The sequence below is a fragment of the Pantherophis guttatus genome, chromosome 2 (genome assembly GCF_059756535.1).
Source record: "Pantherophis guttatus breed Tessera chromosome 2, ASM5975653v1, whole genome shotgun sequence".
Taxonomy (NCBI): Eukaryota; Metazoa; Chordata; class Lepidosauria; order Squamata; family Colubridae; genus Pantherophis; species Pantherophis guttatus.
Window position 1 is genome coordinate 53,697,570 of NC_142064.1, and position 276,377 is coordinate 53,973,946.

Consider the following 276,377-nt stretch of genomic DNA (forward strand, 5'->3'; position numbering starts at 1 on the left):
CCTGCCATCCATTGGTGAAATGTCTGAAGGGGCTCGGGAGTTTATGGCTTCCATGACGGCCATGGACCTGACCCAATTAATTCATGGCCCTACTCACACGGGGGGACACACTCTGGATTTGATCTTTATCTCTGACCAGTGGCTGAATGGTCTAGATATAGGGGATATAGTCATCGAACCCTTGTCATGGTCAGACCATTCTCTCCTTAAGCTTGACCTTCTGACCACTACAACCCATCGCAGGGAGGCGGAATCAATTAAATGGTTCCGCCCCAGGCGCCTGATGGATCCTGATAGGTTCCGGATGGAGCTTGGGCCATTTCCTGAGACCTTAGCTCATGACTTGGCTGAAGACCTAGTGGCGTCCTGGGATAGGATGGCCACTGGTGCTTTAGACCGGGTTGTGCGTTTGCGGCCTCTGACCCAGCTCTTTGGTTCTCTGATGAGCTGAGGGGGATGAAACATCGAAAAAGACGCCTAGAGAGCAGTTGGAGGACCAGCCGTTCCGAATCTGACCGAACACTAGTGAGATCTTATATTAAGACCTACTTAGTGGCAATAAAAGTGGCAAAATGTAACTATTTTTCCGCTCTTATTGCATCGGCAGATAATCGCCCAGCTGCCTTGTTTAGGGTTACCTGCTCTCTACTGCAGCTGAGAGCCCGGGAAGACCCTCTGCAAGGACGAGCTGAGGATTTTGCACAATATCTGCATGATAGAATCGCTCAGATTCGGGAAGGCTTGGACTCTAACTGGGTTAATTCAGATGAAATGACGAGGGCAGATCTTCAGGACATTATCTGGGATGAGTTTGATACTGTGACTCCTGAGGATGTGGACAGGTTACTGCGTAAGCTGAATGTGACCACATGTTTATTGGACCCGTGCCCTCCCGGGAGGTTACACATAGCTGGCTCCAGAGAATTATTAACACTTCTCTGAGTGAAGGATTCTTACCTCCCGCCTTGAAAGAGGCAGTAGTGAGACCCCTCCTTAAGAAACCCTCTCTGGATCCGGCTGTTTTAGCAACTACCGTCCAGTCTCCAACCTTCGCTTTTTAGCGAAGGTTGTCAAAAGTGTAGTGGGACGATAGCTCCCACAGTACCTGGATGAAGCTGTCTATCTAGACTCATTCCAGTCCGGCTTCAGCTCTGGATACAGCACAGAAACAGCATTGATCACGTTGGTTGATGATCTCTGGAGGGCTCAGGATAAGGGATGTTCCTCTATCCTGGTCCTATTAGATCTCTCAGCGGCTTTTGATACCATTGATCATGGTATCATGCTGCACTGGTTGGAGGGGCTGGGAGTGGGAGGCACCGTATTACAGTGGTTCTCGTCCTACCTCTCTGACAGGTCGCAGTCAATGTTGAAAGGTGGACAGAGATCGACCTCGAGCCCCCTTACTTGCAGGGTGCCACAGGGGTCAGTGCTGTTCAACATTTATGTGAAGCCATTGGGGGAGATCATCCGTGGTTTTGGGGTGCAATATCATCTGTATGCTGTTGACACTCAGCTGTACATCTCCACTACAAACCACCCCAATGATGTCCTTGAAGTGATGTCCCGGTGCCTTGAGGCCGTATGGGTCTGGATGGGGAGAAAAAGGCTTCGACTCAATCCTTCCAAGACTGAGTGGCGGTGGCTGCCGGTGTCCCGGTACAGCCAGTTAGTCCCATCACTAACTATTGGAAATGAGTCATTGACCCCCGCAGAGAAAGCTCGCAGTTTAGGCATCCTCCTGGATGCACGACTGTCTTTAGAAGATCATATAACAGCCCTGGCCAGAGGAGCTTTCTATCAGATTCATCTGATTCGACAATTGCGTCCCTTTCTAGACTGGGACTCATTACGCACAGTCACTCAAGCCCTCATCATTTCCCGACTTGACTACTGCAATGCTTTCTACATGGGGCTCCCCTTGAAGTGCACCTGGAAGCTCCAACTGGTCCAGAATGCGGCCGCATGAGTAATTATGGGAGCAACATGGCGCTCACATGTAACACCTCTTCTACGCAAGCTGCACTGGCTTCCGGTGGCCTTCCGTGTGCGCTTCAAGATGTTGGTTGTTACCTTTAAAGTGCTCCATGGCTTAGGACCTGAGTACTTATGAGACCACCTGCTGCAACTGATAACCTCCCACCAACCAATATGCTCTCACAGAGTAGGCCTACTCATAGTACCATCATTAAAACAATGTCGTCTAGTAGTTCCAAGGGAGAGAGCCTTCTTTGTAGGGGCACCTACTCTTTGGAACAAAATACCCCCTGGAATATGAATAATCCCAGATCTTCGCACTTTCCGACATGCCCTGAAGACCTTTCTGTTTCAACAAGCAGGGCTAGGATAAACATCTAAATTCTAAATGCCAAGGTCTTAGCAGATACACTAAGTTGACTCAATTTATTATTTATTGTTTTAAAAAAAATATTATATGTATATGAAATCTTATTCTGTTCACCGCCCTGAGTCCTTCGGGAGAAGGGCGGTATAGAAATTCAATAAATAATAATAATAATAATGTCTAGGCATTTGGAAGTTTGTTTGAAGGTCTTAAGTGATATATAATGAGTAGTATAAAGTATTGTCCCTACCCTTTGTCAGAGTAAACTTTGTGATGGCTACTGTGTTTATGAAGCAAGATAATCAATATGTATCTTTCAGGCATCTGTGGTCTGGAGCATTACCCTCAAATATTCTTTCAACTTGATAATCCATTCAGACCTTGGGAAGTTCTGGAAAAAACATCATATTGGTTTTCTCTTTATTGATAACTAGAAGGTCTCTTAAATTGTTATTGTTGTTAGTTGCTAACTCGTGTCCGACCCATCGCGACCCCATGGACAATGTTCCTCCATGTCTTCTTGTCCTCTACCATCCTCTGGAGTCCATTTAAGCTCACACCTACTGCTTCAGTGACTCCATCTAGCCACCTTCTTCTTCTGCCCTCAGTCTTTCCCAGCATTAGGCTCTTCTCCAGTGAGTCCTTCCTTCTCATTAGGTGGCCAAAATATTTGAGTTTCATCTTCGGAGTTTCACCTTCTAAAGAGCAGTCAGGGTTGATCTCCTTTAGGACTGACCGGTTTGATCCCCTTGCAGACCAAGGGACTCGCAGGAGTCTTCTCCAGCCCCATAGTTCAAAGGCCTCAATTCTTAAATATTAAATTCTGTTAAATGTTTGATTGTTAATGAAAGAATAGCCAAATCATTAGCATGTAGAACTGTAATACTGACCCCTGCAAACTCTAGGGTGGAGTGGCGAGATCAGATAATGTGCTACTATGAAGTTTAAATAAAGATTAAATTGGATGGGGTCTAAAATACAGCCTTGTGTATAATTCCCTTTCAAATAGGGATTGGGACAGCCATAATTATATTTATAATTACCTAAATATAATTGCAGAATTATTTCAAAATTGGTGAACTCAAAACAGGAAACACCCATTCACATTGTATTATTTTACATTGCATTAAGTTTCATGGTTCCTAACGAGAAATAACAAGATATGCAATCAGTATAGTGTGCTGTTTGAACTGTTGGTTTAAAATGAAAAACCTAAGAATACAAGTGTAACTCTTCTGGGTTGGACCAATGATCCAACTAATCAATATTTTGTGTTTCTCAGTTTTAGATAGGCTTCTTATGAACTGAAATGACATAGGACAGTGATGGCTCACTTTTTTGCTATTGCATGCCAAAAGCGGGGGTCGCATGGGGGGGGGGTGTCGCACGCTTGCGTGCCCACACCCATAATTCAATGCGCCCTGCCCCCCGCACATGCGACCTCCCCCATGCTCCCCCTGCTTTTTGCATGTGATGGCACAGTGGCCCTGTTTCTCACCCTCCCCAGGATTCAGAGGCTTTCTAGGAGCCTGGGGAGAGCAAAAACGGCCTTTCCCAATCCCCCGGAGGCCGGAAATGGCCTGTTTCCTGACTTCTGGTGGATCCAGAAGGCCCGAAAACCAGCTGGCCAGCATGCACATACACGCCGGAGCTCAGCTAGGGCAATCTTCGCATGCCCACTGATATGGCTCTGCATGCCACAGGTGGCTCGCGTGCCATAGGTTCGCCATCATGGACATAGGATGAAATTCTTAGGGAACTGTGAAATCATCTTCTCTTGTAACAATAAAATGGAAAGGGCCAGTCATGCATGCATGTCACATTGAACATTTTAAATGAAAACTGGCACACACACACATATATGTACGCATACGTATATACGTATACACATACATACATACACACACAATTTTTCAATTCATGCATAATTATTAGGACTATGCAAAGCTTGAAAGGGATTTTCACTTGATGTGAAAAGTGATATTTCAAGCAAAGCACTGTTCATACAGCAACATCCCCCCCTCAACTTTATCCCCTATTTCTAAAATGAAAACAACCTTTTTGCTCCACTTCACCTAGCTACTAAGGCCTCTTCACAGGGTTCGCAGCTAGAAGAGGCTCCTGCATTCGCTTTGCATATTAGAAGGGCCTCTTCTGACTTTTCCAAAGAGGCTTTCTTGAGGCAAATTATGTTGGCTATTTACCTTGATGAGGAGCAATCGGTACTGCAAACTGCCATTATCAATGCGAATGCAAGTTTCCTCCCACAGAACAGTAATGAAGTCTTGTATTTTTTTAGTGTTGTTGCCAGGATATTTTGCCTCAACAAATATCTTCCAGAAAAAAATAAGAATACTAAATAACTTTTAGCATATAATCCTAATAACTGATCACCGTCATTACCACAAAAATCTTCACGAACAAAATACCATTTGTATTTTTCTGTCCTACCTTTCTGTAATCATTTGGGGAGTTAATTTATTACTCTTCAGCCTATTATGGAATAGATAAACCTAACTATTTCTATTCTTATTCATTCTTTTTCTTTTTTCTATTCATAAAACAAATCATTTTGACATTCAGACGTTCCCCTGTATATATAAAAATCTCTTCAATTTTGATAGTGTTTCTTCTGTTACATAAGGAGATACAAACTTCTATTATTGTAGTTGTTTGTATATATATATATATATATATATATATATATATATATATATAAAAGTTTTACCTATTAATGTTATATTATAGATATTTTAACATATTGGATATTATTGCAAGGCAATGAGAGTTGTTCAACTGTGGTGAATAATTAATTAACATAACACATAAACTATCATTTACTGTATACTCCTCTGTATGCATTAAAATAAAGTTTATTATTTTCATGATAATTTAAGCTAATTATATTCTACTTTGAGTATAGGTGATAACTTTTTCTGATGTGTCACATGTGCACACATACACATTTGAGTTTGCATATGCATATATATAGAAAATATTCATTCATTTTTCTTCAAATACAAGAATAATTGTAGGAATGTCAACTTTCTTATCCAATTTGCAACAGCCAATTAGCTACATCCATACAGTTATTTATGAAATGTACACCTAATTTTATTCCATGTTCTTGAACCAATTAACATACAATGGTCTTAGGCAAACATCTTTCTAAGTGGTTTTTAATGAGCCCGAAAGAGAAAGATGATTTCTTGAATGCTTTCAAGCTTTGCTTGACAAAAGAAAAACAAAACAAATAAGCAAAAAATGTGCAGATAAATATGTCCACTGATTAAACGAGGGAAGCTTCTGAAACCAAATAGGCTATAAGAGAAGCAAAGAGTTTCATTATAAATTCTTCTGGTGATCCCTTTGTTCTGTTTCTTTGTTTCATAGCATTTTTAGTTTATAGACATTAAAAGTCCGCTCCTATTCTTCCAGCTAGCTTTATCCCAGATGCTGAATTTTCAATATAATTGCTTTTCTTTTGTACATGTCTCTCCTATTAATTTGGAAAGGTCACCAGAGTTCTGACAAGTTGGTGTTAGAGACAAAAGTGATATGGGGGAAGGAGTCAGTGCTCAGAAATAAGAGGGCAATATCACTACACTTAGGAAAATTTGGAAGTTTACAAATTGACAAAAAATAAATAAACAAGTAACAAATCTAATAGTAAAAATACTCAATGAGTATGGAACGTGATTAGCAGCCATGAAAAAGAACCATGCATTTTCTATCAGTTAGTTGGAGAAGAAAACAACAAATCATCAGGGATAAAATGTCTGGTGTAGTGTCTTAAAAATATTCTTAATAAATTGGCAGGCCAGAAGATAAAACAAGGCAACAAAGTAAGGAAGGAAGACAAGGGAATAAAACTGAAGATGGATATTATATAAGTTTTTCCAAGAGTAGAATGAGAAAGGAAAGTTAGCCTTGAGCTCAGAAGATTTGTGGTTACACACACAAAATCCCTTAATGATAATTGGATTAACACTAACAGATTTTAATTTTGCAGAAATGCTATGAAGCTTGTCTCCGATATGTTCAACTTGAATATTTGTAAATGAAAAATATTATAATGCCGCATATCTCCCAAAATGTTACCTACAAAAGGAAAAGCAATTCAGATAAATGTCTTCCCATGTGACGAAATTGGGAAAAATTGGCATCACAGATTTGAGAGGAATTCCCTTGTCCATGATAACCAGATTTGTAAAGTGATTGTCCAACAGAATGATTTCAATATCATTAAAGGTATAATAGTAGCAATCATTTGACTATGGTCTATTATCATTAATTTATTGGAAAAAATATGACAATGGGAAAGATCAATCACAAAAAGACAAGGGGACAGCAGAGGATGAGATGGTTAGACAGTGTCATTAATGCAGTGGGCATGATTTGGATGGATTCTTGAGAGATGGTGAAAGATAGGGGATCTGTGTGCTGTCATCCAAAGGGTTGCAAAGACTCAAACATGACTTAGTGACTGAACAAAATATATATATTAAAGTCCCGTTCATACTGCTGATATAAACCATGTTAGCTTTATTATCCTAGAATTATTGATTACATTTGTCTTTGTATTGCTGCCATCCATTTTCTCCAAATGTTGGCTTTATTCTATCAGAAGACTGATCCTTCTCCAGAATGCTTCCTTTTATTTCTACACTTACAGAATTTCGTTTTTGCATCTTATTCCAAAAATTCATAATCCGGTGATTTTAAGCAATTGTACACAAAATTGTGCCCAGTGTTAGGGTGAATTCTCTTAGTCCAAGAGCAGTTAAATCACAAGTAATTAATCAAAAATAAACTTTTTTTCATTGGTAATTACTGGTTATTTGCATATGATTAGTCAAAGGTTGCTACTTCTTTCCTGATAAACAATAGTAATCCCATTGTTAGAGATACACATAACTCACCATGTCCTTCTGCTCAAAAGAGGCTCCCCACAGCCACTTTTATGTAAGAGTTTTATGTAGGAAAAACTCGCCCTTTCACTGAAATGAAGCCCTATGGGGATAGTTAATGTTGCACACTAACAACAGAATTATAACAGTTCACAGGGTACAACAAAATGCTACATACATATGATGTAAAATTGTATACTGCCTTGCAGAAGCTATTTTTAAAACTCAAATCCCCCAGCTATCTTTATTTGCAGGTCATTTTGAAGACCAAGACAGGGTCTCTATAGTCAAATGGAAATTAATTAGAGGGACAGGGATCCAGTCTTTTTGTATCTTAATATAGGAAGAGAAAACCAACCTGCCTTCCATTGAGGACCTGTATACTGCACGAGTCAAAAAGAGGGATGTGAAAATATCAACAGACCCCTCACATCTTCGACATAAATTGTTTCAACTTCTACCCTCAAAAAGATGCTATAGGGCACTGCACACCAAAACAACTAGACACAAGGACAGTTTTTTCCCTGAATGCCATCACTCTATTTAACAACTAATTCCCCCAACACTGATAAATAATTTACTAAGACTGTATTACTATTATTCTTCTCTTCCTTACTAGTATCTATCTCTTCCCACTTATTACTATAACCATGTTGCTTGAATCTTTCAATTATATTGTTTTATTTGTTTCCTAGTACGATTTGATAGCTTATTAATAACCTTGACTATCACTAAGTGTTGTGTCTTTTTATTGTTCATAATGTATTTTATTGTTCATGAATGTATTTTATTCTCCTTATGTACACTGAGAGCATATACACCTAAGACAAATTTCTTGTGTGTCCAATCACACTTGGCCAATAAAGAATTCTAAAGAATAAAGAAAAGGCTAAACATGTGGTGACTCTAGAAATCACTGGATCCATCTGTTTCAGTTTTTCTTGGCAATTTAAAAATAGGTGGACCTCAACTCCTAGAATTCCACAACCAGCATGACAAGTTTTGTGTAGGCACCACAAATCCTCAGCCTACACCCATTTAACCATGTACCCTGCTGTGCGATATGCAGTTCAACAACATTCTGCAAGCCAGCTACATTTTTATTTGGAAGCAATTTTAAACATACTTATTATTGTAACAGTTTATGTGAGAAGATCTTATGACTTTATATTGTCCAAGAAGGTTTTCAGCTTTGTTATATTATTACATTTAGTTCAAATGGATAATCATTTAGAAAACAGTTATGGAAGATTGATTTTATGAAGGGTAACTGCTGCAATATTACTATATGCACAATAATGGAGAAATAGTGAAATACCCATAATGGAAGAATGGCAGAATTTGCAGAAATGGAAAAATTGACCTGTTGGATCAGGGCTAAAATAATATGTACTTCTATAAAGGCCAAAAATCTTTTATGGATATTTTTGCTGAAAATGTAAAAATAATGAAATGATAATTTCTGTATTTGTTGACTAAAAACAGTTGAATATGGGATAGAGGGCAACCATGTAATATAATCTTAGGGAGGAGGTCTAGTAAATCTGTTACTAAATCTGCTGTAAAGAAGATTGGATATTGTTTCTTTAATTATGTCTCTCTTTTTTTCTTTTCATTATTGACTCCCACACTTTTCCTTACCTTTTCTTCTTTTTCCTAACTTTCCTTTAATGTATATATGTTTTCTTGTTTACCTTTTAATCATTTTTGATAAAAAATACATTAACAAATATAAGGGGTCAAATGTATCCAGCCACGGATGCTTCTAATTTACCACCTATATGAAAACTGCCAGTGCTAAACTGGAATTGTCTTGTTCAGCAGATCAGCGGATCAAATCTCACTGGCTCAAGGTTGACTCAGCCTTCCATTCTTCTGAAGTGGGTAAAATGAGGACCCAGATTGTTGGGGGCAATATGCTATTTAGTATACTGTCTTTGGTGTAAGCCGCCCAGAGTCCTTGGAGAGTGGGCGGCCTAGAAATATGAATAATAAAATAAAAATAATGTATATTATATATTATAATAGCTCCTCTAGCATGCTATTGCTTAGATTAAGTCACTGCTAGGTTATGTTAACATCTAGGATGTTAGTGTTGTTTGACATTTCTGAGCAATAAACAGATGAGTGCCAGATGTTTAGCAACACATTGCTATAATATATCTGTGATGGCAGAGGTTATAGCTTTCTCTCTTACTTTAGAGAGCTGTCTTTTTTCAGAGGTTTCCTTCACATTAGAGAAAAATGCCTTAGGGTTAATGCTTAATGTAGACTTTATTCATTTTACTCTCAAAAATGTATGGAGGTAGGGAAGAAAGAAAAAGAAAACTGTTAATATTGGTAAAATGTTAAATGTGTTGCAACGCTAGCAGTTTGTTTAGAAAAATCATATTCCATTCTTTTCTCATTATAAACACAATGTTCTTTTAGGATTCTGTTAAAATTCTTTTCTTTGACTTGTTTCCACCTATATTCATATATGCTGTGTGTTAGTTTTAATTATTAAACATTATTTTACTGAAACATGTTTTGAAAACATGACAAATGATCTGTGCAGCATTTCTATAGACCAGGAATTCCCAGACTGTAGGGTCTAATTCTCTTGGGGAGGTGCAGACAGACTCCAATAAAGATGTGAATATTTTTTAATGTCTTTATTAAAAGTAACATTGTACATTAAGATTACACTAAAAGTTTAGGAATCGTGCTATAGACCTTTTATTTAATTTCTACAAATCTTCACTTTTGGCAAGCTACATTTAAACTCTACATCATAGGATTTTTTTTTCCTTTCCAGAATTATCTCATGTTTAATGAAAATAAATAAATATAAATATTCCCAAAACTTAATTTATGATATTTATTGACATTATAACAACTTACTGTTCATTTAGCAAGCATTCGAAGTTATTACAATGGTAAAAAAGTGACTTAAGTCTGGTCCTTACACTAACATAATCACAGCTTCCCTGTGGTCACATGATCAAAATCCGGACACTTGGCCACTGGCATGTATTTATGTCAGTTGCAGAATTCCAGGATTTCAGGATTGCCATTTGTGATCTTCCCAACCAGTTTCCAATAAGCAAAGTCAAAGGGGGGAGTCAGATTCGCTTAATGTGATTCACTTATGACCATGATGATTTGTTAAATGACCACAACAAAAAAAGTTGTAAAGTTGGGGATGACTCATTTAACAACCACCTCACTTAGTGATGTTGTTCCAGTCCCAATTGGGGACTGGACTCCAACTGGAAGTCAAGGACTAATTGTATCTTTTCTGATTTAACTGTTAATCGTGCAGAACTTTTAAGTTTTTAAAAAAGCAAAGCTAAAATGAAGGGAACTTTTGGAGATTAATATATTCATTAAATTCTTCCTTCCAAAACTTAAAAAAATGCATATTGTTGAATCTTAGTGACAATTTTTATATATTAACTGATTTTCTCAGTGAAATGAATGTAAAATTAAAATGATGCTTACCCAGAGCATCACATACCAGCACTAAATGATAGCAAGGCAGCTGATAATGAGGAGTCATAAAATGGCAGCAAATTATTATTTTTCTAATTTATTATTGTTGTTTTTGTTGTATGCAGAGAAAAAAAATTGGGTTTTTTTCTGCATTAATGTTCTAAAATAACTTGACTAGCATTGGGTACACTGAAGCTTTACTAAGAAGAGACAGTGTGGGTTTTTAAAATTATTATTAATTATGGCTTTCTTTCTGGCAATCCAAATTCCTTTTAATTGCTTCACCTTGGTGAAGAATAGCATCAAAATTGCTTTTTAATGTCAGTTCCGATATACACACTTTCTAGAAGGTAAATTTTACCAGTGGCCTGTCCAATCTATCATCTCATATTTTTCATCACACTCTTAGAACACATCCTGAGTATGACAGCTAAAGAGCTGCTGTTTCTTTTCATTAGAGGGACAAGATAGATAAAACAAATGGTCATCCATCCACTCTCCATATGATAGAGCTTCATATTTCACAATTAAAAATAATTTAAAAATCCAGAAGGATAACCAAGAAAACACTGCCCTTAAACCCTAAATACTGACAAAGTCTACACTTGCCACTCCCTTCTAAAATCAATTAACTAAAGAAGGATAATTTCAGACAAAGCTATTAAAGAAGTAGTTTTAAAAAACCAGAATGTACCTAGAAATGTACTCCTTTTGCTTTCTATAAATATGTTAAAATAGTCTTGCATTTACAAACTGAAAATTTCAAACATGATGAGTTCCATATGGTTGCATTAACTCAGATGTGCCAGAAAACATCAAACTAATAATTGTTACCCTGGCAACAAAGGCAAAATAAAAAATGAGAAAGAACTTAACTCTACACATAACACTATAGGAGCTTCAAAGATATTAAAGTTGATTATACATATTGGTACGTCTGGAATGAATTTCTAGCAAAAGTTCTAAGGTTTGTTATTTGGCTGCTGTGTCTAATGTAAAAACTAGAAGCATCTATACACGGTTTTTGTAAAATTTAAGTAATAAGATACTTTCTAGCTTTCTGCTTTATAATATATGTTTCCAAATATTTTTCACTTCTCACTTTTGCTCTTTCATACAAGTTGTGATTAATTTTTTTTTTTACTGAGTAAATGCTTCAGAATCCATTGGCTTTTATCCCAATTACTTCCATATGTACTGTAGTACAACTTTTCATTAGAGGATCAAATACACATCATCAGTATTGTCAACAAGCACAAAGAACTGAACAATCAGTTCTGTTCTGTGCTATTCTGCCTTTATGCTAAGACTCCACTCTTGCAGTACTAATGGAAAACTGTTCTACGTGGTCCAGTTTGATCTTATGCAATACCAATAATATGAACAAATAGATTGATATAAAAGTCAGCAATAAAACTAGCTTTATAATATGGTTTGTTTTTAATGTTTGATTCCTCTTTTCAGTGAATTATCTGTATGTCTTATATTTCCTATCCTTCTTATGAATAAAAACACTGATCAACCCATTTTCCAAAGCATTTTGAAGATGTTCTCAAAAGCAATCTGATCTCAGGGTGAAAAACAATTTAAACAAACTGCAGTTGCAAGAACATTGATCTTAACTACGATTAGTCTGTAATTATTTTAGATCAAGAAAGAAATCAGGTTATACATGAGCATACAAAATGAAAGACTCAAACGAGTGTGCAGGAATGCGCAAAATTGTTGGGGTTTGTTTTTTCTTTCTCTCTTCTTCGTTTCTTTAACTTTCATGCTGTTGTAAAAGTATGAACTCACATTCACATTTTCTTAGTAAAAGTTTCCATTTCTAGGTCACACAAACATCCCTTATTGAGAAGTAAGACCAAGAAAAAAAGTTCACTAATATATAGATATCCCAAAGGTGCTTTTTCAAGAAGCAACTGGACCAGAAAGTTCAGTTACCTCTTGAAAAAGGACTTTTGGGACAACCATGACCTGGATGACTGAAAATCTCCATAGACACTAATACATGGTCTGATTTTGGATGATTTGAGCAACCTCCTAAATTAATTTGTTACCCTGTGACTCCATGCAATGCCCCTTCCCAGTTTCCCACAGCAGCCCTGAAGAATCCAAGAAAAAGATGTTGTCCAGGGCTGACATTAATTTGGTGTTGATGACCAATACATAGTTGATGAAATATTAACAATTTGTTTTATTATTTGTGACAGAATGTCATACGCTATTCCAGACACACTGACGATCATCCGTAGCAGTGATAAGCTAAAGGGAAAAAAGAGAAGATGAAGGGTGGGGGTGAAAATGAAAGAGGAAGAGAGGAGAAGGGGAAAAGGAGGAAAGGGGAAGGATTGCTGCTTCATGTTCTTGTTGGAAGTTCAGAATATGTACCAATTTATAAGTGACCTATAAGTGCCCATTAGGACAAAACCTTTTGCAAGTCAGATGATGATTGATGATGGATGATGGATGATGGATGGTGAATGATGGAGGAGGAGGAGGAACAGGAAAAGGAGAAGAAGGAAAAGAAGGAGAAGCAACAGGAGAAACTAAGTGAAATATAGAGTGAAGAAATACTTGTATAGGTTCTAGAGTAGGGGTCTCCAACCTTTTGGACCTCAGGGACCACTAAATTCATAATTTTAAATCCCGCGGACCACTAATATGATCTGCCTAATGATTGGCTGGTTGGGCGTGGCTAGATGGTCATGTGACTTGGTGGGCATGGCCAACTTGATATCACTCACATTGAAAGGCGCCTCACTGGCCTCTACTCACCCCTCCCCTCCTAGCCACTACTCGCCTGTTCGCCCGGGCTCCTTAGGGCCCCAACAGGAAGCAGTTGTTGGAACTAAGTAGCCACCACGAGAAAGAGTTGGCAAACAGCTGTTGTAGTTCAAATTGGATCTGACCGAGAAGGAAGCTCAGCAGAAGCACCTCACTGAGTACTACGAGGACTACAAGCATAGGCTTTCCAAGCAGAGAGAAGACCTGCGGGGGTGCAAGGCCAGGCACCAGCGCTTAGAGGCTCAGCCGGCTGAGATGGTCAGCCAGTTCCAGGCCGTGAGGCAGTCCCAGTGGAACGAGGCCCTCCTCTTTGTCACCAGTGGCACTTCCCTCCAGCCTTTGCCCAAAGTCCTGCATCAGGAGACTGAAGCAGACCCTAAGTCAGAATTTCTGCCCCCCTCTGACCTGCAAATTTCTGCCCCCCTTTTTGCTCTGACTCACAAAAAAGACCCTGAAAGGGAAGACTTTCTGAAGCAAACCAAGCTTTCATTGTACTTATCCAGTCCAGGGGCCATAGTTTGAGGACCTCTGATTTAGTGCAATATAAAAAATGCAAATAAATTTTAAAAATGCGGACCACCAAAAATTTAAAAAATGCGGACCATCAAAATTTTCTCATGGACCACCAGTGGTCCACAGACCACCAATTGGTGACTGCTGTTCTAGAGGATCCTGGTGAAAGGAAGATTACTGAAGATGGAGGAAGAACATATATTTCTAATGAAAACTTCTTATTAATGATGATACTCACAAAGAAATAGCTTTATTGATGATGATACCTATATAGAATTAACTTCTGTATTCTGACTACAGAAAAAACATTACTTTGCAGGCAAGGATGTAGTTAATTGCTGAACCACAAAGTCATAGAAGGATTTATTGTTTTTACTGCATTTCACTTTTTTACAGCAATTAGGCCAAAGGAAGAAAGGGGTATTTGAAGATCTATTTCTTTTGTTCACTGCATGGCAATTATACAGTTATAAAGTGATAAAAGTCAAATTCTAAAAGAAATTTTACAACCTTGCAAAATTATGAGTGAAGAAAAATAATAACTCGTTTGCAAAGTGGTTTTGTTGTGTTATATTTTTTCATGTCCAATCTTTCTATATATATACACATGACACCACCTTTTGGATTAACACTGTTATTGGCATTACAATGAAAATCACCCTTCCACATAAAATCAATTGTGTGAAACAGTTATAGTTTTTCCACTTTTCTTGTCTGAGCTTCAAATGGAAATTACTGCTTGAAGTACTATTTGCCTGCACTAATACTAAAGTGGCAAATATATCTGAACAGTATTTTTATAGCAAAATTTCCTTCCTTCCTTCCCTCCTTCCTTCCTTCCTTCCTTCCTTCCTTCCTTCCTTCCTTCCTTCCTTCCTTTTCATCCTGTACTGAAAAAACATACCTTTCATGCCATGACATTGTTCATCTAAAGAATTATCATTTAATTATTGCAATTTATTAATTATCTTTCAAAAGTTTCAGAATGCTAAATATCATAATGGTAAATCAAATATTGCCAACAATTCTGTAAAGTGAATATATTAACTGATGCCATAAAGCACTACATGTGCCTTGTTTAGGAAATTATATGAATATACTAAAGAATTACAAACTTTCTAGTGCTAAGGTAAATTTGTGCTAAAGGGTTATAAAATACTTTGAACGTGTTTAAAACATTTTAGTAATTTAATAAAACTTCATTTTTTTCTAATTGAATGCCTATCCTATCATATATATTTTCCTCATCCCAACTATAATATATCATATACAGTATATTATCCTCATCCCCCCCAAAGATTTAATGATGACAGCACAACAAAAAGATATAAAAGAGAAGGATAGCAATAATGGTACATAATAACACAGTGTTTAAAATTATCTCTCTCACAATACATTAATGATATAGAACATTAACAATATAAGCACATCAACTATAATGAATCTTTATTCTTTCTTTTTTAAACCCAGTTGTGTCTAAGTTCTATTCTTTATCTTTTTTCCATCCTGATCGTATATTAGAAATACTGGTTGTTTGCCCAGCTCCAGTCACTTGGCATTTTAAAAATATTGTTTTTGTATCTGTGCCCAATTACCTTTATATAATTCACATTGAATCAGTGAGTTTTGAATAGAAGGATGCTACTGTGAACTCAGTGAAACTTATATTTAAATGTATATGTTTTTGCATATGCAGTATGCATGTCCATGTGTGTATGCATATACATGCACATATAGGCACACATATAGGCATACATATAGATAATAGATAGTGAGGAGGAAGAATATTTTTTCAAAAATCGGATGAAGTATTGGCAAGCAATGTTTCAAATGTAACAGCAAGTATCTTGGACAGGATTACTATGGTAGCATTGGACTAATATGTGCTTTTCAGTGCATAATCTAATGCACGATTGATTTTACAGTCCATAGTATTAATTTCAAATTCCCTGAGAAACAGTGTGATGCAGTAGCTTGCCACATTTCTTTCCTGCAGCTTTCATTTTGCTTCCAGGCTTAGTAAATGAACATGAGCAGAAAGAATAGATTTGTCTTCTTCAGTAATGACACAGTGGAAACCAAAGAGAAAGAGAGAGAGAGAGAGAGAGAGAGAGAGAGAGAGAGGGAGAGAGAGAGAGAGAGAGATATGACAGATTATAAAGAACCACCTACACAGAATAATTGGAAGTAAATGACTGAAATACAAGACACAAATTTGAAAATTAATTAGCACCCCATTTTCATAATATATAAAACACTTTAGTTAAATTTGAGGACTAAGTTTATAACTCTTCCCCAAGATCATTTGACGGATTGACCTCTGAGGGTGAACGTTCATTCTCCATGCGTAACAAAATGTTCGGAAACCAACCCACAAGCTCAGAGAATGAACCTTCACCCTCATACTACACTCGAGCTACAGATATTCACCACTATTGACTTCCGCTGCTGTCCTATGGCCTAAAATGTATCCCTCCAAAAACATTATTTGATTAAATTTAATTAAAACTAAATATCATTGATTAAGTGCAATTAATATGATTAGTCTCTTAGGTTGATAAAATTCTTCCATCTGTGCCAGCTTTGAGAATTGTATCAAATATTTGGTACTCTTGGGCAGCATATTATATTCATCTTGAATGCCCCAGCTGCAGGAATGTTATCTGAATCAGGCAACAAACAGTTCTGTTGCAGCTCTTTCTCTTTCTCCAGCTTGGTTGGCGGGTTGAATTTTAATTCTGGACTAGACATGTTCCAAAACTGCAGCAATGAACTTTGAAGTACGTTACTTTGGACAGTGTATAAATAGACGATAGACTGTTTTAATATCGATACTGGTAAATAAAAGCTGGGCACAAAATAAAGGCAATGTCATGAGGGCAAAGGAGTGGGGGAAAAAAAAGATTGCCAGAGCATTTTTTAAGACGATTGATTGTAACTGGAAAAAAGTTATTGTTAACTTTGCACGAAGCTATTATTATTATCACCATTTACATTAAAAGCATAGTGAAGTCTGTGTTGACAAGTATTATTGTATGGGATTTATGTCAAACACAGTGAATATTTCAAGGGGATGGTTGCGTGGAACCTTCTAGATCAGGTTCAAATCTTGGCATATGCAGGAAATTATCTGGAGACACTTTTGCACTTGGATCAGTGGTGCCTTCCCCCTGGTTTGGACTGGTTTTATAGAAACGGTAGTAAAACTGGAGGGAGGCTCTGCTCACCAACCCCGATGTCATCAGATAGCTTCTGTGCATGTGCAGAAGAGTGCGGGTGCATGCGAGCAAAGCAAGCGTGCACGCACGGCACCATTGCGAACCGGTAGTAAAGGTAAGTAGAACCCACCCCTGACTTGGATCCATAGCAAGAGAGTAATGGGGATAAAATGGACTAATGTAAATTAAATGAAAGCTGCAGTTAGCATTTTGGAAGGAAAAAAGGAAAATTTAATAATGGATTTTAAGAAAGATGCATTATTGCCTGTTACAGTGAGATACCATGATCTCATTGCTGAAAGAAAGTGGTTTCTATCTCTTCCTTGAAAGAAAAAATTAACAAATGGTTCACAAAAATCCAACTGAACAAGCTAGATAATGCCTACAAAGTTTGTCACAGTTTTCCTTGATTCACACAGCACTAGTTTGTTCAGTTTTAACTCAATACATTTTAGGAACCTCACCATTGTGGTTTGTAAAGCATGGCTTCTGAATTAGCATTACCTAAAAAAAATAAAGTGTAATGGCAAAACCTGGTATGGTAGAACATGCTAAGATATAACGAAGTTTTATTTATTTTGCTTGTGTGCTATGAAAGCCCTGTTAAGGTGGTTTGTAGCCTCTGGGCCCTGCCTTGATTTTTGGTATGAGCCCAATCAGTTGTGGCTTATTCAATACATCTTGATTGAGGAAAGCATGGCCTACCACATTATATGAAATCATAGCAGCATATGCATTCTATCATGAACTGGCACTGTGCTTTAGTTTTCTCTCCATTTGTTGGGAATAAGTGACTAAAATTACTTTATTTCAAATATAAATGAAGCTATAAATGCATCAGTCATTATGCCTGCTCAACATGTTTTATTTTGAGTATTCTTTTATTTTCTATTCTTTTTATTTTCTTTTGATTAATAAGCCATTTGATTAATAAGCCATTGATATACCACAGTTCACAAAAATCTGGCAACACCTATATTGACATTAGATTAATATGACTATGATAAGCTTACTCAGTGATATCTTTAATTTGTAACTGTAGAAACAAATTAGCAATTATAGATAAACAACTAATTTTCCTCGGCTGGAAGAACAATAGTTCACAGTCTTTGTTCTTTGTGAATTAATGCTCAGCATATGGGGGAAAAAACTAGTTCTTTTAAATTAATAAGTATACGTTCTTATGAATTAATAAGTATTGGGAAGATTTTGGAACAGAAACAATAGAAGGGGAAAATGAGTTACATTATATGTTAAATATAGCTGCATCTGCTCAAATATCCAATTATCTAGCACCACAGCTAAAGCAAGTGAAGGGACAAATAAAAGCTATTACCTGCCCAATTAAGATAAAGATATGGAACATGTTTTCAAAACAAACTAGATGTTTCAAAAGTCATGAAGTAAGAGTAGTGAGAAACTTTAAATACTCTTAGGATCTATTAGATGAGAATCTTTCATGAACCTTAATGGAAATTTCTAACTTGAATTGCTAATAATGTTTGTTCTCAGAGGGTGGAGGAATTCATAAGAGGATCAATTATTTTTGTTCTGATAATAAACAATAAGGAAAATTCAATCAAAGAAGTGGAGATTCAGTAGCAGCATTATTAAGGGAAAGCGAGCATATAATGCTAGAGTTCTTGATTTTAACTAATTCTGAGTAGATTTAATGGATATCATAGAACTCGGGTGAAAAAATAGCTTAAGGAAATAGCAATATGATTCCCTATCAGGATAAGAATATTGGAAAAGGAGTAAAGATCAATGGGAAATCACTAAGCACAGTTAGGAAAAATTCCACATATACACACATACACACTCACACAAAGTAGGATACCAGAGAGAATCAATATGGCTGGAAAAAAATGCAATGAATTGAAAACAACTACAGATGCATGGGAAAAGAGATAGGACATGAAAAAGAAGCACCTACATGTAGCACGAAACTTTAAAAACACTGAGCTCAGAAGGAGTTGAGTTTAGCAAAAGATGCCAGGAACAATAAGGGTTTCTTCTTCAGATAAGTTCAAAAGGAAAAAGAGAGAGAAAGGGATCAGTATACAAACTGCTCATTGAATATGGCAAAAAGCTAACAAAGAAAAAGTATTTTAGTTCAGTCTTCCCCAAGAGAAGACTGAAATTTCATCAGATAATTGTGAATAGCAGGAAGGATAAAGAGGCAGTAATAGAAGTGAGAGTTATCTTGGCAGGGGATAGCTATTTAATTTTAATTACTTTGAACCTCTTGGACCAGATTAATTGCATCCCAGGTTATTGATGGTTTGTCCAAAACTCTATGTTTTACCTTTGAGGAATTTTGATGAATGGATGCCAACTGACTCAAGGAAGTCAAATATTATCTATATTTTCAAAAGAGGGGAAAATGGGGACTCTGATGAACTACAGACTAATGTCAAACTGACATTAATACTCAGGAAAATTTTAAAGTATGGTGGTACAAAGCTTATTTGAGAGCATCTTTAAAATGCAATTATTACCAGGTGTCAGAATGAATTAAGAATAAGCCTTGTTACATATACCTGTCATTTTTTGATTAGATAACTTCATTTGGAGATTGCGACATTAGATACCACAAATTTAAAAAAGGGTTTGATAAGTATCTCAGGACATTCTGATCAGCAAACTAATCAAATAAGCTGACCTGAAAATCATATTCAAAATGTACTCATAAATGGGTTCTCATCAAACTGTATGTTTATCAAGTAAGATGCTGAAAGGTTCACTCATGAATCCTTCACTCTTCAATGACCTGAATAATTATGTTAAGCGTGCTTATCAAATATTCATAAAACTACTTTAGGGAGCTAATACTTTTGAGGACAAAAATAAAATTTAGCATATTGGTACACTAGTGAAATGTATTGAAAGTAATGAGACAAATTTTCATTGCAGAACGTTTGATGTGAGAAACAGTAACCAAATGAGCACAATATAGAACGGGGGACTATGTTACGGTCCTTGTGAAAAATATCTTGGAATAGGAGTTACTTATCTAATTTTATTTAGCAGAATGATTTTTCAGCAAAAAGGAAAAAAAGTGGAATTTTAGGTAACATCAACAGAATAGCTTCCAAATAACCAGAATTGATAGTTCAATTTTGTTGGTCAGTTCCAGTGGTGGGTTCCTTCCGGTTCCACCCAGTTCCACCGAGCCGGTAGTGGTGACGATGTGACATCACCGAACCGGTGCTCTTTGTTCGGGAGCTGGGCCCTCCCACCCCCCACCCCCCGCACCCCACCTCCCACCCCCCACCCCCCACCCCCACCCCCACCCCCCACCCCCCACGTTATTCTTGCCTTTTATTTGGTCCCGTTCCCAATCTATTCGCTGCCTCCTGAGTCCCAGCTGATCGGCTAGAAGGAAAAAAACTGTTTAAACTCTTGCCGCGGCACTTCAAAGGGCTGCCCTACAGCTGATCAGTGTTAAAAGGCAGTGTGGTGGTAGACCAGTGCGCTTGAAAAACAAATGGGTAGACCGGTGCCTCCAAAAACAAATGGGTAGACCGGTGTCTCCAAAAACAAATGGGTTGACTGGTGCCTCCAAAAACAAATGGGAAGACCGGTGCCCCCAAAAACAAATGGGTAGACCGGAACGCTCCAAGAATAAATGGGTAGATCGGTACAGCTCTGCAAGCAGTTAAAAGCCTGGTAGTCCAGTACCTCTGCTAAATCCTAAATAATTGTCACATGACCATCAAACCATGCCCACAAAATAAGCCACGCCCACAGAACCAGTAGTAACCTGGTCAGATCCTGTCTTGAGTATTGTACCAATTAATGGGCAATTCCTTTTTAGAGATTCAAACAAATCAGAATATGTTCAGAACAAGGTAATAACTATGATCAGAGAACTAAATCCTATGAAGAGAGATTGGGGAAATCTCTCCACAGAGAAATTTGGAATATTTATTCCTGAGAAGGAATGATAGCACCTTTCTATTTATTCCTGAGTAAATTGATAGCACCCTTCAAATACTTGAAAGAATAGCAATAGCAATAGCACTTAGACTTATATACCACTTTACAGTGCTTTATGCCCTCTCTAAGCAGTTTACAGAGTCAGCATATTGCCCCCAACAATTTGGGTCCTCATTTTACCCACCTTGGAAGGATGGAAGGCTGAGTCAACCTTGAGTCTGGTGAGATTTGATCTGCCAAATTGCAGGCAACTGCAGTCAGCAGAAGTAGCCTGCAGTACTGCACTCTAACCACTGTGTTACCATGGCCATAAAGCCCTGTTTGAAAATATTTTGGATGGTTGAAGAATTAGGTAAATTTGAATGGCTCAGAGAATTAGGTGAAGGTTTCACCTGCAAAGGAGTCTATTTATTGCTTCAGGTATGCACAATTTCACTTAAGATTGATCAAACTGTTAATTCTAACCTTTTACCATGTAGGCTACTCCAATATTTTCTTATAAACTTATTTGCAGAATTCCCAGTGTTCTCCCTAACTTGGTGGCCTGACTTTATATAAGAGCCCCTGCTTTTACTTCTGCCACTATTCCTTAAATTGCAGATTTACCCCTCTTCCTTTCCTCTAAGCTTCCTTCATTTTCAATGTCTTTTCACACAATATATTCCCAGCTAATGATGTATTTGTGTCTCTCTTGAAAGAAAACATTACCTTTTATTTCCTTTGCTTACATCATATGACTGCTTCTTTCTCTTGGTTCCACAATAGTATAGTTGTCCTGACATTACATTCCTGGAGTCAAGTCTTATGTCTTTTTTAAAAGAATATATATGTTCTAGGCCAGTGATGTCTAACCTTTTGGTGGTTGCATGCTGAAAGGGCTTGCACACCCATAATACAATATGTGTGTGACCCCCCCTGCATGTGCCCCACCCCTGCACATCCAACCTCCTGCGCTCTCCCTGCCCCCCATGTGTGACCCCTGTGCACTCCCCCACCCCTACGCATTGCTTCCCACACATGGGTGCATGACCCCCTATCCCCATGCATGCACGTGCAACTCCTGCATGTGCCCTGCCCCCCACACATGCGCAGCAGAGATCCAAAAACCAGCTGGGTGGTGGTAGGGGTGCACACATGCACATTGGAGTTGAGCTGAGGTGATGGCTCGCGTGCCTGCAGAGAGGGCTCTGCATGCCACCTGTGGCATGTGTGCCATAGGTTCACCATCACGGTTCTAGGCTCAAGATATTACCCTCTTTGTCCAACACAATTCGGTCCGTTTCCCTCCCTCCCTTTCCTTTGCTATTTACATAGCAAACTTGCTAGAGCAATCTTGACTTCCGACCATATTTTCTGCTTTTACTTATCAATTAGAAGCTGACAATTGGGAAAAGAGCATGGTTTCTTCCTGGAACAACTGTAACATTGCTGTATACAGAAGAACAGGTATAATGAAGAAGCCTGGCTTCCCTTCAAAATACAGGCATGAGAGGAAAAAATACTATTACTGAGCTTATCCAGTGGCACTGAGCTTCTGGACTAATAGGCCATGATCTCATTAGTTGGTATCCTGATGTTTTGCCAGCAACTGTAGTTGGAATGTTCAGAGGTAGAAGTGCTCTCCTTTATAGGACACTTCCTGGCAACTCACTGAAAAGTTCCCTTTATCCTGTTAAATAGCAGGCTGTTCCAAACTGTGTTATAAAGCTTCCTATTTATCATTTAGCCTTTCCAAACAATATTACCATATTGTATGAAGGAAGCATATGTTTGCTTTGTGCAGCATAAGTTGGAGCCTTCCTTCATCCACATTTCCTTTTTAAAAAGTCACTTATCCTTCACAATCTTGACTCCAGTACTAATTTTTTATTTATTATTCTTAAATCACTATTGCCTGCTCTGTCTATCCAGTAATAGATCTGCAAATTGCATAAGTTGCTCCTTGTGGTAGAAATATATCACAGACGAGTATTTAAGAGCACAGATGGTTCGATTGTCTGAGAAACCACTGCCTTCTCTTTCTTGCTTGTTCTACAGTTATTGCTTTCAGTAGCAGATTCAGTTTATTTACTTACAACCCATTGATTGCAATTCACTTTATATTTCATGGAAAGGCTCTTATCAAATATTTCTGGATTGCATTCAGAACATTTATTATTTTCTCCCTGGCTAGTATTGTTTGATACAATGTCAGTTTAAGAAGTTCCTGGAATGTTATGAGTTCTTTTTGATGCAGACAATTAGGACACCAGACTTTAACTTATTTTTGCTTTTTCATTTATAATAGGAAAAGTTGCTTATATCTGAATTGCTCTGATCAAATACTGCTTTAGCTTTTCACATTATACACCTGTTATTGACCAAAAAGGGCCTTATCTTCAAATCATGGTGGTGAATACAGATTAGTTTTATTTATTTATTTTTGCTTACGCGAAAGGTACTATGTTGGATATGTGATAGAGTGCCAGAATGTCATGGTTAGGGAGGGTGCACTGGTGATGTGGTAGATCAGGAAAGTGCCCGGGGTGCACAAACATGCTGGTCAAGTAGGGTGTGAGGATGGGTGGAGGATCATGAAAGGCAGGTGGGAATGTAATAGGTGCTGTGTAGGACAATAGGATATGTGTGGATGATGCGGGTCAACAATGCATAGGGGTTGCATCGGTATGTGAGAGGTGCTGCTCTGGTCAGGGATGATGCATGGAGGGCAGTGTGGGTCAGGAAGAGAGATGGTGTGGATCAGGGAAAGTTGTGAATCGAGTGCATGTTAGGGAGGATGCCATATTGATCAGGGGAGTTACATGGGGGGGGGCAGTGCAGGTCAGAAAGTGTGCATGGGGGCTACCCAAAAGGCGCTCCATGTGTTGGTGAAAGCATGTGAGAAGGGTGGTCAGGGAAACAACTATGTGAAAGCATGCAAGAAGGGTGGTATATGCAGGAGGCTAACAAGTTGGGGGAACATGTTGTGGGCTGGCATGAACCAGGAAGGGTGTGTAGTGTTTCCTTCCCTTCCCTTCCCTTCCCTTCCCTTCCCTTCCCTTCCCTTCCCTTCCCTTCCCTTCCCTTCAGCAGATAATTGACTGCTGCCAGGTGGCAGAGAGAACAAGGGATTGCTAGTTTGGATAAGAAACTGTCACAGAACATTGAAAATGAAGATCATGTACTACAGTGGCATGAGCAGCAGTGAGTAGAACTGAAGCAACTACAACTTCCTTAAATGTCATTCCCTTGGGAATGATGGGTCCAGGAACTGGGGCACATTATTTAAGTTAGCCCACTTGAGGTAACTTGGTTCAAAAACTGTTGCCCTATTATCTACTGTTTTGCTCACTAAAGGTCATGACATTTAGAGTTTTAGTAGCATACAGATATGGGCCACAGACTGAACAAGCATTCTGAAAGAAGAGAAAAACTAATTGTCCTAGTGTTGTTGTAACATTTCATAGATGTCTTTATGATGTTGCAGGAATCAACATCATCAACAGAAAGCAGACTTTAAAGATAATTTAGACTCTGCAACTACTCTCAACTAACTCCTATTAACATAGACAGCAGTGTACTAATTTCACAATGGAAAGACAGACAGACGGATGGAACAAAACAAAAACAAAAATTATAGTTAAAAATATGAGAGAAAAACAAAAAAGCAATTAATGGAGAAATTAGATATTCAAATAGTGAAGAAAGTGAAATACTTGGGCATCCAATTAATCTCAAGATGTATTACAGTGAAGGAAGATAACTACTATAAACTGAGAAATCAAATTGAAATAGACTTCGAAAAATGGAAAAATCTACAACTGTCATTAATGGGAAGAATAGCGCTAATCAAAATGAATGTACTACCAAGAATTTTGTTCTTTTTTCAAACAATTCCGATAAAGCTGGAGAAAGAATATTTTGAAAGTTTGAATAAAATGATGTGGAAATATATATGACAAGGAAAGAAATCAAAATTAATATTAAACTGTTTCAAAATGCTAGGACTAGAGGAGGTTTTGGTCTACTAAATTGGGAACTTTATCATCAAGCGGCGATGTTAACTTGGGTTAAAGAATGCATTCTATTGAGAAATACAAGACTATTGACTTTGGAAGGATATGATTTGCAACTAGTCTGGCATGCTTTCTTATGGTACGGAATAGGATAGATGGATACTTCCAGAGACATTGTGTAAGAAACGGCTTGTTAACAGTATGGGAGAGAGTGAAAGAGAAACATTATATGGAAATAATAATGTGGCTTTCAACAATAGAAGCATTGACACATCCAAATATGATAAACATAGACAATATTGTTAGATATAAGGACATTTTAACAGAGAAGAGAGAACTAAAACAGAAACAAGATTTAGAAAAATAAGGGATTTAGATTGATTGGTATGGATGAGTGCAGATACAATCATGATATGATAAAGATATGAAACAGGATGGTTTTAATTTGTGGGAATCAGAGTTGGATCAGATAATAATGGAAAGGATGAAAAAATGATTAAAAGGTTGTAGAATTAACTACTGCAGATTAGATTAGAACATGGGTCATCAAACTATGGCCCGTAGGCCGCATGCGGCCTGCTGAAGCCATTAATCCGGCCCACGCAGGACCACAAGGCTACCCCGCCCACATCGCCCCGCCCACCCTTCAGCTAGGTACAGGATTTACCTTCACAAGCCCCGCAGGCTGGAACTGAAAGGTAAAGCCAACAATTGTTGCCTGCAGATGCTGCAGATGCTGCAGATGCTGCTGGAGGTGGGAGGAGGTGAAAAATGGGATGAACAGATGCCCCAGGAGGCCAAAATATTGGCAAAAACTGCCTGTTTTTCACTTTTCCCGCCTCCAGAAGATATATATATATATATATATATATATATATATATATATATATATATATAGAGAGAGAGAGAGAGAGAGAGAGAGAGAGAGAGAGAGAGAGAGACACAGAGAGAGAGAGACAGAGAGAGAGAGAGAGACAGAGAGAGAGACAGAGAGAGAGAGACAGAGAGAAAGACTTGATTGGAGGTGAGAAGAATTGCTGCAAAACTGAGTTTTCTGAAGTGGACCACTAGACTCCTAAACAACTGAAAAAATGATCTAGTAAAAAGAAAAGTCAACCAAAAGAGCAACATGCAAACAAAAGAAAATAAAACACCCCCAGAAGCAAAACAAATTAAAGTTTAATTTATGTGCATTGTTTAATGGACTGTTAAATTGGCCACATCCACTTAGTCACATGACCTAACCATGCCCACCCAGTCACATGACCACTTAGCCATGCCCACCCAGCCAGTCCGGCCCCCTGAGGGACCCTGAGGGACCCTGAATTGGCCCCCTCTTTAAAAAGTTTGAGGACCCTGGATTAGAAGATGAAGAAGTGAAAGAGACAATGATAACATGGGTGAAAAACTTTGGTTATGCAATAGAATTAGAGAAATGGCAACAACTATGGGAAAGGAATTATAAATTAACTATGTCAACTGCATATAAAGAAAATTTATATAAAATGTTTTATAGATGGCATATGCCACCAAAGAGACTAGCAAAAATGTTTAAAGTTAAATCAGCTAAATGCTGGAAATGTTTGCATTTTCTGGAATCATATTATCATATGTGGTGGTCATGTACAGAAGTAAAAACTATTGGTCTAGAATACAGATATGGTTAGAGGAAATGTTACATAAACCTATAGAATTAAAACCAGATTTTTCTATTGGGTATTCTGCCAGAAAGATATAGCAAAGAAGAAGTGTACTTAATTATACACATAAAAACAGCAGCAAGAATTGTATTTGCACAAAATTGGAAGACCGAGAAAATTCCGTCAGAAGGTGAAGTAATAAAAAAGATTTTAGACTGTGCGGAAATGAACAGGTTGATGCTAAGAATAAAAGATAAAGAGGAATCGGTGTATTTCAAGACATGAGAAAGATTCTATGTATGGATAGAAAAGAAATATGAATAAAAGTTGATAGATAAATGATATAGATAATAGAAAGTAAAATGAGGGATAAGATAAAAAAGAAATAGAAACTCAGATGACACCAGAGTAAATGGAAAGGGGGGAAGGGAGGAAAGAAAGAAGATTATAAATATAATGTACAATTATGACACAATAGATTGGGTAAAATGGGAAAGAAATTGAAAAGAAAGTATATATTATTAGAAAATTGGAATTGCTCGGATACCAAATAAGGGAAATACTGCACAACAAAGGAGAAAGAAAGGAAAGAGGAGGAGAGGGAGGAATGGAAGAAAGGGGAAGGAGAGGAAGAAAGGATAGGGGACAAGAGCAGGAGAGAAGGTGAGAAAGGGAGAAAAGAGGGGAGGAGTGGGGGAGAGGAAGGAGAAGAAGGGGAGGAGAGGAGAGGAGGAGGAAGAAAGAAAAAGAAAGGAGGGGGGAAGGAGAAGAAGAAGAAATAGAAAGTTTGTTGTGAAAAGAGGGAAAAGAGAGGGTAGAAGAGCAACCCCAAATGTAATTAAAATATCTTATTTTTATGCTTTCGTTAGAAAAAAATATGTACATATATGATCAATTATGAATAAAAGAATGTACATTTACAATATGTGTATTATTATTATTATTATTATTATTATTATTATTATTGTTATTATTATTATTATTATTATTATTATTATTATTATTATTATTATTATTATTTATTGAATTTGTATACTGCCCTACTCCCGAAGGACTCAGGGAGGTGAACAGCCAAATAAAATACATATAATACAAATGTTAAAAAACCATTAAAATACAATTAAATAATTGGCCTGGAAAATGAAATTTAAAACACCCCAAATTCATAAGACAAATTTAAAATTTAAAAATTTTAAAAATTTTAAAAAACAGTTTAAAAGAGAGGTTAGGCCAGGCCGGCCTGCTGGAAAAGAAATGTTTTGATGGCATGGCGGAAAGCGCGCAGGTCCGGGATCCTCCTTATCTCTGGGGGGAGCTCGTTCCAGATGGCGGGTGCCCCCACAGAGAAGGCTCCCCCCTGGGGGCCGCCAGTCGACATTGTTTGGCCGACGGCACCCTGAGGAGCCCCTCTCTATGGGAGCATACTGGTCGGTGAAAGGCTACTGGTGGCAGAAGGCGGTCTCGTAGATACCCCGGTCCTAAGCCTCTAAAGGTGGTAACCAAAACCTCGAAGCGCACCTGGAAGACCACCAGGAGCCAGTGCAGCTTGCGCAGGAGGGAGGTTACATGGGAGCGTCCCGTCGCTCCCATAACCACCCACGCGGCTGCATTCTGGACCAGCTGGAGCCTCCGGGTGTTCCTCAAGGGGAGCCCCATGTAGAGCATTATAGTAGTATAAGAAATAAAAATAAAAAACTTTTTTTAAAAAAAAAAGACGGATGGATGGATGGACAGACAGACAGACAGACAGATAGATGAAAGATCTCTGGGTGAGCTAGAGGGACTCTAATCCATCTCTCCTACATACTCCCTTGCCCTCCCTGGTAAAATGAAATCCTGTTTCCTCATTTCTTTGCTTTCAACCATGTAGTTGATCAGATTGATTACCTGTCTGACAGTGAAAAGGGAGAGGCAACTATGATTCTATAAGCTGTGTTTCCTTTTGTGGCTGAGCCTGTATACTATTTACAGGAACTATATAATAAGTGCAGATACACTTGACTGTTTGCTGTTGTATAGTCTTTTTCTTTTGAGTAGGTTGTTCAAACCTGTTGGTTGTGTGGCAATATAAGATTCTGCCTGGAATCATGCTCAGGAACAATAAATTATAAGATTTATGGGAACAAGAATATCTTGCAGTTTTGATGCTATATAATTACATAATGAGTGTTAAGAGAGAATTCATTATATGAGTTAATTTTATGGGGCAACTGTGCACTTTATCACTCTCTTACCAGAAATTGTCTAGCAAAGTTGGTAGCTATGCTACAAATACTATAACATCATGAATTATTTCAGTGACACAGCAAAACAGTTTGGCATATTATGTAGCTGTGATTAGTCATGGACTGCCAGCCTTCTGACAGTCCCAGCTGCCTAACTTGGCAAGCCACAAGAATGTACGAATTGCCTTCTGTGAATCACACCAAAGTCATTCAGACCCCATATTGGTTTAACAGTGACTATCTTAACGCCCTACAGAAACACAAAAGTTGATTAAGCATTTAGCTCACAGAAACCTTTTTTCAATATATTATAATATAATTTAATGCTTGGACCATAAGGAAGGCTGAGCGCCAAAGAACTGAGGCCTTTGCACTATGGTGCTGAAGAAGACTCCTGCAGAAAGTCCTTGGACTGCAAGGCGAACAAACCGGTCAGTCCTAGAGGAGATCAACCTGACTGTTCTTTAGAAGGCCAAATCCTGAAGATGAATCTCAAATACTTTGGCCACCTAATGAGAAGGAAGGACTCACTGGGGAAGTGCCTAATGCTGGGAAAGAAGAATGGGACGACAGAGAACGAGGTGGCTGGATGGAGTCACTGAAACAGTAGGTGTGAACTTAAATGGACTCCAGAGGATGGTAGAGGACTGGAAGAATATTGTCCATGGGTCAGACATAACTTCGCAACTAATAACAACAATAAATAATTTAATGCATGTTGGGATTGTTTATAAATAACACACTTTATGTTTTATAAATACCATACTTATAGTGTGTGTATTGTATATATATGACTATCCTACATATCAAACATAGTCCCTTGATTACATCAATATTACAATAGAAGAGAATAGCTCATAGGGTTGTATATGGAGTCCTTTGAGCATGGTAACATCAAGGAACTACTAAGGGAAAAACCATACATACATACATACATACATACATACATACATACATACATACATACATACATACTGTAGCTAGCCCTGCTGGTGTTAGTGGGGATATGGTTTTTCCCTTGGTAGTTCTTTGATGTTACCTAGTCAATTAATATCTGTAAACAAACAAACAAACATGCTCCAAGGATTCTATAGTACAACCCTGACCTGTTCTTTTCTATTATAATATTGATGTAATCAAGGGACTATGTTTGATATGTAGCATAGTCATTTTTCAAGCATAATAGTTTTTCAGTGCCAAGTGCAAGATAATAAATTCCATTTTATTGAAAACTACCGGTATTAATACTGTAAGCTGTTAATACTATTTCAGATTGGTCCATTTTAGAACCAGTTGTTAACTGTTTATCAGAAGTATATGTCTTCTTTTCCTGAATGCGATTAACATAATATATCAAATCATTCATTTATTATAAGTCAACAACCATTAACCGTATATTTCAAGGGCAATGCATATTGTTTTGAATTCACTGTCAGTGTAGTATAGTTTTCAATTTCATGCTCAGATCTGTTAAATTAAGGCAGAGAAAAGACAGTAAAAACATTTTACTGTATGTGGAGTTTTATGATACCATTAACTGTTCATCTGTCTAAATGTCTGATTATGACTTACTATGACAAACTTCCAATAAACATGTGTTTAATTAATTTTAAAATGTACATCTTCAATTCAGTGATCTAATTCTTTTCTGGATTCTAATTTTTACTGGAACACTAAAGATTGAAAATATTATACTAATGAAAACAAACTTCTTTTTACAAGCATAATTAAAATTTAATGGGAAGCAGACCTGTAAACAACTGGGGTTTATTAAGCCAGTTCAATATAATTGGTGAGAACCAGTTGTTACATTTCTCACACATTACAGTAGGTAAGCCAAAAATACTTCAATAGCCTAACTTTTCCAGAAAAAAATGTGATGCTTGGGCTCTAATTCTATTAAAAATACTGGGACTTCTATTGATTTTTTTAAAATAGACCCTATGTGCATAACAATGGTTTATGGATGAATATTTCTTCCAATTTTTCTGTGTACATATGCCCCTACAATTGGATTATATCAACCCAATTCCATCCGCATAGTGAATTTAGGATTGTGGCTAATGCCATTTAACTAGTAAATCCTTTAAATTGTTTTCTTTATCAGTAACAGCAAGTAGGATTTTGCCCAGAAATCAACTGCTAGCTAATGTGCCATTTTCTAAAGTCTTATTTAGGTTGATATATAATGTCCTTCACAGTATTACAAGAGTGCTTTGCCAATGCTTTCTGCTGGGAAGTTTTCCAATTTTTGGTCTAGTCAAGGAGATCTCAAACTTTGCATACGATGACACCCTGAAGGATAAATAAACTTGCAATCCCTCTTATGAATAAAGGTGTGATTTCATGTGATTAGGGTTGAACAAGAAATATATTTTAAAACAATAATTCTATTTTCATCTGTATATCATAGGAGTTCTCCAACTTGACAGTACTGCCTTGCAGAGGCAAAATGAGAAGGAAAGAACAAAATTTGACAGTGTTTCTGTTTTGCCTGCATAAACCTAATCAATTATATTAAAAAATTAGAAGTCTTCCCCTTCCTTGTTTGTGACCTCCACATGATTATGAATCACAGTTTGAGAACACATATCTGAAATCTAACTTTGATATTCTAAAGTGATTCCTTCTCCAAGTATCAGGCAAAGTTGACTAAGTGCATTTTTGTTGAAAGTGAAAAGGCCAGTATTGAGATTGCAATTTTATGGCAGAAAAGGCCAAAACTGTTTTACATAAATATTCTATGTAAATATTGGTCTTGGCAGACAAAGCTTTAGTAGTCACATTTTGAACGAAATGTAGTTTCCAAATGTTATTCAAAATAATGTAGATTATTTAATGTAGATTTGTGAACAAAAAGCACAGGATTTCATTTTACCAGGGAAGGCAAGGGAGAACCAGTAGTAAAAATTCTGACTGGCCCTGCCCCCATCTATTCTCTGCCTCCCAAGACCCAACTGATCAGGAGGAAATGGGGATTTTGCAGTAACCTTCCCCTGGATTGGGGACAGAATGGAGATTTTACAGTATCCTTCCCCTGCCATGCCCACCAAGCCACACCCACAGAACAAGTACTAATTTTTTTTGAAACCTACCACTGGTGCATACGCTCCCAGTGTACATAAAATAAAAGATACATTTGTCAAGAATCATAAGGTACTACACTTAATGATAATGATTTTTCCTGTAAATGTGTATTATCCCAAGGGTATTAACATTTTCCATTCTCCCTTCTCTGTATTGCTACTCTTATTTCCTTTTCTTATTAATTTACAGGCATAATCTTCATTATCCCATTGCCACTTCTTGTATATGCTGAGCATTGCAAGCTGATGGATGCCCCAAATGGTGGAGTCTGGCTCAGATGGATTGTAAGCAATGGAAAAGAGACAGATAAAAGAATTGTTTAGGAGAATTCAACTCATAACTTTTCATTGTACCAAGATTTCTTCCATTTCACTGGTGCCAACAAACAGCAGTAGCAACTAACACTACTGTATGATTTCCATCTTGTAAGCCGCTTGAAATCATTTATGTGCGAGTTGGGTGGCTATTTAAAATTGTTTAATAAGTAAATAAATAAATTTGGTTTGACAATGGAGCCAATTATCAGGAGAAGAGATGGGTTTCCTTTCATTGTTTGTGTTCAAATGAAAATTAGGTAACCACCTATCTGGGGTTCTTTATTTTAGTTGTCATGGAGAAAATCCATCTATGTGGTTGCTATGCATTACCACCAACTTAACAGTAATCATTAATAATCTTTGTTTCAAAATTCTGCAACAAGCAGGGGTTAGGCTTGATATCCTAAATGGCCTTTTCAACTTTATGAGTCTATAATTCAATTATTCTCACCTTACCACGTATAGAAGAAAAGTTGTTCTAGCATGGGTAGCCCCAAATCAGAAGAGACCTAATGGCATTTTCTGACTAGCAAATTTGATTAAAGGCATGGAGATTATAAAGGATTATAATAATAGCATAAATTAGTTGGGAAAAGCACTACCAGAATCCTACTAATATATGATTCTAATCTGACTCCCATCCTGTTCCTGCCTGCTTTTTTTTTTTTTTTCCAAATCTTGAAGCAGAAGGGCTGTAACAATATGAGGGAATCATCTTGGAAGATAGGAGGGAAGCATGGCAAACATCTTAGAAGGAACAGACACACACACACACACACAGAGAGAGAGAGAGAGAGAGAGAGAGAGAGAGAGAGAGAGAGAGAGAGAGAGAGAGAGAGAGAGAGAGAGTTTCTTAGACTGTAAATGCAAGGAAGGAAAGATGTACTTTCAGATGTGCAAGATTTTGTTAATGTAACTTTACAATAAAGGTAAACCTAGCATTTTGGGGTGTGCTTCATGTCTGGACTATCTTAGAAGGCTGACAATAGGTTTCATTAGTAGAATCTATGGCAACCAACCAGGAAAGGTGAAGGAAGACAGCTCAGATTGAGAACAAGAATAAAGAATCTCTTGTGCCTATGAGCTGCATGATGAATTCTAATTTTTTTTTTTTTTTTTTTTTTTAGGTACAAACCATATCCCCAGCATCAAGAGAATTGAAGGCTGGGAATGAAGACACGGGGCGCGTGTGTGTGGCATACATATGATAATGCTAACCACGATGAACAGCTGCTTGGTGGGCAAGAGTGGGACAACTATGGTTCACCAGATTGTGCTACTGACATTTTCAGTGAGAAAATATATTTTCCTTAAATGTTCCTCTGTCAATCTGACCAGTTATATCTTTTCAAAGCGTTTAATGAAAAAGGAACTGTAGTGAATGGCTGTATTGAGATTGCCCTCTTTTGAGACAGAAAGTCTGTGAATCATAGTTAACAATCTGCTAAAAGTTATTTCACCCAACTAGTCACATCCTATTTGGAACTGCACAATTTTCTAGTGAGAAAATGGAAATTATCCTTTCAGCCAAGTTCTTCCCTCAGTGGTATTTCTGAATTGTCTGTCAGATCTTCTCCAAAGTAACAAGTATCATGCTTGTTTTTTTCTCAAATATTCTTTGCAATTAATTTGTTAAGTAAAGCTTGTATAAGCGTTTTTTCCATCTCCTGTATTAATTATCATTATCTTAAGACAGATTTTCCATTTTGAAGTCACCTATGCCTGAGTGTTTGAAAAAGAGGTTAAATATGCTAGAAAGAATTTGTGGAAAACATGCTCAAAATTATGAAAAAATTAAAAATGTGGTGCAGGCAATTTTGTTTGTAGTGTGGGTTATTGCTCTGCCTGTAACAGGGATAAAACAGATTGAAATGAAGAAATTATTCATTAGACTGAGGCTCTGCTGAAGCCTAATTTTTCCCCTTGACCCAGAGAATAAAGTGATAGTCATGCTGAGTACCTTTTTATTAGTTATTTAAAAGCTCACAATCACAGTGTAGCTTTACTTATTTATATGCATTGATGTTATGAGTATGCAAGTTTAGGAGAAATGTATTGTAAAAGCAGTTAACCAGAACAGTCTTTTTATCTATAGAGCTTGGTTTCTAATCAATTGGCTTGACTAGAAGGAAGAATTAAGAGTGCACTAAACTTGTATGCTGCTTAACTGAATCCAGGAGCTTTGCAGATACATCACATTTTAGGGTTTGTGCCTTTTATTCTCTGTAGCAAGCAAAATCATCACACTGTCTCTTATCAAAAGAGTTGAACATTTTTTTGAGCAGTAATTCAAATAGAGCATCCGAGGACTCCTGTTGGACTTTTGATGTGGAAACGAGGCTTTTAGTGAAATCAAATATCTCACTTAAAAAACAATAGTACTTTGGTAAACTACAGTCACATACAATAATCAGGCATATTGAGCCAACTATCTTAGGAGCTCAGTAATAGATGAAGAGGGTTGCAGGAAGTGAGAGGGGAGTTTTTGAAAGGCAGAGTTGTATAAGTCACTTGGTCTGTGTTGTTTTGCTTTTATGAAGGTGCTGCCCTTTTATTCTTGTTAAAAACATTCAAATAGTAGATTAGTTGAAAAGGATAGCTCAGAGTTCAAAAAGTCTTGGACTGGCTCCAAATACAACCAAATGTATAGCCACTTTTTAATTACATCTAAATTATAAAAGCAACATATAACATAAAAACCTAATCTTGCGAAGCTTCTTCTCCGGTAATATTGTACTGCAAACTAGGGCATACAAAACATTTGCTAGATCAATTCTCGAATACAGCTCATCTGCCTGGAACCCGCACTGCATATCAGACATTAATACAATTGAGCGAGTCCAGAGATATTTCATGAGAAGAGTCCTCCACTCCTCTGCTCACAACAGAATACCTTACACCACCAAGCTTGAAATTTTGCACTTAGACAACTTAGAACTACACTGCCTTTGGTCTGACCTAAGTGTAGTACACAAAATTATCTGCTACAACGTCCTACCTGTCAATGATACTTCATCTTCAACCTCAATAATACATGAGCACACAATAGATACAAACTTAAGGTAAATCACTCCAAACTCAATTGCAGAAAATACGACTTCAGCAACAAAATGGTCAGTGCCTGGAATGCACTACCTGACTCTGTGGGTTCATCCCCAAACCCCCATAACTTTAACCTTAGACTGTCTACTGTTGACCTCCCCGGATTCCTAAGAAGTCTGGAAGGGGCATACATAAGCTTACCAACCTGCCTACCATCCCTGTCCTACTGTCCCCATTTATTCATGTCCATTTCCTGTATTCATAATCATGTTTATACTTATATCTGTTATCTTATAGATGCTTGACAAATTAAATAAATAAATAAATAAATACACAAAACTGAGGCACTATTGGAAAATTATCCTTAGCGTAAAACTAAGGAACCATTGAAAAATAAGTCCTGCAAAATAATGGCTTAATTTATAATCTATTATCCTGACTGTAAAGATTTATCACCCCAAAGGTTCTTCCTTGGCATTCAGTTTATGGGATCTGGACTAGAAGTGGAGCAACCAGGAGAAAATGTTTATCTACTCTGAAGTTTTCTTATATCTACTCAATACTGTAAATGTGATTACATTTGCTGTCCTGCTGATTTGTGTGGGGGCAGTGTGGAGTACTTGGACAATAATAGTAAAGAGAACAGAGACATGGATTATTGCCCCCTTACCCACAAAAGCTTCTTGGAAGATTTACTGCAGCTAGATTCAACCCAAGCACCAGTGTAATGGTGAAAATGTTGCATCAGGATAATTGAGAACTAGATTCACATCTACTCTACTCTGAAATTGAATGAATTACTTTGGATTAGTCATTCTCTCCCAGTCCTACCTTCCTGAAATGTTTGTGGTGAAGAAAAAAATGGAGAAAAGGAAAGAAAATAGCAAAAATTCAGAATGATGAAATTCATTTGAATGAATTTTAAGGGAACATCTGGAAACCCCGTAATTGCTGAATGTTCCTTCATTCAGAGTCAATATGAGCATCATTATTCACACCTATAGCTATCTGCAGGAAGGGGCAATTGGCAACACATGCAATGTGATGATTCAGTGTAACTTGTACCTCTAATATGCCTGTATGTGATTTTTTGATGCAAATACAAAAAGGAAGAAATTGGATAGGGAGATGCCTGAATTAAAAGAAGTGGGAGAATACTGGAAGTAATGAAATAATGAATATATAGAAGGAAAAGTGAAGAGATTGGACTAGGGTAGAAAAGGTGATTGAAGGTATTCCTGGGTTCACTTACTTCTCTTTTCAATTTGACTCTAGCTGTTATAAAGATGAATTGAATCCAATTCCCTTGTTTCATCCAATCCAAAGATATTGAATGCAATGATATCACAAATATATTTTCTTTCACACCAATTTATTATGATAAACAGCAGGTGCACAGATTTCTGAATGATTCAAAACCAGTCTGGGTCTGACTTCAAAGGCAGAAAACAGGCTGCTGGAATAATAACAAAACTTCCTTTCTAGGATGCCTTCTTCAATCAAGCCACTAGGAAATATTACTCTGGAATCTGTTTTTCCTTTAAATTTCTCTCCCAAATGAACCCTTTTTTTTCCTTTACATTCCTTTACATTCTTTAAATTTTCTTTAGATTTATCTCGCTGATGATATTGCTTCATGGTTTTATTTTTTCAACACTGCTTTCAAAATTCATTTCGTCTAATGTCCACAGTTCTACTCTAAGTCTCATCTATCACAAACATACCGAAGATTCATTAAAGATGTAGTGATGAACCTTATGAGAGAACAGGACAAAAATGAAACTTGAATCAATGGAAGAAAGAACAGAAGGATAAAATAGGAATAGCACTTAGATTTATATACCGCTTCACAGTGCTTTACAGCCCTCTCTAAGTGGTTTACAGAGTCACATATTGCTCCCAAAATCTGGGTCCTCATTTTACCTACCCCAGAAGGATGGAAGGCTGAGTCAACCTTGAGCCGGTGAGATTTGAACTGCAGCTAGCAGTCAGCTGAAGTAGCCTGCAGTGCTGCACTCTAACCACTATGCCACCTCAGCAAAATGCCTAAAATATTGATCGCTCTACCTTAAACTATTAAATTATAAGTGGTATTAGATCATAGTCATGATGGCAAAACTTCAAATGTGGAAAACAGGAAGTTTCTTAATAATAATTCTACAAAAACTTAAGAGAAAGATTATTTTTAGTCACGCACAATAGACAAATGTATCTTGCTGTGACTTTGAAAAGAACTTTGATTTAAGCTCTGATATTTCTATGATTATGATCTTAGTGTAAATTCATGACTCAAATTTTAATAGTGTAGCAATATAATATTATAAGCAGACAAAATATAAGTCTTTAGTTACTTTTTCTATTACTATACACTTAAGAAACGATTCACAAGATTATAACACTGGTCCGTTAATTTACTTCTGTTCTTGATTTTTCATGTTCTGATAACTATTTTTGCCTATGATTAAAACATTTTTATTTCATTTCTTACATGATGGGGTTTATTGCTTTTGAGTGTAGAAAGAAGATTTACTTGAATCAAGAAAAATTTTGGCCATTTGTTTAAAATGCTGTATTTTAAACCAGGCAGATTTTAATCCAGAAACAAAGAAAATAATCTGTCCAAAACTAATCCTTGAGAAGCTCACTGAAATCAATGAAAGAGTTTAAGGATGTATGATTGAATCATGTGTATTATTTGTCGGTGCATTACTTTTCCCTAGCAATTTTATTTACTTATTAGAACATTGTGATAATTAACTATTACAAGTTATCAAACACTCCATGTATTTGTTACAGTTAACAATTTTACTACTAATTTATTTTCTGTCAACATGCTGCAATATTTTATTAGCTGTAATATGTAGCTAACAATTTAAGAGAATCTTACAATTTAAAACAAAATCTGATTCTGATTTGAATTGAGATAATTTTTTATAAGGATCTAAACAGGGTTAGTTACCGGGACCAGAGATTTAGTTTTCCAAGCTTTCAGACTCGTTCTGGAGCCCTTCCTCAAGGAACTTCTCCCTAGGAAGTGTATGACCCATTCTGCTAGAGAGAAGCTCCCTGAGGATGGGCTCCAGCACAAATCTGAAAGCTCAGAAGACAAAACCTCTGGTGCTGGTGACCGACCCAGATTAGATCCTACAACATTATCCCTGGACACATATATTCAGCTTCATTTGTGATACAATTCAGGGGCGGATTTCAAAACCCATCACTACTGGTTCATTCATGGGCCATGAGCGCTCGTGCATGTGACGCTTCTGCGCATGCACAGAAGCATCCGGGCAGGTGGGCAGAGCCTCCCACTGCTGCTGCTACTGTTCGCTTGATCCAGGGCAAACCGGTAGCAACCCACCACCGATACACTGTATAATAAAAAATATACAATTTATAATTTGAATTTAACTGGATGTTCCAGGTTTCTCACAAAATTGCTGGTGATGACCTATAAAGCCCTACATGGCTTAGGTCCAGGATATTTGTCGGAACATCTCCCCATCACCCGGTGCGTTCTCACAGGGAGGGCCTAATCAGGGTGCCGTCGGCTAGACAGTGTTGACTGGTGACCCCTAGAGGCAGAGCTTTCTCTGTGGGTGCTTCCACCCTCTGGAACCAACTTCCTCTGGGACTCCGGTTGGCCCCTGACTTCCGCACCTTCCGCCGCGATTTAAAGACATGGCTGTTCAACCTGGACTGGGGGGGTTAACAAGTATTTTAACATGCTTTTATTTGGATATTTATTATTGTGAGCGGCCCTGAGTCCTACAGAGATAGGGTGGTATATAAATTAAATTAAATAAATAAATAAAAGTCATATTCTGCTGCACTGAAAATTACTCAATTTTCAGGATTTTTGGCTTTTGTTTACATAAAATTGGATTTTTTGGATTGGAAAATTGGATCATCATGAAGTATGTCCTGATAACAAATACATGTTTACAGTTAGGTCACCAATGATCTTTGCTGCCTATGTGTGATATTTTAAGATCAGAAGTCAAATTCTTATCCAGCAAGAGATAGATAAAATTCTAGCTGTTCTTTTCTTTTAAAAGGTGAGCCTACAGGTTTTACTCTACTAATAATAGCTAAGTTTAGGGGATGGTGCTCATGGCCATTTCTGTAGGCCATTGAGTCAGCGCTGTCCAAAGCTAGCCTTTCTTTTAGTCAGGTTAAAAATCAACAACAACATTTTTCTTTTTGTGTTTTGGTCTGTGACCATAAATTGAATAAATATGGTTTTCTTTGATCTTAATTGACTTGTCAATCCATATTGGATTCAGTGCCTCATGTTCTGAACATGGAAATAGAAAATTTGTAATGTTTGTACCAAAATGCATAATGTGAAGTATATTTTCCATTTTGTTGACCATGGGCCAATGTTAACTATGGTCTTCACTTCATCTTACATTGACACATTGAAGTATTTTGCTCTACTAGGAGAAAAAGCAAAAAGAAATATACACTTTAATAAAAAGATATAAATGCAGAAGTTTCAAGCACATAATCCAGCCAAGTTGTTCATAAATTGTCCATAAGCATATTGAATAAATATGGCAGTTGATCTTTAATGATATTTTAATAGGAGCTATGACATGACTAGTTTACTGGATTTTATAGCTACTGTTATGGCTGATCAAGAATTAAATGATCTAATTCGCTTTTTAGGATAAGGAAGATAAATCGTCTTCTTAAGAATATTTCTTTGCTTTTTCTAGACCTTAGATGTTAGAGAATGCTAATATGTTAATTACATCTTAGGAAACGAAAGCGCTGTAGTAATAGTTAAACAAATCTTACTCTAATTCAGTTTTTTCTATGGGAACCAATAATCGGTGAGTTCCTCCCAGTTCCGCCCGGTTCCACCAAGCCGGTAGCAGTGACAATATGATGTCACTGAACCGGTTCTGCCCCCCGCCCCCCCACCCCCGCATTATTCTTATCTTTTATTTGGCCCCACCCCCAATCTATTGCTGCCTCCTGAGTCCCAGCTGATGGCTAGAGGGAAAAAAACTGTTTAAATTCTTGCCGTAGGGCTTCAAAGGGCCACCTTACAGCTGATCAGTGTTAAAAGAAAACAAATGAGTAGACCACTGCCTTCAAAAATAAATGGGTAGACCAGTGCTTGCAAAAATACATGAGTAGATCTGTGCCTGCAAAAATACATGTGTAGATCAGTGCCTGCAAAAATAAATGGGTATACCAGTGCCTGCAAAAATAAATGGGTAGATTGCTACAGCTCTGCAAGCAGTTAAAAGCCTGGTAGACCAGTACCTCTGCTAAATCCTAAATAATTGTCACATGACCATCAAGCCACGCCCACAAAGAAGCCACACCCACAGAACCGGTAGTAAAAAATTTTAGAACCCAGCCCTGCCAATAATGAAAAATGCAATTGAATTCTTCTTTTGTTTCTTATTTTTAAAAGTTTTTTGGGGGGCATAAAAGTCAAGATGCAAATCAATAAATGAAAACTAACTAACACATTTAATTTTATTTATAATACACCCACAACAACAATAAATCAAGAATCAAGAAATAGATAGCAGTTAAAAGAATAAAATAATAATTTTATAATAATATAATATTTATATATTATTATAATATATATATATTGTTCTTTTAATTCGTAGGTTCATATGTATAATACTTTTTTAGTCAGGGTTTTTTTCTATTTGACTTTACAGGGAGGAGTTATAAAATAAGGGTGTGGCTGGCCGATGAAGTCTCATAAGACAGAAATAGTACTATCCCAGTCTCCCTTAAGTCTCACAACAGACAACACAAAATGTCTGATAGAGCCTGAAAGTGGTGATTTGAGATATCACCCCACTATGGCTATATAAACATCTTGAGCTACGTAGGAAAAAACCCTGACTAAAAAAATATTTTATATATATATATATAAATAAAATAGTAAAAATAATAATATTAGAATAAAATAAAAATAGATACCATAATATATTTATAGTCATAATGAAATTAATACTGTAAGATTGTAATGGTTTAAAGCTACTAACCAAACTCATATAAACTCCAATAAAACAGCCTAACTGCTGATAAAACATAATATTAGACTGCTGGAATAGAAAATCCTTGGGGAAATTCAGTAGATTATGTGAAAAGACTGTAAAACAGTTGTCATACTGAAAATATAGTAATAATGTATGCATTTATTGAAAAACATTCTAAATTGATGTCTACTCCTGCCAAATATCTATTCTTCATTTGGCTCCATGGTATCTTCATAGAAACAAAATGGGATGCAACCTTAAAGTCTCTGCTCCCATTTTATTCTGTGCGTTGAAATCATAGCCTGTTTCAAGCTAAAGACAGCTTTTTGGTGCAAGTGGAGGGTTAATAAAAACTTGTAACATTCATGCAGAAAACCAGGAAACAACATTCTTTTTAATATAATAGCTCTAATTAGTTCTTCACAAAAGAGAGAAAAGCAACAGACAGATTCCATGTCCTACATTTCAAGTTCTTATGGAGAAACATGTTTTAATTAAAATTCTACACTTTAGAAATGGCAGTCAAAGATTTCATTTGGAGGAAAGTCAGAATTCTGAGGGACAAACTGAAGAGGAAGACAGCAATATGTTAGGCTAAGGTTGACTGATGATTTCAAGGACTTGTGTGAAAATATATGCATATACAGTATGACCATGCTAAGGTGACCAGACATCCCGCTTTTGGCGGGACAGTCCCAATTTTTAGCAATTTGTCCCGCGTCCCACGGTGTTTTAAAAAAGTCCTGATTTTTCATTCTGCCTCCTGAGTCCCGGCTGCCTCCTGAGTCCCAGCTGATGGCCAGAGGGAAAAAAACTGTTTAAACTCTTGCCGCGGGGCTTCAAAGGGCCACCCTACAGCTGTTCTGTCTTAAAAGAAAACAAATGAGTAGACCGATGCCTGCAAAAATAGAAAAAACAGCCCCCTACAGCTTCCGCATAGGTTAATTAGGATGTTGATTAGCTCGGCTTCCCCACTCTCAGCTGATTTTCTCTCAGCTGTTTTGCGCAGGGCTCTTGCTGCTTGCTAAATTGCTGGAGCAGATTTTTTTTTCTCCTTGTGCAAACCAAGCTCAAAACGAAACTGAAAGTAAAACAGGCTGTTGGCTTTGCTGTTTTCTCCAACGTTGGAAAATTAGGCAGCAGATTTCTTTTCTTTTTCCTCACCAAAAAAGGTAGGTGCAAACAATGGGAAATTTAGGGCAAAAGAGGAGAGTTCAAGATTTTAAAACACAAAAGAAAAAAAGCTCTATTTAACTAGGGAATTGTAATAATTGAGATACTATTAATTGTATATTGTGTTGAAAGCAGAAATGGTTAAGTTGTGGTTTGGAGGAATATATGGGGGAAATTATTTGGTTTATTATTATTGGTAAATATAATTAATTGATTTGTAAGAAATTGGATTGCATGGAAATAATTGGAGTATTCATGTTCATATTGATTAATATACAAAAAAGATAGTTATATAACTAATTGATTTATATTAAAATGTTGAATTTGTATTAAACAACTGTATTACATAATTAACCAATGTGAGGATGGATATAAAAATAGATGACAATGGGAATAGGTATAATATAGAATAGAAGGGAAAAATTGAATTTGATTAAGATTAGAAATGAGGATGAAGGGTAATATTGTTTTTTTTAAAAAAAATAGATGAGGAATAAATATGGCAAAAAGGAAATATAGAAATTGTAAATTTAATTGAAATGACTAAACACTATTTAAATTTGTGAACCGGCCAAATATTCTGTTCAAAGAAAATACATTGTATGTTTGTATGTGTGTTTCTAATTATTGCTATTTATTCATATTTGTTCTCTTTTATTCTTTAAAGTTTTACAATTCATTCTTTATCTTAATATCTTTATATTTGTTTGGGGTTGGCTTTCTTCCCTTTCATCTTTTTTATTGTACAGCAATCTTTCTCCTCAAACCTACCACCTCTCTCTTTTCTTTCCTTCTTACTTTCTCTTCCCCCCACCCTCTTCTTCTTCTCCCTACTTCCTCTTCCTTTCTCCTTCTCCTCCTCTCTTCCTCCCTCTCTTACCCTTACTCCTACTCTAATTTCCCTTCCCTTCCTTCATCCCCCTCTATTGCTGTATCCTTTTATGCATATGGACTACTCAGAGGGCTGAAAAAGTTATTTTTGACTGGTCCTCGCACTTTTGACCAGTCCTCGAACTTACGACTGTCCTCACATTTTACATTATCACCATGGTGAAGAGAAGCAGTTGTGAAATGAGTGACATGGTTGTTAAGAATGCTGCAAGGGCATAAATGTGAGGATGGTCATAAGTGTGAGGACCAGTCAAAAGTGCGAGGACCTGTCAGAAATGACTTTTTTCAGCCCTCTGGTTAGTCCTTTTGTGCATATGGACTACTCAGAGGGCTGAAAAAGTTTCAGCCCCCTGAATAGTCCCTATACACATAGCCACGGCCACCCGGTCACATGACCAGCTAGCTACTCCCACCCAGTCACATGACCTCAAAGCCACGCCCACAAAATAAGCCACGCCCACAATGGTGTCCCTCTTTACCAATGTTAAAATCTGGTCACCTTAGACTATGCACTGGGATCTTTGATAAATTACAGTGGAAATTTCTGAATCATAAAACTAAATAGATTTATGGCATAGATAACTGCATTGTATGCTTTGTTTTGGTTTGGCCACAGATTATAAATCTTTGTCCATTTATAAAATAATCCATTTATGATATATCTACTACATTTTAAAAACAAGTTCCAGGACCTCAAAGAAATACCTTTATCTCCAAACCATACCAAACCTAATTAATTCAAGTTCTTTCCATTCCATGGAATATAGCTGTGTTTAATGAATAATTCGGTAGCTGGAATAATCTCACTATTTTACTTTAGCAGGGAGCACTGTATACGGAAATCAGAAATCCTTTATTTAAGAGTCTAACTAAAGTAGTTTCTGATTTAAGGTAACATTGGCAAATAACTTCCTGGGATGCTCTCTTATTTCATCTGCTCTCAGTTGGCTTACCCAATTGCCAAATTTACAGAGTCTATTGGGGAGTCAGCAGGTGTCTAAGACAGCACATCCTGGACAAGAGAAATTCTAGCCCCTTGGGCATTTCTTTTCACTGAATGTTATTAAATCAATAATCATATAGTTGTGCACTAATGCTGTATTTCAATACCCATTAGGACTTGAAGTAATGAAAAGGCAGTGATGTAGGCCATGGGTGCAAACTCGATCGCGTCACGTAATGTCACATGACATATTGTGACTTTTTTTGCCTTTGCGGGTGTGGCACCTACTATCTGGAACGAGCTCCCCCCGGAGATACGGAGGATCCCAGATCTGCACCTTCCGTCGCATGCTCAAGACGTTCTTATTTCATCAAGCTGGCCTGACCTAAGTTTTTTTTCCCCTTTTAAATGGAAATTTTAAATTTGGTTTTAAATTATTGGGGTTTTAAAATTCAGCCAAATTATTTAATCTGTTTTATTCTATTTTAAATTTTGTATTTATATGTTTTATTTTATGGCTGTTCACTGCCCTGAGTCCTTCGGGAGTAGAGCGGTATACAAATTTAATAAAATGAAAATGAAAATGAAATGGTCTGCGTGTGATGCATCTGGCCCGCAGGCCACCAGTTTGATGCCTCAGATGTAGGCTTTTATTTACTATTTGTTTCTAAACTCTTGGTTTTGTTTTGTTTTTAAATCATTGATACTGTATGGCCTACATTGAACCAGAACATCTGACAATAAACTATTTCTTGTCCTGTCAGTGCTACAGCCACGATATGTTCTGAAGTCAAATGTTTTCAATTTCTACTCAGCATCCATCCATCAACAGCCTACTAGGTTGCCAGTAAATCCCAATGCTTCAGCTGTCAAAATGTTTTGTTAAAAATATATTAAACACCTGCCAGAAAGCATTAGGAAGGTAAAATAATTTTACCACAAATATTTTTGGAAGTAGATCTTTAGAGTTTCACTCAGGGAAAGCTTTAGCAAGACAAGCATTAGATACCACAGTCCAGCATATGATTCATATGATTCATTGTCATATGAATCTTATATGATTCATATGACAATGTTACATGTCATGTAAGCATTCCAGGACAGGAAAGGAGAAGGGAAATCTTGTGTAAGAAAACCATTTTTAAGATTAGAAAAAAAGTGGAACAGAATCTTCAACCTTACTTCATTAACATGTTTATTAACAAAAAAATAAGATCAGTTCCCCCACAATCCTTCATGGATTTTTTGAGAGAATGAGAAACACCCACTTAATTTTGTTTGTAGCATGCAGTGTATAATAGCTGCTTTAGACTTGAAATAAATACAGAAAGTCAGATGCTTTTCTATTTATGCTCTTATCTCTATGAACTTCTAGTTTTTCAAGTATTTTGTAACCTGTTTGTTTATTTTGAACCTCTGGAATAAATACCAAACACAAAAATTTACCTGCTAATGTGGGCATGAGAATTAAGTGGATTTATGTGAATCCATGATTCCTAGTAGAGTAGGTATTTTTCTTAACAAACATTTACTAGAACCTGGAGTTGTATACTTATTATATTGTAATGAAGAAATATCTGTATGCTGACTTGTACAGTTTCCCTTTACTTTGGATATCTAAAATAAGTAAGAACAACAAAAAAGTGAACTCCTAGATAGGATTTATATTCTGGTAGGTAAGACCATGGATGTATATTTTCTTTGAAAATCCAGGTACATCACAGTAGGTGATCTTGTCCCTGATAATTCTTATTAAGTATCTACGGTAAATTAGAGGTTCCATAAGCATTGAAGTATGTGGTTGCGGTTTGGAATGGACATAACAGTATAAGTTAACTTTCAGCATATTCTGTGAATGTTTATTAAGAATGTTTATGAAGCATTACTGACACCGTTATAGGCTTATATATCAAATGAATGTTTATAGATGTTCAGCCTTAATTGAGGTCCATATGCAGGGCCACACTGGGCAAGTTTGAAAGGAAACACTCGTTTTTGTTTCCTAGCAACAATTTAATTCACAAGAGCCCTGGGAACTGATATTCTCCTCTTTTTTTTAATGTTCTAAGTCTTGTTATTAGTGTGATAAAGCAATAAAAAGATTCTTAATATTATTTCCAGCTTCTGCTTTAACACAGAAACTGTTCTGTGTTCAAGGAATGGGCTTTCCAGAGATCTTAGATTCTCCAGTTCATATTCACTTCAAAGAAACTTAATGCCAAGTTTCCAACCAGTGGGGAGGAAGTGGTATAAAGGGTAATTTTCTCCCTCTCTCCCGAGGAACTAACTGGAACAACATTAAACCTTTAGTTATGACAAGAGGACACTTTTTCTTCTTGCACTAGAACAACAATTAGAGAGATACACAGGCAGTATCATGCAGTAGAACTCTAACTTTAAATGATAAATAAACCACTGACTGTATTGACAAATGCTCTGTCTTGCACATTGGCAAAAAAAAAAAAAAAAAAAAAAAAAAAAATCAAACCATAAAATACAAATTAGATGGACATGACCTTGTAGATGACCCTCACTCTGTCAAGGACCTTGGAGTACTCATTTCTAAAGATCTACAGTACGTGCCCAAGCCCACTGTAAGAACATTGCCAGAAAGGCATTAAGAGTTATTAACCTAATCTTGCATAGCTTCTTCTCTGGTAATGTTGTACTACTAACTAGAGCATACAAAACATTTGCTAGACCAATTCTCGAATACAACTCATCTGTCTGGAACCCATACTGAATATCACTGACAATAGGGGATGAGATCTTGCTCCCCACAGAGAGGGCCCGCAACTTGGGTGTCCTCCTGGATTCACGGCTATTTTTAGAAGATCATTTGATGGCCGTGGCCAGGGGTGCCTTTTATCAGGTTCGCCTGATCTGCCAGTTACGTCCCTTTCTGGATCGGGACGCCTTGCGCACAGTCACTCATGCCCTAGTTACCTCCCGTATGGACTACTGTAATGCTCTCTACATGGGGCTCCCCTTGAAAAGCACCCGGAGGCTCCAACTGGTCCAGAACGTAGTTGCGCGGGTGATTATGGGCGCAGCTCATTACGCCCATGTAACACCTCTCCTACGCGAGCTGCACTGGCTCCCGGTGGTCTTCCGGGTGCGATTCAAGGTGTTAGTTATCACCTTTAAAGCACTCCATGTCTTAGGACCTGGGTACCTACAAGACCGTCTTTTGCCACCAATAGCCTCCCACCCACCAGTTTGTTTTCACAGGGAGGGACTACTCAGGGTACCGTCAGTCAAATTATGTCAACTGGCGACTCCCAGGGGGAGGGCCTTCTCTGTGAGGGCTCCAACCCTTTGGAATGAACTTCCCCCGGAGATACGGAATATCCCTGATCTCTGTGCTTTCTGCCGTGCCCTCAAGACCCTGATGTTCCAACAGGCGGGGCTAAACATATGAACATGTGAATGATTTTTTAAATGTTATCTAATTCTGAGTTTTATTTAATTGACCAAACTAAGTAATAATTTAAATTAGCAATTTTATGATGTTTGTGTGTCTATATTTTTCTTGACTGTACACCGCCTTGAGTCCAACGGGGGAAAGGCGGTATAGAAATATAATAAATAAATAAATATAAATATCAGACATAAATACAATCAAGAGAGAATCCAGAGATATTTTATGAGAAGAGTCCTCCATTCCTCTAACCGCAATAAAATACCTTATGCCACCAGATTCCAAAAGCTGGGCTTAGGCAATTTAGAACTATGCCGACTTCAGTCTGACCTAAGCATAGTACATAACATTATCTGCCACAATGTCCTTCCTGTCAATGACTACTTCAGCTTCAACCACAACAATACACAAGCAAATAATAGATACAAACTCAACCGCTCCAAACTCAATTGCAGAAAATATGACTTCAGTAACAGAGTGGTTAATGCCTGGAATGCACTACCTGACTCTGTAGTTTCTTCCCCACCCCAAAACTTTAACCTTAAACTGTCTACTGTTGACCGTGACCCATTCCTAAGAGGTCTGTAAGGGGCATGCATAAGTGCACCAGAGTGCCTACCGTCCCTGTCCTAATAGTCCTTTTTACTTACTCTTTTCATGTATTCAAATTATGTTTATACTTTTACCTGTTATCTTATATACGCTTGACAAATAAACTTATGATTATGATTATTGGAGTGGCTTTCCCTGGCTCTTGTAAGGAGATTTGCTCAGAGCCAACACTTATACAGTATAGGTAGAGGAATCTCCTTAAAGCACAATATGCATTTTAACAAACCAGTGCTACTAGCAGCCTCTTACGGAAACAGCCCGTAGTAACAGTTGCTTCTGTAAAATCCTCATGTAGCAGATTCTCTGTTCTGGTTGTAGGACCTCTCCTCCTGGATTAGCTTTCTACAAACTGCTTCATCTAAATCTGATCTACTTGTCCTCTGATCAGCTCCTCAAATATCTGATGATTTTCATGCTGTGTTGCTGAGAACTTCACAACCACCAAGATGTCCTGTCTCCTTTCCAGCTGCCGGAAGTATTCTAGCCAGGCAACCTGTGGCAGAGAGAAAAGCCCCATATTTTCCCCTTTTTCCTGTAGTTTACCCACAAGTAGTCTATCTATATTGCTTTAAAGTTTTGCTTTTCATTCCTTTTATCTCTTTAGGTTGTCCCCTTTTAGGCTAAGCTTTTCCTCTTCTTTCTCCTTGTTCATAGTCATTGATTTCTGGTAAAACTACTACTCTAATCCTGTCTCCCTTGTGCAGGTGGTTATCTTGTATCCACAACTTTTTATATCTTTACTGGTTCTTAATTTTCTTTCTGGCTTCTGTAGTCTTTCTGACTGTCTTGTCTAGACAACTCCCTCCCTCTAGAAGTCCCCAATTCTGGTTTCCTTACTGACTCCAAGCTGTCTGCCAGCTGCTACTTTATCACATCCCTTAATCGCTACCTTGGTCTCCATTTCCACAGATCTTATTTTCTGTGCTTCCAGTTTTCTTAAGTGATTTCCTCCAGTTTTGTACTTGGAAAAAGGGAGTCAGTCAGAAGTTAGTAAGGAAATCAGATTTGGGGACCTCTAGAGAGAAGGGAATTGTCTAGACAAGAAACTCAAAAAGTTGAGAAAAGCCAGAAGAAAAATGTAGTCAGAAATCAAGCACCACTTCCTAATTCATCTGGAAGTTTCTTTCCAGATTTCATTAGATTCACTCTAATCAAGCGGATGGCATGTCATTTTATGTTTGTTTGTTTTTCTTTGAGAAAAAAATAATAATCTATTGCCTCACTGTTTATCAATATTTTATTATTCTACTATTGGGTCCTACTGAGGACCCAAATTGTTGAGGAGGAGGGGGCAATATGCTGACTCTGTAAAACCCCTTAGAGAGGGCTGTAAAGCACTGTGAAGTGATATATAAGTCTAAGTGCTATTGCTATTGAATATATTCATAAACCTTAACTTCTTCTATAAAATTTTAACTTACTTTATTTTATTTTTATATTTTTTATTTTTATATTTTTATTGAATTAAAGACATACGCACACAGAACAGAAAAAAAACAAGAACACAGAGTACAAAATAAAACAATACACAACATATACAACATTTAAACATAATATCTTATTTCTTAAGAAAATACATCGGTAAATTGTATTTCTCAATATATATTCCCACATCTTACCTTATATAACGATATTTTTTGAAGTTTTGTTGTAATTCTATTGAATTTCCTTGGTACACGATTTGGTTCAAATCTTTTAGGATCATCTTTTTATTTGGTTTTCCTTTTCTCTAGCCATTGATACCACTTTTGCCAAACCAGATAGTATTCAGATTCTTCCTTTTCTTGGATTTCTTTAGTGTAACTTATTTTATTTTTTATGTGTTTTTTTTTTAAATGTGGGAGTTGGCCACAAATAAACAAGTAAAGAAATAATTAAAATCCAATCTATAAAAATCTGATCTGCCATAAATGAACAGAATGGCATCACCTGCTTTAGAAATCATCTTGAAACACCATCTAATCTAGATAAGTTTCATTTTATTGTATCAGTGTCTTATTATGGCTTATTTGAGCAAAAATAATAAGATACAATTCAATCATGAATTTCAACCCACAAACCTGATAATTCAAGAGACAAACAAAATCAGTGTAATTACAGGATCTATAGACACAAACAGATTATAAATTCAGGGCCTCATTCTTCAATGATGACAGCTTTGAACTATGGATACTTGTTGTGATGAAGAAAGACTCATAGGCAGGAAGAAGGTTAATGGGAAGGCACACAAAACAGCTTCTGGGAGCCCTTTTTTATTGTTCTGTATAGTCTTTGTGGCAGAAGCTGATTCATTGATCAAAGTTCACTTTGTAGTTGATTGGCTAAACAAAGCTCAGGCTATAGGGTATGCTATCCATGTGGACAGTACATGGATAGTTCATGTTTTCCTGTTGCAAACAATGTGATCTGCTTACGTGACAAACCTCATGTCCTGAGGAAGGGTCTTTAAGGATCATTGTGCTGACATTTGCATTGCTCAGCGTGGTTTGCCAACTACTGAGAAAGCAATCATCCCCACAGATACTGGATTAATCCATAATTTTTTCAGGTGTTTGTTATTATAGCATAGAGGAATACAATATTGAAATTTCTTACATTAAGTAAAGGTAAAGATTCCCCTCATACATATGTGCTAGTTGTTCCCGACTCTACAGGGTGGTGCTCATCTCCGTTTCAAAGCCGAAGAGCCAGCGCTGTCCAAAGACGTCTCTGTGGTCATGTGGCCGGCCTGACTAAACACCAAAGGTGCACAGAACGCTGTTACCTTCCCACCAAAGGTGGTTCCTATTTTTCTACTTGCATTTTTTTACGTATTTTTGAACTGCTAGGTTGGCAGAAGCTGGGACAAGTAATGGGAGCTCACCCCATTACACAGGACTAGGGATTCAAAACGCTGAACTGCTGACCTTTCGATCGACAAGCTCAGCGTCTTATCCACTGAGCCACTTCATGCCTATTTCTTAAATTAGCTTTACCTTAAAATAGAAATAATTGCAAGCATAGCTGGCTATGTTTTCATAATCATAACATATTTTGCTGATAGTTTTCTTATTAAAATCAAAAAGGGATCATGATTAGGGTCAATAGTTCCTTCCTTGAGAGAGGTTTTTTTTTTTTAGTTTCCTAACCTTCTCTTCATTTAACCATCTCAGTGCACCAAAACTGAATATTCTGTATTACCCTTTTCAAAATAATGCTTTACTAACAGAGCTTGAAATCTACCTCTTAATGTAGAAATCTTTACAAAGACTGTATTTACCACAATAATATAGAGTTAAGTATTTAGGTGCCCTTTAGTAATTTACATCTGCTTCTTTATATACACTAGGAGATCATTAATATTGTTACATGGTCTATGTGTAATCGGTAGTATATTATTAAAATCAGTAATGTCCTATATAGAAATGATGCTTTTAATTTTATGAGCCTGATTATTGTTATCAGGATAACTTATTTTCAGTTGTGTTTTTATTTATGTATATTATGTATATTTATTTCTCCAGATCCTGAAGATGAAATTCAAATACTTCGGCCACTAATGAGAAGGAAGGACTCAATGGAGAAGAGCGTAATGCTGGGAAAGATTGAGGGGATGACAGAGAACGAGATGGCTGGATGGAGTCACTGAAGCAGTAGGCATGAGCTTAAATGGATTCCAGAGGATGGTAGAGGACAGGAAGGCCTGGAGGAATGTTGTCCATGGGGTCGCGATGGGTCGAACACAACTTCGCAACTAACAACACATATTTATTTCTGTTTTCTTATTTTGTTGTTTTAATATAAGTTGTCTAGAATCAGTTGGCAAATGGGTGGTTTATTAATAACTATTAATTAATGGTGTACAAAGGTTTCCAAATATACTAATATAGATTCTAGAACAGATCCACAGCCAGAAATAGTACTATATTGTAACAATATAAATTGAGAAATGACTAAAGCATGTATAATGGTGGCAACATTTGTCTTTTCCAAGAAGCTGCTCACCTAGCGCATTAATTAAAACTATGGGAGAAGTGATAATCCAGTAACAAGGTTTAATTACAATTCAATATTGCAAGAGTTTTTCAATGAGAACTTAAAATGTGCAACCCTATATACGTCTTTGGGAAGAATTGCAATAGCGATAGCACTTAGATCTATATACTGCTTCACAGTGCTTTATAGCCCCTTTTAAGCAGTTTACAATATCAACATATTGCCCCCAACAATCTGGGTTCTCATTTTACCGACTTCAGAAAGATGGAAGGTTGGGTCAACCTTGAGCCAGTCAGGATCGAACTCCTCGCACTTGGCAGAGTTAGGCTGCAATACTGCATTCTAACCACTGCACCAAAAAAGTCCCATTTGTTAATCGAAGCTTATTCTCTAGCAAATATGTGTTTTACATTAGCTTTTAAATAATAATGAGAGCCGTAGGATCTGCTTCCACTCTGAAGTACTTGGACTGAATGTGTTAGTCAGTTGGAATAAAAGTGAAGGATTTATTATTAAAACCACAAAATGTAACAAAGGAGAAAATCAAATTTGGAACATTGAATAATACTGTATATGTTAAATGAACTAGTTTCATTTTTACTTTTTCCATTTTTTTAAACTGTAGGAGTAGATTAATAAAAGAAAGTACAAATTATTTTAGGATTCCAGAGCTAGTTTGGAATAGTTAAAAAAAGCAACAGGATGAGCAATTTGCCTAAGAGTTACTTTAATTATTTACTATTGCTTAATTGAAAATACTTGATGTTTTGTTCAGATTTGTTATTGTTCTCTCACAGTTTGCCTTTAATAATACATCATAGTTATATTTCCTTGTGGGGTTCATTATATTAGCACCCCAGTAACTGGGAGGATTTATCCTAACAGTCCTAACAGATGGCAAAAGAGAACATAGGATATGGTATGTGTGCTTCTCTGCCATATTGCCATCATTCTGTTTGTGTTTCTATTCCATTTGTAGCACTTTGATGGGAAAAAAGGCATCAGGAAACCAATTCCACCCAGGGATGAAATGCTCCTGGTTTGGACTGGATCACCTGATCCTGTAGCGATGGCAGCGGGTGGTTCGGAGAACCAGTAGCAAAAATCCCTGCCTCACCCCCCCATGTCCAGCTGAGCCATGCGATCATCAGAAGCTTTTTTAAAAAAATTTTAAAAGCATTTTTTCTACAACCTCTTCGGCCGAAAAAATGCTTTTAAAAGTAAAAAAAAAAAGCCTCTGATGATCGTGCAGCTCAGCTGGGATCATCAGAGGTTTTTAAAAAGATTTTTTCTACAACCTCTTCGGCTGAAGAGGTTGTAGAAAAAAATGCTTTTAAAAGCCTCTGACTATCCCAGCTGAGTTGCCTGATCGTCAGAGGCTTTTAAAAGCATTTTTTTCTGCAACTTCTTAAGGTTGTAGAAAAAATGCTTTTAAGAGAAAAAAAAAGTTGGCCATGCCCACCCAGTCACATTACCCCCCACCAAGCCACGCCCACAGAACCGGTAGTAACAAATTTTACATTTCACCATTGATTCCACTACTATACTTTTACTCTTTACTTGTCACGAAGGCAGCATATCTTATGTCTAGCAAAATCATGGAATTTGAGTCAAAATCCACAGCATTTTAGCCCTAAGAATAAATTTCTACTTCCTGATAAGCATAAGTAGGATTGCTGCCTCATGTCCTTGTTGGAAGTGCAGAATACATACCGATATATGTTCCTATAAATGCTCATTAAGACAAAACCTGAAAAGAAGTCATTTTTGCAAGTCAGTTGAGAAGGAGGAGGAGGAGGAGGAGAAGGAGAAGAAGGGGAAAGAGAATGAATCTTTTGAAAGGACTTGTTTTTTACCCGATTAACCACATTTCAATTCATCTGTAGCTAGTCTTGTTTTTTTCTTTTCTTTTTAGCCTGTGGGATATTGAGGTTCAGCTTGGCTTGGCAGCAACAAATGCATATTGCTTTTACCCATGGCTAAAAGATTTTGGAGTTGTGTACATGAAAGAACATTATTTGTCTTGTCACATTGATTTCTAAGAAATGTGCTTACTTTTCTAGTGTTACAGTCTATGAAAACAAGGATTTGTACATCACCCTAGAGAAATGTAGTTCTTGTATACTTGAGAAGTAAAACAAATCAACTAACAAAGAAATCATACTGGAAAGTGACTTGTATCTAAGCCCAGAATTGCAAAAATGGATCTGCATGAAGAGAGAAACTGAAGTTCCTCCCAACCATTCTCCATTATCAGAAATTAAGATTTCATCCTTTAATTGCGAATTGCAATTTTTAACAGAAAATTCTAATTTTGTATTGAAGTGTTTTGTTACAAATATTATTTCGGCTATTTTATGATATTTTAAACATACTACATTTACAATGACTGGTAACTAATTTTCTGGGGGAAAGAGGTGTCTGTGAATCAGTGTTGATTCCTGGCAACTGCCTGGACAAGTATTTTTTGACAGGATTTCAGAAATGGCTTGCCAGTACCTCTTTCCTAGGACAGAGAGAATAACTGGCCGAAGATCATCCACTTGGCTTTGTGCTGGTAGGACTAGAAGTTACAATCTCCCCGGGTCTGGCCTGGTGTATTTACCATTACACAAAATTGGTTCTTAGAATAGTAAGTTAGAAAACAGTAGCCAAAAAAATATTAGTTTAAAATACTCATTTGCTAAGAAGCCTATGAACAAATTACTGCAGGAATTTCATTAAGTGCAATAGCAGCAGTTATATTAAGGCAAAATATGTTCAAAGAAATAATGGCTAAATGTGCAAGATGTATCATATAACATATGCAAGATGTATAACATTACAAAAGAAGTTAATATTTAAAGTAATTATCTAATGGATGTAGTACAACTTTAATATAATTTTTATAACATTAGTTGCAATTTTTATTTGTTTTCAATTACTTTACAAACCGGTTGGTGGTTATAGTATCCTTTCACTATTTATATGTTATATATAGGATGTTTTGCTTTGAATGCACAAGTTGCTTACACTTTATAAAGCCTAAGCAACAAGAAAGGCTTTTCATGGCATGAATCATACGCTGAGCAATCCTCATGTGATGCAGGTTTCAAATTCTCTTTTCTGAAATAAGAGTTAGAACTAATAAATGGAAAGAAATAAAGCCATGTCATCTCTTTAGGTCTTTGATTTCAAAATATCAAAGTGAAAAAGCTAATATTAGTAGAGTGCTGCATAATGTCTTTTCCTTTGACAGTGCATTTAGAACACATTATATGAGAGTTTGCTAAATTGGTACTCTTTGGATTTGCTGGGACTACGACTCCCAGAATTCCTGGCTAGCATGGCTAGATGCCAAACTATAGTACGTTCAATTGTGCCATGTTCACTTATATAAAAATAAAATATAAAAAACACAATAAATATTATTACATTGTATTGTATAGATACTCCATGCAGTAATCTTACCTCACGATAGTTTGGACTGAAGAACTCTATATCAAGGTTCAGTTTTCTTCATCAGGATCAAGAAATGGTTCAGAAGGTACCCCTACTTTGACAAAAATTACAAAATTTTATTTTTTTTGTATTTTATTCTATTTATGTTTAATAGGATTTTTAAATGAGTGATGCTGATCGTAAGCAAGTAATTCCCAATAGTAACTCTGCAATTTAATCACTCTGCCTACCATCCCTGTTCTACTGTTCCCATTTATATGTACTCATTTTATATGTTTATGGCTATGTTTTGCTTATTTATATCCTTTTGTTTGTGCCAATTTTTTTTTCATGTGTCCATGTCTATGTCTATACTGTTACTTGTTTCCTTGTACTTGTTGACAAATAAATAAATAAATAAAATACAATAAATTTGTTGAACAAATAAACTAAATCTTATTTTTTATTGGAAAAGATCTGAACTGTAGTCAGTGAAAAAATGAATGGGTGTTCCAACATAACTAAATGGAGAAAGGAAGACAATAGTCTCTGAGGGCAAAGCATAGGGACAGAAGTCTTACACATTAATTACATAAGGGGCAAGTCCAATATGCTGCCATCCCTGTATACTGTTGAGCCAAAACTCTTACTTTGGATCAAAGAAAGAATAGTCTCAAAATTTAAAATCCATCACTGTCTTGATATTAACAGGGTTTCGGTCATCCCCATGCGTTAAGGTACAAAAAGATCTGTAATAGAGAGAGTACTGCCAGTTCTGTCTAATATTTGCTGGCTTTTGTTCAAGGTTGTTAGTTACAGCTAAGCAGTTTAAGGATTGGCCTGAAGCAACTGTCAGGCTTTTTAGTCTTCCTGGAATATTATTTTCTTAAAGAGCTACTTTCTTTCTATGCAATTTCGGATGATCCTGAGTTATGGATAGCTTGCTGGAATAGTTGTAGGTCAATTCCTTAGAACCACTATACTCTGCAGAGCAGAGCCTCTGTTCAGAAGACTTCAGTCTCTGCTGAAAGTTCTTTGCCCAACTTTCTAAATGTTTATTCCTAAAAACTCAAAATACAGTATGTTAAAGTATTTTTGGCTAGTTGGCAACCTCACCAATTTGTAATTGTACACTGGTAGAAACAAAAAGTGTACTTTTCATTTATTTGTCCCTGTTTTAGTGGAGTAGGTTGACCAGAATGGTGTGGACAATTCGCACTCGATAGGAACAATATGAGACTATACATTAGAGTTAAAAATCTAGAACTATTAGAGTTAAAAATCTAGAACTATTCCTTGAACCCTTTTAGGCTGGATTACATACAACTCTCCTGCCAATTTGTGACTCCCAAAGTCCCCAAAATACAATACAGATGATACCTGGGAGCAAAACAGCCAATTTTCTGCAATGTGATTTTTACTATTATTTTTAGCTTAAAGGAATCCTCTGTGTGCAGAACTCATTCATTTCCATCTTTAAATCCCTTAACCATTCTCATACAAAAGTCAACATTTTTACTATCCAGTTACAGTTTTATATTACCTCAGCACAGCAAAAAAGCAGTTGCTCATCTCTAAATTAAATACAGCAAGCACATTGTAGATGCCGGTGAAGAACTAAGTGGAATTGTTAAGCACAAAATATATCCCAGGGCATTTGGAAACTTCAGACTTATGAAGCAGGGCAAGACTTTGTAATTTCCAGATTTACGTGGTTGAGGTGGAGATTATGTCAATAATCTCAATGCATAGTTGTTGGATTTTACAATATATAATATGCAACCATCCTGTTCAAGTCCTGTTATGTGGACAGATGTGACAATATTTCTGGGAGGCATGAATCAAACGTGCTGGAACTATATTACCAGAGTGTACATTTCTAGGAGGAACAGATCTAAAGCAATCAGGCCTATATATTGAGAAGGAAAGGTGCTGGAAGCAGATGACCACTTCAATGAAAGTGAAAAGGGCATTTTTCATACTATATGGGAGAAGGCAATGGTAAACTACACCTGTATTTTACAAGGGAAAACATATGGACAGACAAGGTAGAAATTGTTAAAATAAAGATGCCAGATGAAGTGGAATTTTACTGAGTATTCTATTGAGAAAAAGCTGGGGATTTTCAGAGTACTAATAGTGTTAATTAGATTATACTCTTTTAGATATCTACTTTCTCAAGTTTTTTCTCATGAAAAAACTTGTGAGAGTAAAAAATAAAATAAATTGACTACAGATTGATACTCTGGCCATCAATGAATTGAAATGGATTGGAACTGGACATGACAGTTATTCATGTTTACATCCCAACTACTGATGCACAATAAGGGAAAGTTGATGAGTTTCATGAGCAAGTTCAATCTGAGGTTGATAGAATGTACAAATAAGATGTGTTGCTAGTTTGAGACTGAAATGCCAAAAATAGTAAAAGCAAAAATGTAGTTGGACTTGCCTAGGAAATAAAAATAAAGTAGGAGAACGATGTATTAGTTTCTATCACTTCTTCATTTCTATATAGTCTTCAAACCAACAAATGATGCCTATATGCATGGACATCATCAGACGGAGCACATAAAAATCATGTTGACTATGGCTGATAGAGATCAAGGTAGAATAAACACATTGCTCATGTGCAAGTTTAAAGTTAAGCTAAAGCAGAAGAATAAAGCCAGCTAATTTCCATATGATCTTGAAAATATAACAATTATTTTCCAGAAGAACATCTGGATGTTAACCTATCTTCAACTTCATCTCCTTAAAATATTTGTTAAGTTGCTTAGCACTGAGTTTTAACAAAAAAAATAATGCAGTTCATCTTCACCTGGTGCTGACCAGTTCTTGATCTTCCTAGGTGGCTAAGACACTGAGCTTGTCAATCAGAAAGGTCGGCAGCTCGGCGGTTCGAATCCCTAGTACAGGTCTCCTGCATGAGCAGAGGGTTGGACTAGATGACCTCCAAGGTACCTTCCAACTCTGTTACTGTTAACTTTGCCCTTTTCCTCACCATTTCTGCTGTTATTGCAAGTTCTTATAACTTCCTTTTCCCATTCTCTACCTCCTTTATCCATCCTGCAGTGTTACTGTATTTCTTTGGATTGTCCAACAACCATGCCCAGAACTGCATTATTTCTTCTTCATCATTACTGACTTCGTAACAGACTTTCCATTGATGATAAAAAACATTTGTAATTTGACTGAAATTGGAGATTCTACTTATAGTGTGCAATTGGAACTTCATATCTGCAGATTTTCTTGGCTATGGTTGATTTTTGCTATTTTATTATTTCCAATGCTACCTTGATTTTGTCTTTACTTTGTCTTCTTGTGTTTCAGTTTCTTTTTCTTCATCTCTTCTAGACTGCATGCATCTGATACTAACACGCTGATCTTATTTTCCAATCTGATCTTCCATTTTGGTGATGCATTGTTTGGCTTTTTTCTTGTTTGTTGATTTTCCATGCACATGCATTTTGCACCAGCTGAAGCTTCCAAATACATTTCAAGGTCAGCCCTATATGGAGAGATGATATAAGTAACCCAATTGAGAGATGATATAAGTAATTAAGCAGGTTTCTCCAGTCCTTAAATACAGGAAGCATCTGGGGAAATATAACCAAACCTAGAACAAGAGATGGAAGGTCCCCAGGAGTCCCAAAACCAAAAGCCACTTGATCTACTAGGGTTGAACCTGTTATTCCACATCTAGACACCCACACTTTCCATGCATTGAAACAGAATTTCCACATCATTGTTCAAAACACCATTGTTAAGAATTTTAAGGTTCTTTTTGGGAAGAAGGCTCATTTTTCCCTCTCTTTTCCCTTTTTTGTTTTAATTTCACAGTTTGCTTTTTTTGGGAGATTGTTGAATTTTGTGTATTTTATGTATTTTAATATTTTGACTATATTTGGTAATTTAATAAAAATAAAAAATGTTTGGGACAAAAGGTGATAGAGTATTGAAGTTTTTGAATAGCAATAGCAATAGCACTTAGACTTATATACCGCTTCATAGTGCTTTACAGCCCTCTCTAAGCGGTTTACAGAGTCAGCATATTGCCCCCAACAATCTGGGTCCTCAAAATAGCCATGAGAATAAACCAATACATCATAGAACAAATTAACCTAGAATTTTCATTTGAAACACAAATCATTAGGCTCAGTATCATATGTGAAGATCCAGCTCCACTAAAGAGTCTTTATTGCTAGGAAAATTTGAAGGAAAGAGAAGCATCAACAAAGTGGGTGTTTTTAATTACAACAACAAAGAAAGAACCAAAGAGACCTAAAAGACTATGTTGAAGACAGATCACTTTTACTGAAACAATCTATGAAAGAATTATGTAACTTCATGGCACCTACCTGTAATCCACCAGTCATATACAATTTTAATGAGCATGTTTGAAGCATGATGTAATCAGCAAAGTCACCTTTGGGGCCATGTACTGCATCTCTGAAGTCAAAATGACACAAGCACATTCATTCATTTACTCATTTTAAGGCTAGTTAAACAGAATATAATAAGTTTTCATCAGTTTCCAATGGCTATTGGGAAATACATTTTAGAGTACATTGCCTTTTCACTCTACTTTCTCATTGTCAAAATTTGGTGGCTGAAACCATGCCATTATACCAATTTCCAGTAAGTATGACAAATGTCTCTAATTAAGCCAATTTAAAATAACAGCTTTATGCAAAACATATGTGAAACCAAATGTGTTTTTAAATTAATTTTCTATTGCTCTTTTGTGCAAATGAGAATTTCAATCAGTGCAAATATGATTCAAGAAAATTAAAATGCTTAAGGCTTGCTACTTTTAACAAAATAAACAATATGGATGCGTAAGGTAGGAACAGCAATAAAATGTGCTATTAATTTACAGTCACAACTATTTTAATACTTTAGAACTAATTTGGAAATGGGAGGTCAGCCAGTTAATGTATAAACCTTTCACTCCACTTCTCGAAAATGAAAAGTTCAAAATGGTGATGATGCTTCCTTAATATAGTTTTCATGTTATGAACTTTATACGTCTTTACAGATGTTTTAAATTTTCTTTCCAATCACTTATGAAGCAAATATCTTTACATTTATTTTTTTTTTAAAAAATCCTTAAGGAAGATTTCTTCTGTATCTTTCCTCTGTCTTTTGACCCTACTCTAAATTTGAATTGAATTCATCTGATATTTGTACATACAAATAAAGTTTACAAGTGATTTTTTTTTAAAATTTGATTTATATGCCGCCCTTCTCCGGAGACTCAGGGCGGTTTACAATGCGTTAAGCAATAGCCTTCATACTTTTGTATATTTATACAAAGTCAGCTTATTGCCCCCACAAACTGGGTCCTCACTTTACCTACCTTAGAAAGGATGGAAGGCTGAGTCAACCTTGAGCCTGGGGAGATTCGAACATGCAGTAATTGCAGGCAGCTGGATGTTAATAACAGGCTATTAGTCTGCTGTGCCACCAGACTACTTATAATATAAGTATTATAGATAATACTTATAATGGAAAAGAATCTTACAGACAATCTTAATAGACCTGGAAGGAAGAGAAGGAGGCTGATGGAGTTTTTGAGGGATCAATTACTAAGGCTAGACCCTTGTTGATCATGGCAAACTTGAGAGGGAACATAACGGTCTTTTTTGTTTTTCTTTTAATGATCCTGTAATCCCTTGCATCAGGGTGGAGCCGGGTTGACTGAATGGAGTTGAGTGTTTACTGACCTGATGACCTTCCTGACACATATGTAAAGTTCACAGCAGACATTTTCGCTTTGCGCCCAGAGAGAGAAATATCTGCCACTACCTAGGATTGAACTCACAGCTTCCTGATTGTGAGGTGAAAGCTCCACCTCTAGACCACCATCCACTCAGGGAACATGAAGGCCATAAATAACTATAAACTTGGAACATCTTCCTTAATAAGTGTATAAAGTATATAAATCTTCTCTTCACTTAAGATATTTACATTTAAATTAATATGTCTGCAAAAACTGATGGATGTGGAAGAGGGATACAAAATTGGGGAGAATTGGAACAATTCTCCCCGAGAATCACAGTTTCTAGTGGGGTCCCAAGAAATGGAGACTTTTGTGGAATCTAGTCAACAATATAGAACCCGGAGTCCTTCGAATGTTGGTAGATTCCAGCTTCCATTATGCTATATATCTGTGATGGTGAACCTATGGCAGGCATGCCAGAGGTGCCATGCAGTGCCCTCTCTGATGGCACATGAGCTGTCACCCCAGTTAAGCTCTCCTGTGCATGCACACACGCTTCCCGGCATCCAGCTTGTCTTCAGGTCTCTGCTGCGCGTGCGCAGTGCGTGTGCAGAGGTCAGCACACGAATGCGAGGGACAGGACGCATGTACAGGGCCATGCACACATTGCATTTTGGGGATTCGGGTGCATGTGAATTTTTTGGATTGGAAAAGGTTAGCCATCACTACTATAGATAGCATGCCCAAAGACTGACAAAGACTGCAGTCCAATTATTTCTAATGGGCAACAGATCTATTTGTTTTGTTAATTTAAAAGACTTATATAGCCACCCATGTTATGCACAATAAATCTAAGGTGGCTTACAAACTAAAACACAGTAGAAAGCATAACAATCATCACAAAAACTCTTGGCCCACCCAAATCAATACACACACATGCATCCACAAAGAATTTTATCCACTCCAGCCTTTCTCCACCCTAACATTTGTGGGAAAAAGTCAGGTCTTCAATGCTTTTCAGAAGCCTGATAGGGGAGAAGAGCCAGTTTGGTATTATGGTTATGATATCTTGTAAGAAACTGTGAGACCATGAATCTAGTACCAACTTAGGAACCCTGATGCCACAGTGGTTAGACTGTAGCATTGTAGATTAACTATGTCCACAATCTCAAGGTTGATTCAGCCTTCCATCCTTCCAAGATCAGTAAAATGAGAACCAAATATATGGGGGCAAAATGCTGACATAGTAAATCACTCAGAGGACCACCATGGTGCAGTATATAAGTCTAAGTGCTATTGCTATAAAGCCAGCTTCAACCAGTCATTCTTTCTCAGCCCTAGGAAGCAGGCAATGGAAAATTAATACCAAGAAAACATCAGGGACTAGTTGTTCTGCCCAGCTACGGACCCCAAAGAATGCAGCACACACAAACTCTATACAAAGCTTATTTTACTCAAATAACTTAGTCTTTATCATTCAAAGGCTGTTAATGAACTGACTTAACAGCCTACTAGAATTCTAAGATAAGGTAATCACAGTCTTACTAGAGTTGGCAGAAAGCCCAGAAGCAATTTTTCAGACACGAAGGAGAGTGAACTAAAGTTGTTCTGTATAGCTTGTTGCAAGCGGTGTTCCTTCTTAAATAGGCTAAGGGAGTGGCCAATTAGCCCCAAGCCTTATTCTCGAGGAGACCTCCTCCTGAGGAGCCACTCATGCCTTTTGGCAGCTCTGTGCACCCGTGCATTGAGAAGAGGCTCCTCCTCTTCGTCCTCTTCACTTCTGGAGGTTTTGAAGGCCCTGGCTGAATCCCTGCCTCTGGCACCACATCTTCGTCCTCTTCACTTCTGGAGGTTTTGAAGGCCCTGGCTGAATCCCTGCCTCTGGCACCACATCTTCTACAGCCTCCTCACTGTCCGACTTGAGCGCCAGCTGCACAGGCTGCTGACGCAGCACCACACCAGCTTCCTCATTGTCGGAATCAGCTACAATCTGCACAGGCCACTGACAGGCCACAACACTAGTCCAGACAGGCCACAACACTAGTCCAGACAGCGAATAGGAGTCAACAGTGACTCCAAGGCACTAAAAATAAGCAAAACAACAAAACAAAACAAAATAAATAAAGCAGATTTCAAGTGCCGCTGAATCTCATGGATGAGGTTGTTCTAACGGGCAGGGCCCGTTACCAAGAAGGCATGTTGTCTATGTTCCACTAGAAGGCATTTAAAGGAAGGGACCTGGAGTGTGGCAACCCTATCTAACCTGATGGAATGAACAGATATCCTTAGGGAGAGGCGGTCATATAAATAGATATGTTTCCTATCTGTGCCTAGCTGCTAACCATTAAACTGATACTTTTTTCTCCCTTTCCTACATGATAATATTGCTAAAGGAGGAAAAAAAAATTTTTTGAAAAGAAAAGAAGCAAGAGATGATCATAAGGCATATATCCAGACTAAATTTCTGCTTTTTTCATGAAACAATTAAATGCACATATACAGGCTTGTAAAAAGTACTAATTGGAACTAGTATGTTTGTTTTCAGAGAATAACAGGAAACTTTAAAAAAAAAGTCTGTACAAATACATTGAGTCTTAAAGGAAAAGAAATACAGTATAAGTCCTTCAGTACTATATAACTTAAGCAATTGTTAAGGAGTAAGTTCAGCTTCATGCAATGTCTGCTGATATTTTGTTCAGAAAAATCGGTCTTTCATTTTTCGATATGGATGTTCTGTGAATTATCCATGTTTCAATGCCTCTTGAAAAAATGTGTCTTTCATTTTATATTTAGGCTAGACATTTAGCTGTTGATTATTTTGTATAAATCTTCATGCAGCGAAATACTGCATAAGCTCAAAATTCCAGCATTTTATATGCATTATCCAAATAATGGTTTGACTAGCAAATATTGTAAGGCACATCTTGAGTTTATTCTAAGTATGCAGCCCACATTCCTTCTGTTGAGATTGATAATTAGCATGAGCAGAACTCAAAAGGCAAATGCTATGAATGGAAATGCAGAATTAAGTAACTACATCAGAATCAATCCAAAATATGCTAACTACTTTGTGGTTGGGATCACACTGATTACTGCTTTAAGTGAGTGGGGCAGTTGATTCCAGGGACCCAATTCTTCTATCTCCAGAATACATTATGAACACTCAGAAGGCTATATTTCCTATAGCAGGAATGGGCAAATTTGTAATTTCAGAGACAGTAATTCTTGAGCAGTTAGAAGGCCATAGGTGATACCACTAGGAAAGCACTAACAACATAGAAAAAGTAGACTGATTATGTACTGATTATGTAGTCCATAAGTTGGCCCCCTGTTGGTGTTGTTCATAACGTTCTGCTATTCTATTGGTTAGCCGCCTGACAGCCACTATATAAGAGCTGTCAGGCTGAGTTCGCGCGTTCTTCTTCACCTGAGGCAGATTACGTTCAGAGTCATTGTTGATTATTAAAGGTGTTACCTCAGGACTGTCCAGTCTCGGCCATTATTATTCTACAGTGGATATTTATCACTGGCGACGAGGATGGGATCGTCGACCGTTATCCACAAATCAAGGTGAAAAAAAGCCAAATCTGTGAGACTATGAAACATACTGAATATGGCTAGCTCGAACCATTCTCCCCCATTCAATCCAAGTACTGAAACATGGGATGCATATGTGGCCCATTTTGACTGCTTTCTAATTGCTAATGACTATACGAACTTGATGCCTAAGTGCAAACACGCTTATTTTCTTAGTTTCTGTGTGCCAGAAATGTTTGACACTGCTATGACTCTCATGGCTCCCCATTCCATCCACTCCGGGTCGTGGGAGGACTTCATGAAAAAACTCAAACATCATTATGCACCAGCGCCGTTCCGATTTGCCTGCTGCCAGCATTTTTACCATCGGGATCAGGCTCCGGGGGAAACAATTAATCAGTATGTTCCTGCATTACGTAGGGTGGCTCGTCATTGTGAGTTCGCTAACCTTGACGATTACCTCCTTGACCGACTTGTTGGTGGCATACAGGATCAGAGCCTTAAGCGACATCTTATAATGAATTACGATTTAACCTTCCAAACGGCTCTGGATGAGGCTTGTGCAGCTGAGTTAGCCAAGCTGTCCTTAGCGGAGTTGCCTCAAGGCCAAAGTGTTTCCTCATCTGGGGACGGAGCGACAATTGTTAACGAGACCTCGGAGTGGAACCTATCTGACTCAGATGACGACGCGGAGGTTTGCCACATTCAGGATAGTAGAACTAGAGCTACCATACCTGTAAATGCGAGGGGGTCGGCTCCTAAATTAGACTGTTTCAGTCTGGCAATGCCTTCGGTGTCCGCCGAAGGGCAAGAGATAGGGCCAGGGCCAAGCACATCCACACAGCCACAGATGGACAGTGATGAGGGTAATGAGTCTTGGCTGGACCCACGCCAGCGTCGCAGAGATAAGCGCGCGCAACAGAAGAAAGGGCGTGCCCGAGATTAGGCTGAGTCACTGGACCACACTCCACAGGATATAAAAGGGAGCGTGGTGGCCAGTCAAACCTTGTGACGAACAAAGCTGAAAGCTTCCACGCCATTCTGCATTGCCGGACTTTTGCTTTAAGACTGGATTATCTCTGGACTTGATTGTAATTATTGAGCTGCTTTCCTTTGATATATCAGAAGTGGGGAGAAGTTATCTCCCCTCTTTGTAAATAATAAACCCTTGGCAGGCAGCCACTAGGTTGTTGCCAAGTTCCGTTATCATAAGGAAAAGGATTTTGCCGGCTGGTTTGGTCTTTAACTCCTAAACGTCTGGTGGTGTGTGCGCATGGGGTTGGGTACAGAACACAGGGCCCATATTCCAGTAATAGGCAGTGGGACTTTTCGAGTCTTGTTTAAAAAATTTTCTGGCCAGCTCTCTTTGATAATTGTTGATGGGCCGCTGCCCAGTCTTTTGGGCCTTAATTGGTTTGACGCCCTGGGCCTCACCATCCAGGGAATTCATGCTGTGGGAACCTCTGAACTTGAAACATTCTGTCAGGAATTCCCTTCTGTGTTTGATGACAAGCTGGGTTTGTACATCGGAACCCCAGTGTCGTTCTGTTTGGACCCCCTTGTTCAGCCACATCGGCTTAAACCACGGTGAGTGCCTTTTGCCCTTCGTGCTAAGGTAGATGCTGAACTAGATAAGTTGATTGTACAAGGCATTCTGGAGCCTGTGGACCACGCGTGTTGGAAGACCCCCACTGTCATCGCTATGAAGGCTAATGGTTCCATCCGCATTTGTGCGGACTATCGGGCAACCATTAATCAGGCATTAACATCTCATACTTACCCTGTCCCTGTGGTCCAACACCTCCTGCATTCCCTTGGGGACGGGTCAATTTTTGCCAAGCTTGATTTAGCACAGGCTTACCAGCAGTTGCCTGTCGATGATTTGTCTGCAGATGCCCAAACTATTGTTACCCATAGAGGGGCGTTCTGTTGCCGCCGCCTCCAATTTGGCGTCAGTATAGCCCCAGGGATTTTCCAGAGTCTGATGGAGAGGCTGCTCCATGGTATCCCTGGGGTTATCCCTTATTTTGACGATGTGCTGGTGTCTGCTACCAGCACCTCCGCCTTGATGGACAGGCTCTGGTTGGTCCTCTCCACATTTCAGTGTGTTGGGCTTAAAGTCAAGAAATCAAAATGCCTTGTTGCTGTTCCCCAGATTGAGTTCTTGGGATTCTTAATTGTCAAGATGGGTATCCATCCAACGCCTGAGAAGACCAGGGCTATCCTCGACGCACCCCTCCCCAAAGGGAAAGCTGAACTTCAGGCTTTCCTGGGGTTGCTTAATTTTTATGCAATGTTCCTGCCGCATAAGGCGTCTGTCGCTGAACCCTTGCATCGGTTGTTGGATCGAGGGGACTCTATTGGAATTGGGACTCTAAAGCTGCTTCTGCGCTTCAAGCTGTCAATAAATTGTTAGTCTCAAACTCCGTCCTCACGGAGTATTGTGAGACCCTCCCCCTGGTCCTGGCATGTGATGTGTCTCCTTATGGGGTGGGGGCTGTCCTGAGTCACCGTTTCCCTAATGGCCGGGAAGCCCCCGTGGCTTTCTTTTCTCGGACCTTAGCTCCCGCCGAACGTAATTATGCTCAAATTGATAAGGAGGCATTGGCTTTAGTGGTGGGGGTTAAACATTTTCACACTTTTCTCTATGGTCGGCCTTTCTCCCTAATAACTCCCTTGCTCGGCCTCCTCGCTGGAGATCGTCAAAGCCCTCAAATTCTCTCCCCTCATTTCTCCAGATGGTTAGTTTTTCTGTCTGCTTATAACTACACTTTGACCTACATTCCAGGAAAGAATCTGGCCCACGCAGATGCCCTCAGCTGCTGTCCGGTTCCCTCACTCCTCTGTGACCCTGCACCTGCATCTTCTGTCCTGTTGATTGACAGCGCACTGTTCGCCTTGACTGCTGCTGATGTTGCTCGTGCCTCGGCTCGGGACCCGGAACTCTCCAAAGTCATGGACTGAGTACTACGGGGGTGGCCAACTGGCATTGTAGGGGCCGAGTGGAAGACATTTTCGGTTTGTAAATCAGAGTTGTCAACTCAGGGAGGGTACCTATTATGGGGACACCGAGTGGTGATTCCTCAGTCTCTGCGCAGGTCCATTCTTTCCTCTTTGCATGTGGGGCACCCTGGGGTGGTGCGCATGAAGGCTTAGGCTGCGCGTACCTGTGGTGGCCCGGCCTGGACCAAGACATTACGGACTGGGTGGCGTCTTGCCGTCCGTGCCAGGAATCGAGACCGCTGCCACCAAAGTGTCAAGCCAGGAGGTGGGAGGAACCCTCGGGCCCATGGTCCCACATGCATATTGATTTTGCGGGTCCGGTCCATGGCCAAATGTTCTTCGTCCTTGTAGATGCCTTCTCTAAGAGGGTTGAAATTTGGCTGATGCATTCCACCATGGCTGACACCATGATTAAAGTCCTCCGCTCTATTTTCTGTATGCATGGGTTGCCCGACCTACTGGTGTCAGACAATGGCCCCAATTGACCGCCAGTTCTTTCGAGATGTTCCTCGCGGGGTTGGAGATTCATCATTGTTTAATTTCCCCTTACCATCCAGCCGGAAACAGCCTTGCTAAACGAGCCGTAAGATCGGCTAAAGAGGCGTTGGGATGAATGGGCCCCGGTGGTTGGCACAACAGGGTGGCCGAATACCTGCTAATCCAACACACCACCCCTTGCCAGGTCACCAATCAGAGTCCTGCGGAATTACTTATGGGGTGCACGTTACGTACTGTTTTTGATAGGTTGCATCCCCATTATGCCCCAAGGCAGCCGCTAGATTCTGTAAGCACCACGAGGGGGTTCAGCCTAGGTGACAGTGTCTATGCTTGAAATTATGGGAGCCACCCATTGTGGATACCGAGGCATATAGTTGCGCTCACAGGTCCTTGTTCGTATAAGGTAGAGATAGAGCAAGGTAAGATCTGGCGCAGGCATCAGGATCAATTGCGGGCCAGGCGGGATGGTGCAAATTGGCAGAATGGGGCGGAAGGCGCAACTAGGGATGCAGGGATGTCTAAGCAGGTAGATTCCCCAGTAACACCCCATAAAAGCGCACCCCAGCCAAAACTCCGGAGCACGTCGCAAAGTGATGCAATGGCCACACCAGATCGGGACTCTGTAGACTTACCTGAAGGTGAAGAGGGCCAGCGGGGCCCAGACGATGAGTTGGAGTCTACCAGGGAGTCAGAGAGCAGTCCTGATGGCATTGCCGTCTATCCCCAGGGTGAGGGAGTGCTAACAGCGCAACCCCGGAGATCGGGGCGAATCCGGTGCCGACCAGCGTACCTTAACGACTACACTTGCGCAGTCCAGGTGGGAAGGGGTGTAGTGTACTGAGCCAGTTCCATGAGTCGGCCCCCTGTTGGTGTTGTTCGTAATGTTTTGTTATTCTATTGGTTAGCCGCCTGACAGCCCCTATGTAAGAGTTGTCAGGCTGAGTTCGCGCGTTCTTCTTTGCCTGAAGCAGATTACGTTCAGAGTCATTGTTGATTATTAAAGGTGTTACCTCAGGACTGTCCAGTCTTGGCCGTTATTATTCTACAGTGGATATTTATCAGATTACTTTACCCCCATTCTAAAGTGTTGTTCTGTATTTTTGTGGGGGCAGAATGAAATCTCTGTAACCTTAAAATCTCTTTCTTAAAGTCTAACATTTTAAATCAGGGATGTCAAACTCAAGGCCTGGGGACCGAATCTTAGTGCTTAGGGCTTAGATCTGGCTGTCAGGCTCACCTTGGAAACAGCAAAGGACCAGCCCATGGTGCTTCTGCCAAGGAAAAAGGAGCTCAGGAGTGCCATGTGCGGCCCTCCCAAGCTATGTTTTCACTGGCAGAGAGTTGCAGGAGGCCATCACAGCCGAAAACAGAGCTTGGGAGCCCGTTTTTGCTGACAGAGCACTTGAGCCACCACAGGCGCCCCCGTCACGAGTGACGTCGAGCTGGCCACACTGACCCCATCCATGCCCCCACGCCCTCCGAGGTCAAACACAATGCTGATGTGACCCTCAATGAAATCAAGTTTGACACCCCTGTTTTAGATTATCCTTATAAAACATGGCAACAAATGGCCGAATTCAGCAAGAGAGCTTTGCTCATCAGAACCCTGGTTTTATTTCCACTCCTCATTTATTGGGAAGGGGGCAGCCATTTTATTCATCAGTTTACCTGGAAATATCTTTTTCGGGTGTTGGAAGCCACAAATAGGGCATCATGATCATAAGGAATGGTTATCATCTCTTATTAAAGGGGAAGTTTTTTATTTTTAATAATTTGTGCAAATTCAGCTGTTGTGCTTCAAATGATACTTTAGTGAAAATTTATTATACTTGGTTGGTTATATGAGAGTTGTGATTCTGCACATAGTGAGGAAACAAAGAGAGTTTTTATATGAATTTTTTTCTCATATTAGGGTAGAATCACTATATTAAAATATATATTTATTTACTGTATATGCTGCCTTTATTATTTTTATCTTTTTTATAAATAATTCTAGATAGTGAATGTACTTAATACTCTTTTCCACTTCTACTTTCTCCACAACCACCACCCTATGAGGTGAATTGGGCTGAGACAGAGTTAGCGGTCCAAAGTCACCCAGCTGGCTTTCATGGATGAGGTGGGACATGAACTCATAATCTTCTGGTTTCTAGCCTATACTTTCTCCACTAGACCAAAATGGCTCTCTCTAGCCAAATAAGCATTGTTTGAAAACCTGAAAAAAGGTTTAGCTGTTCTAAGGAGTTAGGTCAATAAAGCTAATGCAGCTGCTTTAAGAAGATATAACAGAAACCGACAAAATAGGCCAATTTAATGTATAGTATTATTGAATAATCTCTGCATTAGTGAGGCCTGGTGTATTTTTGAATATATTTTGGAGCATGTATAGTACTAACCAATAAAAAAAATATTATTGTGAATCTTAAGATTTGAGACTTACCAGTCAACAGGTAGATATATACAGTAGCTAGGAAATATATTCAGTTCAGTTCATTGATTTATTATGTTTATTTTTTAGTTCACGTGTAATTTTGATGAGGGCTTCTTCAAGATATTGGGGCAGATCCAAATTAATTGTAATCTAACTAAATGTCATTATTGCTTACATGTTCTTTCTACAATAGTAGAAAAATACACTAGAGGGCAAGACATTGAAGAAGTTTAAATAGATTAACAATCATTTTTACAATTATGAGGCAAACCAAACATAAAAATAATGCCTTGTAAGTTATTCTTCATGAGAAAGTATAGCTATAGATATATATAGTAAAAGTTGTTTTTCATACTTGGCTATGTCCTTTTAGCAAGTTTGAAAATAATTCTACATATAATTTTGTTGAATAATCAAGGAGAGTTTGATAATGGTTCCAAACTCTATGTCTTAAATATGGATTGTGGTATCTCAGTATTAGGGGTGAAATCCAGCAGGTTCTGACAGGTTCTGGAGAACTGGTAGTAGAAATTTTGAGTGGTTTGGAAAACCGGCAAATACCACCTCTGGCTGGCCCCCGAGTGGAGTGGGAATGGAGATTTTGCAATATCCTTCCCCCAGGAGTGACGAGGGAATGGGGATTTTGCAGTATCCTTCCCTTGGAGTGGGGTGGGAATGGAGATTTTGCAATATCCTTCCCCTGTCACACCCACCAAGCCACACCACGCCCACCAAGCCACGCCCACAGAACTGGTAATAAAAAAATTGAATTTCACCACTGCTCAGTATGTACTGGTTTCTGCAACCTAGACAAACAAACAAATTGAACTAGGAATCTATATGAAGCTTTGACAAGTTGTGGCAAATGGAAATGTTCCTTGAAATGGAAACAACTGCTACGGTAATAACTTGTATTTTGACTTGAAATAAGGTGTGTGTGTGTGACATTCAAGTTAATTTATAACATGAATGTCCCACAAGTATTCAAAGCTAATTGTTGAGTACTTATATAATTTTTCCAAGCTGACTTCACTCAGTTATGTATGTAGTCAATTAAAATGAATTGAGCTTCGAAAACTGGATGCATGTGTGCAACTTTACAATTTATCCAACAATACTCCATAGTATATATGGTTGAAGAACTTCTTGGATCAAGTTAGGTAGCAAGACTCAGCAAGTGTCTAAAGGAAATTTTGAATAAAGCGCTCCATGAAGTTGCCTGTGAAAATACAAGTAGTCCTTAACTTCTGACTACAATGGAGCCCAAAATTTCTGTTGCTAAGCAAGACAGTTGTGAGTTTTGCTCCATTTTATTATCTTTCTTGCCACAGTTGTTAAGCGAATCACTTCAGTTAAGTTAGTAACATGGCTGTTAAGTGAATCTAGATTCTCCATTGACTTTGCTTGTCAGAAGGTCACAAAAGATGATCACATGAGCTCAGGATACTATAAACATCATGAATATAAGCCAGTTGCCAAGTGTTTGAATTTTGATCACATGGCCATGGAGATGCTGCAATGGTCTTAAATGTGAACAATGGTCATAAATCTTTTTTTAGTGCTGTTGTAATTTTGAATGGTCACTAAATGAATTGTTGTAGGTCAAGGACTACCTGTATCTTTAGCTGACAATTCTATAAATTTCCAGAACTCTGCAGCTTTTATATCAGATTGTTATAGACATGTCACTTGTTCAATTCAATTACTTCTGACTCTTCATGGCCTTATGGACAATCATTTCACCAGTTTGTCTATAAGTAACTGCTTTTTTAATTCTTCTAAGCTCATGCTTGTGTCATCAGAGATAACATCTAGCCACTTTGTCTTCTGTCTGACTCTTTTTCAATTGCCTTCAATTTTTTCAAGCATTAGGGTCTTCTTCAATGACTCTTGCCTTCACATTATATGTGTCCCAAATATATTAGTTACAGTTTCATTAATAGTATTTCCAGTAGGCCGTCTGCGTTTACTTCATCTAATAGTGAATTATTTGTTGTTCTTGTAGTCCAAGGTATTCACAGTACATGTAATCTTCTTCAGTGTCACAATTCAGTATATCCATTTTTCTTCCTTCAGCCTTTCTAATGGGCTAGCTTTCATACCCATACATTACAACTAGGACTAAAACATGACCTTGACAAAGGCATTTATGTTTGTAGATAGAATGATATCACTGAACTTAAATGTCATAGCCTTTCTCACAAGTAGCAGATATCTAGGTTTTTTTTCATGAATATATTTACCACTCATGAATTTTGTGAGAACCAGTAAATTCTATCATCTTTAGATCCATCTTTGACTAAACCGCTGCACTATTTTCATTATATTGCCTTAGGTTAGCTATCTTCAGAAAGATAGGTGGCATTTAGATAGCATTTAAGTAAGTGTGTAACCTAATTATACTAAACAATTCTGGTGATAAATGTGAAAAAATAATGACAATGGGTAATTTGCTTCCTTATTCTGACATTTTAAGATAAGGCTAGAAATGTGTGTTACTCCTGTCAAAGAGCTAAAAAAATGTTCTGGACCAAAGAGCCTGTGGTAAAATAGTAGGGCTACTTGAAATATATATAAACATTAGATGACATCACTGAAATTCAGAAGATCCTATTCTAAATTGCAATCTATTGATGATCTGGATTTTTGTAGCTCACATATGGCAATCACAATTTGTAGGGCTTATTAACTTTATGAATGTTAGTATTTAATGAACTTGGATTTCTGCTCCTATACTAGTTAATTATATCATGACTAGTATTCAATACCCTAACAGAACTAGATGGACATTAGTAGTTTTCAGCAGTTATTTGACAATATCTCACTCTCTCACACCCCCAATATATGAAAAGCATGAATGTTTCTATAGCAGTAACAGACACCTTCTGTGAGGTATGTATATAAACTGTACCCCTTGGATATAGCTTCAGATTTCAGTAGTGCTACATTCATGTGTAAAATCACGTCAGGAACATAATAATAATAATTGGCATAATAATAATGCCAATAATTCATAATCATACTTCACTGAACCTGCTCCCTAAATCAGCTGTCTTTATTTCTAACACATCAAAGAAGACCAAGTTGTCACAAAGTTAAAATGTTAATATCTGTCAAAAAGTACATAGTTTCTTAAAAGATGATTGAATCATGGAAGAAAGTCAGTGAGTGAATGACACAGATACAGAAGCTGCTGGTGGTGAAATGTTGGGAGTTAAGACAATTCGGGTGGCCTATCTTAACCTTCCTAAATTGTCCTGCTGCCCTCAGGTTCTAGAGAATTATGTTCAGTCTGCCACGTTGAAGTAAAAGTCAAGTGCTAGGGGTCAGTAATCTCTTAACAAATGAATATATTCTTCTCCTTCAAATCAGGTAGGATCAACCTAACATTAACTCATAATAATCCACTTAGTCAAGTATCTCATGTGAATTTCATATATTATTTACTTTTCCAAACTTTATTCTCCATTTGCAAAATGGAAATAGGGAATTCCAATTTGGAATTCTTATGGACTATATAATACTTGTTTGCTAAATTTACTCATGTTTAGCCATTATATAATTTGGGTTAATTCTGGCATAATATATGAATTTAGTAATTATGGCTCAGTCTACAAACTATATTTAAATTGTGGTTTCTGTAATCAGTTTTATAGCCCTTTACTCCTTTCAAAATAAAGTTTTCATTCATCGGTAATTATATGTAGAAATTTGATTGCTGTTAATAATGTTAAAGCATGAGGTATGGTTCTAATTTTGCTGATCATGCATTTATATTTAACTTATATCATCACATTTTTTCTTAATGTCCAGGATAAGTTTTATTAAGTTATAGAGAAGACAAACAATAGGGGTTTGACATACACATAGATGCAGATATAAATGCAATAGTTCTCTTTTCCAGATCACAAAAGCTGCTGGTTGCTTTAGATGAGGAGATAGTTAAAAATGCTACAAATGTTATCGTATAAAAGTAGTTGTGGCTATCACACTATCTCAATGGTCATGTGATTGTGATTTGGGCACTTTGCAACTGGCTCACAATTACATTGCAGCAACCCATGGTAATATGATCGCCATTTGCAACCTTCACTGCTGGCTTTTGACAACAAAGTAAATGGGGAAGATGGCAGAGGTTTGCAAATGATGGTAATGTCGTCATGGGATATTGCAATCTTTTGGGATTCACCTAGTAGCTGGAACTGTCATTGTAAGTCAATATGATCGTATGACATCACACCTTATGGCCACATTACTTACTGAGAGAGTTCCAAATCCAATTACAGTCTGCACATGGGTGATATTCTATTTGCATGAGTCTGAATGGAGAGCAGACATATAGCTTTCATTGCTGCAGTCATTGCACTTTATTTCTACCTCTGGTGGAACGGCTTGTGGTGGCACATCATCAAACCCAAGTATGATAATTGTTCAGCAAAGTTTTCATCTCTACCTAAACCCTTTGCACTTGTTTAGTGGATAAGTTTTCTTATATAGTAGACACAGCTTGCCAGTCCCCTCGTACCCATGGGCTTAGGCTCCAACTTATTTTTAGCCATGAATGACCTGCATCTTTTGCACTGACACAGTTGCTTTAGGTCTGTGAAAAGCTTTCTCATTCTCTAACTTGAAGAGACTGAACCTGATTTAACAAAGTCAGTTGATCATTTCTTCTTTTGGCAGGTCTCTTGATAAAATGGATAAAAATGCTAAAGAATAAGTGGTCTGCTGGTGGTATCTTTTGTAGTTTATGACTGCAGGCATCTATTCTTTTGTACAGCTATTTCTCAGTCAAAAGACATTGTGGGCTTAAGATTTCAAGGTTAGCAAAACCTATTAGTGTAAGTCCTCTCTGACCAGTAGCACCTCCATTCAAAATGCTATGCAGGCCCCACAGCATGGAGAGAAGTGTGCTATCTTAAGGGAGTTCCCCAGTCTCTGCATGAGTTATCTTTATTAAATTAATGTACTATATTGAGATTCCAGCCTGTCAGATTCAGTGCAATTTAGTCAAATCTGCCTTGATCGTTTCTGCTTGCCTTATCCTAGTCATTTTATCAGGAAGTTGAGATGGATTTCATGCAGCATATCAGCTTTTCCATCAAGTTGTGTACTCTTAGGTAAAATTTTGAACTTCTCAATTTGTAAAATCACAAGCTCTCCCACTGCTAGCTGCATGAAGAGATCAAGCATGCACATGGTGAGAGCCATGAAGTGCTGCATGTGCCTCAAGAAGTGTTAGGTGAGTTGTTTCCCAAAGGATGTTATTGCCAAATAATTTGACAAATCTACTGGGGTGGGCCAGGATCTTTGGTAGCCATTACTAGACTTGGGAAGTGCTGGAAGTTTCCACCCCCTTTCCCCTCCTCCCCAGAACTATCTCATCAAGAGCATCACTGTGATCCATGGATACAAAATCACAGAATAAGACATATCTCTGCTACTTCCACTTTACCTAGCAACTCAAGAACACCATACAGTATTCTAGTCTTACTGTGTTCTTGAGTGCATTAGCTTTTGCTACAATTTGGACAACCTTCTCTTCTCTTCTTTCAGTATGGTTGCTTGCCCTTTAGTGTGCTTTCATTAACTGAATGAAATAAAATCTAGATGCACAGCTTCCAACTCAAGGACCACTACTTATTTAGCAGACTCGAGATATTTTTAAGTGCCTGCTGTATCAGCTTTTGCATGGACAGCAACAGCAGCAAAAACAATGACTTGTATATGAGGATTTCCCAGGGTGGTGGGTGTATTTAGAAGATGCTTGAAAATATGATGTTGAGCCATGGGAGAACAGATAAAGATCTCTCTTCCTAATTCAGGCGACTGAACAGATGACTGAAATCCCTGTTGCTGCTATACTTTGATCATCTAAGATTTCTTTGTTGACTGTACAGTGCTTTTTACTCTTTCCCCTTTCCTAGTTACTCATCAGTCTTTGCTCAGCATGCTCACTTCTATGCCTTCTAAAGCATCTCTAGAATTCACGGTGGCATTGATGTCAAGCTCAGCCTTTTTAAGTTTAAGTTGGAGATGCAGTGATCTTTACTTCACCTGGTTCTTTCTTTCTATTAGTTTTTTTCCTTATTCGTTTCATATATTTTATGTAATGTATGCTCAACTGTTATAAATTATTATTTTTTAATTGCTGATTTGAAGTCTGGAAGTTTTTTTAAAAAATTATGCAGTACCTAAATATGTCAAACAAATTGTGAATGTCTTTGTGAGATTAACTTGTAAATGTAACCATAGATGGATATGATTACGTGGTTCTTCCTGTACCTTCTGTGCTTAGATAAAGATATCTAACAGATTGCCTTGAGTTAAAAAAAACAACACATTGACTAATTTTAGAACGTGGAAGCAAAGCAGAATGAGTGTAAAGATATTTAAAGAAATGACATTATTGATGAATACATGAAATAACTTGAAAATAGGAAATATACAGAAACTATGATGAATCAAAATATATCATTTTTAATTTTCAGCAGAAAGCGGAAGAAGATTTTTTAGTGAATATTACTACTGATCATTGTATGGATGGTCTCCACAACCTGTCTATAATAAAACAACCACAACAACAAAACTTTTGATCATTAATAGTTTAATGTTTTTCACTCCTCAGAAATCATTTTATATTGCTTTGGATTACTCAACTCAACATAGAATTTTTTACTAGAAAATAGTGGGTTTACTAGAAACTTAGGTAAAGCTTAAAAGCACGTACGATAAATTTCCTAAGTAAATCACATATATCCTGTTAGAGACAATATGAGAAAATAAATTATGATTAGATGGTCACAAATTAAATCTGCATAATAAGGCAACTATCCTTCCTCACTTATGTATTGGAGTGCTGAAAAAAAAGGCAGAGTTATCATTTGTTAATACAGTTTTGCAATACTGAACTCTTCAGCTTTTGTGGCTCAGTTCTTAAGGCAGGTACATTTTTTGTTTATTTGTTTGTGCCACTTGTTGAAATTAGTCCCTAATATATTTCTGTTTTGCTTCTGAAAGATTTAATAACCACTTCAGGTGTTCATCTTAAAGGCATCCTATTGACAGCTCATACACTACCTGGAATAGAGTTAAACTTGTTTAATAACTTGACATCGTTTTTAATCAACAATGTTGTGTATAATCATTATATTATGTAAGTTTTGTTCTGGTTTTCTATTAACAATCCAGTTGGTTTCCCCTTTTATTCCGTTTGATCCCCGTTCAACTGCCTTATTGGATCAGGAGGTCCGTACAAACGTTTCTTTTTTATACAATCTCTTATGAAATCCGAAACCGACTGAACGGCTGCTAGCCTGCCCAGTTTGTCTTCCTTATTTATTACGACCCGTTCCTATAAAATCATTTCACAATGTTACATTCCAAGGGGTTCCTTCCCTCTCTCTCCCTCTCGCTGCAATAAAGGTAATTGAATCCTAGTAGCTGTTATGTCATAATTTAGTATTAACACACTCCTTCTCTGTTCAGCAGAAATCAAGCATCGTCATAAAGCTCTCATTCGAGAAGTTAGGCGCATTTCTTTCCCTCGCCAAAAGGCACCGCGTGGCACGCGCCCCGAGCACACCGCCATCCGCCGCCCCTTTCAGTTCTTTTAAAATAAAATAAAATAAATAAAAAGGCGACTATGTGGGTTAAAACAAACCCATTTATCCCGAGCAATCAAAGCCAACAATCTCGTCGCCAATTTTGCTGCTTGATTGACGCGGGAAGCTTTCCCTCACCCCGAATAAACAAGAACCGGCGCGACGCAAAGGGGTGCTCCGAAGTGTCTTCCCGCCGTAGTACCCAAACGCGCTTTCTGATGGAATTGGGGACTGCGCCCTGCCAAGCAAATGGGGAATCATTCCGAGGAGACGAGAGGAGGGGAGGGGGGTGGGAGAAAAAGCGAGTCTTGTGGAAAAATTATCCCCACCTTCTTTCTCCGCCTCCTTTGGCTCTTACGCACTTACACCTCTTTCCCGCCGCAGTCACTAGAGAAAATAAACATTTTCCTGACGCCTTTCCAGAGTCTGGGCCAAACCATCCCGGGGGAGGGGCGTTTCTAGCGGGTTTTTTTCTTCTTCTTCTTCTTTTTTTTTTTTAGGTCCAGGGCGGGGATAAAGTTTGCAAAAAGCAACTCTCCTCCCTCTCCATATTCTCCTTTCACCCGGTCCGAAGGATTGGAGCGAATTGAGAGTTTTAGCGCACCATGTGGCGGGGGCTTGGAGAATAACCACGCGGGCCGCCGGCGCTCGCTCGTTCGCCCGCCCGCCTCTTTCCGGAGCCCTGGGCGAGCGGAGTGCCCTGCGTGTCTGCATATCTGTGTGAGGGGTGGAGGGGGGGTGGGTGGAGGGAGACCAGCGCAGGCGCAACGCCCGCCCGTCTGCTCGCCTGCCTGCAGCCGGGGCTCCTTCGCTCAGTGCAGTTGATGGCAGTGCCGGCGCGCGCCGGGAGCGCAACGCCCCGGGGACCGGAGCCCAAGATGTGCAAACAGAGCAGAGGCAGCGGCTGCAGCAGCAGCTCCGGAGCTCGGAAGAGGGACGGGGACCGGCAGTGTCGTCCATCGCTCGTGGCAAGTCTGCTCTCCTGACTTGCCTGCCGTCCTTTCCCTCCCCCTCCCTTCTCCCGGCGCTCCCCCAAAGAATGTCAGCCAAGTCTAAGGGGACCACATCCTCCTCCTCCGCCACCTCCTCGTCCGTGTCCTCTCCAGCCGAAGGGGTGCCGCCAGCTTCCAAAGCCAAGGTGAAGGAACAGATCAAGATAATCGTGGACGATTTGGAATTAGTCCTGGGGGACCTGAAGGACGTGGCCAAGGAGCTCAAGGAGGTGAGAGAACCGCCAGCTGGGTGGCGTGGCTAGGAAAAGAAGGCAAGCCACCCTCTGGTCTGGATCGCCCGGGATAAGCCCGGTCCTCCTGCCCCGCTTCCCGCAACCCGGACTGCCCCAATTCCTGGGGAACTGTGGCCGAAGCAGCGGCGGCGGCAGGAGTGGACCGGACTGCGCCAGACTTGTTACACTTTCGAGTCTTGCCTGGAGCCGCCAGAAATCAACTAGTGTCTCCCTCTTTGGCAGCAGGGGTGGGTGGGTGGGTGGGGGGACAAGCCCGCCCCGCCCTTGCCTTTGGCTTTGGCTTTTCACGGGGTTGGCGAGCTGAGGATGCTCGCTTGGCTTCCTCTCAAACTGGCTTTTGGTTGCGAGGCTCCGGAGAGGATGGGATCGAGACGCGGCGGCGCAGTCTTTTGGCTTTCTTGGGGATGACTAAGAGCAGAGAAAGGAGTACCTCCTCCGGGTTCGGGAGGGGGGTTTGAGACTGGCGGGGCGGGGGAGCGCTTAAATGCTTTCCCCATTGCTACTCACTGGTGAGTTGCGGGGGGCGGGCGGGCGAGCAACAGCAGCAGCAGCGAGAGTTGCTATTCCCCATCTCTTCATGTAAAGCCATGTGTGGGCATCTCTCTCTCTCTCTCTCTTTCTCTCTCTCTCTCTTTCTCCCTCTCTCCCTCTCTCTCCCTCCCTCCCTCTCCCGCTCCCTCTCTCTCCCCCCCTCTCCCTCTCTCACTCTCTCTCCCTCCCTCCCTCTCTCTCGCTCTCCCTCCCTCTCTCTCCCTCTCTCACTCTCTCTCGCTCTCCCTCCCTCTCTCTCCCTCTACCTCTCTCTCCCCCTCCCCCCCTCTCCTTCCCCACCCGATAACTTGGGTGTTAGGTTTAGTCACTGCAATTCTCTGGCTAGGAGACACTTCCTTTCCTGACAGCCGGCGACGCCGCCGCTAGAATGCCTTGGCTTCTTATCCGAGGGTGGTTACTTAATTTCACTTCTTTCTGTTTGTGGATGTTATTTTAAGAGGTCGGGGAGGTCGCAGCTTTGAGCGGGACAAATTTGTTAGATTTCCTGTCTTTAGCAGAGAAGGGATATTGCTAGAGGCAGGGTTAGGATAAAGCAGGTAATCTAAATCTGAGGGATTATGCTGAATTTAAGTGGGCCTGCTTGGATGCCAGATTCCATTCTTAGGACCGAAATTATGTTCTGTGGGCATGTTTCTTAGGTTTCTGTCAAAAACCGGCAAAGGCAATCTGCTTGCAAAGATTTGTAAATAAGAATAAAATTCCTCAATTCCCAGTCAAAGTCCATTTCACAACTACTTGCTTTAACAACATATCCATACTTTGTCCTCCAGCTTTCCTCATTTTTTTCAAACTTCAGGCTGTGGAGTGTTCTATATGATCTAGTAGAATTTGGCAGTGCACTCTTGAGTCATTTTTAAATGACTTTTTCCAGCTTTTGGACGTCTTCTGTTGCTGCGATGGTTAATAAATTGTGATAGATTATGGAGATTGCAGTGCAATAGAAGCAGGAAAAGTAGTAGATCTAGTTATGTAGCAACTGGCACTTTTTTTTTTTTTTACAAATTACTGTATATTCAAACATATGTAAGTCTATTTGGATATAGTTAAAAGATATCAGCAGATGCATTTTTATTTATCGAAACATGCTGACCTGATTAATGATAAAGACCTATCTTCCCTTTCACCTTGTTTAATATTATGTTCTTAATGTTTAAGATCCTGGAATTGTTACCTGAATTGGGTAGGACTAAATGACAAGAGGGAATTAGAATCAGTTGCAGACATAACTTAAGGTTTCATTAGGAAAGATCTATAATTTGTCTGAGGAATTAAGTCTCAATTAGCTCATAGTGTAGTCTGATACACAACTACTCAAATATAAAACTCTTGAATTAAATACTATACATCTTTGCCGAGGTAAGCAGATGGATGATATATAGCATCAAGGAAGGTGTTTTAAATAACTAAATATATAGAGATTCGCTCGCTGTAAATGTACAGTGGCAGTTGGAAATGTATAAATATCATTTCATACTTTGAAAATAAAATCAGAAATGAAAATGGAAAATCTGAATTGTAAAGTTGAATCACAGAATAAATGTTATATATCTGCTGGCCTTAGATGTCTTGGGAACCAATATAATATAACCTTTAGCCAGGCAAATGTCAACCCCTTTAGTTTAATTTGCAGAGAGAATTACAGTGGAGATGTTCTGTAGTAGCAAACATTACAGTTCAAATAATACAATTTATCTCTCCTTCTCAGAGCTTCTGTATTTCTTTCAGTTGTTTAGTTTTAATTGGTTATTTTGTTTTATTTTGCTGATGAAACTGGTCGACAAATGTTTGGATTTTGTGCTGGATATGAGTGCAGGCTTGGACGTATTCTTTGTAATACTTTATATTCTATTATACAAGTCATTTCCTCTGTTTTCTAATTTGTAAGTGATCTTGTCTCTAAGATATTTTAGATACAGCTTTTAATTTGAAGAACTTTGAATGGTACAGGAATAACTTTTATAAGTTAACCTTCCTTCACCCTGTTGGATATTTTTCCTTGGCAAAATGTTTGTTATCCTAACTGAGAAATCTCAATGCACATTTTAAATGTATGTGGTTGTTAGTTATATTCACGTAAGCAGTTTGTGTAACAATGTTGTCTTTTAATATATAAATTTAACCACTAATTCTGCCGGAGTGCATATACATTTTAGCATCTGGCAACCAACCCTTGTTTTCTATCACCTTAATGTGTTTTATGGTTCCTAAGGGTTTCTTTCTAGAAACTAAGCAGGATTTCTGTAAGTAGAAGTCACATGACATTTACTATGACTTGGATCTATTATTATTGGCTGCTTCACAGTTGCAATAAATATTGCCTTTAGTGCTTGCTGCCAGAAACTGTTTGCCTCTAACTATGATGGTTTTCATGGAAAGGAAGCTATAGTATAAAAACATATCAGAGAAATATAAAGCTTGAAATTATAATATTATGCATCTAAAACAATATGTAATCATGTAATGATTATTGCAGGAAAATGTAAGACCATGTTCATTATCATATAAATTCTTCCTTGTTTTAGACACACAAGATTTCTTTGAAATTGCAGAATGCCTAGTTTGTTCAATAACTTATGTTGAAAAGCTTGTTGAATACTAAGCAAGCAGTGAAAAAAACGTAGAGTTAATATTATCTTCTGTACTCATATGGTATATTTCATCTATATTTCATTGTTCTTTTGTGGAATCCAGTCATGCAAATGGTGTACCTGAATGGTTTCCCTTCCAATCATCAGAGACACTGCTTAGTTCAATAACTTATAATATATAATATGCCTTTACATCATGCCACTGAAAAAAGTGACTTATGACCATTTTTCAGAATTATAACTTTGCAGCATCCCCATGGTCACCTGATTTACATTCCGATGCTTGACAACTGACTCACATTTATGACAGTTGCAGTGTCCCTGAGTCATGTGATCCCCTTTTGCGACCTTCTTGGCAAGCAAAGTCAATTTGGGAAAAACCAAATTCACTTACTACTGGGTCACTAATTTAACAAGTACAATGGTTCACTTAACAAATGTGGCAAGAAAAGTCATAAAATGGGGCAAAACTCACTTAACAAATTTCTCATTTAGTAACATAAATTTTGGGCTCAATTCTGGTCATAAGTTGAGGACTATCTGTATAAGTGGTATATAAATCTAAGTGCTATTGCTATTCACTGTATCAGGGGAAATATGGCTGCTCCAAGGAAGGAGTACAGATTGGTTAACGTAATAGCTTGTTTAATAAAGCTGATAGAAAGTTACAATCATATAGAAGGGTAACTTTTGCTGAAAGTAAACAAAGGTAAATCCTATCTCTCAAAATCTTTTGAAAACGTCAACAATTTATGGAAGTGGTGACTCAATAGACCATTGCTTTACATAGCTTTCCAAAGGACTGTGATTTTTACTATGTATTTCTGAACAAATTTAGTAGTCATGGGATCAGAATTAGAAATCTGTAACTGGTAAAAGAACAGAAATGAAGAATAGGAATATAGGAATCTTCTTGGAGTAAGTAGATTAAATATAGTATTTCCCTAAGGAACTAGATTGGAATTGGTGTGACTTGAGTATGAATGGCCTGAACTGAGGATTTATGATTTGGGCATGGTTCTTAATGACATCAAATGATTAGTAGGGTGACTACAACAATGAAGGAAAACAGAGTTATAAATCTCGCTAAAGTAGGGAGTCAGCATTAATAAAGCACATGCATGTTTTTTTTTAAAAAAGTACATTATTAAAACAAAATTAAATTCTAACTTTGTATTTATGACTCTGTTGGTGATTGACTAGAAAAGAGCTCTCGGGTGGATGGTTTGATGGAAATATTAATCCAAAATGTAGAAGCTGGGAAAATTTTCTAATTGCAATGCTGTATATTCCTTTCAATAATGTAGCTTACTATCTCCCAGTACCAGGAAAACATAGGTGTGAGATCCTTTTTAATTCATGTTCTGATTGTAGATTTCCAGTAGACATCTGGTTGAGAACAGAAAGATAGACTAAATAGGCATTTTATATTTTTAAATTTCTAATTTAAAAAGAACTTCTACCTGTAAATAATAATAATACATTCTTAATTATATATAGAGGCATAGCTCTAAGCTAATGAGCATAAGAATATATTTTGTACTGAGAATGGTGTTCATCTGGATAATTGCTATCCATTGTCCTTTCGCAGTGAAAACAATGGAGTCATGTTTGGTCCAATGCAACTAGAAACTTTTTAAAAAGAGGAGTATAGTTATCAACCTATCTTTTTAAGCGAGCAGCTTTAAGAGCAGCATTGTGTATCTTACACACATGTGTTTACTGTATATATATAAATGACAGCTTCTATTTCTTCTTTAGATGTAATTTCTATCAATGATGTATCATCTTTCTTAGCAGTCTTTAATATTTTCTTTTGAATAGTGGATTAGGTTCAGACTTAGGTATATTTCACACTGCAATCAATGTGGTTTTATTTAGTAACTTTTCACTTCAGTTTAATTAGTGTCAATACATCCACTTTAATTATGACTACAGCGTATTCAGTTATGTTGGGCCCTAAGTATTCTTATAGTTTCTTATTTTTGTCTTGCATTATAATGATGGAAATGTATGTAAATGGGAATATGATTTAATACAGCACCAGGCACTGAAGCTAAATACAGTGCATTTATACTAAATAAGTGCACTGTGCTTGATTTATTGCTTAAATTAGCTTTTCTTTCTTTTTAAAAAATGAAGGCAGCATACAGCAGGTATACAGCTAATCCTTGTGTTATAGCAGTAATGGTGCTTGTCCATTACCGTCTCCATTAATGACCACCACCAGCCATCCCTGGTCTCCCCAGTGCATTTGTTAAACCAATGCATGGGTTGTTATGTGTGCATGGGTGCCTCAGAGATGATCCTGTAGGGCTAATGCAGATTCATGCCTTGGGTCTCCCAAGACCTCCTCCCACCCCCTGATATACCCCATTCTCCACTGGCCACCCATTGGGGTCTCCACAAGCACTTGGGGCTCCTCCTCTGCCCTCACAATCACCCACTTACCTTGTGAACATCTGCAGAGCTCAGGAGATCGGAAAGGGAAGGAGATCAGGCTTCTCCTGCTGGGCCACATGGGAGAATTCCACAAGCAGCATCTTTTTCAATCCAGCCACTCATGCAGCACAGCAACGAAGTGGCTGAGCAGCATGATCAGGGAAAGTCCTGTGCTTTGCAAAGAAATGTTTAATTCACCAGCAAAGCAGCCTTTCCCCCTCCATGCAGGCACCCCTCTGTATTTTGAAATCTGAGATTGCTCTCCTGAGATGGGGAAGGGAAACAGGTTGTCCCCCTCTCTCCCTCTGAAATACTGTACTTTTGGACCCATGAGGGCCTGCTTCAGTAGGACAAAGCAGAAATAAATAGGTGAGTTCATTGCAGTGTCTCTGCAATCGGTCATAAGGGCAAATGACTGGGTGAGTTCTGCAGAATTCATAACTTCAAAACAGGGTTGTATGTTGGTTTTGAAAGTTCTGTTGTAACTTTGAACAGTCTTTAAATCAACCTGTCGTACCTCGAGGACTTTAGTGAACCAAGCAAAACTTTTGTTACAAATTGAATGTACTGTTGGGATGTCAGTGAATCTGTTTTATGTGAGGATGAAGCTGATAGGAATAGACTGTCTACAGCATCATTGCTGCAGAGTAAAAGAGTAAGAGAAAAAAAAATCTTATGTGAGGAGGCCCTAGGAAAAGAAAGAATGACATGGGTAATTTAGAAAGACCTGGGTGAATAATTCAAGAAATAACAAAGCAAAAAGACTGAGAGCCTAGGGACTAGATGGCTGAGGGAAGTGGCAGAATTGTGAAGTGAGTTAATAGTCATCCAAGAAATAAGAATGTGAAAAAATAGCTGGGAGAAAGGAAATTTTTAAAGATTGAAAGACAAGGAATTGAAGCAAGGAGAACCCAGTGAAAGGGCCTTGCTTTTCAAATATATTTGAGAACAAATTTGAGACTGAATTGATCTGAAAATGAGATCAAGATTGGCATTAGGCTTTATTTTCTTTTTCTTTATAATAATTGCTTTGTATTACTACTGTCTGGCATGGCAGAAGGGGAAAGTTTAGGGAGCTTTTTCCCTCTTCATACCTTTAATTTTTCTTCTGTTTTACCTTTGGACCCATGAGAGTTGGCTTCAGTAGGACAAAGCTCTTAATAATAATAATAATAATAATAATAATAATAATAATAATAATAATAATAATAATAATAATAATTTTATTTCTATACCGCCCTTCTCCCGAAGGACTCAGGGCGGTGTACAGCCAATTTAAAAACACAAGACACAACAATGATTAAAAATTAAAATAATTAAATAGATTTGGCCGGTTTAAAACCCCAAAAATTTAAAATACCCCAATTTAAAATCATTATGTTGATAGCCCGGCCTGGCGGAACAACAGGGTCTTCAGTGCGCAACGAAACACTCGGAGGTTGGAGATCTTACGTATTTCCGGGGGCAGTTCATTCCACAGGGCTGGGGCTCCCACAGAGAAGGTCCTCCCCCTGGGTGTCGCCAGCCGACATAACTTGGCCGATGGCACCCTGAGGAGACCCTCTCTGTGGGAGCGGACTGGCCGGTGGGAGGCTATTGGTGGCAGAAGTCGGTCTCGAAGGTACCTGGGTCCTATGCCATAGAGCGCTTTAAAGGTGGTAACCAGCACCTTGAATCGCACCCGGAAGACCACTGGGAGCCAGTGCAGCTCGTGCAGGAGGGGTGTCACACGGGCACAACGAGTTGCGCCCATAACCACCCGCGCGGCCGTATTCTGGACCAGTTGGAGCCTCCGAGTGCTCTTCAAGGGGAGCCCCATGTAGAGAGCATTACAATAGTAATGCAAGGCGTCCCGGTCCAGAAAGGGCTGCAACTGGCGGATCAGGCGAACCTGATAAAAGGCCCCCCTATACAATAACCACTTGTATCGAAGAAATGATAACTCCAGCTGGAAGGTCCTCAGGATAAATGTAGATAGCAGTCCCAAAAATGTTCTTCTAAAATAGGCTTTTTTAATGGCTGCAGTGACAGCATTTGGGATTATCTTTTGAGGGTCTTGAATCTGTGTCTAGAAGCTCAACTCTTAGCCATAGCTGCTTGGTCTTTTTCCTGGAAAAGTCAAGTTGTCATGGGGCACAACTGAAACACAGTGCAGGCCTTTGTTGTGCTTCTTTCTTTTATCTAAGATGGATGTCTCATGTGGGCCACAGTGAGAACTTTGGGATTCTCATATAGTAAGATCTGAGACATCTTAAGAGTACAGATTCACAACATTATAGATGTATGAATGTTACAAAAAATTAAAACCTAAATGTCTTTTTAAGAAATATATTCAGTAATTTAAATCTGGGGCTAATATCCTGAAGCTCCTACTCCTGCTTGCTGGCTCCCCATCTTGAGTCACATTGCACCACCAGCCCTATGAAGGCAGGAAGCCTTAGTGAAGGAGTACAACAAAATTATGAGAAACCCACTTCTTTCTGTGCACGCTGACCTTCCTTATCCATCAATTGGCAGGCTTAAATCCAGGATGCCCTCTCTGGCACTTGCTCAACAGCTGTCTAACAACTTTGACATCAACACACAGTGGAAAGCCCAAATGGGCTGCTGAACCCCCAGATACAGGCAGTCACATAATGACCCTACACAAAAGGTGCCAGGTTTTGACCTTCCTCACCAGCTCTGAACAGATCAACTCTGAACAGGATCAATACCCAACATGGTGTCTGCCAGGACTCATTGTTTAAGTGGGGTCTTGTCTCTATTCCTCAGTGTGACTGTTGGTGCTCCTTGACAAAATACCCATCACATTGTGTCTGAATGTCCATCCAGAGTTTACACTGGCCCAATGTCTGATTTTTTTCAACATAGACCACTCTGTCCTTGAATGGCTGGGTGGACTGGACATTAACATTTGAACCACTACAAGTCCATGTATTTGTCATACGTTAAATAAAATAAATAAATCCTGAAGCAGTGAGGCTTCATGTAGATTTAAATCCATTTTTTGAAGCCTAAAATTAGCAGTCACATCTCTTACTATTTAAAACTTGGAAATTAAAAAAAAATGTTGATGTAAAATAGAATATAAATATATATATATTTATAAAATAAAAATATTTATATAAAATAAATATTTAAAATAGGAAATCTTCCCCTTATTATTTTAGCAAGGAAGTGTTTCCACCTTCTCTGGAAGAAGCTGTGGTATTTCTTCTGTTCAAGAAGGCATCACTTGATCCAATTGTTTTGGGACAACTTTAGACCAATTTCTAACCATCTCTTTTGTGAGAACATAGTAGAGAAAGTGATGGCATTGCAACATCATAGAACCTAGACAATGTGGGATGCAACAGTCTGAACTCATGATATTATGGATAATGTTTGGAGACACCTGAACTGGGAGAAAGTCCAACCCATAGGACCCTCTCTTGACCTCAGTGGTTTTCACTACCATTGTTTATGGAACAGCTCTTGAGGGGCTGGACTTAGAAGCCCAATTCTTTGGTGGTTTTTCTCTTTCGTGGGGATTGATTCCAATTGGTATGGTTGGGGATGTAATATCTTCCAGAGATACCTACTCTTATTTGAGTTCCAGGGCTATCTATTCCCACTTCTCTTTAACATCAGCATAAAATCACAGGAAAACGCCATCAGCATGTGCTCAAGTGACAGATTATATATCTTGGCCACTGTACCAAAGAGATGATGCAATAGAAGTGCTGACCCTATTCTCGAGGGGAGGCTCAGATTGTCCAAGATAAGTATTTGTGAATCATATCATTCTGGGGCAGCATCATTTTTGGATCTAAAAATGTGCTCTCCTAGTCAACCTGGGGGACACTCCTGGATTCACAGGTTCTATTGAAGGAGCAAGTGATAGCTGTAACCATGAAAGCTTTTGCACAATTACATTTTGTGCATCATTTGTAGCCATTCATGAATCAGAAAAAAATCTTCATAGCCTGCACATGGTTCTGTCTTTGGAAATATTGGGAAGCTACAGCTGGTAGAAAACATTGTTGCTTGAGCAATTTATAGGTTTTCCTTGTTATGCCCATGTGACCTCACTGCTTCAAGAGTTGCATTGGCTGTCAGTTGTCTTCTGAGTTCAATTCAAGGTGTTGACTGTTAGCTTTAAGCCCTATCTGTTTCTGTAACTGGTTTTCTGAGGGAATGTCTTCTGATTGCTTTCAGATCAAACTCCCTCTAAGTTTGACTCTCTAAGAATGCCCTCTCAAAGGACCAAGAAATGAGATTTTTTAAATCACTGCACTGTATTTTGGAATTACCTTTATATGGTTAGATAGTCTATCTCTTCCACTCTGAATATCAATATAGAAGTTGATATGACTTTTTAATCACATCCAGGAGAAAAACATGCTTTCAACATGGGGATGCATTGACTGCCTTTTTTTTGGACACTATTTTTATTGTTGTTACTATTTTCAGTATCTTTATTATTTCTTAAGTATTTTTCCCCTGAGACATGGTTTTAAGATGCTTGGAGCCTTTGGAAATTGATGACCTATATACATTGTAAATATATACATTGTAAATATATAAACAAATAAATACATAATTTAGAAAAACAGGCCAATAGTGTGGCCTGACTTATATTATCACCTTTCATTTGCAGTCCTTGTTCCACTTTCAAATATTAAATATCAGTAATACCAGAAAAATATTGCTTTTATTTGATTATGGGCAATTCTGAGTCTTCTGGCTATTATAATAATTAGCTTCATGGAGAATGCCAGCTGAAAAATCAAAATGTAAATCCTTACAAGACATTCCTTTTAATAAAATTAAGCCTCCATTAGAATCCAAGGATGTATTTTCCAGATAGATAGATAGATAGATAGATAGATAGATAGATAGATAGATAGTCAATAAATGTACATACAGTACTTTTCCTCAACATAAGTTCATTAATTTTAAGTATTTATATAAATTGGAAACATAAAAATATCCCTAATAAATAATTCTGGATGACGTAAATTGATGCTATTCCTGATAAATCTTTAGTAAAATTTTTGCAAAGAACTTTGGAGAGGAAATGTTTACAAAAAAATTACCATTGCCTATGTGGGAGAATTTAATCATGAACTCATTTCCTGCACATTCAGTTAACAACTTTGTCACCTTATTTTAGATGGCTTGTCTCACTTTATTTCTGCTATCAGAAAATGGCTGTTAAACATATACTGGAAAAAATAATTGTGAGAATCAATTAAAAATGTGAAATCTTAATTACCTTAATTACCTCAACCTCATTAGCTATTGAAACTACACCAACCATTGGTGTACATCAAGGGTGTCAAACTTGCGGCCTGCAAGCTGGATGCGTCACGTGCTGGCCACTCCCATGCCCGGTTTAGCGAAGGGGGAAAAAGTCGTGATATGTCACGTGATCATGCAAGTTTGACACCCCTGGTGTAGATGATGGAAACCTGTGTATTATGACCAGTACAGCAAAATGAAATATGTTGCACTATGATGTATTGTACAATACAAATGGAAGTGGTCTGACATATCCTTCATTGAAAAAATATTCTCTTATTTTTATGGCCATCAACTACTGTGTTAAAACCTTAAATAACAGAGGTGAATTTTTATCACTGAACAAATATTTCCATAGAAATTGGGAGATGTTCTTGCTACTCAGGGGACACAAAGCTTTTGGGTCAGCAAAGCACTTCTCAAAGCTTTAGGTCAGATTCATCTTTTAGAAATATTGGCATGGCTGCCTTGAGGGCTTTCTCAGGTTGTTCCTCCATGGATGTTTGTGTATTCATGCATAGTCTGTACCCTCTCCTTTGCTAGCAGTTTCAATGGAAGCAGGCCACCTGGAAAAGCCATAGTTAATCTTCCATAGGGTGAGGCTGGCTCAATACTTCAAGAATAGCTGGTTTGCAAAGCTCAGCACTTGTAACTAATACCTGGGCAATCACTTTCTGCCCAGCTCCATCATAAATGGCACATCAACTGATGATGGTCAGTTCATAATCATCATCGTTGTTATTTTAAATATTCTTAAATATTTATTCTAAATATTTTTAATTTTAAAATAGAACCAACAAAACACACACACGTAGACACAAAAAGAAAATGCAAAAGAAAAATCCTTCAACAGTGAATTCTGATTGTTACTGGGAAGGTACAAAAATTGCTGAAGCTGTTTCCTGTTGGGATGACTGTCTTGGAAAAGTAATTCAGCCTGCATATTTTCAAATTCCAGTGTATTTTAGAAAATACCTTTCTACATTGTTAGGTATATAGAAAGTGTGTGTGTGTGTGTGCATGTGTACACACACATACTTTATATGTGTATGTGTGTGTGTGTATGCGTGCATGTGTGTAGACCCACAGATGTATACATATCTTTATTAATAAACAAAGATCAAATGAAAATTTGTGAAAGTCTGAAGAGAGCTTATCCTATTCAAGGCATCATGTTGAATAATCTGCGACCTCATATATCCTCTTCTATCATCTGTATAATTTATAGTGTCACCTAGGGTTTATCCGTGTGTAATCTGTAGGAGATTTAGATCTTTTCTGTTAGAAGAATTAGATATGAGAAGCCGTGTAAATTTAGGTTCAAAGGACTGCTTAACTCTGAACTGAAATGTTCAGTGAAATGTTTTGCTGGCTCAGCCTTTAGCAGCATCAGGGTTTGGCTTTGTTAGCTCAAACTTCGTAATATGCTATTTGAATTGTCAAGGTACTTGGCCAACTGCCTAAGTCAATATTTAGGATTAAATAGATTTAAGAGAGTTCTTCAAACATTTGTGACAGTGTAACAATCCTATGTACCATATATAAAATCCAGATTATTTTATCTAATACATGTAAATATTACTGACCGCAGCAAATTTTTGAATGATCCCAGTTATGAATTGAGGTGGATTTTCTTAATGATATTACATCTCAAATCCAATGAATTGTATCTCAGAAAATGGTTCTATAGGAGCTGCTGTTGGTATATGAGCTATTTTTCAGTGAGGCTGAATAGCTGATTCTGGGTTCTCGTATTATGTGAGAAAAATAAAAGGAATTTGATATAAGAGTAGTAGCACCAGCTTGAATGACGTTAGAGGGGAATAGAAGAATTAGTATCTAGTTCTACATAATGGTACTAATATTTTATATATTTAAATTATAATTAATATCTGCTGGATTTATATTGAACTTAACTGAATGCTATCTACTATACTAGGGATTATATGATTGTCTGCAACAATTCTTGGAGGTTACTATTGATCTCATGTTCAGTACATACCTTTTTATAATGTCATTCTAACAGCTAGGTACATGGAGCATTAAAATAGAAAGACTTGTTCCAATCCACAACAGTTCTATTTATATCAAAAATTTTATTGATACTACATATAGTAGCACACAAAAATACATAGGTGCAAGAAAGTCTGCATTGTAATTGAAAAACTGTGAGAATACTTACTTTTTAAAATTCCATGCTGAGTTTCTCAGAAAAATTAAGGCAGTATAGATGTTTTCCCCTCTTTTCATACTTGCAACAATTCTGTTGAAATCATTTGCTGTAGGTCACTCAGGGAACTTTACAGTTAAACAAATATTCAAATTAGTATTCTATTCATTAGACCATACTTAGTAGTAATAATAATAATAGTAATAATTCATCCATCCATATTGATGAGAAATACCAAATTTTGCAATAACATGCTTCTTACGATACTTATTAATAATATACAGCAGCTCCACACTTGCTGGTTTCCCAGTATGAAAAACAGCATCCACAGAATTCGTGCAACAGAATGTGCTTATGTGAATATACAGCACTTCAGGATTCTCTGTGTTGAATATTCAGTTATGCCAACGGCCCCTAGTGGCCGAGTTAAATACTGCCTGTGTTCTGATTGGTTGAAACGTGACAGCTCGGGGTATAAAAGGGAGCTGTCAAGCGCGGGAGTTGTTGTTGCCATGCCTGTCAGAAATATAGTTGAATAAATGTTGCAGTTGCCATTCCACATCGCCTCAGATTCATTTGTCTCGCTCAGAATTTATTAGTGGCGATGAGGATGGGATCGGCCGGCAGAAATCTGTGAAGAGCGAAAGTGAGGATTACGTGGTTGTGAAGCGCCTCGGCGGTAACGAAGTGTCAACTAGTAAGCACTCGAGTAAGGGGGTGGAGAATGGCGTCCTCACACAATTTTGCCCCATTCAACCCTGCGACGGAATCGTGGGAGGCATTTGTAGCCAGATTTGACTATTTCCTGATAGCTAATGATTACCGGGAGTTGTCAAGTGAACAGAAACAAGCCTACTTTTTAAGCTTCTGCGGCCCCGAAATGTTTGAGACTGCTATGACCCTCATGGCCCCCCAGTCTATTCATGCGGAGACATGGAAGAGTTTATGTTAAAGTTAAAAAAACACTATGCTCCAGCACCGTCTCGAATCGCTCGCCGCCAGCATTTTTATCATCGCGATCAGGCAGAGGAGGAGTCAATTAGCCAATACATCGCAGCACTATGAAAAGTGGCCAGGCACTGCCAATTTGTGAACTTAGACGATTATTTGCTGGACAGACTGTCAGTGGCATGAGGGACGAAAACCTAAAAAGACGCCTCATTGCCAAACCGGAGTTCTCTTTTCAGGAGGCCCTGGATAAAGCGTGTGCCGCTGAGCTAGCCACCCTTTCCCTGGTGGATTTGCCCCGGGGACAACAATCCAATAAGCTGTGTTCCATGCTGTGAAACGTCTGCTGACGTCTAATGCCATCCTTAGGCAGTTTTCGGCCCACCTCCCGCTGACACTGGCATGCGACACCTCCCCGTATGGGGTAGGGGCAGTTTTGAGCCATAAGTTCCCCTCTGGCCGGGAACTGCCCATTGCCTATTTTTCCAGGACCTTGGCTCCTGCTGAGAGTCATTACTCGCAGTTGGATAAGGAGGCCGTTGCTCTAGTGGCAGGGGTCAAATGCTTCCACCATTACCTGTACAGTCGCTCATTTGTATTGTATACAGATCATAAGCCCCTTTTGGGAATTCTGGTGGGCAACCGCCAAGCTCCACAGATTATGTCGCCCCGCATGACTTGCTATTCCGTATTCCTGGCTGCATACTCTTACCAATTGGTTCACCGCCCCGGCCGGGACATTGCTCACGCTGATGCTTTGAGCCGCTGCCCCATCCCTGCCCTACTCGCTGACCCAGTTCCTGTCTCATCGATTGCTGATTCGTCGCTATTGGTCACCACTCCAGACGTCGCCCGCCTCTCCGCCAAGGACAGAGTCCTATCCCAAGTGCTCAGCTGGATGGCCAGGGGATGGCCGCAAGGGCATTCTGGGCATTCGGCCCAGAATTTCAGCCCTACTCTACAAGGAGGCTCGAGCTGTCCACTCAAGCCGGATGCTTGTTGTGGGGCCACAGAGTGGTGATCCCGCCCCCTCTGAGACAATCCTTGTTACAGGAATTGCATCGGGGCCACCCGAGGGTGATGTGCATGAAGGCTTTGGGTCGGTGTTATATGTGGTGGCCACAGTTAGATAAAGGTGTCACAGAGTGGTTTTCGACCTGCTCTCAGTGCCAGGCGGCCCTACCTATGCCGGCCAAGGATCTGCCATGGGAGTGGGAGGATCCTGGGGCCCTGTGGTCTCAGTTGTATATTGATCTAGCTGGCCCTGTGCAGGGACAGTCCTTCCTGGTGGTAGCAGACAAATTTTTGAAGTGGGTGGAGATGGTACACATGCGTTCCACCACTTCGGAGGCCATTATTAAGGCACTAGGCCAGCTGTTTATCACCCACGGGTTGCCAGATATGATGGTGTCCAACAACAGCGCCCAATTTACATCTACCGAGTTCGAGGGGTTCCTGGCGCACTGGGGAATATGGCATTGTCTCATATCACCGTTCCACCCGGCTAGCAATGGTTTTGCTGAACATGCCATTAGATCCACTAAGGACGCACTAAAGAAGATGAGTCAGGGAAGTTGGCGTGAGCATCTAGAAGAATACTTAATGGCACTGCATACGATGCCCTGTCAATTAACTAATAAAAGTCCTGCCGAGCTCTTAATTGGCCGCAAACTATGCACCCTATTAGACCGAATACACCCATCTTACTGCCCGAGCAAACCTTTGGATTCACGCAGTTAGTACCAGCCATTCCAAGTGGGAGACCCAGTAGATGCCCGGAACTACGGGGGTCAGCTGTTATGGCTGGCTGGAATGGTCGTGGGAATAGTGGGGCCATGCTCCTACCAAATAGAGGTGGACCAGAGTCGGATTTGGAAGCGCCATGAGGACCAACTGCGGGCTAGGAGGGTGTTAGTTCCCCGGCAGGACAGTAGGGAGCACCTGAGTGCACGGCCGTATGGACCGGCCACTGGCAGATCCGCCACCCCGATCCCGTCCGACACACCCGCGGACGACTTACCTGTTGCAGGTGAGCAACTGGGGGGACTGGTCCCGGGAATTCCGGTTGCCTAGAAGACGCACCTAGCCAGAGGGACGACTCAAATCTGCCACCAGAACGAGAAGAGAGGGTGGCGCTCAGGCGATCAGGGCGGGTCCGTCGGAGACCAGCGTATTTGAGTGATTACGCATGCGCTTGACGGGCGCATGCGCAAGCTTGGTGAGAAGGAGTGTTGAATATTCGGTTACGCCAACAGCCCCTAGTGGCCGAGTTAAATACTGCCTGTGTTCTGATTGGTTGAAACGTGACAGCTCGGGGTATAAAAGGGAGCTGTCAAGCGCGGGAGTTGTTGTTGCCATGCCTGTCAGAAATATAGTTGAATAAATGTTGCAGTTGCTGTTCCACATTGCCTCAGATTCATGTCTCACTCAGAATTTATTACTCTGCACATCTGTTTCTCATAAGTAGTTGGCAGAACTGAATTACATACAAAGAAAATTACGTTGTTTTACAAAGTTTTCTCAAGCAGAGAACACTGATTTGCTTTTGTTTGTGTTCTGTGCCACCATAAAAATCCATACATACCCATCACAATATTCTTTCTGAGGGTAAATAATTATATAAAACAGAAAAAATAATAACTTTTGAGCAAAAAAAAAAAAATCAAAGATAGGAGATAAAAAAAAAGAAAAGAAAATTTAACTATGCCTGCTTTGTATTAAAATGATTTACCTCTCCATAGCTTTCTGTCTTGGAAAACTTTTCTTACTTTCACCATGTCCATACACTGATAACTATACACTGATTCCCCCCCTCTGTCCCTCTCCCTCTCCCCCTCTGTCCCTCTCCCTTCCTCCCTCCCCCCCTTCTCTCTCACACACACACACACACAAACGAAAGAGAGAGAGAGAGAGAGAGAGCGCAATCAAGTATGGAAAAGAGGAAAAAATGGAAATGAGTCTCACGTATATCAGGAAAGTGTAGGGTGGTAATCTAGGATTGTCTTCTTACAACTGACTTCGTTAAACTGGATTTCAAATATTTCAGAATAGAAATCTGTGTTTAGGAGAACATGAATAAATCAATATGTTTGCTGTTGAAATATTTTTTTATTTTATTGTAGACAGCTTTGGGAAGAGAAAGAAAGAGACAAGTCATATCATAATTCAGACATATTGCAGTTTTTTTAACAGTCATGTTTTCCATCTGAATTTTCTGATAAGGTCATGGCTAGCATGCATTTTCATTTGGTAATTCCAGAGAATTTTCTTGTATTCTCAAGAATACAAGACATGACAATGTTATTATGGATATAAAGTATCTGCTAGAACATATTTTTGCAATTTATTTGCATAACTTTTAATAAACAAATAAGTGAGTGTTAGTGTTTTATCAAAGGGAAACAGACCTGATAGGTGTTGCCAGAAACCAGCAGAAAACTTTCCAAATAGAGATTATCTGTACTGTATGATATGCAAGAAAAATAGTGGTTAGTCTGCATAATTGTTTTGGCTTCATTCAAATTTGCCTATACCAACAATTTATTTAGTTGATTGCCTGCCATTAAACTTGTAGTTTTTGTGCATCACTGAATTCATTTATGCTTCAAACCTGCCACCTTTTGATTGACTTACCGAATCATTTTTGCATATCTTAAAACTATTGACAATTCTTATTTAATAAACATGCAAAACATTTTTTAACATTGTGGAAAAGAGTAAAAATGGATTCTCTGTGCATAAGTAATTAGAGGATGTGGAGCTTATTCTCCTTCTTAGCTGCTTTAATTCCTGTTGCAACATTGATGTTTTCAAAGAGCAGTAAACATGAACATTGTTAGCTTAATTATACTGTCTAGGGCAGGGGTGTCAAACTCACATTGTCACGGTGGCGTCAAGTGATGTATCGGGACCTTTTTTCCCCTTTGCTAAACTGGGCATGGGCATGGCCAGCACGTGATGCATCCTGTCCGCGGGCCGGGAGTTTGACAGCCCTGGTCTAGGGCATGTCAAATTTTTCAGCTTTCAATTTCCAAACATTAGGGGTGCCCAAAAGTTGTGATATGCCTTAGGGATTGTAAAGATATTTTGGTTACTTTCATATAATTTAGATGTGCTTAGTAAGTAATTACATAAATATCATAACTTTTTAACATTTTGTTTGTTTCATTTAATGCACAGTCTTCACATGCAGAGGGCCTAATCACAGTCCATAGCAATTGGTCAAAGTAGAAGTGGCATTCTGTTTATACATGTGTTAGTAGGACAGGGGTCCCCAACCCCTGTGCTGCGGTCAAATACTGGGCTGCAGCCCATTCAGAACTGGGCCATGCAAGCAGCAGGCAATTTGTGCAACAGGCAGGCACTCTCACACGCAGCAAATACCCATCATTCGCACAAATTGAACTGTGCATGTACCTGCCACTCAAACAGGACCATTCCTCCTCTCCACCACCAGTCCACAAAGCCTGAAAGGTTAGGGACCACTGACTTAGGGTGCCCTGAACAATAAATAGTGAAACAGAATTTATAAGTACAAAAGAAATGATATTAAAAAGTACATTGTAGAATAGATTCAGGCAAAGATTCACATCTAACTAAGAGAAGTACTAGGAAGTGGCCTGAAATTAGCAAATAAAGGTGACAGAGCAAATCCCTAATTCTATATCTAGACCTTTTTTTTTAACCTAACCAGTTTAAAAGCCAGCAGAGATGTTAAAACAATTTAAAAACAAGTCAAGATCCCAATAGCAACTTTTGTATATACAAAAAAATGTTGCATATACAAAAAAAAAAAATTTGGATATACAAAATGAAGTTTGTCCTATTATATTTTGCAGAAAGCTTTTTTTTTCCAAACTGAATCAAACATAGTTTCTCTGATCTATCCCTGTCGTCTGTTATATGTCAATTTTTCCATTGCAACAGTTTTCTGAGGGGAGGATCCAAGATGGCAAGGATTACATCCATTTTCTGTGTGTTCCTAAAATTTATTATTATTTTACCTTTTACATAATGTATATGTTACTGTCAGTGTGTGAAATTCGGCATTTTATACAATGCCTAGAAAATCTATAGAATGCTGAAAATGAGACGTTAAAGTATGAAACACTTAATATTTCCTACATTTCCTAGGCATTCTATGCAATGCCAAAAGGCAAACTGGCAAAATATAAAACACTCCCTCTAAAATGGTATTCTATTGATCTTTCTAACTACGTATGACATAATCTATGTCCAACTTTATAGAACCACCATACATGCATGTAGGTGCCCTTTACTTTGCAACTCTTCCAGCATTTATATGAATCGTTTCTAATATTTCTACTTATTTATATAAAGCAGAATACTGCCTATGAATAGGTTTCATAGGCTTTTAAGGAATTTCCCCTGATTTTTGCTGATATTGATCATAACATAGGATTCTTCCAAAGTGTAGTCCATTTCTGACATCTTGTCAGAAATAATATGACTTGTATCTGATTCCTACACTACTTTGAGAGATATTGGTTCAACAAGTTTTAACAAAATATATTTTGGCTTTTAGAGGTTTAGAGGACTTGGAGTACCATAAGGTTTTCAAAGATTGTTAATGGTCACAGTACTGCTATCTTACACATTATTTTTGTACCAAAAGTTTCATTTTAATAAGTTGAAATCAATTATGATTGATACATAAAAGTTTCTGCTTTAAAATATATTCTGGAATTATTTTATCATTTATAATGATAATGACCTAAATTTTTCCTCTTTTTAAATGGAAATTTTAAATTTGGTTTTAATTTATTGGGGTTTTAAAATTGGTTCAGCCAAATTTATTTAATTAGTTTTATCTCTATTTTAAATTTTGTATCTATAGGTTTTATTTAATGGCTGTTCACTGCCCTGAGTCCTTCGGGAGTAGGGCGGTATACAAATTTAATAAAATGAAATGAAATGAAATATAAAATAGTCCTTTAACCTAAATAGATTTGGACCCGTCTGTCTACTAATAGGTAACTCTGCTAAATTGCTTAGGAAAGAGTCACAACCCATAATTAACATTAATAGGCAACGAGATGGAACTAATTTTTCCCCAGTATTTTCAAATCTTCAGAGAACGCTTAAGGTTTTAATATCTGTCACTTTCAAAAAGAATCAATTCTGTTGTTTGATTTGTCTGTTTCCATTTCTGCTCATTCATTACACTTCTGTGTGTATGTAGTGAAAGTTGAAATGATATGTAAATATTTAAATGTAAATATTTATTTAGGAAGTCCTATCCCCATTTGGGTGATTTAAAAAATAATAGGTTTTTTATCATTTTCAATCTACTTTTGTTGAATAATTTTTTTTATAAACATTTGCTGATAAGCATTCAAGGTCTTAGAATTCAAAGATATTCTAAGATATTTTGGAACTAATGTGACAACTTTGGAAATACTGATAATTTTTGGGCAGCTTATTTCCACAAAAAGATCATTTTCTAGATTTTTTAAAATTGTTTTCAATAAGAGATTATAATTTATTTATTTATTTTATGAAATATGTATGCTGCCCATCTCTTTCTGTCAAGCAATTCTGGAGCTAATTTAACATTATGTTAATAGAAATTAATATTATTAATTTTAATTAATATAATATAATTAATTAATTATATAAAATATAATTATTATAATATAATAAAATTAATAAAATTAATATTAAGAATAATAAAAGAATGTTGGAATACTAATTCCTAGGTATCTTACTGACTTTACATAGATTTTCATGTTGCATTGCTTCTTAATTTCTTTATGAATCTTAGAACCTATATCTGGTTAAAAACTTGCTAGTTTTTAATAGATGTTAATTTCTTGAATAAATAATTAACAATTCTTTTGTTGGGTAAAATAAAAGGAGTGCAGCATACATACAGTACAATTTGGAATTGTTCATTATTTTGGATACTTCTTGATAGAGGCTCTATAGCAGGCGTGGCAATTAATTTCCCCAAGGGGCCACCTGAGAACCTAGGATTGTCATGGAAGGCCGCCACCACTGCCCTGCCCACCATCACCATCACCACCCCTCCTCACCCCCTTTTTTTCTGCTACCACTGTCCCACTCTCTGACAATGTCCCACCCTGCCACTGCCTCTCCATTCCCTGATGCTGTCTCCTCACCTCCTGCCTCCACTACCCTATTTCCTACCTCTGCCATTTCCCCCATGGCCAATGGTGGCCTGCTCCTGTTAATGTGGCCCCCTGCTCTGTAGATAATATGTACAGGTGACAAAGTTGTAAAGGGTATCCCTGTCTTGTCCCTACATTGATATGGAATGTTTCTGATTAAAAAAATTTAATCCTTAGCGTAGCATTTACACTATTATAGTTTAAAAATAAATGCAAAAATTATGACCCAAATTATATTTACTTAACTTTTTTTCCCCTATCAAAGACTATTCTAAATGAATAAAGGGTTTGTATTATGCATTGGGAGTTAAAACTGACTTGTATTTTTTAGTGTATTTAATAAAATTTAACACTTTTCTAAAATATCTGATTAGTCTTATCCAGTCTAAGTTAATACAGTACATTCTTTTATTAATCATTGGGTCTCAATGATTAATTTAAATTTTAATTTAACAGTGAGATTGTTCTGTAATTAGATGCCTCTGTCGGATATCTGTTTGATTTTAGTATGGCCATAATTTTTTAATTCTGTCATATATCTACTCTGATACCTTTAGGATTAAAAAAAGACAATGGTTTCCCTGTCAGACAAGTACGAGTCTAGGACAGGCTGCTCAACTCCATTTCTTGGTCGAGGGAACCAGTGTTGCCTAAAGACAATTTTCGTGATCATGTGGCCAGCATGACCATACACCAAAGGCATGTGGAATGCTGTTAGCTTCCCAAGATAGTGGTACCTATTAATCTATTCACATTTAAATGCTTTCATACTGCTAGGTGGACAGGAGCTGGGGCAAGGAATGAAAGCTCACTCTATTGCACGGAGCTTGTGTCTCAAACCCGGGCTGTTGGCTGACCATCTGACAAGCTCATTCTTTAAGATTAGCAATATATAATTTACATAAATGAAGAGTTTATATTTGTCTTTAAATATTATATACAAAGAATCAGAGAATCAGGTCCTAGTGATTTTATTAATCTTCAAGTTGTTTATGACATTGAATATTTCTGATGGGTAGATATCTCTATTCAGTGACCTCCTCTGATCCAAGGAAATAGGATTTAGTGTTATATCCTTAAGATAGTATCCTTAAGATCCTTAAGTTATATTCTTAACAGAGCCAGTTTGGTCTAGGTAGTTAAGGCACCAGGCAAGAAATCTGGAGATTTTGAATCCTTAGACATGAAAGAAAGCTGGGTGATTTTGGGCCGGACACTCTTTCTCAACATAGCCCAACTCTCAGGTTTGTTGTGAGGAAAATAGGAAGGATTATTATGAATTATTAAAAAAATACATGTGGAATAATAATACATAAATAAAATGGTAATCTATTTCTTTTGTTTCCGAGTTATATGATGTCGAGCCCCATTATCACGCTCGACACCGCAACTCGGGGTGTGAGGACGGGACAGAGCCGCACCATCACTAAGATGGTGGTTTGTACTTGTTACGCCTGAGGTTCCTGAGATATGATCTATTCAGTGCCTGATTAATAGGATCTCATAATGTATTAATTTCTTTAATGTTGTAAATGATTTGCTCTTATTTAATAATAGAACACATTTTTACTTCTTCATAGTTTCTTTTCAGCACTGAAAAGAACCTAATCTGAACATTTATTGTCATATCCATAGTATCTTTGATTTGTGTGTAACATTGTCTAAATCCACTAGTTGTTTTATTTTTTTTTCATTTTGATAGCTTCAATTTCCCCTCCATATTTAGACTGTTGATGCTTCTGCTCTTCACATTTCTGATTGAGTATACATATATTGAAATGTCCAATTGAAGCAGGAGTCCTAATTGCAGCCTAAACTTACTTCATTGTCACTTTTCTGGAGAAAGCAAGCTTGCATTTGGTAATTCCATTTTTTAAAGTTTCCAAGTTACATCATATGATTTATACAGGGCTTGAACACATTATTACCATGTTTCTCCAAAAAGAAGGCTGGGTCTTATTTTCTTTTGACCCCTCCTCCCCCCAAAATGGCTAGGACTTCTTTTTGGAGGGTTCTAATTATTGACTCACCTCGCAGCGGTGGCACTGACAGCCCTGCCCAGCAGGAGCCCGCTGCTGACCCACTTCTTCTGCGGCCACTTGCTGCCACTCACACGCATTGCCCTGACCTACATGTTGCATCCAGAAACCTGACGGAAGGCATCTGCAACCGATAACAGAGCTCCAGATCCAGATCAGGATAATGCATGTGAGTGGTGGCAAGCGGCCACAGAAGAAATTATGCACGTTATGAAAACTTTTTGAATTTCTATAGGTAGCTAGATTTATATGACGTGACATATAAAAACTGCAGTTTTATAAACATTTTAGACATGCAGCAATATGAATACATAAAAATCATAAGGAGTCCTTTTATGCATAGTTTATGATATTCATACATATTTATTGAGAAGGAGAATTTTACTCAATCCATTTTTGTCTGATATGCATTAGCCTGCAAAAGCATGTAATCCTGACATAATGCTGAGTGGCAAAATTAAGTTTGCTGTAGTATGTTTTGCTTGCTGCACAATCATCATGTCTCGTGAAAGAATAATTCATTTATTGTATTTTTGTCAGTTTTTGAAATATTTGTGTCAGCTGCAGTCAATCCACCTGTGCATCTCCAAAGCCCATAAAAGAGTAGTACATTATACAATGTAATGTATACACACACACACACACACACACACACACACACAATTCATATAGATGATATACAAGTAGAAATCTTCAAGTTGGTGATAGTTGCATATTCTATTGAATGATGATAATGAACCACAGATGAATTTTGGAAAAATTGTTCAACTTTCTAAATGAATGCTATCTAGGGTGAAAAACTATTTTTCTAAGACACAGTACTTATGTAGGGATAAGACAGGAGAGTATTGAAAAAGTGATTGGGTTATTAAGAGATCTAAGAACAAATGAGAACTGTGACTGCTTCTTCAATATTGCTTCGAAATAGATCTGTTTGTTTCTGTACACAATTCAAGCAGATGTCTAGTCGTATATATGCATGATAAGTGACTGGATTTAAATCTAAAAGTGGGATTCATTTGACTGTTTAAAATGAAGGTTGAAAAAATGTGTAGAATTCACGGGGAAGAAAAGTTCTGAATAGCAATGCTTGGATAAAAAGGGGATGGAAGAAAAGGAAAAGAAGTGAGAGTTAAAATAGAACCTTTGCAGGAAGATACAATATGAGTCTTGCATGAAGAAATTGTAAGATAAATTAACCCTCGACCAACCAAAATCAAAAGTAGACGAAAGGAAATAAGAAGCTGCTTTTAATGCAGTGCAAAGAAATGTTGGAGAAATGTGTGGAGTTATGCTATGGAAAAAAATGAAAAAATATCATTGGCACAGGTAACCCTCAATTACTCATTAAGGGACTGTTACAAGGGAACCAAACGAGGGGACATACACCATTTCTCGTAGTGGTGGCTGTCACAGTGTTACCCCACACGTGCTCAGGATTCAGGCACTTGGCAAGTGGTTTGCAACTACAGTGGTTGCAGTGTTTGTGATTATGTTCCCTTTAAGACATTCACTGCTGGCTTCCAACAAGAAAAATCAATGGGGAATTTGGCAGGTTATTGCAAATGGTGATCACGTGATATTGCTACCATGCAGGATTCTGCCTATCAATGGCAAATAAACCTTTTACAACTTATATTGTAAATTTGGTGTCATCATGACCGCTTCACTTAGTGATGGCATTGCCACCTCCAATTACTGAAGTTAAGCAAGGACTACCTGTAGAATTCTTTATTGAAAGAGATTATGTATGTGAACAAAAATGCATACAGGTACCGTAATCATTATGTGCAGGGGGCCTTTTCCAGGGTAAAACTTAACTGCAAATAACAAGATTTTGTCTATGGGAATTTATTTATTTAAATGCATTAACCCACCTATTAGGTTTCCCTCTTCCTCCTTATAAGCTATGTATCTACATTTTCTCCTCTTTTGCTGCTTGATTGCAATGGCTCTTGGTAGTTTCATGTGGCGTCCTCATGGCAGCTGGCATTTTCAAGCCTTTTTTGTCTGCTTCCTACGGTTCACATCATTTGTCCACTCCATGGAGTTTTCTCATGAAGCTGCTGGAATGACCTGTTGATTCTGTCACAAAATAATGAGTGCTGCCTGAAGACTGTTTTGTGATTCACTACAACCACTATGAATGGTTTGCAGGCAACATTAGAATCCAGTGGTGTAATTCAGCGATGTGATGTCATTTTTTTATTTTGCTAAAACTATCGCATTAAGATTTTCATAATGCAGTGGTGTGATGACAGTTTTTGTTAAGGTTCATTACAAACTTTTTGTAGGATACAGACTATATTAGTTTCATTTATATTACGATCAATGGACTTAAGCAATAACTAATTTCTCCCATTAATTTTATTGCAATGTTGGTTTGGATTCAGTTCATTATGGTTTGTAATAGGTAACTCCCAAATAGATATGTTTCTGTGCTGTTTTTAGTGGGAAGAAATTGAAAAGTGATTCTCTTAGAATAAATAATATTAGTACCTTTGAACTGCATGTATTCTAATTTTATGTAGCCAAAGGTAGACAGGAAACAGGAGGATACATAATATAAATATATTTTTCTAAGTTAACTTGTAGTTTTAGGAAGACATTAATCATTTAGTGTAAAAATAAGATACAATACTTTTTCCCCATTTGTTAATACATTAATGACAATACAGGTAGTCCTCGACTTATAACAGTTCATTTAGTGACTGTTCAAAGTTACAACAACACTGAAAAAAATGACTTATGACTGTTTTTCACACTTACGACTGTTACAGCTTCTCCATGGCAACATGATGAAAATTCAGATGCTTGGCAACTGGTTCATATTTATGACGGTTGCAGTGTCCCAGGGTCACACAATCACCTTTTACGATTTTCTGACAAGCAAATTCAATGGGGAAGCCAGATTCATTTAATAATGGTACTACTAACTTAATAACTGCAATGATTCTCTTAACAAAAGTGCAAGAAACATCGTAAAATAGAGCAAAACTCATTTAACAAATGTTTCACTTAGCAACAAAATTTTGGGCTCAGTTGTGATCGTAAATTGAGGACTACCTGTATAGACTTTTGCAAATTTTCTAGTAATTTTCTGCTATATCAACATCTGCTTTTTCACATTCATCAACTCATAACTTGGGTTCTGCTGTTTTTTTCTTACAGACCTTACCAAGAGAAACCATTATCAGCCATTTCTATGATAAAACCTAGTCTGGTATAAAATGAATGAGGTTGAAGTCACCTCAATTATGGATGCTGATTGGATGACTTTGAGTGGGTGACTTTCTCTCTGGCTTGCCAACTTCATAGGTTGTTTTGAAGTAATCTGGAGGAGGAAGTGCTATTTCTACTATCCTGCGCTTTTGAAATTGGAATGTAAATCTAGTGAATAACAATATTTTGTTTTTATATATTCCCTATATCCCTATTTTTCTTTACTGATTTTTCTTCTTTATAGCTCTATTGAGGCATATTAGAAAAATTTAGCATAAATATGCATTTTTATTTGAAGGGTAAGCATTTACCATTAACTTTAAACTTTATGCTTAACAAATGAAAAATAACTAAGAAAGATGTGTGTTTCTTGACAAATTTGACAAAGTCTTCTGGTAAGAGCAGAATGGGACTAGGCATCCATCCCTACCCTTCTTGACCTCTGCAATCTTTGATACCATTAACCCTAACTTCTTTCTAGTCTGGCTGGGTAGGTTGGGAGTGGGCAGTAAGCTGGTTCTCTTCTTTCCTCTGAGGCCAGTTTCAGTTGGTGTTGACTGGGGCAAGAGGTCCCCCCTTTGGCCTCCACATTGTGGGTGTTATAGGACAATGGTGGAATTCAATTTTTTTTACTACAAGTTTGTGGGCGTGGCTTGGTGGGTGTGGCAGGGGAAGGATACTGCAAAATCCCCATTCCCACCCCACTCCTGGCGGAAGGATATTGCAAAATCTCCATTCCCCACTCTGGAGCCAGCCAAAGGTGGTATTTGCCGGTTCTCTGAACTACTCAAAATTTCCACTACCGGTTCTCCAGAACCTGTTAGAACCTGCTGAATAGCACCCCTGCTATAGGAGTTCCCTGCTTTATTTAACATCTATATGAATCTGTTGGCTGAGGTCATCCTTGATTATGGGGTGAGGTATCACTGATACCTACCTATATATCTTCTCCCCTGGGGAAGTACTACTGCCAATGTCCTGCTCGGTGTTTGAAAAATGTATGAATGGGGAATTACAGGTTTCATCTGAACCCTGGCAAGACTGAATGGCTTTGGATTTTAGGGCCACCTGGATCTGTGAATTTACTATCTTTGGCTCTAGATGGGATTGTACTTCCCGAGAGAGAACTGGTATGCAATTTGGAGGTCCTTCTGGACTTACAGCTCCTGCTCAAAGCACAGGGGGCAGTCATGGCTAGGAGGGTACAGCTTCCAGTTGTACACCAGTTATTCCAATTCCTGGATCATGGGTTCTATGCTGAGTCACTCATTCCCTGTGTGGATTAATGTAATGCATTCTATATAGAATGAAAATATTTAGAAGCTTCAGTTGGTACAAAATGCAGCGGTATGGACAGTTATATTTGGGCCTAGATGTGCATGTTACACCACTGATCTGTCAGCTCCTTTGTTACCAATTTGCTTCTGCATCTAATTCAAGGTGCTGATGGTAACATTTGAAGCCCTGTATGGCATGTGACTGGAGTATTTGAGTGACTGCTTTTCCCCGTCAGGTCCAGCAGAAGAGGCATATTATTGCAGATATATATATCCGCTAAAGGTGAGTATTTAGGCAGATGCATACTTAAGAGTGGTTGGATCTTTACACAGCTGCTGTCATAAAAAATAGTACTTTTGTTTATCATGGCATGACTTCAAAATTTCATATGACTTTACATGCAGTAAATGCTGCCTGCCACAGCCATGATCTTTTAATGTATGCTATAAGCTCTCAATATTTAGCAGCATACTTTGAGTCTGTTAATAAGATAAAATGTCAATGTGACTGCATGATGGAGACTACGGTAATTGCCAATTCTTGGCAATTGCTCTGGTACTAATTGCTTTTAATTGAACTTGGAGAAAAGGATTTCCTTTTCAGCATTTATGAATACCTGTTGCACATTTCTCTCAAGAGCTTGTTTAAATATGACTGTTAAATAATCTGCTGAAAGTAGTAAATATAAACCTCAAAAAGTAAGGGAAGAATTTAAAAATTCATATCTTTCCTTCCCCCTTGGATTATTTAAATTCTGAGCATGGTGGGGTTTTATTGTTAGGTTTTTTTTTTGTGTGTGTGTAATTGTGGTTGCAAATATTCTAAAATATTAGGAACTGAGGTCTGAGAAATATATGGAATGGCAAAAAACAAAACAAAATTTACAGCTGAAGCTCAATCTCCTAATCCTAAAAAGATATGAAAAATATCATATCATTATACCCTGTTTTCCCCAAAATAAGACATCCCCTGGTAATAAGCCCAATCGGGCTTTTGAGCACATGACAATAAGGCCAAGCGCTTATTTCAGGGTTCAAAAAAAATATAAGACAGGGTCTTATTTTTGGGAAAACATGGTATGATATTTATTTTTCTGGGTGCTATATATCAGAGGTGGGTTTCAGCAGGTTCTGACCAGTTCTGGAGAACCTGTAGTGGAAATTTTGAGTAGTTCGGAGAATTGGTAAATACCACCTCTGACTGGCCCTGCCCCCATTTATTTTGTAGAGGATTTTGTAGTAACCTTCCCCTGGAGTGGGGAGGGAATGGAGATTTTATAGTATCCTTCCCCTGCCACACCCACCAAGCCATGCCACGCCCACCAAGCCACACCCACAGAACCGGTAGTAAAAAAAATTGAAACTCACCACTGCTATATATGTTTTTTAGTTGTTCATTAGCTTTGTTTTCTTGTTAAAACCATTATAATGTTTGTTTAAGAATGATACGTGCAAAATACTGAAATTTAAGAAGAAAGAACAGACAAAAATGTTTTTTTTCCAGTGTTAAAGGTTATGGAAGTAATACTTTCTCTTCCTCCCTTCAAACTACAATCTCAGGCTATGAACTGGACCCAGTAGATTCTGCCTCATTCATGCACAAGGCTGAATGATGTTCTTTGAACAGCTTGGATGAAAAAGGCCAGTATCATAAAAACTGAAATCCAATTCTTGCTCTGTCTGAGATGAGCCTTTCCATCCCCCCTCCTTTTTTTTTAATCCTTGTGGGTTTAAAAACAGTTTGTTAAATGAATTGGGTCACCGAGATATGAACTTCTATAGCTTCTGCATTTTTATGATGCTTTCTATACCACCATAATAGTAAAACTCCAATAGGGTTTTATTAAATGAATGAATTTAATTAAGGAAATAGGTTGTATTTTTAAAATGCATGTGCATCTCTACCTTATTTTTTACAATAAATTACTATTTTTACAGTTTTATTTGTCTTATGTAGTAAAGATTCATTTCAAACCTTCAATTTGTTTGCCATTAGAGTTGCCTTGTAAATTTAAGGATTTGCATTGTAAAATGTGACAGCCTAAAGCCAAAAATCTGTCCTACACGTCTATTCCAGCCCTTTTGGTCATCGCTCTTGTATTTTCCCAGACAGCAGCTTATTATATCTTCTTTCCTTTGCCCCAAGTGATTAAATGTCCCATGAGTTTGTGAATTTGGAGTTACAGTATCTATCATTATTCCCAATGCTTCTGTCTTAATTGCCTTTAGAGATTGATCTGCAGTTAGTATCTCTGAATGAACATTAGATGTTTTTAATTCAAGATAAGTGAAACGAATAAAGCAATCTCTTTCTGGCAAACTGCAACCTGGTAAGGAGGGGAAAAAAAACCCTTTGCACAAAATTGGCACCTCAAGCTTGTTTTGCAGAATAAGCAAATATTTCAATGGAATATGTATGAAATTTAACAGTGAGGTCTGGGATCCCAAATGTATATGACATTTTTAGAAGTTTTTAGGGTGTTTAAATATCTGCTCAGAGTAACTTAAAAACAAGATGGGCAGAAAATAAATTTAATAAGTAAATATGAATAAATTCAATAAATATATAGTTAAATCCAAACGTTTAATAATGCATTTGACATGTAGCAAGCAACACCTTAGAAAAGACATTTTCAAGAAATACTAATATTGTCTCTTGAGGAATGTCCCAGGTGACAAGCAAGGTTGGATCTTTCCTTCCTGGCTAATATCTTAATCTCCTTTACTGTAGTTTGTCAGATGGCAGTGCTGTACTATGTCCTTCAATAACTCAGAAAATGTCATTATTTTCTAGAAATCCCAGTTCTTCATTCTAACTTTACTTGACTAAAGGAGGGGGGAACCATGAAGTTACAGGAAAGGGTTGCTAAAATCTGAACAAATTCTGTTGAAGAACAACTCTTCCTGCTGTTGTGGGAGGACAGTTGAGACACCAACAGCACATCGATGAACAATTGGCTGTGTTACATCTTTTGTGAAGTCCCCTGTCTGAGCTTTGGGCCTCCATCGCTGCATTTTGGAGATGTATACGACTGCAGATCTTCTTGCGCTGCGAGATTCCCCCTTCTCGCAGATGTGGCCCTCCTCACTATCGAGGGCCCACCTCAAGGAAGGGTTTTGGGACCCAGAGAGGTGGCATGTGAAAACGAGGGGATTGAGGGGTTTTTTAACAAAATTTTTAGTCAAATTTTTAAGGGGTCCTAGGGAGGGGGAGGGTCAGATTGGAATTCGGGCTGTGGGTATGGGGGATAACCCACAAGGGGGAGGGTCGGGTCTGGCAGTGAAGCGTGGTGTGGGGGATGGAGGGCCCGGGATCGAGGGGGGGGTTAGAGCTTGTCCGGATAGTTTTTTGAACATCAGTACTGTAGGTGGGAGGGGTAGATATGGCGGGAGCAGGGGGCCATATCGTGTTAGGGGAGTGCGCACTCGCTGTCTACGAGCGGTGGCGTGCTCCGGCCCCCAAGGCTCTACTCGCTCCTCAGGTTGCATAGACCCTCAGGACCCAGGCCTTCGGCTGATGCTGTGCAATGCCAGGTCCGTAGTAAATAAAGCCCCCCTCATCTGTGATCTTGTTCAGGAGGGGGGTGCGGACCTGGCAGGTATTACGGAGACCTGGTTGGGCCAGGAGGGGGGGGTTCCCCTCGTTGAAATGTGCCCGCCAGGTTTCCAAGCATTCCATCAGCCGAGGTCACAGGGGAGGGGCGGGGGGGTAGCGGTTATCATTAAAGAAGGTCTGAGACCGAGGGAGGCCACTGTTCCTCAGACGGCCGGCTGTGAATCCCTTTTTGTGAAATGGGGTCATGGGGTTCAGATGGGTTTGCTGATCACGTACCTGGCTCCCTGCCACGTGGCAACAGCCCTGCCCGAGCTACTCAACGTCATCGCCGCGGTGGCGGTTGATACCCCTAAGCTTATGGTTATGGGGGATTTCAACCTGCCGTCCGTGGGTGAGACGTCAGAGATGGCTCGGGAGTTCATGGCTTCCATGACAGCTATGGACCTGACCCAGTTAATTCATGGCCCTACCCACACAGGGGGAAACACGCTGGATCTGGTTTTTGTCTCTGGACAGTGGTTGAGGGATCTTGATATAGGGGATATAGTTACTGAACCCTTGTCATGGTCAGATCACTCTCTCCTTCGTCTCGACTTTCAAACCGCTGCACCCCGCCGCAGGGAGGCGGAGCCGGTCAGATGGTTCCGCCCCAGGCGCCTGATGGAACCTGACAGATTCCAGACGGAGCTTGGGCCATTTCCTGAGGTTCTGGCACACGCCTCGACTGGAGACCTGGTGGCCGCCTGGGATAGGGCGGCTGCTGGTGCTCTGGATCGGGTCGTGCCTTTGCGGCCTCTGACCCGGCGCCGATCTCAATTGGCTCCTTGGTTTACCGAGGAGCTGAGGGAGTTGAAGCGCCGGAAAAGACACCTAGAGAGTAGTTGGAGGGCCAGTCTTCTTGAATCTGACCGGACACTAGTAAGATCCCACATTAGGAATTACTTAGTGGCGATAAAAGCAGCGAAATGTAGTTATTTTGCTGCTCTTATTGCGTCATCAGATAATCGCCCGGCCGCCCTCTTTAGGGTGACCCGCTCCCTGCTCCACCAGGAAGCGCGGGAGGACCCCTTGGAGGGTAGAGCCGAGGATTTTGTTCAGTATCTGTATGACAAAATCACTCAGATTCGGGAAGATTTGGACTCCGACTGGGTAGTCTCAGGGGGAGAGACAGGGGCAGGTCTTGAGAATGTTATCTGGGATGAGTTTGATCCTGTGACCCCTGAGGACGTGGACAGGATTCTGGGTAGACTGAACGCGACCACTTGTTTATTGGACCCGTGTCCTTCCTGGTTAGTACTGGCTTCCCGGGAAGTGACACGAGGCTGGCTCCAGGGGATTATAAACGCTTCGCTGAGTGAGGGTGACTTTCCCGCCGCCTTGAAAGAGGCGGTGGTGAGGCCTCTCCTCAAGAAGCCTTCCCTGGACCCGGCAATGTTGGTAAATTATCGTCCGGTCTCCAATCTTCGCTTTGTTGCGAAGGTTGTTGAGAGTGTGGTCGCGCAACAGCTCCCCCAGCACCTGGATGAAACGACGTATCTGGATCCGTTCCAGTCGGGCTTCAGGCCCGCGTACAGCACGGAAACGGCATTGGTCGCGTTGGTTGATGATCTCTGGAGGGCTCGGGACAGGGGGTGCTCCTCTGTCCTGGTCCTGTTAGATCTCTCAGCGGCTTTTGATACCATCGACCATGGTATCATGCTGCACCGGTTGGAAGAGTTGGGGGTGGGAGGCACTGTGTTGCGGTGGTTCTCCTTTCTCTCTGACCGGTCGCAGTCTGTGTTGACAGGGGGACAGAGGTCGACCCCGAGGCCCCTCATATGTGGGGTGCCGCAAGGGTCGGTCCTCTCGCCTCTCCTGTTCAACATTTATGTGAAGCCGCTGGGCGAGATCATCCGTGGTTTCGGGGTGGAGTACCATCAGTACGCTGACGACACCCAGCTGTACATCTCCACCCCGGATCACCCCAACGATGCCCTTGAAGTGATGTCCCGGTGCCTGGAGGCCGTACGGATCTGGATGGGGAGGAACAGGCTCAGGCTCAACCCATCCAAGACTGAGTGGCTGTGGTTTCCGACATCCCGATATAGTCAGTTGACGCCATCACTGACTATTGGGGGCGAATCATTGGCCCCCACGGAGAGGGCTCGCAACTTGGGCGTCCTCCTGGACTCACGGCTGTCTTTAGAAGAGCACTTGACGGCCGTGACCGGGAGGATTTTTCATCAGGTTCGCCTGATTCGCCAGTTGCGTCCCTTTCTGGATCGGGACTCTTTACGCACGGTCACTCATGCCCTTGTCACCTCCCGCCTGGACTATTGCAACGCTCTCTACATGGGGCTCCCCTTGAGGAGCACCCGGAGGCTCCAACTGGCGCAGAGTGCGGCCGCGCGGGTGGTAATGGGAGCGACATGGCGTTCCCATGTAACACCTCTCCTGCGCGAGCTGCACTGGCTCCCGGTGGTCTTCCGGGTGCGCTTCAAGGTTTTGGTTACCACCTTTAAAGCGCTCCATGGCTTAGGACCCGGGTACTTGCGGGACCGCCTACTACCACCAATAGCCTCCCACCGGCCGGTACGCTCCCATAGAGAGGGGCTCCTCCGGGTGCCGTCAGCCAAACAATGCCGACTGGCGGCCCCCAGGGGGAGAGCCTTCTCTGTGGGGGCACCTACTATCTGGAACGAGCTCCCCCCAGAGATACGGAGGATCCCGGATCTGCGCACCTTCCGCCGCGCCTTAAAGACCTTACTATTTCACCAGGCCGGCCTGGCCTAATTTTCCCCCTCTTTTATAAAAGATTTTTAAAATTTTAAATATTTTTTAGTATTTATATATTCAATTTTAAATTGGTTTTAAAAGTTTGGGGTTTTAAATTTGTCGGGGCCAAAATTATTTAATTTGATTTTATTCTATTTTTTAAATTTTGTATTGTATGTGTTTTTATTGTTTGGCTGTGCACCGCCCTGAGTCCTTCGGGAGTAGGGCGGTATAGAAATCTAATAAATAAATAAATAAATAAATAAATAAATAAATAAATAAATAAAAGATACTTTTTGAATAAAAAGATTCAAGAATAAGTTTTATACCCAATAAGACATCTGACCTCCAAGAACAGAATCCTTCAGATAAACTGCTAAGGGTACTACCTATTGATCAGGCTGGTATTTTGAGGATAGTATGATTGATTAGCTGCTGAGGACACTGACTGCTCCATATCTGCTTTCAGTGAGAATGGATAGGATTCTGTACTATATTTATGGCCATGCTTCTGAAAGGAGTCAAGTTGGTCAGCTATCAACCATAGTAGATATGAACCAAGATTACCTAAATGTAGTATATTATTCTAGGTTAGTAGCATTGCATTTTGGATATACCAACATATAAGCTGGTATGAATAAGAGCAATATGTGTGTTAATTGTCATCACAAGTATCAGAAGCCTGTATTCTTATTGAGCTGAGTGGAGTATGGTTGTGGAGTTTGAATTGAGGACAATTGTTTTGATCAGTACCATACATTGTTTTAAGGCTGAATTTTGATTTCTCAAAAGTTGTATCTGGTTGGGTGAGTAAAGATGGTTAACAATAGATAACTCTTGTAGTGCTAGGGAAAGCATTTATTATACAGTGCTCTGGCCAACACCCAACTCAACTATGAGAACAGCAATGTGCTTACTTCTACAGCTTGAATTTATAAGTTTGCTGCTAATTTAGCATTGCTCAAACAGTGATCTCTGAAACTAAAACAAGACAAGTATATTGACAATTTTATAATGAAAAATGTTTGGAAAAATCTGTGAAGAAGTTGATTCTATTTAAATTGATTTTATGAGAAGTTACAATACAATTAGTGCATTTATTTATGTCACTTGTAACAAGTAACTTGAAAGAACAAGGAATACTTCACTGCTGTGGTCATTATAGATTTCCCTAATGACTGAACAGAATAGATGGGTTATTAAAATGTCATATCTGTTATATTGCTTTGTGAAAATATTATGTCCTTTTTAGTAGGAAAAGGAAATAAAATAAGCAGCTGACCACATTTCCATGCATTATATGCATTTTATTTAATTTCTAAGAGAAAGTTTTGATAGCCAGATTCCAATTGTGGAAACCTGAAATAAAGCAAGGGTAAGAAAGCTACAGTCCTACAATCCATCAGCATCAGGAAGCTCAGCTAATTATAGGATGATCAATTCTTCCTCTAAAACTTTTAATGCAAAACACTGAATCTTGCCAAAAAGAAGCCTTTCAATTAAAATCTCAGGTACGGAGCCTGTTGGTTTATAGGAGAAATTCTTGGACCATAAGCTGAGTAGATCAGGAAATAGAAGGCATCCATCACAAAAGCAGAGTTGAGACATTGTGGCACAAGCTCCACCCCTTCATAGGCATATCTAGTGTTGCAGAAGTATGACACCACTTTCTTGATTTGCTATGTCCTTAATTAAATTCAAAAGTTAAACTTTTTTATTGGAACTAATGGATAGACAGAAAAGAGTTGTAAGAGAACTGCTGCAAGACTATTATAGGCAATACTACCCCCAAAAGACTCTGAACTACCCCCAACAGAGGAATGTCTGATGAAGATGACAGCAGTAGCAGAGATGGCAAAATTGACTTGTTTGATTAGAAAAAGGACAATTACTACATTTATTAGTGATTGGAAACCCCTTATAGACTTTTTGCTGGAAAAAAAATAGAATGAACTTGTGATGTATGAGATTGATGATTAGAAACAGTATAGAAAGAAGGGAATTACTGTATCTTCCGCTTCTTTCTTCCTCTTCTCTATTTTTTCTTTGCACATTTTCACTTATTTATTACTTTTTTATTTACTTGCTTTCTTCTTTCAACATTTGTGTTTTCATTTAATTTTTCCCAATAAAACCTTTAATATAAGATGAAACCTTTTTGATAAACTTTCTTAAATTTTATTGAAAAAATATAGTTTAATAATATATTCAAACTTCTACCAGTATTAGCAATTCATCAGACTAGGATGGTTAAAACTTTGATGTTCTTCATTTTACACCTGCCAGAAAATTTCTCTTATATTCTGTTTGATCAAATTCTCTTTTAAAGGGTAATAATTAAACTGTCCTTCCTCACACTTGCCTTGCTTTGAAAATCAGAAGATTAGCCTGATAGAATAAATGCTACAGAACAGGGCTGTTAAACTCATGGCCCGTGGGCAGGATGCATCACACGCTGATCTCTCCCACGCCCAGTTTAGTGAAGGGGAAGAAAGTCCCAATATGTCACATGACGACACTGTGATGATGTGAGTTTGACACCACTGCTATAGAATGTCTGAGTCTGTGTGTCTGTAAGTTTCTGTGTGTGTGAAGGGGAGAAAGAAAGAGAGAGTAATAGAAGGTGACGGTCAGTCTAAAATTGTAATAGATATACGTTCTATTGATAGCCAGGTGAGACAGAAATCTAACACAAAGGTGACAGATTTCTGTTATGACTGAGTGACAGAATTTAAAACAGTAAAAATAGAAAGCTGGCAGAGAATTTGAAGTATGCTGGAGTAGGTTAAGTGCATCAATTTTGTTTTGGATGAGAGGAAAAATGCTTATGTGACTTTTATCATATTTTGGAATGTCAGCTTGTATTCATTCTGATATACAAACCATTATAGAACAAAACATAAAATAACAAAAAGGAAGGAACCCATTTTTCAAAGCATTGGATGCTAAAAATGTAAAATTCATGTTCTGAACTTCAGTCTAAATGTCAAATGAAATTGCAGGGTGGAGAAAATGAAAATGCAGATGTTTAAGACAAAAGTTCCGATGTTCACCTCTTATGGATGCTTTAAGTGCTGTTCAGTTGTTCTGATATTGGGAATACGCATGTGGGGACTTTCCTGGTAAGCCCTCTCCTACACTGATGTCAGTCAAGATATGCAAATTTTCATAGGAAGCTAGTCACACAAATGATGTCATCTTCCTATGAATATTTGCATATTCTGTGTTATGCACCAAGATTTTTATCTTGTACATATTCACACTGAACAGTTCATTGCAAACAACTGCTTACTATGTTACCTTAGCTAATATCAATGGAAACTCCCAGGCCTTTTTTTAAAAAAAACACCAGTGGATTAAGGTTTAGGGGATGAAGTAGTTGAGGGTTGTATCTTCTACTCCAAAATCAGAGGAGAACAATAAGTAAATACAGGTAATCCTCTACATACAACTATTCATTTATGGACCACTGAAGTTACACCACCACTGGAAAAGTGATTTATGGGCAGTCTTTCCACTTTTGACTGTTGCACATGGTCATGTCGTCAACATTCAAGCGCTTGGCAATTGACATGTATTTACAACTGTTGACGAGTCCCAGGAACATGAGTACACCATTCGCAATCTTCCCAGCTGATTTCTGACAAAGCAAAATCAATGGGAGTAGCCAGATTTGTTTAACCACAGCATGATTCACTTAACTGTGGTGATTTGGTTAACAACTGTGTCAAAAAAGATCATAAAATTGGGCGCAATTTAATAACTGCCCTGTTTAGCAACAGGTCCCAATTGTGATCATAAGTTGAGGATCACCTCTAAATAGTTAAGTAAATAAATAAGGTGAGCTGCATGCTATATAATTAATACGAACTGTCATTTTACTCTAAGAATTACTCTATTAAAACTAAAGAATCAACAAAGTCTTCATTTTTTTGTAGAGTAGACCATTCAGTACCAGTTGTGTCTCATGGGTGAATAACTGATTGTAGCAATTTAAATGTTTTTGGAGTAGAAAGTGTTGTGTAGAACTGCCATTATGTATAGTTGTCTTAATGGCAATATTTTGCCACTACTATCTTGCAGTGTGCAAGTAATCTGCTTTGTATGTTTTGATTCCCAAATTAGCACACTGTCATGCTAAAAGGAATTAATGTGCATATTAAGATGCCTTGTTATTTAATTAAGTTTATTAGTATCTATGGAGAGAAATGGGAGGGGGCAATGACAACAAAAGTATAGTTATATGGGACACGTATAATTGTCTCTTTTGCATGAAGACATAATTGTGAATGCATTGTCATTTTGATGTACAGGTAGTCCTTGCTTTCCAATCACTTATTTGGTGACCGTTTGAAATTATAACAGTGCTGAAAAAATTACAGTCTATGACTACAGATGACTTTCACATATTCCACAGTTATATACTGTATTTTTTGGACTATAAGACACTTCGGACTATAAGTTGCACATTAGCTTTACAGGAGTAAAACAATGGGGAAAAATCTGCCCATTTGCTTCCCCTGCGGCCCGTTCACCATGGCCCATTCGCTGCTGCCTGTTCGCCACTGCCCGTTTATTGTCACTCACTTGCTGCCGCCACTGTCCATTCACTGCCGCCCATTCCACCACCACCTGTTCGCTGCCGATCGGGTGTCAGCAATAGGCGGCGGCGACAATAGATGGTGACAGTGGCAATCCCACCACCTAGAACAGCTGTACCGCACCAACCCTCTCCCCCGCAACATTCACTTTATAAGACTCACAGATATTTCTATCCACTTTTTTGTGGGGGATATAGTCTGAAAAATACAGTAATTACCATTACAGTTAGGACATTTTGCCCTGTACAATGTTTTATTCCTTCCTTGCAGAACAGAGATTGAAGAGGAAGGGATTGCAAGAGTATAAGCTATTTGATCCTCTACACATAGAAAATAATGTGGCTGTGGTAGCAGCCCAAGGCTGAGAGCCATGGACATGCTATGCAAACATCTTACAGTACTCCCTTGGAGTCAAACAAAGGCTAAAGTGTTAAACCAAGTAGTCTTGTTTCTTTCCTATTCAAAAACACAGTCACGATCATGTGATTTCCACTTAGTGACCACTTCACTTAGGAGCAGAGTTGCCGGTCCCCTAATTAGCATCATTAAAAGAAGACTGCCTATAATTGCTGTTTCCTACAAAAGGCTATGTTTTACTTATTTATGTTCTAGAATTTGAATAGATATATCTTCAAGAACATATATCTTTGATGACAGAATATGGGAGTTGGATATGAAACTCAGTGGCATGGGAAACAGACCCAAGGCCAGAGGGGCAAGAAGCGGAGCATGGCATGCCTCAGAGGATGGGGGAGGCCTTGGAAGGTCCAGGGCAGTCCATATATGAGCTGGGGCAGTGTTGACATGCAGGCCTGGGCCTTCCCCACCCCACCTCACCCCACCCCACCCGACCCCATCCCATCCCATCCCATGCTCCATTTAATGACCCATGCTTAATAACTACAGAATTAAAACGTGCATTACAGAAACAAATTCATAACTTGTTCCATCCTGTGTTTGTATTGGAAAGGAGGTTTCTAAATAGCACCTACAATAAATAATTTTGAATATATACTCATGAATATGTTTTTCTAACTTTTTAGTTGAATAATAGTAGGTAACACATGCTTCTGTTATTAGCAATGTCATGCAATTTTTAAATGTTAAGTGACAAATCTGTGTGTGTGAGAGAGAGATCAAAAGAAGAGATATGCTTATGCTTCTGAATGATATCCATACATTATCCATACATTAAGGAAATGGTTAGCTTCAATTTAATTGAAATTATGTTTTGAGTTTTATTTCAAGCCTAACGATGGAACTATGATGTACTGCAAAACAGTAGTCATTGTGACCTACTATAGTTTTCTAAGATAAGTAGGTATACCTTGGAATGGAATTGTGATTTTGAGGTAATAACGAAATGGGTTTAATTTGCAGTTAAGGCACCAGGCTAGAAGGCAAGAGACTATGAGTTCTAGTCCCACCTTAGCCATGAAAGTCAGGTGTTGACCTTGGCCCAGTCATTCTTCTCAGCCCAACCCACCTCACATGGTTGTCATTGTGGGGAAAATGGTAGGAGGAAGATCTGTTGGATAAGTTTGCCATCATGAGTTATTTATAAACATAATAAATGCAGGATACAAACAATTAAAAACACAGGGACCATTATGTTGGCCCATCATAAAACTATTTAAGCAAAATAAACAAAAGAAAAAATCTTAAATCCACATCGTCTCTCTAAAAATAATAATGTAAAATTGTTAAGGTTTCTTGTCCAGCTGTTTGCTGTCAGCAAGATAAAATTAAACAGAATAGGACTACATTTGGCATGCTGAGGGGAAACATAAATGAAGAATTAATTCTGAAAATAGTCTGGATCTGGGACTATCCACAATTGGGAATTGTGGGGAAAAAACTCAGATTCCCTCCCCCACACTTCCGAATTTTCTTTATGGAGCAGCAGTGGGCAGTGGTTTGTAATGCTGTCAGTGGCTCCATGAATGCCCTGTTGTCTTTTCTTTTAAGTCATGTCCCAGAGCAGAATTGCTTTTAAGGGATTGGAAGAAAACCGAGAAGTATGCTCTTCATATTTCCTTTTCTTATAATGTCTGGAATATAATAGGCATTGGCTTGACTTCTTGCCAGAGGGTATGAAGCGACCATGTGCTGAGTAAATATGATAATAGCTTCATCCTTTAGAGTGTGCCAAATTTTGTTATTCCGCCTACAGAACTAGACATGGACTGATTGCTTCTTCTATATTGTAATACCATTTGATTTCCATCATCCATTGACTATAATAAAAACACTGATTGATTGATGACAAAGGACATTGCTGCTGCATATTAACAATAAGAGATTTCATGTTTCTCTCTTTGATGGTGTATGTATTAGCTCTAGTTTCAGTGTTTTGGTGATAATGATATTATATTACAAGTATTTTAGATTCTGAAGTATTAGTTTTAGAATTAGGGCTTTACTGTTATCAATATTTTATCATTATACACCATTTACATTTAAGCAATCACTTTGGTCTCTTGTTTTCTCCTGTGTATCTTTTTTTACTTGTTTACCTGTCATTTATTTATGTTTATATCCTGCCTTTATTATTTTTTATGAATAGTTCAAGGTGAGGAACATAGCCAATATAATTGCCTCCTTCTATTTTCCCCACAACAGCAACCCTGTGAAGTAGATTGGCTGAAAGAGAGGACTGGCCAAAATATCACCCAGCTAGATTTCATAGTGAAGGTGGGACTTGAACTTACAGTTGCTTTCTTGCCCATTGCCTTAACCACTAGACCAAACTGGCTTGTTATGTTATCCTGGTAATGATCAAAATAGCTCCAGGTTGGTGCATGAGAGAGTTCAACAGCATCCCATATTTCACAGGCTTAAAATAGAAGGGTTTTTTTTCTAAACCAATGGCTCAATCAATCTATTGAAGATTTTTTTTAATCAGTGCTGTTAAATTCTGCTCAATTTTGATTGCTGTTAGAAGAAGCAAGCTTTGAATTATGCACTAATTTTATGATTTGGTTAGTTATAGGAAATAGAAAGCTGTTTTTAATGCACAATCAATCTGTTAAGTTTTTATGAGTGCTGTTAAATTCTGCTCAGTTATAATTGCTGTTAGAAGAAGTAAACTTTGAATTATGTTCCAGTTTTGGTGATCTGGTTAGTAATGTGTTGTGTAGAATTTCACCAACATTTAATATCTGTCAGTTATTTATGTCCTTCTAATATACTAATTCCTAATCTATTGATTCATACTGCAGTACTGTTTTCTTTTTGGTCTGTGATAGTAAATTAAATATAGAGACTAAAATACAGTAGAAATACATTTTGCAAAATAAAAAGCCCTGCATGCAACCAGAGTATTTCAATATAGTGTCTGCCAGAAAAACCCCTTAGTATAGTGTGTTTCAGGCCCCATATAATCAAATGCTGTGTGCTGGAAAATTATAGAATTTGCAGGGTGATATTTCTGGGAGATATAGGTTGGGTATGACTGTCGTAATTATTTACAATAATAAACTTCTAGGATCTTTTTTTACACACCAATTTCTGGCCTATTTGAAAAGCTTTGCTGTTTGACTCCCAACAATGTAATATGATTTATAGATTACAAAATATAATCTTTGTTCAATTTGGGATTCATTGCTTAACACTCAAAAGTACCTAATAAATATTCTAAATAATAAACTGAATTGCCAGTACATGATAAGTTTGCTTGTTATTGTACCAGTGTCAGTTCCCAGGCTATATCTGTGTGGCAACTATTTACAAATGTTGGACCTCATTATGAAAATTCCTGTATCAAAGAAGTCTCTGACAGTAAGATGCAGTATTTGGAATTATTTTCTTCAGACCCTTGTAATTAAAATTTAACAGTTATCATGCTAGATAGCATTGTAAATCCTTAGTCTGAACAAAGACAGGAAATAATTAAGTAATTAAAGCACTGCCAACATCATTGTGACCAAGCTTAGGAAGTAAGGTCAGTAGAATTTTCTTGGCACATTTTCTGTATGTATTGTAATAGCATTAATATGTTAAGCTGTTGAAAATGAATTAATTAGCCTGATTTGCAAAGAGCAAATGCTTACATCCTGATTAGGTGTAGACAGAGCATGATAAATAAAGTAAGTGATATGTTTCCTGAAAATAAGCTGCTCTCCCAGTTCAGTATATCATCGTCCAGCAGCAAAAAATATCTACAGTACCAATCTCAGCACTGAGGCAGGTACATGGGTCTTATTCCAAGACACGAGTGGGGTCTCTCAGCTGTTGTGTCTGCCTCTCCTCGTAGAACGCATTCTGTTACGACACAAATTGTCTAAAGTTTAAAAGAAAAATTAATAAATGAATGGAAGTTGATGGCAGTTTTGGGAGTTTTATTTAAGATTTCTCTCCTTCCCTACTTATTTTTCTATATACAGTAGTTCCTAATTGCCAGTCTGTAAATTCTTCTGTTATGTATTCAGGGACTAAAATGGGAATATGATCTGACTAACATTTCAGTGCTATGGTATTTCAACCTGTTGCACTATTTCAGACCTAAACAATATCCCACAAGAAGTAGTTTATAAGCATTCTATTTAAACATAAAAATAGAAAGATGCTGCACAGAGACCAAAATAGTATACAGGTAAACCTCAACCTATGACCACAATTGACTTCAAAATTTCTATTGCTAAGAAAGGCAATTTTTAAGGGAGTTGCACACCATTTTATGACCCCTTTTTGCCACATTTATTACGTGAATCACTGCAGATGTTAAGTGAATCATATGATTGTTTAGCAAATCTGGTTTCTCCCATTGACTTTGCTTGTCGGAAGCCAGCTGGGAAGGATTCAGAAAATGATCACATATCCCTGGGATAGTGGAACTGTCATAAATACATGCCAGTTGCCAAGTGCCAGAATTTTGATTATCTGGACATGGGGATGCTGCAACAGTTGTAAGCATAAAAAGCAATCATAAGTCACTTTTTTTAGTGCCATTGTAACCTTGAATAGTCATTAAACGAATGATTGTAACTCAAGGACTAGTTGCATGAGGCTGAAACATCCTGTGGATGTTATTTGGTACTGTTTCTATAGCCGGTTACCTAATTTCACCTTGAATGTTAGTGGTGGGAAGGAAAACCAATTATATTGCATGTTTTTTCCATACAAGATAGGATCATGGTAAAGGGAAAACACCAGTACTAATAGCTAAGAGTGGCTTAAGCCTGCCTCATACGTAGTATAGCAGTGAGGTGGAAATAACTTAATGGAAACACTGGGAACATTTTTTGTGATGCAAGTGGGGACATAGCAATAGGCACTGAGGTGGATTGTATATCTAAATCACACTTCTCATAAAATCCATCATATAGTTACTCTGTTTTAAAATATAACATTGAAGACCTAGAAATACATGCCAGTGTTTATTTTTTACTACTAAGATGGCTCTGAATTGGTATGACCCACTCCTGTGTCACTCAGTAGCTATGAGATTCTAATTAATCCCACACCAAACTGATCATAGCCTGCATTAGGATAGCAATAGCACTTAGACTTATATACTGCTTCATAGTGCTTTTACAGCCCTCTCTAAGTGGTTTACAGGATCAGCATATTTTCCCCAACATTCTGGGTCCTCATTTTACCCGCTTCGGAAGGATGGAAGGCTGAGTCAACCTTGAGCCGGTGAGGTTTGAACTGCAGCTAGCAGTCAGCTGAAGTAGCCTGCAGTACTGCACTCTAACCACTGCGCCACCTCGGCTCCATAGGATATACTTTAAAAAGGATATACTCTTAAAGGACATACTTTAAGAAATTCTATTCAGATTTCTGTCAGAAATAAAAATTTGGCATTGAATTGCCAAGTATGGATGCATACAATTTACACATCTTTAAAGAAGACAAAACATTTAGATTTATGCACATGTTTAAGGAATATAAAATGATGGTAGATTGATGCCTCCTACCAAGTAATACATTCTTTTAATAATTCTGTCAAACTGGCTGCTTAATAATTGCTTATCACATTTTGTTCAGTATGTACATTATATGGTCTGTAATGTCGTGCTTCTACTTTCTCCCTTTTCTGAAGTTAGGAATAACATTTGCCCTTAAATATGTATCTAAGACCATGTCCATCTTCCATGATTACTCAAAGGTCATATAATGGGACTCTGAAGTGACATCTACTTGCTTTCAGATGTAATTGTTATTATGCTGGTCTCTGCCCTTTGGCATAGTCCAAACCAGAAACCAATTAACATCACTGTCTTTATTGTTAAATTACAGTAACTGCATCTTTCAAATCAAAAAGCACATCTCTTCCCCTTTGCCTTTATTTTCCAAAAACTATGGAGGGTCATTTTTGAGACACTGTTTCTATTCCTTCCGTGGCTGAGATATCTTTCATCTTATTGACTTCTCAAGGATTTTCCCAGAGATAATTACACCTGGAGACCCCCGACCTTTATTTTCTGTGTTTTAACAATGACACCATTGAAAGTCTTGTTGTTTTTCACTTTCTACTGTTACACATTTTTATACATATCATACAATACTAAGCCCTTCCATAATATCCCCAAACTCCACTAATTCTTGTTAACAGAAGATAACAGAAAAGTTCCTAATTATCTAAAGATCTGGTGGTAGTAGCGATTCCTGGAGGGCTGTCATATAACTCCCTATTATTTCTTAAGGAGTGCCCAAACAACCTCTCTGTCCCAATGGACTACTTCCAGCCTCTCATTTTAAAGACTTCCCTAATATTACTGTGGTTCCTTTGACCTGAGGATTTCTATCAATGAGATCCCAGTTTTTATTTTTATAAACTCTTCTAATCCCTTGTAGACTTTTGGCCAAAAAAGCTGATGATTTATGTATTTGATTATTAGAAAGGATAGACTATGGAAACAAGGAAACTTTGATGTAACCTAAGAGATAGATATAAAGATATAACGAAAATAATATACCGGTAACTGCTGTTAAGAAGAGTGAAATACACTTCTTTGTTATTCTTTTTTTCTTTTTCTTTTTTTTATTATTTTTTTATATTTCTATATAATTCTATATTTATTATCTATTTATATTTCTATATTGGCTAAGACGCTGAGCTTGTCTATCGAAAGGTCAGCAGTTCAGCGGTTCAAATCCCTTAGTGCTGCGTAACTAGGTGAGCTCCTGTTACTTGTCCCAGCTTCTGCCCACCTAGCAGTTCGAAAGCATGTTAAAAATGCAAGTAGAAAAATAGGGACCCCTTTGGTGGGAAGGTAACAGTGTTCTGTGCACCTTTGGCATTTAGTTATGCCAGCCACATGATCACAGAGACGTCTTTGTACAATACTGGCTCTTCGTCTTTAAAACGATGAGCACTGCCCCCTAGAGTGGGAACGACTAGCACGTATGTGCGAGGGGAACCTTTACCTTACATTTCTCTTATCTTTAACTTAAAATCAATATTGTTTTTACTCTGTAAAAAAGTATTTAATTAAAAATATTTCGGTGTATATCTAAGTGTTTGTGTGTAGAGAGAAAGAGAAGGGCTGTTCTGAAATCTTTTGCATATGTACAATGTTCTGATTTTCTCTTTTTGTAAAACCTAAAAGTGATGTGGTTATTTTCTCTCAAGCTTCTCATATCGTACATTATTCTATGTTGCAGTCCAATATTTGCTAATAAACCATTGCAAAGCTTCCCTATGAGTATAATCTTAGAGTTTAGTCTACATAAAAAATAAGAAATCTGCTTCCATAACAGAATTAAAAGGAAATAATTTTACTTTAGATATGAAGAATCAGAAAGGGTCTGGTTATTTATAGATTAACAAATGTCATTAGAAGGAATATACTTTCTAATAACATACACTACAACTACATCATCAAAACATAGAATAGTCAAAGCAAGAACAGTCAACAAACAAATATTCTCTTAAACCAGCATTTAAACCTTCCTATTCCTGCTGCATGGACGAATCTGAAGTCTGTCTCCCATAGTATCCGCCAGCTATAATGTAAACTTTGGGAGAATGATAGAGTCTGTATGGTTTCAGGGACATGAGTTTGGGGTGCTTTGCAATTAAAATTCAGCAAACAGCAGGAGAAAGATTTTTCTTCTTGTCTATCTACCTAACCTTTGATTTTCAAATAGCTATAAAGGGAAAGAGAAAAGGAATAGAAATCTATATTTCCATGAACTATCTTAAATTAATTTCACTGTGAGAGACCAGCCATCGTGTCATTGTGGGATACTTTATATATTGAACTGTCTGCAAGGAAGTCCTATTTATTTGAAAGTGGTCTGGCATTTTACAGCTTTTCTTTGGAGACTGGCATTTGGAGAACATTTTTTTCTAAATTCACACATTGCAGCTGTTAACTCCAGGCTTGAAATAAGTGATACATTCCTAGTACCTAAAAACAGTAACATAGGAAGGCATTGGATTGTTTTCCCCCTTGTGTTGAAAAAGAGCTAGACCAAGCTAAAGAAAGAACATAATTTGAATGTTTTATATTGCACTCTGTTCCATTGATGTTATGCTATCTGTCCCATAAAAATGCACAGGTGCTCTCTGTCATATGTTTAGGGAAATGAATGACTAGGGTGTACTTTGAAGATGAAAAAAAATGGAAAGACAACACAGAAATATTGACAGCAGCTGTGATCAGTGACTGTGTGAAAGACACTTTCCATTTGGTTCTCACAGTGCAGTTAGCAGCATGCCAGTTTAAGCATTTAATATTAAAACAGGTATGTATTAAGGCTGTCAATAATTGGGAGAAAGTATATTGGAACAAAAGTTTTACATACAGGTTGGGAGAAAGCTGCCATAGAAGCAACATTCACTCTAATTAATTTTCAAGGATGAATATAAGAGAGTATTAAAAAGTATGTAGCATTTGTGCAGCTATTAAAACATTTATTTATTTATTAAATTTACATGCTGCCTATCTCTCCGATAGGGTGACTTTGGGCAGCTGGCAGATAATAATAAGGTAAATATTGTCCTCCATCCAGATCCATACAACCTCCAGGCCCTGAGAAAAGGCAGCCACAGCATTGCTTGCAACACCAGGAATCAAAACCCACTGAAAGGTCAAGAAGAGGAAGGATGAATCCACTACCTTCATCCCACTTTCTCTAGAAATCATCTCAAGTGCAATCAATGTTATTTTTGTCCCATAACCTGGTCTGAAATCTTACTGAAAGGAGTTCAGATAATTCATATTGAATACTAAAACATTTAGCCCAACAATGACTTCATTCCCAATCACATTGTATAGGTATGATATATAATTCAAAGTACTGTGTTGAACAGAAAGGGAGAAAAGTCCTAAGATGGTGAAAACTATAACAATCATAACTGAGGATAAAATATGAAAAAAAAAATAGTTTTGTTTCAACCTATAAATAGAGTACTGTATCAGAGTACTGTTTACAGATCTCTAGTGTTTGGTCAATAACATCCGAGCAAATAAACATTCACAATTAGTTTACTGCAAGTTCAACTTGTAAGTTGATTTCATAATGTTAAAATTTAACAAATGCATGATGGATACCATTTGTTTTTATACATGGATTTAAAATTAAATGTGTACTACTGTATCTTTTTTATTTTGCATCCCCTTCATCACTGAAATGCAATAATAATAACAGCTGGTGGCAGCTTTTCTGGAGCATGAATAACAAAGCACACTTAAGCTGATGTCTCCTTCTCTTGTCAAAAGATGTCTGTAGCAGAATCAATGAAGTGTTGGAAAGGGCTGTATAAATGAAGACTTCCTTTTCTAAAAATACTTGATCTTGGTTCTACAAAGCTAAATGGCCAATTTCAAATTCAAACATATTAGGGATAGCATATGGAATATTTAAAACCTATCATTGCTTATATATACTGATCATAAAAAAGAATAAAAAACAGTAATATACAGAGTATGGTCTTAGATCTGTGATGGTGAACCGATGGCACGCGTGCCAGAGGTGCCACCCTCTGCTGGCATGCGTGCCATCGCCCCAGAACAGATATCTGTGACGTTTCTTTCGTGAGCTTCCATTTCCCTGCACACAACGAAGCATAAGTTGACGAAAGAAAAAGCTCTTACCTCTTGCTGCGCTGCCGGTGTTGGGATGCCCCGCCTCCCACCAGCCAGCTGGTCTTCAGGTCTTTGCTGCACATGCCTGCACATGCGCACATTTGCACATGTCCACTTATGTGCACATTTGCGCATATCCAGACATGCACATTTGTGCATGTCCACACATTTGCATGTTTGCGCATTCCCGCACATGCACACATTTGTGCATGTCTGCACACCCTTTTAGTTTGTGCATATGCGCATGTGCAGTTTGGGCACTCAGTGTCTAAAAGGTTCGCCATCACTGTCTTAGATGTAATCAGTGTCTTGTATTAATTCCATAGTGTCAAGATTGTCAGAGCTTTATTCATTTCAATGACTAAATAGAAGAATAAATTATAAGGGGATATGGCACTGCCTAAAACATCAGAGATACTATGAAACAACGAAAAGTGAGCAATTACAGCTCACATCTGGCATACAGTTTACTCTTAAATTGCATATTGTTCTTACCTTGCATGTTGTTCCCACATTGAGATGATCTAAGAATTTGTTCTTTAACCAATAACCGAGCAATTTATTGTCACCTTTATATGATGGGAGCACAAGGAAATGGGTGGACCTGGAAAACCAAGTTTAATCATATAAGAAAGAACCATAAATAATCCTGTGATTTTCTATGAATAAAACATGAACCTTTTTTACATCTTAAGAAAATCCTTTATTAACAATTTCTTAAGGGTAGGAAATAGTGGTTCTGACCATATGTGGAAATGTTTCCAAAGTGTTCTTCTCCCTGGAAAGAATTGTGAAAACTTTTTCATCAAAGTGAGTGAGAATTGGAAAAAATCAGAATTTCTTGGCTGACATTGATTTGCACTGAATTTGGAGTTAGGTTAATCCCTTCCTATCTTTTTGCCCCATTGCTTTCATGAATTTTTTAAGGATTGGAAGAAACTCAACAGGCTTTAAATATTCAAAATGTTTCAAAAGATAATAGTTCTCTTGGGCTCTAGACACTTTCCATGAAGTCAGTCTCTCTCTCTTATTCTCTCTCCCTCTCCCCCCACTCTCTCTTTCCCTCTCTGTACAAGTGAAACTCAAAAAATTAGAATATCATGCAAAAGTTCATTTATTTCAGTAATGCAACTTAAAAGGTGAAACTAATATATGAGATAGACTCATTACATACAAAGCGAGATAGTTCAAGCCTTGATTTGTCATACTTTTGGTGATTATGGCTTACAGCTCATGAAAACCCCAAATTCACAATCTCAGAAAATTAGAATATTACATGAAATCAATAAAACAAGGATTGTACATAGAACAATATCTGACCTCTGAAAAGTATAAGCATGCATATGTACTCAGTACTTGGTTTGGGCCCCTTTTGCATCAATTACTGCCTCAATGCGGCGTGGCATGGATGCTATCAGCCTGTGGCACTGCTGAGGTGTTATGGAAGACCAAGATGCTTCAATAGCGGCCTTCAGCTCTTCTGCATTGTTCGGTCTCATGTCTCTCATCTTTCTCTTGGCAATGCCCCATAGCTTATCTATGGGGTTCAGGTCAGGTGAGTTTGCTGGCCAATCAAGCACAGTAATCCCATGGTCATTGAACCAGGTTTTGGTACTTTTGGCAGTGTGGGCAGGTGCCAAGTCCTGCTGGAAAATGAAGTCAGCATCCCCATAAAGCTCGTCTGCGGAAGGAAGCATGAAGTGCTCCAAAATCTCCTGGTAGATGGCTGCATTGACCCTGGACTTAATGAAGCACAGTGGACCAACACCAGCAGATGACATGGCTCCCCAAATCAACACAGACTGTGGAAACTTCGCACTGGACTTCAAGCATCTTGCAGTTGTGCCTCTCCATTCTTCCTCCAGACTCTGGGTCCTTGGTTTCCAAATGAGATGTAAAAGTTGCTCTCATCAGAAAAGAGGACTTTGGACCACTGAGCAACAGACCAGTTCTTTTTTTCTTTAGCCCAGGTAAGACGCTTCTGACGTTGTTTGTTGTTCAGGAGCAGCTTGACGAAGAATACGACATTTGAAGCCCATGTCCAGGATCCGTCTGTGTGTGGTGGCTCTTGATGCACTGACTCCAGCCTCTGTCCACTCCTTGTGAAAGTCCCCAACACTTTTGAATGGCCTTTTCCTGACACTCCTCTCCAGGCTGCGGTCATCCCTGCTGCTTGTGCACCTTTTTCTTCCACACTTTTCCCTTCCACATAACTTTCTATTAATGTGCTTTGATACAGCACTTTGGGAACATCCAACTTCTTTTTTTTTTTAATACAATTTTATTGATTTTTTTTTACACAAATAAAATATAATAACAATTCTGTTTAACATCGGATTCGCAGTGTTTGTACATATATACATGAATAAGTGTCTGGTGTCATTTGTACTATACATTTCTAATTAATTTCTGCACCTTTTATTTCTTCCTTAATTCTATCATCTATCCATTTGTACCATCTTCCCCACACAGTATCATAGTCAGAATTTTCATCGTCATTTATCTCGTGAGTTAATTTACTTATCTCTGCACACTCTAATATTTTGTTAATTATAAGGTCATCTGGTGGTAGGTCTTTCTTTTTCCAGTATTGAGCGTATGCTAATCTGGCAGCTGTAGTTATATGTATTAGGAGGTGGACCTTTTCCTTTCCGTACCCTTTCTTTACCATTCCCAGGAGAAATATTTCTGGATTCAGATCAATGTCTTCTTTAAGTATGTCTTTCAACCATCTCCAAATTTTACTCCAGTACTTTTTTGCTTCGGGGCATGTCCACCACATATGAAAGAAGGTGCCATGACCATGGCCACATTTCCAACAATTTGGCTGCGCATTGGGGAACATCTTTGCTAGTCTTGCAGGTGCCAAATGCCACCTATGAAGCATTTTGTAGTGATTTTCTTTATATGTGGCTGCTCTAGTTAATTTATAATTTTTATTCCAGGCTTCTTCCCATTCATTAAAATTCAAACTGTGTCCAATATTTCTCTCCCATGCTCTCAATTGATTTCTAATTATATCCTCATCTCTGTCTTCCTCTAATAAATAGTTATACAGCTTGGCCAACGCTTTTTTCCCTGGTCCCATCAAAATTTTGTCTAATCCCTTATATCCTAATTCTAGGCCATACTCTTCTTTATCTTTCTGGTATCTTGATTTTATTTGCAGATAAGTCCACCAATCTAAGATTATACCTTGGTCTCTCAGGGCTTCATTTGATTTAATATTTCCCCCTCCATCGACAATATCTTTGTATCTGCACAATTTCTCCATTCCCCACCTGTTGGGGTAAATCATTGCCTGTGCTGTGGAAAGCCAGTTTGGGACTTTTGAATAATATCTCTGCCTAATTCCCACCCACGTTTGTATTAGGGAGTCTCTAATTTTATGCCTGTGGAAGTAGGTTTTCTTTTTATTGTCTTTGTCCCATAGATATGCATGCCACCCTTTCTGTAGGTCATGTCCTTCTAACACTAAGATTCTCTTATTCTACCATCCAACTTCTTTTGCAATTACCTTTTGAGGCTTTCCCTCCTTATGGAGGGTGTCAATGATGGTTTTCTGCACAACTGTCAGGTCAGCAGTCTTTCCCATGATTGTGATTCCTACTGAACCAGACAGAGAGACCATTTAAAGGCTCAGGAACCCTTTGCAGGTGTTATGGCTTAATTAGCTGATTAGAGTGGGACACTTTGAGCCTAGAATATTGAACCGTTTCACAATATTCTAATTTTCTGAGATTGTGAATTTGGGGTTTTCATGAGCTGTAAGCCATAATCATCAAAAGTATGACAAATCAAGGCTTGAACTATCTCGCTTTGCATGTAATGAGTCTATCTCATATATTAGTTTCACCTTTTAAGTTGCATTACTGAAATAAATGAACTTTTGCACGATATTCTAATTTTTCGAGTTTCACCTGTATATACATAACACACACACTAATTTGATCAAGGTTCATTTTTTGAAAATATTTATTAGATTTCATTATGAGAGGAGGCTAGTTTAGTAGGAACATTTGTAATGAATAATATAAAACAAATAGGAAATTTAAAAATGAATTTATTTTAATAAAGAATTTCTTAAAAGCAGACACAGTTCTGTTTTATTTCAACCCCGTTGAAATGTATGAGCATAATATATAAAAGCAGCAAATTCTATAAAGTTCTCAAGGATAGAAATAATCAATGTAATTCCTAGCTTGAACAAAACTTCAAGGCATAAGATATGCCAAATTCTTTACAATAATAAAAAAGAAAGGTATAATATGTCCACAAGATTCAAAAAACATCAGGTAAGGTTTTATATGTTTTGTTCTTGGGAAGTTATAATTTATACTATGCCAGAATAGCCATCATATGGGTACTGCTTAGCAAACAGCTGCTATGCTTCACACGTCATCATGTCAAGTAATTTCACAGTATTATTTGGAAGCACAATTGACTATTATAGTTGAATTTCCCTTACATGAATAGCTTGGATTCTGTTCAAAATCTTTTGACATTTGCTTTATGAAAGACTGCATTTCTAAAAAAAAGTCAAGATTGAAACAATTAACCTAACAGGTAATGTTTGGACCAGAATTTTAGCAATACAAAAAGCCATCTCCAAATGTAAGTGAAAATATTTGGGTTTAAAGGTATCAGTATGGAGAATTGTAACTCTAATTGATGTGATTGTTTCTAAATATTAGCTACCAAATTGTTTGATTTAAGAAACAGATTGGCTTGTCTGTAACAAACATTTGAAAAAAAGCTTTGGTTTAGGACAACTTTTTAAATTTTATTTACATTTTTTTTAGATTATTTTAGAAGTAATTTTGTCATACATTAAAATTTTTTATGAAAAGAATTAAGGTCCTATGTCTACTGATGCATACCTATCTTGCTTTTAATGCTGTTGAACCTATTGTGATTTACTGCTGGGTAGATAAATTTTCAGTTATACTGTTCAATAAATAACTGTTTTATGTGCTGCAAAGCTGACTTTTTCAAATGTTCTAAAGTTAATATTATTTTATTAGTTTGATTTATATGCTGCCCTTCTCCGGAGACTCAGGGCGGCTTACAACGCATTAAACAATAGCCTTCATACTTTTGTATATACCTGCTTAGTAGGGCTTTTTTTGGCCTCCCCTAAGCAGTGTCCTATTTTATACAAAGTCAGCTTATTGCCCCCACAAACCGGGTCCTCATTTTACCTACCTTGAAAGGATGGAAGGCTGAGTCAACCTTGAGCCTGGTGAGAATTGAACTTGCAGTAATTGCAGGTAGTTGGCAGCTAAATGCTACTTTTAACAGTAGTTTAGCCTGCTGCGCCACCAGGCTCCTAGATAAAATTATGTTACACATCCATGAAATACACAGAATCTCTGAAAACAGGAATACAAAATAAGACACTTTCTGTTTTAGAATAATCAATTTTTAATTATACTTAGCTTTAAGAAATTGATATGACATGTATCTTTAGAAAAATGAAGAAGTCACAACATGATATGGCATTATGTACCATAGTTGAAAGATTATCCACCATATCTTTTACGTATTGTTTCTGGGGAAATAAATAATTATCAGAACTACATACCGTGTTTCCCGAAAATAAGACCCTGTTTTATATTTTTTTGAACCCTGAAATAAGTGCTTGGCCTTATTTTTGGGGATGTCTTATTATTTTGGGGCACATGGAGCAAGATGGGGCTTCTCTTGCTATATTACCTGATTTCCAGCTCTGTCTCCCTAACCCTAACCAGAGGAAATGGCGGGGATTGGCTGTGCATGCATTTAAATATATTTTGGGAGGGCTTATTTTCAGGGGAGGGTTTAGTTTAGCACATGAGGTCAAAAGCCCAATTGGGCTTATTATCAGGGGATGTCTTATTTTAGGGGAAACAGGGTAGTATTAAAACTAGAGAAATCTAAACATCCTTGATTGTAACCTGAGATCTGCAAGTCTTGATTAGTGTCTATTTTAAAACAAACAAATATCATAGATGAAACCTTCAGCTTTTGTTTTGGATTTCCTTGCTTCTTTTCCTTTACCTACTTTTTGTAAAACCTTGAATTATTCCAAATAATTATTCCAAATAATTATTCCATTATTTAATATTTGCATCTTTTTAAAAAATATCTGTGCCAATAACACTGATTTTATACTTCATCTTATAACCCTAGTGAGGCCAAAGTGGCACAGTAATAGAAGTCTAGGCAATTGAAAGAAGACCCTCTAGAATGCAAGTCTCTAATACAGTGGTATCTTCTGTTTGTTATATCGATGTATTGATTAGTTATATAATGGTGTATGGACGTGTGTGTGTGTCAATCCTGCTTTTTTTTTTTTTACTTTGGAAACATTGGGAATAGTTTTAATATGTCATTTTTCTCTTCCAATAGCAACAAATACAGTTCTTATTTAGCTACTACAATTGGGACATTCAACTAGGTCCCAGAGCAAAGTGGTAACTAAGCGAAACCACAACTGTGTTTATGATCTTAAGCTTTCCTTTGATTTTACAGACCTGTGAAGGTCAAACATGTAAGGAGTAATCTTAAAATTATTTTTTCATCACCATCATAACTAGAGTGGTTGCTAAACAAGGTAGTTGCTAAACTAGGACTAGATATTGACGTTCTGCTAATGTGTTGTGTAACCTAAATATCTTGTTTCATTTTGAATGACCCATTTTGAGTACCATGCATTCTAAAAGTTATAATAATGGCTCACAGGAATCTGAGTAATGTTTGTAATCCTACTAATGGCATTCTGATTCTCAAGCCTGCAAATACATTAGGCAGACTGTTGAAGATTATATAGACTATAAATGAGGTTCAAATAAGACTCCCTAAATATTTAAACATAAACAAAATGGCTTTTCCAATCAATATTGTATCTTAGTATTTTCTTGGCTTTAAAAAGGGAAGATACTTCTATTGTCAATTGTTAATTATAAAAATGCTGTATCAACACAAGAACCATTTACACATTATTTATCAGAATTCTGTTGTGGAAATTTGGCTTATAATTTCCTGCTGCTGTTGGCACTATATAAACAAGTGGATTATTATTTAAAAAAATTTGGTTTTCTATTTCCCCCTTTAAAAAAAGAAGGTAAAGAGAAGCTAATTGCTGCATTTATTACTTCATTTGTTTTCTTTAAATTGCTTACAAAGCTGCTCTTTATGGATTGCAATTTAATATAAATAATTCCATTTTAGGTGTTTAGATAAAGACTGATACTCTACTTTACAGCCAAGAATTAGCCAGGAAGGTTCTTAGTTGCAACCTAATCCTCTTGTGTGGATGGGATGCCTTAGCAGTTCAGCAGAAGAGAATAATGTGTGATTTTGCAAAAAATCCTAATGAAATAAATAAAAGTAAGTTAACCTTTATAAATGTTGTATAACTGTTTTCTGTTACAGATCCTACCCCATTTCCCCTAAGAACCAGGTGTCCCAAGTGTTTTGGCCTTCTATAAGGTATCAGAGGTTTGGCTTTTCTCTCAGACATTATGACCAGGTTTTTTGTTTGTTCCTGGAATGGAATCTATTTATTTGGACTTCTGATGCTTTGAAGTAGACCATGCACATCTTTTTCTAAGGTGGGGGGAGGGGCAGAGGTGGAGGGGAGGGGCAGAAGGATGGAGATAAGTGTAGGAGATTTGGCAGTTCTTTGTGTATCTGAGATGGAGAAGGTAGCGGTAAATGACAGAGACCTTCTCTCCAACGTACAGTAGAACACATTCAGTTCCTCTGCTAGTTGACATTTTTTTTCAATAAAGGAGACAGGTCTGCTGTAGCCAGGGATGTTCTTCAGGCTTTGCCACACGATTGCTGGTTCATTATCTGAGAACTTGTTTCTCAGCTTTTTGGAGTAGCTTCTCTTTGCTAACTTGATCTCCCTTTAAATACAGTCCAGGCCTTGTACAAAATCCTGTCTCCTTTCCTTAGGCCTCATCTTTGGCATGACATAGCTGCTTGAACTTAGCTGGAACCAAGTCTTATTGTTATATATACACAAGCTCTTGGTAGTCACACACGTGTCCTCACAGAAGCAAACTTACGATGTCACAGTATCAGAATTCATCGAAGTCTGCTGAAGCATCTTCAAAGACACTCCAGTCTATGCAATTGAAGCAAGAGGAAGTCCTATGTATTTCCATTCTGTGCACAGAATCTGTTCAACAGGGGTTTGCAGTGTGCTGCTTGTACAAGCCTGGGGTGGTATATAAACTCCAACCAAGATGAATGAGGAAAACTCTCATGGAGCATAAAGGGGTTTGCAATCGATAAATAGTATCTATAAGTCCATATCATAAACTTTGTTTAATATTGTGACATTCTTGCACCATCGGTTATTAACATAGAAGCAAATACCCTCTAATCTCCTTTTCTCAGGAAAGTTGTCTCTGTAACCCGATCCACCCTTTGAATCTGAAACCCAGAGATCTGTATTATATTGTCCTCAAAACGTTCACAAGTTTCTGTAAAGCAGAGAACTGCTGAGTTAGAAAATCAGGGTTGTTCTGATTTAGAAGGAGCAGCTCATCCATTTTACTGACTAATTAATGTAGGTTTGTTAGGTGAAGTGTTGGGAGAGTGGTCCTTCTCTAGTGGTGACATTCAATTTTTTCCCATACTGGTTCTGCCACACCCACTCAGTCACATGACCCCCCACCAAGCCACGCCCACAGAACCCGGTAGGAAAAAGTGTCTGTATGACCACGAGAAGGGCTCATAGTGAATGCTGTGGCAGAGGGAAGCTGAACTTTTCTCCCTCCATTCACAGCGGAGCTGCTGCTCCCTTTGTGGTCCCTCCCGGCCCCCTCACTCCCAGGGACTACCTTAAAGGGACAGGCTGCAGTAGCTCCACTGTGAATGGAGGGAGAAAAGTTCAGATTCTCTCTGCTGTAGCATTTAACACTGAATTCTGTGGCAGAGAGAAACTGAACTTTTCTCCCTCCATTCAGAGCGGAGCTGCTACAGCCTGTCCCTAAAGTAGTCTGGGAGGGAGCGGGCTGGGGGGGCCATAAAGGGAGCAGCAGCTCTGCTGTGAATAGATGGAGAAAAGTCTCAGCCTAAAGGGCAGGAGTGGATGAGTGGGTCGAGCAGCTGGAAGGAGCGAGCAAGCAGACAAAAGGAGTGAGCGGTGAGCAGGCGGGTGTGAGCGGGGCCAACCAGGAGTGGTTTTTACCGGTTCGGCAAACCAATTCAAATTGTCCCTACCAGTTCGCTTGTGCCAGTCCGATCCGGTGAATTTCACCCCTGTCCTTTTCCCCCTACTCAATCTTACCAAAACTCCTCCATGCCTCCCTCTCCTACACTTTCTTTTGTTTTCTCCATCTGCTGAGGAAAGCTGTTGTTTGGATCAGAACACCCATACAACTTTCCTTCACATTTGCATACACAGGAGAAACCAAAGGAGGAATATTTGTAGAAAGTTGTCTGATGTTCAGAAGTTCATTTTTGGTGTATGTAACCTGCAGAGAGTCACGGACAATTAAAATATAAAACAAAATACACTAGAGTAGGGCTTCTCCCCAACCCTGGTCCACAGCCATGTGCTGGGCTGCAGCTCATTCGTAACTTGGCTATGGAAGTGGTGGGTGAGCAGGTGCATGCATGTGTGAGTGCACGAAGCTGCATTTGTGAAAGTGGGGTGTGGGCACATGCATGAAACCATCCCCTCTCCCTTCTCCCATTGTCTCTGCTAGTCTGTTGAGTCAGAAAAGTTGGACTAGAGAGCGTTTCACTGAGCTGCCATCAGCAATGCCATTTTGAGGATATGAATGATAAATTTATGAAATCAGACAGTTTTCCTCTTGAAACTCCTTGAAACTATTGTGCCTGATAGGCACTTAATTTATATCTATTTAACTTAGTTATAAGTCTAAGTTAGTAATAATTGATGGCTACTTCATATAGAAGCATTAAACATATTGTCCCCTGCTGAATGGGGTTTTCCTCTTTTTCTGATGCAGTCCTGAGCACAGATATGCCCATTTTACTGGTCTCCCCCCCCACACACACTTGTTTCTTCTACCACTTCTTATAGCTGGTGGCTCTATTATCTTTCATTCTTCATAAATATTTCTGTCAAATATCAATTGAATTTGTCACTTTATCTTTTACAATTAATTGCCTTGGCTGCTGTTATAGATTCTTTTCTTTTATCTATTTCAAATGCGATAGTTCGCTTCAGGTTTGATCTGCAAATGTGATGGCTGATTTTGTTTTAATTCTGCTTTTCACTACTCCTTCCTTTTATTCTGATAGTTGTCTTGACATTTATGAATGCATGGGGTAGAACAAAGAGAATAAGTGTCCATGAACACAAGGCAGAATCCATTGCCTTTATATTTATGTTCCTATTATATTAATTCAGATTTAAGTTGTACACGTTGTGTTAACATTATTTGCCTGTGAAGTTTACTGTATATTTTACTATAAGAAAGCCTTTTACCTGCTGAGAAATCCCCACATGAGCAAAACATATGGGAATGCAAAGTAGATTTGGATTAGGGATGTGCAGCTTCTCTACTGAAATCTAAATGTAGAATAGAATTGGTGATTTGATGCTTTAACTCAGTTGAATCAGAAAAATGTATGCAAAGTTGCTCGGTCTCTGATTGAATATCAAGATTCAAGAGCCAGAAAAAATGGCATTGCTTGCCAAAGAAAGAAAGGTTTTAGAAAGGAAGTATAACTTTTTTTGCACCTCTTAGCATTCTAACTACCTGAAAGAGGAGAGAGTGGGGGAAGTATTCATTTATTCAATAGCTGAAAGATCTGTTCAATGACCTTTTTGATCAGATGATTACTAGTTGATTGAGTCCTTCTGTCTTAAAGTTGGTGATGGAAAGATCTTGAGAAATTTTCCTCAGTTGTTTATCTTACTGTTTTTTGTATTCCATTTTAAGAGTTATGGCTTTTACATCTAATGACTGATTCAAGAATTATATTTTTTTAATGGTAAAATATCTCTTACAAAAATGTTGTGCATAATTCATTACAACAGTCTTTACAGGATGTAGTACATAGACACTGTGCTATATCCTTCATATTCAAATTAAAAGTCTAATATTCTGGTAAAATTCCAAAAGTTTAAGCCATGAATTTACATTTTTTATGCCAACTAATGTGATGGCAAGATTGTGTTTTTTTCTGAATCATGATCCAAAATTCAAATGAGTTGCCTCTGGTGGCCCCATGAGGCAAATAATAATGCTATTTCTTGACCTCTGGATAGTGGGACATGAATGTTTATACAATCCTAGTTAGAGAGTGAAGTGCTGTTCATTTGTTTTTTTTAAAAAAGGTGACTGCTCTTAAAAATATACTTTTACAGTAAAGACTAAAATACAACATCTGTTATCTATCAAAGCTCAACTAAAACATAACAGAGATTATGTAAACCTGTGCAAAAAGCTTTTTCCTATTCATTTAAATCAATTTACAGTTTTAAAAATTTGAACAATAAAATGTACTAAAAACCCATTCCAGGTATCTAATCCCCCCCCTTCTCCTAATCTAAATTATATGCACCTAGAGCAGTAGTAGGTTTCAATTTAGTTTGCTACTGGTTGGCTCGTACGTGCTCATGTGCTATGCTTCTGCGCATGCTCAGAAGCATCCGGGTGGGTGGGCGGAGCCTCACGCCGCGACTGCTCCAGTTCACCTGATTGTGGGCGACCCGCCTTGACCTAGAGGTATTTACTTGCACACAGCTTTGCAATCTTTACTTGCATGCTGAACTGACTTAAGTTATTGTCAATTGCCTCTTTTAACTTGATATGAAAAAACAGCAAATATTCAGATGCTTGATTTTTTTTTTTAATTTGATTTATATGCCACCCTTCTCCGGAGATGCAGGACGGCTTACAGTGTGTTAAGCAATAGCCTTCATACTTTTGTATATTTTATACAAAGTCAACTTATTGCCCCCACAAACTGGGTCCTCAATTTACCTATCTTAGAAAGGATGGAAGGCTGAGTCAACCTTGAGCCTGGTGAGATTCGATCTTACTTTAATTGCAGACAGCTGGTGTTAAATTACAGTGCCTTGTCTGCAGAGCTATCCAGGCTCTTTTGGCTCAGAATGGTGTGTAAAGCCATCCACTGTGACTTGTAAATTTGGTTTACCTCTGAATTGTGTATGAAACAAACCACTATGATTTATTTAGTAAACCATGGTTATCATAAACCATGACTCTGAGTGATATTTACAATTTATAAATTCTACTGTTTATAACATCAAGTTTTCTAGCAAGCTATTGAAGAATTTGCTCCAAATCTAGTTTAGTATGATACAACGTATGCCAGATAGAAATCTTCATCAGAAACTATGTGAAGTTCCATATTACGTTATATTTAAATATGTAAAACTTTTTCTCCAATGCATGAAATCAACCATTTCAAAACTGCATTAACGTAGTAACAAATACAAATCTACAAAGTAACGTTGTGGAAAAGAAGAAGAAAAGAAATTGGAAAACAGGGAGGTCTAATCTTTTCTTTGTTTCATTTCTGTTGTTGAGAAGATCGTTTTAGTTTGAGAGCCTTGATGCTTTATCTATTTGTAAGGGGTTTTTTGGTTTTATGCACCAACCAGAGTTCAGCTAATACATTTTAATAAAGAAATAAAATCTTAGATGACTTAGAGGAAGGTATCAGACCAGCAGAATAAGATATACTGTAACATGTGTTCATATTTGTTTCTCCTACGTTTGAAATGATTTCTTCTTCCTTCCTTCCTTCCTTCCTTCCTTCCTTCCTTCCTTCCTTCCTTCCTTCCTTCCGAAAAGGATCTAATAAAAATATTATATTAAATATTATTTTAGAAAACATTGAAAAAGCCATACATAACTCTTACAAAAGAGAATTCCAAGGAAACAAGATCAGCCCAAATAAGTGTTCCCAGCTTTAAGATCTTTACAAATAAAGAAAAGCAGGCAAGCCCTGGGAATGCTTGATTGGTTCTTTAAAACACTTGATTCCAAACTGTTTTAATATTTTAAAATCTGAACTTTGGAAGAATAGATAGATAGGTAATACAACTTGCATATTTTCCTTATCTGCATTTTCTGAAGTTTTATTTTTCGCACGAATCCTGGCAATTGTATTTGTTCCAGTGGACAAGCCCTTTTAAAGGTAGACCCACATAGAATACAATTCAGTAATCTAGTTTGGATGGAATAAAAGCATAAATAATAAGAGGACAGATGTGAATACTTGTGCATTACTTTAGTGCAGACATTAGCTCTGATTCCTGTTGTGTGTCAAAGCATATTTGAAGCACCTACTTTACGAATAGAATCATGAAGTGCTTATTCCTTTTTCCCTAGATATTCAGAGTCTCTACAATATCATAATTGCCAATGGTGTTTATAAAGAAAATAATAAAATGCAGTTATATGTAAATGTGTACTTTGTTTTGTTTTGTTTATTGCAAGAGCATTTTTTCATTCATATAAAATGGATTTTTGCATGAAAAATGAACTTAGCTTGGGGGGCAGAGGGGAGCTTGGGGGGCAGAGCATGACCAGTTCTAAGGTAAAATAATCTATTTAAAACATTTAAGAATGATAGTATAATCCAAATTCCAAGTTAAAATGCAAGTTTCTATTTGCATTTGCCTATGACAGAGTATATATCATGATGGAACATACCATCACATCTCCCTCCACACACACAATATTTTTTCTTAATGTTGGAAACCCTTTGGACCAATCTGATAGACAAAAAGGCAAGGAGAAGAGGAAAGAATCCCTTGCAATAACAGTATTAAATATATAGGTATAATTCATTCATATAAATTGAAAACACACTTAGCTAAATTATTTATATGAAGTTTGTGACATATATTTTTATAGCAGTTCTTACTCTGCCTAAGTATCAGCATTTCTGAGATTGGATTAAATGCATTTAAACGCATTAAAAAGATTTATCAGCAATAAAAATAATCCAATTTTATGGTGGCTTTCCTAGCTTAGTCTCAAAAATGCACCTGTCCCTCTGAAATGGCTTTTACTGAGCTAAACTTACAATGTTCTCATTTCTTACATTCTTTTGTGAATAATAAATATTTCTCTGGCATAACAGGAGTGCAAGTCTTCTATGTAATTTATATCAGAACTTATAATAAAAAGAACATATATTTTACCTCAGCTTTTATTAAATTTGGGATCCAACCTTCAGTCTTAGCTTTATTAAGTAGAGCTTTACTTTAAAATTTACTTAGTACTAACTTGGATGCTTTGTTGCAAAAAAATAAATACCTAAGATGTTATTTATATATTTTCTAATTGCACACAGGACTTTTTATTTATAGCATTTGTAATTTGCATTTCATTAAAAAAAAACCTCAGTGAAAGCCACAGCAGTATAAAACTGTCAAAACGTGTTATACTTCAGTCTTGTTTGTTTGTTTGTTTATTTTGTTTGTTTACTTACTTACTTACTTACTTACTTACATCCCATTAAGTGCATAAGATAGAACAAGAAAATGAAATAAAAACTATTTTAAAAGTTAAAAAACAATATAATAATATAAAGCAGAAAAATTGAAAAGTGTTGTACAGCATGTGGCTATGAAGTTATATTCAAGGGAAAGTAGTGACATCAAAAAAGAGACAATGTTAAAAAATTGGGTATTTCAAAGTTGGGGTGCCATAATAGGAACATCAATTTCCCTACCCTCACAATGGGGTGCTGAAGGGCCTCTTCCCCCTTAGATATAAATGTCCATGAAGTCATATGTTGGGTGAAGCACATCCTTTAAAAATGTCATTAGAAAAACTATAGAAACATTGTGAGCTGGTGCAGTGCCTTACAATCTGATGTTATGTAGTCTATAAAAAATTCTGCTTATAGCATCAACTACAGCTGATAGTCTGAGCCATCTTTGAGGATAGCATGAAAAGTTTGAAGTTGTTACACTAGCAGGTTTCTAGAACATGCATTACTGCGAGGAGGTCACATCCCTGATCAAGAAAGGTGACAGACTAGATATAGTTTTCCAAATGTACTTGGAGCCAATGAGACCTCTTGGACCAGAGGCGATAAACACAAAGCTATATACCAAAATTGCAGAAACCTAAGTCTGTGCTCCTGTTTCTTCAGGATATTGAAATGATTTTCAGAGTCAGATACTAAACAATATTTGAATCCATATGCCACTAATCAAAAACTGTTTTTCTGTAAAGTTGGGCACTAATAACAGGTTTAAATTAAGATCTAACTTAATACTTTCACAAAATCAGATTTCCGTTTAATTTTCCTTAATATTTTTTTTGTTAGTCAACTTAAGTACATTTTACGCACAGTTAATTTTAATTCATTTATTTTTGTCTTTAAATCAATAAGTGGTGGAAATATTATTTGTATAGTCTAATGTTCTATTCCTTAAAGAAGACATTTTAAAACTTTTCAATGTAGTAGGTAAGATATGTTTTCATAGTAAATTAAATAATTTTGAAGCGTACAGAAGTCTGAAAGTATTTCATGAATGTCAACCATGTGTTGTACTCTATAACCTGAACAACTTAACAATGGTTGGGCTCGGAATTTCCATCACCAAGTGATGCTGTCATAAAGCATGCTGTCGCGTTTCCATTTTGGTTCCTGAAGCACTCCCAGACTCTTCAGTTGCTGCTTTTAAGCAAGGATCGTGGTTGTTAAGCGAGGATCTCCTCACAAGTTCCTGCCAACTTCCAACAACCAAGGTCATTGGGGAAGCTGGCAGAAAGTTGCAAGTCTCCAGCAGCTTACAAACTGCTTACAAGATACTTCAAATGCTGTTCCCTTAAATATTAAAGGTGACATAAAGCAGACACATTGAAATATCTGTACATACAACTACTTCTAGGCAGCAAGAAAGAAGCTTCATGAAAGAAAATTAATTTCCTTCTTTTCATGGAAACTCAGAAAATTATTTCTGCCATTCAGATATAGTAAGTCTAGATTCAGACTCTGTCATTCGTTATTCACATATTAAACATTTATGATTTTTCAATTGTGTTTTTCTTATTTTTTATTCTTATTTGACAGAAACAGGAGTCCATAGAATAACATTTGAAATACCTCCAGAAACTCTCATGAAATACTTTTGGGTTTAATTATTTGGATATTTTTATGTTTTTCTGGAGCTATGATTACTCTATCTTGTAGAGTTGTTGTCATTTTCATACAAACCTTAATCCAGTCAGTGTATACTATTCAGTCAGCACTTTGACAAATGCACGGCATATGAAACATCAAATTTACAAGCAGAAAGAAAATGAACCTTGCCCTCATTCACACATTCTTAATGCTTTGGCACTTAAGTTCTTTGACTTATTAAATCAGCCTGACAGCCTGTGCTGAGCCTGAATGTAGCAATAGTTGCTGCTATGCCTTTCCCCTGTCGAATGGAATTACGATGGTTTTTGAATAAAAAATGAAATATAAAAAGTGTTTTATATTAATTATTTTAAACTGAGATGATACAATTTATCTGAGTAAATGGAACATATGTTTTATTGAAACTTTAATAGTAAGAAAACTGAAAGAGGATTTTATAATTCCATTAAAGTAAAAGGGAACTTTTAATATTTTTATAACTATAAATTTAATTTTCAGGTGAACACTTCAATAAGTAAAAATGATACAGAATAGTTTGATTGTATCAGATACTAAATACAACTAAAAACATAAAATGTATAAACAAATGACAATAAATTATTTAAATTGACAGTAAGATAGTTCATGACCTTTATTCATAAATCATATACTTGGATGAAAATGTCCTTGTCCTTGCTAATAATTTATGAGAATTAGAGTGTGATCCAGTTGATTTTCTAAACTTCCAACATCTTATGCTTGGAGGCACATAGTTTTGATTATCTCAGAATAGATAGATCTAGAATGTCAAATAATATTTATAATTGTACTTTTATTTTTCAAATTAATACTTTAATGAATAAAGGATACTCTTGGAAGACACTGTCTTCTGATTATAAATTAAAAACCACCTGTCATATCTAAGGCGACAACGTTTTTACTCCTCTTTATTTTTTGCAACTTAAATTTTCACTTTAACGGCATATATTTATTGTCTCAGTTTCAAACTCATATAACCTTTTCACCCAGATTAATTAGATAGTATTGCAAAGGCAGAACACTGACTTCTCCAATCACTTTTCTAAAGATAAAACACAATTCACTTAAATCATTTGCTTACAAGGTTATAATAAGATACATGTAAAGGACATGCAAGACAGAAATGGCCAAAGTACTTTACCGAATCTGTTGTACTTTAGCATAAGATGAAATACAGTGGAAATACAGCAAAAATATTCCTATTTAACAATTCTTTATTTAAGAACTATTGTTAAGTTAAATGGATATTTTGGAAAAAAACCCTGATAATTGTTACTTAAAATAATATAAGATTATTAAATAAACATTTGCATTGTTGCATAGGAAATATATTACAAATCAAATAGGCATTTATGCATAGTTATAAAAAAAACTCCATAACTATATCTATATCTAATTTATTTCTACATTAGATCTAAAAGGATTCGTATTTCCTGGTAAACGTGATGCTTACAGTAGTGGCCAAAATTGTGGAAATCTTTTGGGAAAAATGTATTTTTGAGGTTGATGGCTAATAGCACCACTTTTTGGGGGGAGTTTCAAGATAATCATATTCCACTGCTGGAATGGCCTGGGAACAACCCAGACCTTAACCCAATTGAAAATCTATGGAGCTGACTAAAGAAACTTGTTAGTCAGAAGCAACCCAGAATAAAACCCAGTTAATAGAAGCAATCATTCAATCTTGGTTTCACATTATAACAGATGAAGAACTAAAAGACTTGGTTCACTGCATGGAAGCTGCATAATTCATAATTAGTAATTCATGCTAAAGGTTATCCAACTTAAGTATTAACTAAAGTGATAATTTTTGTATATCTCGTTTTTTCTACGTGTTTCACTTTTCTTCTTTATACTGTAATTGCTATTCTAATAGCAAATCCTTCATAAAAGTTATTGCATTACATTCTTGATTAAATTATCTTTCCATTGATATATAATTTTATGGTACTACTCCCCCCCCAAAAAAGTGTCATTAGCTAGTTTTAGAAAATACACTTTCCCCAAAAGGTTTCCACAATTTTGGGCACTACTATATACTGGAAAATAGCTACCTTAGTGCAGACCAGCCTTTCCCAATCTATGTCTTGAATGTTTGTTTGATTACAGCTCCCCAAATTTCCAATTAGCACTTGTTGGACTCTGGCTCTTAATTCCCAGATTTGGTCATTCTGTCTTGGAATTTTGGAAAAGAAACTAACACATTGAATACATCTAATATGGACCATACCAAGTTAGTGATATACAATACTTCTTATGTGTTTATTTTATGTATGACTTATCCACATCATATGTCATTAGTAGACCTTGGAAAGATTCCTTCCAGTAAATGACACCAGGCAAGATTTGATTTAGTACAAAACTAAGCTGAAACGATAGGATGATAACCTTCTGCTCATATTAAAATTGCTAGTGGCACTTGGAATGATCTTTTGAAAATGTAGTTTTCTATTTTGAACTAAATTCAAAGGACTTATATATAATGATTGCAGCACCATTGCCAGTTAATGATTTAAGGACATGTTGGGTCAATTAATGTTAGTGTTGCTGTTTTTCTGCTATATGACATTGCAAAAATGATTTGTCAAAAACTTGGCTGGCTAAAATAATTGACTTGGTTGGCTTGGCAGATCACTAATGGTGGAGACCCAATTTACAAAGCTTGTTTTTTAGGTTATTGTTTGTCTTTGAGTTTAGAATTTGAATCCAAAAGCACACTTATGAATTGATGTTTTGTTGAATGCAATTTTCATGAGATTAATCTGAAAAGATTGGAATTTTCAAACAGTTTTAAGCAACATAAATGATCTTAGGGCACAGTAGTTGTAAGATAAATGCAGTATGTACTGATTATTACAATAAAATTAATTATACCAAAATATATTCAATAATTTTAAAAAAGATATGTGGTTTTAATTGAGAAGCAATAAATAGAGCCTGACATGCAAGACAAAAGAATTAAATAAATTCTGACTTGAGGCCCATATAATTTTATGAAAATATGTAGATTATAAATAGTTGTTTATAAACTACCATATTTTTCACTCCATAAGACGCACTTCCCCCCAAAAAAGTGGGTCGAAAGGGTGCTGGTCCTTTGGTGATAGCAGCCAGACCGTGGTGGTGGAATCCTTTTACAGTGCTGAACCCCGCCTCTTTTGTCTTTGTCGTTGCCTGCCCCTTGTGTCTCTTTTCCACAGTGCTGGAGTCAGTAGCAGAGCTGGCACATGATAGGACACCTATCTGTGGTCCTCTTAGGCTCCACCTGATTTTTTTTTCTTGTTTTCCTCCTCTAAACCTAGGTGCGTCTTATGGTCCACTGAGTCTTATAGTGCAAAAAATATGTTATATATTATATATATAAAAAATGATCGATAAAACCTATAGAAAAATTATGACACAAATGGAGTACGTGCCTTTTAATATGCTGGGAAATGCTGAGAAATGGAATCAGTTTACATTTCCTTTGTGTTCAAAAAACTGTAATTTATTAACTATTTATTTAAGCAACAAAAATGCATGGGATTTTGTTGCCAGTTCTAGAGGATATCACATAGTTATCCTCTATAATCTCAGTTGATCAGCTAAAGTGATGTATATTTGGCTCAAGTCTGTGTCAGGAAGACTTGCAAACACTTCTTTATGAAACTGATAGAGGCTGGAGCTCCATGAATTTGGGAATTTCTCATTAACAGAACACTTATATCATTTTATCTTCAAACCATTGGATTTCTTGTTTCACTGCTGCTAAAATGCAATATACCATACTATCAAGTACCAGACTTCTAAAATAGAGTAGAGGGATAATTTTAAACTCTTCAACATACAACCATAATGGAGTCTATCCTTATAGTTGCATATTGTAATGAGGTTCACCTGTTTTACAATCTTTTTTGTGTGTTTGTTTTTAAGTAAATGTGGTAGTTTTAAAGTAATTGTAAAGCAAATGAATGGTTTGTTATAGACGTGGTTTGTCAAAAGTCAGAAGTGCCGGTTTTCAACAAAACCATCATAAAATGCTGTCATGTAACCACAAAATGCTGTAAACGTAGCTTTGTTGCCATGTGCCCAAAGTTTGGTCCCTTGACTATGGAGGGGATCTTACTGTCAGAATTTCTAATTCTGGGTTATAAATCCCCTTTTTTCAGGTCTGTCATAACTTTGAGTGGTTGTTTAGTGATCAGTATTTAACTTCTTTTACCATAGAAACTTAAATAAATCCTTTTTGCCACTGTTTAAATGGTGCAACAATTATCAAGAATTGTCTAAGTACTGTCTAAAACAAAAACATCATTCTAGACAAAATATTCATGTTTATCACATAAATTATCCCCACAAATAACAACTGTAATTCATCCTAACTTAATATATCTTTTTAAAACTCAATTCCTGTAGCACTTAATTCAGTATCATCCCCCTCACTTTCCTGTTGGAAATCTTTGGAGGCTTTGGACTTATGTGTCACATCTATTTGTATTCTTTGAATTTTTCTGGAAATTCTCTTGATTTCTTCATAAAAATTCAATCAAAACCAAATATTTTAAGTTAAGTTTCTGTTTAAAAGTAAAAATTGCTCCTTCCAGTTTATTCCATCAAAATGGAATCTTTTTCTGTTTAAGTCTATCAGTAAGAAAGAAGTACTCTTTTCTCTTACACAGTATTCTAATTAAAATTTCTTTGAGCACAATTATATCTTTATCATCAAATTTCAATCTTATGTTAAAATTCTGTTGCAGAATATGGTTGTGTTTTTCTGAAAAAAGTATAGAACATCCCTTGGAACATTTCTTAATTTCATAAATCTTGTGTTTATTCTATAAATTGTATTGATTTCTGCCTTTTCATTCCAATCCAAAAAACTGATAAAGCTTGAATTACCTTTTCTCCAGAATCCTCTAGAATTGTTCTGAATTTCAAGAAAAAAAATCTTCTTTCTCAATTTACCAGTTTACTTTATTGATTAGCCCTTGGGCCATATCAAAGTGCAGAGTTCCAGACACAAATTATTACTAAAATCTGATAAAAACAATTTAAAATAGAATTGGATAAAATACAATTTAAAATGGAATTTGATTTCTCAACCTAAACAATGCCAGATTATCTGAATTTTTTTCCATGTCTCTATAAATTCCATTTTACATTTCAAAATTACTACTTTGTCATTAATTTTTTACACTTATATTCAGTTTGTTACAGTTTTTCTATATTTTTAACTTCTCTATTTCCTTTTTCATTTTAACAAGTCTTTCATCCATTCTTTATTCAAAACTTGTCAATTTAGTACTAAGTGAGTTGGACAACTTTTTGTGTAATTCTTCAAACATTTTCTGCAATAATTCTGATGTTCCATTTACTGCAGGTTGTTCTAAAATCCTCTTAAACTTCCTGTTATGCCATTTTTTTCTGGTAGTTACCATTCTAATATTATAATCCAAATGTGAAAGTGTCTCATTTAAATCAAGGAACATAAGAGATAGACTCTTTCCTATTTTTTTGTGACCTTAATACATTTATACATTTATATCAAATGGCCACTTTGTTGATGTACTTACTATACATCTTTGTATAGTATCTTTGTTGAGATATTTAATATATCTATAAAAAGGTTGCAAATTCTACTGTTTTTAATTCTCATAAATCCTTACCATTATTTGTATTTGATTTTCATGCAGGTGGTTGACCAGATTGATACACTAACTTCTGATCTGCAGCTGGAAGATGAGATGACTGACAGCTCAAAAACAGACACGTTGAATAGCAGTTCAAGTAGCACAACAGCATCAAGTTTGGAAAAAATAAAGGTTCAAGGCAGTGCCCCACTCATCAGGGCTCCGCCCCATCCATCTGCTATTCTAACAGTATTAAGGAAACCTAATCCCCCACCACCTCCTCCACGGCTGACTCCAGTGAAGTGTGAAGACACCCACAGGCCAGTTATCTCTGCCAATCCTGTAAAGACTAATGGGACTCTGCTACGAAATGGAGGCTTACCAGGAGGACCTAATAAAATTCCAAATGGAGATACATATGGTATATCAAATAATAATTTGGACAAAGTTCCGATGCAACCTCTTATGCACAGAACTGAGAAAGACAGATGTCCTCAGGCTGGAACACGGGAACGGGTACGATTTAATGAAAAGGTGCAGTACCATGGCTATTGTGCTGATTGTGACGTGCGGTATAATATTAAAAACAGGGAGGTTCATTTGCACAATGAATCTGCTCACATCCCAGGAAAACCTCCTCAACAGTGTCCTCCCTTGCCACCCCCTCCTTCACCACTTCCTCCTCCCCCATTAGAAAATGGAGGAGTAGGCATATGTCCCAGTAATAGCTTTCCCCCTCTCAGACCTGCAACTGTGCCTCCACCAACTGCACCAAAACCCCAAAAGACCATCCTGAGGAAATCAACCACAACAACAGTGTGATTTTTCCCCACCTGGAAAACTGTTTTTGCTTTTGTTTTTTTTCTTATGTACAAACATTGAAAAAAGGTAAAGAGCACTTTCTACAAAAGCAATAAAAAGCCCAAATATATTGCACCCTATCTTCTGTGAAGTGGCAAAAAAAATTACATGGTAAGTAGAAAGAACATTGTTTAATGTAGTTAGTAACAAAATCCAATATTTAATGGTTGAAAACTGGTGTAATAATGTATACATGTATGTATGTATGTGTGTATGTATGTATATATGTATGTATGTATGAAAAAGATTTATATAGCCACCTTGAGAAACTTTGGGCATCTCATGATAACAATTTCTGGTACTTATTAAGGATACCACAGCTGTGACACAAGCAATTCTCTGGGAAACTATAAATGTGGAGTACCAATTAGGAGTGAAGTCTAATCAGTAGAAAATAATGTGTACTGCACAATAGATTTTATAGTATGTGATACTTTTAAAGATAGTTTTTGGAATGTAATTTGTGATTAATCAGAATTAATTAAGAACATTTGAATAGTAATTTCAATAGAGAGTTTTTACTTCCAATGAAAAAATATCCAAAAGTGTTATATTCCAAAATATTTTCTGCATCCAGAAAAATGTGTACAAAAAAAGGTAATTCCTCAAAAGGCAATGTTGGAGGGTACTGAACTTCTGCTGCCATTCTGAAAACATGAAATAATTTTTATTTGTTAATTGTAAGTCATACTTAAGACTTCAGTTTTTGCTTATAACAATTCAATTTTTACTTATTAATTGCTTAAACATTTGAAAAAGTTATTAACAATGTTTTTAAAAAAATGAATATTAAATATTTGAATTCTGGAGATATTTTTCCTGTCTCCCAATCTTGATAACATGCTCTACTTTCTCAGTTACTGCAAAGGATCTTCTGATATTTACAAACATTATAAATAATTATTTAAGCTGGTTGGAAGAAAAAGATCAAATCAGTGAAGTCATTTTATGATAAGCTTTTTTTTTTTTTTACAAACAATCTGGCACACTAGTCATTTTGTTTGATTCTTCTTTTATTGGAACCTGTGGGGAACTGGGGCTTCCTCACTTGCTTTTCTGTTAAGCCTTGGCACCCATTCATGATCATCTTTGAGGAGCTGTTCAAGGCAGCAACTTTGAGAGATTTCTTGCAGGTTGTATGCACCAGTGCACAATCCAAATCACATTTTTGCATTCAAATCCTAAACAGTGCTAATACATAGGCAACATATTAAAATCTGTTACTCACATAATTCTTTTTAGGTGATGGTCTTAGTTTATTGTACAGGTTATTATTTCAACCTAATAGTTGAACACTATTACGAATTATACATACATACATACATACATACATACATACATACATACATACATACAAATGTAGGTCTTTGGTTATTCGGGTTTTCTGCCGCGTAAAATTAGAAGTGTCTTGGCGACGTTTCGACGAAGTCTCATTCGTCATCTTCAGGCTGGTGTTTTCGGCTTCGTGCTTCTAGGAGCAATGTTGCTCCTAGAACATTGGAGCTTCTAGGAACATTGCTCCTAGAAGCACGAAGCCGAAAACAATATATATATATATATTTCTGACATATATATATATGTTTTTTCGCGGGTGTTTGTATGTAGGTCTTTGATTATTCAGGTTTTCTCCGGCATAAAATTGGAAGTGTCTTGGTGACATTTCAACGAAGTCTCATTCGTTGGGTGGGAGCTTGACTGTGTTCCGATTGGATGGAGGTGTGTTCTGATTGGTTGGGGGTTTGGCTGTGCTCTGATTGGATGGGGGGTTGGCTATGCTCTGATTGGATGGGGGTGTGTTCTGTTTAGGTGGGGGCTTGGTTGTGTTCGGGTTAGTCTGAGTTGCAGGGGGATTTGAGCTGGTGAGCTGTGTTGCTGTTGTTTGGCTTCGCATTCGTGGTCGTGCCACATCTTCATGGTGGGTGTCAGTTTGCTTCATGCATGGATTGGAGGGGTTTAAAGTGGCTAATGATGCAGCTGTGGTCTGGCTTTTGCTTTGTGGTCGTGCCTTATCAGTGTGGGTTTGCTTTTTGCGTGGATGTGTGGTGGTGACATTCTGTGTGGTTTTCGTGAGTGTGGGTCTGGTGTCATTCTTTGTGTTAGGGACTCGTTTGTCAATGAGGGCAGCTCAATGACAAACGAGCAATGCAGCTCACCAGCTCAAATCCCCCTGCAACTCAGACTAACCCGAGCACAACCAAGCCCCCACCTAAACAGAACACACGTGCATGTGCACGTAACCCCCCGCAGAACCCCCGCTTTTGGCACATGATGGCATGGTGGGCCTGGTAGGCCTGTTTTTCGTCCTCCCCAGCCTCCAGAGGCTTTCTAGTAGCCTGGGGAGGTTAAAAACAGCCTTCCCCACCCCCACCCCCCTGGAAGCCCTCTGGAGGCCAGAAACAGCTCATTTCCTGACTTCCGGTGGGCCCAGAAGCCCCAAAAATCAGTTGGCTGGCGCGCAGATGCGCACTGGAGCTGAGCTAGGGCAATGCTTGCATGCCCACAGATATGGCTCCGCGTGCCACCTGTGGCACGTGTGCCATAGGTTTGCATCACGGTTCTATATGAACAATGAAAACAAGAATCTAGTTACTAATTAAAAGGAGTGCTCTGAAAAAGTGTGCCTCATACTTTTTCAAAAAAAATGTTCTATTTTAACATCAGGATCCTTGAGAATTTCAGATTTGCCTGGGATTTTGCAGCTCCCTAGAAGCAGTCGTAGGTTATTTTCTGTTATAAAACTTTCAATGAATGAATGTTTGAAAATAACAATTGCTGAGTATCTGCTTAGAAAAAGTTCTGTTTTGTGCTGTAAGAGTGCTGAAGGGTAACAGTAGGTATAGATGGCATGAGTTGAGGAAATATTAAAACAGTGATGTGGTTTGTTAGTGGAGAAGCTACATAAATGGTTTAACATTTGTATGAAAACTAAATCTGTTTGATGATTGAAAGAATTCCATTATTGTTCCACTATTCAAAGGAAAAGAGGAATGTAAAAACTGAAGGGAGATTAATTTGTTGTCTGGATCTCGGAAAGTATATTCTGATAGAAAGGGTATGCAAAGTGACATTGAGTAAAAGTTAGGAACTGCAGTGTGGTTTTATGCCAGGCAGGAGGCATGCAGATATCATTTTTGTTCTTTATAAAGTAACTTAAAAATTTATGAATGTGAAGGGAACATTTATTGTACAGTTGTTGATTCAGAGAAAGTGTATGATAGTGTGAGTGGGTTTGAATTATGGAATGTTTTACATAAGTATTGAGTTGAAAGTTGGTTGCAGAATGCGATAAGAGTATAATATGGTGAGAATTAATTGAATCCTTAATGAATAGTTGAACACCAAGCAGGGAATGAAATGAGGAATTGCTATGTACTCTTGGTTATTTTAATGTATTCATGCACAATAAATGTATAAGGAATCATGGTGATAATGTAAGAAATCTATTGGTTGGCATGTGAAAATAAGTTGCTAATATCAAATGATTTGCCAAGAACGTGTGATGCAAAGAGAAGTAGACAAAGAGGTTGTGAAAATTAACATATTGAAGGACTAGGATTTTTTTTTATGGGGAAACTGAGTGAACAATAGGCACCAGTAAATGGGGAATTTGTACCTTGGTAAAATGCTTATTGAAGATGGATGAAAAAAATTAAGAAGTGCAAGTGATACTAAAAAGCATTGTGTTTTGTTGTAAGGGATGAATGTTTAAGAAGGCTGTTTATAAGAGCATGTCCTTGCTCACTTTGTTCTATGAAAGTCAGAATTTGGTTTATCAGGAGAAACTTAAAAGTAAGTTCAGTGTATCGGAATGGTGCATTTAGAAATGGGCATGATAAAGCAAGAGTAGGATAAAATTAATGTAGATTGAATACAAAAATGAGTATCTGTATGAAGTCTGCTATGTTTGAGTAAGAGAAGGAAGAAATATGATATCGCACAACACATGAAGTAAGAGTGAATGGGTTAAGAGCAGGGCCGGATTTAGATGAAAAGAGGCCCTAGGCTATTCCACTTATGAGGCCCTTTCACCTATAGTGAAAGTGTAATTTTAATTTTGCTAACAATTTGAATGTAGGCCCCTCTTGATCTTGACACTCCCTCTTGATCTTGAGGCCCTAGGCTGAAGCCTAGTTAGCCTACAGGAAAATCCGGCCCTGGTTAAGAGGAAAGGAAAGACTAACCATGTTGTGACTGCACAGAGTTGAAGAGATCCTCAAAAAGAAATATGTTAGAAGTATGAAGAACAAACGGCAGTAGTATGAAGCAATACATGGGTGTGGTGGAAACAAGGGTGGTTTGTAAAAATAAAAAGGCATGGAACTGCCTTGTCCAGGGTGTCAAACTCAAGGCCCAGGGGCTGCATCTGACCCAGGGATTGCTTTGATCTGGCCCGCAGGGTTATCCTGGAAACTGTGATGGATCGGCCCACGCTGCCTCTGCCAGCGAGTGTCCATTTTCACTGGCAGAGCGTTTGGGCCACCACAGATGCACCCGACATGAGTCACACGAAGCTGGCCATGCTCACCCTGGCCACACTCATTCCGGGGCCCCGAGATCAAACACAACCCTGATGCGGCCCTCAATGAAATCAAGTTTGACCCCCCCGACGTAGCCAATAGTATAAATGTGACTAGATCTGTTACTACTTTGACAGCCATTTTGTGAGGATGCTTTGATATCCCCAAATGCTAACAGTTTGGGGGAGGGGAGGTGTTTATTGATATTTGGCCTATAAGCAACTTCAATACATCCAAGTGAAGTAATTCTTATTTCTTCCCTTTTTTACCTTTCTCCTTTTTGCATCAAATTTTAGATTGCAAATTCTCTTGAGGTGACATGCTGATAAAGCTAAAAAAAAAGTATTACACAATAACAGTGGCAATATATAGCCTACAAGAATGTCACAATACAGAGCAAACAAAAATTGGGGATAAGGTTGTACTTCAGCTCTGCACATCACAACCAGATTCAATCAAATGTAGGTTCAGTTGGAAGTTTTAAGTTTAGGAACATAGTCCATAGTTATGTAGTTACTTCACTCTGCTCTCTATCACATGGACCAGATAGAGGCCTAGCATCTGTTATTTCCTTAGCATAAATATGATATCACCAAATCTCTATGGTTAAAAATAATTTATCCAGCCTCTGTTTATTGCATTCCAAATTTTTGCCAATGTGAATAATATTGACCATGTGCCTGAGAGTAAAAAACTGAATCTGATTGGTTGAAGAAAACAGTAATGTTAGACAGCCATAAAAGCATTTCTCAAATCACATTGTGTTTTGCAAAAAGGGATAGAAGAAAAAATATTGAAAAATGTTGTTTTGGGACTTTTATTGACCCTGAGGCTGTTTGGGATTTATGAAAGGTTTTATCTTTTCTAAAGATATATCTTCTTTTGCCACGTCTTGCTGAATCCCAAATTTTACATGTCAAGAATTTAAAATTGATACTACTTTCAGAAACTACATAATTGCAAAGCCATTTAATAACAAATTAATTTTATGACAAACATTGCAAACCTGCTGCTTACTTTTCAAGCAGCAGGAAAGGTTCATGGGGTGATCTGTTTAGTTATTTATTTTTCTTGTGTGCATGATCTTATTAGATACTCACCTCATTTTCATTTTGGAAAATGTCTTGAGACAGCATACATTTTGGTGAACCAATTCTTACTGAGCTGTGTTGCCACAGATATAAAAGCTGCCACGTGTGCTTATTTATTAGAGCATAGGATTGCTTGCTGTGCTCATCATATATTCCATATTTCCCTAGAGAATGGTGCTGCTTTAATAAAAAGAAAAACATATTTGTGTAGTGATAGAACAGAAGACGTAGTTGTATTCAGAAATGTCACTATTTTGTGTGTGACATTTATCGTTGACAGCAAAACAACGAAATTATCTGTGAGTTTTATAGAAATAAATATATGAAAGCTGAAGCAAAAGGATTACTAACAGGAAACAGGAATAAACATGGCATTTCATAATGCTATATTGAAAGAATTTTGATTTAAGTGTCCTACTAGCTTTAATGGTCATATTCCAATCCAAATGGACCAGTTTTTCTTTTCTTTAAAATTTCATTCTATTTTTTAATTTTATTATAGGTAGGTTGTGAATTGCTAATTATCCCTTAGAAGTTCTTTTGGAATAACCAGTGGAAGTTATCCATAAAGTGGAATTGAAAGTCCCCCCTTTTGTATTTTAGTCTTTACAAAGAGTAAAATGGGATCATTATGCTTTGCATTTTGTTCCATTAAACACTAAAATGAGGAAGAGTGGAGAAAAATCACTTAATTTAGGGCAGGCTTTTTAGGGCTTGAAGACTTTATTCTCACTCATTAAAATCTTTCCATAAACTCTAAACACAAAATGTAGGATTCTGGAGGACCCAGAACAGATACTAATTGCATGAGGCCAAGTAACCATATTTTTTGAGTCCTACATGCTATACTTTTTACACTGATTTCTTCTCTGATGTCACATTAATCTAATTGGATGCTTATCTGTACCTGATTTTGTGAATATATGTTTGTGTGTACGCGCACACATGCTCTATATTGCAAGAATTATATTCTATAATTATATTCTATATTCTATAATTTGTATGTATGTGAAGGGGCATCATAAGGAAACCAAAACTATAGATTATCCAGTTTTTTGTCAGTACAAAAATTATATGAATACAATATGAATACTCAAATTTGCAGATTGACTGCAAAATATTTTTTTATATTATATGACATCTTGAAATTCTTATTTTTGTTTGAAAACCAAGGATCAGGAACCAAGGTACCTAATTTTTAAGTCCAGATTTGAAGATGAGCAAAATAATTAAATGAACCCCAGAGTTTCAAAACATGAACATAAGTATATATTTAAAAATCCATGTGTGTTGATATTACCCTCTTAGGACCTCAACTTGATACAAGATCTCACAACATCAACAACCTGCCAAGACAATAAGCAGAGGACCAAAAAGGGACAGAGTATGATAGAGCCAAGAACATTTAATTTACTGTACATCCCATACAGATTAGAGAAATACAACAGTGCTAGGCCAAAGTTGGGCCAGGTTTCCAATAACAAAAAACCCAGCCACCGCTTGATTTCTTTATCACTCTTCTCCTAAAGAAGCAGAACATTAGTTGTGCTTTGCTGCTTTCCAGATACTCAATTGCAGTACTTCACTTTTTTTTTCTGCCTGCAGTCAGCATTCTGTGCCTATTGAGCATATTATTATGGTACTTTGGATTCCATTTCAAATTCTTCTGCAAACTGAGGCTGTACAGTAGTAGGTCTTCTCTTATATATGGATGATGCTCTTGTAACTATTTAAAAACATGCCCGCAGAGAATGAACTCGCTGTATGACAATAGATTGCATTATAGCTATATACAACATCATAATACTGCACCAACTAATCAGTCTTAGAGTTATAAAAATGGATTATAGCCTTTGAAAGTGGATTTTTTCCGAATTTGTTTTAAACCACAAAAATAATTCCCTGTACTTTTAAAAATCTACTTTCTGAACATCAGAGCAGAAACTTTGTACCTGTGTATAAACAGGATGGCAGATCATGTTTCCTGATGAATTGAACATTTTACAATTCCCAAAGAGAAAATGGTTGTCATTCCGCTTCTTGTTTTTCTTCTATTGTTGTATATTTTATCTGACAGCTTTCAGATTTTGAAAATGTTGCCTTTGCCAAGGTGAACAGAAATGATTTCATGAATTTCATTATCACATAATAGTATTTGACCTTTGAACATTTGAAGATATTATTCCATCTTATTTTCTTAGTTAATTATACTAACTATGATGGACACAGATAACAGAGTAACAGGGACTTCGGAGGCCTTTAGTCCAGGCAGAAAACTCTACTTCACCATGACCATACAACTATGTAGCCACATAGTTGTTCACCTTGAATCTTATGAAATAAATATGAAAATACAGTTGAAGTTCACTAGATTAATGTCTAATGATAGTTGTTAAGGATATATTTTGTTTGAGTTTTGAAGAGGTGTATCTTATGATGGAATGTGACAAAAGGAGAAATAGTAGCTTGAAACATTAACAAAAATATATACTCAATTAATATTTATATTATGGTTTGTGTTCTTATACTGAATTAACAGATCAGTCCTGGCTGCTCTAGCTTTAGGCAATGAATGGTCTATATTTCTGGCAAAAAAAATAGAAAAAAATAGAAAAACAGCAGCCAGCTTTCATTTCTCAACATAATTAGAATATGGACAGGAAAAAAAGCATACACAATAATTTTGTATTTGTAGTAAGGTATTAATGCCTAAATTAATACAATAGTGTTGTTGCTTTTAAGTATGTTCTGATCACATTTTCCAACTAAAATTACAGTTACCAGACTTTTCATTTTTATTTGCTCCACTAAAGTTTTGGCTCACTTATGTGTTTATCATCTGTGAGTCACTATTTCATCTACTTATTTTTTGGCTCCCTAGATTTTTCTTCTTCTGATGAATATCAAATGGGAGTTGAACAAGTCCATTTTTTTAAGTTAAATGAAAAATCATGTGGATGTACTTAGAGGATTTGAAAGGAAATAAAATCTGTTTACAAAAGTGAAGAATTTATGATACTCTTCCATCCCCTCGCAAATGGTATCTTTCATAAGGCTGACTGTTTATTATCGGAACTGAGAAAATAACTCTGTTTACCGGAAATCTAGATTTAGCCCATAATTCAGTGAAAGAGTAAAAAACTCAAACTAAAAGCATCAAACTGATGCTTTTAAGGAAAAATAAAGTAGATTAAATAAGTTTTAAAAATTAAATAAGTGACCGGTGCAAAAGAATGACGTTAGAATGGTAGAATCAGGTAGCATTTGCAAGTATAGAAAGATATGAAAAAAATGTAGTGGATGAATATGATGTAAAATAGATTTAGATATCTTTTCCTTTATTTTTATCTTCTGCCTTTTCTTTCTTTTACTTATTATAATATATTTTTTCCTGTGCTTTGTGTATTGTGGCTCACTCTGAAAGGGAATAGGAGTATCGTTTGTGTGCACTATATGTTACATAAATACCATGTATACATATATTATATGTGGGAATATAATTTGCCAGCAAATAATAAGCCACATTATACTCCAGTGAGAAATGATTAGGTATATAGGATTTCAGAAATAATTCAGATTCTGTGGATTATTTCTGGATGCTGGATGATTATTATGGATGCTGGATTCACAATGGCCAGATTCTCCCTTACAACCAATACCTCCACTTATCTCCCTTCCATCCCACCATGCCAGATTCCTACAGCCCTTATGTCTGCTTTCAAACCCTACCAAGTCGTCCAGACCTTGAGCTTCCTTCTCAACCTACCAAGTCCCACACCTTCCTCTCCATCCCCTGTCACTGATCACTCCTTTACCTTCTGTACTATAGATATCAGGAGCTCTAGATCTAGATCTCATTGGGAAAAGAGATCAGGCTACTCCATCCCTTGGGCTCTCTAGGCCACATGGATACATCCTGAAAGCAGGCAACATTTTCAAAGCAGTCTGAGTGGTGTAGCAGCCAGTTCTCTTTCCCCAATGAGGTCTGGATACCTACAGAAGATAAATGAGTGATTGGTGAAAGAGGTGGGCAGGAGGATATGAGTGGCCTCTTTTGCAGATCTCCAGAATTTTGTAGCTCAGGTTGGAGAAGGTGACAGGGTTGCTCACTTAGCGACCCTCACAACATGCAACTATAATGGGCAAGGTCCATTGCAGTCATAAATAGAGAACTACTGTACCTGTAACTAAAAGCCAAAAAAAGAGACAGAAATAAAATGAAGACTTACCTTCAGAAGTTGTGGGTGCTGCATCACTGGAAGTTTTTAAGAAGAGATGGATACCCACATGTCTGATATAGTACAGGATTTCCTGCTTGAGCAGGAGGTTAGACCAGAAGCTTCCAAGGCCCTTTCCAACTCTGTTATTCTATAATTCTGAACATAGCAGGGAACATCAAATATACAGTATAGCAAACTGCAGAGTACAATCCAGGTGGAAACACCCCAGAACTTCGGGACAAAAAGTAGTTTTTGTTTTATCAGAAAGAAATAAATGTGTTAAGAAAAGTAGGCAACCAATAAGTACTCTGAGAAAGAGGCTTCCTTCATTAGTTATCTCATGAATTATGCTATTTTGTAAGTGGAGACAGTTTCTTTCTGGTATTAAAATGTAAGTCTTAAAGGTAGGAATGTTTTTAGCAGTATTGCAGCCACCTTAGTCTTGATGGACTCAATTTTAGGATTACTTACTTAGTTTAACTAACCCTGACAGCTTGCTTTCATAATTAAGATACTTTATAATCTAACATGATAACGTTTTATAGATGCAGGCTATAAGCCTATGAAAAAATATGTATGAGATCAAGAAAAATCCTGTTACACTGTTCCTATAATTAAATTTAAATCTAACATATAGTGAGAGTTAATTTCAAAAATGCTTCATATACAGACAATTTTATGTTTGAAGCAGTTGTTGAACTTCCCATTAGCTTGGATTATTTTTGTATTTAACATGAGCTTTGTAACCCTTTCAACCTGCATTTGTTAATTATTGCGTTTAAAAATATAAAAAAAATGTATTTGAAACATTTAAGTTTAAAAACAAACAAAAAAAAGTGAAGGAATGATTAATCCTAGAGGGTAGTTTTTCATGGTTGTCTAGCAGTTATACAGAAAGTCTTATCTGACTGTATTGAGCATTCTGTGCACTCAAGTTAAAGAATCTATGTAGCTAATTTAAATCTCATTTAAAAATCAGCAGGAACAATTCACATTTTCTCTGGATTTAGATCAGGTCAAGTACAAAGTCATTAGTAAAACTAGTGGCGGTACCTCTATAGCTAAGTAGAAATTATATTTTCAGGCAGTTATATAGTAGTTGACAGTGTTATCTATTGAGAAATCATTTCAATCAATTGGAAAATCTGAATTTAAAAGCATTTAATACAGAAGGTAGGTTCATCAATCAATGTTTATAATTACATACTAATGACAATTTTTCTTAAAATGTACAGAAACATAAAAGAACACAGATCAAAAATCTATTTAGTCCATGTTTAGTTTTATATACTATCAAAATAATACTTAGGATTATCCAATGCAGATTAGAGCCCTACATAGAAAAAGAGATGCCAGATGTTCAAGCTAGGTTTTAAAAAGGTCATGGAAGGCAAGACACTATTTCTGATCATCCCAAAGGTGCTTTTCAAGAGACAATTGGACTTTTTGGTTTTTCTTTGAAGATGTTTCACTTCTCATCTAAGAAGCTTCTTAAGTTGAAGAAGCTTCTTGGATGAGAAGTGAAACGTATTCAAAGAAAAACCAGAAAGTTCTGCTGTCTCTTGAAAAAGCACTTTTGGGACAACCATGATCTGGATGACTGAGAATCTCCATAGACTATGTCTGGTGCATGCTGGATAATTGAGAAAGCCAAAAAATATCACAAGTCACTATGTGCTTCACTGATTATAGCAGGATCTTTAATTGTATCAATCACACAAAGCTGTGGAATGTGCTCGGAAAAATGGTAATCCAAGAACATCTCATATTCCTCATACAAATCTATGTGTTGGTCAGGCAGCCTCAATGTAGATAGAATATGGAGATTGGCCACAGACAGAGCTGTAACCTTTCCCCTTATTTATTCAACCTATATATGTAAATTAAGTTGCATTGGAAGCAAATGAGTGTGATTTTAACATTGGAAGAGCATCAGTTTACCTGTGCTATGCTGATGACTGCCCTGATAGCCAAAAATGAAAAGTTTCTGCAAACTCTGGTAATAAAAAATTAAGGAGTGAAGTAAAAAATTCAGACTAAAATTAAATTAAATGTAAAGTAGATCAAACTGATGACAACCGATAGAACAACCAATCTTAGAGCTGGCAAAGAGGATATAAAAGTGGTACATAGCTTAGGATCAACCATTATCAATAAAGGAACAAGCAAATAAGAAATATATTTGCTATACCCTGTGACACTCTATGCAAGCAAAGGTTAGACTTTGAAGAAGCAGAAGTAGAAGAGTAATGGTACATTTAAACTTTGGTGTTGTAAAACAGCAATCCTTAACCTTTGCAGCTTGATGGCCCAGCTGGGGGGAGAGAGAGAGGGGGGAACCGGGTTGCATGAGTGGTAGGCCAGCACACATGCACATGCAGGTCAACTGCATGTTGAGCTGCATGCACATGTGCATGTGTGCCATCCCACTGCTCGCACAAGTTGAGCTGCATGCATGTGCACACAGGCCCAATGCTTGTACAAGTTGAGCTGTGTGCACACTAACCCATCTCTCTCATGGCCTGGTTCCGAATAGTCCAGTGGTGGGCCACGGCCCAGGGTTTGGGGACCTCTGTTGTAGAAGACTCTTGAGAATACGGTAGAAACAATCAACGCATCATCAAACAAATTAACCCAGAGTTCTTACTTAAGTTATGAATGACCAGACTCAAATTACCCTAATTCAGACACTTTATGTGAAGGCCTAGCTCTCTGGAAAAGGATGTAATGTTGGGAATGGTGGAAGGAAATAGAAGATGATGCTATGCTATCAATATGATTGATTGATTGATTGAATCAGTTACAACGGCAATGAGTGCACTGTTGGAAGACATGGAAGACCAAGTTAGAGATAGATCATCATGGAGAAAATGTATGTGGTGGTTTGGTGGCACTTAAAATTAAAGATAAAATAAAACTGACTACTTCATGACAGTACCAAGGAGATACAATAACTAGAAATCAATGACCTGCCTAAAATCAGTTAGTTTCAATGGCTGGTTGTAGTGTTGTTAGAGGTCTTACATAATTACCTTTTTTATTTCATCAAGCTGGCCTGGCCTAAATCTTATCCCCTTTTTAAATGTAAATTTTAATTTGTTTTGAAACTATGGGGTATTTTTAAATTTGTCTCAGCCAAATTATTTAATTCGTTTTTATTCTATTTTAAATTTTTGTATTTATGTATTTTATTTTGTGGCTGTTTACCGCCCTGAGTCCTTCGGGAGTAGGGCGGTATAGAAATTTAATAAAATAAATAAATAAATAAAATAATAAATTACCCTAGCCAGTGAATCACACTAATTCCCAGGCAGTTGGTATTCAAGTCCTCAATTCCTATAATCCTAGTTTAATAATGATGGGAATGTATCTCTTTCATTATGTTTTCTATTCTATTAGTTCTAGCAATGAAAGCATGTTCCAGGTCCCATTCTTAAAATTCTGTTACCTTCTGTGACAGTTGAGATGTACATTTTCTGTGGCAATGCTTTCCTTATAGCAATGCCTTCCCATCCTCCCAAGTTTGCATAGCTATTATCTTATTTTATAGGAATATCCTTAAAACCTAACTTTTACAGTAGGCCTTGGACCTCACATGGATAATTGGATTCCTTGGTTCTTAGTGTTTTCTTACCTAGTATAGTACATTGTTTTTTATTTATTACTGCTTTCGGTTTTTTTAAAGATGGTTTTCATATTTGCATGTCATCCAGAATTGCTTGGATGATACTATATAGGTCATACCATACTTAAAGAAAGATAGATTTTGTAGACAAACCCTATAGTGAGATACCGCCTGCATGAATATTGAATTCTCATTTAAAAGTCACTGTCAGACCTGTAAATGATTTTACATTTTAAAAATGAATCTTACAAATCATATGTCAGTTTAATTTGTTCTGAAAAAAAAATAAAAAAAATATATTATTCATTCATACCTTAATGAATTTTTAAATCCCATTGAGATTTATTAGCATGTAAATTCTATAGTTATAAAACTTTTGGGTGCTAAAAGCTTGTAAAAACATAGCACACAGTTAACACAATTAAGCACTCAAATACCCCTTATTCTTATATATTTGTGATGTTTTTACTTAACAAAGTAAAATTTCTGTAAAGCTATGGATTCCCCACTCATTTCACACTGAGTGGAAATGTAAAAGAAGCAGGTTGCCTACAAAGGTCAAATATAAAATACATTATTTTGCATTAATCCCTTCAACAAGTTAGAGGCTCCTTGAGTTACCCCTTATTTATTCCCATTTTACCTAACTGCTTCTGCTCAGAAGCAATGAGATCTTCAGTTTATGTAGGAGGGCGCTGACTTTCTTTAACCATGTGGAAAAGAATTTAAAAACTCAAATCTTAGTAACTTCTCTCAAACAGCTTCTACAGTTTTAGTCTAGAGCTGCATGTATTCATATTATATATACGGTAACTGTACTAGAACTGACAGATACAGTGTTTGGAGAAAGAAGGAGGGAAAAAGATTTATATAAACTCAGATTCGAACATAACTGATCCAAGACTGGTGGTAGTGGACCATATCTTGAAAGCTCTGACCATATTTTGATATTGTTTTACTACTAAAAAGTAAGAATAACAAGTACTATATAGGTTCCCCCCCCCCAATCTCATTTCAAATGAGTTTTTGCACCAATAATTTTCTAGGTTCCTATATTAAAAAGCAATGTTGCTTAAATGTAGCTCCATCTAATTTTAACTCATTAGCAACAAAATAGTCTACTGGGGACTAATTGCAATTCCTTTAGGGCTGCTGCAAAAAATAAACTCTTGCATGGTATAGTGACAGATGGTATCTAACTTTAAGGCAATTGCTTAAAGTAAGGATTTTGTAATCTCTTAGAAATAGTAAAGTATCTTCAGAATTAATTTTCTTTTTAAAAACAGATCTATCAGTTCTATGAAGATCCTTCAAAAGTTAGGGAATATTTCCAATGAGGATTATGCCTATTAAACTTGGAATTGTAATCTTAAATAATCTGAAAAATAAACTCTCTGCTGGTTATATAAAGATAGTTTATATCAACCTGTTTTTCAAAACATTATAATTTCTTGAAACCTTAAAATTTCTCCAGTCATATTTGTTGGCTTCAGACCAGTTTATCTAGTATGATAATGTCGGTCTATATAACACATATTCCTGTTGCTGCTCAGGAGTTGAAACTATTATATAATAGGGCTTCACACTGTTTTGCCTGACCTTGGCTGACAAAGCCAAATTATCAACTCTATTGAGACTTTTGAAAAAGAAATAGACAACATCTGCAACAATAAACAAGCAAGAAGATGGGGCAGTGTGGCTCAATAAATATTTAATAAAATCTAATGAGGATAATAGAACAAATTACCATAAAATGCTAAACATATGGTAGATTTTGGAAAATTGCATTCACAATAAATTTAGTAATGTCAGCATATTTTATTACAAGAGGAATATTGAGCAGTACTTAATGATGTCAGTTTTATTTAAAGAATGTCATCAATAAAGGAAAGTTACAAAGCTGATTACAAGTGAAGTTTGTTTATTCCCCTTTCTCATTTTAAAATGCATTTTATCTTGTGAAATCGTAAGAGTTCAATTGCTGAGTGCTAACCTTTATTTCTAATTTTGGAATAATAGTTACTATCTTATCCATGTGTGTTTACACAGCCCCATCACTTTACATCATTAACACATTCATTATGGCTCTGTCCCTCAACAGAAATGGAGAAGATACAGATAGTGTGACACCACGGTCTAAAAGCAAAGCTTCTTAGAGAAATGGGAAAAGGAGATGACTGCAGTAGAGAAAACTAAAGTCCATATAATATCAAATATTTAAAATACTCTCATATGCAACTTGTTCTCCATTGAAACCAATATACCAAAATTAAAAGGAAAAAGATTCAAGCTGACCATTTTTTTTTTTTTCATGGAAATTGAAATTGTTAAGCAGAGGAACAGTCCGCTTTGAAAAATACTGGATTCCTCAGTGCTGGACATTTGGGGATATAGATAGTCCTGTCCTAACATCCATTCATTTAGCAATGAGTCACCATTGTGCTGAACCAGGGGTTCCCAAACTTGGCAGCTTTAAGACTTGTGGACTTCAACTTCCAGAATTCTCCAGCTAGCTATGCTGGCTGGAGAATTCTGGGAGTTGAAGTCCACAAGTCTTAAAAGTGCCAAGTTTGAAGACCTCTGTGCAGCTGAACGAAGGGATTTACAACCAGTCCTTGAAAGTCTGGCCATTGAAATGGTGAAGGAGATTGGTGAGCAGTGGAGGCAGTTAGTGGCAACAGACAAACATGTGGCCAAGGGGCAGAAAAGAGGAGACAGATAGGTGGAGATAGTGGGGAGTTCAAGTGGAGGAAAGAGGCACTCCCTTACTTTAGCACGCTCAGGGCTGGGAGGGACAAGCCAGGAAATGGCTTTGATTGGAGTGGATCCTAAACACCTTTGGGATTTGGTTAACAATGGGAACTGCCAAGATCGCTGTCGCTAAGTAATGTGGTCATGTGATATGACACATTGCTTAGCAGTGGAAATTCTGATCCCAATTACCATAGTTAATTGAGGACTACCTGTAGTTAGTCCTCAATTAACTATGTTAACTAATGAGCAGGATTATGGATTCTGTAACATCTCCCCCAAGTCATATATTCTATGATTTTATATGACAGATCATCTGCTATCCACATAATTCTAGTGTAATGTTCAGATAATCACACAAAAGCCTATTTTCTGGAGGCATGCATATTTTCTGTTTGATTGTAAATATTTGCAACCCTATTCCTAATATAAAAAGGGATAGAATGATAGAATAGAATAGAGCTGGAAAGGATCTTAGAGGTCTTCTAGCCCAGTCCCATGCTCAAGCAGGAGACCCAATACCATTTCAGACAAAACCCTCCAGTGATTAAGCATCTAGAAATTCTGAAGGCAAACTGATTACAATTGTTAATCTGGTTAATTGTTCGCACTGTTAGGAAGTTTCTCTTTAATTCCAGGTTGCATCTGTCCTTGATTAGTTTTCATCTTATAGTATAGTTCATCATCAAAGCATAATTTACATACAATCTGATTCTTTGAGAAACTGAAATGCATACAGAATATATACACATATGATTTATGTAGTAAAAAAAAATCATGTAAATGGTAAAATTAGATGAGAGTATGATAGTCTTAATGCTGGACAAGCACCAAGGGATGGATCAGATGCTTTAGGCAAAAATGAATGCAAATAGCAAAGATTACATAACAGTTACATCTTGATTGCTTCCCAAGTTAAAATATTTTAGTAGTAATTTAAAAGTGCATTAAATTGGGATTTCATTGCTTTTAAGTCCAAGTTATGCATAAACTGAAAAATTTGTAGAAGCTGGTTCTGAACTTTTCAAATATATTATAGAGTAGTATAGTCTATTTCTTCTCATGCTCCCTACCTAGACATCCTTTGCTGTAGGTGATAATGCTATACAATATATTGGTATGTTAAAATAGATATTAGTGGCATGTACATATTTTGATAATAAACACATCCTACAACAAGCAAGTCCTACAGCACTTCTTTATAATAACAAATAGTTTTTAGAAAACCAATTATATCACATGTAAATATCTTAATTGATTGCATCAGTTCGTTTGTTAATCTAACTAAGTGCATCAAAGTAAGTTATCTTCTTCTGTATCTTAAAGGATATCCCAACCAATGAAAATAGAACAGTTCATCCAAAGCATCATGAATGACTAGCATATTTTTTTTCTATTATCTTATTTGTTTAATTAAAAACCATGTGCTTTTTATAATTTGTAGAAATCTTGATTATACTGTAAATCAATACATACCGTATTTTTCGGAGTATAAAATGCACCATTTTCCTCCAAAAAAGAGGGTGAAAATCTGGGTGTGTTTTATACTCCGAATGTAGCCTGCCTAGCCTCTCAAATGGAGGTTTCAGAGGCTGAAAAAAGCCTCAGAAATGAAGCTTCAGAAAAAAAGCCTCCAAACAGAGCTTCAGAAAAAAAGCCTCAGAAACGAAGCTTCAGAAAAAAAGGCTCCAAACAGAACTTCAGAAAAAAAGCCTCTGAAATGAAGATTCAGAGGTTTTTTTTTCTGAAGCTCTGTTTCGGAGACTTTCAGAGGCAGAAAAAAAAGTTTTTTCTGAAACAGAGTTTCAGAAATTTCAGAGGCTGAAAAAAACCAAGGCACAGAGCTCACAACCAATGAACCTGTTGCTAAGATTCACCTCTGGGAACAGCTGATTGGGGATATTCCGTGAGGCCAATCCATCCGCCAATCAGCTTTTTTCTTATTTTCCTCCCCAAAAACTAGGGTGCATCTTATACTCCAGTGTGTCTTATACTTTGAAAAATACAGTAGAACATGTCGGCTATTATATTGTAGTTAGTTCTTGCTTCATTTACTTTCTCCCTGTTTAACAATAAACTGCCTTTCAACGGCAATCAACATTTCATTTGGCATAGCAAATAACAGTCTTCTAAAAAGGCTTTCCATTTGAGTTGACACGTATGACAGGATAATATATAAAAAGAAAGCTATGAGGCAGAATTAACTTCACAAGATTGTTGTGAAAATGACTTGAGACAAGAGCGATATGTTAAGCAGCCTATTACTCTACATTCTACCTATCCATCACAATATTTAACAATTTAAAAAGTATTATTTTATTGTGATTTATTTTCGAAGTCTTAAAAAATGTGTACATCAGTGTGTGTATATCTGTATGTATATGTATGTGTATATGTATAAGTGTATGTGTGTGTGTGTGAGAGAGAGAGACATTTGTTGGTTGTGTGATACCTGAGATATTTGGCAAGCATTAATGTGTTTTCACCCTTCCTCTAAGGGACATTGTTTTCTATAAAACTGTGGTCCCTAACCCCTGGGCCACGGCCCATTTGGAATCAGGCCACCAAACTGCCATGCAAACTTGTGCAAGTGGCAGCTCCACTTGCATGAGCACCAGGCAGGCGCAGCCACACATGAAGCTCCATTTACACAAGTGATGTTCACCTGCCACTCACATGGAATATCCCATCTCCGCCCTGCCAGTCTGCCAAGCTGAAAAGTTTAAGGACCGCTGTTATAAAGTGATAAAAACTAATGCTTTTTTTTTTTTAGTATGTTAGAGCAGCACCCATTTGCATGACTATTTCTGTAGTTTTGTGGGACTTAAAAAGCAATTTCACCTTTAAAAATCCAACCAAACAGTTATCAAAACCCAGTGGTTTCCATGTAAGCATAAATCAAAAATGTGGTTCCTCCAGATTCTGAAAAGTTGCTCATCCCTGCCTTAGAAGAATGCTTGTCTTTCAGAGAAAAGAAATTATGAAACATTTTGTTTATTGCTTTTTTAGCTTGCTAATTTACACTTCAGTTGGCATAGATTATTCTCTGCTGCTGGCACTAATTCAAGGAACTTACTTTTAGATGATTATTTAAGGGAAAAAAGTAATTGAAACATCTCCTGAAGAAAACATTCCTGGCAACAGTAAAAAGAAAACAACCCCCCAACTCTGTATACTGTGTATGTAATACAATTTCACAATCTTATTAATATGTATCAGAAATATTCATTTTATATTTGTACATGTATATCACTGCGAAGGTGTCAGTGGAAAAGTATATGAGTGAAATATAGATGGACAACATAGTTTACGGCTTATCCCATGATGGAGGAACAAACAAATCTTTATTCTTTGCTTCAGTTGCATAAGCACAACATGTCCAGCTGCATTGTTTTGGAGAGGTGAGTTATTACATTCCAAATATCAAGTTGCCAATTAAAATTTTCCACAAATGCATAATGACATGATTTGAACATATTTTACTAATGAAATCACTTACATCTATTCTGATTTAGAGATACATGTATATATATATATATATATATATATATATATATATATACACATACATACATACATACATACATACATACGTCCAATAAATATTGGTCAGATTGTTGAATTTATTTGTATGTTTAATGTTTATAGTTGAATTTCAATTGGCACTATTTGAGGCCAAGTGCAAAATTGTGATAAGATCTGAGTCCAATAAAATTAATAAGTAAATAAATAATAAAATGCAGGGAGAAATACTCCTTGGATCATCCATCTTGGCTATTAGTCTAAGTTTTAACTGCTATGCTTCATCATTGTAGTTGTTCCTTTATTTTTCAAGTTTCTATACATCCCTTCACACTTGCGTATTATTGTGATAGTTCTCTTTTATAGTGCTAAATATTCTGATCAGATATCCAACTTTCAGATTAATGGAAGGCACAGAGGGCTAACATTTATTTTGAAAATAAAATAAATGACTAAATATGTTCTCATGCGCCAGTATTTAACTTTTTTGTGTACCCATCTTTGCCCATCTTTGCCTGAGATTGACAGGAACCACATTTTCTATTTTTCCTTTGCATTCACATAGAATCATAATCATAAGAATCATAAGTTCAGGTTAAGAATCATTTGAAAAGAGAACAAGAAGCCAAGATCCCGATTTTGGATTAAGCATTAAGGTTTAGTGGTTTGTTTTAATAATGGACATCAGAGGGAAGAGTCAAACAGGAATGGTCCAATAGGAGAACTTATACAAGTAATGGTTCAAATTTTGCAATACATTACACAAAAATATAGAAAATGAACTTGTGTATCTGCTTTATTCTGGCTGCTTTCCTGTATGTCCTGTAAAACCCATGTAAATGAAAATATTTTTCTTAAGAAATATTTTATGACTAGGAAGCAATATATACAATATATGTATACATATATCTGAAAAAGCATACTTTTCAGGCCTAATGAAAATTTTTGCCTTTCATATGTGAATGTTCATATTCCAAAACATAGTCAGATGCTATTGTTCTCAAAACTGTGTACAGGGGGGTCCTTGCTTAATGACTAGTTGCTTAATGACCAATCAGAATTACAACAGAACCCTCAAAAGGTACTTGACCTGGTTCCGCAGTTCCAATGGCGGCACCCCCTTCTCCGGCAGTCACATAATCATATTATTATTATTATTATTATTATTATTATTATTATTATTATTATTTATTCAATTTGTATCCCGCCCTTCTCCTAGTGGACTCAGGGCGGTGCACAGCCAGAACTAAAACACATACCAATACAAAATTTTAAATTTTAAAAGAATTATATAACTGTGGCCCAAAATTTAAAACAGTGAAACTAAAACCCATTTGACAATTTAAAAGGCTAAAAAAAGCTTAAAGGGGGGGGGGTTCACGCCAGCCCTGCTTGATGGAAAAGAAAAGTTTTTAGGGCACGGCGAAGAACCCGGAGATCCGATATGCTTTGTATCTCTGGGGCAAATCGTTCCAGAGGGCAGGAACTGCCACATAGAAGGCCCTCCCCCTGGGGGTCGCCAGCCAACATTGCCTGGCTGATGGCACCATGAGGAGTCCCTCTCTGTGGGAGCGTACTGGTCGGTGGGAGGCTATCAGCGGCAGAAGGCGGTCCCGCAAATACCCAGGTCCCATGCCAAGGAGCGCTTTAAAGGTGGTGGCCAACACCTTGAAGCGCACCAGGAAGATCACTGGAAGCCAATGCAGCTCATGCAGGAAAGGTGTCACATGGGAGCGCCCCCTTGCTCCCATAATCCCCCGCGCGGGGGGATTGCCTTTTATAGCCAGTTGCAGCATTCTGCAGTCAATTCTGCCTTTTAGGACATTTTTTTGCTGGAAACCAGGCTCTTTGGCCAGTTTCCAACAAAAAGACCACACATACGGAATGCATTGACTCACTTAATAACCACAGTGACCACTTTAAACTATGGTGATTGCTTAAATGCTACACAGAATATCATAAAATTGAGTTAGTCATATGAGTGTCTTGACTTAATGACCATCATGACTTATGATGGAATTTCCCAAGTTACAACTGTAGGTTGAGGACTACCTGTATTAGCAAATACATTTAAATCTGGATTTACTTGTGTCGATCAGATTTTAAAAAATCCTTAAAGGTAAAGGTAAAGATTCCCCTTGCACATATGTGTTAGTCGTTCCCGACTCTAGGGGGCAGTGCTCATCTCTGTTTCAAAGCCAAAGAGCCAGGACTGTCCAAAGACGTCTCCGTGGTCATGTGGCCAGCATGACTAAATGCCAAAGGCGCACAGGATACTTACCTTCCCACCAAAGGCGGTCCCTATTTTTCTAAATGCATTTTTTACGTGCTTTCGAACTGCTAAATTGGCAGAAGCTGGGACAAGTAATGGGAGCTCACCCCATTATACGGCACTAGGAATTCGAATTGCTGAACTGCTGACCTTTCGATCGACAAGTTCAGCGTCTTAGCCACTGAGCCACCATGTCCCCCCCAAAAAACCCCTTAGAACTCTTGAAATCAATACTCAGAGATTTTTAAAGTATTATGGTTACATTATTTTAATATTATAGTTGTTCTAAGTTAGCCTTCCCGAAACAGTGCATAGACAGATTTTAGTGGATTTTGTCCTTGAATGCACGACAACTTTGTTCAGTAATCTTCCAGTCAGCAGGATCAACACAATTATAGGAAGTGAACTCCAACTTATCTGAGAGGCACCAAGTTGGAAATGCTGCTTTTAAGTTACAGCTGTCATTTCTTGTGAACAATCATTGTTTCCATTTATTCTTAGCAGATATGTGGGGAACAAATCTATTTCTGAATACAAAGGCATGTAATGGCTATCAATCTAGACCATCAGTTCATCGTAGCAGCTTCAGCTATGCTGCTACATTGATTTTTGCCATTTAACCTTTTTCGTTAATCAAATCCTCTGTCAAAATCTACTGACCAAGTCAGCTATCTGTCTCATTGAGGGAATGAAATGTTTTGCCGGGGTTTTGAAACAGAACAGAAATATATGTAGTTTGGTTTGAAAGGTTTAAATACATTTGTGGTGTGGTCTTGCTTGTACTGAGGCAATGAATAAAACATAATTTCTTGCAAAATGAAAATATAAAACTTATTATTTTGGTTGCCCGCTTATTGGAATAACAAACCGCTTTTTATACCATATGTGATGAGATCCTAGATTTCCAAACAAATGTTAGAAGAAATTAACAGACTGGAGTGAATTCATCACACCACCAGAAATTATAGTAATTCTGTTTTCATGTCCAAGACTGTAGATATTGTTAGCTGTAGAAATGTATACATGTATCCATTAATTAAAAAGGGTTATTTAAAAATATTCACAAGCTTTTAAATGTTTAGATTCTTTAAAGCAGGGGTATCCAACCTTGGCAGCTTTAAAACTTGTAGGGTTCAACTCCCAGAATTCTCCAGCTACCATGGGAAGTCTACCAGTCTTAAAGTTGCCAAGGTTGGAGTCCCTTGCTTTAAAGGATAATTTTAATATATTTCTCTCCTCTATCAGGTAGCTGTTATACTTTTAACACTATAGGTTATAAAGAGTATAAAACTATAGCTGTATAATAGGGAAAATTGGAATTATTAAGGACAAAATTAACTCCTGTACATTGGATTTTTCTGATATTAAAAGGTTCATAAGAAGTGCAGCATGCTGAACACACATATACATATGTATTAATGGGAAATTACAAAGTGTTTACTTACTTTTCAGTATTATTATTTTGCTCCTCCATTAATCCTACCTACCTTTCAGTATTATTATTTTGCTCATCTATTGATGCTATATCTGAGGAGATTATGAACAATAAGAGTTAAGTATTTTTTACAAAGTAGAATTCATTGCCATTAGTAAAGACAGTTGACTGTCTTTAATTTAGATCATTTAAAGGAAACTAGATTGTTTCATGAACAATAGGGCTATCAGAAAGTCTTATTTTAGTGAATATTTATTAGCAGATACTTTCAGTCATTGAAGAAACCATCTAGTCTCAGAGAAATGTATAGTTCACATTTATGATGGAGGAAGTACATTTTCTGGAATTTCTAACATAGTTGTCTGTCAGTGAGACAAGAACTACATATCAAAGGGCTGTAGCTGCTGCAGTTTTTCTAATAATGACTTTTGTAGATTCTGTCTCATCTCTTAGGCTAACTGGCCTATCTAGTCTGACATTTGATTCTGAAATTGGAACAAGTGATTGGTGGCTTGATCAATGGTTAGTGGAGTTAAGTAGTGGATTGAGTCTTTATGCTTGGTTTCTAAGCAACAACTTTCATTGAAAAGTGTTGGGAATAAAAGGAAGCAATCAAATTCTCAAAGTTCACTTCTGGGCTTCGAAGTAAATCATAGGTTTCTGGACCCTTAACCCTTATTTAACTGTCTAGACTTGATAGACAATTTTCAGACATGACTCATGAGATGAGAATTTTTAGTGCAAATAAGAATGGCAACAGAAAGACAGCAATTCCCCACTGCAAATCAAACAAGTTTAGAGACTTCTATGACTGTGAATCAGCATTTCAAGTATAGGCTTCTTTCTCCTGCTCTTCCAAATTAAGTGACCCATATTATTTGGGTCACTTGTTGGCCTAGGGAAGTAATTGAGATATGTTTATGAATCGCCCTTTCTCATTGGAAAACATGAAAAATGTTGCTAGGTAAAGGGTGATGGAAACAAATTGGAGAGCTGGATTGCTTAGGGTGACATAGATTAAAGATTAATTCAGGAACAGGAACTGAGAAACCGAGTTATGGAAGGAGAACCTTAGAGAAGTAAGTGAAGGGAGGGGCAAGAGCAAATTAAGACCATCAGAAAGGATAAGAGGGGAAATGGTGGTGGCAAAGCATGCAAAAGAGTCGATCTTGTGAAGAAGAAAAAAAATAGGTCTAGAAGACAGCCAAAAGAAATAGCAGTTGGATTATGAGAAAAACCCAGTACCAAAGCAGTAGTCAGACAGGTTCCCCTGCAAACTGGATTGTAGGTATAGCACCAATTTGGGACCAAATGGAAACTGGGAGGAGAAAGACCTCAGAGGGATCAAAGTAAAGCAAGACCAAATTCAGAAAAGTTAAAGAGGACAAGAAAAAGCTGGGAAAGGACTAGAAGGAGCAAGAAGGAAGGAAGAAATGGGAAGACTGGAGAAAAGAATGAAAAAAGAAGTAAGGAGTGAGGTGGTTGAAGGTCTAAAAATGGGAAAAACTAAGAGGTGGAAAAAAAAACAAAGGAGAATGGTGAAAGGCTCAAATCAGCAATCCAAAGTGAAGGAACTGCTTTGCTGCTTATGCTGTTATTTTTATAAACATTCTCTTTGAATAAAGAAAAGTGAGATTCGTATTCTTCCCTTCCCTGGTCAAAACGTTTGCTACTTGCGCAGGAGCAGAGTCAGTGTAAGTGTAAATCCAATGGCTGGGTTTGTTTGGCTTTTGATTAGCATATTGTGTGAATCTGCAATCATGATAGGGTTATAGTCTAGTGATAATATCTATTTCCCATACTTTATTTAGTTAAATGGGTGAATCCAGCCAGTGAAACTTAATTCTGAACAGACATGTATCTGCTGCCAAAGGATCTGAACAAATCACTATGTCTAGTGCAGCATGTCAAACAGAGCTGTTAAAAATTTAATAAAACTTGAATTCATCTGAAATGAGCACATGCTAAAAGGAAGAAGGGAGGGAGAAGGAGGGAGAAGGAAGAGTGGAAAGAAGGGAGAAAGGAAAGGAAAGAAAGAAGAGGGAGGGACGAAGATATCTGATGCTCATTGCCAGCTTCCCACAAGGAAACTCAATAGGGAAGTCATCAGGAAGTTAGAAGTCACTCCCATTTATTTTTGCCCACCCGTGGTCATTCGGTTTCTCTATTTAGATAAGGTAATATCTTTGAATTGATGACCAGAAAGTCTAGTTATTGTTATTAGTTAGGAATTGCATCATACATTATTGTCATTCATTTAGAGTTATTATAATACACGTTTTATTGAAGAATGGCAGTCAGAGATATCTCACTCTGTTATGGGCATGAACTTAGGTATTCATATATAATTTTGAATAAAAGTAGAACATCTACAATCAAGATGATGTGCTTAGTAGTAATCTTGGGTAATCAAAAATACCACCTGCTGAATAAAAAAAAAAAGAACACACAAAACAAGCCAAAATATACATTGTTAGCAAGAAACATGAAACAAATGGAATATCATGAGGGCTGATGAAGTCTACAAACAAGATTATAATGCTGGGTAAGATGAACAGAAGCAGAAGACAAGATTGGCAGTGCATGATATGGATAGGGCAAGTACTGAAAGTCAGAGAAATGTACCTGCAATAATTGTGTACTGTGACAACAGACAGGCTGGCTTGGAGAATTTTATCTGCAGAGTCATCAGAGGGTGACTACATCTCCATGGAGCATTACAACTATTGTTTCAGCAAGTGGTAACACATGTCTGGCTTGGCTGTGCATAGATGAGGGAAAAAAAACCCTCACCAATGGTTAGGAATTGGCCTCCAGGGTTGTAAGCTTGATTACGAGGTTTTGAGAAATCAGAAGAATAGTATCCTGGATATTAGGACTAGATTCAGGAAATATGTGACAACAATGTATGAAAAGGCAATATTGCTTACCAAAGCAAAAAAAAAAAATGGTTTTTTGGCACAGATTTCATTTACAACACAGATTGTAAAACTCATGGCGTCATGTTGCCATCACGTGATCTTTTGCGGCATTTTTTCCCTTCGCAGAGCTGGGGTGGGCATGGCCTGTGCATGATGCATCCGGCCCATGAGTCACCAGTTTGACACCCCTGATTTACAATAAAGATCTATTTTAAAAAATTGAAGTTTTATAAATAGTTAATATTTAGTAAACATGATATGCTTAGATTACTTATTTATTTACTTTCTCTTTTTCAAAAGAAAATTTATTTTGAATCTATTATTTGTTGGTTGTATTTTTGAATTTGTGTACTTTTTTGAATTTTATACACTTTTTCAAAATGATAATGTTTTGAGGCTGCATTTGTAGGGATGATATATTTCTCATGTTGCGAAAACAACCTTTTGTTATAAGAAGCTAAGGAGTAGGCTTATTGATCAATCCAGTCTTAAATATTTCAATGAATATGTAAAACTGGAAATGTAGAATGGACAGAGGCTTCTGAAATTGTTAATTGCAAGGGAGAGGAGAAGAATAGAAGGAAACAAAAAAAATGGTCACATTTACAAGTTATGATAAATTTGTAGAAGTCTTATATGGATTGTCCATAGATATGAGAAGTAGATGGTTCTTTCATTTACTTTACTGATGGGAGTAAGTAATACGATTTTTCTACCCTAGGAAAATGTATGGTAAAATACCAGTTCATATTTCAGAGTTACCTTCAGACAAAACTGGAAAAATACTTGCATATATTCCTGGAGAGAGTCAGTTAGTCACTGTTTATAACCTGAACCATAAGCATCAATAATATGAGACAACTTTACAGATTCATATAACTGCAAGTATTATAGGTAATCATTTAGGTATCTTTGAGCCATCATGTACAATTAGTTGCAAGGCTAACCCTTATTCCATTTTAGATTCTTCTTAGCCTATCGGCAACAATTATTGCTAAATGATAGCATACAGTTTACATTTATTTACCTCTGTCACATTTATTTATTTAGGAACACTTTTGTTCCAATCATTTAGCACATTTTTTTTTCCCAAAATATGTGCATGGAATTTGTCATTGCTACACTGTTATTGCATTATTGTAGGCCTATTTCTATTATGCGGATGCTTGCATTTTTCTGACCTATTTTCTCTTTGTTCCTTTTTATTATGCAATTCTTTTCTCATTTTTCTCTCTATTTGCTTAAAAGCACTGCAAAACAAAAAAAATATGGCTTTCATGAAAAGAGCAGGTGTTATTATTGGATTTTCCCACTGTGGCAAGAAACCCATCAGAAATTAAAGCATGTTACAGACATTCCGAAATGTTATGATCTTACATATGTTATGTTTTAGTCTATTCAGTTGCTTTACATATGAAAAAGCAAAAATTATGTTCCCTGGAGGTTGATTCAATGGGCTATGAAACTTAGCTTAAGATACTTGCAATGTCACAGTGAATTAATTAAAATCCTTCTTCGAACTTTGTGTTTAAGAGGACAGTGCATAATGATGGTACAACTATCAGATGTTGTATTCTATGTTATTCCGTTTAACAACTGGACAAAAACAATAATTAAAAAAATATTCAATAGATTTCTATATTTTAAAAATTGTCTTGCAGGGAAACTCAAAGAATCTGTTTTATGGACTTAAATATAGCCACATAGGTTGTTCTTTTGGTAAAGAAGAGCAACCAAAATAGCTTTGGGGAAGTGCGATGGGGTTTTTTTTAGGCTCTTTGCAGCAACAAATTCTTTAACCAAGATCCAATTATCAAAATTCATTATTGATGATACTTAATGAGCTGTAAACATCACACTTTTAAAAAATCCTGTAGCCAGGACATAGAACTTTCATCAGCCATTTAAAACTTATAGGAAGTATCAGGGTTGTCCAATACTAAAATGTTGACTTGTTTGTTTGTTTGATTCATCAATCCTTCATTTCTGACTTGTATCCTTGGATCATTAGAATCTTCTAATTAGAGAGAAATAAGTTAGATAAGATGATTTACAGCCACAGCTGCACTTTTTTTCATTTCTTGGGAGACTGTACCAAAAGAGAACCAAGTGTTATCATGATATTGCTGGAATGAGCAGCACTTCAAAGGAAGGTTTAAGACATGAAACAGATTAAGATTCCCATTTTTCTACTTAAACCATTCTAAAATCTAAAATCGGCAAAAGGCACATTCAAAGGTTTTTGTTACAAAGACTGTTCCTTGAATAAATAAGGATTTGAAGCCTTCAGAATGCACAGTACAGCATAGTGACTATTAGGAGGCAGAATGAAGGGAAATATAAGTAAAAAATACATTATGGCAAGTATTAGAATTAAAAAGATATAATGAATCGAGCCCCAGTATCTTAACACAAGTTGACTGTTCTCAACAGTGAGCCATCAGAATGTGCTGGGTGTGTGCATTTTTACCTATTTAAATTTATAATACTTGGTAAATGGTGCTACCATGTACAATAGTTATGGTATGATGGTCAGGTATACTATATGTTTCTGTTGATATTCAGTGTCCATGTCTTGCCAACCTCAGAGTAGAAAAAGCATGTGTAATATTCTTAGTTGAAACCTTGTATTTTGGTTTGTTAAGTTACTCAATTTTTGGCTGAGGTTAGGTTATTCAGTTTTATAGTCCTGTTCACAGACGCCTGATGTGTTGCTATATAACACAAATCGGGCATGTGTGTTTTGAAGGATTTTAATTTGTGCTGACCCACTTAATCAGGAAGCAAAATAGCAAAGATCACAGAAATTTGACTTGAGAAGGCTCGAGTCTTCATAACTCTTGTATTAGAAACAAATCTCAAATGTAACTTAATCAAAATCATGAATAAGAATAGCTATATTGAATCAGGAAGAAAGTTCAAGGAGATTCCTACAGAAAGTGTCCAAGTGAGACTTAAGATTTTTGTAAGTCTAGACTGCAAAAATAAGAGTTAAAGCAACTGTACCAACTCTGTCACTTATCACCATTCAGTGGTTTTCTGGATTTCTGTTGCTCAGCTATGGTAATGCTAGCTTTTTGATCCTTGTCTTGTTTATTTTTTATGAAAAATATATTCACTTTGTGTGTTGTGCAGTATGTAGTATGTGGGATTTGTTTCTGTGCGTGTGTGTGTGTGTGTGTGTGTGTGTGTGTGTAAGAGAGAGAGGGGAAAAAAACTTTAGTCTTATCTCTCTTAGAGAATATTGGAAGCATTATTTTTCTTCCATGAAGTTTAGACTGCTGATTACAATTTTTTTTTTCAAAAAATTCAACTGAATAGGTAAACTATATTGTCTCAGTAAATATGCTCTTTCATGCGACATTGTAACATTGCATTTTTACAGAAGGAAAAAGAAAACTATCAAGATATAAATGTCATAGAAATATTTTTGAACTATTTATACTGGACAATATATATAGCATTTTATTAGAGATAGGAATAGGACTTAATAAAAAAAATATAGGGTTGACTTTTTTGCTATTCTGAAGTTTTGTTTCCTTTACTTAATTATATTAATGTAAAGATTTTTTCACAAGCCTTGAGATCATGTGAAATATTCTCAAATAATTATTCTTTGGTGCATTCAAATAGTATTTAGTACTTTATCACTGACATTCTCATCACACCCAAGGTGCTTCGAAGGTGAAAGGATTAACCTTTCATGGGGGGATGCCCAGTTGGTGATTCCTTTCATGTCCATGGCAGGAACTGAAGTGAATGACGGGAGCTCACCCCATCCCATAGGCAGTACTGAGGTCTCGAACACGGGCTTGCTGCTTTAACCCAGCGTCCTAACCGCGTGAGCCACCATGCTCCTGTCACTGCCACTGCACAATAACTATTAACTTCTGTACTTAGTATTATACTTCATTTTCAGCAGTGGCATATATCTGTATTGTATTATTTACTGATAAAACCAAAGTTCTGAGTTAGGATTAAGTTTATAATTTATTGAAATGCAATTAAATTTTTTATTTTATTATTATTAACGATTAACTATTCTATTAACTATTCAGTTCGTATCCGGAATATAAAGGCATGTCCTTAAGGCTCCTATGCTTTAGAGAGCAACTAACATAATGAAAAGCAGCTTTGATCTTCCCTAACTCAGTTCAATATTCTTAACCTAGGATTTAGATAAGAGATTCGGTTAGTCTAAAATAATGTATGCCCCTGCTACTGAGTTAAATATCACTAAGAATAAAGCTACTATTGCATGCATTGAGAACTGCCACATAAATGTTTCAAAGGAGTCCAAGTAGTTTTGCATAATTTTTGAGCAACATGAGCAGTAAATTTTCCAAAGAAAAATAAATGTAATTGATCATACGGTATCCTTTTATATATTTGGTATTTGGTTTATTTGGTATCATTAACTTTATTTTTTCTTTATTATTTTCTTTTCTCTGTTGCAGCTCCTTCAGGCTAGAAGGTATCTTAATATTTGACGACACAATAACCAGTTCTCCTATGACAGATTTGACAGTGCAACCTCTTTCAGGCAATACTAAATAATAACAACATGGACTCTCCTTAGAGCACGAGCACCCTTGAGCCTGAGCACAACTGATATCTGGTGTCATCTGCATTAGTACACCGGCCTCATTTAACAGCTATGAGCTGAGTCCTGACAAAAGCCACAGCCTTAAGCACCATGCACTCTGACAGAAGAAACAAAAGTCAGTTACTTTTCTGACCCATTGCAGAAACAACAATTGCCGAGCAGCATTCCTGTGATCCAGCCAAATGTGTTAAACAGATGTAGCAAAATGAAAGTTGGAAGCACTTAAATGGATCAGGCGATGCCAATGCATATTGGGTGGAAGAGAAGGCTATTATTGTCTCCTGTGCAAATTCAAAGCCATAGAAGAGAGACAGTTGATGCTAAAATGCTTGGGAAAAGGTTGTTTCCTGTCCTTTGCTGAAACAATTCAACTGTTACAGCATGCATCTCAATGCACTTCTAATATTTGCACTGTCACTTTCATTCAGGGGAATGATGTAAGCCATCATTTGCACAGATGGCCACGTGAAATTTTAGCCAACAAGAAGATGTATGTTGAGAGTTTGAGAGCAAAAAAAAAAAATTTAAATTAAATTTGTGTACAAAAATGAAGAAAACATAATGTTCCTCCATCACTTTGCAGCTGGAATCTTTGAAAAAGCAAATACTTGCTCCTTAGAACTGAGATAACAATAATGATAACAAGAAAGCATCAACAAACTAACACGGATTTTAGAATCAGTCTAATTTTAATACATTTTTGTATCAGTATAACAACAAGAAATTGACCAAGATAACTGGTATGTTCCTAATGAATACCGACAGAAACCTCCCAATTACTATAAAGGGAGAAAATGTTTGTATTACGTATTTGACACATGACATTTTTATAGCTAAAAATCTGTTCTTCATGGAAAATGTATCAGATAAATAGGCATTTTCAGTTTATTTTTCTAAATAAATGTCTTTGTATCATTTGCATTTACTTATTTTTGCTGATTTTCATTACTCGACCACTATTCCCTCTTTCACTAAAAAGGGAAACGTAAAGAGAAGAACCAAAACATAGATTTTGCCATGCTAAAATCAGAATGATTTGCAAACTGAAAGCTTTAATATAAAATGTTGTTTGTAGAATTATAAAGTATATTTCTATGGTAAATACGTATGGAAAGTAAGAAAGTCTGTATTTTAATCTTTACTTTCAATACATAGGTTATTTTTTACTATTTCAAGGAAGTATTTAGTTTAGCATATTTTATTGGGGAGTGATAGATATGATTAATTATGTTTGCTATAGTTTATAATGAAGCTATATGTACACAAGACAAGACAAGATCCAGTACCTGATCTCTGCATGGTCAAAGGATCTGAAGGTAGTATATAACGCAGTTAGTGCTAGTATGCATTTCCAAAAATAATTTCCATATATTAGGCCTCTGCTCCAAGTATAAGTAATATTATACCACACGTGGGACACGTTCATAAAATTATTAATCCAGTGTTCTGGCTTTTAGTTAGCTAGGATAGCCTTTGTATGCAGGTGATCCGGATTGTAGGATTGTGTGGCATTTTGGATGGGGCTGGAAGATAATGGATATATCGATGGGCATCCACAGAAACTTCCCGCTTTTGTCGATGACCAAAGCAACAGGGGGCTGCAAACTGCACCCCTTTGGGGCATGTATGTGATGTCAAGGAAATATAAAAAGGATCACTTCAGCTTTGAAAGTTTTGGGGTCATATAAATTGTTCCATTTCCAGTATAAAGTGTTCTGTCCCCGCTGTTTCTCCTTCACAAGAAGATCCCATTCAATTCTTTAGCTGTAATCCAAAAATGGATTGATACAGGACCAGTATGTAGTATCATACCTACACTTTCTGCTTATAAATGAAGGGCTGGATTTGGTCCCCAATTTGTGTTTTATTTTGAAGAATACAATAGAATCATTGCATTGCATTGAATGTTGTTGTTTTTTTAATCCAAATCTTGAAAATTTTACAATGGATTTCAGGCTACTTTACAATTGCCATTTTTCTTCATCAATCAAGGCGGCCATTTCATTTGACACAGAAAATTCTAGTATCAATTCCCAAATAAATTTTCTTAAAAGTTAAATTGTAATGCCCCCCCCAAAAAAATCTATTACTTCAGATAATATATTTTAAGCCTTGAATATTTATTTTCATACAATATTATTAAAACACACACACACACACACAAGCACGATATCGGAGAAATCCTAAATTCTAAGAAAGGTCCACTTACTGCAAAAATAGAATGTAAGACTCTGTGTAGCAATGCAATTTGATGTTGTATATCTGGTTTTAATTTTAGAAAATAAAATAACTTTCAATGTAGTCTGATTCTTAAACATAACACATGATACCATGCAATTCTTGCCTAGCAGGGATTTATTTCCATGCTGTAACTTGCAGTTCTTATTACATGTCATTGTTGAATGAGTTACAATTTGGGGAACGAGAGAATGAGAAATTGGGTAAGATTGTCAAATACGATTTGCAAACAGGAAGAGTTGCTGTACTCATTCAGTGCAGTATTTTGTTATTAGTTCATAAATTCCTTTGATGCCAGAATTGTTTTGAATAAAATATATATTTTCCTTTTTTCAGAGTTTTCTATTTTGTGTATAATTTCCCACATACAAACACACAGTGACACACAGAGAATAAATGACATTTAAAGTGCCTTTGGATACCAAGCCTTTTTAAAAATCAACAATGGAATGTACTAGACATACAAGAATATCATTCAATTTAAGAAAATAGAAACAGTCTTTATTGAATGGCACCATCTGGTTGAGCCTGACCCCTGGTGACTATATAGGCAATTTGCAGCAGTTCCAAGGACATTCCAAGTTCTTGATGCTGTCCATCTTACATCATGTGTTGTTTCTTCTGCTTCCCTCATCTTGTGAAATTCTAGTCTGCCATCTGTTTGAATCACATGCCCAAAGTATACATTTCTACTTGTTGAAAAAAAAAATGGACAAATTTTTCAATCTAATAATCTTTTTTTTTTTTTTTTTTTGGATGAAGGGTTTCCATTTCTGGAACTGTCTTAATTTTTATACACCCAAATATATTCATCCACAAATACAGCTTCACAAACAGTAGCGCAAACCATTTTTTAATTTTCCATTACCTCAGAATTCTAATGATGTTGCTAATTGAATCCAACTCCATCCAAAACAAGACAGTTACCAATTCCTATTTAAAATAGTCTTCCTTCCCCCTTGTTATTTACATTTATTTCAGACTAGCAATGAGTCCAGACATCAGTTCACAGCTTCTACAGTTTTAAGTCACACAAGGCTAGTAATGTGTAAGAGACTCCTAATTACTTCAAAGTGATTCCTAGCTTCAGTGTTTCTCTTAGCAATGCGATAATAAATTGCATGAGTGGTGTTTACAAGATAAATAGGTCTTTGAATGGACAACATGGCATAGGAAATGTGAATCTCTGAATAAATAAAAAACTTTAATTCTACCTGGAAGATCTCTTGCTCCCTAACTGAATTATAACAGATTAATCAGTTGCAATGGTGGGTTGCCTCCAGTTTTCACCGGTTCTATAGAACCGGTAGTAAAACCAGCAGGAGGCTCCGCCCACAGACCCCGACAACATCAAAATGCTTCTGAGCAAAAGAGCGTGCATGCGAGCAAAGCAAGCGCGTGCGTGCGATCCTGTTGCGAACCGGTAGTAAAGGTAAGTAGAACCCACCCCTGATCAGCTGTTCAATCTAAAGTTGTCTTAAGAATTTCTTCTCCATTTTTTGATCACTCATTTAATTCTCATAGAAAAGGTACTGATTTTGAGATACATTTCATAGGAATAGAAAGTTCTTGTCGAATTTTTATGGGAGACTGCAGGAATTTTGCACTTGCCTCCATTATGGATTGAGCAGGGATTGTGTTTTATCTGATTGTGCAATCATCTGTACAGCAATTTGTAGCAGCCAATTTTCCCATCGCTCAGTAAAAAGTCAAGGGAACAAATCGAGGTTAAATCAAGAAAGGGAAGCAGCTAAAAATGCTGCAAACTAATGAAAAGATAAGCTGCAGACCAAAACACCCAATGTTCTCACCCATTTTCAATAATAAATAAAACCACAACTGAAAGGAATTTAGGAAAAAATGTTTGCCTTTACAAAAAATGAAGCTACTTTCACATAGCATTTATTTTTTAAAAAGACAGATTTGGGGCCATTGCTAATCACAAGCAATTTCAATAGTCAGATTTTCTTAAAAATGTGAATCTTATTTTTTCTGTATTCTGCTTTTTTGTTTGCTTGTTTTCTGAGTGCTGGTAATTATGTTAGAACAAACCACATATCTATTTCTTTTGCCAAGATAATAACTGAACACAAAAATAATATGTTCTTGATCGATGTTTGCTGACTTTCCATCTGATAAGCATTTTTAAGGTAACAGTAGAAATATTAAAAGTAAAATTAAAACAAATTTGGAATAAAAGCTACTAAAAAGGCATGACTTAACAAAGCTTTCTAAAAAGCATTGGAGAAAACAGTCAAAGCACCATTTTCAAAACAGCATATTGCATAAACTAATATTAATTTCATGAAAACAAGTGATTATACAGGCCATCACATCATTGTTGGCTCAACTGAACACATAGATTTAGTTAGTAAACTTAGTAAATTTGCAGGCTGCCCATCTCATATATGACTCTGGTGACTCATAATTAAAACAGTAAAAAAAAAAAAAACCAGTTAAAAACAACAACCTAAAAATAGCACCTGAGAAAACTCAAACAAGCCCTGAGCTCATCATGGTATCAAAGCCTCAGTCTAAATGGCAAAGTTAGTGTGGAGGTGGTTGTTTTCTCAGTAGTTGGCAAACCACACTGAGGAATGCAAACGTCAGCACAACGATCCTTAAAGACCCTTCCTCAGGACATGAGGTCTGTCACGTAAGCAAGGTCACATTGTTTGCAGCAGGAAAACCATGGCTGTCCATGAGCTGTCCACATGGATAGCATACCCTACAACATTAGCTTTGTTTAGCCAATCAACTACAAAGTGAACTTTGATCAATGAATCAGCTTCTGCCACGAAGACTTTAGAGAACAATAAAAGGGATCTCCCAGAAGCTGTTCTGGGTACCTTCCCATTAACCTTCTTCCTGCCTATGAGTCTTTCTTCATCATAACAACAAGTTAGTGCCTTGCAAGAAGCCAGCAGGAAGGGTGCAAATCTAATTTCTGAGGGAATGTTGTTCCAAATGGTGGCACCAGGCCACCATTTGGCCAGGCCAGAAAAAAATTCTCCAGTGTTCCAATAAATGGCACTGCTTTGCACATGGGACCCAGAGCAAGTTATTCTTGTCAGATCTAACAGGATGAAGAGAGATGGTCCTGTGAGTAGCCCAACCCTAATCTATGAAGTACCTTAAAAGGCTTTAAATCAACAAATCAGCTGCATCCAGAAATGCAACTTATGAGGCGGAGGTGTCATACATGCTGAACAACAAGCATTCAAAACTGCCTGCACTGTTACATTTTGCAACATCTGAAGCTTCTAATGTACTTTCAGGGCAGCCCCATGTAGAGTGTATTGCAGTAATCTATTTCTTCATGACAGTCTGTCCCTCATTTAGTTTTTCAGGTCTTCCAAATCATACTCATCATCATTTTAACTAAAAGCACATTTAATTTCATGCACATTCAAATTGACGAATACTGTATTCGTTCTAACCAGCTATTTGTTCCAGTTCAGTGGTGGGTTGCTCCTGGTTCGCACTGGTTCACAAGAACCAGTAGTAAGAATTTGTAGTAGTTCGGAGAATCGGTAATAACATTGGCTGGCCATGCCCCCAAACTGGTCCACGGCCTGGTCGCCGCTCACTTACCCCGCCCACCTCATCAGAGGCTTTATTTTTTTTACTTTTAAAAGCATTTTTTCTACAACCTCTTTGGCCAAAAAAAATGCTTCTAAAAGTAAAAAAAAAAAAAAGCCTCTGATGATCATGCAGCTCAGCTGGGATTGTCAGAGGCTTTTAAAAGCATTTTTCTACAACCTCTTAAGGCTGTAGAAAAAATGCTTTTAAAAGTTTTTTTTAAAAAAAGGTTGGCCACGCCCACCCAGTCACATTACCCCCCACCAAGTCATGCCCAAAAAATAAGCCATGCCCACAGAACCGCTAGTAAAATTTTTTAGAACCCACCCCGTTCCAGTTCCAGAAAATTCTAAACGAATGACATCTTTGTGTCCCATTAATGTCAGCTATGAACTATTTTCCTCCTGATCACAACAGTAACAGTAACTGCAGCACTTGAGATGTTACTCAATAGTGCAAATTGCAACAACAGTAAAAAACAATTTAAGGCTACATACTGTTCATCCTCGTATTAGTTATGGATCAAATGTGTACCTTAGTATTGTTTCCATGGGGGGGAAAAAAATAAAATAAAAAAAATGAGCTTCTGTTTTCAGCAACTTTTCTGCCAGCAGCAAAGTTTCTAAAGATAAGATCCATTCAAAATATTCTCCCCAGTTGGAAAAACACAAAGCAATTTCCACTGATTCCCTTTGGAGCTATTAACACGATCTCATCCAGTGTTCTGAAAAGTACACAAAACATCAGAACAGATGGGGAGGCAGATGACATAAAAATTTGCAGGTAGAGGAAAGAATCAACAAAGATTGCTGTCTTCTTCATTCTACCCCGAAAAAGAAAGAGCAGTTAGTCTGCAGGTGGCTTATATTCTTTACTGAAAAACTATATTCAATCTATACTCTTCATCTACTACTGAGGAAAGCACATTTTTGAAGACAGGTTAGTAAAAACAGGGCCAACTATAGTGGTTCACATTATGAAATTATATGTCAGTTCGTGTTTCACCAGACTTCAGGATAGTGGAAATGCCTTTCTATACAAATTAAAACTATTTTTTATTGAAAATCAGATTAATGTAAGTGAAACATCTCTTTCAAAATATTGTTCTAGGTATTGTCACAAATAATGACTGATGGCTTTTAATCTAAAGAATTTATATAGATGTTAATCTTCAAGTGTACAGTATATTGCATTTCTACCTGGATATGCTAGACCACGGATGTCAAACTCGATCATGTCACGTGACATATCATGACATAGTGTGACATTTTTTGTCTTTGTGGACCTGGGGTGGGCGTGGCCTGCATGTGACACATCCAGCCCATGGGCCGCCAGTTTGACAAGCCTGTGCTAGAATATATATTAATACCATGCAGGATCCAAAAAATGAAGAAAAATAAATAGGGAGTATATTAACAATTAAATAACTGATTTGTAAAGTTTAAGTGCATTATTACTACGTACATACAACATAGTTGTTTCTATCCATCCGATCCAACCTGGGAGGAAGAGCGTGCTCTGGGTACCATCAACTACAGTGTGCCACCTGATACAACCCAGAAAGAGAGTCTTTTCTGCTGTGGCATCTACCCTTTGGAACAGTATTCCCCCTGAGATTAGATTGGCCCCATCCCTGTTGGCCTTTGCAAGCTTGGGTCTTTGGGCTTGAGCCTGGGCATGGGTTAAAGCCCATTTCCTGGTCATATAAATAATAAGTTAGATCATATCCAACAGCTATGGGTCTTAATTTTTGTTTTCTGTTTTTGTGCTTTTATTTGTTTTAGCATAAATCAGCTAGAGTTATGGGTAAGTGAGATGCACAGCTATATAAATCAATTAAATTAATAGACGTTAGCGTGTCCTGTTTGAAACATTTGGATCATGATTGCATATCTGTATTTATGAAAAACTGAGCTTGCAGAATGATGTCTTAGAGATGATTGTCAGTGTAGCTTTAAATAATGTAGAAGAGTTTTTCACGGACAAATTCCAGCAAGTCTCAGCTGGTGCTACAGCTGAGAGCAGCCTGAAACTTGCGACATTCTGTATTAAAGGTAAAGGTTTCCCCTGTCCAGTCGTATCTGACTCTAGGGGGCAGTGTTTAGCCGAGGCAACCAATGTTGTCTGAAGACACTTCTGTGGTCACATGGCCAGCATGTCTGTATGCTGATGTGCACGGAACCACTGGCCTACATCAAATTTCTCCAAGAGTTGGGGAAACTCTTCCTACAAGTCCCCACTTTAAATTATAAATTAAATACGTGAGAATATTGAGCAGGAAAAAAAGTAAAATGTCATCCATGTCACCTCTCGCCATTCATTCAACATTCAAGCAATCTCTCCTGATACTCCAGCAAAGCCATCGATTATGTTATAAAGGAAACACAATGTTTCAAAAGATCAGGACTTAAGCCTATCAGCCTACGTTGATGTGTAAGCTGAAACTGGCAAAGTATTTTCCATTTAAGAAATCGGTAGATACCAATTTATTACAACATTATAAAGCAAAATCCCCTCAAGATGTTAAACACTCTTGGAATGAAATTTCCCCCCTCAACAACTGACAAACCAAATATCCAGATAAGAAAATAAGGATTCTTTATAAGATAAAGAAATAAGGCAGTGGTGAAATTCATTTTTTTTACTACCGGTTCTGTGAGCGTGGCTTGATGGGCATGGCAGGGGAAAGATACTGCAAAATCTCCATTCCCATCCCACTCCAAGGGAAGGATAATGCAAAATTCCCATTCCCACCCCACTCTGGGGCCAACCAGAGGTGATATTTGCCGGTTTTCCGAACTACTCAAAATTTCCGCTACCAGTTCTCCAGAACCTGTCAGAACCTGCTGAATTTCACCCCTGAAATAAGGGAAGAAAAGGGGATATATCCTCTCTGCCGGTCTTCACACATGTCCAGAAGCAAACACCCTAACATTTCCTCACACCTTCCAAATACCAGTACAACTTTACTCTAACTATTACTGCCTTTAGCCCTTTTGCCCATGGACACCTCTGAGAGTTGTATCATACACTACACTGTCAAATAAACCATCCTCTGCTTCAGTCATCCAGTGTGCTCATTTGTGACTCAGATTTTCCAAAAACTTTCTTCTAACAAACATTCAACATGATAGCCATTGCTTGCCACCAATAGTAATCATATATATTAACTTTTAATGAGAGTTTATCAGTAGCTTTAACAATGGCATCATGAAAATAAATAATCAAAGCCAATGGTGCAAATGTCACCAAGTTACAAACACTGTCAGATATGTGTTACCATCAGGAAGTGCTGCTTGCAAATTCTAAAGTCAACAATTAGCATAACCTTGCACTTGATTTCATTGACCTCTGTTAATCCTCAGGCTTGACTATCTTGAAAAGTTTTTATTTTGAAGCAAACCTCATTCTGACTGTTTTTGAACTGCATTAGTGTTGTATTCTTCTGGAGTTTTTAAAATCAATGTGGGAAAAGGGTTTTAAGCTATCGAGCTTTTTTTTTTTTTTTGTATTTTCTGAAGGTTAAAGACAAACATTTTTGCAAAGTTAATTGAAAATTTACACTGAAAACACACCCACCCACCCACACCCACATCCACATCCACACTCACACACACAACTTTCAGCAACCAATTAAAAAAAATGAAGATAGTTAGCATACCCTATTTTGAGTTTTTCCAAAGGCAAATAAAGTTCAGTGTGCAAATTCGTAGTTTCAGACACATCCCCACTGTCATAATAGAGGTGTGCAAAATATGTCCTGCAAGGAAGTATAGTAACTACTATAGGAATGTGCAGCAAGTATTTTGAAAGAATAATGGTTTGTCATTTAGTAAAAGGGGCATTGGTTACATACCCTGGTAAACCAGGAAAGTCGTTCTGACTTTGACTTTTGAAAGTCCTATGTGCTTTTGAAAAACAGAGGCCTACATTTTGAAGATGACAACCAAATAGAAACTAAAATTCTACCAACTTTGCTTCACTGGAGGTTTCCAGCAGCTGGAGGAACTCAAGATTCTTCAGGAACTGCCAAGGTGCAGCCTCTATGGAAGACTTGAATGCTACTGAAAAATTGCAACAAAATCTGTTGGAGTTTGATAAAAAAAAATTATTTCCTGAGGCCAATCTGATTTGGTTGACATAAGTGGTGTTGCAATGCTGGTGAAACTAATGAAGAACAGAGGGAAATAAAGGCAGTATCATATAATTCTTAACAGACAGACTCTGAAATGGTGAACAGCCGCTCCCCCTAGGTCCCTCCAAAAACCCCTGGTGGGTATCTAATTGATTTTTATTTCTAGCTGACATCACGCTAAAGGATCTGATTTATATTTTGCAGTCTCTGAATTAACATAGCCTAGAAAGCAAGCATTTTGAAGAAAGATATGTATATATCACACTGAAGACTACTATAATGTACATAGAATGATAATATTTATCAACAATAAGATAAACATTTTTACATTGTTTTCTTTGGAAAATTTTGAAATATCTATCAAGCCAATCTGCCACTCATGATCTAGATTGGACACTACTGCTGTATTTTTAGGGAAATTTACTCTTGTGGGTTTATGTCTTGACTTGTTTCCTGAACAGATGTTATGTGTTCCGGCTTCTTGAAACAAAGAATTCACAATCCTATAATTCTCTACAAGACCAGCCATGTAATTAAATGCACTTTAGAATTTGTTTACACCCAACATCTTGAAGGATTGTAAGGACATCCCAAAGGTGCTTTTTCAAGAGGTAACTGGACTTCCTTTTTCTTTGAAAACATTTTGTTTCTCATCCTAGAAGCTTCTTCAGCAAAATGTCTTCAAAGAAAAACCAGAAAGTCCAGTTGCCTCTTGAAAAAGCATCTTTGGAACAACTATGACCCAGATGACTGAGAATCTCCATAAACAGATTGTAGGGAAATGATCACACTCTGACTTCAAAAATGCATAATTATTTTTTATGTAAATATATAGAGCTCAAGGGGATATTTCCACTCTTCCCACTCATTATCATCATCTCATTATCATCATCTTCAGAAGAAGTATTGGGATCCACCACTTTACTTTATGCACCCATTTCTAGTCAATTGCATTCTATGAGTTAGATCCAAGAATGCAAGCAGGCTAGTCTTGGTTTAATTTAGCATTATAGAACTGTGGTGGCATAGTGATTAGAATGCAGTACCGCAGGTTACTTCTGTTGACTGCTCGATCCCTGCAATTTGGCAGATCGAATCTCATCAGTCTCAAGTTTGACTCAGCCTTCCATCTTTCCGAGATTGGTAAAATGAGGACCCAGATTGTTGGAGAAAATATGCTGACTCTGTAAACCGCTTAGAGAGGGCTGTAAAAGCACTGTGAAGTGGTATATAAGTCTAAGTGCTAGTGCTATTGTTATAGACCACCATGAAAATAGTTTGGCCTTGCTAATAGAATGGAATCCCATAAGTGTTTCAGATGAGACAAATTATTCAAATTTGTCACAACCAGATTTTGAGCTGGGCATCTCTACTCCATGTGGGTTTTTATTGTTTACTTTGATAGTGTTGCTGATTAAATTTACTGATAATTTCCCATTATAAATTAATATACACTATAACTATTGCTTACAGACAAAACAGATTTTGCTTTATATTTGCAGGCATCTGGAGATGCTGATTTTCTAAATCTAAATAGGAGCACAGCAGGAAAACTGATGAAAAATTGACAAGACAGTAGATTTGCAAAGGCCAGGACTCTTTTAAAAATAACCACCAAACATTAGAACTATTCTTAAATGATCCCAGTTTTGTCATCCCATATTATTATCAAGTTATCACCATCTCTAAAGACCTTTTTAAACAGCTTTGAAGTTCTTTAGATGATGCCTTTAGATACTTAAGAGTACCTAAATTGCTCTCTTAATTTAATGCAGGGTTCTCTGCCCACTTAACATTATTTTTTTCAGAAACCTACAAAGAAAGAAAGCTTTTATCATAAAATAGAAATAATAAGGAGGTTGATGCAGCCTCCTACTATATTTGGAATGCATGAGGAACAAAACTGTCCAAGATTCTCTCTGCCTTTAGACAAAAGAAAATCAAGGTAAGTAATTTTGAGTTTATTTCTCACTTTCCTTATTTTTCAGGATTGTGCCATCTTTTATAAACCCATCCCCCATCACCTTTGTTGATTCCTTTTCTATTTCCAGAGTCAGCTCTAAATCCCTTTAGACACACAAGCAAACAAACAAACAAAAATGTCAAGATGATAATTTAAGAGCTGATCAACTGATGCAATGAGGAGAATGAGTCATCAGGATCTTTGGCTGTTATCCCTTTAAGATCCTGTGTAATAAGAGGAGGCTCTGCTGGCGTGTTGGTTGGGTTTGTCAAGTTTCTTACCTGATATTAATTGCTTATAGCACATGTATGTATAATATTCCTATATTCCTATTGTAGATAAAAACCACTATTTGATACAAACCACTGTTGTCTGTACTTGTTCTTGGATTGATATATGTGATAGTCTTGTGCACACTCTGACAAAAAACATGAAATATACTCACATGGAAAGGAGTGAGGGAGAAAGGAGAAAGAAAGGAAATAAGTCAGGAACCTTAAGACTAGAGGAGGAGAAGGGCAGCAAAATCATAATTTTGCCTTCTAATAATGAATGGTCATGCTCATCATGGCAGCTTTTTTGTTAAAAGCAACTCCACAAATTTCAAGTAGGCTCTCTAACCCAAATTGGCCACATAGTTCTTTTGTTTTGTTGTTTTTGTTAATTGCAAAATCATGTCCAACCCATCATGACCCCACGGACAATGTTTCTCCAGGCCTTCCTGTCCTCTAACATCCCCCGGAGTCCATTTAAGCTCACACCTACTGCTTCAGTGACTCCATCCAGCCATCTCATTCTCTGTTGTCCCCTTCTTCTTTTGCCCTCAATCGTTCCCAGCATTAGGTTTTTCTCTAGTGAGTCCTTCCTTCTCATTAAGTGGCCAAAGTATTTGAATTTCATCTTCAGGATCTGGCCTTCTAAAGAGCAGTCAGGATTGATCTCTTCTAGGACCGATCAGTTTGATCACCTTGCAGTCCAAGGGACTTGCAGGAGACTTCTCCAGCACCATAGTTCAAAGGCCTCAATTCTTTGGTGCTCAGCCTTCCTTATGGTCCAACTTTCACAGCCATTGCAACTGGGAAAACTATAGCCTTGACTATACACACTTTTGTTGGCAGGGTGATGTCTCTGCTTTTTAATATGCTGTTTCTTTTGTTAGGGGAATGCAAATCAAAGACACTGGAGAAAGTTCTCCCTTAGCAATGTCTTCCTTGAAGAATTGGTAAAGAAGATTGATTCAGGTTCAATAATTGGCAAATTGATTTGTAGTCTCAATGGAGATTTTATCTTGGACTACTTGGTAGTATATATTTTTCTGGCATTCTTATATAAATACTAGACTTATATAAATACTAGACCACGTCCATTTCCTTCAGTTTCCCATAGCTGGGAAGGGGGCATTGTATATTAAATTCTAAATTCTGATTCAAAACTGAGTCAATAAATCATCAGTTCAAACTGAGTGCCTTCAAGTTAGTTGGAAAATTTAATGGAACACATGTTCCTTTTTAGCAAATATAATTTTGCAATTAAATTGAATGTAGATTGGATCTTGCAAGTCATACACTTTGATAAGTCACACTATTATCTGTTCCTGAAGAAGGAGAAGCTTTCCAATGTTAGGGCAATAATGGGAGCACACTGTAGTAATCTATTATTCAGACCAAAATAAATGCCTTCAGGTGTAAAAGGTAGATAATAACAGGTAGAAAAACAATTTGATTTATCTACTGGGAAAGTTTGACAAATTTGTATTCTCACATGAATTTAATTTTGTTTTGTTCATATGATTGACAGTTATCATTACTAAGAAAATGCACAGAAAATGTCTGCTGGGACATATTCTTCTTTTTTTTAGCCAGCGAAAGAATAATTTCTAGATATCTAGAAGCTATGGACTTCTACACTGCTTGCTTACTCACTCATGTTTTATCATGTTTCCATGCTTTAACCCAAACATCTCTGGGCATGTTTCAAGTGACCACTGTCTCAAACTCTGTAGTCAGTTCAGACATGATATTCTTATACAGTAGGAAGCAGTGACTTACGATACGTATTTCTGCTGAAAAATAAGAGAGGAAATATTAGAAGCAATACAGACAAGAGGGCTCTAATGAAGCAGAATGAAGCAATCTCAGACAGTAACCACTTTCAGAGTCATAAAGCATACTGTATATGGTAGGAATGCTGTCCAGAGCTCCTGAAAAGAACAAGATTTATTTAGATCATGCCGCACACACTTTGGCCAACAGAGTATCTTTGGCCAACACACTTTGGCCAACAGAGTATCTTTCCATTCTTAGTGTGATATTAGATATGCATAATAGCTACCTTTGACAGTCTCATCTCAATTTGGCTGTTTGGAATAAAGTCCAATGAAAATTAAGTTGACATTGCATTAAGCTTTCTAGTGAAAGTGAACTTCATAAGTGAGATAAAAGAGACGGTCAACAGCATATTCTCTAAATAACAGATCTATGGTCAAAATAATGAAATCTTAAAAGTGCATTATCTGTTTAAAAAGCTGATAATTATATCATTAAATTTGGACATGAATAAAAATAATAGCTTTAATTCAATACACATAGACAAACACACACACACACACACTTTTTATGCTAAATTATTATAATACAGCCGGTGCCCTAAAGAATAGATATTCCTTCCAGTGAGAGAAGAGCAATGCCACCCTTGTTTGAAACATGCCTGCATGATTTAAAATATGCAGCAATGACACCTTGATCTAATACCCTTTACTGTCTCAAACTTCACATACAGTTTTTCATGCTGATGTATGTTATTTGTGTGGCGAAACCATGAAGCAAAGGATGCAAATTATGTATCTGCGCTATTTTTGACAAGACATCATTTCTGTCAATTTACATCCATGCATGGTTAGATGCATCTGAATTGCTATGGTCTCCTGAATCAATAGCGTGTACTTTTTAAAAAATTAATCTAACAGTAGAATACAACCTTTACATGGAATTGTAAGATCGGGTCTTGAGAGAGGTTGCTGAAAGAAGAAAATTCTTATGGGATAGTTCCTGGAAAGACTGACCAGGGTGCTGTAGAAGGAAGCCTAGGGAGATATCTGGCCCTTCACAGCAGTCTTAATCTTTTATTGAGGCTGTTTATGATTTCTTTGGAAAAAATGACTTTTATTTCCTTTTATTTACTGATAAAATATTTCAAATTGTCCTTGGAGCTTCCACATTTTATTTAGGCATGGTAGTAAACTTAATAAAGTTTTAATAGCTGTATCACATTGCCTCCAGCATGAGAGTTTAGGTGGAGAATATGTGGCTACATCCATCAATGACAGAATCATAACATCTTCTTATTAGTATAGTTTTACCATTATAGTTAAACAACCTGGTTTCTGAGATAAAGCTATAAAATAATTCCTTTCATGTACATAGATCCTTATGTGATTCAATGAGCTATAGTGCTGAACCTTCTCTGGAGTAAGAAGCTTGGATTAAATCACCACTTTGTTTGTGACTAGTATGGTCCTCTTTTAAACTCTGTGGAAACTTATGTAGGGCTTCAATCATATACATTATTTTAAGACAACAAGGCTTCTGTGGCTGTAACTTCTCTAGTCAACTTAAAGAAACCCAGGAGAGAAAGGAGACTGGATTGCCAGGCAACCCAAACTCTTGTTCATACATGGTCAGAATCGATAATAAAGTTAGTACTATGATTAAGTTATGACAGTATTTCTGAACCTGAGTAACCACTAGACAGGTACATTTAAGCTCCTAGAATTCCCAGACATCATGGCCTCTCTTGACTTTAATTTTTCTATGCACCAGGAAGTTGCCCAGGCTTGGAAATTGTTGTGACCGAGGCCCACGTAGTGATTACCAAACACAATTCAGTCCTGAACAAATCTATTTTATTAAAACAGCTGAGAGTTAATTCATTCTCAGCTTAGTCCAAAACAAATTTTTCATAACCAGTCCTACGGCCTTATTACCAACCTTTGATGTCTTTGGCAACCTGCCAAAGGCTTTTCTTGGTAAAAATCCCACAAAGTTCAAGAGACACTGACAAGAAGCACTGGAATCAACATTGCTTTTCTACAAAGAACCCAACGGCTCATTGCTGCTCTTTTAAGCCTTATGAGAGTGGCCAATCATCTTCTGGCCTTACTCCTGAGTCATCCTTTTTGCTTCAGCAGCTCTTGACTTCTGGCAGCTCTTCGCATGCTCCTCCTGTTCCTCTGCCTCTCTGCTTCTGCCTCTGGAAGCTCTGGAGTTGGTGCATCACTCCCAGATGGCCCTGCCCCATCTCTGCCTCCAATGCAGAGCCCTCGTCTAGGCCTTCCCTTGACTCCAGGACTGGCCCATTGTCCTCCCCAGTCTCCTCATTGTCCGACTCCTCTGCCAGGTCCACAGATTGCTGGCAGACCACAATAGAAATGCTGTTTTATCAGAAATAATTTCAATTGTATTTCGAACAGAAATAAACACATGTATAGCTCAGTTCCAGTGGTGGGTTGCTACCAGTTCGCCCCAGTTTGGGCAAACCGGTAGTAGTAGTGGTGGGAGGCTCCACCCACCCACCCGGATGTCATCAAATACCCTCTGTGCATGTGCAGAAGCACGAGTGACCCAGTAGCAAAGGTAAGTGAAACCCACTACTGCTCTGTTCGTAACTGTTTGGGGTGGGGGTGAGGGATGGGAGCAAGATGGCAGCCATTATTATAGCCCTGCATCCCTTCAATAAAGAGACAAAGGACTTTGGTCATTTTGACTTGTCTGCTCCATCCAAATACGTATATTACAAAATAAAATTAGCGATACGTGTTATCACGACCTGTTTTGTATGAATGAAATTTTCTATTACACCCTGCTTTGAATTTGGTAAGGGGTTGCATAATGTAGTTAAACATGATCCAAACTATACCAAATCTCAGACTTTCAAGGAAGAAATAATGAATTGAAAATGGTGCCATTTTTAGGTCATATTTTAATCACCATAGCAGACTGAATTTCTGTCAAGCAGGCCAGCTCTTCTGAATTCCTTCCTGGACATGGAGAGGACTTGAGATCATCCACAAGTGCTCCAAACAGTTGGTCTTTCGTGATGAACTTCAAGACAGTGGATTCTGGTGGGTTCTGTTTCTAGGACAGTGATGGTTAACCTTTTTTGGTGCTGAGTGCCCAAAGCGTACATGCGCATGCCTGAACCCCCAAAATGCAATGTCAGTGCCCCCTGTGCATGTGCCCCATCCCCCACACATGCATGGCAGAATCCCAAAGACCATCTGGCTGGCAGGGGGTGCACGCACATGCACAGTGGAGCTGGCCTGGGGTGACGGCTGGCGTGCCCACAGAGAGGCTCTGCATGCCATCTGTGGCATGCATGCCATAGGTTTGCCGTCACAGTTCTAGGATATTAGTTGACAGGAATAGAGATTAAAATCATTAAAAGTAAAACAAAGGAGTATAAAGTTGCTTTATTTCATAAAAATAGTTATGTTGCTACTGCTAGGAAAACTTAATGGATGTTTTGTTGATCAGGATTGAATGATGAAGCTGTAAAAATTGATTTATAGCTAAGATGACATATGGGAAAAAGAGATCATCTGTTGTATTTTAAAAGAGATAAATTACTAAAATAGTTTATACTTGAGATGAAAGACAAAGTGTTTATACATATATTCTATCTATCTATCTATCTATCTATCTATCTATCTATCTATCCTTTCTTCTGAATTTTTATTTGCATTATATATTTTCTGCACTTTCTATTTTTTAGTTTGTATTAGTTTGTACATTTTAACTGTAATTTTTAATAAAATTATTGTAAAAAAACTGACATCCATTTGTGTCATTATATAATTACATAATTTGAATCATTTGACTAAGAACATCATCACACCCCGTCACATTTCGATGTTACTTCCTTCATTTGCATAATTATGCCATTATGCAAATGAAGCAAATCACCAGAGTGACACGCTTTCACATTTAATGGAGATATGTAAATAATGATCCTTTCCTTCCCCAGATTAGTCCATTAAAACCAGATTTCACTACACTGTTCCAAAACTTACTAGGAGTCCTTTTTAAAAATATATATATATATATCAATCAATTTTTTAATGAAATATTGTCAATCTAGTTGTAAGAAAAAGAAGCCAAGAATTCCTCAGCATGACCCAATGCTGGAAGCATTTTGAACACAGGAGGAGCAGAGCTTCTCCCTTAGCCTTGCTCCATAGATGATACAAATTGAGATGATACAAATTGCTTCTTTGAGGCAAATCTCATTGCTGATTTGCTTTGACAGAGAGAAACACATTGCCACCCTAGTGATCGCTTTGTCAAAGTCAATCTGTGTTCCTTTGCGCAGGCCTACTCTGTAAACAAATTCCAATACCCTACACTGCAGCTTTCTGGCACCCATCGCCCTTCCCCTCAAAGTTCCTGCTGATGCCTACAAGAGGCAGCCAAGTCAAAGAAAGCAGAAAAAGAGTAACTTATTCCCTGTTGTAGTGAAAGCAATAAGCAGGCAGTTGCCCGAGACAGGAGGACAACTTTCCCTTATGGGCATGTGGCTGCTAATTATTTCTTTCCAGCATGAGATGGGGAAAAAAAAAATCACTGGCAACAGTGGAGTAATGAAAATGGCATTGAGGAATCACAGAGATCAGCACTTATTCGCCTGTCTTTGGTTTCTTTTCTCCACTTGCTGCTTCTGGTAAAGATACTCCAAGGCAAGCCATCCTAGAACCTGAGAGGCAGCATCTTGTTCTATGAAGCGTAATGAGATTTATTGTAAATGCCACATTTTGCAGACTTATGTAAATACACATTCATAACTTGGACTATAATTTCATTAGTGCCTTATTCCAGATTCTTTTGGGGATCTGTATTCTTTTAACCACCTAAAAGTCCTATCCTCTTGGAAACTGTCTCAGTGGTGAAATCCAATTTTTTTTACTACTGGTTCTGTGGGCGTGGCTTGGGCATGGTGTGGCTTGGTGGACGTGGCAGGGAAAGGATACTGCAAAATTTCCATTCCCACCATACTCCAGGGGAAGGATACTGCAAAATCCCCATTTCTTCCCCAGTCCTGGGGGAAGTATATTGCAAAATCTCCATTCCCACCCCACTCTGGGGTCAGCCAGAAATGGTATTTGCTGGTTCTCCAAACTACTCAAAATTTCCACTACCGGTTCTCCGAACTGCTCAAAAATTTCCGCAACCAGTTCTCCAGAACCTGCCAGAATCTGCTGCATTTCACCCCTGATCTGAATTCTTTTAACAACTAGCCTCGTGGTGCAACCGGAACAAGCTGCAGTAGAGATTGCAGTAGAACATTTCTACTCAAAACTGTAGAAATGGAGATAGACTTTAAGAGAAACCCTTCCATACCTCTCACAATACTAGACAGCACAGTATCAACAGTAGAGACCTTCAAATTTCTAGGTTCTACCATATTGCAAGATCTAAAATGGACAGCTAACATCAAAAATGTCATCAAAAAAGCACCACAAAGAATGCTCTTTCTGTGCCAACTCAGTAAGCTCAAACTGCCCAATGAACTGCTGATCCAGTTCTACAGAGGAATACTGAGTCTGTCATCTGCACCTCTATACCTGTCTGGTTTGGTTCTGCAACCCAACAAGACAGACACAGACTTCAGCGGATAATTAGAACTGCAGAAAAAACAATTACTACCAACCTGCCTTTCATTGAGGACCTGTATACTGTACGAGTCAAAAAGAGGGTTGTGAAAATATTTAGAGACCCTTCACATCCTGGACATAAACTGTTTCAATTCCTACCCCCAAAATGATGCTATAAAGCACTGCACACCAGAACAACTAGACATAAGAACAGTTTTCCTGAACGCCATCACTCTGCTAAACAAATAATTCCCTCAACACTGTCAAACTATTTACTAAGTGTACACTACTATTAATCTTCTCATCGTTCCCATCACCCATGTCCTCCCATTTATGACTGTATGACTGTAAACTTGTTGCTGGTATCCTTACGATTTATATTGATATTTTTTCCTGATTGCTTATTTGTAACCTATGACTATCATTAAGTGTTGTACCTTAGGATTCTTGATGAACGTATCTTTTATTTTATGTACCCTGAGAGCGTATGCACCAAGACAAATTCCTTGTGTGTCCAATCACACTGGGCCAATAAAAATTCTATTCTATTCTATTCTATTCTATTCTATTCTATTCTATTCTATTCTATTCTATTCTATTCTATTCTATCCTATCCTATCCTATCCTATCCTATCCTATCCTATCCTATCCTATTCTATTCTATTCTATTCTATCTACTTAAAAGTCCTATTCCCTTGGAGACTTTCTTGTGGGCAATGTCACCGATTGGTTGCCGTTTTCTATTCAGAATATTCAAAGTTTAATACAAACATCCATTTCCCGCAAGACAGAAAGAGAAAGTAACTTGTTCAAAAACTGTGCTAGAAGGGGGGAAAAATAGGGTCCTCACCTCTAAAATTAGAACAAACATGTGAACAGATCATTTTCTATTTCACTACATGTTCCACAGACTTACTGGCTCAGAGATATATGACTGTTCTGCCCCAGCTACAGACCCCAAAGAACGCAGCACACACAAAGTATGTACAAAACTTAATTTACTAAAATAACTCAGTCTTTTTCAAAGGCTGTTAATAAACTTCCTTAACAGCCTACAAAAAACCCAAGATAAAGTAATCACAATCTTACTATGATTGGCAGAAAGCCCAGAAGCAATTTTGCAGAGAATCCAGATGCAAAGGAGAGTGAACTAAAGTTGTTCCCTACAAAATTGCTTCAGTCAGCGTTCCTCCTTAAATAGGCTAAGGGAGTGGCCAATTAGCCCCAAGCCTTATTCTCGAGGAGACCTTCTCCTGAGGAGCCACTCCTGCCTTTTGGCAGCTCTGTGCGCCCATGCATCAAGAAGATGTTCCTCCCCTTCCTCCTCTTTATTTAAAGGAGCTTCTGGAGGTTCTGAAGGCCCTGGCTGAATCCCTGCTTCTGGCACCACATTTTCTCCAGCCTCCTCATTGTCTGACTCGAGTGCCAGCTGCACAGGCTCCTGGCGCAGCACCACACCAGCCTCCTCGTTGTCAGAGTCAGCTACAATCTGCACAGGCCTCTGACAGGCCACAACAATGACTCACCTAAAATTTCAAATAAACTAAGATAAAACCTCAGACCAAAATTGATTTTAGGAATAGCAGAATCTTTGGAAGCTGCTAAGGAAGTTATTTGCAGGAATACTGTTTCCACAGATAATGCAGTGGGTATATCAAACCTTTCCTATCTTTTGCTGCCTTGGAGGCATATAAAATGGGAATTTCTCTCTTCCTTCTGAAACATCAAAACATTTACAATATAACTTTCCATGCCCCCTAATTACCTAATATTAAGATTCAGTTAGGGATGCGGTGGCTCAGTGGCTAAGATGCTGAGCTTGTTGATTGAAAGGTCGGCAGTTCAGCAGTTCAAATCCCTAGTGCTGTGTAACAGGGTGAGCTCACGTTACTGTTCTGTCCCCGTCTCACACACGCACACAAACAGATAGCCAGGGGTTAAATAAAACTGGCAGACAACAAACTCTTTCGATAAGAGGATTGGCAGCAACCCAGTAGCTGCTTGCCAAGAACTTTACTCATAGAGGGAGGGGGTGTTCCTCCAACAGATAAACCCAAACAAGATACACACAGTTCAAGAATTGTCAAGTCCAGTCCGTATTAAATCCAAAGCAGATAACGTTGTTTCAAAGATACAATGTGACTCGCTAGTAGTTTGTTTTCTCCGTCACAGAGTCTGAATGGCCATCTCACCCCCTTTTATCCCCTGTGGGGTGTGGTCCAGTGACTCAGCTTAATCTCTGGCATGCCTCCTTTTCTGCTGCGTGCGCTTGTCTCTCCGACGCTGGCATGGATCCAGCCAAGACTTATCTCCGTCACTCTTTGACTGTGAGGAGATACCTGGCTCCTGGCCAATCTCTTCTCCTTCGGGAGACACCTGAAGCATTGCCAGAGAGGAGGGTCCTGGAGAGGGAGGCCTGGCCAACTCCTCTCCTTCATGTTCGGAGCCTTCTCCCTCCGATAAGTCGGCCTCGGGGGTCGGAGTCACAACAGTTACTTGTCCCAGCTTCTGCCACACTGGCAGTTCGAAGGCACGTAAAAAATGCAAGTAGAAAAATAGGGACCACCTTTGGTGGGAAGGTAACAGCGTTCTGTGTGCCTTTGGCGTTTAGTTATGCTGGCCACATGACCATGGAGACGTCTTCGGACAGGACGGGCTCTTCAGCTTTGAAACGGAGATGAGCACTGCTCCCTAGAGTCAGGAAGGACTAGCATATATGTGCAAGGGGAACCTTTACCTAGGATTCAGTTATAGTTACAACCTATTTATATGAAAATCATTGGTTCATATCTTCTTGAGAAAATGCACCTCATAAACTGAGACAATGCTACTATATTTCCCTTATGTTAAATTGTAACCTCGATGATTCGCCTGGAAGAGAAATTGGAATTTAAATGAACAACTTTTTATTCCCGTTTGTTTGTGTGTTGTTACTATCTATATAATATACAAATTGAGTCCAATTCTCTTATTCAACAGATAATTAATTTAATTCCAGTAGTTTCATTTTCATTTTCAAAAAGTTCATATGAATAGCAAGCAGTAACAGTTTACACAAAAACAGTTAAAATCACTCTTAAATTGAACAAAACTGCTAGTAAATTAGAACAAAGATATAAATACTCTCCAATCATTTGAATTTATCTACTTCTAATTTTCTTTTGAGAATCACTGTTTATAGTTAGAGAGTGAATCATTCTGTGAGGTTTAATGTACAAATACATTGATAATTAATGTATGTAGTATTTTCTTTTCCCCAGTTTAATATTTTTGAGATATTTCTGGGTTTATTGAATACATCAAACCCACCTGCTAAATTGAACAAATGAGCTGACCTCTTTCTACTCTGCAGCATTTAAAGTATTTTCCCACGTTCCATTACTGTATTTACTTTAATAAATGCTATCTATTTTCCCCCAAAAAAGCTAAGCTGCTATACTTTGAAAAAAGAGCCATTCAATAAGAAGTAATAGCAGACTACAGTAGGCAAAGTGACTTATTAGCATTAAAATAAATTCAAGAGGTGAAAATTTGCTTGCTTTTGATGAAAGTCAACCTGACAGACAAAATTCTGTCAGTATAAAAGTTATAAACATATTGGAGCAATGAGCAAATGAACTAAAGTTTTCTTTTCCTGTCTTTCTATGCCATCTGAGTACTCAGAGTGGCTGATAAAAATTAACATACAATATGCTGAACATAAAATCTAAATTATGACCTACGTTTAAACTACTATTTGTATTAATGAACTTTGAAGAACCAGGCGTGGAATCTAAATGCAATTTCCAGGAGAAAACAAGGAGAAAGCCCCACCCCACCTGCCGGATAAACAAGTCTCTGGCAATAGGGCATTTTCCAAAACATTTTTGTTTATACCAGCAGTCCCCAACCTTTCTGGCTCTGTGGACTGGCACCAGCAGCAATGCTGGTGATGATTTCATGTGCGCACTGCTTGCTCAAATGCAGTTTGAGGCCATGCAAGCAGTAGGCAAGTATGCTTGCCTACTGCTTGCATGGCCCAGTTCCTAATGGACCATGGCCAGGTATTGGGCTGGACTGGGGGTTGGTGACTCCTGCCTTATAAAGTAATAAAGTTTGGATAACAGTCTAAATCAATCAATCAATAAAATATTAATTGCAAAATCTGCTCTGTACAGGAACTCCTGGATAGATAGATAGATAGATAGATAGATAGATAGATAGATAGATAGATGATGGATGGATGGATGGATGGATGGATGGATGGATGGATGGAAGGATGGATGGATGGATGGAGGGAGGGAGGGAGGGATGATAGAAAGAGAAAGAGAGAGAGAGGGAGGCAGGGAGAGAGAAAGAGAAAGAGGGAACCCCTCATTACTTTCCAATGTAGTCTTTGGCTTTCTCATTTTCACTTCAGCTTCTTTTATTCACTGAGTCTAGGCCTTCCATTCTAATCCCATCTTTTGATTTCTATCAGCACCTCCACTTACCAGTTTCACCTCAGCTATTTCAACCCTTTTAGGTAATCAAAAGGTCAGTTGGTTTCCTTTCCTTCCTCAGGAATGTGTTTTCTGCATTGACCCACTGCAGTTTTAATCATGTTTTAAACCTCCGATTAAGAAGAATCGCTAAACACCAAATAACTCCTTTTCTAAATGGAAAACAACAATTTTGTAACTTAGAATAAACACAAGATGCCTGGGCAGCTTCATTCCTTTAGACGATAAAACCTATTCTCCATGAAGTTAATGCCTTTTTAATAGTTTGTTAAAATGGCTTTAAAATATAGTTTTAGCGCAAATGCCATCCCCAGAGGCTTATGCTATTGTATGCTGACTAAAAGCAGGCAATCAAATTGTCTTCCTAAATCAGCATAGAACAACCTTGTATTCAGCCAAAGACTTTCACAGTTTGCCTGTTTGATAATTCTAGGCTTTCTATTACCAACAAATGTGAAGATCGGGAAGCTCAGAGAGAAACACTTAGAAGGAAATCTTAAAAACTGGCATATTACATTCTATGGCTGTTGTTCCCCCTGCCTCCCCTACCCAAATTAACAAACATAGAAAGTACATGACTTTATTGGAAGAATTCCTCCAAATTCCTTTGGAGGAAAATAGTTTCTATAGCCCTCCCAAATCTTTTTATTTTTTTTCAATTTTAAGAGTTCTATCCCCTTATATGTCTTTGTGTGTATGTTTTTTATTTATTTTATTTTATTTTATTTTATTATTTTAAATTTAAATGGCCACATCTCATGTACATGATTTTGAGTGACAAACAATTAAAGCAAAATAAATAAAATTAAATTAAAAACAATATAAATAGCACTAAAATATTATTTAGTGAGTATGGTTCTTGTCTTTCCTTTTCCCTTTAGTCATGTGCATTTAGTATTTAGTGAATAGTAGTTAGGAGATTTTGCGTTTACCACCACTTACATTGTGAAACTTTGTATGCTTTTTTTTGCCGTTTTGAATATGATTGATCATTAGCTATAATAAAGATTAATTGGATTGGCATCTAGTGCACTAATTAAAGTTACTCTGACAATAGAAAGAGTATTTTCCTTATTCTTTGCACTTGACTTCTTGTTGGCACCAACAACACTACTACTGACTTTTACATTCTGTAAAATCTATCTGCATCATGAAGTTCCTTTTGAAAGGCAGACTTCATGCCTGAAACCTATGGCCTTAGGAGTCTTCCTTGTTTCCTTCCCTTCCCTATTTTCTGTAACATCTTGGCTGATTAAGAATTCTAGAGATGTGCAAACTCTGAACATTTTTCTATTGGGTTATCTTAATAAGTCTTTTCTCTACTTTGGATATTTTTTTCATTTTGTTTAGAAACTAATATGGCAGATTTTAATTTTTTAAAAATATTTTTAGGTTCATAATGTTAAAATGTCAGCAGCATGTTTTTCAAAGCTGTTTTTCAAACAACTAGTATTTCATAGTTTGATTCAGGGGTGAAATGCTCCTGGTTCAGACTGGATCACCTGATCCGGTAGCAATGGCAGTGGGTGGTTCGGAGAACCGGTAGCAAAAATCCCTGCCCGCTCCCCCATGCCCAGCTGAGCCATGCAATAATCAGAGGCTTTTTTTAAAAAAAATTTAAAAGCATGTTTTCTACAACCTCTTCAGCCAAGGTTGAAAAATGCTTTTAAAAGTAAAAAAAAAAAAGCCTCTGATGATCCCAGCTGAGTTCCCTGATTGGCAGAGGCTTTTAAAAGAAAAAAAGCCTCTGCCGATCAGGCAACTCAGCTGGGATCGTCAGAACCTTTTGAAAGCATTTTTTTACAACCTCTTCACCAAAGAGGTTGTAGAAAAAATAGTTTTAAAAGTAAAAAAAAAAAAAAAAAATTGGCAACGCTCACCCAGTTACATTACCCCCCCCCAAGCCACGCCCACAGAACCAGTAGTAACAAATTTTAGATTTCACCACTGGTTTGATTCCCTATTTGTCAACCAAGATTAAGAAGCAGTCATGACAGGGATTCGAGAAATATCTTTATTGTTCTAGCATAGAATAACAGATTCTTTTTTCCCCAAGTTAATTATTTAATTGTTTTATAAAATATGAGTAGTGTGTTTTAGAACAGTTATCCCCAACCTTGTGGCTCCAGAGATTGGTTTTTGAAAAAAACAATTGTCTTCCATGGATTTGGGGGGGGGATGGTTTTGCATGCAACCTAGATTCCGCGCATACGCAGATGAAGCTTTGCTTGCTCACCTGCCACTTGGGTGACCTGGTTCCTAATAGGTTGCCTAACATGATATTTCTATCATATACCCCCAATTCCATATGCATGGAAAACTTCTATAAGACGACCTTATTCATTTAATCTGTCTAAATTATGTATAATAAACAAACATGTAATAAAATATCACATTCCTACATTTCCCTATGACCTTCTGAAAAGCAAAAATCTTTTATGTACACTCCCAACTTGCAATAAAATCTCACATTTCCGCATTTCTCTGTGACCTTCAGAAAAGCAAAAATCTTTTATGTATAATCCCAGCTTGATATAAAGCCATACTGCACTCCCCAAATTTTGCTCATTGTTACTCTCATATCCTTTGAATCAAAATTCTATCAAATACCGATCAAATAATGCTTAGCAAATTGCTTTGTAATTTTTGCATTCTCTGTCATTATTTTTCCCTTTGTATAATATAATAGCCTAGTCATTAGACTTGAATGCAGTCTTCACGCATACATTGAACAAGCCAAAAGCCATTCCACATTACCCCTGTTATGGTCTCAACATCCATATTCCTATAATTTTAATTTTCTCCCAGTATTTATGACTAGTGTTTCATCATTTATTTTTGGGATATCAACGTTTATAGCCTTAATTTCAATGCCGTTATTTTTTGTCACACCTGTACATATCTTCAACATGTTTCTTCCAGAAGTCTATCATTTCAGTTTCATCCAAATAATTTTATCATTTTTATTTTTCTTGCCAATCACTCTTGTAGAGGGTCCCTGTTTAGTTCTTTTCTCCCAAGAGTATTTTATTGCCATCAAAATTGATTTGTATTTTTTTTGCTTCTTTTAAATTTAATCCTTCTTTGTCCCCTTTTACAACTCTTATGTGCCATATACACTCATACAGACCTAGGATGTAGAGAACTAAGCTACCAATACCTCTTAGCTGATCCCTAAATCTCTACCCACAATCCTACTGCACTCTTCCCACACTTTCTGTGTCAGGATAATGATGATTTAATAGCTGACTAGCTGCTGTAATGTTGTAATATTGTAATGCTGTAACTATGATGCAATAGTAGCAATGAGTCAGCAGGGTTATTTGATTGCTACAGCTTTAAGAGGCTGTAATATAAAAGAGGCCCTGTGAGGGCGTATCTCTCTCTCCATGTGTGCTTCCATGCTATAGTTGATGATTAATTCCTTGACTTTGCCTAGTACGTGTATGTATATATTCCTTGTAGATAAACCACTATTTGAAAGGCAAACCTCTGTTTACTGTATTTTGCTCCTGGGTTGTCTCAAAATAGTCACACTGTGCACACTCTGACATCCTGGTAAGCACTGCTGTAGTAATTCTGCCATCAGTCATATTTTCCTCAGAAAGAGCCATCATCTGTATTGTTTACTGAGTAGGAGACAAGGGGTGATCCTTTTTCATTCAATATTTATTTATTTCAAAGCTAACATTTCATGAAAACATAACCTTGGGCATCTCACAAGCAATAACAAAACAATAAATGTAAAAATATAAAACCTAGGAAAATAAAACACAATATCTCAATGGGGTGGGACAGGCCAGACCTTCTGGAAGGCTAGGAGAGAAGGGACCAGCTGGATCTCAGAAAGCAGAGAATTCCACACTCAGAGGCAGCTACGAAGAAGGCATGCTGTTTAGGCCCTGCTAGGCAGCAACAGTTGAAGGAAGAGATCTGAAAGATCCTACCCTGTTCGACCTAATGGAGCAGGCAGATACCTTCAAGGACACAGTCCTGCAAATGACCTGTGCCTGTGCCATTTAAGGTTTCAGATTGATAACCAGCACCTTAAATTATACCTGGAACAAACCCTGGGAATCAGTATAATTTATGCAGCAATGGTGTTACTTACTTATTTATTTATTTTATTTTATTTATATACCGCCCTTCACCCGAAGGACTCAGGGCGGTGAACAGCCATAATAAAAACAATGTACAAAAATAGAATTTAAAAGCAGATTAAAATAATGAAATCATAGGCCGAATTTAAAACTCTCATTTTAAAACCAATTTTTAAAACCCCATTAAAACCAAATTAAAATCATTTATCCCATCAGAGCGGCTTGCTGGAATAACAGGGTCTTCACTGCACGACGGAAGGTGCGGAGTTCGGGGATCCTTCGTATGTCCGGGGGTAATTCATTCCAGAGGGCAGGGGCCCCCACAGAGAAGGCTATCCCCCTGGGGCTCCCCAGTCTACATTGTTTGGCTGACGGCACCCTGAGCAGGCCCTCTCTGTGTGAGCGTACCAGTCAGTGGGAGGCAATTGGTGGCAGAATGCAGTCTTGTAGATAACCAGGTCCTAAGCCATGGAGCGCTTTAAAGGTGGTAACCAACACCTTGAAGCGCACCCAGAAGACCACCGGGATCAGTACAGCTCATGCAAGAGGGGTGTTACATGAGAGCGACGGGTCGCCTCCATTATTACTCGCGCGGCCGCATTCTGGACCAGTTAGAGCCTCCGGGTGCTCCTCAAGGGGAGCCCCATGTAGAGAACGTTACAATAGTCCAGACGGGAAGTGACGAGGGCATGGGTAACAGTGCGCAAGGCGTCCCAATCCAAAAAGGGGCGCAACTGGGAAATCAGGCGAACCTGATAAAAAGCCCCCCTGGCCACGGCCATCATATGATCATCCAAAGACAGCCGTGAGTCCAGGAGGACGCCCAAGTTGCGAGCCCTCTCTGAAGGGGGTAAGATCTCATCCCCAATAGTCAGCGATGGTGTGAGCTGGCTATATCGGGACGCCGGAAACCACAGCCACTCAGTCTTGGAGGGGTTGAGTCTGAGCCTGTTCCTCCCCATCCAGATCCGCATGGCCTCCAGGCAACGGGACATCACATCAAGGGCATCATTGGGGTGGCCTAGGGTTGAAATGTACAACTGCGTGTCATCGGTATACAGTTGACACTTCACCCCAAAGCCACGGATGATTTCGCCCAGCAACTTCACATAAATGTTAAACAAGAGGGGCGAGAGAACCAATCCCTGCGGCACCCCACAAGTAAGGAACCTCGAGGTCGACTTCTGCCCTCCCGTCAACCCAGACAGTGTACAGTCAGAGAGGAAGGAGGAGAACCACCGTAAAACGGTGCCCCCCACTCCCAACCCCTCTAGCCGATGCAGCATGATACCATGATCGATGGTATCAAAAGCTGCTGAGAGGTCTAGGAGGACCAGAACAAAGGAGCAACCCCTGTCCCGAGCCCTCCAGAGATCATCAACCAATGTGATCAATGCCGTTTCCGTGCTGTAACTCGCCCTGAAGCCCGACTGGCACGGATCTAGATAGACAGCTTCATCCAGGAGTCGAGGAAGTTGCCTCGCCACCACACCACCGCGAAGCGAAGGTTGGAGACAGGACGATAGTTAGCTAAAACAGCCAGGTCCAGGGAAGGTTTCTTGAGGAGGCCTCTTTCAGGGCAGCTGGGAAGACACCCTCACCCAGCAAAGCGTTGGTAATCTCCTGAAACCAGCCTCGTGTAACCTCCCGGGAGGCCCGTCCCAACCAGGAGGGTCCAGTAAACATGTGGTACCGTTAAGCCTCCCCAAAATCCCGTCCATGTCCTCAGGAATCACAGGGTCAAACTCCTCCCAGATAACAGTCTCAAGACTTGCCTCCGTCATCCCGTCCGAAACTATCCAATCAGAGTCCAGGCCGTGCCGAATCTGAGCGATTTTATCATGCAGATACAGCCCAAAATCCTCAGCTTTACCCTACTTGGGCAAACCATGGAGTAACGCATTCCCGACTGGGGATGTGTCACTGCAGTCCTGACTGGAAGATTTTCAAGGCAGCTTACCTAGAAGATCTTGCAATGGCCCAATAGGATGTGACCAAGGCATGGTGATTCCCCTAGCCATGGTTGTCACTTCCTCTTTCAGCAGGAGCCACAAGTCAAGGAAGACATCCCCCCCCCGGGAAAGGCAGAATAAAAATCTAATAAATTACATCAAACAATAAATAAATTGCACACCAACTCTATCTATTCAATTGCTTGACCAGAATGGAAAGGTACTGTATGTGCTGGTCCCTTTTTTTTCCAACATGAACACCATGTATTTCATTAAGTCTTTCCATTATGTCTATTAAGGTTAAAAAAATGAGAAGGAATGTGACACAAAACAGAAGAAATTATTTGTGATTTCAATTTGCAGCTTTCTCAGAATGGACTAGCTTCATTTCTTCCTCCCTCCCCCCTCCCCCCCCCTCTCTCATACACACATATGAAAAATTAAGACACGTCCATGCACAAAAAAGTCCGACAGCTCAAATCACAGGCATTCAAACAGAATCAAGTTCGAATCTGCATCTTCACTAGCTGGTTTGGGGTTTACCTGATTTCCAGGCCATACAAGGATTTGGACAAGAACAGACAAACAAGACAAAAACAGGAATGGGGCTGCTCCATTCTTTGATAAAGCCCACATGAAAGGGAAACTTCTCAGTCCTGACTAGTATCTCAGAGCTTGTTTTTGTAAGCTTTTGTTCTCTGTCCATTGACCTGGCTTGAGAGATCTGGGTTTCAGTGAATAAGATTACTTGCCATTCATTACAACATCATTCTTTTTCTATCTGTGCATATTACGCAGCACATTTCTTTTGTCTCTCTTTTTTGCAGCCATCTCTGAAATGTATTTCCCCCCATCCATAGCCTTTCTTTTTATACTTCCTTTATATATATATATATATATATAATCCTTTTAAGAGGTTAGAGCCTTCTAAGAGGTTTTCCAGAATTAAAACCAAGCAAATGTTCATAATTTATGTACTTCTTTTCTAATTTTTCATTCCAACAATTCTTTTTTTTAATGCTTCCAATTAGCATATCTCACTACATGCTACTTGTAACATAAGGTGTTTTTTTTTTTTAAATTATGAGCAAGCAACTTCTGCACCTAGTTACTTTTTAAATGACCAGGAAAAAATTAAGAATTAATAGACAAATGAGTCTAGAGCTAATACCATGGAGTACACAGAGATTTAAAGTGAAGCCAAGATTATTTAATTTTTTCATTACTATGCTGCAAGAAGAAATAAATGTGGTTTTAATTAAACCTTAAGAAATTATAAGAGGCCTTTTGCAAACTCTAATCAACGCCAAAAGGCCATAAATGGGATTGATAGCTATATAGTCGGCATATTAAAAAGGAGGGCTAGATTTGAAACCATGTATCAAGCATGGAAGGATATGGTGAAAGCTGCATAGATGCTTGCAAGGAGAAAATCTAGATTACCGATTTCTGTATTGGATCTAAATCTCTTCATATGGAACCTGCAGAATTCACAGCTAGAAAGGAAAAACGGGCCATAGAGCTGTAATAACTACATTTACATTTTCCAAATAATGAAACTGGGAGATCATTAATGGGGTCACAGAAATATATAATATTTAATAATAATATATAATGGATGCAGGACAGATTACAGCAGGCTGTAAATGCCTGTGTTTCTGGGGAAACAAACCTATAACTTGGATGTTTCTCCTCCCCCTCCATTTATTCAAATATCTGTGAAGAGAAATCTCACTCTTGAAATAGGATAAAATGTGTAGGTAGGATTATTAATAATTTATTTAATGGGGCCACTAAATCTTCCTCCAAAGGTTTGAGGCTTCTCATATAAACCTGCCTGGTCCTCCAAGTAGCATCCATGAAAACCATAGCGCATTTCATTTATTCAATGAAAGTCATCCCCAAAATGAAATTAAACCGTTTATTTATAACAAAAATATTTTACTGATTAGCTTTTAGGCTGTATCGGAATATAAAATACAGAGCAATAATAAGAACATTTGTAACAAAATAGACAGAACTAAAAGGAAATGTAAATCATATTTCTGTGTCACCTTTATCCCAATCAGATCCACAAAAGTAGTTCTAAATTGTAACATTTTGTGCAGTTGAAGAACTGTGCTATATTTGGATTCTGATTGCACATGAAATACAGCAATAGCACTTAGATTTACTGTATATACCACTTTACAGTGCTTTACAGCCCTCTCTAAGCAGTTTACAGAGTCAGCATATTCCCCCCAACAATTTGGGTCCTCATTTTACCCACCTCAGAAGGATGGAAGGATGAGTCAACCTTGAGCCTGGTGGGATTTGAACTGCCAAATTGTAGGCAGCCAGCAGTCAGCAAAAGTAGCCTGCAGTACTGCACTCTAACCACTGCGCCACCGAGGCTTAAAATATGTTATTTTAATGTATGGATTCCCAAAGGGCCATTCATCCAATGTGAAATACAAGATACTAATCTCTCTCTTATACAATTAACAATCAAATAATATATGCTTTCTATCTCTTGAGCTCCACAAATACAAGTACCGGTACGTTTGTTGGTGAAACATATTTTATCATTGTATTAGTTTTGCTTGAGTAAATATTTCCCTAAGATGCTTGGACATTTATATGTTTAAATAATTTGCAATTTTGAAGGTGTGTTTATATGGTCATCCATTTCAATTTTCTGGCCTTACTGAAAGTAGTTATCTCTCTCTAAGCTTTTATATCCAATATGTGTGTGTGTGTGTGTGTGTGTGTGTGTGTGTGTGTGTGTAGCAGTCTTTTTAACTTGCTTTCCAGAGGCAGTTAGACATGAAACATGAAGCCCTGGATATAGTTTGTGTTGTGCAATCCAAGATGCCTCTGACTGAGATTTAGTCTGTTCCATCAGATACAATTTTGGAAGCCTGTCAGTTACCATAGCAATGATTTTGCATCAATAATTATATGCCCTTAGACAAAAAATAAAGTGTATACATTCCAAGTTCGGTTGTAACTACAGCAGCTGAGATCCTTTATCCCACTCAAAATAGTTCTCAAATAGCGTTATTGAATTTGCTCTTGTAATGGTGCATGCTTTAAGCCCTTTAAGCTTCATCTCCATATAACAGTATAAGGGTAACTTTAGTTTTGTATAATATTTGGAGCTACAGTGACTATAGTAATGTTAACAATGAATTCATATGTCTCCTGTGAGCTTCTTTGCTGATAAAGAAACCAAGATCCATGATCAGAAAACAATACTCCTAAATGAGGAAAAATGTGGATTTGCTTTATTTATAATTTAACTTTTAATTAAATTTCAAAAATCTCATTTTTTTTGTTTTCAATGTGAATGAATAAATGAATACTGTAATATATATTCTGAACCTATAAGTTGCAAATCATTAGACCATATATTTTCAATCTTCGACAAAAAGGTATACCATTTTTTTATTAACTATTGAGACAACCTTTACAAGCCAAAATACAGTATAGAGAAAGTTGTTACTATACCTGGGATTAAACATTCTTTATTCAAAGTAAAAATATAGCAGTCATTAATTATGTGCTGCCCTTTTTTAACACCAATAATTGTTTATTTGAAGTATACACCTTGCTGTTCATCATAGCACGATTTGCCTTGTGTCAGGATCTGTCACACAAGTTTGCACACAAAGCATTTTGTCAGAATATTCATGACTGGGAAGACATGGTAACAAGGTCAGCCAATGAATAGGCATAACAACTAAGTCAGCCAATTGGAAGCTGAGACAGACTCAATTGGAGCCAGGGCATGTCTTAGTCTGCAGCTTCTGATTCTGTGCAGAGAAACGAAACTGAAACCAGTGTCTGAACTTGTCTGCTGATCTGAGCTGAAATGAAACTGTTCTCTGCTGTTGGTACTGTATATATATTCTTGTATATAAAGAAGTTAATGAATCCTGCTGCATCAGTCTGCCTGTGTGTGCTTTCTGGATTTAATTTCTCCAACAAACTCTGACACATTTCACTTGCACTGCTTGGATAAAAAAGATTCTCACTACAATTTATATCTACCCCCAATTATGCTATTGTTATGTAGCCATTTTTGTGGGTACTAGTAAGTACACTGGTACTGGTGTAAAAAAACAAAAACAATGACAGACTATCATCAGCAGCTGTTAAATTGCCTTCCCCCAATTAGGTGTCCTGCACATATGTAGAGCTACAACCTCAGGCAAAGAGTACCTTTGAAGTAATGAGATGAGTATTGATATATTATCCAGGTGGACTTCTGACAGATTTATTTTATTTTATTTTAAACATATCCAATATACCTTCATTCTCGTGTTTTTCCCACAACAACAACCCTATGAGATGTGTCGAGCTGAGAGACTGGCCCAAAGTCACCCAGCTGGCTTTCATGGTTTAAGGTGGGGTTTGAATTTCTAGTCTGGTGCCTTGACCACTAGACCAAACTGGAACTTGCTTGACTGGAAAAGTCAAGCAAAGTTTGATATGGAAATCAAACTTTGACTAGATAAGCCTTAGGCATTATTTAGCATAGCTTTTTCTTCAAAAAGCCACTTTTCAGACTTGCTCTTTTTTAGTTGTCTTCTCTCTTGAGTCTCTTAAAAGTTAAAGTGATTTTTTTCTCCAGACTAGCAGACGTAGAAGACACATTCATTATTACAATAGTAGCAGGAGAAAAGTGGATATCCTTTCAGAATTCTCCCCTCAAGATTTATTAAAATTCACTATTATTCCAGTTATCATGATGATGGGAAATGCAGTCCACCATACTTAGGGAACTAAATTGGGAGAAATTATTCTAACCATGTAGCAATATCCTACAAGCCATTAAGCAATTAATTTTTTAACAATATTTAGGCTTGGTGAATGGAATTTCCTGCTAAATTAATCCAAAATTCTCTCAATTCTATAATAACATCTTGAAGTTTTGATTCTTTAAAAAATATTATTACATAATAAATAAACAAGGATAGCTGTTTCTCTCTTTTCTACTACATCTTGACACTGAAACCATCACATGTTCTATTTTTATGTCAGATTTTATCATGATCAATATTAGTACTATCCATCTTAAAATACAACTGAGTTATACAACAGAACAGAACTTCCTGTTGCCAACATAGTTGTGACGTACTTAGTTGAAGGCAGGCAGTGTTATATAAACAGCTCTGAAAGCTAAGCACGTCTAAATGATTTCACATAAAACTGCTATTGCCATGCCTACTTTCCCGTCATTAAGCCAAGTACTTTTGAAAATAAAAATTTGAAAGCAAAAACAAATGGAGGCACACAGAAACAGCTGGCTGAAATGCAACAGTGTGCAAAGGACACAAACCAATTAACATACAGATGAACAAACAGTACTGATCCACACTGCAAGCAAAATGAATTTTGTTCAACATGGTTCTTCCACAGCAACCAGCAGAAACTGGTTGCCTGGTTTCTTGTTAACATCACTGTTTGGAAACATCCAATTAGAAATAATAGTTTGGGGGAAAAAAATACTCTCATGCACACACATGCACAGCATACACACATGCACAAACTTGCTAAGAATAGCACAATTGGGGAACTGAAGCAAATGTTTTCCAAAAGATATTTTCCAAAATCTATTTCATTTAGCAAGCAATCTGTTTTCAATATTCACAAGATGATTGATTTCATCAGCCTCCTGCCATCAGGCAGAGATATACTTTCTATATGGCGTTCTGTATGCTGGAAATCGTAATAAACCACTCAGTATGCATTTGCAGTTCATGATAGCTGACATTTTCAGCAAATAATATAGAAGAGCCAGATAGGAAACAAAACTTGATTCTGAAAAGCAGTTATCTAGCCAGCTATTCTTTGCACAGAAAAGTAGTTGGAAATGCTGCAGTAATTGGCTGGAAAATTGACTGGAAAATTTGTCTTTAAACATTTCTATTCAGGCAGGGTGTGAAATTCACAATATTTAACCTCCTTATGTTATCTCCCATGTTATTATCATCTATAAGGAACTGCTAGGAAAAATCACATGTGGTTTTCCTAACTGCCATTAGAAAGCTGATGCCACATCCAGTTGTACCTCTCCTTGTCTAACTTCTGATCTACAGGGAAGCGGTGCTTGAAGATCCTGCCATGCCCAATTGCCCATGCTTATTATCAATGGCTAATGATGCATTTTCAACAGTGGACCTTGTGGCTTGGAACAACTTGTGACTGGGAACTGAGACTAGTCCCTTCCTGGGTCCGGAAAGATCTTTCTTTCTACTTTAGTCTAGTAGATTTCCAACAGAACTTTTAATTATTAACTGCGTTTTTATAATTTTAGGGCAATGAATATTTGTAAATACATCCATAAATGGATTGGGCATCTCTCTCTCTGCCTCTCACTCACTTAATCTTTCTCATATCCATGCACTCCACCTTTCTGTCTGTCTGGCATTTATTCAAGTTTGATATGATTTTGGTAAAGATAAAATGATAATTTTAAGCACAATCTCAGGGATGCTAGGTACTAGTATATTTTCTTGACCTATGGCTGAACGGCGTAACATTTAGTTAGCACAATCCTATATGTGTTAATTCAATCATAAAATCAAACAGGTTGTGTTCACATGTATATTGATTCCACCAGGATGGTTAAGATGCATCATCATCTTACAGTCATTTCAGTTGGTTTCTTATCTTACTGGCTTTTGTCTGAACCCAGTAATTTATCATTTCCAATTGACATTTGCCAAGGTTTGAAATTAAATTTAATAGCTATTTTCAAATTTTGCTTTGGTTAATCAGAAATGCAACTGTCGAGTGTAGTTTTTGGTTAATAAATCTAATATCACATTTGAATCACATTTATTTAGTGTTATCAGAACTCTCCAATCATTATGAATTACAAGAAGGAAGTTGATATAATATGCTGTAGAATGGTTAAGTAGGACTATTATATTTGGGTTGCAAAAATCTTGTTAATAAATGGCAGCCAAGAGTTAACAAACATATGCATCTCATTGCTGTCATCAAGGCATCAAGACATTTTAAGATATAGTGCTTTTTATTACACTCTGAGAGGGTAAACACATTTAAATAGATTTGATAGGTTCTATGAGATCTGAATGACTGTAATCTTAATCTTTGTTTGGAAATCTTTAAAGTTTTTTTTAACCTCTGCCCATATTGGTTTCACATTCATCATCCATCTTTATTTATTTTGCATTTCGGTGAACTCTTATATTGAAAACACACACACACGCACACAAATGTACACACACAGAACCTTTAGCGCAGTGGTGAACCAGTTGTTACTACTGGTTCTGTGGGTGTGGAAGTGACTGGGTGGGCATGGCCAATTTTTTTTTTTTACTTTTAAAACCATTTTTTCTACAACCTTTTCGGCAAAAAGGTTGTAAAAAAAATGCTTTCAAAAGGCTCTGACGATCCCAGCTGAGTTGCCTGATTGGCAGACATTTTTTTTCTTTTAAATGCCTCTGCCCATCAAGCACCTCATCTTGGATCGCCAGAGGCATTTAAAAGAAAAAAAGGGTTTTTTTCTTTGAAAAGCCTTTGATGATCCCAGCTGAGCCGCGTGATCATCAGAGGCTTTTTTTTTACTTTTAAAAGCATTTTTTTGGGCCGAAGAGGTTGTAGAAAAAATGCTTTTAAAAGTAAAAAAAAAGCCTCTGATGATTGTGCGGCTCAACTGGGCATGGGGGGGGCAGGGATTTTTGCTACCGGTTCTCTGAACCACCTGCCTCCATTGCTACCGGATTGGGCGATCCGGTCCGAACCAGGAGCATTTCACCCCTGCTTTAGCGTAATTTTGACAACTATGTATCTCAAATTTTTATTTTATAGTAAGCACTAATATCAATCGTGGTTTTTTAATTTCATTTTATCTAGCACAGGGGTTTCAAATTTGTGGCCCATGGGCTGGATGCGTCACATGCTAGTCATGCCCACCTCGAGTTTAGCAAAAGAGAAAAAAGTTGCGATATGTCATGCAACGACAATATGTCATCGCGAGTTTGACACCCTTGATCTAGCACATTGTTGTTTGCAAAAAGAAAAAAGAAACAAAGGAAGAAAAAGGAATGGAACTTTCTTAAATATCACTTACTTGTAGAGAATTCAACTAGTCCTACCCATATCATCTTGCTTGCTCTTCTCTTTTTTAAAAGAAGAAATATATAGAACATTATATATGTGTATGTGTCTGTGCATGTGTATGTAAGATGACCAAATTTCTAAACAATTCTCTCATTAAGATTCCTGATGAAAGAATGCTTGTTCATGCATCAGAAAAAAGGCTTTGTATTGCAATATTGACTGAAAATATATGTTCTTTCATCCTTATGTCATACTGTTTGCAATCGTAAAAATATATTCTCCATTTTCTTTAACTTCTTGTTAGCTAACTTTTGATAAAATACACATCATTATGACCTAATTATTTCTGAAATAATGCACAGGTGTTCAATTTACACAAATATTTTTTGTTGGCTAAAAAGAAATATGACTTCAGAATGTTGCAGTAACTTCTACTATTGTGGATATGTGCATATTCCAGTTTCTTATTAGATATCACTTTAACTGCTTACAAATAATAATTGTAAAGTTTTCTTTTGTACACAATCTATTACATTTTTTATTAGCAAAGGAGGCTCTTTTGGGACTGCACAGGCAACTGTATATGAATATTATACTGCTTTTCATGCTTCATTCTGTCCAAATTTTATTACTTTATCCTTTGCTTTCTTGGATTTTCCTTTATCTTGTTATTTTAAGTTAAAACTGCCTGTAAGAAAATGTCTTCATTCTTTGAAAAAAAAGGTTTTTGCCCAATATAAAGTGTAATCTCTCATCAAACCCATGTTTGCTACTGCTAATACAAACAATGCAGCATTTTCTTAGGCAAGCCAAGTTAGATCAGGGAATTTGGTCCCTAAATGAAAACCACCAGACTGGAAAACACTGTGCCATAAGGTGGCAATGAGTAACCAGGATGTAAGTTGTTTCATAACACAAGAGATGTGTATTATTTTGAATGCCCAGCCATTTGTTTTTCTACTACAAAAACATTTGTGGGATTAAAAACTATTTGTTAACCATTATTACTTCAAGACTCTTTCATAATTCTATCCATCTATTTATGATATAATATTCTGTGGTTGTCTCTACTGAAACATAATCTTACAGAGAAACATTAATTTATGGCAGTCTTATGTATTCATTGGAGCTCTTTTGTCAATTTCTGTCCAGTTGATGCAATCACAGCATATTCCCATCAGTAAATATGTTATTTCCAAGAATGACTAAAGATCACTTTTAAAGTTAGTGGGTAGCTTTGATTATATTTTGAAAAAGAAATATTCTATCTTTGTTTCTTTGTTGTATCCTGAAGAGCCTTTTTAGGTATTAGTATTTTCTGTTTCTTAAGGAAAATTTTTAGAATTAATCTTTTGCCACCTTATAGAAGCTGCTTATGGAACTAGGACATTGAAAAGTCTTACAATGCCACAAATCTCAGTGAGTGGCTTTTGGAGCTGAATCAATACAAATTTTCTAAAGAGAAGCTATGATTGGACAAGAACATTGTGGGGTAAAGTAGAAGAAATAGTTCTACCAACTGTAATAATTAGTTTATCTTCTGTGTATTTAGGCATGAGAGAGGGTCCTTTGCATATATCACTCCTTGTAAAGGAAATAGACCTGGGCCAGGAGTAGGTTCTACTTACCTTTACTACTGGTTCACAATGGGAGCGTGAACACGCACTCGCTTTGCTTATGTGCGCACGCGCTTCTGTGCATGCGTAGCTCATCAGTTATGACATCCAGGCAGGTGGGTGGAGCCTCCTGCTGCTTTTACTACCGGTTCTAAAGAACCAGAAAGAACCGGGAGCAACCCACCACTATTCAGACCCACTTACATGGATAAGTGTATATATTCATATATATGGTATCTAAAACATCACTGATTTAGAATTTATAACTAAGATATCTGTGAAGGAAAAAAAATCTGATTAGCATGTAAAAGGCTACTTATCTGATTTCTCTCTCAATCTACAATGAATTTCATGGTCCTAATGATATAATTTTAGTGGAAGGTCAAATACCTTTTTTTTTTGCATAAGGAAAGAATATGCAAGAAAAGCTGTGGACTTCAAAAGTAAAGGTAAAGTTTCCCCTCGCACATATGTGCTAGTCATTCCTGACTCTAGGGGGCGGTGCTCATCTCCATTTTAAAGCTGAAGAGCCAGCGCTGTCTGAAGAAGTCTCTGTGGTCATTTCGCCAGCATGACTAAATGACAAAGGCGCACGGAATGCTATTACCTTCCCACCAAAGGTGGTCCCTATTTTTCTACTTACATTTTTTATGTGCTTTTGAACTGCTAGGTTAGCAGAAGCTGGGACAAGTAATGGGAGCTTACTCCATTACATGTCCATAGAGATTTGAACTGTCGACTTTTCGATCAACAAGCTCAGCATCTTAGCCACTGAGCCACCATGTCCCTCTTTAAAGTCCCTCTTTGTGGACTTTAGAGGGCGTTTATTGTGGGATTTGAACCTCAAACACATTTCAAGATAGTTTTCTGTGAGTTGGCTAATCATTTCCAATTGCTCTTTATTAAATTGTATTTTGTTGTATGTGGCTGGGTCAAAAGTTGTTCAAAGGAACTTCATTCCCATGCATACCATTATTTTATAACTGCTGGAAGAAGGAAATTTTGTTCTTTTAAAAAGTGGATATTTTTCATACTTGGGAAATGTATTCTGAGTCAGAGCTGGAGTCTGCAAGAAAACGACAAGGAAAAAATCAATTAACACTTTCTAATTGTTATAGCAATATATAGATTTGTGTATGTTTTGTAGATTCTGTCCATTGTTACTGTAAGTAAGGCAAATTTCCTCTAAGATCAATGGAGGATCACATCTTGTTTGAATGATACTTCAGTTGCCTGCAATAATTCTTTGTTAAAGAAATGCAATCACAATCATGAAAAATTAAATCTATGAGAAAAGACTGTTAGTATTGATGTTAAGAGCATTTGGACAACAACAACTGGAAAGATTGATTTTGGCATCATATTCATGTTGATGAGGATCAACATATTGCAGTTAAGTTCAAACACATTTTATTTGTCCAAGTGTTTAAATTTTGTTTCACTTTCTGTAATTACATGTTTCCAGTCAATAGGTAGGTAAGTATGTAGACACTAAAAAAAGAATGCCATAGGAACTTATGGGAGCATTCCAAGTTTCTATGTTCTGAAAATTAATTGGCAAGAGTTGGACATGAACAGTTATACCTGATTTCAACATTCACAGGGACAGTTGTGCAAGTCTGTTATACCAAAACAAAAAGTCCAAGCCTTCAAACTCTAATAGGAGGCCACAATTTTTTCCCCAATTCTCCACTAAATCCATGATTACAGAGAGAGGGTGGGATACAAGTACTGCAGCTGATTTACATCAGAAAAGTCTATGATTCCTATGCCCATGAATAATTTTGTAAACAAGGAACAGATGGTAAAGAACTTCAAAGCCAAGAAAGAACAGCCAAAGGCTCCCAAAAATTGAATATTGGAATGGACATACAGTGTGTATATATAGGATAGGTTTCCAGGGTGCTTCTCTCTGTCTCTCTATTTCTCTGTCTCTCTCTCTGTCTCTGTCTCTGTCTCTCTGTCTCTCTCTGTCTGTCTCTCTCTGTCTGTCTGTCTGTCTGTCTGTCTGTCTCTCTCTCTCTCTCTTGTGTGTGTGTGTGTGTGTGAGAGAGAGAATTAAATAAATATTTGTTGATTATTTGTTAAAAAACATCTATATTCTATATACTGTATAGACTATCTACTGTATAGACTACTATAACTGGTAGTCCTTAATTTATGACCATATTTAGGACTGGAACATCCATTGCTAAGCAATGCCACTGTTGAGTGAGTTGCGCTTGATATTTTTTTCACAGTTGTTAGGCAGATCATACAGTTGTTAAGCTAATTTGCTTCCCCATTGTCTCTGCTTGTTGGAAGCTCCCTGGGAAGGTCACAAACTGTTGTGAATATATGCCATTGTCTAGAACCCAAATTTTGATTTTGTGACATGAAAGGACCAGTCACTCAGCACCATCATAACTTCGAATGGATGTTAAATGAATGATTGTAAATTGGGGACTACTTGTAGTAAATAGTCAGTTGCAATATTGGTCTCAACTAATCAGAAAACTGTTGGTTATAATAATTGGGATATTGTTTAAATACCTATAACAATTGTTATAATTTGAATATTTTTAATAATATATCTACAAAAGTAAAAGATAATTACACTGGGATTAACAGTGAGAAAAATAAAGATAATTACACTGGAATTAACAGTGGGACTAAAATGATTACACTGGGATTAGCAGTGAGAAAAATAAAGATGATTACACTGGGATTAACAGTGGAAGGATAAAAGAAAAGGCTAAATTAGAAAATTTATAGCTACAACAATTGGGATATTGTTTAAATATGTACAACAATTGTAATAATTTGAACATTTTTTACCTAAGTAAAAGAGAAAAGAAAATTGAAACAATATATGATTATGATGTATAAACAAAAAATACCTAATTGGTGTTACATAAATGGTATGGTTTAATAGATAGAATTTAGGATAATTGGGAAATTGCATTAAATAGCATTATTTGAACTAAGAACTATGTTTAAATGTTAAATTGCTATATTTTTAATATTAATTGTGAAACATTATAAATCATTAATTGAATTAAGATTTAAGGTGGGTTAATAGAAGGGTAATTGTTTTGATTAAATAAATATGTGTTAATTTTTTTTAAACTGGAATTAGATGAATATGTGATTTAAGATTAAGAATAAGTGTTATGGCAAAATAGAATAGATAAAATTTTATTAAAGTTGACAAAAAATTGAACAAATTGATGACCGGATCAAAGCTCTATTCTGAAAGGATATAATTTGTATGTTTGGAAAAAAAAAAACTTTTTGCAAAAAAATAATAATAATAATTCTACTTCTATTTTTAGGTCTTGATATTTTGTTCTATTTTCTCCAGTACTGCAATGTCCACTATCTAGACATTTTTGTCTTTCTTATTGATCATTGTTTAATCTAGGGTGTTGTCTATTAAGTCAGAGAGTTGTTGTTATTATGGTTTGTTGCACAATTAGCCAGATGTTTAGACTGGACCTTGTGATAAAATGGATGACAGCCAATAAATTTAATCAATAATAATAATTTGGCATTTGTATCCAACTATTGGACTCCTTCCTGGGTTAGGCAGATGTTGTTAAAGTACCACCGCAGAATGTCAGCTGTGTCAAGTGAATTTGTTTTTCACAATTGACTGATGGTGATTTTGTTAATGCCATTGTTGGTATTAACAATTGGCAACATACTTTGTTGTTCTTCTTGTTGTTGTTATATATGTACATTGACATCCTACTTTTCTCTATGGATTTTCAAGCAACTTATATGGTTCTTTCCCTAAGTTTTATTTCTGTAAAACCTTGTTAGTTAATTAGGCTAAAACTCCAAATTGATGGCTAATTGAGGTTTTGAGCTCAAGGTTCATCACATCTGGTCTAACATTCTATGCCACTTGCTATATATTTGGGAAATAAAGTGTAATAAAATTATATAGTAATGAAATTTCTTAGGGTGGTGTGTATTTCAGGCAAGTTCTAAAGTGAATATTGATTTCTTCAGCGTTGAGTGAGAGGTGATTCACATTACAGGGTAATGAGTCAGCTTCATTCCCTGTAGAGTGGAGCCAGTATCTGGGTCAAGATTGAATTGCTGCAAGATAATAAAAGATTTCTTGTGAAAATCTTGTTAGCCACTTAGTGACTGTAATCCATAAAGATTGTGTGAGTCACTTTAGATTTTCATTCTCTCTCCATCTGACAGCTAATTCCATGTGACATAGGTGCTTATAATTTGAATAGTAAAATACATGTTAGAATTTCTGGATCAGGAGAAACTAATGTCTGAAGGCCTAGGAAAGCTTTTGATCATGTCTATTTACACACATATTTTAGACAAGCACAAAGCAACCTTTATAAATATTTCACAATGTTTTCTTTGATCATCTAGATTCAGTTATGTTTGTCTATTTGCTTATTAAAACTGCAGTAAAAGATAGTCTTATTGGGATTTTAAAAAATCATTTTTCTTTCAAATTGATATAATGTATAATAGTATACTATGAAAGTGAGTTGGAAAAATTCTGAGTTCACAAAAGAAAGTAAGTTGAATCCTGAGAAAAGAAACCTATTGGAACAGTACATGATTTCAAGTCTCTAGCTCTTGAAATGGTTGTTAGAAAAAAATGAATGCAATGTGGAATTGAATCTTGTCAGCAGTAATACTAAGCCTAACCCTAAGCAGTAAATTGACATAGATCAGTGATGGCTAACCTTTTCCGGACTGAGTGCCCAAAGTGCATGCACATGTCCGAACCCCCAAAATTCAATGTGTGTGCACCCTGTGCATATGCCCGCCTCTCTGGGCATGTACGTATGATCCCCTGCATGGACCCCTTGCAGCCCCCATGCATGCCCCCCACACATACGCACATGACCCTCGCATGCTCCCCTCTCCTGCACATGTGTACCCCCACGTATGCCCCACAACCCCACACATGTGCACATGCCCCCCATGTTCGCCCCCATGTGCACATGCACGGCAGAGACCTGAAGATCAGGTGGTCGGTGGGAGGTACACATGCATGTGTGTGGGGCACACACTAGCGTGCCCACAGAGAGGCCACTCTGTGCCACCTCTGGCATGTGTACCATAGGTTCGCCATCATGGACATAAACCTTATTTCTCATTCACAATATTGCATTATTGCTGGTTAAATATATAATTCAGTAATATATTTCTATATATTAATTTTTTAAAAGAATAAAAAGTTAATTAGCAGGTGTTATGGTGCATCATAACTCAGCATGCCGGACATAAAGTTATTAACACTATGTCAAATATCTGCACCATGATGTCAGGTTACCTACAGTCAGGCAAGATATGGCTCTGATCTTGTACTCCACTCATCCTTTATATATAACAATAACTAAATGAACAATATTGATATCACCACAGTATTTTCACATTCAAAATATATGAGACATGGAATAATTTATTGACCTGTTGTTGTGGACGTGACCCACATCACTATCAGAAAATTGAACAATGACCCAAGGAAGGTGGAACAACACCTATACAACAGATAACCAATTTTCTTGTATGGCAAACCTTCAAACAAATTGCTGAAAGAGAAAGTAGTATGTCAGGTACCTCAAGAAAATGAGAATTTTAAAGGCTTTTTTTTTTATATAATGGGGAACTAGAAATGTCATTAAGCACATGAAATCCACTGGCCTTGATGACATTTGAATTGATCAAATAAAACACTTTAGACTGGTGACCATAAAATAGATCCTGAAATTGTTCAACCATTGTGAAATTGCAGAACAAAATACCTATCCACTGAACTGCAAATGCAGCAACATCTTTTAGTACTTTTTGGGGGCAAACTGTTGCATACCACAGGACTTTACTGAAAGCAATTCAAGAGAATTGAATTGTGCAGAACAGTGAAATGAAATGTGACTTGGTCAATAAATAAGAAGAGAAAGAGAAAACTTTGGCAGAGAAGTTGCCACTTTTAGAAATGAGGATATGTCTAAGATTTCATTCACTTCTCAGCTGTGTGGGGTCTCTAATTCTTAGGCTATGTTTAGTTAAATGACTAAAACAAACCCTAGCAGATAATATCTGAGTTAAGGTTATCTTGTTCTAACACAGTCTTTAGAAAGCTATTTTGAAAGTTAAAGTTTAGTAGATGTCTTACCTTCAGCATTCATACTTTTTCTTGACCATTTAGATCAGAAAATGGAATTTTCTGGATGATGGTGTGGAACAAGCAAAATATGCCCTGGTTTTATCCTGGCTTGTGAAGCATGTGGAGATTACACTATTGGTAAAGTAGGGAAGAGTAGCAAGTAGCCCTCCAGATGTTGCTGAGCGCCAACTCCTATCACCAGCTCAATCATTGTTGAGGGAAGATGGAAGCTGAAATTCAAAATATCTGAAGAGCAAGAAAAACTACATCCAGCAGAGAACAAGTGCATGCACACTTTTCAAGGACCAAAGTTTCTATTTGAGTGACATGCTGGGACTGGCTGTATTCCAAGAAGTCAGTGGATGGGAAAAGAAATAGCAGGGTCGGGATGAAAGCTAGATTGAACTAATTTAATTAAAGTATTATTGAAATTAAAATGATTAAATACTGTGCAAAGGATTACTCCCCATAAGATCCTTTTCTGACACATTTAGAAAGGTAAAGGCTCCCCCTGTCCAGTCATGTCCAACTCTAGGGATGGTGTTCATCCCCGTTTCTTAGGTAGTATTATCCAAAGACATTTGTCTGCTCACATGGCCAGCATGGCTATATGCCAAAGGCACATGCAACTCTGTTACCTTCCCATTGAAGTGCTACCTATTTATCTAGTCACATTTGTATGCTTTCAAATTGCTAGGTGGACAGGAGGTGGAGCAAGTAATGGGAGTTCACCCAGTTTTGCAGTGCTCAGATCTCAAACCCAGGTTGTCAGTTCTCTAGCATCTTTAACTGCTGAGCCATCATGCCCCTCTGTCACATTTAGAATTATCATAAGCTAGCAAGTTTTGAAGAGCTCTGTAGACCACACACCAAGGATCGAAAGGGAACAGTTTGACCATCCTGGCACTATGTTACTCCTGTTTGCCCATTTATCTTTTCATCAACTTTCTTTTTTCCATGTTTGTAAAGCACCAGTTTTGAAGAATTTGAACCGAACAGGATAAAACCAGCAGGACTTTTTTCTTTCTTTTTTTTTCCTTTGGATATTTTTGACTTTAAAAAAAATGTTTTCCTAAGAACAAATGACACAAGGGATTACAAGGAACTGAGACCCCATAAGAGACATGAACAGGAGTGACTATTTCCAGTAATGGAATGAAGAACTGCTAGGTTGCTGTTATTGGTATTGAATGCTTGAGAGTAAGATTTATAACTCTTTGCTGCAGAAATCCTACACTGGAATTCTTAGAAAGCATGGATTTTCCCCCTCCTGGCTGAAATCCTTCTTTCAATGGGAAGTAGTGAGGTATACCAACAGCTTGGATCTGACTTTGCAATTCCTCTTGGCTAGGGCCAACAGGAACTGCCAGAATATTTCTACTGCCATATGTTGCTTAAAAACATTGATGCAGCATAACCCATTGGCTACTGTTGCTCTTTTTTAGACAGAATGTACTTAATGAATTTGCTGCTGTCCTTAGCTGTGCAATAATGAGATTGAATGAATGTAGACCATTGGGTGCACATTATACCATTTTGTCAGAGTAATGATAATTTAAAACTGACCAGCCACTGTAAGTCTGTGGACCAGGATGAGTCAGCAGGGCTATTGCACTTAAAGACTGAGGATGAGTCAGCAGGGTTATTGCCGCTTTAAGAAGATGTCTATATAAGGGAGGCTATGAGAGGGCATCTCTCTCTCTCTCTCTCCTCATGTATCACTCTCCTCATTGTGTTCTCTCTGCATTGTAGTTCTCCATGTAGAGTTGAAGATTAATTGCTTGCCTGGTATGTGCCTACCACATGTATGTATGTATATAGAAGTCTTGTATATAAACCACTGTTTGTAAGACAAACCTCTGTGTCCTGTATTTTGCTCCTGGGTTGTCTCAAAATAGTAGCCATACTGTAAACACTCTGACACATTTTTTCAGGACCTGCTTTGGTTTTCTATTTATTTCTGGGCAGAATTTAAAAAAATTTTAATCCATAGAATCCTTCTATGGCTTGGTGTTAATTACCTATGTGATGGCATTTCCCCTTAGAGTCAGCTTGGCCACTTCAATCATTTTGGGGGAAGCAGTTGGTTGTCTTCCATTTGAGGGTGGTCAGGGGGTCAAAGCCTGGAAGCATTATTTTTCAGTGAAGGGGCCAGCCCTTTTAAATACCCTCCCACTGGAGATTTGTCTTTTTCCAACATTGCTCACCTTAAATAAAAAGTTAAAGGTGCTCAAGCATGTTGAAGTTTATTTGTCTTCACTCTATGTTTTATTTTCCATTGAATATTTTTACTTTGCAAGATGCTGAGAGTCCAGTAATTTCAACGTGGGATACAATTTGATAACAAATAGAAATAAATAAGTAACCTCATTTTTAAAAATTTGTTATTCACCTGCACTAAGTGCATCAGGCCAAGGACCATTGATTTCTCTAAGCACAGCAAGATCCTTTGAACTTCTCTACTGGAAAAAAAAATATTGCTTATTAATTTGAACAAATATTTCGGTAAGACTGCACAAAGCACTCGGGTGAACACGGCTCTCTTCATCAGCTTCTTTTGCTTTTATACCGGAAACATGTTGTGCGTCAGTCATCATGAAAATGTTAATCATAAAGTGTGTAGGATCAGCAAAACAATATATGATAAATATTTATATAGTTTTATTTTTATTCAACTTTAAATAAAAGCACTGTAACAAATTTTCTAAACTCTGATATATTGGACAATAGCAATAGCTCTTAGACTTATATACCACTTTGGCCAGTTTAAGAGTCAGCATATTTTCCCCAACAATCTGGATCCTCAGTTCACCCACCTTGGAAGGATGGAAGGCTGAGTCAACCTTGAGCCTGGTGAGATTTGAACTGCCAAATTGCAGTTAGCAGAACTCGCCTGCAGTACTACACTATAACCACTCCGCCACCATGGCCACAATGATTTTTGGTGGATGGAATGTAGTCTGGATTTCCAGGAAGGAGGAAGCACATTCGGAGAAATAAGCAGCAACTCAATTCAGATAGTTTGTGCGAGAAAGGTGAAAACAGCCCCTCCCCAATAGTACCTAATGTACATGAAGAGCATATGCTTAATGTAGGTAGTAGTCTACTTCAGTTTGGCAATGTTTATAGGTATAGAACACTAAAGAAAAATGTTTGGAAGAATCACTACTTATTCTTCTGATTTTGGAGCCCAACATCAAGGCAAATCCAACACATCTAAAGCTGCAGTATAGTACTCTTCCAGATGTAGAACAGTGATATAAGCAACAGCTTTTTCTTGGAACTAGAGTTGTAGGAGAAGTGTTGGCTTTAAAATACTGTTGAATTATGACTGCTTCAACTTTCATTGGGCATAAAGCAACAATAAAAGGCAGTCTGGACTATTGGTTGAAAGATCCAGATCTCCACCCAGAGAGGTCTGCGTCCAAATTTCTACTGAGGGTAGAAATTAATTGGGGTGGTGTTGAATTAGCCACTTCCTTTCAACCTGATAAGAGAGTTGTGCTTCAGAATAAAATAGGTGAACAATAAGTCCTCTGAAAAAAGCAGAATCCAAATCTGATAGGTAAATAAATCCATAGAAATACAAGGATCATGTGCCCAAATATCATTATTCTTTGCAACTTTACAATATACATAGCCTATATCTATCCAGTAATGGGAAAAACTCACTAAACTAGCCTCTGCATATACATTTCAGTGCAATATATATATACATACAGTACACACACACACACACACACACACATATCTATCTATCTATCTATCTATCTATCTATCTATCTATCTATCTATATAAAAATATATATTTTGCTGATAAAGAAATAAAGGGAGACTAGAATAAATCTATTTCAAGCTTTTTAGCTCTCATCAGCCAGCCATACCCTTACTTGGATTCAAACTTGGGCTGCCTGCATGTTAGGGAGTTGTATTAACCATTGAGCCACAAGTTCTCCTCCTTTCATCATCTTGAGCCAGGGGAAAGATTAAGTGTTTACCGAGACACCTGGTCTACCCCAACATGCTCCCTCCCACGCGAATCATTATATTTGTAATTTGTTTAGGAGGACTGCTATTGGCAAAGATGAAAGAAATCCTAAAATTAGTCCAAATTATATTCAGTTATCCAACAATTAAGATTTAGTTGGATACTTAATTTTAATGGCCTAGAGATCCGAAAAGGGCATTAATTTTCAACTCTAAGAACAGAAATGAAAAAAGCAGCTCCAAGTTAATACCATGATAATACTGTTTCCCACAGGAGCTTTTCTTTCACTTAATCTTTCTATATCCGCAGGATTTTTATGCAGTTAAACTCCTCTAACCATGCTTATGTGTAAGCAGTATCTAATGAAAAACAGTAACCTTAAACCAAAATAACAATTAAAACTAAAGGATACATTGCACACTAATAACTTCATGCATCACTATTCAGAGAGCTTTTTTATTAAAAAAAAAAAAAAGCCACATCAAACTGAATGACTTCTTCAGTGGGATTTTATTTCACTTGCTGGTACATACTGTATAGCGAAATAAAGAAATGGGGGTTTCCAGAAAACCTGTGGGTGGATCCTAGGTAATAAGAACCCTGAAATCATGTTCAGAATTTTCCTTTGCGTGTCAAATCCAACAAGAGAGGAGTGGTGAGCAGCCCCTCGGCTCTCCTTGCTGCATATTGGTGTAAATCAAGACGGGTTTCTCAACATACCGCATGTTAGATGTACACAGCAGTGGGCTTCAAAAATTTTAGCAAGGGGTTCTCTGCCTGGTTGCTGGTGAGCGTGGCCATGGTGGGTGTGACCTAGTCAGCCTCCTGCACCATGGCAAGGGAGGGCATTTTGCCCTCCACAGGCTCCGGAGGCTTTCCTCAAGCCTCCGGGAAGGCAAAAACATTTTTCATCCTCCCTGAGCCTCTACGCAGGCCCTGCACTTATCTACATCCAAAACAGGCTGCATGGGGAGTCCTGGGAGGGGTGGGTGGGCATGGCCAGCCAGCAGTGGGTTTGGGGGTTCTCCAAACTGTACAAAATCTTAGCTAGAGGTTCTCCCGAAACCCTGTGAACCCCCCAGCAAAGGATGAGATGGTTAGATGGTGTCACTGAAGCACTAGGCATGAGTTTGGGCAGACTCAGAGAGAAAGTGGAGGAGAGGGGGCCTTGGTGTGCTGTGGTCAATGGGATTCCAGGGGATCAGGCATGACTTAGTGACTGAACAACAGCAACAAATACTTTCTTGAAAGCTATGGGTTGTTGTTGTTTAGTATATGCTTTGTGAGCAACTTATTAAAATGTTTCATTTTTGCTTTGAGAAACCAAGAAGATGTTGGACATTAAAGGCACTGCATTAAAGCCAAATAATTGGCTTTAATGTGTTCATTGTGCTTCTATTGTACTGCCAGCAGAATTAAAGAGCTGATGCACACCATTATTATTTTGGCACAGTTCTATGAATTTGATAAACTTGCCCTGATATTTAGTAAGACCATAGATCTCATTCATTGTTGCAGCAAGCAGGGGGGTTTTAGGTGTTCAATTGATAATTTACATTTGTTACAACATTTTGTGCTGAAATCTGGTTACAACTGCCTTCGTACTTAATAGACAAGTTGATGGAAAGCAAAGCACCAATTAAATTTAAAATGTTATTCATTCTGATATTACGGAATAAATTTCTGTTCCCTAATAAATAAATGAATGGATATGTATTTTGTGTTTTCTCCCAAATATTATTAAAATGCTATTTGCCCTTTGTTTTATCAGGACTTTGAAGAAAGCCTTTTTGTTGTTTTTCCTTGACTTGAATATTCACATATGTAGTATCCTATATCAGTGATGGTGAACCTTTTAGACACCGAGTGCCCAAACTGCGCACATGCATGCCCAAACTGAAAGAGGTGTGTGTGTGTGCATGCATGCATGGACATGCGCACAAGTGCGTAGACATGCATGGACATGCACGTGTGTGTAGCAGAGACTCAAAGAACAGCTGGCAGGTGGGAGGTGGGGCATCCCAACACCGGCAGCGCAGCAAGAGGAAAGATCTTTTTCTTTCGTGAGCTTCTGTTTCGTTGTTTGCAGGGAAACAGAAGCTCACAAAAGAAATGCCACGGAAATCTGACCTGGGGTGACGGCGCACGTGCCAGCAGAGAGGCTCTGTGTGTCACCTCTGGCACGTGTGCCATAGATTCACCATCACAGTCCTATATGAAAGATACTTTATTTTTGGTATTACAAACTGTATATTCGAAATAGTGTTATAAAAGCCTGGAGCTTAGGATTTCTTTCTCAACAGAAACAGTGTAGAATACAGAATATCTTTATTTTTCTTTTCCTTTCCCAGTGATAATGATTTCTTGTGAATTGGTCCCCTCAAATGATGAAAAACTTGTTTTTTTCAGCCTGTAGTCCAATGCTAGACAGCATTATAGGAGTGGTTTTACTCACAATTCAGGACAGATTTTCTTGGCTCTCTTAGGAGGTGTGAGCCTGCCCTTGTTGCTTAGGAATGGTTGAAACAGTTAACCTCTTCCTTTGATGTGTATTATAGAGTTTATCATAATTGATTCATGATCTTTTTTCTAAACTCATCCCAATAAGTTCTAATCCAAACTCTGGGTGACACATTGCCGTCATGTGATGTTTTGTGAGATTGTGGAGCTGGGGTGGGCGTGGCCTGAGCATGACACATGCCAGTTTGACACCCTTGTAATCAAGTCATTTGATTGGAGCAGCCTATAAGTATGTAAATAAATGAATAAATTCCTTTTACTTTCAGACAGGCAGCTGCTGTTAGCTATTAATAGCCAGCTAGCCAGTTAATAGCTCCCTGGTCAATCGAACCACAAAATTTCCTTTATATTACTATCTCATTTCCTGTGTGCAGTATTTTGTTTGGTGCTTCTTAGGTTCATCAGACCTTTAAAAAATATTTTAAAGATGTTAGCCTTTTGCTTTAATAATGTCAACCTTTTTCTCTCACCCTTAAAAAATTGGCCCTTTTTAGAAAATCTGAAGATGAAATGTTCTTTGTCTCCTTACCCATTTACTTTCTTCTTATGGCATTTTGTGTAATATAGGTTATTTTTTAAAAATAAATAAACAGGTATTTGTGGAGAAGTCCTAAATAATAAAACAACTCTTGGGATGTTATACTTTAATAACAGTCTTGTTTTACTTCCTTGAATCAAAAGTATTGATCAACTGGATCATTTCCTAATGAGCCATAATCCACATATGGGGCCACTTGCAATTTTCCCCTTTGACCTATAAAAAGCTGTGAATGAAAAGACCAAGAGGCCAAGTCCGCTTTATATACTACCATTAAATTGTCTTTAAAAACACTCCAGAAAGAAGGAAGGTCCAGCTGTAGAATGCGAAAACATTTCAGAAATGCAGTAAGCAAAATGATGTATAACACTTTACTTCACGACGACAAAATATCCCTCAAAATATTATAATGTTTCTTATCCTTTTAGAATAAAAATTAAGGTAGTACACAGCTTAATGATGAGTGGTTTGTTAGTTCAAACATACTATTTCTTCTCTTTGTTTCAGGCAGACTTGAACTAATATTTAAAAATGGCCACCTAAGAAGAAGAAAAAAATGAATTGAAGTCCTCGGACTGTAAGACTCATTAAAAACCTCCTGGCAGGCATATCATTCTCCTGCTTTCCAAAGTTACAATAATTCACTCCTTTTACATGGACTGTAACTCACCGCAAAAATTACAGCAGGCTGGTTCAATATGACCTTACAATCTATTATCTGCACAGACCAATATATTTCATGTACTGGAGACTGGCTTGAGGTCACTATAATTAATGGTTTTAAAATGATTTTCCTTACCAGTGGGTAAGCATGCTTTGTACTTTCCATTTTGTTTGGGAGTTTTGAAAAAAGCTTTTTTTTAGATCAATTATTCATTTTGTATTATATTTCAGGGCAGAAACAAAAATGAGGAGAATCAGAATAGCAAGTTTATAGAACCCATAAATAAACTTTACATACAAATATTCGGTTTATTTTTAAATTTTTAATAAACTTTTTTTGCACAAACATTGTGCAAAATAAGATATAAAAAGATACAAGAAGTAAGATACAATATAATTTTTAAAAAATATGTTGCAAAAAAAAAAAAAAAGCATTGAAGGAGAACCTTCCAGAAGGGTGCATCCTCAAGAAGCCCCACTTGTGATCAATCCTAAAATGACACTGAAGTTCTTGGTGAGTGCGGGAAGGCCTCTCCAGACAGTCTTGTCTATTGACCTATCTCTTGTTGTCCTTTTTGGTACCAAGTTGTTTGAGATCTTGTAAGTTAAGAGCAACTGAGAATCCGTGCAGGTGGTTTAGCACTGGTGTGATGTGTTTAGCCAGGTGTCCAACTTAACACCTGCCCACTGCCTTCTGCACTAGCTACAACTTCTAAACCAGATACAAGGAAATAATTACATAGCTGTGACAGGTTACCAGTGTGTGAATCATTGTTGAAGCATAAAAAAGAACTTGACAAATTACGCTTATTCAAAATGGAACATAAATACTTAAATGGCCAAACCATGGCATTCTTAGCAGCATTTATCCACTGATGTGGACAAACTGAGGCCCTTTTCTTAGAAACAACCATTCAATTCAAGAAAAAAAATAATCTGCCAACTCTTATCAACTAAAGCATTATTTTCTATATATTAATGTACAGTGTAGAATGTCTGGCCAGAGTATCTGTATCTGCATAAACTGACTGATGTCTTCTGTTGGTCCTGCCTGAACATATGAGGCTTAATTCAAGAGGGGAAACTCACCAAACAGCCAGATACTCTTCACATCTGCAGGATTCCAGTTCATAAGAACAGCCTATATGTGGGAACAATACAACTCCTGCTGTTAATTACTTAAAGTGCCAGGGATATCTGGTGAAGCTCAGTTGGGAACCCTTTTATTAAGATGTAGGGTGAGAAAGGAACAGAGTTACTGATAGCTCCCTAACAACTATGGGCCACTCCAAAGTATTCTCTCCTTTTCTGTTCCATGCATAGCTCCCTTCACTTATCTGAACTTCCTTCTGCATTTGTCCAATATTTGACAATTTATTTTTGCAAAGAATAGAAATCCCTCCATCTCCCACCATTCAGTCAGAACTGAAGAAGCTTCTTGAATGAGAAGCAAAACATTTTCAAGGAAGGAAAAAAAAAAACCCCAAGGAAGTCCAATTGCTTTTTGAACATCACCTTTGGAACGTCCAATATTTTGTTTCCTATATTTTTCGGTTATATTTGAAACTGCAGATATTAGCTATTAGTAGTCTAAAAAAAACATATAAAATGTTTAGATTTGTTCTAATACTTCATAAGCAAGACACCACTAGTCAATGAAATTTGTCAAAAAGTATAGCAGACAGCTGTCTTTTCTGGAGTTATAATTCCTATATGGAAGTTTAGCTTGAAAATTCTTGACCATCATTCATTCTTTTATTAAAGCAGTAATATGGTTTAAAAAAAAAAATCTAGGCTGAAACTATTTCACAAGCAACATCCAAAACCAAGTTTATATTTGGTGCTCCATAGAATATTGAAGGATAGCATGATTGTGCTCAGTGTCCTAGGAAATCCTTTCCCTTCCATTTCCCTTCCCTCTTATTCCTTTACCCCTTCTGAGGAAACTGATAATCAATATTTCATATCCCTGAGATGGCCTGATAAAAATTATCCACAATTTAAGGTCCTGGCAGCATAGAAGTCTGTTATAAACTCCAATGGTGCAAAAATGCAAATGCAACATATATTGTGATGTCAAAATGCAATCCACCTAGTGGTGAGTTGCCCCCGTTCGCACCGGTTCTATAGAACCGGTAGTAAAACCGGCAGGAGGCTCCGCCCACTGACCCCAATGTCATCAAAATGCTTCTGCGCATGTGCAGAAGAGCGCACATGCAAGTGAAGCGACTGCATGCACGCGGCCCCGTTGCGAACCGGTAGTAAAGGTAAGTAGAGCCAATCCCTGAATCCACCATATTATATGCACAAATTTATCAGGTGGTTACCGTCCCAACACTGCAATGCACCTTTCCCCCATTGTGAGATGGAGGTGATCAAAGCCCAAACTGCAGACAATTTATGTAAAACAGTATTTTGGTTGTGGCCAATGTGCAATTTTAATCCATACTTTCAGAAGAGAAAGAAGAGCCTTATATAAAGTTAATAAAGTCTCTTTCAATTCAAACTTCACAATTGGTGAATTACTGAACAAATCAATGTAGTTTTCTGGGGAGCAATATAGAAACATTCTCCCTCCCTCCCAAAAGTCCTCTAGCCAAGAGTGTAAGCATTTCCTGGTACTCATCTACCCAAATATTAATGGCCAGATCTGGCCATTCTTGGGATCTAACCCAGACAAAGTTGAACAAGGAATTTAAACAAATGGAATTAAAGAAGCTAAAAGATGCCAAATTCATTTTGTTTTCTAATGTTGTCTTCCAAAATAGATCACTTTCTTTCTTTCTTTCTCTTTCTTTCTTTCTCTCTCTCTCTCTCTCTCTCTCTCTCTCTCTCTCTCTCTCTCTCTTTCTTTCTTTCTTTCTTTCTTTCTTTCTTTCTTTCTTTCTTTCTTTCTTTCAAAAATCATACAAATATACAGTGTCTAGCAGTCTTTGTGTTACCAAGTATACTATACTGAGTCCCTCCCCCAAATGCTGGCACGCTATTATTATAAATTCTAATTTAACAAAATATGAGTAATATCATTTGTAGCCTATCTCCTACCTAAAAATGTATGGCTTGCTTTTGGTGGTTGCAGTACATATGCTTTATAAACAAGCTGAAGATTACTTTTTGTGTGTGTGATCTTGTGTGTGTCGTGTGTGTGTGTGTGTGTGTGTGTGTGTGTGTGTTCCAAGTAGACTTGCTAAGTATTATCCAGTCAAGATAATAAATACTGTTTTAGGTCTCAAGATGGTGTCACTTTAGCTAAGTTAAAAACTTACTTTAAAAATCCATTTAGCAAAGCTCTATCTTCACTTGCATCTACAAGGCCATCAGTGTCAGGGCAAGTACATTTCTGGGAGAAGTCTGTTCCATAAGATAAAGGCCGTGATGGAAGATCAACCTCTTGTTATCCTTATTTCTTTACATAGGCTCATTATGACACTTCAGTTCATTGACTTTTTGTCTTCCTGTACACTATAATATATGGTAATTACTTGCTTTTCTGTGTGGGATGTGTGTTAAAAATGGACTTCTGTTGTCAGGGAGGTTAACCATCTCAGTTCAGTTAATAAACAGTTTCTCTTTGTGGCAAAGATAAAAACCTAAATTTAATTTTGTATACAATGCCTTTTTTTTTCATTCAGAACAAAACATTTGCATTTACTCCAAATCCTTTTTTCCCTCTATCTTAGAATCAGTATTCAGAACATCTTGTTATCATACTTCAGGTCTCCTGAATTTGTAATTGCAAAGCATTATAACAAATTTCAAAAGCGTTTTCTTGTTCAAATTAAAATTAGCAGTGCTGAAAAGCTGTCTCTACATAGGGATATTCTCTTACATATCAAAATGTGTGTATGGATGTGGGTGGGTGCGGGTGTGTATGAAAGAAAGCATGGCAGTTTGGGAAAAAGACTTGATCTGACTTGTAGTTTATAACCTACACAATAGAGATGGCTTTTTAAGAGTTATCCTGTACTTAATGTGGGATAACTACAATCAATGAGGGATAACTCTCAGATTTTCTTTGCTACTTTTCATTAAATACAGACATGATTCCAGTTCTGTTTGGCTGGAAGATCCATCCATCCAGGAGAGAGAGAGGGGAGGGAGGAGAGGAAGAAAGGGAGGGAGGAAGAGAGAGGGGGGAGAGAGAAAGAGGGAGAGAGGGAGAGAGAGAGGGAGAGGGAAGAGGGAGGGTGGGAGGGAGGGAATATTTTATTTTTTTATTTTATTATTCATATTTCTACGCCGCCCACTCTCCGAGGACTCTATCTATTTTAACTTTTGTGTATAAAGTGTTTTACTTTTGGCTGTTCACCGCCCTGAGTCCGAAAGGAGAAGGGCGGTATAGAAATCTGAAAAATAAATAAATAAATAAATAAATAAATAAATAAATAAATAAATAAATATCAAATGTTTTGACAATGAGTGATGCACAATTTGCAGAAGTGAACATGGAGCCAGAGTAAAGAAAAGGGCATATTAAGAGCCGAGGTGGCGCAGTGGTTAGGGTGCAGTACTGCAGCTACTTCAGCTGACTGCTAGTTCAGCAGATCAGCGGATCAAATCTCACCGGCTCAAGGTTGACTCAGCCTTCCATCCTTCTGAGGTGGGTAAAATGAGGACCCAGATTGTTGGGGGCAATATGCTATTTAGTATACTGTCTTTGGTGTAAGCCGCCCAGAGTCCTCGGAGAGTGGGCGGCATAGAAATATGAATAATAAAATAAAAAAATAAAATCTGGGTCCTCATTTTACCCACCTCAGAAGGATGGAAGGCTGAGTCAACCTTGAGCCGGTGAGATTTGATCCACTGATCTGCTGAACTAGCAGTCAGCTGAAGTAGCTGCAGTACTACACCCTAACCACTGTGCCACCTCGGCTCTTAATATGTCCTTTTCTTTACTCTGGCTCCATGTTCACTTCTGCAAATTGTGCATCACTCATTGTCAAAACATTTGATTTTTATTTATTTATTTATTTTTCAGATTTCTATACCGCCCTTCTCCTTTCGGACTCAGGACGGTGAACAGCCAAAAGTAAAACACTTTATGCACAAAAGTTAAAATAGATCTAAAATAATTAAATAAATTTGTCCCATAATTTAAAACATTTCAATTTAAAACCAATTTCAAATTTTAAAAACCCATCATATTTGGGTTCTCCTATCTCTGTAGTTTTTGTCCTCAATTTCCTCCTAATGTATGCATGTAATGTAAATTTGTGTTTTTCTTATTAACCTTGTCCCTAGGATCTTACAGTCTAACATTTGATCTAAAAGATAAAGGAAGAAGGAAAATCAAGAAAGAATGGTAAATAGGGAATCAAGAGGTAGTTTCTCACAATACATGTCTAGATTTAGCTGTTTTCTGAGTTTTCCTAGAGTACAAGGACCAAAAGCCTTGAACAAAAGGTAGTTTTGGTTATAAGGTTTGTACATCTTATTTTCCTCTTTTCTTTCCTAGTTTTAGTTTCGCTGATTAACTTTCTCCACTCACCGGAGATCTTTGAACTCCTTTCTTGTTGTGCAACAACCCTGGCATAAAATATATCAAAGAAGATGAAAGCCCTGATTGCCATGCAAGCAATGGCCACATGGTGTTGTAGCACGGGATAACTCTGCTTAAAGATCAGATCAGGGAATGTGCCATATCTGCCCACATATTGGGATTTCCTACTGTGTGCCTCTAAATAATTTAAAGAGCAGAATAAGCTTAATTGCATGTTCCATAGCATATGTATGTATCATCACAGAATTCAAGGAAGTATTTTCTCATTCCTCTATGTGTGTGTGTGCACGCGCACATGTGTTTGTGTGTGGAAGTCCATATGGATAGGTCTGTAGCTGCAGGTGTTCATTGTGATGTGCCAGAATGAGACGGAGTCTTTAGATTTGACTGCCTGAATGAGATGCATTCAGTTGCCTGTCATGGTTTCCCTTTGCTTTCAAGCCATTATGTGTGTACTTTTCTATGACTACCTCTACTATTTTATTGATTTAAAAGCCAAACGGGACAAAAATGGTTAACAATGGCCTTCACAAATGGAAACAATAAAGCCAGAAGTGTGGGGCAGCAGGAACATCACAGTAATGTCCTGCTTTATTTCTCATTAGTTTTCATATAGCTGATAAGCTGCCCAGAGTTACTGTGTGGCAGGATGGGGGGAGGGGGGGGTAAGAAATTTAACAAATAAACACATAAATAAAATAAATAAATGGCTGCTAGTAGCCATGACACTTGGTATCCTTTAAATGTTTTTCATCAACAGTGGTTCAAAAGTGACAGGGAACCTAACCACCAATGTCAAAGTCTCCCTTCTATTTTTGCTTGAAAACACCCTCAGATAAATATCCTGGGTAGAAGAACTGTAAAAAAATAACTTGACATCTCTTTTTAAATCTGAAAATTTTATACTATTTTGGATCAGCAAAATGAATGTGAAGTCCTACCAGAACTGGTAATGGCTTATGCCAGGGTTGTCCAATCTCGACAATTTTAACACTTGTAAACTTCAACTCCAAGAATTCCCCAGCCAGCATCCATTTGTTGGCTAATGTGTTTGTTGCCACACTAAATCAGATCAGAAATATTTTTTAAGAGTGTCAGAGACAAATCACAAACAGTATCACACTTGGACAGTTCTGAACCATAACTGACTGTATCTCATCATTATCCTAGGCCAGGGGTCTGCAATCTTAAATACTCAAAGAGCCATTTGGACTCATTTCCCACAGAAAAGAAAACTGGGAGCCACAAAACCTGGTTGGGTGTGACCAACTTGATGTCACTCACTTCCACCAGTCACATGACCTCCCCCTAGCCACGCCTACCTAGCTGGTCATTAGGGCAGAGAACCAGTTGTTAAAAAACACCGGGAACCACAAAATCCTTTTCACATATCTCTCTCTTCCTTCCGTCCCTCAGTTCCCCCTCTTTCCCTCTCTCTCTGTATCTCTCTATGTCTCTCTCTCTCTCTCCCCTCTCTCTGTATCATTCTGTCTCTGTCCTGGCCACTTCTCCATCCCCTGCCATCACCCTTATCTTCTCAGGCCAGGTGAAGAGTGACTGGGAGGGGAGGGCGAGGGGTGGGGCCAGCCAATCAGTGTGGGTTTCCCCCGGTTCGCACCGGTTCTATAGAACCGATAGTAAAACCGCCAGGAGGCTCCACCCACTGACCCCGACGTCATCAGAATGCTTCTGCACATGCGCAAAAGAGCGTGCGAAGTGAGCGAAGTGAGCACACGCGTGCGGCCCCATTGCGAACTGGTAGTAAAGGTAAGTAGAACCCACCCTTGCAGCCAATGGTAGGATCACCTGACGGAGCCACCACAGAGGGCCCAAAAAGCTGCATACGGCTTTGGAGCCGCAGGTTGCTGACCCCTGTCCTAGGCACAGTAACAGTATCCACCTTTGTATCTTGTATTCCTTATTCCCTGATATGTCCTGCCTTGTCAATTTCATCTGAAGCGTATCATAGCTAGCATTAATTTAACCCCTAAAAATCCTTGCCCTCCCATGTATTTCTGAATTAAAGCTCCCAGCATCCCCAGTTACACTAGTTAATGTTGAATGATGGGTCTGGAGGCCTTCAAGTCCTTATATTCCTGATTCGACTGCTAAAAGTTTCATTGTTCTGAAACTACTACAAGCTTCTTTGTAAGAACAAAAAAAAAAAAAAGCTTGTTAGTGAAAGATTCTTATTTATAGGAACGGCTTTAAGAAAGGTCATCTGCTACTTGCAGATTACTATTTGAATGTGTCATTAACTTTGCTTTTTCTTCCTCTTTCCTGCTTTCTTTCGCTGGCTGCATCTGTCACTTTCATTTCATCTCACATTCAATATTTTTTAAATCATCTTTTATAATATTAATTCAAATATATTTGTGAATTTTCACATGTTCCTAGGAAAATATTGCTACTCCATTTTGCCAAGAAATTAAAAGACTGCTCCTGGGGAGGAAAGCTATGGCAAATCTAGACAGCATACTAAAAAGCAGAGACATCACCCTGCCAACAAAAGCGCATATAGTCAAGGCTATGGTTTTCCCAGTTGCAATGTATGGCTGTGAAAGTTGGTCCATAAAAAAGGCTGAGCGCCAAAGAATTGAGGCCTTTGAACTATGATGCTGGAGAAGAGTCCTGCGAGTCCCTTGGACTGCAAGATGATCAAACTGGTCAGTCCTAAAGGAGATCAACCCTGACTGCTCTTTAGAAGGCCAGATCCTGAAGATGAAACTCAAATACTTTGGTTACTTAATGAGAAGGAAGGACTCACTGGAGAAGAGCCTAATGCTGGGAAAGACTGAGGGCAAAAGAAGAACAGGACGACAGAGAACGAGGGGCTGGATGGAGTCACTGAAGCAGTAGGTGTGAGCTTAAATAGACTCCAGAGGATGGTAGAGGACAAGAAGGCCTGGAGGAACATTGTCCATGGATCGCGATGGGTCGGACACAACTTCGCAGCTAACAACAAGAACAATATTTGTGAATTTTCACATGTTCCTGGAAAAATATTGCTACTCCACTTTGCATTACTTATGCTTGTCTTTCACACTCCTCTGACTCCTCTCTTCCTCTGTTATCTTCTTTCCCTCATCTTGCATGCTTCCAGTATTGTGAAAGTATTGGCTGGTTACCAACTATCTTAGAATCTGGTTTATGCAGCCAACTCTCTCATATTTATCCTTTTGTAATAAAATTACATGTTCAATTATTCTAATTATCTTGTGTTGTTCTGTATATGTGTAAGTATCCACATGTGTGCTAATTATAGTGTTAATTACTTGCCTACATGCTTCTTATTCTTTAACCTGAGGATATTGCATTTTGGTCTACAATTCTATGTTAGGAACATCTTCAATGCTTGCATCAGAAGTATCAGTTACAGTTGTTGTAAGACTACAGAAGTTTGTGAGGAAACAAATCTTCATTTTGGGCAGAATATAAATATGTTTTGTCCATCAGTTTGTTATGTAATTGGTCTAATTTAATAGTAAATGGTTCATGAATATAGCTAAAAGTGACAGAAACTAAAGAAACATCTTCTAAAATCAGTCTTCATGTCTTCTATAAAGGTTGTAATCCTGTAAAAAAAATTAAAAGACAGAGATTTAACACATATCATTATCTTAAAAAAAACCTTTAACACTATTTCTGACTAAACATTATTATGCAGTTTCCTAACATACATGTTCTAGCTAATACTTGTTTGACAGCTTGTCAAAGATAATTACATCTAGGATTACAAGGTACAAAGGTCAATGAATTAATATGGTCTCCAAGAAGCTACAAGAATAAATTATTTATAAAGAGACTTATAGTAGAATATTGAAATTAATTCCTAGCGAACAGAAGGTGGGGGAGATTCAGGGATTAGACATCAGCATATTCAGTAGAATGACAGAATCATTTCAACAATTACATTAGTCATAACACAACATATATTATTCAAGAAATTGTATTTATGAGTAAATCAAAATGAAGGTGAAGTGTTAGAAATGAATTGGCTGTGGAAACTTAAAGCAGGACAAGGCTGTGTGGCCATATGCAAATATTTCTTGATTTAGCGATGACTGTAGTAGAGAATTGAAGCAGAAAATATCTTATGAAAGGCATCCCAATAATATTATGACCACAGAAGTAAATAAAATAATCAAAGGGGAGAAGAATTTAGGAGAACAATTTAAGATAAATTCTTTTTTTTTTATTGAAAAAGTTTTACAATTACATTTTCTCCCCATTTCCCCCCCTCCCTCCCTAACCTCCATAACCCTCCCCTCCCCCACTGACTTCCACAGAATATAATTCAAATCAAAATCCCCTTTTTATAAAACTTGAACCCATCCACCCCCTATATATTTTTCACATCTTCACAAAAATTCTATTATTCTATCCCTATATAATACTTTCGATTTAAGATAAATTCTTGTAAATATGTATTGCATAATATGATTAGTGAGCATCATAAAATATTTTTGTGAGTGGTCAGAATGATTGGAAAAAGTAAGTATTGTACTAAATTGGACAAAAAATTCTCAGAGCTCCTGTTTTGGCAGGAGCTGTGGTTTACAGAAAGCAATCCAATAGTTTATAACATGTGGAAAAAATACAATGAGTGAAAGGTTTACTTATTCCCTCTGGAATAAGGATTAATTGTTCCTCACAGCTAAATTTTTTGAAGTTGAAATAATATCAGGTCCATTGAATGGGTCAAAGTGCAGACTGGAATGTAAAATAAACCATTTTCTTAGAAGAATTTTCTTTCCTGAAAGATGGGAACAAGGGAGGAGGGAATGTCTAGCTATTATTCTAAAAGAAGAAGCTGGATGCACCTCAATTGTATAGAAAAACAATGCTTTTGTCTCACCAACCCTTAGAAGTCATAGTCATAAACAGATGGCTATTAATAGAGCTTTTTTTAAAAAATAAAATTTGTGCTATGTTGTACACACCATTTATGCATTTTTCAAATTTTGTCCCTTTCAGAGATTGCCATTTTCATGAAACTTTCATCTTTGAAATTTCCTATATTCCAATAACAATAATTTTTTTTTAAAAAAATCCTTAAAACATTTCCAGGCAATCAGCCTTTCTCCTTCTATGCTGTCTGATTCCATTTTAAAATGCACCAATAGTTTTATTCAGATATTATGGCATCATAAGCAAAGGTCCGTTTACATGTTAGTAGATCTAGAAGTACTTCCTGCTCTTTTTGAACAAAGTGAGTAAGAGAATATTTAGCCAATTGGTGCTCAATCATTGACCAGGTTATTCCATTTCTGCACATTCATGCTCAAATACACATCCCACTTTTGCTTTAAAGGAAAAAAAAATGTTTTCATTCAAGATTTTAATGACAAAAAGTAAATTCAAAGAAAGAAAGAAAGAAAAAAGATAGAGGAAGGGAGGGAGGGAGGGAGGGAGGGAGGGAGGGAGGGAGGGAAGGAAGGAAGGAAGGAAAAGAAAGAAAGAAAGAAAGAAAAAGAAAAGAAAAGAAAAGAAAGAAAAAGAAAGAAAGAAAGAAGAAAAAGAAAGAGGGATGGAGGGAGGGAGGGAGGGAAGGAAGGAAGGGAGGGAGGGAGGGAGGGAGGGAGGGAGGGCTTCCAATGTTCATCACAACTACAAACAAACTTGATAGTTTGGCTGTTCACCGCCCTGAGTCCTTCAGGAGTAGGGCGGTATATAAATCAACTAAACTAAACTAAACTAACCTAGTTCTTCACCCTCTATAAAATTACAGAGGTATCTTTTCTTATAACCCATTCCTTATTTATAAATAAATCCATAAAGCGTCAACTTTTCAGTCTAGCTGTTAGTAAAAAGTCAGCAAAGGGTTGACAGAATTTTATAAAAATATATGTTAACCATCATCAAATAAATGATAAATACATCAGCATTACATTCCTTTTATTTTTGTAAATCTTAATCTTTAATTCATTCAAAAATTATTTTAGGATTTGATCTCTCTTCAATTCTTCTTTCTCTCATCACAAAGGATTCTTTGAGGACTTAACAAAACTCTTTTGTAAATTCAGCAAAAAGAATTTATCCAGTCATTTTTTTAAAAAAAAAATCTTTCATGTATATTTCAATTTTTAAAGCTTCAACCAGCTCCTTTTGTATATCTAGGGATGAGCCCTTATTAAAGTCATTCTCTTGGCCTGTCACTTGTATTTCCACTTAAATTGCCTTCACAAAATAATTTTTAAAAGAAAAAAAAATGACCAGTTGTTTCTGTTCTCACTGTGATGATAAGACTTCAATTTCTTTCTGCAATACTGACAGCAGTTTTTCAGCTGGGCTCCTTTGTCTAATTAAGCCAGGCATCAGGAGGTAAGCCAATTTTCCTGAAGTACAAAGTAGTGGTACTTTGTCCTCTCAAAAGCAGGGATTGTCATGAAATGACTGTTCTCCATCCACAGAAAACTTCTGACCATGGTCAGTCACCAAGCATGATGTCCTCTGACCACTTTGTATACTTGATGTGTTACTTATTGTCTCTTACTTCCCCTGTGCATTCATCTTTGCCATTTTACCTTATTTTATGACGTTTTATTGCTGGTAACGCTCTACTTCAAACTAGGGCATACAAAACCTTTGCAAGACCTATCCTTGAATACTGCTCACCTGCCTGGAACCTTCACTGTATTTCAGACATCAATACAATAGAGAGGGTCCAGAGATATTTTACTACAAGAGTACTCAAATCCTCTGCTTGAAATAAAATTCGCTATACCACCAGGCTTGAAAGTTTAGGCCTGGATAGCCTTTAACTATGCCGTCTACGTTCCAACCTATGCTTAGTACATAATATTATTTACCATAACGTGTTAATGAGTACTTTAACTTCAACCGTAATAGCACAAGGGCTATCAATAGATTCAAACTCAATGTAATTCTCTCTAATCTTGATTGTAGGAAATATGACTTCTGCAATAGAGTAGTAAATGTCTGGAACAGTCTACCTGATTCTGTTGTTAATTTCTCTACCCCCATACCTTTTACCTTAAACTGTCTACCGTGGACCTTTCACGTTTCTTAAGAGGTCCCTAAGGGGGCGTGCATAAGCGCACCAGCGTGCGTACCATCCCTGTCCTACTGATCCCATTTATATGTACTCATTTTATGTGTTTATGGCTATGTTTTGCTTATATATATCTGTTGCGTCTAGATGCCACACATGTGACAAGGACGGACCAGCCAATTGGCCCAATCAACAGCTACCAGCCAGCAGGAAATGGGCGCTTCCTGATTGGCCCAGCCGCTGACAGCTCTGCATATATAAGAGCTGTTAGTGCCTCAGAAGCTGCCTACTCTCCAAGGTCCTCAGTACGAGCGGGTCTGTTGTTAGCTGTTGTTGTTTAATAAATGTTCTAATTACCTCACCTCACCTCCGTTCTCATACATTGTTGTCAGAACAGAACAAATTGGCGACGAGGATGGGATTTTTGTGAGGAGGTAGGTTGAGCGGCAGCCACCAAAGGGCTGAGATATTGAGCTGTTCACAGCTACAAGAAGTTGAAAGAAGCTGACAGATGAGGGATCACAAACATGGCCACCCTCTTGACATTCGCAGCTTTCAATCAAGCAGCAGAAACCTGCTTGATTGAAAGCAGGGTTGAAAGCAGTGGAAATGATCATTCTTAGATCATTTCCACTGTTTCCTGACTGCCAATGACTATAAAGGTTTGCCAGAGGACAGGAAATTAGCTGTGTTCTTAAGTGTCTGCGGACATGACATGTTTGAGACAGCCCGGGCACCTCAGACGGTCCACGATGTGCCATGGGAAACCTTGTTAGCCACTTTGAAGGGGCACTACACGCCCTTACCATCTAGAGTTGCAGATGCTACTCATTCAGGCAGTGGATCCAGGCTGAGGGGGAAACTATCAGTCAATATATGGTAGCATTAAGAGCTGCTGCCTTGTATTGTGACTTGGACCAGATAATTTGTGGGGTCAGGGATATCCGGTTGCAGCGTAGGTTATTAGCTAGAACGGATATTACGATGCAAACTGCAATAGATGAGGCTAGAGCTTCTGAATTATCCTCAAAATCAGCCACTGAGATAAGGAAGAACCTTAGCAGCAACCTGTCTGGTAACCGGGAAGCATCCTTGGTGCACCAGGATGAGGTCAACTCAGATCAGTTGTCAGAAGATGAGGAGGACGTGAGTCGCCTCCAAACATCTCAACAGAAAAGCTGGGGCCCAGAAAAGAAAAGGGTACAAGCCCCGTGCATAGGTTGTGGAGGAAATCATCCCGTTCTGCATGTAGGAGATGTGGGAGAAAAGGCCACCTTACACGGGTCTGTAAGGCAAGCCAACCGGCTCCTAATAATTTATCCAGAGCCAGTCTAGAATACCGGCCCCGAAACAAACAGAGTAGAATAGAGGAAGAATGTTTCACTATTTACAGGGGGGTTTGTCACCCCGAAACAATCATAGGTCAGGCCAAAAAAATTTCCTCACAGTTCTCATTGAGGGGCAACCCTGTAAAATGGAACTGGACACGGGATCCTCCATGTCTCTTGTTTCATGGAGCACTATTAAACGATTGGTGCCCTACACAGTTTACTAGGATTGGACTGGTTTGATGTCTTGGGATTAAATGTGACAGGAATTCACACTACTACATCTGCAGGATTCTCTGGCTTGTTCTGCAAATTCTCAGACGTTTTTAGTGAAGGGCTAGGCAAATACAATGGCACCCCAATTTACTTTAATTTGGATCCTACAGTCACTCCTGTGAGGCTTAAGCCTTGTAGAGTGTCGTTTGCCCTTCGCCCCCAAGTGGATAAAGAAATAGATAAATTAGTGGCTCAGGGCATTTTAGAACAGGTTGATCATGCCCGTTGGGAGACACCAATTGTCATCCCTCTCAAGGCTGATGGATCCATCCGCATTTGTGCGGATTACAAGGCGACCATCAATAGGGCTTGATGGTCAAACAGGCAAATCCCTATCCTGTCCCTGTAGTACAACAACTGCTTCATTCTTGGCTGTGGCAAAATTTTTGCCAAATTAGATATGGCTCAAGCTTATCAACAACTGGAAGTTGATGATGCCACCGCTGAGGCACAGATGATCGTCACCCACCGGGGTGCCTTCTGTTGCTGCCGATTGCAGTTCGGAGTCTGCGTAGCCCCTGGCATTTTCCAATCCCCCATGGAAAGATTTCTGCACGATTTTCTGGATGTAACTCCCTACTTCAATGACATACTTGTCTCTGCCAATGACAAATTTGAACTAACCAGCCGCCTCCGCACAGTTCTCCACCATTTCCGTCAAACTGGACTCAAACTCAAGCCCGCCAAGTGCAAATTAGGAGTGCCTCAGGTGGAGTTTCTCAGCTACCTCATTGACGCCGCCGGCCTTCACCCTACTCTGGCCAAGGTTCAAGCTATACGAAATGCCCCTACACCAACTAACAAATCCGACCTACAGTCCTTCCTGTGTCTCTTGAACTTTTACAACTCATTCCTGCACCACAAGGCGACAGTTGTCGAGCCTCTTCACTGTCTCCTTGACAAACAGGTCCCTTGGAAGTGGAGACATCGAGAAGCTGCTGCCTTTCAGGCGGTCAAAGATCTACTCACCGTTTTGGTGCAATACGACAACACTCATTAAGCGTTTCAATTATTACTTACATGGCCATTGTTTTTCACATCTTTACAGATCACAAGCCACTTTTAGGAATCTTGGACGGGGATCGCCAGACCCACCAATCCTTTCCCCGAGGATGACCAGATGGCTTGTGTTCCTGAATGCCTACAACTACCAGCTAGCTCATCGCCCGGGTAAAGATTTGGGAAATGCTGACGCACTAAGCAGGTGCCCCCTGCCTGCTCAGATAGACGACTCTGCCCCGCTTCCAACGATCCTCCAGATAGATGACCAGCTAAGCCCAGTATTGGCTTTAGACGTCACCAGATACACTGTTAGAGATACCACCCTGCGCCAGGTGCTGGACTGGGTGAGGAGGGGATGGCCCCTAGGGCAAGTGACTGCTGAATTCCAGCCATACAAACGCAGGCAGCAGGAACTTTCCAGTCTGAGAGGCTCCCTTTTGTAGGGTTCCAGAGTAATAATCCCTACAGGTTTGAGGCACCAAGTGCTGGACGCCTTGCATACTGGCCATCCAGGCATTGCCCGAATGAAGGCCTTGGCCTGAAGTTACTTACAGTGGCCCAAGTTAGATGAAGCCATCACCATACGGGTCTCGGAGTGCCAACAGTGCCAGATTAATAGTGCAGCTTCCCCCTGAGCACCAGTAAGGGAGTGGGAGGAGCTAAGCCCCTGGTCCCAATTACATGTAGATTTTGCGGGGCCATTCCAAGGACATACTTTCATGGGCACTGTAGACGCCTACTCCAAGTGGGTTGAGGTGACATCAATGGGCTCAACTACGGCTGACATTGTAGTTCAGGCCCTGTGGTGGCTATTTGCAACACACGGGTTGCCCAATATGATGGTAATGGACAATGGCTCTCAGCTAATGTCAGCCGCTTTCCAAACATATTTGACAAGGCACAGAATTAGGCATGTCACGGTGGCTCCTTACCATCCGGCCAGCAATGGCCTTGTTGAATGCACAATGAGATCAGTCAAGGAAGTCCTCACCAAACTAGGGCCAGAGGACTGGCAAGCTAAGCTAGCCACCTATTTGCTAACCCAACATGCAACCCCATACCTAATGACAAACAGAAGCCCAGCCGAACTGTTAATTGGACATCAGCTGTGGACAGACCTGGACCGTCTGCACCCTGACTGCTGCCCTGAGAAGCCCCCTGATTCCAGTGGCGGGGCCTGCGTTTTCACCGAATAGGACGGGGTATATGCACAAAATTACGGGGGGGACCCTCGTTGGCTGCCAAGCCAAGTAATTGCAGTAACAGGGCCTTGCTCTTACAAGGTCCTGCTGGAGGATGGTTGCACATGGCATAGGCATGTGGACCAACTCTGGCACCGTCAATTGCCTCCACTAGACACAGGCACTAGCCAGGCTCAACCCGGCCCCATCAGTTCCGAGGTTACTAAACAACCGCCAGCTCCTAACCCTCAACCCAGGTTGCAGCAGGCAGCAGACCTACCAGTCATTCCTGGGCCCACACCATCAGATGATCCTCTTGTCGAAGTTTCAGAACAGTCGCAAGGAGTTCCGGAGGTGCCGAATATAGGTCCAATTACCCCGACTGAAACTATTGGATTGCACCATTCTGGGAGGAGCCGGAGACACCCCGTGTACCTTGCTGACTACGCATGCACCATCCAAGGGGGGGAGGGTGTTGCTTCCAGATGCCACACACGTGACAAGGACGGAGCAGCCGATTGGCCCAATCGGTGGGAAATGGGCGCTTCCTGATTGGCCCAGCCACTGACAGCTCTGCATATATAAGAGCTGTCAGTGCCTCAGAAGCTGCCCGGTCTCCAAGGTCCTCAGGATGAGCGGGTCTGTTGTTAGTTGTTGTTGTTTAATAAATGTTCTAATTACCTCGCTGTCAAGCCCACCATCATGCTCGACACTGCAACACGGGGCGTGAGGACAGATCCACCATCCCGCTCGTCATCCTGTCCCTGATGGGTGTCCCGGTCTGCTGTTTGCAATCAGGGTGGCCGACGGTTACACATACACACGGGGGGTGATACATACATACACGCACTAGGGTAGGCGGACAGGTGTGGGGGTGGAGTGCATCAGGACTAGGACTCCGCGGCATCGGAATGGCGGCTCTGATACACGGACGATCAAGACGTTTCAGGAAGGACGCTGCCGTCTCGCCTGCTATTGCCCCGCCTGCCTATTTGCCTGCTGATTCGCTGATGGCGGGGCATTGTCATGGGCGGTGTTCGGGCCACACCTCACAGCTGACGGGTGTGGGCGAATATAAGCGCTACATGCTGTATGCATGTAGCGCCAATTTTACATCGTTACGACCGCAGCGTTTTCAGGGCTAACAGGATTAAATCAGCATTACACAGCAAAAACGTCATTCTTGGTGGTTTGTACTTGTTTCTGAGACTCGCCTCATCTCCGTTCTCATACATTGTTCTCAGAACAGAACAATATCCTTTTATTTGTGGCAATTTTTTTTCATGTGTCCATGTATATGTCTATACTGTTACTTGTTTCCTTGTACTTGTAAATAGATAGATAGATAGATAGATAGATAGATAGATAGATAGATAGATAGATAGATAGATAGATAAATAGATAAATAATTTTTTTTTTGCAAAAGTGGCTTCTGATCAGTGGCAACTCCTATCAAGAAGCCTCTTCTCAAGGGTAGAAGGAGCCTGAGGAGAAAGAAAGGGGATCGGATAAGTGGACCATTGTCACTTTTCTCTTTGCTCAGAAGCAGGATCTTCCAGTTGTGACATAGCATCTTTTACAATCATCCCAATCATCTCTGCTGATATCACACTAAAAGGAATAGATTTTATATTCTTCAGGAATGGCTGAATGAGGCTGAAGCGTCAGCAGTTGTGAAAATGTGGGTGAAGAAAAACAGACAGAAAAAGAATGTTATATCAGAGAACAAATATAACTGGTTATGACCTTAGCAAGGAACAATACTAAGACCCACTAAATCATATGCAAAAAGGCAAAGACACAGATATTCTATAACCATAAAACTCAGTTATTTTTTACTTTATTAACTGTAAAAATTAACATTCCATATCATAGTGTTGTTGTTTAAGTCAATCAATTGGAGTCATCATTCTGTCCTATGTTTCTGTCAAACATATAGAGATTTTAATTTTAACAAGTTATCAATCTCTTCCTATGGATATGCGCGTTTCAACTAAAAATTCCTTCTTTATTTTGGGTGCAGGTGGTGGTGGTGGTAGTGTTGCCGAACTGGGTCCGTTTCTCTCCTTGGTTGGTGGGGCAGCCATGCTTGCCAAAGGGCTGTCAGAAGGAGGTGGAAAAAATGAATGAGGCTGGTGCTCCCAGCAAGAAGACCCTTTGGTCGCTTTTCATGCGAAGAGACGGAATGCTATAAAGCCTCTGTGGCCTTGTGTATTGCTACCTGGATGCTTTGGGAGTAAGGGGAATAAAGAGGCCAGCCAGCAGGCCGAAACATCATTTGCTTTGCTCTCCCACCTCTGCTCTTCCAAGTTTTGCTGCCTTTTCTCTTCCCGGTTGCCCTCATCCCAGAAGTATTCCCCACTCTGCAAGCGGCCACCTCCTTATCCCTCTCCCTCTTTGTTGCCGGGTGATCCTGTGTGAAGAAGGGGATGGCCACACTTTTTAAAAAGGACTTTTAATGAAACCTCCAATGTGGCAGCCAAGATCCAATCCCAAGTCAGAAAAACCAGCTCTCCTCTCTCCAGTTGCTCCCACACAGAGGTGGTCATTGGGGAAGAAGTGGAGAGAGTGAGTAAGGGGCCTCTGAAGGAGGGGAAATGGGGGTGAAGGTAAGCGAGCTGACCAGGCGAAAGGTGAGACCATGGTGGAAACATGCGGGAGCAAGCAGGGCAATGGGGGGGAGGTATCCTTTAGAAAGGCATGAGGTATGGGCACAGACTGAACACCATGGTTGTTTTGTAGGATCCAGATCTTAGCAGGATCTTCTGTTTTAGAAAGTGGTGTCGTTTGCACCCCTTGCCCTAAAGGGAACTCTTCTTTGAAGCCTGGATGGCCGAGCGCTGCTCCATCTCTCCAGTGTCCTTTGTACTCCCTGCCACCACTGCTGCCTGCTGGATTTTGCTGGTCCAAGCTAAGAAACTTGAGTTTATTTTATGAACCTCACTCTGCTGCTTTTCTGATCCTCCCCCAGGCTCTAGACCCGATTTAGTAAGGTGAAGCAGACACACTGGATGGGGAGGAGAGAGCTGGTTTTTTTGGCTTGGGATTGGATCTTGGCCACCGCATTGGAGGTTTCATTAAAAGTCCTTTTTAAAAAGTGTGACCACGAAGCCCTTCCCAGGGACCAAATCCTGACTTCGACGAACTGATTTGACCTGAAGGAGAGCTGCAGAGTTTCTATGTGCCCCTGCTGGCCCAAGCACCCTGCCCTTCACATCCCAACATGGCCAGTGCCTGGCAGTGGCGGCACTCCAGATGGGCAGGCAGGTGGATGTCCTGGGGCTGCATACACACACTGCAGAGGAGCAGTGGTCTTGGCCCTAGTGTGGCAGTCTCCCAGAAGTGGTGCGTCCACCTATTGCAGCCTGAATGCAGAACCCAAGGTGGAGGAGAGGCGAGCAGGTGGCATGCGGGTGGAGGCCCCGCAGAAGGTAAGAGGCAGGAACTGGTACGTCCCCCTGTCAGGAGGCGGAGGGTGAGTGGGCAACCTGTGGGTGGAAGGATGGCGAGAGCCAGGTCTGAAAGGTGGCCGAGCCTCGCTGTTTCCACCCCAAGGCAGCCCTTTGGCCGAGCGCCTTATCTTTAGTGGGCAGCCACGTGAGCAGAGTGGGCGAAGCGTGGAGATCAACTGGGTTGCATGGCCAGCATGGTAGACCATGGCAGAGGCAGGCAAGCAGGTATGGCACAGAGATAAGCTGGACCGCGGGGGCCATGTGGTCTGGGAAGGCGAGTCAGCGAAGGAGTCAGAGAGCAGCTGGGCCCCAGGCATGACTCTAGGCACTGGCCAAGGTGGGCAAGATGAGATAAGGAGTGGCAGGGATGGGGGGGTGGGGCCAGCTAGTGGTGGGATCAGCCGGTTCTCTGAACTGCACAAAAAGTTAATAACTGGTTCGTCTGAATGAACCATAATTATGTGGATACATTTTTCAAATCTACTGGGGATATGTGTGCAAATCAGATCTTTTTAAAAAATCTAGAACTGAGTCAATTGAAGTCTGATGATATATGCTTTTTTTTTTTTTTTTTTTTTTGCAATTAAAGGAAAGCAGAGAGTTGTCCTTAAATAATTTGTTCTTTTTTTCCCCCTTCCTTGAATTATTTTTGCCTTCTGGAACTTTACATAAGTACTGCTGTTATGTAGCCTATGTGTGGTATAGGGTGATTAAATCATAAGAGACAGACATACTGAATCAGCAGAAAAGTAAGTTAGGGGTAAAGATCAAGAGCAAAAGGCACTCCCAAAGAGCTCTATCTTACTAGGCAAAAAATAGCAAGATCCACTTTAGTATTAAACATCAGCAAACACAAATTTGCTCATAGATTTAAACCTAACTATTTTATTTAATGAATAACCACCACAGGATAGTTTCCCTCTACCGCAGGCCTCTCTCATAAGAATCTAAGACCTAATTTGCATCTTATCTTGAAAATGTGCTTATCATCACAGACAATAACAGCTTTTGTATAATTAATCTTCAAGTCATAATGTTGGTGGAAGTATAAGGCTATGCAGTGCTTCAGATCAGTGGTGAAATCCAATTTTTTTTTACTACTGGTTCTGTGGACGTGGCTTGGTGGGTGTGGTTTGGTGGGCATGGCAGGGGAAGGATACTATAAAATCTCCATTCCCACCCCACTCCAGGGGAGGGATATTGCAAAATCTCCATTCCCACCCCACTCTAGGACCAGCCAGAGATGGCATTGCTGGTTCTCTGAACTACTCAAAATTTCCGCTACCAGTTCTCCAGAACCTGTCAGACCCTGCTGGATTTCACCCCTGCTTCAGATGCATGTATGTACTTTATGTATGCATAGCTAACTTCTGGAAAATGCCTGGACTAGTCGCCACAGTTTTCTTGGCAAGATTTCAAAAGTAGCTAGCCATTGCCTTCTTTCTAGGACTGAGGGAGTGAGGCTCAAGGTCACCCAGCGGGTGAGACTAGACCTCATGATTTCCTGGTTTCTAGTCCACTTCCTTTACCAAGCTGGGTCAATGCCAGGGGTGAAATCTAAAAATTTTCCCTACCAGTTCTGTGGGTGTGGCTTAATTGGTGGGTGTGGCTTGGTGGTCAGGTGACCGGTGGGTGTGGCTTGGTGGTCAGGTGACCAGGTGGGCATGGCCAATAATAATAAATAATAAACAAAGTACACAAAACAATAAGAGGTACCAAAAACCAACTTTCACACTTTACACACACACAACACAACACACTGACACACACAATGTAAAAGCAACTGCACTTCACCCAAAATGGCCCCTGCACAAGCAGGAACCTCACATAGCCACAAAAAGCTCAAAAATCAACTTTCACACTTTACACACACACAACACAACACACTGACACATACAATGTAAAAGCAGCTGCACGTCACCCAAAATGGCCCATGCAACAAGCAGGAACCTGACACAGCCACAAAAAGTTCAAAAATCAACTTTCACACTTTACACACACACAACACAACACAACTGATTCACACACAATATAAAAGCAACTGCACTTCACCCAAAATGGCCCCTGCAACAAGCAGGAACCTCACACAACCACAAAAACTTTCACACTTTTTCCACACAAAATGCCATATACAGCTTTGTGAGAGTTTGTGTGTTTGTGTAGTTAGAGTGAAACACTACAGAAACACACCAAATCTCAGAAAGCTGCACAAATATTTTATTTTATTTTATTTATTTTTATGTGGAAGTCGAAATCTATATAACCTCATTTTTTATTACAGCCTACATTTTAATTATGGTATGAGTAATTTGAGCTTCAAGTTTACACCGGGCAGTTAGCAAAGTAAGAGAATGTTGTTGACAATACCCAGTTTCAATAATATAGCATGAGGGAAAGGGAAACAAAGCTACATTCAACTTTAGGGTAAAATCATGCATTATAATTGGGATATTAAGGCTGAGGAAGAGTAGTTTGCATACTTCTGTCAAATTATCTTGTTGCTGAACTGAGATTTTAACTGATCTGGAGACTAGCAAGTGGATTTTATGACGAAATATAATTCTCTGCAAGACTTAATTCTGATTCATGCCATTGTATCATATTAAGTGTATTATTGTGTGTGTTTCTTCTTTAGATTTAATAATCCAAGACATGTAGCTCATTAACTTATCGCAATCTTCTTTAAGTATAAATAGCAAAGAGAAAGTAAAGTGAGTAATATACAAAATGCACAAAATTATAAAATAAGAAAACACATCAAAAATATACAGAGCATAAATTTAAAGTTATATATACGCAAATAAAGGTCTACATTAGTGTTTTTGTGAGTGGTAGTTGTATTTATTTACAATCAACCATAACCAATCTACATTGATAAGTGATGTGTTCAAACATTGCTAATAACATCTACTCTGCAGACAATTGAGTAACTGGGACTTATATTTCCAGTGCTTAAGAATGAGAATAAGCCACAGTATAAAATTTTAAACATTCTGAATGAATTTATAAATGTACACAGAAGAGGCTCTTCCATCTGTTAATCACTTATGTTAAGAAAAATATATGAATTTTATATCTTTATATTTGGTGATGAAATATTGCCAGTTTGAACAAATATTTATCTGGCTGATTGGTGTAATGGGGATGCTCATCAAAAGTTGTGAACTCCAGTTATGAAAATTTCAGAAATAACCTTACAGTTTTCCACATGGTCTTCTTTAGTTTGGATTATTTATTTTTGTCTTTGATAACACTAACAAAGATTTTGCTTCCTGAACACTTTTTGGTGCGTTTTATAGATTTTTGGCTGCTAATCATGAAAATAACCTATAATTTAACCTACCACATACCATTTTATAGAATCTTCTGTTTCTGCACAATGGCAATGTACACTTTTCAGTACCTGCTGGCTATGCCACACACATGAAGGAAATGCACAAAAACATGGAACTGTTGTTGAAGTTACATATCTGAATGAGTCAACCATGCAAGAAAGTCGTATTACATTAAAAAGAAATGGCCAGTGTGAAATAATTTAGTTTCAGGCACATGAACCATTTGTTGACCTGGCAAAATATTCATCTACAACTCAGACAGATAGAAAATTTTGTGAAAGCAATGAACAAGAAAGGTGAAGGTTTTTGTTATTGGAGACATAGGTTTCCAAGAATAACTAATGCCAAGATTAAGGAAGGCATTTTTGTTGGTCCACAGATCAGATATGCCATCAATGACAAGTGGTTTGAATATCTATTAGTGGGGTCAGAGAAAATTGTCTGGAAAGCATCCCAGGATGTTGTTGAGAGTTATCTTGGCAGCAACAGAGCACTAAACTACATTTAGCTGCTTGACAAACATCTTACAGTCTACAAGATCATGAAGTTGCACATGTCACCAAAGGTTCATTACCTGCATTGGACTCCCCCACCCCTAAAATTTAGATGCAGTCAGTGACAAACATGGTGAAAAGATTTCACCAGGACATTGTCACAATGGAAAAACATTCCCAGGGCAACTGGAATCCATCAATGCTGGCTGACTATTTTGTTGGACAATGCAGTGAGATGCATTGGAGACTGTACAAATGAAAATCAGTAGCAAAACCCTGTTGAACTCATATAGTATGTTGGAAACATTATGCAATTAAATACATTGTGGTCATTAAATATTAATTTCATATTTCCCAAGATTAATATGTGATACAGTCATTCTGAAATTATATTGCATTCAGTTTGAATAGATCTATCATAATCACCAAAAGATTTTCAGGAAGCAAAACTTTTGAAAAATAATTGTTGTCTAGTGTTATAAATTAAGAAAAATGATCCCGGAGTGATAAAAGCAACATTAAGATTGCATCTCTCACAAAGACATACTGGGAGAGTGAAGCATACTATTTTATATAAGAATATAGTATTTTTAGAAGCTTAATACAACCTAATCATATCACTGTGGGAGAACCTAGTGATTTACCAACAGGTGACATGCAAATATTATTTAAAAATATCTCATTGCTTCTCAAGTACCTGCTGTCAAGGGATTTATATTGTTTGTCTTCAGTTTAAGACTATTTTCATTCCATCTCAGTCATTTCCAATGCAATACACCTGAAATTTCCTCTACTCCAGTAGCTCTGCTATCATGCATGTGACTATCAGTATGACCAAAATGGGACAAGGGAGAAATACTGCCTACAGGAACAAAAGATACATATAATATGTCATTTACTATTTTTTACACTGTTAAAGAAATAGTGAATAATACAGTAAGTAATGAATTATTTGTAGGAGCGATAAGTAAACAGGTACAGGCACACTAAGTGTAAAAAAACTAGTGCAACTAAAAAATTAATGTCTTTTTTAGAAATAGATTTTTTATGAAAGTTAAAAGATGACAACAAAGAGGAATAAGTGAAACACACACTAACTGAAGAAGGGCCAAGAAAGAATAAAAAAGATCCCCCAGTTTTGCATAGTGAAGAGAATTGGAGCCAGGTGGTATTTTTTTATATTTATATTTATATTTTAATTAAATTTCTATACCGCCCTTCTCCAATAGGACTCAGGGCGGTGCACAGCCAAGATAAAAACAAAGCATACAAAATTTAAGAACAGTATTAAAATAATTAAATATTTTGGCCGAAATTAAGATAACCCAATTTAAAATCAATTTAAAATTTAACTCAGGCCAGCCCAGCTTGTTGAAATAAATAGGTTTTCAGGGCCCGACGAAAAATCCGGAGGTCTGTTATTATACGTAACTCTGGGGGAAGGTTGTTCCAGAGGGTGGGCGCCGTCACAGAGAAGGCTCTCCCCCTGGGGGTCGCCAGCCGACATTGTCTGGCGGACGGCACCCTGAGGAGGCCCACTCTGTGCGAGCGTACTGGCCGGTGGGAGGCTATTGGTGGCAGAAGGTGGTCTCGTAAATACCCCGGCCCTAAGCCATGGAGCGCTTTAAAGGTGGTCACCAATTGATCTCATTTCATGGCCCTGGTGTTGTGGAATGTTTGCTGCCTTACAAGCAGACTTGTATTGTCTTTGGTCCCTTTCTGGAAATTGATAAAGAGAGACCTCTTGGTGTTCATTACATAATTCTATTTATTGTTAGAATATTATTTATTATTATGGTTCATCGCACAGTCAACAAGGTATTTAGTCTGAATGTGGCATTTTTATCCACCTATCAAGTCTTTTCCAAGGATCTGGCATAGACAGATGCTGGTGCTTTATGGTGTTAGAAGTATTGTTCCAGGATGTAAGCTGTTCCCAGCAAAGCTGCCTTTTGCAATTGACTGATGGTGATTTTATCAATGCCGATAGTGTTCAAGTGGTGCTGTTATTGTTTTAGGATTGCATCCAAACCACCCATTGCGATCAGTATTATTCTTGTTTTTGCCACTGTGGTTCTGCTTCTATTTGCAGGTCTTTGTGTTTTGTGATTTTTTTCAAGTTCTGCTGTCTCCAAATCCTGCCATATCCAATATCCAGACTTTTGTCTTTCTTATTGACAGTTGTTATTAAGAGGTGTTATGTGACAGATGCTTGTCTGTTTGTATTTTAAAATCCCAGAGTACTTTTGCTTCTTCATTTTGTATTACTTTGCCTATTTTCTGATCCCACCAGTCCTTGCTTGCAGGCAAGTGGTATTTCTTGGAGATATTCCAATGTACCATTGTTATTACTGTGTCATGCTGTTGTTTGTAGTCAGTCTGTTATTATTATTATGGTTCATAACACTGTCAGCCAAATGTTTATTCTAGATTTGGCTTTTTTTAGGTACCAGTTAGGCAAATGTGATTGTTGGATAGTGTTAAAGTTACAATTGCAGGATCTAAGCTGTTCCAAGTACAGTTTTCTTTTGCAATAAGATTGAGATACTAGAATCTATTAAAATACCAATAAACAAGAATATTTGTAGCTCAGGATTGAAATGAGAGTCCTTGGTGCTCTCTGAGCTTGTTTTCTTGCAGATATTTCATTACCCAAAATAGGTAAAAACATCACAGTAGTGACATCACAGTATAACACTGATGATGTTACCTAGTTTAGATAATGAAACATCTGTAAAAAAAACACACAAGCTCAGAGAGCACCAAGAATCCCCCCACAATCTATTAAAATGTTTAATACTTAGCTATATGTAAGAATGAAGATGAAACTACATTTAGCAACTTCCTGAGTATAAAAGTTGACTCATCCTATATCAACATTGATTTATTTAATGGAAATAAACTATTAATATACCTTAATAACGCTGAATAACTGAATAACTCTTTAAGACGCATAGCATTGAATACCTTGTTGTGAAAACTTTTTTCTTTCTTAGTGAGAAATACAAACTTTGAATCTATCATACCTTCTTTATCAGTCTAAGAACCATGTGGCCCAGGTTTTCCAATACATTGATTACAAACAAAAGAAATGACATATTTTGTATCGTTATTTAAGGAGAGCTATATTATTCAGGGATTTTTTTTTCTCACTCTTTGCTAGGAATGAATCTCAGTGACAACTTAAAGCAGTGTCTTTTGTTGTATTTAATAGAGATTGCATGTTAGTCCATGATATCTCCGTTTATGAGTGGGAGAAAGGAAGAATAGGCTTTTAAAAACCTTCTCTGCCATCCAATACGTAATGTGTTATTTTTCTGTCACATAAATAGATGCATCCTTCAAAGCTTCTGAAATAGGTTACATGTTGTACTGAACCATAGTTTGAGAAGCCTATTCATTTATCCATAAAAAGCTTTAATCATTTGAATCCAATTTTCTAGTTACATTGTGAAACCAGTATTTTATCTGCTATGCTTAGCAACTTAGACTCTTCATCCCTCCTGCTGGTTTTATTTATTGATTACATTTTTATGCCACCCATCTCCCTGATCAGGTGACTCTGGGCTGGTTTTGATTATATATTTGTGTATCATGTCTCCAGCAAAACTAGGATTCATACCAGACTTATACAGAGAAGAATGAAAGAGAAATATTGGTTTGAAATTTACTGCTACAAATGTTGTTTTTTTAAACCAAACCAATATGAGTAAAATATTTGAATAGGTTAAGGCCTTCTTGTCCTGGTAGAATCTGTCTTTCTTTGTTCTTAGACTGGACTACAGCAGAAATGCTGTAGCTTATAAAAATTGCACATCGTAATTAATTTATTTTGGATTCCTGCTCAGAAGATAATTTATCTATATAAATACAAAATGAGTGGAGAATGGGGATGACCAACAAACTATCAAAAAAGGACAATACCATCAATTATAACAATTGGAAAGGCATCACACTTCTTTCCGTTCCTAGCACAATCTTTTCTATTGTCTATTGCTAAGGTGACTCCTGGATGCAATGAATGGCACATATGGAAACAACAAGGCAGGCTTGATTATGGATGCTCATGAAGTAAGTATATTTTGACATTATGTGACAACACTAAACAGAGCATCAAATTTCAATGGCCACTGCCAATAAATATTAACTTAACAAAAAAAAAATGGCTTTTGAAAATGTGCACAGTCATTGTGAGAAAAGGTGAAAAACGTCCCCCAAGTCTAGCTATTGTGTGAAAAGTATTGACAACATCACATACTTCTTCTCCATTAATAGTGATAAGTGTTTTTTACCAGGGGTGAAATCTAAAATTTCTTACTACTGGTTCTGTGGGTGTGGCTTGGGGGGGGGCTAAAAAAAAAAACCTGGGGCAGGGTTGGGAATGGGGAATCTTCACACATCTGCAGAGAGCACTGCCTTATCAAACTTTCTGACTCCAGCCAAAGTTATCCATCCAAGGTCAGCTCTTACAATCATGTGAGCAGTAAAATAAGGTCATGAAAGGCTTGGGGGGGTAATGTGACTGGGTGGGTGTGGTCAACTTTTTTTTTTTACTTTTAAAAGCATTTTTTCTACAACCTTAAGAGGTTGCAGAAAAAAAATGCTTTTAGAAGCCTCTGGTGATAAGGCAACTCAGTTGGAATCTACAGAGGCTTTTAAAGGCATTTTTTTTTTCTACAATCTCTTTGGCCGAAGAGGTTGTAGAAAAAAATGCTTTTAAAAGTCTCTGATGATCCCAGCTGAGCCGCACGATCATCAGAGGCTTTTTTTTTTTTTTACTTTTAAAAGCATTTTTTTTGGCCAAAGAGGTTGTAGAAAAAATGCTTTTAAAAGTAAAAAAACAGCCTCTGGTGATCGCGCGGCTTGGGGGGGGGGGCGGTGCAGGGATTTTTGCTACTGGTTCTCCAAACCACCCACTGCCATCGCTACCGGATCAGACGAGCCGGTCCAAACTGGGAGCATTTCACCCATGGTTTTTACCATTTCTGCTCCTTTTCTTTATAGACTTCCTTATGAAGAAAGTTATGAATTGAAATGAATTTAACTACCATAGATCAGTGAAGGTAGAAGTGTAGGTATAAGGATCTGGCATTTCCAGGTGAAGCAAAGACTATTTATAGGACATGGCCACTATTCTAGAAAAACCAGCCAATAAAATAGGACTAAGGAACAGCAGTGACAAAATGAAGATCATTAAAATTATTATTGTTGCTAAGGAAATGAGCTAACAGTTGCTAGTTCTGTTGCCAATGCACTGAGGATGTGCAGCAGTTCACCTACCTAGAAAATGTAATATTTAATGATGGAGAATTTGACGCAGATGTTGAGCAGATTTGAAAAGAATGCAATCTGATCTTTATCAACTATCAAGACTGCAACAGATATTCAACTCTATAGTGTTATCATTCTACTAGCAGAAATACAGAAAAGTGAAAATTTGGAAGATAATAATACAAATAATTCAGAAACATAAGACATTTCGCCAGCAGTAGCTTTTCCCCCAAATATATTTATTTATGCCATTTTTAGAGATTTCAACATTGGAGTTTTGCCAAGTGTCAGATTCCACACAAATGGTTATTTTGAGGATCCAGAACCAATAAACACGATAATGGATATGGGGAATGTTAAGCTTTTTTTTTTTGTTGTTGAATTCCAGTAAGCAAATTAAACAGAAACACACACACACAAAAGCAAACAAGATGCTCTCCCTCCCTTCAGTTGCTGGGAGATACATTTCAAGCAGTAGAGATATTCCAAGGCCCTTATTGCACAGCACTAAGCATGTAAGCCTTTCTAGATGCTTCATCTTAATAAGCAAATTGCAGTGCTTTTATTAAAATTTGGCACCAAGCTTTCATGACCTTATTTTACTGGTCGCATGATTGTAAGAGCTGACCTTGGATGGATAACTTTGGCCTGAGTCAGAAAGTCTGATAAGGCAGTGCTCTCTGCAGATGTGTGAAGATTCCCCATTCCCAACTCTGTCCCAGGTTTTTTTTTTAAGCAAAAGTGAAAAAAAAAATACCCTGTTTCCCCAAAAACAAGACCCACCCAGAAAATAAGCCCTAGCATGATTTTTCATGATGCTCGTAATATAAGCCCTACCCCAAAAATAAGCCCCAGTTAAGATCGTCAACCAGACAGAGGCATTTAGTACTGTATTTCCCCCCAAATAAGACCTAACCGGAAAATAAGCCATAATGTATCTTTTGGAGCAAAAATTAAAATAAGACCTGGTCTTTTTTGGGGGGAAACACAGGTAAGTAGGTTCACAATGAGTTATTAGCATCTAGACTTTTCCTAATATGAAGGGGAAATCAAAATATGTCACTAATTTTTTGAAATATAATGATCTTCTGTAATGCAATTGGTTTTCCTCTTTTTGTATATTTCCACTTTTACCAGAAGCAGTAGATAAAATCTATACTTCCTAATGTAAAGTCCCTGTTCCTTTTTGACAGTGCATTCAAGGAATCTGTAGAAGTCTCAGATCAATGTGTGAAAACTGGAGTTCATTAGACTTCTGATTTGGAAGAAACAGCTTCCAAATTGCTGTTCCCTGAGAACTGTAATCTAATAGAATGTAATAATTGAAAAGGAGCTCCTGCCCAGTGCTGAAATGCATTACTACAGCAGGATATGTAATATCCCTCAATAATGTCAATGCAGTCAAACATAGTTCCCTAGATAACATCTATAAGAGGAAGTCATATATTTTCTTGATATTTTTACTTCTCTTTTTGCAACTCACCAATCTTAAGAACTGGATGTTCTTTGAAGGGGCAAAAGAGAGACAGAAAGTGGGGAGGGGGGAGAGAGGGAGGGAGGTGGAGAGAGAGAGAGATTGAGTATACATGCATTGCATGCACATTTTGACTCTTAGATCCAGTTCTCTTAAACTTTTCTCTTAAAATTTTCTCATTTCTAAATTGTTCTGTTTATACCAACCATTAACCCATGTTAATATCAGATTATACAGAAATTGATTTAAGACCATTTTCTAGTTTATGATCCTTACATCCACCACCACCACTACAAGCAATACAAAAACTGTCCAGAAATGAGTTATTAGAGTGGTAAGTGGTAAGATTAAGATATCTATGGAGCAAGAAGTGCTGAGTAAAAATGTTCATTCATCTTGGAATTCATTGTGTGACTTATGTGGATTCATTGTGTGATATATATATATATATATATATATATATATATATATATATATATATATATATATATATATATATTCCTTCATCAAGATTTGTTACCATGTAGGTTTAATGTTATTATATTATTACAGTTTCTATCAATTGTCCTGGAGCAGATGTTCAGCTGACATACCTATAATGTTCCGGATTTCCCAGAAGATCCTTTTTTAAAAAATTAGTGTCATATTGACTCCCTTTCAGTCCTCTGGCAGTCAGCTCACTTTGAAAGTGGAAGTATATTTTTGTTCCAAGCGATAGCAATTTCCCATTTTCTCATTTCAGTTCTTTAGGACTGCCTTGTTACTTATTTTAATTTTTACTGCACAATCTCGCCAGCTTTATTAAATCATTTTGGTTTAGTTGCTCTGATTCCCTCCCTGAGAAAAATCAGTGACAAGTCCGACATCTATCATAAGTTTATTTGTCAAGCATATATAAGATAACAGGTAAAAGTATAGACATAATTTGAATACATGAAAAGAGTAAGTAAAAAGGAATATTAGGACAGGGACGGTAGGCACACTGGTGCACTTATGCACGCCCCTTACAGACTTCTTAGGAATGGGGTGAGGTCAACAGTAGACAGTTTAAGGTTAAAGTTTTGGGGGTTTGGGGAAGAAACTACAGAGTCAGGTAGTGCATTCCAGGCATTGACCACTCTGTTACTGAAGTCATATTATCTGCAATCGAGTTTGGAACGGTTTACCTTGAGTTTGTATCTATTATTTGCTCATGTATTGTTGTGGTTGAAGCTGAGGTAGTCATTGACAGGAAGCACATTGTGGCAGATAATTTTATGTACTATGCTTAGGTCAGACTGAAACACTAACCCAGTGTTTCTTAACCTTGGGAACTTTAAGATGTCTGGACTTCAATTCCCAGAATTCCCCAACCAGCATGGCGGAGTCCACACATCTTAAATTTCCTAAGATTGAGAAAGTCAGATATAACATATATCTTCTGAAGTAAAGACAAATACAGTTTCTCTGCATCCTCCACTTAATTTCTCAGCATCCCTTGGCTCCTGTATAATATAACAGCTCAATCATTGCTATCACCAATTTTCTGCTTCCAAAATATTTAAAAGACATCCTTAGTATTGCCTTTATCATATTCCATACACACACACACACACTTCATATATTACACTTCATCATTTGCAGAGTCTTTTATCCTTCTGCAACTCATCCACATAATAGGTTAAATTTATATTGCCTAAACCAATTTCTTGTAATTTTTCTTAACCACAATTTTCAGTTTGGGGATCTGAACCTATATAGAACAATAAGTGTTGGTTTGGGAAAGAAAGGAAATTATGTTTGAATCATTGCTATGATTAATATGTTAAAATATCATACCTTGGTGGCGCAGCAGACTAAAGTGCTGTTAAATAGCACCAGCTGCCTGCAATTACTAAAAGTTCAAATCTCACCAGGCTCAAGGTTGACTCAGGCCTTCCATCCTTTCGAGGTAGGTAAAATGAGGACCCGGATTGTGGGGCAATAAGCTGACTTTGTATAAAAAAGAACACCACTTAGGGGGGGCCGAAAGCCCTACTAAGCAGGTATATACAAAAGTATGAAGGCTATTGCTTAACACATTGTAAGTCGCCCTGAGTCTCCGGAGAAGGGCGGCATATAAATCGAACCAATAAATAAACAAACAAACAAACAAATAAATAAATAAATAAATAAATAAATAAATAAATTTGTATAAATAGAGAACAACAGCAACATAACATTAATCTTTGCTCTAAATTATATTAATTGCATAAACTAATTATTTGATATTTGAAAAACAATGTCTGATGTTCTGCTTGTGCTATGTTGTATGGAGATGGCCTTGATGAAAGATATGTTTCCAAGGAGGGAAAATTATGTGTAAGTCCAAACAATTGGACTTGTTGTCCAACAAGTTGTTGTTCAGTTGCTAAGTCATGTCTGACTCTTTGCCATGGACAATAGCAAAGATACAATTTTAAAATAAAAATGGAGAATATGAGAACAGACTTTAAGATTTGAGATTACAAAATTAAATTAGAGTGTTTAAGTCAATAGTCAACAAATAACAGAGTTACAAGGAAAGCAAGGAAGTCCGACACAACTATTGAAAGTTTAAAATGGCAAAAGGACAAAAAAATGGAAAGGTCAATGGGTACATTAGAATTTCAGCAAAGACAATTGCTGAAGATTCTGAATCATCCCAGAAGATTTTTGAAAAGATCTTAAAGCTTTGATGCAGGATTACTTAAAAATAGATGGGGATTTTCATATATTAAACACATTTTAGGATAAAGTCCATATCTGCACAAAGAAGTAAAGAGCCTTAGGACATTCTTGTAAGATTTTTATACAAGTGAACAAAAAAAATCCTATTCCAAAATAGCAGATTATGACACCTTTAGCTATACAAGGGAAGCAAATCCAGATATTTCAAGATGTCTCCTTAGAAAGTTGAGAAAAAAGGAAAGAATCTGCATTTCTTACAGGCTTATTATGAACCAAATAAATTTGATACAGATGGAGAATCTCATTTGCATTGGACATTTTTCTGGAAATGAGAGAATAACCATCAGGAAAACCACAGAGGCTTAAATGGCAGACTAATTTCTCAGGACTCAGTGGATAAAGAAGTTTCTGGCACTTTGAAAAAAACCGGAGAGGAAGCAGAGGGTAAACTAAGTATAGCTGCAGCATTAAACTTAAGCTAAACTGCAACTGAAATGAAATAAACAACATTAATCACATTAAACCACATGAACTTAATTTACCTACAAAAAGAAATATTTTTTTTAACAAGCTCCAACCGCATAAGGTTAATATTGTTTGTTTATAAGAGACATGTATGAAAAAGACCGTGTCAGTTTGTTAAAACATAAAAAGTTAGGTCGGGAATGTATAATCTGAGAAAAAAATGGAGTAGCAACTTATCTTAAATCACCTTTCTGATAAGTATTATGTAAAGGGAGCCCCTTCCCCAGAATAAAATATATCCCCAAGGATGATCCCCCAAAAGGAGAAGAAAAAAAATCCCTTATGAATAGGCAGAAAATCTCTCCCATCTTCTCTCCACCCAAAACAGCCCACAGGCATAGCTTAGGGAAATCAAAGGTGCTTTTTCAAGAAACGACTGGATTTTCTGTTTTTTCTTTGAAGACATTTCGCTTCTCATCCAAGAAGCTTCTTTATATATCATCCAGACTGATAACGAGAGATCTCTCTCTGAGGAGTTTGTCCAAACAAACTGAGTTACCAGATTTTAAACCCATGACTACTTGTAGTTCAGTTTCCATACATAGCCTCCCCCCCCTCCCCAGTGAATTTTGGTGGCTTTGTTGTAAAAGAGGCGGTTGTGCAGCTCAGTGGTTAAAGATGCAGGACAATTGACAGCTTGGATTAAAGACCCAAGCTCTGTGCAATGGGTGAGCTTTCACTACTTGCCCCAGTTCTTGCCCGCTTAGCAGTCCGAAAGCATGCAAATGTGAGTAGATTAATAGGTACCACTTTGGTGGGAAGGTAACAGCATTCCATGTGTGACATGACCATGGAAATTATCTTCAGGCAATGCTGGCTTCCTCAGTCAAGAAACAGAGATGAGCACCATGCCCTAGAGTTGGACATGACTGCACAGGGAAACTTTTACCTTTTTTGTTGTAAAAGAGAGAAGGCAAACAAGTGCCTTGTGCTGTTAATGCATCTATGTCTTGAATCAGTGTCTATGATATGTTTCTAAATGGCACTTATTTGTAAATAATTTTAACACAGTATGCTTTGATAGCTAGCTAATCAGTAATGAGAAGCTGGAAAATTTTGTTCCTAAATTGTCTATTTGGCACAAACATCAACACTCATTAAAAAAAAAAAAAAAGCCCGAAAAGTTTGTTTTAACCTGATAAGCTTTGGCTTTAGTATTTTTTTTTTAAAGCCTGTCTAGTTCCTGGAGGACAAGCAGCAGTCACATTACAAAGCAACAGCAATTGACATTAATTGGTGTCCTAGTTGACAGTATCAACAGAAACACCAAAGAGTAAAATCATATAAGCATTAAATGACCAACTTGCTCACAGGAAAAAAAAAATCTATAGGTCATATTGGGACATGGTAGAACTGATCCTGAGCTTCTAGAATCAAGGTAAAAAAATATATAAGAACTTAGCAATCAGAGCATTCAGCCTAACATCTTTCATAGACACTCTGGCATCTGTGCTGTTTCTTTTCTCCCCTTTTAAAAACAAAACAAAACAAAACCCAAACTAATGGTTTATTATTATTGAGCAAAGCAAAATTAGAATCTTGTTCAGCTATATACTGATATATTACTGCTATATAAACATGATAGATAGATAGATAGATAGATAGATAGATAGATAGATAGATAGATAAACAATGGCATGACAAAGATGCATTGGAAGATCTGCAAAAAATATCATTTGCCAGCAAGTAAGAACTGGTGGGACCATCAAATAGAGAAAGTCAATGAAAATAAAGAAGTTAAAGTGCTCTGTTTAGAATCAAACAGACCAGCACTTGCCACACACCATGCCATTGACAAAATCACCATCAGTCAATTGCAAAAGGCTGCTTTACTTGGAACAACTTACATCCTGCAACAGAATTTTTTAATGCCATCAAATTTCCACATCTGCTTGTGTCAGGTCCTTGGGAAGGACTCTATGGGTGGATAAAAATGCCAAATCCAGGCTAAACTTTGGCAAACTATATGAAAAAACCAAAATAATAAGAATATCTAGCTTGGATAGTCCCGTCGACCTTTGCATAGGTAGACTGTGTTAATAATATTTACCAGTACATATTATTTCAATTGCAGAATGAATAGGCACCGATAGATTTTTAAAAAATCTCATCTTTATTATTTTTATAAATAACTCAAGGCAGTGAACATACCTAATATTCCTTCTTCCTCCTTAGTTGGGCTAAGAGACAGTGACTGGCCTAATGTCACCCAGCTGGCTTTCATGGCTAAGGCAGGACTTGAACTCACTGTATCCTGTTTCTAGTCTGGTGCCTTAACCAGAAGACCAAATTGAGTCCCTATTTGATGACTATTTTCTGCCCAATTTTCCTTTTTAAAAGCTCCAGTAGGCAGCTTGCTTAGCAAGTAACACATGAGTTGAGTGTCCGCTTGGTCCTATATAGGCTGGTTTTCTGAGGAGGCAGAATTCTGTGAGTTTGGAATAAACAAAGATACTTCAATGAACTCATCTAGATTCAAGCTTGATGTAAAGATCACTATATTTTATGTAAAGATTACAAATTGAAACTGTTTTAATCTCATAATGGGCATTCCAAAAATAAGAAACTTGGAACTGATCCCTATCCAAGCCTAGTTTAAGAGCCATGGTGAGGCAGTGGTTAGAATGCAGTACTGCAGGCTACTTCTACTGACTGCCGTCTGTTAGCAAATCGGCAGTTTGATTCTCACCGGCTCAAGGTTGACTCAGCCTTCCATCTTTCTGAGGTGGGTAAAATGAGGACCCAGATGGTTGTTGGGGGCAATATGCTGACTCTGCAAACCATTTAGAGAGGGCTGTAAAACACTGTGAAGTAGTATATAAGTCTAAGTGCTATGGCTATTGCTAAGTGGTATTAAGAAATTACAAGGGGGATACATAGGAGATTGCTAAAAGGCTCCAGTTTCCCAAACATGCATATAACAGGGAAACTGGATTCAAGCCAAAACTAGCAAATTTTAGTCCTTTATCAGGACAATTGACACTAGAACTCTGCTAAGCATCTAAGAGCTGGATTACCGTGATGTGGCTTGTACAAGTTATTCCTTCAAAACCACTTTATGAACATTTTCCCTTCCCTACTTCTAATGATGGATTACTCTAATAGTTTCAATATCTGGAATAATTTTCTAAGCATGAATGTATAGGAGTCCAACTCTTCCAGTCATTTACTGGAACTACTGGCTAAGGCTTTAAGGCCATGCAAAATATCTTGAACAGGATCATACCATCTGAATGCCTTGCTAGAATTTCCTTTTTATTATAGCATGAACACTTCATCAGGTCAAAGCCATGCCACCGTTGGAGGGACCTAATTACACTGAATTATAACTGAAGATCTATACATATATTTATGATGATAAAGGACATGCATAGAGAGCAGGATATCCTGCCTTAGATGCTAGATATGGCATAAATATATTAAGTAGATTACTTTGTGGGCATTTTTCATACTTAGAAAGTAAGCAAATTAAAAATAAATCATCATCACACAATGGCTGTTTCTTAGCTAATTGTATAGTAGTAGAAGAAAACAACAAAGGCTAAGTAGGTGGGTAGGATTCGAGTATCATTAAAGCTACATATTGTCTCCAGGGATAGGTCAAGTTAGAAGGAATTTGTCAATTCAGTCATCAGGAGTTAGGTCTGTCTCAAGGGCACCTAACTAACTAACAAATCATGAAAAGAGGCTTTACAAAACTGATGTACTTGTCATTGTGGAACCTAGCTACAGAAGCTTCCAAAGTCTGCCCTGTCTCCAGAAAAATATTATATCCATTGCAAAATACTGCATTTTTCATAGGCTCTGACAGGGGGAAAAATGAAAGGGAAGCATGATTGTACATTGATGACCCATGGGCTTATGGCAGTAGTGAGAATGTCACCAGAGCACTAAACAACCATAACAGGCCCAGATATAATACTGAGCAAAAGAAATGTCTCTTACCAAAATGAAAGAGGCTGTAACTGGAATAGTGGACAAATGAACATGACATGACATGACATGACATGACATGACATGACATGACATGGGAGTTATTTTGGGAATTAATCTTGCAAAATTTATAAGTGAATTAAAAAGACTTTTAGTGTTGTATATTCTCTTACAAGATTTGTACTAGATACCAAGATACTTTACTATAAATTAGAATCTGCTCTAATGGGTTAGAAAAATCAAAGTGTTCAATGTTTTCATCATATTTATGACAGGGAAGATTAGAATTAGGTTAATGAAAACAATTGATAAAAGACTAAATTGCTAAAACACGTACGTCAGAAATGTAATACACACTTACGAGAGTATAAAGTCTGTGAAATTCAGGGTACTTATGAGCTGTATACTTTCCAGCCAGATTTCTTGAAATCTTTTAAAAAATACCTACTAGGTTATATCCAATTATGTCTGTCTGCCAAGAGAATGGACACCACATTGCTGAAATGTCACATACAATTTGGATTCCGTATTTTTTCCATGATGCTCAAACTAACAACTTCGTAAATTGCTCTTCCGCATTAATACTTCCATCAATTATACTGTAGCCATGAATAAAACATTTGATTGTTCCTGTACAAAATGAACAGCAACTCTACATTTCAATGCATTTTCAAAATTTTTTCCAAATATATTGTCTAGTTGCAATTTCTCTATACCGTTGCTGTCATTTGGGCATCCCCAAAATAAATTTAGCTCATGGAAAGAAGCAAAGAAACAGTCATTTTTATAATTTAGCCCACTCATTTTTATAAGCCTATTACATTACAAAGCTACAGGGTTTTCTCCAGTACTGCTCAGCAGCTGGAGTTAATAATTCTTCATAACACTACAATACTAAGTGTTATTAATATAAAATGTATATTACGTTACAATTCTATGGCATGATACAGAATATAGCAGACTGTCTTAATTTGATAGTTAATCCCATATAATTCCTGTTGATTGTAGTTTAATAGCAAAAGTAATGAATAAAATTCAATAAAACTGGATTTACAAATTGCTGGTTGGAAGGACTGCTTTAACTACAGAACACTTAGCATTTATTGTATATAAATGCTAGGAGAAAAACTGAATATTGAAATGCATTGTAATCATACCATTCAGATCAAAATGAGAGTGCATCTGTCTGGCCATTTTAATGTGTATAGCTGAATTTGGAAAGCAGGCCTTTCATATTTAAATTGGTTTGTCCGGGATCTTTTCAGATGATTAATAACTAGAGTGTGCAATTAACCATGGTATTCGAGCATCAAGAAACTGATTGGCATATTCTGCTTTTCCTTTCATTTTTGGATATTCTTCAGCCTCTTCCATTCTTTTCTTCCAGATGTATTTTGGCAGTCACTCTTATTTTCCATTCAACACATCTGGAAGGTACCAGATAGGTTGCATAAACAATGCCTCACTTTTTTCTCTGATGATACAGCTGTTTTGCCTATAGGAAGACCATTCATTTGAGGTTTCCCTTCTTTACTTCAGTGAATTCCAAATCAACATCATTCATTTCTGTATTTTATTTTTTTATTTGTTTGTTGAAGTCAATAGCCCATTAAGTGAGAGTGTACAAGAAAACTAATGAAACAAATTTTAGGATTTTATTTTAACTTACGAATGAAACATAATGATCCATACTTTGGACAAGACTAAAGATTCCTAGAGTACCATCAGAGTGAGAACTCCACTAACTTCTGGGACTATGTTATTCTGTATGGTAGAGACTGTGATAGACAAGATACATTTGGGGGTACCAATAGATGGTATTATTTATTCAACGGGATCTGAAGCATGCCAACTCTGCATGATCTTAGTAGAAATAATGAAAGATAAATGGTCTTTCAAATAACCTTGTTCTAAAAGCTTCATGGGCGTTAAAAAGGATCTTGAATTGCCCCCAGAAATGCAGCTCCTGCAGGAATGATGTCCACTGGGCATATTGAGACATATCACTGCATGTTTCTTTTATTTCTTTTATATAGGCCCAATAATCAGGATGCAAGTCATGAGAACATAAACAGTATTTATTTCTTTGTTTCTATTGCAGGAGATCATCAGGCAAGGCAAGGCAACTGTTTAGGACCTCAGAATATATACACAGTAGGAGGAGTCAAATGGTAAGGAGGAGTCAGTGGGTGGGACAATTGATGTATAAATGATTAACCCTTACATGACTTTAAATATGTACATATAGTTAGGTATTTTCAACATGCAACAAATCCCCCTCTAAAATACCTAACGGTTATCAATATTACAATTTATATACATATATTCAATTTCGAAGTTAGATAAGCATGTTGTTTAATTGGTAAAGGTTTGGTCAAAATGTCTGCAACTTGTTCACTCATATCACAATGAATAGCCTTAATGAATCCCATATTAGATAGCTGTCTGACATGTTTATATTTATATCTATATGGTGCGACCTTTGACCTATTGATTCAGAAGTTGAAATTTCTATGGCTGCTTTATTGTCCTCATGGATGGTTATGGGATAATAGGGTTCAGACCAGATGTTAGAGAGTAGGTCGTTAAACCATGTTAAATTATTGGTCGCTTTTGATAGACAAATATATTCAGCTTCAGCTGTAGAGATTGCAATTAAATTTTGTTTACCGGTGTACCAATAAACGGGACAATTGTTTATAAGGAAGACATAACCAGATGTGCTTTCTCTACTTTTTGAATCTCCGGCCCAATCCATATCAGCATAGCAAGACAGAATAGGTTTTTCTGAATGTACAGGTTCTAAGTATAAACAAACATCAGTGGTGAATTTTAGATATCTAAGGACTCTTTTTACCCCTTCCCAATGATATGTATTAGGATTACTTACATTTCTGGACAGGAGGTTAACAGAGAGAGTGATATCAGGCCTAGTCCAATTAGAAATATATAGTAACAACCCAATGACTGATCTGTACAAGGTATTGTCTTTAAATGAATCACCTTCGTTATTCATATTCTTTATAAAATCAGTTTGCATGGGAGACTCACATGGTTTTGAGTCAATCATATTGCATTTTTGTAAGAGCTCTATTATTT

The 276,377-nt window shown here is 37.7% G+C and overlaps 1 protein-coding gene and 1 long non-coding RNA gene across 3 annotated transcripts; one reads left to right on the top strand and one right to left on the bottom strand.

The window, feature by feature from the left end:
* Positions 1–58,543: 58,543 nt before the first annotated feature.
* LOC148115110 (uncharacterized) lies at positions 58,544–79,158 on the bottom strand. The gene is made up of 3 exons (XR_015732182.1): positions 79,074–79,158; positions 60,308–60,398; positions 58,544–59,457 (listed from the first exon to the last, which is right to left on the bottom strand). It is a non-coding gene; the product is annotated as an uncharacterized LOC148115110 (long non-coding RNA).
* PRR16 (proline rich 16) lies at positions 79,127–184,743 on the top strand. Of its 2 annotated transcripts, none has more exons than XM_034432827.3 (3): positions 79,127–79,966; positions 150,417–151,325; positions 182,026–184,743. In XM_034432827.3, the coding sequence occupies exons 1-2, from the start codon at positions 79,784–79,786 to the stop codon at positions 151,173–151,175; spliced, it is 942 nt and encodes a 313-aa protein (XP_034288718.1). In that variant the 5' UTR covers positions 79,127–79,783; the 3' UTR covers positions 151,176–151,325; positions 182,026–184,743. The 2 variants fall into 2 exon arrangements, with proteins under 2 accessions (XP_034288718.1, XP_087742130.1); XM_087886004.1 differs by lacking the exon at positions 79,127–79,966 and adding an exon at positions 80,293–80,499.
* The last annotated feature ends 91,634 nt before the right edge of the window (positions 184,744–276,377 follow it).

Bases quoted from the DNA above. Each gene is read 5' to 3' on its own strand.
- PRR16 (XM_034432827.3), top strand. From the start codon at position 79,784: ATGTCAGCCAAGTCTAAGGGGACCACATCCTCCTCCTCCGCCACCTCC. The intron at 79,967-150,416 runs GTGAGAGAACCG...ATTTTCATGCAG, and splicing joins TGGCCAAGGAGCTCAAGGAG to GTGGTTGACCAGATTGATAC.